The 288,358-nt window shown below is 39.3% G+C and overlaps 3 protein-coding genes and 1 long non-coding RNA gene across 23 annotated transcripts in view; 2 read left to right on the top strand and 2 right to left on the bottom strand.

The window, feature by feature from the left end:
* Window positions 1-3,654, top strand: part of LOC123465194 — a 7,613-nt gene extending 3,959 nt beyond the window's left edge. The window contains exons 2-3 of the long non-coding RNA XR_006640322.1: window positions 2,923-3,083; window positions 3,190-3,654. This is a non-coding gene — a long non-coding RNA (uncharacterized LOC123465194). The remainder of the gene's footprint in view (window positions 1-2,922; window positions 3,084-3,189) is intronic.
* Window positions 3,655-4,021: 367 nt separating this feature from the next.
* Window positions 4,022-94,111, top strand: ITGA4 (integrin subunit alpha 4). 19 transcript variants are annotated; one of them, XM_006071950.4, is made up of 28 exons: window positions 4,022-4,360; window positions 4,699-4,820; window positions 27,546-27,652; window positions 27,748-27,877; window positions 30,453-30,520; window positions 31,809-31,938; window positions 33,279-33,364; window positions 33,989-34,051; window positions 34,144-34,281; window positions 38,502-38,613; window positions 45,678-45,772; window positions 46,930-47,020; window positions 47,637-47,682; window positions 48,065-48,219; window positions 53,521-53,675; window positions 64,966-65,115; window positions 67,058-67,134; window positions 77,466-77,616; window positions 79,783-79,878; window positions 80,554-80,633; window positions 81,030-81,119; window positions 83,082-83,172; window positions 88,364-88,471; window positions 89,241-89,366; window positions 90,354-90,473; window positions 92,173-92,271; window positions 92,645-92,764; window positions 93,214-94,111. In XM_006071950.4, exons 1-28 carry the CDS (start codon window positions 4,164-4,166, stop codon window positions 93,310-93,312), a joined length of 3,102 nt encoding a protein of 1,033 aa, XP_006072012.4. In that variant the 5' UTR covers window positions 4,022-4,163; the 3' UTR covers window positions 93,313-94,111. The 19 variants fall into 19 exon arrangements, 11 of the variants coding, with proteins under 11 accessions (XP_006072012.4, XP_025129685.3, XP_025129678.3 ...); XM_025273900.3 differs by lacking the exon at window positions 34,144-34,281; XM_025273893.3 differs by lacking the exon at window positions 88,364-88,471.
* Window positions 94,112-96,046: 1,935 nt separating this feature from the next.
* CERKL (ceramide kinase like) lies at window positions 96,047-231,867 on the bottom strand. 2 transcript variants are annotated; one of them, XM_025273929.3, is made up of 13 exons: window positions 230,879-231,865; window positions 179,610-179,852; window positions 132,059-132,190; window positions 123,115-123,178; window positions 115,938-116,080; window positions 106,989-107,063; window positions 106,077-106,254; window positions 105,938-105,997; window positions 104,957-104,982; window positions 104,753-104,861; window positions 101,793-101,889; window positions 97,721-97,899; window positions 96,047-96,279 (listed from the first exon to the last, which is right to left on the bottom strand). In XM_025273929.3, exons 1-13 carry the CDS (start codon window positions 231,411-231,413, stop codon window positions 96,198-96,200), a joined length of 1,923 nt encoding a protein of 640 aa, XP_025129714.3. In that variant the 5' UTR covers window positions 231,414-231,865; the 3' UTR covers window positions 96,047-96,197. The 2 variants fall into 2 exon arrangements, with proteins under 2 accessions (XP_025129714.3, XP_025129723.3); XM_025273938.3 differs by lacking the exon at window positions 105,938-105,997 and having other exon boundaries at window positions 230,879-231,867.
* An 18,861-nt stretch (window positions 231,868-250,728) lies between these two features.
* On the bottom strand, window positions 250,729-254,864 carry NEUROD1 (neuronal differentiation 1). The gene is made up of 2 exons (XM_006071949.3): window positions 254,679-254,864; window positions 250,729-253,111 (listed from the first exon to the last, which is right to left on the bottom strand). The coding sequence occupies exon 2, from the start codon at window positions 253,098-253,100 to the stop codon at window positions 252,030-252,032; it is 1,071 nt and encodes a 356-aa protein (XP_006072011.1). The 5' UTR covers window positions 253,101-253,111; window positions 254,679-254,864; the 3' UTR covers window positions 250,729-252,029.
* Between the last annotated feature and the right edge of the window lie 33,494 nt (window positions 254,865-288,358).

Raw genomic sequence — 288,358 nt, 5'->3', positions numbered from 1 at the left:
AGCTCATCAAACAGATGAGCTGGAGATACTTTCTGAAGGTTGGTAACAGGACTTAATTACTGATGGATTAAATGTAGGGAATAGAAGAAGAGAGGGAGGATTCAAGAATTACTTTCCTTATTTCTAGACTGAACTGCTGGGCAGATACTGTTTTCAGGAAAGACCAGGTAGAGAAATAGTTGAAATATGGCTTACAATTCAGTGTTAGATAGTTATGCGTACCATGCCCATTACACATCCAAGCAGAGACGTCAAGTAGGCAGTAAGACTCTGGAGCTGAGACAGAGGTCTAGGCTGGAGACATGAATTTGGGAATCTTGATGGTATTTAGTGGGATTATTTAGCTGGTATTCAAAGACACAGGAAATAGGTTAGAGCTCTTAAAGAAGAAGGAGGGAAAGAGGGCTCAGAATGGAACCCAGGGGCTTCGCAATACGTAGGGGGGAGAGAAAAAAGCCAGTAAAGGAAACTCAAAAGTGGTCAGAGAGAAGGAGGGAAAGAGCTCAAAAAAGTGTCATGAGAAGAGAGTCTTTCAAGGAGAAATACTCTTGATAACAGCTAAGAAACTGGGTGAACCTATATAGGAATCTTCTCTACTGGGGAGGATTTCTTACCAGGGGTAAAAATCACTTGTATTTTATCTTTTATGCTTATTTGAGACCTTAACACATCTTTTAGCACACAGTGGGTACTTGAAGCATATTAATCAATGAGACATTGATTGAATGACTATTTCAGTTCATTTGAGAGTGTGGGATAGGCATGAACAGTTTTAAAAAGTCCTTCTCTCATCCTGCCCCCACCCCTCACCTGATTCTCACACTTGCCAGCAAAACTGCTGACTGGGGAGACAGCAGTATCTTCAGACTCTGTCACAGCAGTGTTAAATACCCTTTATTCCTCCTGATTTAGGAAAAGTAAACTGGTCTCCAAGCCTTGTAGGAAAAAAACTTGGGGCTACCATAGTGGACAAGGTCATATATGGCTGTTTCTGAAAATGTCATGAAATCATAACCATAATCACATAGAAATAAGTTCCTGCCTCATCAAATGCTGTACTGGCCACTACTCTTAATTACCCTGTGAAACAATTGTGTTGAGTGAATTTCACTGCATAAGATTTTGGTGAAAGAAGGGAAAGAAAGAGGTCAGAGTTCATATCAGTGGCTCCAATGCCCCTGGCGCCAGGAGGATGTGAGTAGAAGGACCTTTGATATACCTGCTTCCCAGGTCCAACTAGAAACTTTGTGAATCTGCCTGCAATGCAGGAGACCTTGGTTTGATCCCTGGGTCAGAAGATCCTCTGGAAGAGGGCATGGCAACCCACTCCAGTATTCTTGCCTGGAAAATCTCATGGGACAGAGGAGCCTGGGGGGTTACACAGTCCATGGGGTCGCAAAGAGTCAGACATGACTTAGCAGCTAACACTTCTTTAGGTCTCAACTAGAAATTTTGTGGCAGCAAGCTAGAGGTATTGCTTATTTCAGAATGATGAGCTAATTGTAGAATTGGGTTGAAATTGGCATGTCAGTCTACCCAGAAACAAATATGCCCTGAGTGGAAAAACAGCAGGAACATTTACCATGGGTCCTTAGAGCTACTTTTCTGGAAGTCATTTCATTTCATGCTTACAATAGATTTATCACTCACCGTTATTTGCCTTTTAATTACCTTATTGAAAATAATAAGAGAGGATTACTAGTCCCCTTGTTTTATCTGTTGAGAGAAGAGTAAAAATAATTGGGTTGGGTTTGGCTAGAATATACTAACACTGCACAATATCTCAAACTCCACCTGTCTAAAATTTAATCTACCATTGCTCCATACAGTCTCTCTCTCTCTCACGCACACACACACACACACACACACATGCATAACCTTATTCCCCCAGTGTTTTTCTCTGTGAATTAGCATCATATTCCCAGATCCCAAACTTGAAACTTGGGCATCCTGACTCCTTTGTCTCAGCCCCACATTCGGATTTACCAACACTGTCACCTAATTCTGTTGTTATTTAGTTGCTAAATTGTGTCCAACGCTTTGCAACCCCATGGACTATAGATAGCCTGCCAGGCTCCTCTGTCCATGGGATTTCCCAGGCAAGAATACTGGAGTGGATAGCTATTCCTTTCTGTAGGGGATCTTCCAGATCCAGGGATCAAACCCAAACCCTTGTCTCCTGCATTGGCAAGTGGGTTCTTTACCACTGAGCATTAGGGAAGCCCCAGTCACCAAATTCTGTGTTGGGTTCTATCCTCAGCTATCTCTTGAAACTCTTTTTTCCTGCTCCTTCCTAGTTCAGGCCACTCTCATCTCACCACTTACTACTGCAGTAGCCTGCAAAGTTAGGCTTTCTGTCTTCAGTTTTCACACTTCTGAAACCCACAGCTGACCAAGACCAGTCCTCCAACAGCTGCCTACTAGCTCCAGCATAGAATTAAAAATTCTTAAACTGGTTTAGGAGGTTCACAACGTGTCCCCACCTCCCTAGTCAACTTCCTATGGTACTATCCTGCGTGGGGGCCGCTAACCACTCCAGCAAAGGCCGTCTCTTCCCATTCCTCTCCCTGGCCCTGCTGCCCTTCATCTTTTCTCTCAAAGTGGTTAGCCTAACACTTCTCCTTCAACTCTAAGTGTCCCTAAGACATCCAGATCTTTTTCCAGTCAATAAACATTTGTCTGTCTACCACCTAGCTGAAATTTTTCCTGAAAACTTGTCCTGTCTTGTTTACTGTGGCATCCTGTGGGCCTGGCAAAATGCCTGCTCAATTAGTATGCTAAGTAAATGAACGAGTATTTTCATCATGTGTTTACTTTTACAACTTGAGAGGTACTATTTCAATATGGTTTTAATGCGCGCACACACACTATTTGATGAAAGCTTTTTCTTCTTTTGTTTTTATTTTCCATTCCCCTCTCTAGGGGATCTTCCCGACCCAGGGATCAACCCCTGGTCTCCTGCACTGCGGGCTATTTACCATCTGCCCCACCAGGGAAACCCAACTAATAACCAGACCTGCATCTCCTGCAAATACCACCCTAATCATCTATGGCTATCCAGCTGCACTGGAAAGAAACCTGAGGTACACCTGGCTTAATTAGGACGAGAGTCAAACCCAGTTTCGTGTGGTGTGCTGTGGTTCCCCAGCACATTTTCAGAGGCTCATTATGGTGTCGTCTTGACCTAAGCCCCGATGGCTCGTGTATCCCGTGGAACTGAGCGGATGTGTGGAAAGGGGCAGCATCATGAACCGGAGGGAAGAGTCAGTCGAAATGAGGCAAGTCAGTGTTTGCTTACCCCAACCTAGCCCTTGAACCGAGCCACAACCTGAATCGTCTGCCCCTCCCTGCCTTTCAGCTAGAGCCACTGCTTCAAGCAAGCAGCCCGGACTAAAGAGGAAGTCCTAAATACTATAACGTCTTTTTCACCAAAATGTATCTTGGGCACCTTCAGGGAGTGGTGTGTGTGTGTGTGTGTGTGTGTGTGTGGCTCCCTGGTTAATTTTTCTAGTGGTTGCTTATTAACCCCCAAATCAGGTGTAGTGCTGAATTAGCAACGAAGGTTCAGGACAGTTCCTTCGCAGTCCATGCTGTGCCCAGGTTTGTGGCTGGCCTCTGGGCCACCCGGGCAGGCCGAGGAGCTTCAACGCTCATAGTGGGGCGCGTGCGGTCGGTAGGGTTGAAGCCCCAACCGCGGTTAAAAGGCGAAGCCCTGGCCCCTTCCAGCTCAACTCCTGCAGTGCCAGGAGGCTCGGCCTGGGCGCGCGCTGCGCAGCCAAGGTCCCCTAGCGCCCCCTACAGTCACGCGTGCCAGGAGACAGCGCTGGGTCCTGCGACTCCGCACCACGCCCGGTACCCCACCCAGAGGCCCGCGCCCCGGGACTCACGATCACCGCACCTCGCGGCCGCAGAAACCGGCGTGGGGCGCGGCGGGAGCGTCGCATCCCTTGCCACCTCGGATTGCTCCGCCCGCCGCAGCCCGACTTCCCCTCCCTCCCTTGGTCCCTGCCCTCCTCCCTCTCTTCTTCCCTCCCGCCCGCTGGCGCCGGACACGCTGAGCCTCTTCTCTTGGGGCGCCCTTCCCCTCGGCCAACCGTCGCATCCCGCGCAACTTTGGGACGGAGAGTGGCGGTTCAGTGTTGAATGTTCCCCTCCGAGAGCGCATGGCTGTGGAAGCGAGGCGAGGGCCGGGCCCCCGAGGGGCCGCCGTCTGGGAGGCGGTGATGTTTCTGTTGTGCTCGGGAGTCCCGACCGGGCGCCCCTACAACGTGGACACGGAGAGCGCGCTGCTCTACAAGGGACCCCCCAACACCCTGTTCGGCTACTCGGTGGTGCTGCACAGCCACGGGGCGAACCGATGGTGAGTAGGGTCGGACGCGGGAGCCTTTGGCATCTCAGAGCAGATAGCAAAAAGCACCTCTGGGATTCCCTGCTTGATTCAAACTTTCCTCCCTCTAGAGAAGGCAGGAGGGAACCCAGCTCGCTGGAGAAGTGCTTGGGAAACGAACTTATCTTGGGGTGGCAGCAGCCGGCGTGCGTTCTGGCGCCCAGCCCTGAAGTTTGGGGTGGCGGGTTGAGTGCTGGGGTGGTGGGCGGAGGAAGAGGTGGCGGGAGCGGCCCGGCTGCCTCTGGGGAGACCCCGGGTTTAGTGGGCAGCAAGGCTAACATCTGCGCACACGTGCGTGTTTCTCTTCTTAGGCTTGTAGTCGGGGCGCCCACTGCCAACTGGCTCTCCAACACTTCAGTGGTCAAACCTGGGGCGATTTACAGATGCAAGGTTGGGAAGAATCCAGCCAGGACCTGCGAACAGCTCCAGCTAGGTGAGTGGGATCTGGGGACGGGAGCTAGTAAGCCCTCACCCCACTCGTGTGAACCCCACTGTAGACAAGTCCTGGAAAAAACTCCTATTGCCTATTCTCATTTAAAGGGGATGATTTTCACTGTTAACTCAACACCATGTTCCCTTCTTAACATAAAAGAGGTCTCCTTCCTGTCGGTGTTTTTCTCCCTGTTGCTTATGACAGAGATTGCTGTATTCTGACAGAACTATGTAGAGGAAAGTTTCTTACACCTCCTTAGACCTTCTCTTCACCTCTCTCTCTCTCTCCCTCCTCCCCCACTCCCCACATGTAAAACACATCTTAAAATCTCTCAGCACATTAATGACAGGATCCAGCGAAGCCAAGACTTGAGAATTTTATTTCCATCTTTGACCTATCAACCTTGTTAAAGAACAGGCTAAGGGGCAGATCAGGAATAGCAGTTGGAATTGATCCCATACCCTGTCATTTAGCCTAAGGACTTAAAAAGAAAATAATATAGTTTTACTTAAGATATGAAATATAAAAGGAGAGCACAAGAAAAAATTGGCATCTCCACTGTTAATATAAGTATTAATAAAGTGAGGTTTAATGTATAATTATTAATTTTTCTCTTCAAAGACTCTTGATTTCTTTATGTCTCTTCTTAGATTTGTGACAATTGGAAAAATGCATTCTATTGGAAGAGGGAAGAAAATTCATGTTACAAACTCAACAGCAAATTTGCTTTGCATAGACACAATGGGGGAAGAAAGGGGAACTAATATTAATTCAGACCCTATATTGCTTCAAACATTGTTAGGAACTGCCATATATGTTGCTTCTTTTCCAGAAAACAGCACTGGGCCATGGGTGGCATTGTTCTTACTTTACATTTGAGGACTCTGTGGTTCAGAGTGTTGCAAGGACTTTTTCTAAAGTTACTCAGCTAGTGAGTGGAAGATGGGACTGCAAGTCAAAGTCAGGCTTCAGTTCAGTTCAGTTGCTCAGTAGTGTCCAGCTCTTTGTGACCCCATGGACTGTAGCACGCCAGGCTTCCCTGTCTATTACCAACTGCTGGAGCTTGCTCACACTCATCCATCATCCACCAACTGACCATCCAGTTGGTGAGGCCATCCAACCATCTCATCCTTGGTCATCCCCTTTTCCTCCAGCCTACAATCTTTCCCAGGATCAGGGTCTTTTCCAATGAGTCAGTTCTTCGCATCAGGTGGCCAAAGTATTAGAGTTTCAAGCTTCAGCATCAGTCCTTCCAATGAATATTCAGGACTGATTTCCTTTAGGATTCACTGGTTTGATCTTCTTGCTGTCCAAGGGACTCTCAAGAGTCTTCTCCAACACCATAGTTCAAAAGCATCAATTCTTAGGCGCTAAGCTTTGTTTATAGTCCAACTCTCACATCTATACATGACTACTGGAAAAGGCCTGCTTGGGTCCAAAGTCCAAGCCATTTTCTGTCATGTATACATCTTCAATGCAAATAAAATTCACTGAAGAGTCCAACATGGTGTCTGCTGAGCTGGTGAGTCACCCATGAATGGTGAATAAATGGTTATACTTAGTACCTTTTTTCTATTTAATCTTTATTATCCATGGTCTTTGGGGATAAGTTAGTCACTGCATCTTTAATACCCTCCTCCTTTTTTTTACCTAGTAGTCTTTGCTTTTTCTCAAACTGGAATACTTCTTTCCTTCATTGACAGTGAATTCAAATACAATATGCACATAATGGAATTTTATTTTTGACTCAGAGAGCATCCATGAGAGTTTAGGAGTTGTCTGCGCTGCGTAGAATAAGTCCCACCCTCTTATTAAGCATCTTCCATCCCAAAAGACAGACTAGGAAAGCATAACACATTCACAGACCTATCCATTTGGAATAACTCTGCAAAGCATAATTGTCTTTGCCTAAGAGACTTGAGGGATGAAGAATTAGGGAGCAGAGCAGACAGCTTTGACTCCCAGAGGATCTTGACAAGGTCTCAGGAGGGAAATGTTTTATTTTGCTGTCCTGTCATTGTTTCCTGATTCATGACATTACAACCACTGGTGTTTATCCCCTACTTCCTGTCTGGAATGGCACTGAATCTATTTCTAGATGTCTGTATTTAACTGGAAAGATCCGGTCACAATATTGTATTAAAATTTAAGATAATAAAAAAAATCTGTCAAAATTGTAGGAAAGCCTAAATTCTTTGGACACGTGGAACATAGGAAGTGACTACAGAAATGTCCATGGAGAAATGTGTGCATGGTAGATGTATCGCAAACATGCATTAAGTAAAGATTTATTGGGTGGATAAATGAATAAAGCAAAGTGAAAGCTTCATCAACCTGATTGGTGAATAAGAGAATTAACTGGAAATGATAAGTCAAAGGGATATTTTCAACTTTAACATTTTTGGTCAATAAAAAAGGTATTTACTGAGGTGAAAGGCAGATGACAAGGTTTCTAGTCAGTCAACTGGTAGACACACTAATGGCTATAGTAATAGAACATTTGCACATCTTTGAACATTTGCAAAAGAGTTGACTGAAATTACTTCTCATGTAACATTTTAAACAATGTATCTTCCTTATATAAAGAAATTGTATGTTTCAATTCAGAGCAATCTCAGAAGTAACTTGAAGCTGTAAAATAAGGGACTGAGGATAATGTCTAGAAAGGTAACACTGGAAACAATATATTGATAACTAAAGGCTTTTTAAAATTCTCAAGTTTGTAGATTATGTAGTATTCTTTATGAAGAGTTGTCAAGGAAAAAATACACACACACAATCATCTGAATGAGATGGTTTTAGTTGTTCTGTCTCAAATGTATGGACTATGCTTAGCTCACTATCTTACATTTAACTGACATTCAAAAAATATTAGTTTATTTTTATCTCTGTTTTCTACTTAAATCTATATCTGCATGTTATCTGTTATAGGTATGGTGAGGTTATAAATACAGACAATTAATAGATGAAACCAAAAGTTAAATGTATAAATGAAAAGATAACAGTTGAAACACAGTGAAAAAATATTTTTTGTTGGCTCAACCAAAAATATCTTATAATAACTAAATATTGAGCTATGATATCCATGTCATAAGATGTGTTTTCTTTCATTCATGTCCTAATTTGCTATCAAGAAGATGGAGTTAAAAGACCCCTTAAAATAATGCTCATCTCCTACACAATTCAAAGTGCTGTATACATGGACTAGTCTTAAGGTCTAAGAATTTCAAAGTTTCATTCAGGTAGATTCCTTCCTTCAAAAGAGGATGTCAATACCCTTCGCCCTACCTCCTAACCCCCTTCTCTGTTGTGCATAATATCGCCCCACACTGTGGTTTGTTCAGTGTAGTCATAATCAGAAGTGAGCAGCAAATGCCTGTTTATCTCGAATGTTCAGGGGATGAGATGTTGAGAGCCAGGTACCTCTTTTAGTGAAGTGAATTGACTGTAGAAGAGATGTATTTCTTCTTGCATGCAGACAGGCTCCTCCCACCTCCCGGCCTACCTAAGAGGTATTTTCCTGCTCACTTCCTTGGTACTGCCCTCTGTGAACCAGAAGAGGATAGTCTGCCTATCAGGAGGGCTGAATCCAAACTTGTCCCTGAAGACTCTGTGTCTGGGGAGGCCATAGTGATTTCCAGTTTCAGTTGGTTTTCTACTCAGGTGCTCTGCATCCTTGCTAGGTTTTTTTAAAAGGAAACTTTGAACACGGTTGCTAAATTAAGGCATTACAAGTAATGACTTTGTTTATGTATTTGATGATACAAATACATAATGGTCACCATTATGTATTAATGGACCATGAATGGTCCATTCATGGTCACCAATATATGAAGGTAGAAGAGAATAAAATATGTAAATGACTGTAAAATTGTATTAAAAAGATTGTCTTTATTTCATCTTTCAAAAGCCATACTCTGTAGATCTTTCATTACTTTTAACTTGCTGCCAATAGCTTTATACTGATAGCTACTAATAGCATTATGCATGTGTGTTTGTATGCACACACAGACTTAAACACTTGTCTGGATAATAAAGGTTATAATTTTGTTATATAATGTACATGAAATGTATACAAAATACATAAAATTATATAATTATTGTCTAATACAGCAGCCACAAGCTACATATGGCTATTGAGTACATGAAATGTGGCTAGTTTGTAGTGAGAGGTCCTATAATACAGATTACGTCTGGATATTGAAGACTTAGTACAAAAAAATTCATACATGTATATATATATATAATATATATATAATCTTTTGACTTTTTAGGTGTTGACCATATGTTGAAATAAACAGTTTGAAATTAATATCAATTGAATATTTAAATGAGAATATTTTAGATGCATTAGGTTAAAGAAAATATTAGCATTAAGTTTGCTTATTCCTTGTTACTTTTTAATGTGACTAGTGTAAAAATTATTTCATATGTAACTTGCATTATGTTTCTATTGGAGAGCACTGTTTTAGAAAAACATAACTTCCCTATGCAAAATAACACTGACTTTTTAGCAAGTGCTTTCCCAATGTCTATATGTAAAGTAAATAGGATTTTCACTTTTCTAGATCAGTGTTGTATAATTACTAGACCTTTAAGCTCCCCTCTTGTCCCTCTTTTTCTTACTAGAGAGAACAATGATTTATTACAAGTTAGTCATCATTATTTCCCTTCAGATTTCTTTCTGGAAATTATGTAACCTACTTGGAAGAGGTTAAGTTAATTAGCATCTGTGTCATTTAACTAATGATTACCTCATTCTCACTTCTGCCTGATTTGTAGGAATTATTAACAACATTAAAAGACAAACCACTCACTGTTGGAACATCAAATATGTTCTTGATAACTTTTCTTTCTTATTTGCAATACTCCTTAAATTGTAGCTTATGAAGCTGATATTGACACAGACTGGTCATTTTGAAAAATCATCGCTGAACAGAGGTTTGTTATGCTAATTATGCACAAAATTAAGACAGAGAGATTCATGAATAAACTATCATATTAAAAGAATTAAGTTTCCTGATTTCTAACAGTTTCCCAGACTCCATCGGAGAAGGCAATGGCAACCCACTCCGGTACTCTTACCTGGAAAATCCCATGGGAGGAGCTTCGTAGGCTTCAGTCCATGGGGTCGCTAAGAGTCGGACACGACTGAGCAACTTCACTTTCACTTTTCACTTCCATGCATTGGAGAAGGAAATGGCAACCCACTCCAGTGTTCCTGCCTGGAGAATCCCAGAGATGGGGGAGCCTGGTGGGCTGCCATCTATGGGGTCGCACAGAGTCGGACATGACTGAAGTGACTTAGCAGCAGCAGCAGCAGACTCCATCTCTGAAAGAATGGCTTCCACCTGGTTTGAGACATGAGGTTTTCTAAAATGCATTTTATTTATTGCCAAAAATTTACTTGACCACTGGGTGATATTTCTAATGGCTAAAAAATATCTCCCCTTGGCCACAGTTCTTGGGCTGGGTATGGTGATCCATTGTGTATGTGGGTCATTGGTTCATTTGGCCATTTCCTGAAGGATGCCTAAGTGCTGGAACCTGGGCTCACAAAAGAAACACAGCCCTTGCCTCAAGGGGTTTGCAGTCTATAGGTTGGGTTATTATAGGAAAGTGGAGAAGGCAATGGCACCCCACTCCAGTACTTTTGCCTGGAAAATCCCATGGATGGAGGAGCCTGGTAGGCTGCAGTCCATGGGGTCGCTAAGAGTCGGATACGATTGAGAGACTTCACTTTCACTTTTCACTTTCGTGCATTGGAGAAGGAAATGACAACCCACTCCAGTGTTCTTGCCTGGAGAATCCCAGGGACGGGGGAGCCTGGTGGCCTGCCGTGTATGGGGTCGCACAGAGTCGAACACGACTGAAGCAACGCAGCAGCAGCAGCAGCAGCAGCAGAGGAAGAGGTTATGGGAAAGGGTGCTGGACAGAGCAAAGCGTGTTTGAGCACCCTGAGGTCTTTGAGAGGGCGGTATCTTTGGGTGGAAAGAAAAGAGCGTACAGTTGAACTGTGGCGTGTGAAGCGGTGTAGATGAGAGAAGCGAGCAGGGATTATTGTGTTACAACTTGGTGACTTCCCTGGCAGCTGCAGAAGCACTGGTTGTCAGCATGCTCTTGTGTGGTCATACACTCTCCCTCCGTGTGGGCACAGTGCAGTGGAGGCTGGGGCTGGGTGTTGGGCTGGGGGCACAGATGCACAGAGGGAGGTGTTGGCTCCAGCGGGCCTGGTGGTGCTGAGCAGTGACAGAGGCAGGGTCTGGTGCAGACCCACAGGAACCTACAGGGGCCCCGGCTGTGAGTGTGCTCTCACCAGATGTGTGCACAGCAGTGGAGCGGGATGATGGGCAGCAGGCTGGTGATCTGCAGCCTCACAGCTGCCTGGCCGAACCTTGAGCCTGGGCCTGAGGGTGACATCAGCCACTGGGGTGGAGGCAGGTGTCATGTACTTTGGCTTTGGTGGGTACAGGGAGGAGGTCAGTTGGCTCGCTTCTCACACCAAGGTAGCCACAGAGGCCTGGGCTGGCTGCTAAGGTGGCTCCTGGGCTCCTCAGGGGCAGGGAAAAGGGATTACGGCAGAACCCAGGTATCAGTGAGCACTAATACGTGTGGGACAAAAGCTGGCAAGATCTGCAGGAGGTCCACGGTGTCTGTACTGGCCATTGATTTAGTCAGTGGTGACATCTGCTGTTTGTCTGCAGAGCGGGTCTCTGTAACTTAGGTCTCTGGACTTCGTAATTAGTAAATGAGAGAGATGAACAGGAAGAAGGTTTCAAAGATGTTACCCAAGGTTCTGACTTGGGCTGTTGGACAGATGATGGTGCTATGTCTCGTGAGATGTAAAAATAGATACCTGGTAATCAGTTGGATGTATGGGCCTGGCGGGCAGGAGAGGTCTATATAGGCAGTTCAGAGTTGAAGGAAATTGGCATAGAGATGGTAATCAAAGCCATGGAAGTTAAAGAGTTTAACCTGGGAACGTTCTAGGTTAAATGGATCACTGGACCCAGAAGATATCCCACAGGACTCCTGCCATTTGAGAAGCAGCTTGAACAGTATCGGTCAACTCTAGCTGCAACCTAGATTCTTCTGCCAAGCTTTAAGAAGCCCAGTGCTGGTGGCCTTCTCCTAAACTAATAAGGTCTCTGGGAGTGGGTCTAGCTAGGTTAGATATTGTGGTTTATGGTAAGAATATATATTTGGTCTTCAACCCCATTTCTGACACAGTGATCCTAGAACCCTTGGAGTTTTCTAGAGTGATAAATATGTCATTTGTTAGGTTAATGAGGTGACTTTAGGACCAAAGGATGTGACTGGTTGCCAGCAGAGCACACTGTATGATCAGAGGATTGGAACTTTCATACCTGTCCCCCTGACACCAGCAGAAGAAGAGGGGTTGGAGGCTGAACCAGTTGCCAATGGCCAATGATTTAATCACTCATGGCTATGCAGTGAAACCTCTATAAAAGCCCAGAAGGACAGGACTTGTGAACATGTGGGGCTTTAGGACGAGTGGTGCATTCAGAGAGGGCCTGGGAGCTCCTTTCAAGTTTCCCATGACTTGCCCTGTGTGTCTCTTCCATCCAGTTCCTAAGTTACTCCTTTTATAATAAACTGATAATCTAGTGAGTAAAATGGTTTTCTTGAGTTCTGTGAGCCACACTTGTAAATTAATCAAACCAAAGGAAAACATCGATGGAAACTTCAATAGCCAGTGGACTTGAGATTGACATCTGAAGTGTGTGTTGAGGGGTAATATGGAAAGAAAGTAGTCTTTTTTAAATATTTCATGTATTTTAATCAACTGTTAAACATACTCCCAGTGCATTTTTACCTTTCAAGTTTCTTCTAAAAGTTCCATTACCCATTGAGGAAGTTTTATATGAATTTTTTAAAGTTGCCTAAATTTACTAGTCCTATAGAAGATAATCACAAATTGCTGGGTGATAGTAAGGTATTTTTCAGTGTTCTTCAGTAATGTACCGTATGTACTTTTTTCTTTTTTTTACCTTTTGGTTTCCTTCACCCATTTCTCCCTCTCTGCCCCCACCTCTGGCAGCCACATATCTGTTCTCTCTCTGAGCTTTGTTTTTTTGTTAAGATTCCACATATAAGCGAGATCATATTTATCTTTCTCTGTCTGACTTAGTTCATTTAGCATAATGTCATCAGGGCTCAGTCATATTGTTGCAGACAAGAAGATTATATTCCTTTTTATGGTTGAATAATACCCCATTGCATATATATACTGCAGCTCTTCATCCACTCACTCTTCATTGAACACTTAGGTTGCTTCCCATCTTGGCTATTACAGAGGGGGGATACATTATGCTATTTTTAGTTGTGTTTTCCTCTTCTTTGAATATGTACCCAAAAGTATTGTTGGGATTGTTAGAACTATGGTAGTTCTATTTTTAGTTTTTTGAGGAACCTCCAGACTGTTTCCATAGTGGCTGCCCTAATTTACACTCCCGCCAACGATGCACAGCCTTTTTCTCCACACCCTCACTAACACTGGTTATCTCTTGTCTTTTTGATAATAGCCATTCTAGCAGGTGTGAGGTGACAGCTCCTTGTGGTTTTGATTGGCATTCGCCTGATGGTCAGTGATGCTGGTCATGTTTTTATATAGCTCTGCTCCATATTTTCTCTCCTTCAGTAGGTTGCTTTTTCATTTTGTTGATGGTTTCCTCTACTGTGCAGAAACTTTGTAGTATGATGTAGTCCCGCTTATTTATTTTTGCTTTTGTTGCTTTTGCTTCTGGAGTTAAATTTTAAAAGTTATTACTCAGACATTGGTCAAGGAGCTTGTAGAACTGAACCCTTAAGTGGTGGGATCTGACATTATCTCCAGGTAGATAGTATTATAATTACAAGTTGGATTTCAGGACCCCCACCTAGTATCAGAGAATTTCTTGGTGGTGGTGTGGAAAAGCTTCACCCACACACATTGGAGTTGGGTGAAGAATTCTTAGTTGGGCATTGGGAGTTTGCAGAGGTTCTCAGATGACTCCAGTATTTATCCATGGTTAAGAACCATTGGGGAAGAAAAAAAGAGCAAGAAAAATAGACTGAGGAGGAAAAACAAAAGGGGTAGCCAAGGAATCAGGTGAATGTGGCCTTATGGAAGTTGAAGAATGGGAGATTTTGAGAAGAGGTGAGTGGTTGGCATATCAAAAGAGGCCAAGAGGTCAATCTAGGTAAGAGCCTAGGAGGAGTCTTTGGATTTAGAAAGAATTAGTTTGTTAAGAACCTTGGAAAGACCTGTTTTAGTGGTAATGCCAGACTTCAGATGGGTGAAGAGTGAGAAAATATTGGTGCCAGATATCAACTCTTCCTTTGTTAAAGGAAGAGTTCTTCCTTGGGTTCTTCCTTCATTTATTAAATAAATGTTATCCATTACTTATGTTGGTACTTGGAAGACAAAGCTGGCCAAGATGGCTAAAGCCTTCAAAGAACTCAGTTACAGGAATAACAGGTAAACAGATACGTACTTATGAGAAATGTCACAAGCATAATGATAGATATACACAATAGGGAGAAGAAGCTGGATAATGAAAGTATTTTGGAATAACGGACAGGAGTAATTGAGTCAGTTCTGACCAGTTTTGATGAGCACATAGTAGAGTCTCAATGAATGTGAATGGATGGGTACACTTCTCAGATTTGGGTGGGGTCTTCTGGGATTTGCTGTATGTTTCAGCATTGTTCCCAGAGGCCAGCCTTGCATTCCAGGCTCTGCCCACTCACACTGGACAGTCTAAAGAATATGCACTCCTGAGACAGGAAATCTAGAATGGACTGTCTTTAAAGTTGGCGGAATTTTAATTTTAGGAGTAGTTGGCAATATCAAATTAGAATACGGAATTGGACTTGCAGGGGACAGGACTGGGTTCAGTAATGCCGTGTGTTGGTTCTGATGTCCTCAGTTTATCCCTAAGGAGTTTTAACAAATGATTAGTCATCTCTTCCATATAATTTATATGAAATACTGTAATTCACAATGAATTGTTCAGATATAGTAGAAGTATAGACATAGTTGTCAAATCTCTTTTGCTGGAAATATTTTGTGAAGTGGATTAGACATATCCTTTTAAAATTATATTCTAGGTAGCAGTCTCTTGTCAGTATCTACCCTCTGTGAAATCATTCTAGATCTACCTAACCTCAGTGCTATTCTCTATTCTCTTGGGACCATTTTTTAGTATTTATTAGAATATCATTATTTTGTCTGAAGATCATTGTTGCATTGTCTCTGCAACATCTTATCCCCTCCTTTAAACTTTGAATGAAAAGTTGCCCTCTGTTGTCAGTAACCTCTCGTTTCAGTCTGATCCTACACTGACTGGTACAGAATGATGCCATGGACTCCCTGACTAATTTTTATTTTTGAACTTTATTATCATCCTGACCTCCTCCTCCATCCTACCCTGTGAATTCCAAAACCAAGCTCAGAACGTCAGTATTGACCAGTGAGCATTAAGTGAGGGCAGGTTTCCCTGGAGTGCTTTTCTGCTCACATTTTTATACTGTTTTTGTTTCAAAGAACAACAGTATCTATATTAGTAATACTTTTTCAAATGAAATGGTATTTGTATATTAATGATGCTTTTTCAAATGACTCCTTAAGTCTAAGAGATTAATTGAAAACCATGGAAACAAAGAGTTGTTTTTCCTTATTTTCTAATGTTGGACGTTAAAATATAAGTTATAATGAAATAGAATTAGAATAGGATTATTAATAGTGCCAATACTTGGATTCATTCGCTGATTAATAGTGAAGTACTCATAGCAAATCACTGTAAAGTAGTGGATGACAGTGTGGGCTTGACTCTTTCCTTCCCCCACTTAAAAGTTTAGTGACTTTGGGCAAGATGCTTATTCTCCCTTTCTTTCAGCTTCTCCATGTATAAAATTGGAATAATGATAATAATGCCCACCTTTAAGGGATATAAGGAAAATTAAATGACTTAATATATATGTTCACATATGTTAAAAGTGTGCCTATTACATGGGAAGCATTTAATAAGTGTTATTTTAATAATCATTGTAAGACAACATTCCTTCTTTACATTATGCTCGGTGGATATATCAGTTGCTGTACATTGTTCTGCTCTACTTAGTAAAAAGACTTGTATAGGTTTTCTATGGGAATGTGAAGAAGTTTGGACCCAAGGAACTTGGAGGGAAACCCTTATCTTAGATCCAGGCTCACAAGCAGAATGGATTTCTAGGGCTCAGAAGTCTAGTGATGACTCAGGATCAACCCAGATTTATAAAATTGCAACCATCAGGCTAGACTCTGCTGCCTGAATGCATTCACCTCTGTGTGGAACTCTTCCTAAATACAACAAAGTAAAATAAATAAAATTATAAAATAAAAACTATAATTAAAATAAAATGACCTAGAAGACTGGAATAGCTGTTTTTTTCAGGCCTATGATTATAGGAACTGTTACTTATATAAATTGAGCATGATTATCCATCATTATCAGATTTTTATTACTAAGTCTAAGAACATGACAATTTAAAGAGACAGCAAGAATTGTTTCTAATTTTGATGTTTAATTTGATACTTTGACCCTTGAGTGCCACTAGATGAGTTGGTGGAAATGCTCTTGGAAGTTTAGTACGTTCATGTCCCATATCTCCTCTAAAACTGGTGTTTTACTGTTCATTACTCAGTTATTGTTTTAGCTGTTAAATTCATGAACGTCACTGTTACCTTTTAGAAACATCACCATCACATTTTATTAGATGTTTGGGAAAAGTACACAGTTTAATATAAGAAGCATAATCTAATGGGTTTAGTAATAATTAGTGTTTGATAAGAAATAAAAACAAGGGGCCTTTTGGCTTAAAGAGCTGAAGGAATGCTGCTGATCCAACCTCACAGCACCGTGAGCTCCCTCTGCTGGTGGGTCCACATCAATGCAGTGTGGGTACACTGGGGAAGCATTTACCCCTCATTTAATGAACACCTACTCAGTGCCAGAAAGTCTTGTATGCACAGGCATACATTTTCGGTAATTTTTATAACCCTCCAATGGTAGGCCTTGTATTCTGGTCATATTTGAATTGGTATGTTTGCTTTTAATCCCATATGTCTTTTCTGTATTCTGTTTCACTCAGTAATTGTTGTTTCTACAAATACAGATATATTGAATGAATGATGCTTTATAGAACGTACAACAAGAGTCATTTGTCTTTCAGGATTATTTGAGAAAAATTTAGAGTGGAAGGGTTTGAAATATATAGGACTAATCTTTCAATAGAGTAGAACTTCATGTTAAAAAAGTAATTGATGGAAGTAAGGTCTTTCACTATTTTTCTAAAACTTGAAAATTATGTAGTGTTTTGAAAGATCAGACCAATGTGTGTGTTGTCTTAGTATCCAGAAGACCAGTTTGAGAGCCCCAATCAAATGTCTGAACTGATTAAGCCAGTAACACAGGCAGATAAACACTTGTCATTGCATCCATAAGTCCCAAGCTGCCCTACCCACAATGTGTCACTCAAGCTGTCAAAAGGCTACAGGAAGACCTTTGAGTCTGGTCTTACCCCTTGCTCATTCCTCAGTGGAAATGCCAAAGTGCTGAGAATTGATCTAACCTGAGGAAAAGATCAGGGTAAGATAGGGACCAAGTAAGTGACATTTTTCATGAACCCTAGAAAGCTGACTAGAAATTTTACACATTTTCAGCTGGCAGAAAAGATTAGAAAGTGAAATTGATTCAGATAATTCATACGTTTGAAGTATTTGTACAGTTCTATTGTATATACTCCAGACTCGTGGAAAGTAACTACTTTGAGATCTTCAATTACTAAAAGTTTTTTAAAATTCTTTTCCATTATGTTTTAGTGTAAGATATCGAATATAATATCTTGTGCTTTACAGTAGGACCTTATTGTTGGTCTCTTTTATGTATAATAGTTTGTATCTGTATCTGCTGATCCCAATCTCTTAATTTATCCTTCTCCACCTTTTTCCCTTTGGTAACTATGAGTTTGTTTTCTATGTCTGTAAGTGTATTTTTGTTTTGTAAATATATTCATTCATATCATATTTTAGATTCTGCATATACTTGATATCATATATTTTTGTCTGATTTACTTCACTTGATATGATAATCTCGAGATCCATCCATGTTTCTGCAAATGGCAGTATTTCATTCTAAAATGTCTTTAATCTTTTCCATTTACTGGTCCCATGAATTTGGGCAAATATCTTTACTTCTTTAAGATTCTATTTCTCCACCTGTGAAATGAGATTGTTAGCATAGTCCTCCGTTGCTGCTGTGAGAATTAAATGAATGTGTATGGTAAGGGCTCGCTGACAGTTCAGTTCAGTCTCTCACTCCTGTCCGACTCTTTGAGACCCCATGAACCACAGCACGACAGGCCTCCCTGTCCATCACCAACTCCCAGAGTTCACCCAAACCCATGTCCATTGAGTCGGTGATGCCATCCAACCATCTCATCCTCTGTTGTCCCCCTCTCCTCCTGCCCTCAATCTTTCCCAGCATCAGGGTCTTTTCCAGTAAGTCAGCTCTTTGCATCAGGTGGCGAAAGTATTGGAGTTTCAACTTCAACATCAGTCCTTCCAATGAACACCCAGGACTGATCTCCTTTAAAATGGACTGGATGGATCTCCTTGCAGTCCAAGGGACTCTCAAGAGTCTTCTCCAACACCACAGTTCAAAAGCATCAATTTTTTGGTGCTCAGCTTTCTTTATAGTCCAACTCTCACAGCCATACATGGCCACTGGAAAAACCATAGCCTTAACTAGACAGACCTTTTTTGGCAAAGTAATGTCTCTGCTTCTTAATATGCTGTCTAGGTTGGTCGCTGGCAGTGAAATGCCACAAATATGTTATGGAGGAGGATATATTCCATGACATGTGTACCATAATCATATCTTTAGCTTAATCCTTAAAATAATAATGTCAACATCAACTAATGTTTGCCTGCTTTCTCTGCCCGGCTCTGGCCCAAGCCCTTCACACCCCTCATTTACTGCCCACAGTCCTTGCAGAATCCCTCTGAGACAGCCATCTCTGGAGGCCCACCTAATTCTCGGTCCTAAACCATCCTACTCACATATCACACTTTGTAAAGATCTTCAAACCTGCAAACATTGTTTTCCTTCAGACCATCTGCTACTATCTTAAAACTTAAGGGACTAGTGTTTTGGAAGAGAAGTAGGGGAGAATAGTAGGAAGAAAGAAGACCTCTCCAAAGTTTAGATCCCTGAATGGTGAAAATTTTGCAGTTGTATCCTCTGTTATTCTTCTTCAGTTGCTAAGTCGTGTCCGGCTTTTTGTGACCCCATGGACTGCAGCACGCCAGGCTCTCTTGTCGTTTACTATCTCCTGGAGTTTGCTCAGATCCATGCCTATTGAGTCAGTGATGCTATCTAACCATCTCATCCTCTGCTGCCCCCTTCTCCTCCTGCTCTCAATCTTTCCCAGCACCAGGGTCTTTTCTAATCAGTTGGCTCTTCAAATCAGGTGGCCAAAGTATTAGAGCTTCAGCATCAGTCCTTCCAGTGAATATTCAGGGTTGATTTCCTTTTTTTTTTTTTTTTAATTTTATTTTATTTTTAAACTTTACATAATTGTATTAGTTTTGCCAAATATCAAAATGAATCCGCCACAGGTATACATGTGTTCCCCATCCTGAACCCTCCTCCCTCCTCCCTCCCCATTCCATCCCTCTGGGTCTTCCCAGTGCACCAGCCCCAAGCATCTAGTATCGTGCATCGAACCTGGACTGGCAACTCATTTCATACATGATATTTTACATGTTTCAATGCCATTCTCCCAAATCTTCCAGGAAATCAACCCTGTTCCCACAGGGTTGATTTCCTTTAGGATTGACTGATTTGATCTCATTGCTGTCCAAGGGTCTCTCAACAGTCCAACCTCTAGTACCCTTTGGTGGAACATTTTGTGGTGGAAAAAGTGGGTATTAGAATTCCCTCCCTCAGCAAATATTTTGTTCCTGCGTACTGCATGTATGCCCTGTTCTGTGCTGTGGAAATGCCACAGTCAATGAAATAGTCAGTCTTCCCCCATCAAGTGACAATCAAGAACAAATATCTCGTCTCCCATAGTCTCTGTCATATTTTGTCACTTGAAACAATGGCACTAAAATAGATGACATGAAAAACAGTAAAAAAAAAAAAGGCAAAAAATGTTCCTAATTGGCTTTGTACTATTATCCTTTGTATCCATCTATCAAAATCACTACTTATTCATATTTATATACTCATGTACATACTAAAACAAAATCAGTAAGTGGAAATGAAAACCAAATAGTAAGCATACATCTTTGTATTTACTTTCCCAAATACAAATTGAAAGAGGAAAATTATGAAAGAGAAAGATGGACTTAATTTTTAGAATAAGGAGTCTGGTTTTCATGAGGCTTTGTTTTTTTTTTTTTTAATGTCTACTGGGAAAATGCATTCAACTGTGCTAAGAATTAGTCATTCTAGTTGTATAAAAGCATGGAAAATTATCATGTATTAATTTCTACCAACCTCGTTTATGTTAAACCATGTAAAGTACATTTTTTAAATTATGAAGCTGATTTGATTTACTAAGTTTAGATCAGTAATGTATGAGCTGAATTGAAAACCAGATTATAAATCATTTCAGCATGACATTTGGATAAAATATAAAGATCATCTGCATTTATCTATGATGTTCTGTAAGGGAAATTCATGAGAATAAACTTCCTCATGACAGTTCTCATAATCATCATTTCTGACCAAATTATAAATACTGTATTTCCACATGAAAAAAATTGGCTTAACATTTGATATGCTATTTCAATGTTTTGTTGAAACCAAGGAGGGCAAAAAAATATTACTGTCATTTTCTAAATGGAGTAGTTCCTTTTCAATTATTGTATAACACAGGAAATGGCGAAACCATGTATATTGCAGAACAGTTGCTCATAAGTCCAGCTGCATGCTACCATTACCTGGGGAACTGTGTGAAAAATTCTGGTCTGAATCTCAATGTGGGCACATCAAATCTGAGCCAGAGAGTGGGACCAGGTGTCAGTATTTGTTCGAAACTCCCCCAGCTGATCTTGATATCCAGCCAGAGCTGAGAACCACGTGAAAAGGTGTGTCCTCCAGAGCACAGAGGTGAAGGGAAAGCTCTGGAGAGACACAGAGCATAAGCTGGTGATGTGGTCTGACCCCTTTGCCAAGATTCCGCAAGCACTCCAGAAGCAGAGGGGGAAAGTTGCTCAAAATTAAGAAGAGACCCAGCTCAGTAGTGGAGAGTTATAAGCTGTTCGTTCTTCCAGCTGATTTTGTCGTGCTGAAAGTAGCTCAAGATTATTGTTGCTGTTGGGAGCTGCCTGTGACAGAAGCAGTGTTAGGAAGTAGAGAGAAGAAACTTACGTAAGCAGGAGTCTGTGTATTTGTCCATTTTCTAGAATTATCTAAGTGTGTGACGCTTGAGAGTCTGAGCAGTAATGACACTGTGATGTCACCTGGGAGAGCTAAAACAGAAAGGATGCAAAGGGGGATAATCTGTGGGCCTGGAAAACAGTTCCCGAGATAGGAGTTTCTCTAGTCTCTGTTTTAAAATCAATAAGAGAACTCAGCTGAGAAACAGATGATGATTCACTATTTTTCTGTATAAAAACTTTTGGGCCATTTTCAGTGTAAGTTCGATGCATGAAGCCGGGGACTCAAAGCCAGTGCCCTGGGACAACCCAGAGGGATGGGACAGGGAAGGAGTTGGGAGGGGGGTTCAGGATGGGGGGTACATGTGAGCCCATGGCTGAGGCCTGTGGATGTGTGGCAGGGGCCACCACAGTGTGGTGAAGTGATGGTCCTCCAATTAAATATATTAATCAAAAAAAAACTTTGGGGCCATTTTCATGCTATTTACATGGCATTTTGTGGTTCCAAACTATTGTATGTTTATTGCATACATATTACTATATGTTTTTAAACTTTGTGGTGGCATCTCTAGAACAGGAAACTTGTGTCTAAATATTGGCCGTAATCTTAATGAAACTGTTCATTAAATACACAGCATTTTAAAGTAGTATAAATATAGTATCAATATATTATAAAGAGGTAATATATTGTTTGTGACCTCTGTTCTCTCCTGTCTTTAATTTTCCTCCTGCACAATTGCTTCATAAACTGAATGTTGACTAATTTTAGAAAGACTTTGGTGTTTTCAGAGAAGATACTTTATTGGAGCTTCTTTTGGGATGTTGTTGTTCAGTTGCCCCGTTATGTCCGACTCTTTGCCACTCCATGGACTGAAGTACCCCAGGCTTCCCTGTCCTTCATTATCTCCTGGAGTTTGCTCAGACTCATGTCCGTGGAGTCCATGATGCCATCCAACAATTTCACCCTCTGTCATCCCCTTCTCCTGCCCTCAGTCTTTCCCAGCATCAAGGTCTTTTCCAGTGAGTCAGCTCTTTGCATCAGGTGGCCAAAATATTGGAGACTCAGCATCAGTGTGCTTGTGTGTGTGTGTGTGTCGCTCAGTGGTGTCTGACTCTTTGCCACCCCATGGACTGTAGCTCACCAGGCTCCACTGTCCATGGAATTCTCCAGGCAAGAATATTCGAGTGGGTTGCTACTACTTTCTCCAGGAGATCTTCCCAACCCAGGGATCAAACCCGGCTTTCCCACATTGCAGCAGATTCTTTACCATCTGAGCCACCAGGGAAGCCTCAACATCAGTCCCTCCAATGAACAGTCAAGGCTGATTTCCTTTAGCATTGACTGGTTGGTCTCCTTGCTATTCAAGGGAATCTCAAGAGTCTTCTCCAGCACCACAGTTCAAAAACCTCAATTCTACAGTGTGCAGCCTTCTTTATGGTCCAGCTTTCACATCAGTACATCAGTCAGTCATTTGTGTCCAACTCTTTGTTGGATCATTGAAAACGCAAGAGAGTTCCAGAAAAACATCTATTTCTGCTTTATTGACTATGTCAAAGCCTTTGACTGTGTGGATCACAATAAACTGGAAAATTCTGAAAGAGATGGGAATACCAGACCACCTGACCTGCCTCTTGAGAAACCTGTATGCAGGTCAGGAAGCAACAGTTAGAACTGGATGTGGAACAACAGACTGGTTCCAAATAGGAAAAGGAGTATGTCAAGGCTGTATATTGTCACCCTGCTTATTTAACTTATATGCAGAGAACATCATGAGAAACGCTGGGCTAGATGAAGCACAAGCTGGAATCAAGATTGCTGGGAGAAATATCAATAACTTCAGATATGCAGATGACACCACCTTTATGGCAGAAAGCGAAGAACAACTAAAGAACCTCTTGATGAAAGTGAAGGAGGAGAGTGAAAAAGTTGGCTTAAAGCTCAACATTCAGAAAACTAAGATCATGGCATCTGGTCCCATCACTTCATGGCAAATAGATGGATAAACAGTGGAAACAGTGGCTGACTTTATTTTTGGGGGCTCCAAAATCACTGCACATGGTGATTGCAGCCATGAAATTAAAAGACGCTTACTCCTTGGAAGGAAAGTTATGACCAACCTAGACAACATATTAAAAAGCAGAGACATTACTTCGTCAACAAAGGTCCATCTAATCAAGGTTATGGTTTTTCCAGTAGTCATGTATGGATGTGAGAATTGGATAATAAAGAAAGCTGAGTGCCGAAGAATTGATGCTTTTGAACTGTGGTGTTGGAGAAGACTCTTGAGAGTCCCTTGGAGTGCAAGGAGATCCAACCAGTCCATCCTAAAGGAGATCAGTCCTGAGTGTTCATTGGAAGGACTGATGTTGAAACTCAAACTCCAATACTTTGGCCACCTGATGTGAAGAGCTGACCCATTTGGAAAGACCCTGATGCTGGGAAAGATTGAGGGCGGGAGGAGAAGGGGATGACAGAGGATGAGATGGTTTGATGGCATCACCGACTCCATGGAGATGAGTTTGGATAAACTCCGGGAGTTGGTGATGGACCGGGAGGCCTGGAGTGCTGCATTTCATGGGGTTACAAAGAGTTGGACACGACTGAGTGACTGGACTGAACTGAACCTTTCGACCCCATGGACTGCAGCATGCCAGGCTTCCCTGTCCATCACCAACTCCTGGAGCTTGCTCAAACTCATGTCCATGGAGTCAATGATGCCATCCAACCATCTCATCCTCTGTCATTCCCTTCTCCTCCCGCCTTCAATCTTTCCCAGCATCAGGGTCTTTTCAAATGAATCAGTTCTTCCCATCAGGTGGACAAGGTATTGGAGTTTCAGCTTCAGCATCAGTCCTTCCAGTGAATATCCAGGACTGATCTCCTTCAGAATGGACTGGTTGGATCTCCGTGCAGTCCTAGGGACTCTTAAGAATCTTCTCCAACACCACAGTTCAAAAGCATCAATTCTTTGGCGCTCAGCTTTCTTTATAGTTCAACTCTCACATCCATACATGACTACTGGAAAAACCATAGCTTTGACTGTATGGAACTTTGTTGGCAAAGTAATGTCTCTGCTTTTTAATATGCTGTCTAGGTTGGTCATAGCTTTTCTTCCAAGGAGCAAGCGTCTTTTAACTTCATGACTGCATTTACCATCTGCAGTGATTTTGGAGCCCAAAAAATAAAGTCTGTCACTGTTTCCATTTTTTCCCCATCTGTTTGCCATTAAGTGATGGGACTGGATGCTATGATCTTAGTTTTTTGAATGTTAAGTTTTAACCCAGCTTTTTCACTCTCCTCTTTCAACTTCATCAAGAGGCTCTTTATTTCCTCTTTGCTTTCTGCCATTAGGGTGTCATCTGCATATCTGAAGTTATTGATATTTCTCCCAGAAATCTTGAGTTCACTTTGGGCTTCATACAGCCCAGAATTTTGCATGTTGTACTCTGCACGTAAGTTAAATAAGCAGGGTGACAATATATAGTCTTGGCATACTCCTTTCCCAATTTGGAACCAGTCCATTTTTCCATGTTGAGTTCTAACTGTTGCTTCTTGACCTGCATACAGGATTCTCATGAGGCAGATAAGGTGGTCTGGTATTTCCATCTCTTTAAGAATCTTCCACTGTTTGTTGTGATCCACACAGTCAAAGCTTTCGTTGTAGTCAATGAAATAGATGGAGATGTGTTTCTGGAATTCTATTGCTTTTTCTTTGATCCAAGAGATGTTGGCAATTTGATCTCTGGTTCCTCTGACTTTTCTAAATCCAGCTGGTACATCTGGAAGTTCTTGGTTCATGTACTGTTGAAGTCTAATTTGAAGAATTTTGGGCATTTCCTTGCTAGCATGTGAAATGAGCACAATTGTGTGGCAGTTTGAGCTTTCTTTGGTATTGCCCTTTTTTGGGATTGGGGTGAAAACAGACTTTTTCCAGTCCTGTGGCCACTGCTGAGTTTTCTAAATTTGCTGGCGTAAGTGCAGCACTTCAACAGTGTCATGTTTCAGAATTTGAAAGAGCTCAGCTGGAATTCCATCCCCTCCACTAGCTTTGTTTGTAGTAATGCTTCCTAAGGCCCGCTTGACTTCACACTCTAGAATGTCTGGCTCTAGGTGAGTTTTCACACCATCATGGTTATCCAGGTCATTAGGAACTTTTTTTGTACAGTTCTTCTGTGTGTTCTTGCCACCACAACTTTGGGTAGATGAATCCACCATTTATCATCTATTTTTGACATTAATTAAAAAAAAATAGAAGTTTTAGTAAAAAGTCAAACCTTTGTATCATAATGAAAATTAAAATTTCTTGTTTGTTATTCTTTCACTTTCTTTCAATTATATGGGCATAATATAGCCAAAGTAACCACTTTCTTTGTTAGACTTGACCCCCTCAATGCTACAATATAATTGTCTTTCTCTCCTTCCCTCCCCCTCGTCCCTTCTTTTCTTTATTAACTTGAATAGAGAAACCTGATGCTTCCATCCTTGATCAAGGTTTAGGCTGCTGCAATATCTCCTTTCCATTTCAAGTTTTTGTTTAGTTGCTAAGTCATGTCTGACACTTTTGCAACCCTATGGACTATAGCCCACCAGGCTCTTCTGACCAGGGAATTTCCCAGCCAAGAATACTGGAGTGGGTTTCCATTTCCTCCTCCAGGAGATCTTCCCGACCCAGGGGTTGAACCCATGTCTCCTGCATTGGCTGGGAGACTCTGTTACTGAGACACCTGGGAAGCCCGTTCCAAGTAGCCATTGCTAATGAAGCCCAGCCTTGTCTTTCTAGACCTGTCCTTAGTCGTCTTCCTCCGTCTCACGCTCTTGCAGGCACTACCAGGAGGCAGGAGTTGACATTACTATTCTGCAAGAAACTCGGCCAAAAAAAGACGATCCACATAGCACAGGAACGGTGTTCCAGATCATGAAAAACACCTGGGTAGTCAGGGCCTCCCTTGGACCTATGAAATCACTCTCCAGAGAAGGGGCTAAGAAACTTTCTTCAGGTTAGCTATGTCGGAGGGTTGGTTTGTCCTGAACTTCATGGTAGAGAATGAACAAATGTATACAATGTGTACACAAATATCTTTCCACACTTCTTAAATTCTCTCTTACCCAGACTTACTGCAAATAATTTCCCTTTCCAATACTACATTATCTGTGTAAGTATTCTGAGTTTGCCCAGGATGCTTTATTTAAGGGTTAAGGTGGTAGGTGCCTAATGATTTAGAGTATGGTACCTATCAATGAATGAAATTTGGCACTAAAATTAAGTTTAAAAAGTCAAGTTCCATGTCTGTATGCAGTCAAATTGATGCAAATGTATTTATCTGCCTTTAGAAGTAAGTTCAAGTGCAGTGGACCTGTCACAATGCATTTGAAGTGTGTGGAAATAGGCAGCAAAAGGAATCTTAATATGCTGCATCTTATTCTCCCCCAAAACCACTTACTTGAAATCACAGTTAATATAGGATCCCAGCCATAAAGCAAAGAAGTGATTTTAACAGAATAAGGAAAGAGTCACTGGGAATATCACTTTTTTTTGTACGTTTTAGAAGTATTGCTTATGTGTAATATTTTTGGCTTTCTGGCTATTCATGTCTTTGTCAAAGTGCCTTCTGAAGTTTTTTCTATACTAAGATAATCCAGTTTTTCAAAGTCTTTTTTCTTTTTAGGAAACATCACAGTTCCACTAACTGTAAACCATAGGGCAGTTTGTTTAAAATGGTAGGCATTGTTAGTATGTTAATTGCATACAGCCGCTTCCCACGGTCATCATCTTCCAGCTTCAACAAACTGTGACTTAAATGTTGAGGACCTTATTGTAGCCCTTCTATTCTTAGTGTCTCAGCACATGAAATGTTTTAGAAAGCGCTCTGGTAATGTTGCTGGCATTGCTAGATAAATGATCAAGACAAAGGTGTACATTCTTTGCCAAGCATTGCATAATGCAGTTAAACTTGCACAGCCCATGTTGGTTTAAACTGGTTTCCCCACTCTTAGTCACGCTGGTTAGCTATCTCCTATATGAAAGCTGTCTCTTCCTGGTATTGCCAATCAGAGGTCTTTTCTACAAACAAAAATCACAGTGAGAGAGCAATTATGTTAGCACAGAGTAACTCATGGTTACCCCCACAGTGTGCACCAAATATGTGATGACAGGGAAGCAGGGAAAGACGGTATTCCACAGAAGCTGGAGAAAAACCACTGGGGATGAGCATGCATGCTTATTTTCTCTGTTCTTGCAGAATAACATTGTTTTCAAGATAACTGCTGATAAAATTATTTTCCAACACTGTAGGTAGCCCTTTTGGAGATCCTTGTGGAAAGACTTGCTTGGAAGAAAGAGATAATCAATGGCTGGGGGTCACGCTTTCCAGACAGCCTGGAGAAAACGGCTCCATTGTGGTAGGTTGTTGGGATAGTTCCCTGATCACATTGTGAAACCAGATACCCTGGGTGTGACTTTCACATCGTTTGGTCTACTTTTATGTTTTATTCAGACTTGTGGGCATAGATGGAAAAATATATTTTACATAAGGACTGAGTCTAAGCTCCCCACGGGTGTTTGCTATGGAATGCCTTCTGATTTACGAACAGAACTGAGTAAAAGAATAGCTCCATGCTATCAAGGTAAGGCATGGTTTTGATATTAACTGGATCAAGATAAATATGTGAATGCCTTTAAATTTGTTTTTTTCAAATTTGGATACTTGGTTAGCGGTGGGAGGATCTTTGAAAACAGCTATGTTCTCTTTAATGTCTCATATTATTATTTTCTTTTTTCTTTTTTTGCTAATCCAATTGCAGTTTCAATTTTCAAAAATGAATTGTGAGATAGTAAATGACAGGGAAGCCTGGTGTGCTACAGTCCATGGGGTCACAAAGAGTCAGACACAACTGAGCGACTGAACAACTGTGGTTTTTGGGAGCTAGGAATACTGCAAACTATTCGTTTGAATAGTTCTAGCATCTAGTTGATAATTTTCCATTTTAGCATTAAATATATTCTCAATTCAGTAAAATTATGAAATAGATTGAAAAATCTGATTAGGAGGAAGAAAATTGTTTCTTGCTTTATCTTTAACTTCCAACAGGATTCAGAAAAATTTAAAATATAAATGTGGGCAGATCTTTTCTACTGTGTCTTTTTTTTTTTTCCCCCTTGAATTCACTTATTTTCTTTGAAACTGCAAGGAATTGTTAATGTAAGTTTGAAAGGTCTTTCCCATAAAAATTTTAGGTCATAGGTAGCATTAATGCATACAGAGCCAGGACATCAACTGAGACAAGCAGTTGGAGTTGAATGTCAACAGAACACTGAAGAAATGATACCTGTAACAGAACTAAAATTCTGAATATGTGTCTTTAGAAAGAATATATGTGAATGCCAGTTTCCAGTTTTTTTTAACCAAAATGATTACCTCAGTGCCCAAAGGCAATTTCTATTACTTGACAAAACCTGGAGCATGTAGCCAAATTACATGGATTCTATTAATACTGGCCTCTTTCATGCCTGGAATTTGACATCATAGCAAAGGTCATATCATCTGTGTTCCTAATTTGTCTTTGAATGCCAAGAAGATAAAAGGTGGATTTTAATTTCTTAGTTGCAGTAAAACTTACTCTAGCTATTGTCCCATTTTTCATAATAGTTTATGGTTAACATTTTCAAATATTTTACAGTTGGGACATTTCTCTCGGATTGACTGTGGAGGCCCTCATGATCATTTGAGGTCTTCAGTCTCTCTATAATGCAGACTGGCCAGCCTGAGTCATAATCTCCAGTCCAGATGAGGCCTTTCCCCTTGCTGATCTCAGTTTCCTTCAAAATCAAGTGCACAAAAGTGTGATGATAGGAATTAGCTGTATAGGCTGAAAAAATCTTTAGCTTGCATCTCTATTAGATTGTTTTGACAGTCTAATAGAGATGCAAGCTAGAGATACTCTTCAACTGCAACATCCATCCCCATGTAGCTGGCCCCATGTCTGGTGCTTTTAACTGACCCAGCAACCACTTCTGACTATTCCAATCATGTGAGATGATGCACTTGAATGCTTCAGGTGCTGCAATTCTTGTCCTGCACTGGCTGGTTCCTTCATTAAATGCTGGTGCCTCCTTCGGTATAGATTTTGGTCCAGTACATTTTTTCATGTGTTTTCTGGGTAACTTTATGAAAGGGTTGATAATGTCCATGGATGACAATGTGCACTCCTACAAATATATATATATATGAATGAATGAATGTGAAGTTGCTCAGTCGTGTCCGACTCTTTGCAACCCCATGGACTGTAGCCTACCAGGGTCCTCTGTCCATGGGATTTTCCAGGCAATAGTACTGGAGTGGATTGCCATTTCCTTCTCCAAGGAATCATCCCAACCCAGGGATCAAACCCAGGTCTCCCGCATTGTAGACAGACACTTTACTGTCTGAGCCACCAGGGAAGTCCTATATATATATATATATATATATACACACACACACACACATACACATACACACACTTAGCCACATCCTATGGAGGAAAAAAAAAAAAAAAAAAGACATGGAGGCAGAAACCTAAGACAACTAAAAATTAAACTTAAAAAATATATAGGAGCAGGGAAAACAGAAAAAGGAATTAAAAAGCATGACAAGGAGTGGTAATTATGAATGACTTACCAATTTATTCAACATTTCTGGTTAGCAAGACGGAAACAAAGATGTGGTCCTCTGTCTTCACAGAGGTTTACTTATGTCAGTTCTTCAGGAAAAGCAAGCTTTGTGCCCATAGTAAGTTTCACAAAGCACACATTCGTGGGGGGTTTGTAAGAAGAGACCCTCCATCTCCACGCAGATCTTGACTATGTGATTTTCAGCTGGGCAAAATCTAGGAAGCCTATTTTAAATGGAAACCTGGACTGGAAGCCATAAATCCTATCTCTTGTCTTAGATGCTCACCTGACAACTTTTTGTATGTTGCCTATTCTTCCCCTGAAAAAGAGACTGCATAGATACCTCTATTGCTATTTCATAGGGATATTTTGAAGATCAACATGGAAGAGATTTGTGACCTTAAATTTTACTACTTACTAATTTTTAAAATAATACTATTGTAAAAGAGATTTTAAAAGGCATACTTATAAGGATTTATAAATAAACAAAATTATGCAGATTTTGTCTTTATTTTAAAATGAAATTTTAATTATTTTTCTACTTTATTTTAGATTATGTGAAACAATTTGGAGAGAATTTTGCATCATGTCAAGCTGGAATATCTAGTTTTTACACAGAGGTAATAGTCTAAAAATAGGTGCTATAGATGTTTACATATAGAATTTTAATTCTTCTTAGAAGAATTAGACTCAGAAGACTGATATTATGCTTTGAAATAAAGATTGAGTAATACTCAGATAATATATCTCTTAAATATGAATATATTACAACTTAATTTTTACCACTTGATATTCAGCATATGTATTGATAAAATAGAAATATTTAGATGGCTGTGTCACTCAAGACCAATTAAAAGTCTATACTAAAGAAAGTTACTTTCATTAAGAATTTAACAGAAATCAAAATATAGCCATATCATTTCTTAATTTAAGCACTGAAAATATCTAAGTATGTTATTTTTAGTTACTAATTGGGGCAGAGCATATAAGTTAACATTTTTCATTAGAAGTATGAGAATTGGGAGATTTAAGAACTTAATAATATCCTCTTAAATAAGATATGTTCCCAAACTATTATTTTCTTTCTAACACTACCACATATACAGTTGTACTCAACTCCTAAACCTCCCACTTTCTCTGAGTAACCCCTTATGAAGTTATGAATGCTTTCTAAATCTATGTAGCCAGGCTATATCAAACTTTAGGTTAATAATTTCCATAAATATTGCCTAGTGTGGAAAAATAATGCTTTCTTCCTTACCTTATGTTTAAGTTGACATCTTTTTTCAAAGTTTGGATCGTTGAGGAAATTTAGAAATATCAAATAGATTTAATTGCTGAAAGTTTTCATATTTCACCAGACAAATATGTCTACTCATTCCAATCTTTCCTCTGTTTCCTTTTTCTAAATTCTTACGTTTATCATCAAATATGTCCCAGTTCCTTTTGAGTTATATTTTTCCAAGCTAACATTATTAAGGAACTTAGTCATTGACTTTTTGCAAATTGAAATAAATTAAGTCCATTTTTTACTCTTTGGCAGCACATGATTATCTCTGTAATGAGCGCTAATGAATTACCCAGATATGATTTCCTTTAATAGAAACCACATTGCATTTTCCCCCACAGCTTACTCTAGTGTTCAATGATTCTGCCTTTGACTGTAAAGTCCAGCAATGAGTGTGAAGTGAGAGTTTCAGCATTTCTTCTCTGAAATTCTCATTTTAGGTGAAAATTCACTAACTAGCTTCTCTGGCTTTTGGGGGCATGATTTTAAACTCATTAAATGCTTATATTTCAGAAATTTATGAAAATTATTTTTGTCACTGTTTAACATGTGTATCTGGAGGAGGTTTCGGGTGGTGCGATTAAACTTTTAAATGATGATAAATTTTCTTTTTCTTACAGGATTTAATTGTGATGGGAGCTCCAGGATCATTCTATTGGACTGGCTCTCTTTTTGTGTACAATATGACTACAAATAAATACAAGGCTTTCTTAGACAAACACAACCAAGTAAAATTTGGAAGTTATTTAGGTACTGTAAAAATCAACAAACTTGAATTAGCTCTACCTTACAGATACTCGTAATTATAAATAAGGGAAATTATATCTTCAAAAGATCAAAATGGCCAGTAGTAACTAAAAAGCCATTTCAGAAACTGCCTCTTTAAGGCTATAGTCTATGAAACTTTAGTTGACTAAATATTTTACATGTGTAACTATTATCATCCATATATAATTCTTAGGTTAGAACTCCTGGTTTAATTTATTCTCTTGCAGTAAATCACTTGTAAGCTTATATTTTTATGCAGTCACCTTGTTATTATAAACATAGCATCTATTGAATGCCTGTCATCTCCTGGGGGCTTTTGTCAATATTCTACATGAATAACTCATTTAATCATGTGAGTGAGTAAATATAGTTTCCTTAAGGGCCAGTTGAAAGTCAGTGGAACTGAGAAGAGCTTTGTGGACAGATGGGTAGCACTGTGAAGAGTATGGGTCCAAAAACAGCTCATTGACCTTGGCCTCAGAAGCTCTTAGAATATTCCCCAGAGCATAACTATTTTTACCCTTCGTCTTATTATTCTTTAATAAGTCAGCAGTAGGATGATCTATAGTCCTTATTTTTATAGAAAGTTAAGATCTTTTTCTGGCATTAATTCCCTTGTCGTCGTAAAAGGAATGCTTTTCCCATGGCTTCTTACGATATACAGATTTGTTTAAACCTGCTTTAAATGTAAACAGCCTATACTCAGAAATAATTATAATAAGAAAAAGCAAGATTTTCCCCCTCTTCAAGCAGAAAGAACTTATTTTAAAACAGAGGAAGTTCATTTACAATTCAGCATTTACTTGTTGAAGGGTGAAGGATATGCTGAAGTATTATAAAAAATGTAACAGTTTATGTCTTTTATCCCATAATGAAATAAGAATATTTTACCTTTTCTGTAGTTATACAATTTTATCATAACAGAAAGTTTTCAGGGCAAGAAAAGTTGAAGTTTAGGAAGATTTTTTTTACATGAAGTTCAAAATATTATATTTTACACTAAAGTTTCTGTTGTAACCTTAAATTACACTAAAGTTTCTGTTGTAATCTTAGAAACTAGCATGTCCTGCCTGACACTGCAGAAACTAACAAACCACGTTTAAAAGAGCTAGCTTCAGTTTCTAAGGTTTAAAAATACAAGCCATATTGGTGGCAGTTTAGTTGCTAAGTTGTGTCTGACTCTATTTAGTGTAGTCATTTTGAGTTCAGTCTTAAAATTTAATTCTGAATGGATTTATGATTAATTCTGTAAGTGGATTTATGACAATGAATTTCACTCATTCCAAATGACAATTCTCACACCTCCATCCATTTTCTTGAAGGATACTCAGTTGGAGCCGGTCATTTTCGGAGTCCGCACAGTACTGAGGTAGTTGGAGGAGCCCCTCAACATGAACAGATTGGTAAAGTAAGAATTACATTTTTAAAATTTATTCCTTCAAAATGGTTCAAATAGATTGCATAAGAGAATAAGATGTTAAAGGACGAACTGCAAAATTTCTCAGCAGTGAATCTGGAAATGATGAGCACTGTACATTTAGTGGTAAGATTGGTAAAGGTCATGTGGCTTTTAGATAAAATTGAGCAGAAAAGCTTTCAGGAAGATTACACAAGTTAAACGAGGCTGTTTCTTATGAGTAACTGTTTCTGAGATAGAATTTTCTCAAGATTCCAAGAAATACATTTATGGTTAACAAGTTTATAGCTGAAGAGAAATTGAGGCAGCTACATTCCTGGTACAGTTGTGGTAAGACTAGAAAGAACAAAATGTTACTTCTCATTCTAGTTTTTGTTACATTATTACATGAACCTTACTTTGAAAATTGAGACCAACAACAGTTTCTGTGTTCTCTCTGAAGGAACAGTAGGATTGTTCCTGAGAGCTTGGTTCCCTAAACCTTTTGAATCACTCTGGAAAAAATCTTTTTAAAATATATTTGAGCAATTACAAGTTATGAAAATTAACGTTTTGCAAGAAACATTTTTAATGTGAGAATCCTCTAATCTTTCCTACTTCTTTTTCCCATTGCAGGCATACATATTCAGCATTGATGCAAAAGAACTAAATATCTTACATGAAATGAAAGGTAAAAAGGTAATATGTCTCTAACTTTGGTATCACTGAGGGCTTTGGTGAGTAACTCTTGCTTTTTTCTCAATGACTGGATCTGGTTTGCCTTGGAGCAGCTTGGGTCTTATTTTGGAGCATCTATCTGTGCCGTGGACCTCAACGCAGATGGCTTCTCAGACCTACTCGTGGGAGCTCCCATGCAGAGCACCATCAGGGAAGAAGGAAGAGTGTTTGTGTACATCAACTCTGGTTCCGTAAGTCGGATTGCACGCAGATTGGAAGCTGTTTATGGGATTTTGATCATAACTGTTGCTCTACTTACTCCAAAGTTCTGAGACTATAAATTTTTTTAGGCTTACTCTACTGATAAAAGTAAAAATTGTGATATTATACTGATGCTTTAAGAATGAAATGGGACTTCATGATGAATGGGCTGCTGCCCCATTTTGATATCTTGAAAGTATGAGATCAATTGTCGGGAGTTTCTCTGTACACAGCTTGTATGTGTTCACCCAGGGAGTTGCAGTTTCTTTCAGTTGCATTGTGCAACTCTAACGTGAAAGAATAACTTTTATATGGCCCTAAAAATGTGGATGTCCTATTACTTCGACGGTGAATGTCCCCATAGAATTTGGTAATTATAAAGCACTAGTAGACATAGAAGATAAAGTATGAACTGTTTTTAATTTCTTGATTTGAAAATAGTTGAAAGCAAGATGTGTTCTGATAAGATATTAATTTGCACAATTCACATAGATTATATTCCTGATAAGAATGTAAAACTGACATAGTTTATTCCAAAGCAGATGTAGTAGTTGTAGAAATAAGTGTTTACTTGCTTATGATTGAGTTTTCAAATCTAGGGGTATTTTGGAGTAGAATTTGACCGCTTGACAATTCAATTTAGGGAACTCTACTGGCCTTATCTTGCCAGTCTGTCTTCTTGGCATCAAATCAAAAGAAAGAATAGATAGAGCCTTAATGGGGTCTTCTTGGCCTATATCTTTAAGAGCATTAACAGGTTTGTGAGAAAATTGGTTCATTTCTTAAGTCACAGTATTTTTATTTGGGATTTTACAAAATAAAATGTTTCTAGAAGGTATTTTGTTTAATCAGTGAGAGCATTTAATAACCATGCATATTAAGCACTATACTAAACTCATTGCAATTTAAGAGAGAAAAGAGTCTTATAAAGCTGAGAGATCCTTAAAATTCCAAATATAGAGCAGGAAAATCATTTATGCACTGGCATATCCTAGACTGTTTAAACCTAAATTTAATAGTAAAACAGTATCATCTGTGAAGTGATCATTTGTTATCTCATTAATAGTGAAATCAGGAGTTACTTTTTCTTATGTAGATATTTCACATTCTCCTATCTGAATGGTCTCCCTAATAGAAGCCACATCCTCATTTTACATACTTTTATTTCTTTTTACAACTGAAGTTTTTGAGAACAGTTTAAACAGTGGTATAGATACCTAATATAAGGCAATAAAGAACCATTTTTCCCATTAAAATCTTCAGCAATTCCAATATGAAAAACAGATAAAAGTGAAGTGCCTTTGTTTAAAGGGCAAGGGAGGAGTTCTCCCATTAGACCACCCTCTTGTTCACTCTTCACTTCTACACCACTCAATAGAGGTATTGAATACTGGGGTTAATTTCATCATTGATTTCCACTTTTAAGACCTCTGCTATAAGTTATTCTTCCTTTGTTGCCTTCCAACTTCTTGTCCTAACTGTGAAAAGACAATAACTACTACTTGACATTCAGTTTGGTTCAGTTCAGTCGCTCAGTTGTGTCTGACTCTTTGCAACTCCATGGACTGCAGCATGCCAGGCTTCCCTGTCCATCACCAGCTCCTGGAACTTGTTCAAAACTCATGTCCATCGAACTGGTGATGCCATTCAACCATCTCATCCTCTGCTGCTCCCTTCTCCTCCTGCCTTCTGTCTTTCTCAGCATCAGGGTCTTTTCTAATAAGTCAATTCTCTGCATCAGGTGGCCAAAGTATTGGAGTTTCAACTTCATCATCAGTCCTTCCAATGAATATTTAGGACTGATTTCCTTTAGGATTGACTGGTTTGGATCTCCTTGTAGTCCAAGGGACTCTCAAGAGTCTTCTCCAACACCACAGCTCAAAAATATCAGTTCTTCAGCACTCAGCTTTCTTTATGCTCCAACTTTCACATCCATACATGACTACTGGAAAAACCCTAGCTTTGACTAGATGGACCTTTGTCAGCAAAGTAACATCTCTGCTTTTTAATATGCTGTCTGGGTTTGTCATAGCTTTCTCCCAAGGAGCAATAGTCTTTTAATTTCATGGCTACATTTACCATCTGCAATGATTTTGGAGCCCAAGAAAATAAAGTCCGTCACTATTTCCATTATTTCCCCATCTATTTGCCATGAAGTGATGGAACCGGATGTCTTGATCTTCATTTTTTGAATGTTGAGTTTTAAGCCAGCTTTTTCACTCTCCTCTTTCACTTTCATGAAGAGGCTCTTTAGTTCCTCTTCACTTTCTGCCATAAGGGTGGTGTCATGTGCATATCTGAGGTTATTGCTATTTATTGGTGTGGTTTACTATTGTCTGGACTTCCCTGATGGCTCAGATTGTAAAGTGTCTGCCTACTATGCAGGAGACCTGGGTTCAACCCCTGGGCTGGGAAGATCTCCTGGAGAAGGAAATGGCAACCCACTCCAGTATTCTTGCCTGGAAAATCCCATGGAGAGAGGAGCCTGGTGGGCTACAGTCCATGGAGTCGCAAAGAGTTGACTTCACTTTCCCTTTACTATTGTCTGTCTGTTCTTTTATTGGAGTGTAGACACTGTGTGCAGAGGAATCGTCTGTTTTATTTACTACTATTTCCTCAGGGCTTGAAAGAATCATGGACAAGTTAGGTGCTCAGGAATTGTTTTTGAGTGAACTGAAGAAAGAATGATACTTGAATGAATGCTGGCTTCCACTTCTGCTAAAAGAGCTCTCAGGGGTCCTGAGTGAACTCTTGGTCACCGTTCTGTGACTGGAGAATACTTAAAGAAGAGTGATCACCACTTCTTTAAACTCCCCCCTGAAGCTCAGTGCCCTTGTGCTGTCTTATCTCCTCATCCTCTCTGGAGTCTCTAATGCCTTATGGTCTTTAGGCATTTCTCTATGAGCAAAACAAGAATCTAATTTTTTTAGCTGGAAAATAAAAGGTGAAGGGCACTTCACAAGGGAAGAATATGTGTGTGCTATGGAAATGATGAACAGACTTGTTTGAGAAGTTAAAAGATCTATGATGAGTTGTACATTTTTTTTTTTTTTTTTAAATACAAGGGAGTGACATGATCAGAGTTTGGAAAGAGATCTGGCAGCTGTTTTTGCAACAACTCCTACTAAAACATTGTGATGGTGGTGGTTTAGTTGTTAAGTCGTGTCTGACTCTTGTGACCCCATGAACTATAGCCCTCCATGCTCCACTGTCCATGGGACTTCCCAGGCAAGAATATTGCAGTGGGTTGCCATTTCCTTCTCCAAGAAATCTTCCTGACCCAGGGATCGAACCCAAGTCTCTTGTGTCTCCTGCATTTGGCTGGCAGATTCTTTACCTACTGAGCCACCAGAGAAATCCACTGAAACATTATTTTGTGTCTGATAACTCACTTTCCAAAATCAGAGACAGCAGTTGACCAACTCCTACTACAATGCTGCTGGAAAAAGATTCCCAAGGCCAGTCAGTCATGTCACTCCTCAACTCAGAAACCTTCAGTAGCTCTGTCTGGTTTTCTAAGTTGAGAGTAAATTTCTCCCGTAAAACTCTGGTCTTACTCTCTTTGTCTTATTCATTTGTGCATACTGCTCATTAGCCAAGTAAACCAAGGTAGCCAAGTTCTTTGCAATTTGTATTTTGCTGGTCAGTTTCCATAAGTATCAAAACTTTGCCCATTCTTTAATGCCACCTTGACAACCACCTCCTTTATGAAATCTCTGCTGGCTCTCACAGTTAGTATGCTCTCCCTGCTTGCTGATATTGCAAAGCAGCACCTCTTAGTCATTTACATGCTTGTGCTATGCCCTCCCTTAACTGGGGGCTTCTTCAGGGAAAGGGGTGTCTTACACACTCATTGCCTTGTCCTCTTTCACTCATTCATCCTTTGCACAGTGCATTGCCTTTATTAGGAACTCACTAAATATTTGCTCAATTGAATTATCAAAATACTTTATTGGATTTTCAAAGCTAGGGATCACAAGTTTGACATTTTTTTCTGTCCTCTGAGCTCTAATCATACTATTATATGTGTTGACATACTTGATAAATATTTATTGAATTGAACTGAGATGTGTGTACTAAAGCTCAGACTAGTTTGTCCAACCTGTTTGAAGCATTAAGAAAAAAAATCCATATCCAATTACAATAGTAAATCATGTGTCAAGTTGTCAGGGAGTGTTATAATGACACCTTTCTCCCTGTTTCTATCTAGGGAGCAGTAATGAACGAAATGGAAACAGAGCTCATTGGAAGTGACAAATACGCTGCAAGATTCGGGGAATCTATAGTCAATCTTGGCGACATTGATAATGATGGCTTTGAAGGTAATTAAAATTATTTAATTTGGTATTTGATTTCTGGTTTTAAAAATGGGACATGGGAGAGAATATAACTGGAGTTTTATGTTGTTTGCCTTTCTATAGAAAATGGAGGCAGACTGGTATGCTGAGTTTTTTTTTCTTTAGTGTTATACCCGATTTCTTCCCAGTTGTCAACTATCCCTTCAACGAAGAGTGATATTGAACACACCTCATTTCCTTGATTCTGAGGCACCATTGGTGCTGGTGGTAAAGAACCCATCAGCCAGCGCAGAAAATGTTAAGAGATACAGGTTCAATCTGGGCTGGGAAGATCCCCCTGAGAAGGGAAAGGCAACCCACTCCACTATTCTTGCCTGGAGAGTCCCATGGACAGAGGAGTCTGGAGGGCTACAGTCCCTAGGGTCTCAAAGAGTTGGACACGACAGAAGCGACTTAGCATACAGCAGGCACCACTGATTATAAGTTGTTTTAAGTCATTATTTTATGTGCCCCTAAAAAATGGTGCCTCTTAAACTGAGACTCACTATTTTTTCATTTTAAGAAGAATGCTGATTTCAGAAATGTGAAAATGTGGAAGAAAATGTATATCACAGACTCATTGGATCATATATTTAACTATCAGTGTAGTAAGACACTGATAAAACCCAGCAGAGGCTGGCTGCAGAGCTTTAGTCTGGCTCTGAAAGCCCCTTACTGAGCCAGGCTTTGCATGTTCAGGTTGTCCTGTTGTGGGGAAAGGGGGTCTAATGGTGGGGGCGTTAGGATCCCAGGAGAGAATCCTGAGTGGTAGGAAGGGAGAAACTGGCAGACTCAAAGACAGGGGCTATTTGCCACCTGATAGGGATGCATTTCAGCAATGGGATGGATGGTCTCATCAGCACCGTGACAGTTGCTGGGGTATCAGTCCTGCTGTTGAAGGATCTGTCGCTACCAGCCTTCTCTCTTAAAATGTGCCGACTTCAATCTGGTTCTAAGTGGTTAACTAAGTCCATTAAAACTGTGCCTAAAATAATGAATGGGTTTGAAAGGAGAGTGTATAATTTCTAGAGTTCAGCAAATAAGTATTTGATATTTTCAAGACTCAGAATTATCTTCCGGAAATGGTTTTTGGCAATTGGTATCTGGTAGGAGTAGGTCAAAACTTCCTTGTATACTGGACATAATTGAGGAAGTGCTGTAAAGGCTCACTTTGCATCTTGTTTTGCCTAAATGCTTCATTCTACTTTAAATATTTAAAATATGGTATTCTACAAGGAGAATGCTGGTTGGCTATTGAAAATATGCTTCCAATGAGCCCTCTTGAATGTGAAATAGTATAATTTGGCCTACAGATGCCATTTCTGGATTTTACTATTTTTAAAACAAAAGGACATAAACATACTTTTATAGTATGTGTATATATCTTTGTGGTTATGATTACACATTAAATTTTACATTAAAATATCTATAAAATGTTAAGACGGATATTACATTTCACAATTAATCATCAATTCTGTGTTATCTATTAAGGACTTATTTTTTTCAGTTGCACCATGCCAGCTGTAGAGTATGTGCCATAATGAATGTAAATGAAGGAAACAGTGGCATACTTTTTTTAGTTTTACATTCAAATGGAATATCAGATTAAGACATGAAAAAATTCCTTCCACATCCTGTTTTAATTGACAGATCTTAAGAAGAATATTCACTATTTTGATTGAACATATTTGTATATGTACATGTGAGGAATGGTTTTTTTTGTAGTATCTAAATGTCAGTGATGAACTTGAATGATTCTTGTAAACAGATTGAGTTACAAAAATGTGATGGATAGTAGGCAGGTTCCCTTATCAAAGTCACTCCAGTACTTGGGAAAATCCAAGACAATTTTCTAGTTATGTGAAAGACAGGCAGAAAATGTGTTGTCCAGGAGACTTAGAAAGGGGGAATTTAGAAAATCTTCAGGGCACGATGCAGAATTTGAGTGAATATGAGAACCGTGGGTTTCATACAGCACTTTGTGTCTTGGAGTCCTCAGCACACATCTTCTAAAGGTAATATCTATATGCATGGACAATTACTATTCAACTGAATGTTTTCAGTATTCCAGCATATTTTGTGCTATTTATGATTTCATATATAGTTCACAACATATTTACATCCAGTGGCCACATTAATTCTGATTCATTTAGTGCATGTTTATAACATCATATATCTTTAACTAATTCAGTTTTTTCTTCCAGTTTTATTGAGTTATAATTGCATGTAACATTGAATAAGTTTAAGGTATACAACATAATGATTTGATATATGTGTATTGCAAAATGCTTACTACAGTGTTTAGTTACCATCTATCACCTCACATTGGAGAAGGAAATGGCAACCCACTCCAGTGTTCTTGCCTAGAGAATCCTGTGGACAGAGGAGCCTGGTGGGCTGCTATCTATGGGGTCGCATAGAGTCAGACATGACTGAAGCGACTTAGCATGCATGCATGCATTGGAGAAGGCAATGGCAACCCACTCCAGGGACGGAGGAGCCTGGTGGGCTGCTGCCTATGGGGTCGCAAAGAGTTGGACACAACTGAAGCGAATTAGCAGCAGCATCACCTCACATAGTTGCAAATTTTTTTCCTTGTGATGAGAACTTTTAAGATCAACTTTCTTAGCACCTCCCAAATATACAACATTTTCAGCTACAGTCACCATGCTGTGTATCCCCAAGACTTAACTGATCTTCTAATTGGCAGCTTGTATTTTTTGACCGCCTTTACCCAGTTACCCAACTCTCTGACAAACAACAATCTGACCTCTGTTTCTATGCGGTTTTTTTTTCCCCTAATTCCACATTTAAGTGAGATTACACAGTATTTGTCTTTGTCTGTCTAACTTACTTAGCATAATGCCCTCAAGGCCCATCCATGTTGTTACAAATGACAGAATTTCCTTCTTTTTTATGACTGAAGAGCATTTCTGTTTTGCCCATGGGTGTGTGTTTTCCGCAGTTTAGATGCTAGCCAAGACCATGTTGGCTTGGAAGTAGGCTTTTTGTGTTCTAGCTCTTCACTGAGGTCTTTAATTCCATCCTACCATATCTGTCTGGGTGAGCCAGCAAGGCATCTGTATTTTATTTTTTCATTATGTGATTCCCTGTTCTTTTCCCCCATCTTCTAACTTAGTTTATTTATCTGGGATATGAATGAAGTCACTTCATGTTCATGGCAGAGTATGTGGAATTGTGTAGAAAAGAGAGGAAAACCCTACCTGTTTGTTTTCCTTCCACCTCCAGTCTTAGATGCAGATCAGACTTCATGTCCTTTTACCGTGCACAGCTTTGTAATGCTTTACATAGTAGACCTCAGTTATTTTGGCATTTAGGACATCACTTTTTTTTCTTCAAAAGGAAAAAATTAGAATATATTAGAATATATTTCCTGTGTCCTTAGAAAAGCAAAACAAGCTATTTTCTCAGATGATAATCGATCAATTTGGCAAGAGTCCAGCATAAACATTTCACAGAATTGGTAACAGACAAACCTATTCAACCAATATGATCAGAGAGACAGACAGATAGCATTTTAGCCATAAAATTGTTCTGGCAGGACCACTTATTTTCAATGTATGGTTTCCAAGTTGAGCCTGGAAAGTGAAAGTGTTACTCAGTTGTGTCCAATGACCCCATGCGCTGTAGCCTGCCAGCCTCCTCTGCCCATGGGATTCTCCAGGCAAGAATACCGGAGTGGATTGCCATTCTCTATTCCAGGGGATCTTCCCGACCCAGGGATTGACCCCGTCTCCTGTGTTGCAGGCAGATTCTTTAGCATCTGAGCAACTCATCTGACTTTTAGACTGTATCTTTGAATATTTTTTTGAGCTGAACCATAATAAAGTTATACAATTGTGAACTATGTGCTGTATCAATTTATGTGGTCCTGAGATTCTTATGTATTATCAAGTCACATATTGAACATTTCTTTTACACAGTAGAAGAACAAGTGCTAGGAGGGGAGGGTGTTGGTCATACCTCTATGTTAATGATTTTATAGAGCATGGTGATGGAGAGTACAGGTTCTGGAGCCATACTGCAGGGTTTAAATCCCACTCTACCGCATCCTACCACATCCAGGCTTCCCTGATGGTTTACACGGGTAGAGAATCTGCCTGCAATGCAGGAGACCTAAGTTTGATCTGGATCAGGAAGATTCCCTGAAGAAGGGAATGACAACCCACTCCAGTATTCTTTCCTGGAGAATGCCATGAACAAGAGGAGCCCAGCAGGCTATAGTCCATGGGGACACCAAGAGTCAGACACAACTGAGCGACCAACACTTTCATACATTACCACATCCTAGCTCTATAACCTTTAGCGAGTTTTATTCTGTACCTCAATTTCTTCATCTAAAAAAAGTGAGGATCAAAAAGTATTTGACAGTGCTATTGAGAGAGTTACATGAGTTATAGTGGGTTATGTGAAAATAACATGAATTTTGTATGTTAAGCCTTTCGCACAATGCCTGCCTTGTAAACAGCATATAATTACTAGCTGATGTTAGATTGTTATGGTCATACTAATGATAATTGTTATGGTTTAGACTAACAGTATAATAAATGTTCAAATGAAAAGTAAAAGTTGTCAAATATCTCCATGTTTATTCTCTAGGTTTTGTCCCAACTAAGTTGCACAGGGATGGAAAAACATTTTATTATTAATAATGTATTCTCCTTATTTCTATAATGATAGCTAGAACTTTAGGACATTATATAAGAGATCCAAGTTTCATCTTAGGAAGGAAGAGTTTGGATCTATATATAAGCCAGCATCTGAATATACTTAAATATGTTCTGCTTGGAATTAAATTGATCTGGGCTGGCTTAATAGTTCAGCTGAAAAGGTTCATTTGTATTGTTTCAAGATATCTTTATTAATATAGATCACTTGTGCTAGTAACTGATAAACAGAATTCTTGCAGTATCAGCTTCGTAATCCAACTTGCTATCTTTTCCTATATTATCATCAAGAATCAAGGTACAAAATTCTGTTAATAGGTACTCAGGAGTAGCCACATGGTTGAAGTATAACCCGTGCCCACCCCCTCCCTGCCCCATGAATGACATTGCTAAGTGGGTTCATATCCAGTGGCTACAGGATGCTTCCTCCCTTACTCTTTCCTCACTCTTTCCTCACTCACCCTTGTCTCCCTCTTTCTCTCTCCTCCTTCCTCTCCCTCCCCATCATGTTGCTTGATTTATTCAGTCTGCACAGAAATGGCTCCAACTATTCCAAATTGTCACTCTCCCATGTGCCATGCTGCTGCTCGCTCCCCTACAATGGCACAGGCTGTGTCCTCTGTCCGAACGCTGTCTTTTTTCACCTGGCTCTGACCTGCTATAATCTCACTTTGGTAATCATATTCTATGAGAAGTCTTCCCTAATTTTCACCACCTTTTCCCTGCATGCCATGTTATTATTTTTACTTGCTGTTCTTCCCCGCTAGGGAGAAGGCGATGGCACCCCACTCCAGTACTCTTGCCTGGAAAATCCCATGGACAGAGGAGCCTGGTGGGCTGTAGTCCATGGGGTCACACAGAGTCGGACACGACTGAGCGACTTCGCTTTCACTTTTCACTTTCATGCATTGGAGAAGGAAATGGCAACCCACTCCAGTGTTCTTGCCTGGAGAATCCCAGGGACGGGGGAGCCTGGTGGGCTGCCGTCTCTGGGGTCACACACAGTCGGACACGACTGAAGTGACTTAGCAGCAGCAGCAGCTTCCCCACTAGACTATCAGTTCCTTTTTGTGACACTGTCCTGTGGTGTCCTGTAGATACTCTGACACATATCTGGTATGCAGTAGGCGCTCAGTAGTTTCCCACTGAATGAATAAATGAATGGATATATTTTGTACCTAAAAATTTAAAATACTTTGCACAAGTTAAAAGAGGCTAGGTTTGGTAAGTCTAAGCAAAACAGGCTTAAGGTGTGTCTACTATTTAATTTTAGAATAAAAGTTTTGTATTTTTAAAATTGGGCAGCATTTGGCACAGAGTTTTATTCCTATTGAAAAAGCAGTGCAATTTTACAACTGTAGTTGTTGAAAAACTTTTAGATCTGATGAATAGTGATAAATATCATGAAAGCAAACTTTCTGTATTTTAGTTTCTATTAAAGTAATATGAAAAAAATCACTCTAAAAAATAGAAATATACCCAAATAAATTGGCATAATATTTGGTAAAGACAATGAAATGTTCTTACAAACTTTTTTTTTCCTCCTGTGTACTTTGTATCTATAGCACTTAAACAACCATGTTATTCAGTTTCCATTTTCTCTTGGTCTTATGAAAACATATGTTTCATTGGAACAGGAATTAATTTAGAATTCACTTTGGAAATAAGTAAAACCTATAACTCAAAAAGGTTCTTGTGGTTTATATTATTTAGAGATGATAATAACTGATTCTATGCTACACACTGCTCTAAGCACTTCACATGAGTTACATCCTTCGGCACCAAGGTGAGTTCTTCCATGATCCTGTGCTGAACTGAGAAAACTGAGATACAGAGAGGTGAAGAAACGGGCCCGGGAACTTCTCTGGCAGTCCCCCGATTAAGAATCTGCCTTCCAACACAGAGGGTGCAGGTCTGATCCCTGGTCGGGGGCTAAGATCCCACATGCCATACAGCATGGCCGAAGGAAAAAAAGAGTTGGGCCCAGTGAAGGACAGGGAAGCCTGGAGTGCTGCAGTCCATGGGGTTAGCGACTGAACAACCATAAAGACAGCTGGGCACTGGATAGTGCTGGGGCCAGGCCCTGATGGTCTGGCGATAGGACCCATGTCCTTAACTATTCTCTTAGCCTGTCTCTAAGACCATAAGACTCAAATTTCCACACACAGACTTGACTGTACAATCCTGTACATTGTTATAACAATGATAGTATTGTATATATTTTTTTCTGTCCAGTGAAAATATTGTTTATTGATAAGGAGTTTTCCTATGTGATATTAAGTAAAGAGCATGAAGGCTAGTTTTCAGAGTCTCATTCTTTGCATTAAGAGTTTGTTTTCTGCCATTTAAATTCTTGAATAGATGTTGCTATTGGAGCCCCACAGGAAGATGACTTGCAAGGTGCTATTTATATTTACAATGGCCGAGTAGATGGGATCTCAACAACCTTCTCACAGGTGGGATAATACTAGTCTATTTTCAAAAGAAACATTGGTAATAAAATCCTTCTTAAAACTTCCAGCGTTAACATGCACTTATTTTTCTTGCACTTTCAAATACTTAATACTGTTTCACCATTTTCTTATAATAACAGTAGATGGTCTCATTTTTAAGGTCATTAATAACTCTATGAAATCATTTTATTTCCATAAACAAGAGTTCTGGTTCACTTCCATTCTACTTTGTCTTTAACCTATTCCTGATTTCTCTCTGCATGTCATCAGATTTATGTTCTGAGGTAATACCCCTACTCTTCCAAGTAAGCCCATGTGGATTTGGTTAACTGTCTCGTTTCATGGCTAAAGCCCCATCTTCCATGGAGGTTGCACAGGAAGAGCAAAGACTCAAATGAAACTCTGTGTTCCTTTCAGTGCAAAGCAGTAAGATGAGAGCACTTTATTAAGGTATTTTGAAAAATCAGGACATTTCCCTGCATAGAAAAAAACTACACGCACATGCAGAGAACAGAAATTTTTCCAAAGATACTCTTATGGAAACTTTAGCTAATACTGTTATTTTGGATTAGGCAAAGTGGGTAAATGATCCTCGATATAACATGAAAGAGATATACTTGTCTATTAAAGAATACTAATTCTCTTGGACAACTCTGATACTTGTAAATCAACGTCTGGAATGGAGATCAGACACGTGGGATAGCAAGCACATATCTGACTTGAGTTGTCCTTGTCAAATACTAGAAGCCAATCTGGCCGAACAAGATGGTTATTATAAATCGAAGAAGTAGGCTCCACTAAGTGATCATAAATGTCTAATTTTCTTATTATCAGTTTGATTCCTCATGTTGCTCAGGGAAATAAGCACAGAGCCTGAAAAAAGACTGAGGAGAGTGTCAGGAGTGTTTTAGGAGATCTTTACTACATAATTTTCCCTTTGCTCACAAGGTAAAGGAAGCAGTTTTTTTCATGTCACAAAACAGATGTCAGTTCTCCACTTCAAGCTGGAGACTACTGTTTCTCCCAGACACATATATTTGCCTTAACTACAATGCATTTGTTAATAATGTGTCAGGGCTCATTATTTAACTCAATCATTGTTTCTCTGGGATATTAGATGTTTAAACCCTGCTTCCCAGTCAACTTTACTATTTTTTCAGAGAATTGAAGGACGTCAAATCAGTAACTCATTAAGTATGTTTGGACAGTCTATATCTGGACAAATTGATGCAGATAACAATGGATATCTAGGTGAGTATAAAATTGACTATATTTTATATATTGAAATAAGCACTATTGTGGGTGCTGCTTTACAGTGAAGTACATACAACTGGTAGAAAAAAATGTTGATTTACTAGTGAGTTTTTTCCTTCATTTTTAGTACTCTTTTGAATTCACACACGGGTCAGAGTAATCAAATAATTACTAAGCTTTTACACTGATAGTTACTTAATATTTTATTCCTTGTTTTCAAAAAAATTAAAAGCATTCAGGAGAATAAATCAAACATACGATGATGCAAAGAAGAGGATTTTTTTTTTTGTAATTTGAAAGGAGATATCTCAGCGAGTGTTCGTAGTCCAAAAATTGAATTTTCTTTTGGTAAGGCTGTCTTTATATCATATGTTTATATCATAATGTTTATGTTTATATTATATGATAAAGGGATGAATGTCATTGTAAATGAGCAGATTCAGACACATGTGAAATGAATCTTAAGATGTAAGCGTATCTTTTCTAATTAATTTTCTGTAAATAGTATTTTGATATAGTCACAAGGTGATATGTAGTTAAGTATTTATGGCTGAAAGTAATTCTCTTTGACTAATGGTGATCATTAATCTAGGTTATTTTTTTCTTCCTCCAGATGTAGCAGTTGGTGCTTTTCGGTCTGATTCTGCTGTGTTGCTAAGGTAAGGTTGATAGATTTCACCGCTTAATGACAATTGGGCTTAATTGTAAATGATGGGAGGCAGTTTTTAAAATCAGCATGATGGTGACCTCATAACACTCTTTTTGGTACTCTGAAATTTAATTATTGAACTTTAGGATACTTTTCCCATCTTACCTGGATATATACTTAAATCATCTAAGTCAATATTTTTAGAGATTTTAATAAAAATTTATTTTGATTCATACATGAAAATATAATTGAGTGTGTGTGTATATATATATATGCTATTAAGCAGTTTCATGAAATTACTTGATCAGTGGAAACTGACAATGCAAATGTATTTGTCATCTTAATGAAAAATAATTGTGCAATTAATATTGCTAATTTCATTTCCTTCTTAGGACAAGACCTGTAGTGATTGTCGAAGCTTCTTTAAACCATCCCGAGTCAGTAAATAGGACAAATTTTGACTGTATTGAAAATGGATTGCCCTCTGTGTGCATGGATCTGACACTCTGTTTCTCATATAAGGGCAAAAAGGTTCCAGATTATATCGGTAAGGGTGCCCTTACAGAATTAATGCCTGACAGAATGTGCACTTCCCTCATAAATCTCATGATCATCTTTCGAGGCTTTTCCATATTTCACCATGGAGTGGTTTTTAGGGCAGGAGAGAGCAGCCTTTCTTCATCACCTTCTGGATTCTTGGTTTGTTCCAACCAATGAGTTGGATAAGTTAAGGCTTTAGTTGTTTAAATATTATTGCAAGAAGTAGAACAAAAATATCACTTGCTGTATTATTTAAGGTGAACTAACTGAGCTTAATCTGTAAGATCTCTTTAAAATAAAAAAAGCATCACCATAGCTCCTCCTGTTTTACTAGGCTTACTGAAGTCTTGAGCTGGCTTAAGTTGGAAGGCCTGAGAGGAAGAAGTTTCTTTTCTTCTTATCCTATCCTGTTTGGGTAATTGAAGAAGCTTATCTGAAAGTCTGGGTCCTGGTTCTAATTTTGATAAATAACACACATCTCTTCAGGATTTACTATGACAATTGGTTCCTAAGAGCCATGCCCATATGCCTGTACGTAGACAGCTCTCAGTTATCCGCTCTGGAGAAAGTAGCTTATGTATATAGTTTTATTTCTTTTTGACTGTGCTAGGTCTTGGCTGCTTTGTGCAGGCTTTCTCTACTTGCCGAGAGTGGGGGCCGCGCTGCGTTTCAATGCACGGGCTTCTCATTGCAGTGACTCCTCTTGCTGTGGAGCACGGCTTCTAGGGCTTCAGTACTCGTGGTGCACAGGCTTGGGAGTTGTGGCTTGTGGGCCCCACAGAACACAGGCTTCAGTAGTTGCAGCACGTGGGCTCGGGAGTTGTGGCTCGAGGGCTTATTTGCATGTAGAATCTTCCTGCTGCTGCTAAGTCGCTTCAGTCGTGTCTGACTCTGTGCGACCCCATAGACGGCAGCCCACCAGGCTCCCCCGTCCATGGGATTTTCCAGGCAAGAGTACTGGAGTGGATTGCCATTGCCTTCTCTAGAATCTTCCTAGACCAGGGATTGAACCTATGTCCCTTGCATTGGCAAGCAGATTCTTTTTCTTTTTTTTTTAATTGGAGGATGATTACTTTACAATATTGTGATGATTTCTGCCATACATCAGCGTGAATCAGCCATAGGTTTACATATGTCCCCTCCCTCAGAACCTCCCTCCCACCTCTCCCCTCATCCCACCCCTTTAGGTTATAACAGAGCACTGGCTTTGGGCTCCCTGCATCATACAGCAAATTCCCACTGGCTATCTGTTTTACATGTGGAAATGTATATGTTTCAGTGCTATTCTCTCAAATCATCCCACCCTTTCCTTCCCCTGCTGTGTTCAAAAGTCTGTCCTTTATATCTGCATCTCCTTTTGCTGCCCTGTAAATAGGATCATCAGTACCATCTCTCTAGATTCCATATATATGTGGTATTATATGATATTTGCCTTTCTCTTTCTGATTTACTTCTTCTGTAAAATTGGCTTTAGGTCCATCCACCTCATTAGAACTGACTTAAATGCATTCCTTTTTATTGCTGAGTAATATTCCATTTTGTATATGTATCACAACTTCTTTCTCATTCATCTTTTGATGAACATCTAGGTTGGTTCCATGTCCTGGCTATTGTAAATAGTGCTGCAATAAACATTGGGGTACATGTGTCTTTTTCAATTAAGACTTCCTCAGGGTATAGAACCAGCAGTGGGATTGCTGAGTCACATGGTAGTTTTATTCCTAGTTTCTTAAGGAATCTCCACACTCTTCTCCATAGTGGCTTTATCAGTTTGCATTCCCAACAGTACAAGAGGGTTCCCTTTTCTCCACACCTTCTCCAGCATTTATTGCCTGTAGACTTTTTGATGATGATCATTGTGACTGGTGTGAGATGATACCTCATTGTAATTTTGATTTGCATTTCTCTAATAATGGGCAATGTTGAATATCTTTTCATGTGTTTATTAGCCATCAGTATGTCTTCTCTGAAGAAATGTCTGGTTAGTCTTCTACCATTTTTTGGACGGCATTGTTTATTTTTCTGGTATTGAGCTACATGAGCTGTTTGTATATTTTAGAAATTAATCCTTTGTCAATTGTTTAATTTCTATTATTTTCTCCCATTCTGAGGGTTGTCTTTTTACCTTGCTTATAGTTTCCTTTGTTATGCAAAAGCTTTCAAGCTTAATTAGGTTCCATTTGTTTATTTTTGTTTTTATTTTCATTACACTAGGAGGTGGGTCATAGAGGATTTTGCTGTGATTTATGTCAAAGAGTATTCTGGCAGGCAGATTTTATCCACTGTACCACTAGGGAAGTCCTGAAAAACTAGCTTTGATATGGTTCATCCAACATTGTGGTTAATCTCAAATCTTATATATGTCACTTCATAAGCATTATTTTTTTCCTAGCAAATTAATGTTCCTAATTATATTATATTTAAGCTAATGTTAGGATAACTACTAACGAAACTGGGCCATGGTAGGAGAGAAACATAAAAGAGTTTACCATTTTGATGTTAAAAATTCATAAATTTCCTGTACCCCACAAGATCTATCAAGAGTTGTTCATACCCTTGACCCTGTAGGCTGTCCTCCAAACATCAAAAAGTCCTCATTAAAGACTCAGTGATAGGACAGTGAGCAGAACCTCCATCCGATTATTGGTTGAAGTAGTAGCCACTTGAGAACATGACCCTAGTAACACAGTGATGCAGGCAAGCTGATGGATTATCTGAGAGATACACGTTAAATATATTTTCCTTTATGGAAAATCAGTGTTTGTTGTACTGCCAATTCCATTGTGACCAAATACTTCTTTAAATGGTTGAAAACAAATACATGAAAATCATAAATAATCATAGCATTGTTGCAGACGCACACTTTATAGTTGTTGTAAAATGACTCCTTGGGAGAAATAATTCACATGGTAAACATATTTAGTAAAACCAGGACATTTTGCCCTTACTGCAAGTGGATTTTTATTTCCCTTCTTTCATGTACTTCTTGTCTGAGCTCAGGGTGATGAATTTGTAGATGGCAATTTCAATTGCAACTCTGTCTCTGAGGCACTGAATCTTGGTTATTGTAGTTCTGAAGATGAGTTTTATTTTCTAAATATAAAGAATGATGTAAGATTCATTTGAAGTTTGTAGGAGTGATGTAGATTTTATATTTATGTTCCCTTGAAGTAAGTAGATAAAATCCTTCCATAAGAATAAGTTACTCCTAAAGTATAAATGAACACTTGAGGAATTATATAAATTATTTCAAATACCACTTATGAATTATTGCTCCTGTGTAATGAATGACATCTCAGAAGACTATTAGATGTAGCTTTTTGCAAGGAAACTTTTTTATTTTTCAATTTTTTACACTGAGGTATAATTGGCATACATTATATTAGTTTCAGGTGTACAACATGATGATTCAATATTTGTGTAGATTGTGAAAGTGTCACCAAAACAATCATCCCTCATCATACATAATTGTAAATTTTTTTCTTGTTTTTTTTTATTTTTTTTAATTTTTTTCTTGTGATGAGAAATTTTAAGGTCTACTCTCTTAGCATCTTTCAAATGTGCAATACAGTATAATTAATTGCAGCTCCCTGATAGCTCAGTTGGTAAAGAATCCACCTGCAATGCAGGAGACTCTGGTTCAATTCCTGGGTCAGGAAGATCCACTGGAGAAGGGATAGGGTACCCACTTCAGTATTCTTGGGCTTCCCCTGTGGCTCAGCTGGTAAGGAATCCACCTGCAATGCGGGAGACCTGGGTTTGATCCCTGGGTTGGGAAGATCCCCTGGAGAAGGGAAAGCTACCCACTCCAATATTCTGGCCTAGAGAGTTCCATGAACAGTAGAGTCCATAGAGTCGCAAAGAATTGGAACATGACTGAGCGACTTTCACTTTCACCATGCCATACATTACATCCCCATGACTTATGTGGAATTTTGTATCTTTTGATCTTCTTCACCTGTATTTCCTATCCTGTACCCCTCACCTCTGACAGCTACCACTCTGACAAAGAACCCTTTATTTATTTTTTTAAATTTTATTTTATTTTTAAACTTTACATAATTGTATTAGTTTTGCCAAATATCAAAACTTTAAATCCAAGAAATAGATCTTTCTTTCCTAATAAGATCAGTCTTGGAATTTTATGGTTGTTATAAATTTTTCTTTTTCTTTTTGTTTATTGGTGATCTTCTTTAGCAGATGATCATTTACTATGTCAGATTTGAAATAAATTCTTATCAAACTGCCAGAATATTTATTGAGAGAATGTCTGACTACATTTGTTTTTCCACAAATCAACACTGGAAGATCAAGCCAGAAACCAATAAAGATAAGGAAGAGAAATACTCAGGGTCTAGGGCTAGCAAGGAGATGTCAGAGTCAACTGTTATATACATTTGACTCTTACATCATGTGTTCACTCTTCATTAAAAAAAAAAAAATAGAAAGATAGCAACCCCTCAAATTGGAAACAAATGAAAATAAATGAACCCAAACCATAGTAGCTCAGTAGTAAAGAATCCACCTGCCAAGCAGGAGACCAGGTTTGACCCCTGGGGGTCAGAAAGATCCACTGGAGAAGGAAATAGCAACCCGCTCCAGTTTTCCTGCTTGGGAAATACCATGGACAGAGGAGCCTGGCAGCTACAGTTCGTGGGATCACAGGGTTGGACACAATTGAGCGACTAAGAAGCAGCAGCAAATCATAGATGAAATTAGTTCTGTGACCACACAAGATAAAATCATTCCAGGTGATACTTGCGTGTAGTACTCTGCCTGTTCTTCCTCAGTCAGATGTTCTAATGACGAAAGGACTCAACGAAGGCTGAAACTTTACTCAGAACTTTTATTATTAGTAACAACTTTGGTATTGTAGTTTTGAAATGTTTATATATGGGTGTTGGTATTGGTTTAATTGCTAAGTCTTGTCTGACCCTTGGACAGCCCCATGGCTCCTCTGTCCCTCCAGGCTCCTCTGTCCATAGGATTTTTCAGGCAAGAATACTGGAGTGGGTTGCCATTTCCTTCTCCAGTTTATATATGGGGGGATTAAGCAAATAACCAAAGATGTTAATTTTCAAAGTTTATAATTCTTGTTTTAAAATTTGTAAAAATAATTTTTGAAATATACAGTTAAAATTGCTTCCTCTTTCATATTTCAGGTTAGTTTTTAGAAAGTTATTTAATAAAGACAATTTAATATGTTCCCAGTATACTATATAACTGTGACTATTATCACTTCAAAGATAAAGAAAATAAATACCTGTATATAATTATATTCATTGCGATTCTCTCTACATTTCTGCAGTTTTGCTTTATAACATGAGCCTGGATGTGAACCGAAAGACAGAGTCTCCATCGAGATTTTACTTTTCTTCCAATGGAACTTATGATGTGATTACAAGAAGCATTAAAGTACCGAGCAAAGCAACTAGCTGCAAAACACATCAAGCATTTATGCGGGTAACGTAAACTTGTTTTCATTAACAGATATGTAAACTTCAGTATTATCAATACATTTCATTCTTATTGCATTGGTATGTTTTATAAAACATAGTGAAAAGTGTTAATGCCTCCTGAACTATCTAATCTACTACTCTGCAGTCTAGATGTTAGACAATCCTGTGACCTGGATAATTCAAACTCTGCTTACTGCTGCTGCTTTGTTTCATATTTATCACATTTAGTGCATCTCTGTTTTTAAAGATTTGCCTTTTCCTATCCTCAGTTGTTACTGCCCCATCTCTGTTTACATGCTTGCCTAAAAATGTAAATATCAAGTAGCTCTGCTGCGCCCCAGACCTATGCCTGGTAGATGTTGGGGGCTGGGGGGAGGCTATGGAAGCTGGTTTGTTTTTCATGTGACTTTAAGAAGCAGAATCAAATGTGGCTGCGTTTGGATTGTGCCTTTGTCTCTGTGCCAGCCCTGTTGGTGATGTCAGTGGGAACTCACGCAGTTGTCGCGTGGTGGGGATCATCTGTGGGCCAGGATGATGGTTCTCATGATGGTTTGGTGTGTATTCTGCCAAAGCATAGCCGATTTCATGTTTCTTTTATTAAAACACTCATTCCCAAACTGATCATCACGTTCCTTGCATTGGTCACATTTTATCGTATGAAGCAGTGCCAGGCCTTTTTCATTAGGGAATGGTGTACTTCATCAGAAAATCTATTGTCACAAAAAAGCCAAACTATTCCCGGGAGCCCTTTCTGGGATTTCAAATAGTAGCCTCAGCTTAGCCCTTAATTTTCCCTTAGATACTTATTCCAAGCAAATGCAAACAAGCAACAGGACTATTAAATGTTAAGAGCAATAATCCTTATGCTATTTCCTCATTTCCCTTAACAATTTTTTGTTATTGTACTAGGGTAAAGCTATTAAATGGTTGAGAGCCAAAAGTATAGAATGATATTAGAGTAACCATCATTGATATGGTGGGGATTAAAGAGTTTTTTTTTTTTAATTCTAGACAGTTAATTTTACTCCAGTTAACCAATTTTAGAGACTAACATTGAGACCATTTTAAAGATAATAAAAGGACCAGCATTAGACACTGATAAATATATTGTGTTGAACTTGTATAAATGCAAGTAAATTGATCTGATTTATTGGTCCTGTTTCTTGGTATTGTTCCTATGACTAAGGGTCCATCAAAATTGCACACATTCCTCAGAATAAGCTTGTCTCTGAAATGACAATTTTAGCAGAGGTTTCTGTGTTAGTTACATGTATACTTGTTGTGTTACCATGGTAGCAACAACAGCAGGTTACAGCCATGACTTTGGGCCATATTGACAGTCAAAAATAGCATTTAGCTCTGGGACTGGTACATAGTGGGACTGTTTATTAAAAAATGATTGTTTCTTCCAATGTTGTTTTTCCTTTCTAACTTACCTTGCTTTTGTTTGGGACATTTTAAACCTATTACATAAAAAGTCAGAAGGCTACTCCAACACCCTCCCTTGCAACAAATCCAAAGGGTAGGTGTAAAAACTACAGAAGCAGCTGTCCTAACCTTGAGTTCTGTCAAGGACTTCTAGCTGTTATTTGGGAAGAGATGAAATATAATGTGTGCATTCCCCACCCCAACCGGCATGGTATCCAAGGCATTCAGAAACATTGACTGAATTGCGCCTTTGTTCTCTAAAACGTGTTCAGTATCAGGGGTGTATTATACATATGCACTCCACCTCAGCACCCATTACAATTAAACAAGGTGATACTTTTTAATTATGTTCTCAGGCCCACAGCCCCCACCTTTCAGAGGACAACCCGCCTGCTAGTTGGGCATGCTTCTTTGTATAGGTTCTGTTGGCTATACCAATTAAGCTCTACTTCTCCTTCCAATTAATTTAATAGATATTGAGTACCTATGTGGTGTCAGGTTCTATTTGAGACTTTTATATAGGTCAATAACTACAACATAAAAAAGGTTACTACCCTTATAGAGCTTATAGTGTAGTGTGGTGAGATAAACTACAGTGTAACAAAATGTAATTTTTTTGTAAATTTTATAGTATTTTAGAGGAAGATAAGCGTGTTAGTTGCTCAGTCTTTTCCGACTCTTTGCCACCCCATGGACTCTAGCCCACCAGACTCCTCTGTCCATGGAATTCTCTAGGCAAGAATACTGGAGTAACCATTCCTTTCTCCAGGGGATCTTCCTGACCCAGGGAATGAATCTGGGTCTCCTGCATTGCTGGCAGATTCTTTACCATCTGAGCCACCATATGGGTAATGGAAAGAGGAAAGGAGGGCAGACAGATCACAGGAACTAACAGAGTGCTGGGGAAGGAGTAAAGGGTGCAATTTTAAATAGGGTGGTCAGAGCGAGTTTCATTCAGAATGTGACATTTGAGCAAAGACTTGAAGGGAGCAAGGAAGTTACCAGGGGCAGTATACCTGCCTGGGGTACATACCTGGGGCAATGGTCCTCAACCTTGGCATCCGACAGCATCACCTGGGAAGCTGGTTAAAACCACAGATGGCTGGGCACCACCTAGAGTTCTTGATTCAGTAACTCTTCAGTGAGGCCTGAGAGTTTCCATTTCTACAAAGGGTGCAGGTGATGGTGATGCTGCCAGCTGGGAAACTATGCTTTGAGAATCCCCCATCCAGGAGGAGAACAGTACAGAAAGAAGAATTAGGTAAAAAAAAAAAAAAACACCTTAAGACAAGAACATGCCTGGTTGTTTTAGAGAATCATGGGGAGGCAAAGATGGCTGGAAAAGAGAGCAAGGTGGAGAGTAGTAGAAAAAAAGTCAGATCACATAAGATCTGTGATTTTCTTTCTCCAGATAAAATGGGATCTATTGTAGAGTTTGGAGCAGAGGTGACATGATATAACTGAGTAACAATAAGGAATACTCTAATTGCTTCCTAAGTGCTATGTTGAGACTAGGCAGATTGACACAGGAAGAAGAGGATACTTCAGTAAGTCAGCTGAGAGATGATGGATCTAGTGAAGATGGTGGTAGTGGATATGGAGAGAAACAGGGGAAGACAGATTCTGCACAATTTAGTGAAAGATTGGATGTCTAACACTTGAGAAAGGCTGCAAAATGATTCCAAGGTTGTTAGCCAAAGCCACTAGAAGAATACCGTTTTCATCAATAGGGCAAGGGAAACAACTCTCGGGTGGAAAGTGTTGAAGTTCAGTTGTGGACCTGATGAGCTGAAGCAATTTGTTTTACTTGTAAGTGTATAGAGCAATTCAGCATTTAAATATACTCATCTGGAGTTGGAGAATGCTGTGGAACTGGAAATACAATGCCTCTTCGGCATATGAATGAGGTTTAAAGTCATATGAGGTGGCTGAGATCATGACAGGAAGGAAGAGCCAAGGTCTGTACTCTGGGCACTACAACATGAAGAGATTGAAAGAGAAGGCTTATAATGGCGATGAGAAGGACCAATCAGTAAGGAAAGAAATCAAGAGCTCCTGGCATTCTGGAAGTGGAGTGAATAAAGCAGGGTACAGAGGAGAGCATGATGATGTTTTCAGTGCTTCTGCTTAGTCAAATAAGATGAAGACTAAAGAACTCACCGTTGGGTTTGGCAATGTAGAAGCTTTTGGTGATCACAACAACAGCATTTCAGAGGAATAGTAGGGGGAAAGGAAAGGAAAGGAGGAGAAGAAGTGGAGACAGAGAGTAGTTTATTCTTTCACAGATTCTTGCTCCAAAGGGGACTGAAGAAAAGGGGTTGGGAGCCAGTAGCCGACAGGAGAAGTAGAGTGACTTTTTTATTTTTCTTTTAAGAGGAATAGCATGTTTTATGCTTATAGGTATGTTCTAATAGAGTGAAACATTTAGGAAATAGATGAAAGAATAGTTGGAGCAAAGTTCTCAAGGCAAAAGCAGTGGGATTTAATTGTACAAATGAAGGATCGATTCACCGTAGGCACATGCATAGTTCATTTGTTGTGTGTAGATGTTGGGCACGTGTGTGTGGGAGGACTGGAAGTTCGCTCCTGATTGCTTTAATCTTCTCAATGAAGTAAGAAGCAAAGTCATCAGCTTCAGTTAGAATGGAAGAGGTGGTGTTTAGAGTTTAGGAAGAAGATGTGAAATAGTCTTCTCAGAGTGTGAGAGAGTGAGAGGGAATAGTATGGTCCTGAGATGGCATTAGGCTCTCTGTTGCATCAGACGGTGAGATGAGTCAGTAGGGCCGTGGTTTTTTCCAGTCACATTCAGCCTGATAGGTGGGAGTAGGTGACAGTCAACCGTGGTTGTGGTCTGCCAACAGTGTGACACAAAGGAGAAAAGAAAGAGTTGAGGCGTAAGCAAGCGAGTGGTTATATTGTTGGCCATGAAGATTAAGCAAGGTTAAGAGAGGAGAGAGGACATTAAGAGGGTGGGTGAGGAACAGGGGAAGAAAGCTGAATTGGAGGTCCCAGTGGGATCAGCAAATCGCTGGACTTGAGTATTAAAGACAATGAGCCAGAAAGATCTCATCAGTTTTACAACATGTAAGAGCCGTTGGGATCTGAAGGTGAGGAAATGATTGAATTTTGTTTTTATTCTTTCACACAATCCATTGGTGATCTCATGTAAATGAAAGTTTTTAACCCTACTTATACTTTAAAAACGCATCACAGTCTTTGATGGTAGAAAATTTAGCTATTTTTAAAATTCCAAATTTTCTCAAAAATCTTGACTTTTATTACATCCTTATCTTTTAATCACATTTTAGTTTCATGTATTAGATCTTCTTGGAATGTGGTAGACATTTTTAACAATTAATAATTATCACATCACTGGAATATAAATTTGTTGGTATGTTATTTTTCTGAGACTATATGGTCATTTATCTGGTTGGTAAGCACATCAGATTTCTCAAGTCTACTTAATCTACTCATAATTAAAACAGGTATTACATAAGATTGTTTTATGTGAATGGTCAAAATGTGTTCTTCAGAAAATAGGAAGGTAGAAATTATTATTTTCTCCTTATAGAACTCCATATTTTAGTTGTCTATAATTATGCCAAGCTTTAATTTTTGCTATTAGAGCCTTAAAATTATTAGATGTTATGAAAGAAGAAACTAGAATTTAGAGTTGGGAGTTAATAAAAGGTTGCTATGATAGAAAAAAATGGTTAATTTTTATGACTTATAGTGCTTTATCTATCAGAATTGTGTTAGATATCACTTTTCCCTTTATGAAAATGTTCCCTCATTCATGTAAGCATATGAAAATTAATCTTTGTCTTTGTTCTTCGTAAGTACAACTTGATTTGGTCTTAGCAACTTCTTAGGAAAAGAGCTTAGGACAGGGGATAATTTTGAGGCTATTTCGATTTAGCAAAACCTAATCAATAATTGTCAACAATTTTTTAGAAATGTTGGAGCAGCCATGCTAGAGACTTACCTTAAGGTTTTTAGAGATGATGTTTCTTAATTGATCTTGATGGAATCTCTGCATGTGGGAAAGAGATTGATGTTTGGAAAGAGAACAAATGATCCAATGAGCTTAGTGGCCTTAGCATGTTCTATAACAAGCATGAAATCAACCTGCCTGTGTATTTAGTAGACTATAGTTTATTCTTTCTTTGCTTTCTCTGAATCCTAGGTTTCTGAAATAAAGGAATTTTATTGTGTTACCTGAGTCTTTGGGTGACTTCTAAAACCCATCATTTTCAGTAGTAACTTCAAAAAAATGAATGTGTATTTGATTAGTAAATATATTTATTTGTATTTTATTTGCTTATATTTTTAAGCTATACAAAGTTTATACATAGTTTAATGAAGTACCATTTGCTCCAAAGTAGTTATATTTTAACCTCAACACACTATGGACTTTCTGCTGAAAATCTAAGTGCAAGCAAGCTATATAACTGTACTGATTTTATGGTATCCTAGAAGTAGATTGATTATTCCAACATATATTAATTCTTTGTTAGATTCAAGGTCTTTAAAGATATTATCTTTTCCATGTTTGTATTCTTAGAGTTAGCACAGCTCATTAAACAAGGCCCTTAATTGAATAATGTTTAAGACATTTATAGATGATGTGTTCTCAGTGCTTTTTAAATAATTCTGTGAGGCAAAAAATCTGAGAATAGTCTACTGGTATAATGGTTAGAGTACCTGTCTTGGGGATGATATCTTTTCTCGGGAAGTTTTAGTCCTGGATGTTGGACAGTTCACCCTCTGAAACATACTTAGCAGGTGAAACAGTTGTAATTACACATGGCCTTCCTGGCTCAGATTCCAATCCGTGCCCTAGCGTTCCCTTCTCCCATACCAACTCATTCCCTACATTGGCACCAGAGCAGCATTTCAAAAACACAAATCTGACCACATTCCTTATTTAAAAGTCTTCTATGTGAGCATTTCCCCACGCCCTCTCAAGTGTAGATTAGTGGCTCTCCCTGTTCTGCACCTGTGTCTGCGTGTATCAGAATGTTCATCCCCCCACCACATGTGTAGATTTATGGGTTATAAACTGTGCCATAGACACTGACTTTCAGTTTTGTGTCCCTAGATCCTGCCTTCTGCAGAGTAGACCCATGAATAGATATCTTCACATGTTTATTTATACCTCAGCATCATTTTTAATTCAGTAATATTTTTAAAATATTTCTGGCTCCACCCTTTAAATAAATTCCTTCACTGCATAAACACAGTAGGAAGACATGAACCTACAGCTCCATTCTCAAGTTGGCCATACTACAGATTTCTGTGAAATCAGACAGTAAGGCAGACTTTGTGTAATTTCTGGCATGTGCTAATTTGCGTGCTTGTGAGTGTCCTATTTTTATGTAATTGTCCATACAAATGTGGCATGGAATCTTCATTATTTTTAATATAGATAGCACATGCCCATCTAAATTAAAAATTTTAAGCAAATCTACTTTTTCCCTCCCATATATTAATTAGTCACTTTAAGACATTTTTGATATTATAGCTTCTGTCCTTAGGTGGAGCTGTTAAAGTTAAGTAAGTGTGAATATCTGTCAAATACAGTTCTTGTAAGAGCGCACGTACATTTTATATATTGTGAGAAAAGCATAATTAATAGCTAATTAGGATAATGAAAGTAATATACACCAGATGTAGAGAAGACCTTGTGGAAAATTAGTATGAATTAGATAACATGTGATGTGGTCAAAGCAAGCTTGTTGAGAAGAATTAAAACAGTGGACATGTGGAGGGACAATCAGTGGCTGTCTAGCTCCTACACCTAGGGAATAATTTAATCAAGTTTGCTATTGTAATACTCAGGGCTTCAAGCTGTTCCATTTTCACAAGTCAATAACTTGGGATTTGGACCTTGATTTGCAGCATTCCTATATGGTCAAGGTTTCAGGTTGAGATGATCACTTACCAAGTAATCTAATAAAAACATCTCCATGTGTGAGAATGGGAAAGCCATGAGAGTCTTGAGTGCTTTGAGTCATGCTGCACATCTTCCAGGTACCACTTCATTAGGACAAGTCTAATTGCCTCCCTAGTGGCTCAGCAGTAAAGAATCCACCTGCCAATGCAGGAGACATGGTTTGATCCGTGGGTTGGGAAGATCCCTGGGAGAAGGAAATGGCCAGCCATTCCAGTATTCTTGCCTGGGAAATCCTAACGATAGAGGAGCCTGGTGGGCTACAGCCCATGGGGTTGCAAAAATGTCGGATATGACTTATCGACTAAGGAATACTTGTGTTAGTAGAAAATGTAGCTCATTTTTAATTTAGTGTTCATTCATTGGCGATAGACTGATTTTATTTTTTCTCACTCCTCCCAAATAGTCACCAGAATTTATTATAAGAAACTAAAGTTCTGTAATTCCTTGGTTGGCTTACATGGCTACATTTTGAAGTAATATATGTACATAATAGTTATCATATTTAACATCTTTTGAGATCTTAATACATACCAAGCACTGAGCTAAGTGTTTAACATACATTATGCCCCTGAGTCCTCACAGCAATCAAGTGTAGGCATCATAAGCACTATTACCAGCCACTTTCACATGAGGTAATTGGTCCATAGGTTATGTAATCTGTCCAAGGTTACATAGATAACAAGGGAGGGACCTGAGGTTCGAACCCTAGTACTCTAGGGAGAGTACTTCTCTAGGGAGAAGGCAATGGCACCCCACTCCAGTACTCTTGCCTGGAAAATCCCATGGATGGAGGAGCCTGGTAGGCTGCAGTCCATGGGGTCGCGAAGAGTTGGACACGTCTGAGCAACTTCACTTTCACTTTTCACTTTCCTGCACTGGAGAAGGAAATGGCAACCCACTCCAGTGTTCTTGCCTGGAGAATCCCAGGGATGGGGAAGCCTGGTGTGCTGCGATTCATGGGGTCACAAAGAGTCGGACACGACTGAGCGATTGAACTGAACTGAAAGACATAGAATAGGTGTAGTCTTTTATGTGAGGTGTCATATTTATTAACTAACTTTTATCAAAAATTAATACAGATATAAGCAGCATAGCTATAATCTTTATGATAGGTATTTTTTCTATTCATTAGGGGTTATTAATTTATGAGCTTTGGAAATCTGCCTTTAGACAGAAATGCTTAAGCTAATACTCCAACTTTGAATTGTCTGTAAATGAAACCCACTGACATTATTCACTAGGATGTTTGTCAGTTACAATGTCATGGATCTACTAAGGAACTAAGTGTAAATATAAACCTCATAAATATAACTCAATTATAGTTAAAATTAATATGTCTAGTCCTAGTGAAAACACTTGAGTTCTTTTAATGGTCAAGAGGGATTTTGCTGAATCTATTTTTTTAACAAGAACTATAGTTGGGAAAGATTGAAGGCGGGAGGAGAAGGGAACCACAGAGGATGAGATGGTTGCGGGAGTTGGTGATGGACAGGGAGGCCTGGCATGCAGTGGTTCATGGGGTCGCAAAGAGTCGGACACGACTGAGTGACTGAACTGAACTGATAGATTGAAATGGGCATATGAAAACTAGAGTCAAGCCAAGCTTTACATTTAAGTTTTTAGTGTGAAAGACAATGAGTGTGATATTTTCTGAGTATAGTAACAATTATAATACCAAAAAAAAAGAAAAGAAAAACTGCATAGCTCCTATGTGCATGCTGAGTCACTTCAGTCATCTCCGACCCTTTGCAACCCTGCAAAGGGTAGCCCACCAGGCTCCTCTGTCCATGGGATTCTCCAGGCAGGAATACTGGAGTGGATTGCCATGCCCTCCTCCAGGGGATCCTGACCCAGGGATTGACCCTGCATCTCTTATGTCTCCTGCACTGGCAGGCGGGTTCTTTACCACTACCACCACCTGGGAAGCCCAGTTCCTATGTGGGTGGACAGCATCGTCTGAGCTTCCTTCTCAAATCCTGAGATTATATCTATTTTTAATTCTTTTGTGCATAAGATACTTTTTCTATAGGTTTGCCATCGACATTTCTTATTTCTTGCAGTTTAAATGGTCAAATGAATTCTGTTATAAATTCTCATGGATTACTTTATAGTGGACTCTTATTTGTCCATGCTCCTTGTTGTTATTGTTCAGTCACTAAGTCATGTCTGACTATTAGCACCGCATGGATTGCAACACACCAGGCTTCCTTGTGCTTCACTATCTCCTGGAATTTGCTCAGATTCATGTCCGTTGAGTTGTTGATGCCATCCAAACATCTTATCCTCTGTTGACCCCTTGTTATCCTGCCCTCAGTCTTTCCAAGCATCAGGGTCTTTTCCAATGACTCAGTTCTTCACATCAGGTGGCCAAAGTATTGGAGCTTCAGCTTCAGCATCAGTCCTTCCAATGAATATTCAGGGTTGAATTCCTTGATGGATGATTTCCCCAGGATGGACTGGTTGGATCTCCTTGCTGTCCAAGGGACTCTCAAGAGTCTTCTTCAGCACCACAGTTTGAAAGCATCAATTCTTCGGTGCTCAGCCTCCTTTATGGTCCAACTCTCACAGTCATACATGGCTACTGGAAAAACCATAGCTTTGATTATATAGGGGCTTCCCTTGTGGCTCAGCTGGTCAAGAATCCTCCTGCAATGTGGGAGACCTGGGTTTGATCCCTTGGTTGGGAAGATCCCCTGGAGAAGGGACAGGCTACCCACTCCAGTATTCTGGCCTGGAGAATTCCACGGGCTGTATAGTCCATGGGGTTACAAAGAGTTGGACATGACTGGGCAACTTTCACTTTTCACTTTGACTGTATAGACCTTTGTCAACAAAATGTCATCCCTGCTTTTTAATTTGCTGTCTAGGTTTGTCATAGCAAGACAGGAAGAAAAATAAATGAGTCTGCTTTGTTCAGTATATATTGAAATTTTTATATCCATCTAGGCAGGGCTCAGAGAACTGCTTTCTAAGGAATGCCATATTTTTTTTTTTTTATCTTACCTGACTTCTATATTTTTTTTTTTTCACCGACTTGGGATTCTTGAACACCTTTACTATTTAGGGAAACATTTCCTTAATTGAATGCCAAATGCTTTTGAACTTACTTTCTTATTTTATTATTTTATTTATTTCAAGTTATTTTAGTGTGTGTGTGTATGTCAGCAGATAATTTTGATAGTGATGTAGTGTATTCCCATTTAACAAAGGGGCCGTTAAATAATCATATGGAAAAGATGATATAAATTTTAAGTTCATGAGAAAGTGTTTTTAAAAGAGAGAAAAATAATTCCTGCATGTAGAAATAAAGATTAAAATATATGAATTGACATCAGGGGAATAAACTCACAAGTTGTTTCTTTGGGGGGCAGAAGACAGTACCATTTAAAATTCTAATCACTCAGACTTTTTGATCACATATAGATAAGATTAAGAATGATAAATGTTGTATAAAAATTAGTAAGGTATTAAATTTAGAGTATAATAACAGAGGAAAATGGATTCCAAATGGGTTACAATTCCTGTGTAATTGATAAATCCAAGAACTCTTTCTTTGTGAAATGTGAAAGCACAATAAAAATAGAAATACTGTAACAACTAATAAGAAAATTGTATGCATAGAAAATAGCATGGAAGAAAATATGCTGAAATGCACACCTCTATAACTATTAGATAGTTCTGGTTTTTCTTTTTAATAACTTTTGTCTTTTTCCTAATAAACATGAATGCCTTTGAAATGAGTGAAAATGTACAGTTCAATTTTTTAACAATATATCTTAAAAAGAAAGGATTTTTTTTTTCACTTTCACATGTTGTATTTGGCCTTGTGTAGGAAAGGAGGGGCTTATATATTTTTTTAATTTACAGGCTTATTTTTATTATTAATTCATATGGTTTTCAATTTCTTTAGAAAGATGTACGGGACATCCTCACCCCAATCCAGATTGAAGCCACTTACCGCCTGGGGCATCATGTTGTCAGTAAACGAAGTATAGAGGAATTCCCTCCACTTCAGCCAATTCTTCAGCAGAAGAAAGAAAAAGACATCATTGAGAAAACAGTAGGAATATTTTTCTTTATTTGAAATGTTATGTGACATACAACTAAAGAATTTTTTTAATATTATATAGTTACACGGAAGTGAACTATCTGAATTCTTTTTAAAATTTTAATGGATTTTTTTTATAAAAAAGATTTATGGTATGTCTTGTTTTCCATTCTTTTTTATTTTCCCTTTAGGATACTGAACTGAATACTTTTAACTATGCATTTAGTCATAGCAGTGATTTCCCACATATACATAAAATGTTAATTTTCTCTTCTCGATACCTTGTCAGTGAAGAAAGTATATTTCTAGCAAGGACTTCTAATGGAAGTGAGCAGCATTCACAAGTTATTCAGGTCGTCATATGTGTTCAACTTATCTTTCTCATTTTCTGTCTCCTTTTTCATTTTGTCTCCCTCTCACTCACCTTGCCCACAGATTCACTCATGTCTTATTAGTCAGATTTTACTCATTTATAAACATGTGTATTTAATTACACAACAGTTTCTCTTTTTAATTTAACTATATGCTTTTCAACCACATCTCAGGATCTAAATGCAGTTTGAGATTGATCCTGCACTCTAACCAGTGAACTGCTTTTTAAAATGTATGCCAAAATCTATCAGTTTCACTGACAGTTTATACCCAGGAATCCAGTTCAGACTTTTACTATCCAACAGCAAAAAGACAGAGTCAAAGGCTGTTTGGGGCTGTGGTAAAAGTGCTCATTAAAACATTCACTTATAGCACACAGAATGCAAAGGAGGAAACGGACATTTAAAGGTCTAGGTCATATTCTGTCCAGGCAGAGTTGCCCCTAAGTCACTTTAAGATATTTGAGCTCAGAATCAGCACTGTCTGCTCTCTGTGCTAAATCAAATAAAGATGATAACTTAAGAGCAAATTTTCTCTATACCCTCATCTGAAAATTTTTATGGAAGTCAGTTTTTTTCATTCTTTTGTTGAACTTCAGCCTTCAATATCAACTACCTTTAAATGTCTTTAATAATGAACATCTCAATATTGTAAGTACATAAGCTCAAATCTTAGCAACTTATAGTTATATTAAAATGAGCTACATTTTGATTCTTCAAACAACCTGCTTTACAAATAAGAGTAGTAGGAAAAAGTTATATTTAGGTCATCTAGAGGACTATTTTCACTTACACTTCCCTCTGCTCGCCTGGTACAGGCAGTCTCTGGTCTGACATGCCATTTGGCAGAGCTCCACTCACTTTCCACTTCATGGGCCCGGCCCCTCCTCTGACTCTCTAGATTTCTCTCTTTTCTGTCTCTCTCCCCCTTTCACCTGCCCCTCTCTGCTTTCTTTCTTTTTATATCTTTTATGTCTGTATTTCTCTGTCCAGCTTATACCTAAGGGCTTCCTGTGTACCTTACAGTATCTCTGGGTCCTATTAAAATACTCGGAATTAAATAAATTCTGGAATCTCTTGATAAACTATCATTTGTTTTCATTCACTGTATCTTCACAGTAAAAATTTCTACATTTTATTATTTTCAACAAATATAAAGTCACTGTTCTACCACCTGTGAAAACTGGGTCATGCTTACGCATAATAAGCAGGATCCCATGGCAGCACCAGAAAATCGAGAGGAATTCAGTGAAAAAGTCTTGGCAGCACAAGTTTTAAACTCTTACAGAGGTTACTATCACAGTTTGATTAAACTTCTTTTTATACAACTACTATGAAAGAATTTTTTTTTTTTTTTTACTTAACACAGTTAGATTTTAAATTTACCTATTGAAAGAACTTGGTTCCTTTAGTCCTGGAATTGTTATCTGAACCTTCTAATTCTCAAATTGAACTCTTTAAAAGTTATCAATTTGCTATGTTAATTTTTTCTCATGTATTGTAGATAAATTATTCTTTAAAAAACATGGAAATAGGCCTACTGATTTTAACTAAAATAAAAAATATTGTCATTTTATTTCCAGATAAACTTTGCCAGATTTTGTGCCCATGAAAACTGTACTGCTGATTTACAGGTTTCTGCAAAAATCGGATTTTTGAAGTAAGTGTACTTTGCTCTCTGTTATTCATCAGGATGGGGTACTTTATATGTGCATGTGGATTCTAAAGAATAAATGACTAAGAACTAATCATTGGGGATTAACAACATTTAAAGACCTGGAAAAGAGCAGCATTATGCTGAAAGAGACCAAGTGATCTATACAGCAGTCATATAAGCATACGTTCAAAGGTGACCACTTATTCAAAGAATGAGAATGGTTGAGCACCATGGTTTTATCAGGCATAATTTTAATCTTTTTATTGATAACTCAGGTATTTCAGGATTTAAGTGTGTTTTAGATTATCATTAATATAATTGTATTTATTTTTCAGACATTTTAAAGTGCTGTTAATAGAATTTTAGTGGCAAAATGAGCTAACCTTTATTACATAATGCTTAGCATTTTATCATCCAAAAACTGTTTACATAGTTCAGTGAAGTAAAAGTGTTTGTTGTTCAATCATGTCTGACTCTGCAACCCCATTGACTGTAGCCCACCAGGCTCCTCTCCGTGAAATTCTCCAGGCAAGATTATTGGAGTGGGTAGCCATTCCCTTCTCCAGGGATCTTCCTGACCCAGAGTTTGAACCCAGGTTCCTTGCATTGTAGGCAGATTCTTTACTCTCTGAGCCACCAGAGAAGTCTGATGCACAAGTTGAGACTGATGCACAAAATCTCTAAATTTATGGGACACATTTGAAAGGGAATAAACCATTTTGCTTTTCTAAATTCACAGAAGGGAAACAGAAAAAAGAAAATACATGTAACATGCTTAGAATAGTGTACATAGTGCAAACTGGATAAATGTTTGTGAAATAAACCATTGTAGTTTTGTATCATATTTATGTCCTCTCTATTGACATTGTTCTGCATGTGGAAGGGAAGATGTAAAAATGAAGATTGGAGATCTATACTTCAGGTTAAGAGCTAGTTGTGTATGAAAAGTAAGAGAGGCAAGGAGACGTCACTGACAGGGCAGGAAAGTGGGAGACTTTTTTGGGGAGGTAGGGATGTAAAGGAAGCAGGTTTAAACTGGGGTAATCTGAGTTTGGTGAGATTTCTGTATGTAGCTCTCCACTGGAAAATCTAGTTCAGGATTGTGTTTGGGGGTCCTCTACACTTTAGTGACTTGGGAAAATGCCTGGGGTCAAAATGGAAATTTCACAAAGAACTAAGGACCAAATCTTGGGAAGGGTGGATAAATTTCATTTAAAAAGCTTAAAAAGAATAAGGAGTTACTCCAGGAGACTGGAAAAGTAACTTCATAGAACCAAGAGGAAAATCAAGTCCATGGTAAGCTAGCCAATGGAAAATGTAAAAAGAGAGACTTAATACTGTAATTTTGTAGAGATCGGAAACCATAATGAATGAGGAAAGGTCATGGAAGTTGGCACTTAAAATGTGACTGGTGGGGGAAAAATAGAAAGACACCAGTGAATTTTAACATAGAAATGTCTGAGCAGTTGTAGCACAATGATAGCGTCAGTGATTAAGGGAATATTTATGTATTTATCAAAGGTTATTTATTTAATCATGGGACGATATAAGCAAATGTGAGGATCAAAGGCAGGGAAAAGAATAAATTGAACAGAGAGTCTGCTTAAATCCAGGGGACACTTTCAGATCCTGCTTGAATTCTCCTGTGAAGGGTTTGGCAACTGTTCACATTCCTTTTTCAATGTTTTTTGCTATCATTTCCATGATGCCATCCTACTCCCAGTCTCTTTGTGTTGCTAATTCTCTAGCCCCTCCTTCTCAGTGGTGCTGGAGGATCACTGATTTTGGCTTTGTTGGCTCTTTCTCACTCTCCCATATTTTCCCTGGATAATCTTACTCACAACTATGACCTCCCCTGGCCTGCCTCTACTGCTGATGCCAGATCATGCCTCTGAGCTCCACACCCACTCATCCAGTGCCTATCACACACGAACTATTGGGTGCCTCGTCACTATCCTCCAATGATACAACCATTAGTTACCGAAGCCAACAACCTGGAGTTTGGCCTGCACCCTTCTCTCTTTCTTATCCCTGACATCAAATAAATTACCCAGCCTTATAATACGGCCACCAGACATACTTTTAATCCATCATACTACTCTATCTCTATGACTATTTCTCCGAACCAGGCACTCAATATCCTGCCTGAATCAATGGGCTTAACTGCTTTCTGGGATACTGGTGTCTGACTTTGCATTATTCGAATTCCTCTACCAAGATGTTTCCAGAGTGAGTTTTCTCACTTACACTTATGATAGCAGGGCTTTAGTAGTTCATTATAATCTTAAAATCTGAAGTCCTTAGTGCTCTTTCTTAGCAATTCCACTGAACTTTTGTCCATTGATTGCAGAATATTTATGGTTACTTGGCCATACCATCCTCTCCTGAGCCTCTGTATCTTTTCACTTCAACCTACCTATGTGGTTAGCCCTTATTTATCTTATAAATCTCAGCTGTTTCCTAGGTAAAGCACCCCCGCCCCCCGCCTCTGTCTCCAGCTACAAAAACCTGAGTCCTCCAGTGGTCCTGGTCCCATTGCACCTGTGCTCACCACTATTATTGTCCGTCTCCACACTATCCTATAGGCTGCTTCAAGTGTCTATATTTTCATCTTTGTGTCCCTAATGCAAAATACAGTGCCTGGAATGCTATAGGTGACAATGGATGTTTGCTGAGAATGCAGCAAGGTCCTAAAGGAAATAGCATGGGGATCAGACGCAGGTAGAAGGATTAGGCTTAGAAAGTAATTAAGATTTTTCTTTATCTTGAGCTAAGAAACTGTGAACAGATGCTGACATTAAGAAATTTTACTGTGGTAGGAGGGGAAATATAGAGAACTCATGGATGGCCAGAATAAAAACTGAGTTTGTAAATGGAAAGTGAGGGCTTTGAGGATGGGTTTGGGACCTTGTGAAGGGAACGGGAAAAGATTCAAAATAACTGTAATAAATGGGATGCAGAGTCAACCAGGAATGAGTAAAAAGGTTGACAAACAGTGCTGAGTACCCTGCTGGGGTGGGATGACATATGGCAAAGAATAAATTAATTCTTTTCACTTAGGCAATGCCAGGATAGCCTTGAGCATCCACAGTTGAGGGCCAAGAAGCCCTAACCCATTTGATTGATAATTGAACTCTATTCTTAAATTATCCAGATTGGCTGCTTCGATAGTCCTAAAACAGCAACCACTAACTACTTCATAATTCAGCATGTAATTGTGGTGCCTTTGTTGAAATACTAGATGAATAATTTATAACCTTCCCATTCATGTATTTATTTTCTTCCTAAAATGCTTAGTCTTCCTGGTACTTTGGCTGTCTGTCATGAGCCTTTGATAAGAAGAATAATTTTCTTATTCTTCTTATCTAAGATTATCTAAGATATAAATTAAGTGGTGTTTTCATCTCTTTAAATCAGACACCCCACTGTCACCTCATCATCTTTCATTGCAATCTCTCAGGCCCATGAAAAAAATGTTGAAATTTATAAGAACTTATGAAGAAGGCTAATTTCCTGAAGAATTAAAATATATCTTCCTGAATTAAGATATTAAATCATTAATTTAATTATCAGTTTTTCTTCATAACATATTTCTCACAATAAGAAGTTACTTTCCCTACTTTGCATTTTAACTTGAAATAATAATATTTCTTATTATAGTTGAAATATGAATAGTCCATAATGATTGTATGGTAAGACACTGTTTCTCAAGATGTGGTCTTAGAGTCACTCACCTTCATGAGAATCAGCTGGGATGCTTGATAGAAATGCAGGCTCTTAGGCCCCAACCATCCAAATCAGTATCTATGGGGACCAGGCCACAGATATTCATTATTAAGAAGGCTATCAGTGGTTCTTATCAAACTAAAAATCTAAGAATCCAAGAATTGTTGTGGTTTAGAGTTTAGATTTGAAGTCAGACTAACCTGGTTCAAGTTTATCTATGGTTTACTAGCTGAATAACCTTTTAAGAGAAGACTTTCAACCTCTGCAAACTTCCTTCCTTATCGATAAGAAAGTAAAATAGTGCCTACTCTGTATGGTTGTTTTAAAAATAAAATGCAGTGATGCAGACCAATACATTACCTAGCACAAAGCCTGGTACACATGGAAATGTGATGTTATTATTTTTTATAACATTATGATTGGGATATTTATAGACCCTATCCCCCAAAAAGTTTCTATTTGGCAAAAAAAAAAAAAGAACCGTTGCCAATGAATTCTAGACATTTTCTGAGTGTGTACTGGTTAATGTCCAGAGTTTATTGTTTCTTTATGTCCCAAGAGTGCTGCTGTGCCTAGGTCAGTAGTTTTCAGTTCTGTGAAGCCTGAAGTGGCCTGAAAGCTAGTGTAAAGTATAAGCCCCATATCTTTTGCATCAGTTATGAAGGTTACAAGCTATTTCCATTAGGTAAATGATAACTATATATTGAAGGACTCCCCTGATGGCTCAGATGGTAAAGTGTCTTCCTACAATGCAGGAGACCTGGGTTCGATCCCTGGGTCGGGAAGATCCTCTGGAGAAGGAAATGGCACCCCACTCCAGTACTCTTGCCTGGAAAATCCCATGGACAGAGGAGCATGGTAGGCTATAGTTCATGGGGTCGCAAACAGTCGGACACGACTGAGCGACTTCACATCACATCAAATGATAACTTACTTGAAGAGTTTTCAAGTGAAAACTTGTCTAGTGAATTTTTAGGCCCACAGGTGAAGGGTTATGACCAACTGCTTTGCATTTTAATAAATTGTACTCTATGAGACAGAAATCTGCCTTTCACACATGAGTCCCACCTGCCTTCTCAGTCATGGTAGGCAAATTGCAATCATATGTTCTCTGCCTTCTCCCAACTGTAACTCTGCTGGCCCTGATGGCATGTCTGTGTCTCAGAGCTACAAACCTGCTTCAGATGAATGTACTTACTCCATCAAGGACATGAGTTTCTGGCGACTGCAATGACTGACTGACAGCAGCAAGCTAAATAGTGCTGATGCACTCCATTTCATGTTTTCATGACGTTGAGGCTTCCTCCTGAATCTCTAAATTCTCAGGTCAGTAAACCCCATTCAAATGGATTTACACTGAGAAATGAAGATGACCAAATATAACTTTATCAACATTCCAAGTAGAATTTACAAACGAAGTAGCAGGTATCAGCCATCACACCAGCAGCTGAGAATCGAGTCTTTCATAGAGATTACTGATCTGACACTACTTCTCTTCTGTGCCTCCATCACGCGTCCAGGGTAAGAGCTGGAGGTGTTTCCTGACCAAAAGTGCCCTCCTATCAGTTAGGAAGGCTATTAACTGTGAGTAACAGAATATTAGGCTAACACTAACTTACTGCATAGAGGCGTTGAATAATTTTGCATAACCAGCAGTCTGGAGAAGGTGGATAGGTTCAGTGCAAAACTACCAAAATCTGAACATTCATGGTTCATGTTTATCTTTCCAGTTCTCTTGGCTTTTCTCTTGTGGTTATCAGATGGCTGTCACAGCATCAAGCTTCCCAATAAACAGAAAGGGGCGGAAGCAAAGTTCCATGTCCTCTTGAGGCTGGCTTTCGAGGAAGGGAAGTGTCTGAGCAGACTTGTTGTCCTGATGAACCAGACTGTGTTACATGCTTCCCCCTGAATCTCTCCTGGTTGAAGGAGGATGGAGTCATCATGATCTTAGATTAGTCAAAACTGACTCCCTGAAGCCAAACAAGGACCTTAGCTTCTGCAGTATCAAGGGGACACTCCCTATTGCTTGAATAATCCGGGGTTCTGTTAGCAGACAAGAATGGAGATCACTGTTGGATAGACTGTGTGTGTGTGTGTGTGTGCACACACATGTGCACTCAATTGTTCAGTCATGTCCAACTCTTTGCGACACAAGACTGTGGCCTGCCAGGCTCCTCTGTCCATGGGATTTTCCAGGCAAGAATATTGGAGCAGGTTGACATTTCCTTCTTCAGGGGATCTTCTTGACCCAGGGATCAAACCCAAGTCTCCTGAGTCTCCTGCGCTACAGGTGGTTTCTTTACTGCTGAGCCTCCAGGGAAGCCAGTGAGCAGTGTATAACTGCACTGTTTTTTTTACCCCCGAAAGAGTAAGTCTAACAACACTGTCCATTTTTACAATGCTCATATTAGGAATATATGCCTCACTGATGTCACCGAGTTTGGGGACGAGGGATTGTATGCTTTATACACTAAACATTCTAATTACTAGTTCAGTCTTCCAGTCATATTCTTCTGCTAGCCTCCTTGGGCTCTCAATGAGTTTGTCTTTATTCAGTAAAATCTTCTTAAATGTCAGGTAACTGATATTTCCCAGCAGATGAAAATTTTCCAGTGCTTAATTTTTTCCCAAAGTCAGCAATAAAGACAAAAGAGGAGACATATTTACTTGGGCCTGTAGGCTACTTTCTGCAGGTTAGTTTTTTGTCAAATAAATGACTCATGTACATTGACATGGGTACATATTAATGCATATTATATTTTGTTCTAGCATCTTGATTAAAAAGATGCTTCATGACTTCAGTCATGCTTCATGACTGCTTCATGTTAGCTATGAAGCAGTCATTCATCTTATAGAGGCAAAATGCATTCATTATATTAAGACTTAGGAAGCATTTTGCACAAAATAGAACAATAGCATTCATTCAGGAAAAACATAGAGCCTGGTGCTGAAATACATCATTTTTCTATTTTCCCCTTATTATGATTCTGTATGTACACAGTATCTTGATCTGCTTAAATTACGTGGATTCTAGGCTTCTTTGTAAATTTCAAGTCTGCATTATGCATGTTTTAATGAAGAATGAACCACGATTCCCAGGAAAAGCTCTGGTTCAGCCTTGTTGCACTTCCAGATGTGCACCTGGTCCGTTATTCTCTCACATAAAAAGCTGGTGGGTCTCTTTCTGCCGGGCCCTTGTTAATAATTCAAGGTACAATAAGATATATGCATATATATGTATCTGTACATGTATACACACACATACACAAAGAGTAGAATCGAAATCATGATAATGCGGCAAAATAGCTTAAAAATGGAAAATAGACCAGGAGCCTCGCTGCTGCAATGCGAACAGTGTGTGTTTCTCTTTAATTTGCTGTTGTCTTGGAACCTAGCTGTTTATGCTGTGCTCTCACCTTCTGTTGCTTGTCTAAGTGCCAACTTCTTTCCCAAAGGTGTTCCGTGACTAATGCTTTGGTTACAAGCCAGAATATTTTATAAATGTCTATTTCTAGGCAGCTCTTCTACAAGTCTTAATTAAACTTTAATGTCAAGCTGAAGTTTACTTTTGGAATCTCTTCGGTTCCTCTAGTTGTACTATGGTTCTGGAGAAGTGGAGGGGTTGTGGGACAGCCGTGTTTGTGCACATCTCCCCCCTGCCCTTAAACACAGAGCCACCAAGCATATGTGTGCTAACGTAACACAAAGGCTTGCAGCACAAGAATGAGCAAGTCACAGCCTCTCCCTCACATGCTGGGAGAAAGGGCACACTACCAGAGTCAGATTCTTCTGCCCTGAAATGTACCTGAGCTCTACAAGAGTTCCTGCCTTGCTAGTTATCATTCCTCCTTCCAGAAATATCCAACTTCTCAGACCCAGGGGTCAGAGCTAGAAATGCTGCCTAGAAACATTGTAATTCCTTTCTCCTCAACGTCATTACTATCAGACAAGGAATTATGAGGTCTGGGGGGTCATTTCCTCTAAGACAGCATCCGGTGCTATCTGAAATAATGAAGCTTCTGTTACTGTCAAAATAATACAGATTTTAAATATAGCAATATGTGGTGTGCTTATTTTGAAATAATGATGCTCTTCAGTCAGACTGCTCAATGACAGAGCCAGCAAACTTTTTACATGAAGGGACAGACAGTAAATATTTTAGGCTTTGTGAGACAGAGATCTGTCTCAACTGCTCAACTCTGCTGTCAGAGTGCAAAAGTGGCTATAGATGAGTGGGCATGGCTATGTTCCAATAAACCTGTATTTGCATGACCGGGCAGCAGTCCAAATTTGGCCTTCAGGCAGCAGTTTCTGAACCCCTACTCTATGGTACACTTGCTTTTTATATGAGAATCCTGTAGGACATTTTTATTTTTTATTATTTAAACATAGTTATTTATACTGTATTTTCTTTTTCCCCCCACTTTATTTATTGTTTTGGAGGCTAATTACTATACAGTATTGTAGTGGTTTTTGCCATACATTGACATGAATCCACCACGGGTGTACACGTGTTCCCCATCCTGAAACCCCCTCCCGCCTCCCTCCCCATCCCATTCCTCTGGGTCATCTCAGAGCACTAGCCCCGAGCACCCTGTTTCATGCATCAAACCTGGACTGGTGTATTTTCTAAATGTAACTTGTTAGTAAAATTTCAACTGGTTGTCAGAATTAGCCTGATTTAGAGATTTTTTTTTTCAGGAATTAGTCCTGGGTTAGGGGTCTGCTCATAGATAGACAGACTGATAGACACAGCGTAATTACGTATATATGTTTACTGGAAAACTATAGAAGCTCCAAACTGGAATTGCCAAATTCCCAATGAGAGTTGAAAAGATAAATAAAATATAGCATATTTATAAACATTAGTATGCACACTAGTTAGAAGAAACACTTTACAACTCTATGCATCAATATAGATTAATCTTAACAAAATTTTGAATACAGAAATGTCAGATACTGAAAGATTACATAGTGACTCTGTTTATATGAAGTATAAAACTGAGCAAAGCCAGTCTAGACTATTAAAAGCAAGATAGTGGGTGGTGGCAATCATTGGAAGGGGGCACAAAGGTGTTTCTTTGATGCTGGCAATATGTTTTTCTCAATGTGGGTGCTGATTTCACACATGTATTCAGTTTATAAAAAGGTTCTGAGTGCTCCATTTAGGTTGTGTGCATTTCTCCTTATGTATGTTCTACCTTGATAAGAAAGTTTAAAGTGGTAAAACAACTAGGATAAGAGGGGAAGAACTTTTAGGAATTAGGTGAAATGTCTGATTTCTTAAAGATATATTATTAGAGGTATAAGAGTAGGGACATGTGTCCAAAAATTATAATTTTGTTTGTACATCCTGAGGTTAATAATATTTTGCTTCTTAAAAACTGTGCTCTTTCCAGTATCAGTGCTGCTATCAATTTATTGGTCAGCTCAATAGCTGTGTTGTCGCTAAAACAGGAGGTTGTGTGGGTGGGGTACAGAACATACGAATGTGGTAGTAGTAGATGTTTACTTTATCTTAATGAAACATTTGGAATTTGCATTCCATCACAAAACAGATAAGCATGGCTGTAATTTCATAGAATGTATATAGTTCATGAAATTTTAATAGTCACTTATCCAATAGTTCCTCAATGTTTCAGAACTTTCTTTAGTGTTACTCAACCGTTTTTAAGGTTACTGCACTTACGTACCACACATATACTCTGAACACGAATTGTGTTGCTAGCCTTGGAGAAAATAGTGATAATCATGACCCAGAACACTTCTCCAAGAGAACTTATACTAGTGGTGAGAAAAACCAGCAGTGTGAACTGCCTGGTTTCTAGGGCTGCCCAGTGTGCGGGATAGTTGGAGAAACCACTTTCATTAGGGAGGATGCAATGCTGGGTGAGGGTGCTTAGCAATGAGGATCAACTGGAAGAACTTCTGAGAACTCTCAGCATTGACACTCAAGCCAGAGCTGGCACTCACCTGTTCATTTGGGTGTGCAGCAGTGTTCTCGTTCCGATTCACAGGATTCTGAAGCATTTTTGCAGTTTTTGTAATTCGGCCCATTTATTAGTAGAGGTGACCAGTCTGCCTTAAGAGATTAATTCTAATCCGACAGATTTTAGTGGCACCCGTTTGCTGGCCACAGCAGCCCCTTCCCAGGTTGTGCTCACATCCCCCAGAGCAGCCTCTATTTTGGTGGAAATAGTCTGTTCTTCTTCCTCAGTTTTCCCCATGTCCCCCTGTGGCTTGGGAAACAGCTAATTCAGTGTCTATTTAAGGATCAAGAAAGAAAATGAAAAAAAATCTTTTAGGAAAATATTTTGAAATAATGAGAAAATATGTAAAATGATAGAAGCAGGAAGTTAAACAGAAAAACAGAAAGCAGTCTAGTTTAATTATAACTAAATTTTAAAACTTTTCTTGTGTAATAACTAACTAAATTCATCTGACACCTGGGAAATTGAGTTCTTTTTAACATAGATTTATATCCACTTGCATGGGGTCATCTCCTATGGTTGTATTTCCAAGTTAATATTTTATGTTCAGGATAAATAAATGAAGAGATGGATTTTTAGTTCCCAAACAAAAACTAAATAATCTTACTTCATTTTTAGACCACATGAAAATAAAACCTATCTTGCTGTTGGAAGTATGAAGACATTGATGTTGAACGTGTCTTTATTTAATGCTGGAGATGATGCGTATGAGACAGCTCTGCATATCAAGCTCCCCACCGGTCTTTACTTCATTAAGATTTTAGATCTGGTAAATATCAAACATATTTTTGGTCATCTGATGCAAACAGCTGACTCATCAGAAAAGTCCCTGATGCTAGGAAAGACTGAGGGCAGAAGGAGAAAAGGGCGTCAAAGGCTGAGATGGCTGGATGGCATCATTGATGCAATGGACATGAACTTGGGAAAACTTTGAGAGATGGTGAGGGGTGGGGAGGCCTGATGTGCTGCAGTCCATGGGGCTGCAAAGAGTCAGACATGACTGAGTGACTGAACAAGAAGAAGTATCAAAAGCTATAATAGCATGATATTACATATTTTACTTAATTTTTTAAAGAATTTAAATGGCATGAATAACTTTATCAGTTTGAGGTATAAATATTTAAGGTTTGAGGGTTAATATTCACACTTAGCACTCAGGTTTCCAGTGTTGTTACTTCCTCTGTGCTCCTAAACAAAATGGCAAGTTTCTTGGGATATGACTGAGATCAGGAGAGTCAGCTTCCTGCTTCCAAATGCTACTGTGGGATAGAAGTGACTGTCCAGTTATGCAAGCAGCTGCCAGGTGCCACTGCTTTCCTCCCTGGTACATCCTCACCTGCGGCTGTGATGCTGCTCCTCGTGGTCGGGTCTGGACGTGGGCAATACTGGTCTTCCATGCTGGGCTCCTGCAGATACTGCTCTGCATTTTAGGTTCACATATACTGTCTCAATCCCACAGAACTTCCAAAATGCTAGAACCAGTGTCAGATTCCAAAATACCAGCGTCATCCAGCTTGCACGCAAGTTTCTCTTTTCCTGAAGGAGTTTGGAGCATCTGGAAAGCTTTTTTTTTTTTTCCCTTTTTACCATTGTACCTTAATCCATTAATCCATTAATGAGGTATTAGTAATGTTGAATTTGAAAGAGCAATGTCTCAATCACTTTCTTCTTGGATATTTCTCTGCCTCTTAGAAAATTTACCCATCTCTCACCCAGAGACTTTCTTCACACTAACGGCATTTAGAAAGTCTTCTGACCTCTCACAGATATCTACTGCCCACTTCCACTAGAGCCTTGGGGACCCACCTGCAGTGGTGAGAGGAAAAACTCAGCTACTGAGGGAAACATGCACCTGTGAGTGTACATAAGTGTGTATTTCCCCAAACATTTGCATATATGTATCACCTCATGGGAAATAGATGGGGAAACAGTGTCAGACTTTATTTTTATGGGCTCCAAAATCACTATAGATGGTGACTGCAGCCATGAAATTAAAAGACGCTTACTCCTTGGAAGGAAAGCTATGACCAACCTAGATAGCATATTCAAAAGCAGAGACATTACTTTGCCAACAAAGTTTTGTCTAGTCAAGGCTATGGTTTTTCCTGTGGTCATGTATGGATGTGAGAGTTGGACTGTGAAGAAGGCTGAGCACCGAAGAATTGATGCTTTTGAACTGTGGTGTTGGAGAAGACTCTTGAGAGTCCCTTGGACTGCAAGGAGATCCAACCAGTCCATTCTGAAGGAGATCAGCCCTGGGATTTCTTTGGAAGGAATGATGCTAAAGCTGAAACTCCAGTACTTTGGCCACCTCATGCGAAGAGTTGACTCATTGGAAAAGACTCTGATGCTGGGAGGGACTGGGGGCAGGAGGAGAAGGGGACGACAGAGGATGAGATGGCTGGATGGCATCACTGACTTGGTGGATGTGAGTCTGAGTGAACTCCGGGAGTTGGTGATGGACAGGGAGGCCTGGCGTGCTGTGATTCATGGGGTTGCAAATAGTTGGACACGACTGAGCAACTGATCTGATCTGATCATCGTGATTACAGTGTTTATAATTAAATACCTTTATCACATTCTCATATCCCAGACAGAAGAGGGCCAATGAAATGCAGACCTTAGGAATTCCTTGCTTAATAATTTTCCAAGGAACCCTGAGTTAAATAGTGAACACAGAAACATGGCTGAAAGCTATAAGTCCAGGAATTATTCTCTGGAGATTTTATGTGAACTTTAGACTAACTATATACTTATACACACATGTTTATGTAATTTAATTCCTCCTGATTTATTCCAAAATTAAATAGAAAATAGTCTTCCAAGGAAGTACATTCTCTGGGGATGATTTTCTTTTCAAAACCCATCCTTAAACATATGTGACAGACTTCTTGTCCCCTTCTACCTAAACCAGTTGTATCATTTTTCCTTTTAGGAAGAGAAACAAATAAACTGTGAAGTAACAGACAGCTCCAGCATAGTGAGACTTGACTGCAGGGTTGGTTATATATATGTAGATCATCTATCAAAGGTAAGCATTTATAGTTTTTGTTACTCACAGGAATATAAACTATTTTCTGTTTTCTGTAGCTGTGCTGCATACAAATAATTTGTTGTTATTATTACTATTTACTAAGTAAGTAGCTAAGTGAAGTCAAACCAAAACTAACTGGGTTTGAGATCTTTGAGATTTTTCTATTCTTGGCAATGTTCATTGTTTAAAAAAATAAGAAAATAAAAAAGCGGGGGCACCTGTTTATGTCAGGATGGGCATGTGAATGCTCAATCAGAATTCTGCTCCCCAGTCTCACACTTCCCAACACTCCCCGCCAGCCCACCCCAGGTGATTCTATCTGCCAGGCATGTTACCTCTGCTACACAAAAAGGTGTTTCTGGCAAGAGTCCACACTCAGGTTGTTAAAGCATCTCGAGTTTTTGTCGTTCTGGACCTGCCTCTCTTTACATTCAGAGGAGGCTTTGTCTCTGTACGTCACTTGTGGGAATGCTGCCGCTTTAACATTGCCACAGACCCCACAGCTGGCCCGCACCTCTGTCTTGAGGGGTAGCCTGTGCTTCTAGAACAGCATCTCAAAGCTGCATTTCACAGATTGTAAACAATAAGAAAAACTAAAATTCAGATTGTAAAAAAAAAAAAAAATGTTTTTGATTATTTTTAAAATGGGCGTTCCCTGTCTGTGTTTTTCAGACAGATGTTAGCTTTCTTCTGGATGCCAGCTCACTCAGCAGAGCAGACGAGGATCTCAACATCACAGTACATGCCGCCTGGTACTTTTCATTCTGAGAAAACAACTGTGTTAGATGAACCCCTCACTCTTGGGGAGAGAAACGGGGGTCACTTTAGGGGAAACAAGGGCTATGTTCCATCATCTGCAGGAGAAAACTTCTCTTATGTGATCCGTTAAAACAAAAAACCTTCTAACCTAAACCTTTATAGCATAGAGATAAATAGCAAAATAGCAGCGTAGATAATGACAGCAAGTTTCTGCCAGCTCTGACATAAAATTTTTTTACTGTTACATCTGCTTTTATTCTAACTCTTCAAAAAGCATATTTTAAACCAACCTCCAAGTACATTAGGTATACATGGGTGTGATTAGTTCTCTCTGATGAGAATTTTCGTGCTGACTGGATTCTAAGAGTCTCTTCTGTTTGCTCCTGTAGTGAGAATGAAGGGGAAACAGGCGATGTGAAGCGTAATAAGGTGACTATAACGATACCTCTTAAGTATGAAGTCATGCTAACAGTTCATGGGTGAGTAGACATGAAAGCCTCCTGTAAAATTCTGAGCTGATTTTGAGTTCTGTTGCTTCTTAAATTATTGGTCAAAAACAGGGTTAAGGTTTCTTATGAAAAGAGCATGCGCTGTTTCTTTTAACAACCTCGGTGTTGCAGCCCATTGCTTAGCTGTTTGTGATTTTATCTCACTCCGTAGTCATCACTGAGACCACCTTATATTAATGTCCTGGTGGAGAAGATTTCTTCCTGGAAGAGTCCACCAAACCTCCAGCAGGCCACATTTGGCCTTTTTAGCTATACACTGCACAGGCCAGGGCCCAGAGTGCTGGCGTGCACTTTGTAAGGCTCTGCCCAGTGGCCATGGCAAGTGTGAGGTTTAGAGAAGTGAAAGCTTGGCCACGTCACTCTTGTCCCAGCCCTGCACCTACCTGTGTGGCAGCTGAACTGACACAGGCGAGCTGGCTCCCTTGTCCACTCTCTACAGCTGTGAGTTACAGAGTTCCTCCCCTACAGCCCCAGGGCCAGCATTCACTGACTCCTCACAACCTTAGTAATTCTTGGAATGGACCCTTCTCTGATTCAGGAAGGAGATGTGAGGAGAAAGAATTTTTAAAATAGCATTGAGAAAATCTTTTATGACTTTACTGGAAAATATTAAGCTGATTAATCTTAGTTTAAGGCAACATTCTTAAAGCAATAGATGATATGAGATACAGAATGAATAGATGGGCTTTTCTAGTTGCTCTAAATGTAAATCGCCTCCAGTCATTTTTAACCAGCCATAATGCTGGCACACAGGTATATAAAAATAAAACCATGGAACCGAATCTCCAGTTAGATAAAACAAGCAGGGGGAAAAGGAAGCCCTTTGAAGACGGGACTGAGGAGCAGAGAGAAGCCGATGCCATCTTTCTTGGATTCGAATGCGTATCTCGCCTCCTTGATTTTGTTACGATGAGTGTGTCGTCCCAGTTTTCCATTAAACATATCTTGTTATTTTGAGCAACGAATGCTCTGCAGCTATGAAGCTGCCTCAATCTACAGCATTTGGATATATCTCTCTGCTGTGAAAAAGAGCCTCTAACATATTACCTCATGCATGTGTGCTAAGTCGCTTCTATCATGTCCAACTCTTTGCGACCCCATGGACTGTAACCTGCTAGGCTCCTCTGTCCATAGGATTCTCCAGGCAAGAACACTGGAGTGGGTTGCCATACCCTCCTCCAGGGGACCTTCCCGACCCAGGGTTCAAACCCACATCTCCTACAGCTCCTGTGCTGCAGGCAGATTCTTTACTGCTGAGCCACCAAGAAGCCCATATTACCTCATATTAGCTGCCAAATATGCACAACTTGGGGAATCGGGGTTTCCCTAGAAAAATTCTTTGAACTTCATTACCAACCATGCATATGTCTCATCTCAGGTAAAAAAGTGACAACCTTGTATTTTAACAAAAACTTGCCCTACTTATTGGTGTTTGAATTGTTCCCCAGACTTGGGGTTCATTACAAATAGCCAGCAGGAATTGGTGGATGGTGAGAAGTAATTAAAAAATCTGTCAGATACATTGAAGTATAAGTGGATATTGGAGCCTGAGGGCAAAGCTAAGAATTTATCTCATATTTTTCAAGTTTGCATGAATTGTTTGAGGGCTGAGAGAGCAGGAACGGTCACTAGAGTGAGCTGGCAGTGTTGGGAAGGAAATAGAGGATATTGGTGGGAAGAGAAATTGTCACCCAAACTAGAGCCCACAGCTTTCCACTAGTGCCACCTGGGAAATTCATTACACTTTCACAAAAATTCTTAACAAGAAAGTGTTCTTACCTTTATCAAAAGTATTCCTTGGTACTTAGAGGCATCTGTACTCTGAATTTTATCATATTTAAGAGATATGCTATATTCAGACTATAGAGAAAGGTTTTTCAAGTGCCTCATCAAGTAAGACAGTTGAATTAAATCTGAATTCTTTTCTGTCAGGTTTGTAAGTCCAGCTTCATTTATGTATGGACCAAAGGAGGAAGATGAGTTTGAAATGTGCACGACAGAGAAAATGAACTTCACTTTCCATGTAAGATGACTGTGTTCATATTTTGTATTCATATTGTGAAAGAACTGTTACTGAGGCACTGGTCCAGAGGACATCATATGCGTGTGATGTCCCTCAGGTTCGGGAGGCCACAGCTGGCTGAGGGCAGGGAGAGAGCTACTTCAAGGCTCATGCCCTCGCTTCACGGGCCCCTTCTCTCCCATTCATCCTGTCCCTGTTACTGAGCCCACGCTCCTTATAGTACAAGTGGGAACAGAGGTGATGCCTGAAATAGGCAAAGTTATGGGAGGAGCTGACTATGGTTGAGATACATGCAGAAATCAGAATAGGTCAAGAGGAAGGCATCTTTTGGTGCCAATCAGTGAAACTTGGTCCAAGCTTTATACAAATCCTAACATTACCAAGCGAAGATTTTATCTCCGCATCTCCACTTAATGTCCACTTGGTTAGCCTTACAGGCCATTGGTATATGCCTCTGTGACAACTGATGTATCATTTAGTAAATCTTTTTAAAAGTAGAGAATATTGTCATCATCCAGAAGTATTAACATACTAATATATAAGCTATAAACAATTTTTTACTGGCAAACTGAAATTTTTGTTACAGCATGGATGTTGATAATGAGCAAATAATTGGCGACAATGTCCAAAAAAATATTTTTTCAATCAAAAGCACTACTCAGACATTCTCAGAGCTATATAAAAATCTATAGAATGTGAGTGAGTCTGGATTAGGTACATTATGATAATTGTAAGGCCGTGCTTTTTAAAATGTGTTGTCAGAATCACTTAAGATGTTTATCCAAAACGCAAACTCCTGGGCCTCTGCCCCAAATCTGTGGAAGAAGGGTGACCTCAGAATGCTCTTGAGTCTATACTCAGGTTATTGTATTGTTATACTAGAATACACTAGTATTGGGGAAATGTAGTCTTCTACTTTTAAGTCCCCAAGAAGGCTCTTGTCACAGTCCAATGGGGGTCTGTGTTCTGATAAACAGAAATTGAGTTGGACTCTAGAAGGCCTATTTATTTACAAATAATAGTTTAAAAGTATTTTCTAGTTAAATTACAGTGGAGGGACTGGGCCTAGAGATGCTTTCAGTCTGTAGGCTTGATGAGTTCAAGCATGAAGATGTTCTCGGAAGTCTAAATGTGTTAGATGAACACGAATAAAGTATACTGCAGGAGAGCTTGGTGATTTGCTGGCATCAGGAAGACCTTGTCTAAAGGTCTGGGTAGTGCTGGGCCCCATGGCTGACACTGCCTTTTACAGCTGCCCTGTGCTTCCAAGACTGGCAGTTACCACCTGTCCCAAAGCCAGGCATACTCCCGCTTAATCTGTGTGTCTGCATTCAGAATATTATTGCAAGACTTTGAGCCATGGTGTTTCATTTAGATTTTATAGCACATCTCTTTCCTAACTTACTGTGTTGGTTTTATAGTTTTCAGGAGGCAGTTCAGTTTAGTTCAGTTGCTCAGTTGTGTTGGACTCTTTGCGACCCCACAGACTGTAGCACACCAGGCTTCCCTGTACATCACCAACTGTTGCAGCTTACTCAAATTCATCACTGAGTTGGTGATGCCATCCAACCATCTCATCCTCTGTCTTCTACTTCTCCTCCTGACTTCAATCATTCCCAGCATCAGTGTCATTTCCAATGAGTCAGTTCTTCACATCAGGTGGCCAAAGTATTAAGAGTTTCAGCTTCAGTGACATCAGTCCTTCCAATGACTATTCAGGACTGATTTCCTTTAGGATTGACTGGTTTGATCTCCTTGCAGTCCAAGGGATTCTCAAGAGTCTTCTCCAACACCACAGTTCAAAACCATCAATTCTTTGGCACTCAGCTTTCTTTATAGTCCAACTCTCACATCCATACATGACTACTGGAAAAACCATAGCTTTGACTAGATGGACCTTTGTTGTCAAAGTAATGTCTCTGCTTTTGAATATGCTGGTCTAGGTTGGTCATAGCTTTTCTTCCAAGGAGCAAGCATCTTTTAATTTCATGGCTGCAGTCACCATCTGCAGTGATTTTGGAGCCCAAGAAAATAAAGTCTCTCACTGTTTCCATTGTTTCCTCATCTATTTGCCATGAAGTAATGGGACTGGAGGCCATGATCTGTTTTGTGAATGTTGAGTTTAAGCCAACTTTTCACTCTCTTCTTTCACTTTCATCAAGAGGCTCTTTAGTGTTTTGCTTTTTGCCATAAGGGTGGTGTTATCTGCATATATGAGCTTATTGATATTTCTCCCAGCAATCTTGATTCCTGTTTGTGCTTCATCCAGCCTGCCATTTCACCTGATGTACTCTGCATATAAGTTAAATAAGCAGGGTGACAATATACAGTCTTGATGTACTCCTTTCCCAATTTGGAACCAGACTGTTGTTCCATGTCCAATTCTAACTGTTGCTTCTTGATCTGCATACAGATTTCTCAGGAGGTAGGTCAGGTGGTCTACTATTCCCATCTCTTTCAGAATTTTCCACAGTTTGTTGTGATCCACACAGTCAAAGGCTTTCAGTTCAGTTCAGTTGCTCAGTCATGTCCAACTCTGCGACCCCATGAACTGCAGCACACCAGGCCTCTCTGTCCATCACCAGCTCCCGGAGTTTACCCAAACTCATGTCCATTGAGTCAGTGATGCCATCTAACCATCTCATCCTCTGTTGTTCCCTTCTCCTCCTGCCTTCAATCTTTCCCAACATCAAGGTCTTTTCAAATGAGTCAGCTGTTCGCATTAGGTGGCCAAAATATTGGAGTTTCAGCTTTAACATCAGTCCTTCCAATGAACACACAGGACTGATCTCCTTTAGGGTGGACTGGTTGGATCTTCAGTCCAAGGGACTCTCAAGAGTCTTCTCCAACACCATAGTTCAAAAGCATCAATTCTTTGGTACTCAGCTTTCTTTATAGTCCAATTCTCATATCCATACATGACTACTGGAAAAACCATAGCCTTGACTAGATGGACCTTTGTTGATAAAGTAATGTCTCTGCTTTTTAATATGCTGTCTAGGTTGGTCATAACTTTCCTTCCAAGGAGTAAGCGTCTTTTAATTTCATGCCTGCAATCACCATCTGCAGTGATTTTGGAGCCCCCCCCAAATAAAGTCAGCCACTGTTTGCCCATCTATTTGGGAAGTGAAGTGATGGGACCATATGCCATGATCTTAGTTTTCTGAATGTTGAGCTTTAAGCCAACTTTTCACTCTCCTCTTTCATTTTCATCAAGAGGCTCTTTAGTTCTTCTTCACTTTCTGCCATAAGGGTGGTGTCATCTGCATATCTGAGGTTATTGATATTTCTCCCAGCAATCTTGATTCAGCTTGTGCTTCCTCCAGCCCAGCATTTCTCATGATGTGCTCTGCATATAAGTTAAATAAGCAGGATGACAATATACAGCCTTGATGTACTCCTTTTCCTATTTGGAACCAGTCTGTTGTTCCATGTCATAGTCAATAAAGCAGATGTTTTTCTGGAAGTCTCTTGTTTTTTGATGTTCCAATGGATGTTGGAAATTTGATCTCTGGTTCCTCTGACTTTTCCAAATCCAACTTAAACATCTGGAAGTTCATGGTTTACATACTGTTGAAGCCTGGCTTGGAGAATTTTGAGCATTACTTTACTAGCATGTGAAATGAGTGCAATTGTGTGGTAGTATGAACATTCTTTGGTATTGCCTTTCTTTGGGCTTGGAATGAAAACTGACCTTTTCCAGTCCTGTGGCCACTGCTGAGTTTTCCAAATCTGCTGGCATATTGAGGGCAGCACTTTCACAGCATCATCTTTTAGGTTTTGATATAGCTCAACTGGAATTCCATCACCTCCACTAGCTTTGTTCGTAGTGATGATTCCTAAGGCCCACTTGACTTCACCAGGATGTCTGGCTCTAGGTGAATGATCACACCATCGTGGTTATCTGGGTCGTGAAGATCTTTTTTGTATAGTTTTTCTGTGTATTCTTGCCACCTCTTCTTAATATCTTTTGCTTCTGTTAGGTCCATACTGTTTCTGTCCTTTATTGTGCCCATCTTTGCATGAAATGTTCCCTTGTTATCTCTAATTTTCTTAAAGAGATCTGTAATCTTTCCCGTTCTATTATTTTCCTCTATTTCTTTGCATTGATCACTATTTTGGCTCAATTTTCTTCTTCAGGGTTCTGCAATCCCCAGATTTATCAATGTCAATGATAAATTGTTTTATCAAGAATTTGATATTTGTATTTATATTATATGATATTTATATATCATGTTATCAAATATTATCAAATAACTAAGATATATATATATTTGATATTTGATATTTATATTTAACATGGTCAAGAACCATGACATTTATCATTTATCAAGAAATATCTTCCCTTTATGCATATTATTAAATACCTGTTTTATTTTTTCTAAAACCTAATTAAACCTACTCTTTTCTAATTTTCTGAGTTCTCCCGCATTATAATTACCCTGAACTTAAATATATTTTTACTCATTGCTGATGATTATTCTCTCAGCACAGAGTGACTTTATGAAAACAACATATTATTTAGAATTAGAATACCTAGGTTTTGGTCCCACTTCTTGCCATTTTTTGACTGTCATCTTGGATACAACAATAATCCCTCTTAGCATCTTCCTGAGTTGGAAGTGTTAGCCCACCTCATGAAGTAGTTATAAGGAGAATTGATCACATTTTTTTAGATCAGTAATGTGCCAGGTACAGTCTTGAACAACAGAGATTTGAACTGCACTGGTCCACTTAAATGTGGATTTTTTTCAATAGTAAATTCTATAGTTTAGAACCAACCGTTGGTTGGTTGAATCTATGACTACAGAGAAATCATGTATACAGAGGGCTGACTATAATTTATACTTGGAGTTTCAACTGCACTGAGGCTCAGTGACCCTAACCCCCTGAACTGTATATTATCAATGTCTTTTTCTTCAGACTATTTCTGCAATAAACCATCAGTGCAAACGTTTTGTTCTAATCACCAAAAGGAAAGGGCTAGGAATAATAACCAGTTATATTATTAGCAAACATTTTAAAGTTCTGATAGTGGATATTCTATCTCCCTTTGCTGTGCAGGTGCCAGCTACAAACCCCCACCCTTATAAATGTTGCATGAAATACGCGGGTTCACCTGAGAAGCTCATTGGTATCTGTACTTTTATAAAACGTGTTTTTTGAGTGTTTAAAACTTTTTCCTTATCAGGTCATCAACACCGGCCAAAGCATGGCTCCAAATATTGGTGTAGAAATAATGATACCAAATTCTTTTAGTCCCCGAACTGATAAGTTGTTCAACGTTTTGGATGTCCAGGTAAAAATGGTGTTCCATCCTTTCTTCTAAGTCATATTGCTAAAATGGAGGTTTGTTACCTTACTTCAGTCACACTTGGTCTCAGCTATGAATTCACCATGCATTTGTTTTGTACACTTTGATTATTGCATTACAACTGTGTGATTACAGTGGAATCTCTACATGTGAAGATAACAAAATTATGCTCTATCTTTTGGTAGATGTTCTTTGATCGGATTCTCCATAAAGCTTGGGACCAATGTTGAAAAATCAGTACTTCAGCCTTTTATTATCAAATAACTACTAAGAATCAATATTCTTATGTTGATTCTATCTGAATTATTTTTACCTTCCCAGTTTTAAGACAAGCAATCAGCAAATAAATCCACTCAGTAGATTTGAGAGGTAATCCTTAAAAATCCTACTTGAATTCCAGATTGAGATGGAAGGGCAGGCTGCTGTAACACCTTACTGTGGGTCTAGAGCCAAAGACATGTTCAGTTTCATGCTAATGTTCAGTTTTCATACTGCCCTAATTTTTTTAAGGTTAAGGCCCTTTGATCAATTTAGGACTATATCAAGCCTCTAAAATTTTTCTCAGTTTTATTGCATTTTTTTAACCACAAAGATTTAACCTCTCCCAAATCTGTCAAAAATATTTTCACATTATTTTAGAAGTATTTTATATATTTCTGAAAAGGTAAGCTGTGAAAGGTACGTTTTAAAGCCATGTAGCTGTTGTTCTTGCCAATATACTGGGTAAGAGTTTTCTTGCTTTCTGTCTTTGTAGACTACTGCTGGAGAATGCCATTTTAAGAATTATCAAAGAAAGTGTGCATTGGACCAGAAAAAAGGCACAATGGAGACCCTCAAAGATATATTCAGATTTCTGTCAAAGACTGATAAGAGGCTCCTGGTAAGTTTAAGTGTTTTGCTTTCCAACGTCCAGGACTGAAACACTTAAAATCATGGACCAAGAGGTTTGAACTATCAGCTGAGTATAGGAGAGAAGCCAGGTCAGGCAATGTTCTTGTGTTGTGAGGAGCAGGCATGATTGGAGAGCTGAGATACACCCAGGGTTAAATACATACTATATACTGCTGCTGCTGCAGCTAAGTTGCTTCAGTCGTGTCCAACTCTGTGCAACCCCATAGACGGCAGCCCACCAGGCTCCTCCGTCCCTGGGATTCTCCAGGCAAGAACACTGGAGTGGGTTGCCGTTTCCTTCTCCAATGCATGAAAGTGAAAAGTGAAAGTGAAGTTGCTCAGTCATGTCCAACTCTTAGCGACCCCATGGACTGCAGCCCACCAGGCTCCTCCATCCATGGGATTTTCCAGGCGAGAGTACTGGAGTGGGGTGCCATTGCCTTCTCCTATACCATACTAGTCATTATTTATTTAAGTGCCCAATTCATGCTAACCAGACATTTGTGCCAGACCCTTTAGGTGGTTGGTCAAGATGTTGTTCTCAGCTGAACAAACTCTGGTTGCATGAAATTTCCACTCTTTTTCATTTTAGTGACTATATGGGGGCGGGGGGGGGGGGGGGCGGACAAGGAAACCCTCCAAAGGATCCAAGTTTGATCATAGAACATGTAACTAAGCAAATACTCTCATGTGTCTTTTTCTATCCCAGAATATTTTCATAAAAATAATGAAACATATAATACAGTTCGAATACTTGTTTTTGTTATAATTTACTATAAATATTTGTGTTTTCTTTGAAGCAAGATCATTTTTAAGTGCCACTAATGAAAGCATATCCTTAATTCCATGTTTATAGCAAGATAAATTTTTGCAAAAGCCAGAAATGAGAGCAGATCTTGAATTCCATGTAAAATATTTTAGCCATCTTTTCTAAAATGTTGAAATTTTAACATAGCTCTTTTGTATTCTTTTTAAGTACTGCATGAAAGCTGATCCATATTGCTTAAATATCTCATGCCATTTTGGGAAAATGGACAGTGGAAAAGAAGCCAGTGTTCACATTCAGTTGGAAGGTCGGCCATCCATTTTAGAAATGGTAAGTCTATGATACAGTGGCAACTTTGTGGATAAGATTTCAGACAGACCTTACAAACACAACCATCTTATACAGGTAGGATGGTAAGTAAGGAGGCATTCAACAAATTAAGAAGGTATGATTCAATCGACTGTAAAATCTGGAATGAAATTCTAAAACTGTTCCCATTTATCACTTCAAAATACACTGTCTAAATGACATGGTTTTAGTAACTAAACAGATAACGTAGACTATAAAATAGACTATAATTAAGAGATTTTAGAAAGCATGTCCAACTATTTATGACTGTCACTCAAATCAGTTAGCTGCCTTAACATTTCATATATCCTTAAAGTTATTTACAAATTATGCTAAAAGACCTACTATTGTATATAGTATACATTTACTAAAAATTAAGACTTCCATAAAATCTAAAACATCAAAATTTAACAAAACACATACAAGAACACAAACACACTTTTAAGGACATGAACTTTGAAGGCTTGAATTAAAAATTACCTAAATACATGTTAGACTTCTTCCTGGAAAGGAGTGTGTATATTTATGAGAAGTACTTTGAGATACAATTTTCTTATCTGATCAATATGGGTAATAGATCTTTTTCAGAGTTGTTCAGATGAGATGATCTTTATAAAGAACTTAGTACATAGCACATAATAAGCCAAAGGAAAGGACAGCGATCATGTTCTGTTAAGAGGAGAAGTTGAAATTACCACAAGGTGGTTAAGAGGAAGACACATCAGACAGGGAAATATGAGCACTCCATTTTAGTTGTAAGTTATTTAGACTTTTGCAGTCTGCCTTCTTACTCTCCAAGTTCAGTGTTCTCACCAGTGGGCGCCAGTGGCATTTTGGACCAAATACTTCTTTGTTGCCAGGGGCCGTCCTGTGCTAGTAGGATGCTTATCAGAATAGCTGGCCTCTACCCGCTAAATGCTAAGCACCCCCTCCCCATGCCTGCCAGACGGAAATGGCTCCAGACATAAATGACCATCCTCCAGGGTACAGAATCATCCCTGGTGAAAAGCACTGCTCCAGCTTAAGTACATAATTTATTTTTAGCTCTAAAATTCTGCATGTTCTCTCCAAAATGTTAAATAACCTTTACACAGTAGTTTTAACTTTTGCAGGTCATAGACTTCTATAAGAATTTGATCAAAGAATATAGTCTCATCTACCCTAATAAACGCACATATGAAAAAAAAAATCTCAATTTTGAATAAAATTTCAAAGGGCCTTAGAGTTTGTGAAGGCCATCTACAGATGTCTAAGCCCTGAATTCTTGGTTATGAAGTCCCTCTCTCTGTTAGATAGTAAAACTGAGTTCATCCAGTGATTTTATTTTTGAATGCTATAAATATTTGTACCAGATTTTTTCATTATAGCATTTGGTATACTATCTGTATTAGTATACCAAATGCTATAAGAAAAGCCCAAATAAAATTAATTTGAGGAAATGTTTACCAAACAAAGAAAGTCTTCCCTAATGAAAAAATATACTAATAACTATCAAATAATATTTAAATATTAATTAATACAAAGGACATGCCTTTGGAACTAAAGGAAGCATTGCATTGCAATTAAATACAAATGGTGAAATAAGTTGGAGAAGATAAATTGTGAAAACTTTTAGTTTCTCATGATCATTACCTGCTATATGTTTTCATGAAATAAAACTATGTCTCTTTTCTTTAAACAGGATGAGACTAAAGCACTGAAGTTTGAAATAAGAGCAACAGCTTTTCCGGAGCCAAATCCCAAAGTTATTGAACTAAAGAAGGATGAGAATGTTGCACATGTAAGATTACCTTTTTAACTGAAACATAAAAATTATGGGAAAAAAATATTGCTAGGGTGTTTGGTCAGGAAAACCACAGAGAACCTAAAATACTTAACTGGGGAGCGGTATTTTCTACAACTGGCAGGAAGGAATGACACAGCTCTTTCAGAAGGTGATTTTGGTAGAATGAATTAGAGGAAGAACCACAGACACGGCACATTACACTCCCTGTTTCTGGTAAACATTTACCAATGTTTCCTATGGTAGTGTTAGAACAGAGAGAGAATGGGAAAGAATATTTTAAATACTGTTGGGGAAAATAGAGGGGCTTCAGAGGAAATAGAGGCCAGTTTTTTAAATGGTGGTTCTTTCTTTTGGTTAATTTATGTAGGTTCTCCTTGAAGGACTACATCATCAAAGACCCAGACGCCATTTCACTATAATGATTATTTCAAGTAGCTTGCTACTTGGACTTATTTTACTTTTCTTCATGTCTTATGTTATGTGGAAGGTAAGCCTTTAATAATTACCAATGTTGAACCACTCAAAATTCTATTCTTGAGTTTTCTCAAAGCCAACTTGTGACTCCCACATTACTAGATTTAAGTATTTCAGTATTTTTAATGTTAACTTTAAATTCCTAAGTGGACTGATATTTAACAGTACTGATCACATGTTTCTCGTAACTTCAGTACCAAAGTCTTTCTAGAAAAATATGCTTTCTTAAAGATAACTGATTTTCAATGAATATTCAATATAACAGAAGTTTTGACAGACTTTCTAAAAAAGCACTTGGAAAGCACTGCACATTTATATGCTGAATTTCAGAAACCCTATAGTAACAACAATACAAGGCTGTATCTCCCAAACTAATTTTTACTGACTACAATTGTCATTGACTGTTTAGACATTTAATATGTTCATAACTATACAGCAGTGATCATACAATGTTATTTTCAGCTTGGCTTCTTCAAAAGACAGTACCAATCTATCCTACAAGAAGAAAACAGAAGAGACAGTTGGAGTTACATTAACAGTAAAAGTGATAAAGACGATTGAAGACTTATGTCAAGTTAACAGAACAACTCAGGTTACAATATATTAAAAAAAAACATTTTAGATATTGTTTACAAGAAACTTGTAAACAGACTTAAAGACTTACAGACTTCATGTACTTCTTTTAATAATGACCATGTGACATATTATGTCTTCAGCATTGCTTGGACTTTTCAACTCCATTATCTTTGGATATATTACAGCATTACCTTTGGAGTTATTTTCTCTCAGACAATAATCTTGCAGCTCTTAAATGGATATAAAAACACTAAAGCATCAAGAGAAGTAATCCCTAGAAGATATCTTGAAAGTGCTTCTGAATTAAAATTATGTGGAGGAAGTAAACAACTCATCTGGAGAAGACTTAGACTTTTAGTATCATTCCTTTAAAAGAAATACTATTCACCATATGTGTTTGCTTTGGTAAAATTAATTCCACCCAGTAGGCAATGACTCATTCCTAATAGCTCTTTGAGAATTGTTTGGAATATGTTCTCTAGAAATATTTAGCAGAAGTTTTCAACAAGCTGTCACCAAATTTTCTAATGAATAGAAAAGAACCACTATCATTTTGAAACAGATATCTTTAAAGACACTGATTTGTCATCTATTTCCTATGAACTTTGATCAGCAAGCAGTCTATGAATATTATGGCCTGATGAACAAAATTCAGACTGAACTTATACACTGGTTTGAGTTTAAAAGGGTGATTTCTGGATAATTATTGTTTATACAGCCATGTATTTTTTTCTTTCTGTACATATATATATACATAATAAATTTCTAAAAGAACATATATTTATATAGGTGTAAATCCAATAAGTCTTTCTGTAACACAATTTTATCAAGGTAAAGGTACTGAAGAGTAAATTTTAAAAATCCATCTTTAGTCAAATTTTTTGTTTATAACAACACGTGTGCACATATAAATAGACCAATGTTTGAGCTTTATTCTGATAACGTTTAGAGATTTGTTTCAAATATTTAAGTTTTCATATCTACTTAGAATTATATATGATTTAAGGTGTGAGCTATGGAATCACCTTTTTCACTCTGAATTGAAATGCTACTTTTATATTTGTTGAAAAGCAATAAATAAATGCATCTGTGTATTTAAAAAAAAAAAAACAAAAAACAAAAAAAAACAATACTTAGAATTCTAATTTATATTCTAAAACAGATTGAATGTTGCACTTTAGCTGATATTAGAAATATAAATACACTGATATATGTAAAATATGAAAACTGTACCTCACTAATTTTTTAAAAATCAGAGCCTTCCCAAGATGATGTTGGGGACAAATATTTCATACAAATTAGATACTGTTTAAAATGCAGACTGTTAAAATTCAGCAAATAGGTAAATTCTTGTTTGGATGTTATTCTTTTCTCCTCAAGTATAAGTATGAAATGTGCTTTCACCAGTACTATAAGGGCATTCTCTTCTGCATGGAACTAGAAAACAAAATTCACAAATTTAACTGTGAATTGAAAAATGTAGATTTAGCTTGGATAAAAATATGACCTGAAAATTTCCATGTTTTAGTGATAAGCAAAATATTTTATGTTTTTTGTTGATCTTACATACTTTTATAATGAAGTAGTTTCTTTCTGGGTCTAAAATAATTTATCTTTACATGCCTCTTCATTTGCAAATAGAGTCTTTTTTTGTAATATTTATTCTTGCATATGAACTAAATGCTGATAACTGCAGAACATAACTTCTTCTGATTTGTTCCTACATCTAACTTGATATGAAGGTTGTGGCCAAATTTTCAAAATCTGTTATGGGATGTGATAAGTTAGGGGCCAGTCTTTACTGTTATGGAAAAGGATTTCTTCATATGAGGTCCCTGCCAACAGCTGTCTTCCTCAGACTGCTTCATTTCTGTTATCTGTTCACATATTGGTGGCTGGAAAAGGAGAAATGCACAGCAATCGGTGAAGGCATTTGAGCAGCGAGACCCAGTGAGCATGAAACCTTCTTAACTTGGTGTGTAACCAACAGAAATTAAAATTTTTAAAGTCGTTCTTTCAAGAAAATATCTAGGCTCATTGATAGAAAATTAAATCCAAATTTAGAGCTGCTTTCTCAAGGATGATCCCTGAGGAAATTTAAATCTAGTTCTTTCCTACTAGAAATAACGGCATTTCAGGTTGCACTGAGTTCAGTGTAAACAACATGCTAGAATCATCAGACAGCAGGGCTTTCAGGAGCGAGAGGAACACAGTTCCCTACGGGGCCACATTATGACTCCTTGTATATTTTGCATACTTTGTGTATAATGGACTTCAAACTCGAATCACTTTGAGTTTTCAACTTTCAGAGACCATCACAAAATTGGTGCTATAACTTTTATCCATCTTTTTTGTTTTTGCCAAGTAGTCTACATATTAGACATTTTGAGGAAAAAAAATAGTACTATTTCTGGTTATATGATTTCCTAAATGCGTAATTTTGAAATATAATCTTGCTGGAATACTTACCTCATCAGGATATCAGAACATTCTTAAATGAACTCTGATCTCTTGGCACCAGGCTATCGAAATTTAACATCAGAATTGATGGACTCAAATCCAGGAAGAAAGAATCCAAATTATTTCACTTTGGAATTAATCTAGGTTAAATATTGATATATCTTGTTTAAATTTCAAATACCAGAGATGTTTATTTTCCATTCCAATAAATACTCTCCAAAAACCAAAATTTCAGTTGTTTTGTATATATTTCATGTCTTATATTTTTAAGTTTAGAAGCTAATTTTAGTAACAAAAAATAGCAATTTTAATTTCTTTTCAAAATAGAGATTTTTTTCCTTATTAAAATATCTGATTAATTAAAATATAACATATCCTTTCATATTAAAATTCTAGCTTCCACATTCCTCTTATAAACAACTACATGTTACTTTGGAATCATTCATTTCTTCCATGCTTCTTCCATAAAGATTGATAAGTCTTGGGTGTACTCTGTAAAGAATAGAATATACATGACAGATTATTTCATTAAGCTATCATTCTGTTATTTTTCATACATAACACCTCTTGAATGCAGTGCATACTGCCAAATTCAAATCTAACGATAACCAACAAACATATATTCATGGCAGAGCTGCCATCTAGAAAAAATGCAGGGCCTGATAAATCAGTAGCACTAAATCCTGTAAAGCCCAGTAAATTGTGGCTGTAGAAAGCTCACATCTTGCAGGCCACTCAGGGAGCCCTGCACACTTCCACTCACAGAGTCATAATACTTACGGAAAATGAGTTTGCCTGTTTATAACCAGTTGCTCTTGCTAATAAATAATATGTAAAATTGTTCTTATGTAAAGTATGCTTTGGAAAGATGATAAAAGCAAACTGCTGAACACAAGTATTTGTTGTGGGTAAAAGGAAATTTTAAAAGTGGTTACAGGATGCTTGGGGCTGGTGCACTGGGATGACCCAGAGGGACGGTATGGGGAGGGAAGTGGGAGGGGGGGTTCAGGATGGGGAACACGTGTACACCCGTGGTGGATTCATGTTGATGTATGGCAAAACCAAGGCTATGGTTTTTCCTGTGGTCATGTATGGATGTGAGAGTTGGACTGTGAAGAAGGCTGAGCGCCGAAGAATTGATGCTTTTGAACTGTGGTGTTGGACAAGACTCTTGAGAGTCCCTTGGACTGCAAGGAGATCCAAACAGTCCATTCTGAAGGAGATCAGCCCTGGGTGTTCTTTGGAAGGAATGATGCTAAAGCTGAAACTCCAGTACTTTGGCCACCTCATGAGAAGAGTTGACTCATTGGAAAAGACTCGGATGCTGGGAGGAACTGGGGGCAGGAGGAGAAGGGGACGACAGAGGATTAAATGGCTGGATGGCATCACTGACTCGATGGACATGGGTCTGGGTGAACTCCGGGAGTTGGTGATGGACAGGGAGGCCTGGCGTGCTGCGATTCATGGGGTCGCAAAGAGTCTGACACGACTGAGCAACTGATCTGATCTGATTGTAAAGTAATTAGCCTCTAATTAAAATAAATAAATTTAAATTAAAAAAAAGGCAAAAAAAGTGCTTACAATTTTAAATTGCAACCATCTGCTGTTCAAATGACTTCATGAGGTATAAGATCTTAATCTATTTTTAAAAATTCAAAGTGGAATTTTCAGACATACATTATCTGTATAGTTTATGAAAAATGGTAATTTGGAATGCCAACGTAGAGACTCATAACCAAAGAAAATGGTTGTACATAACAACTGGTGAATAAATAAAAAGTTATACTTTTTATTAAAATTGTACATGTGTCTTTTTATGTGTTCCTGATTTACCATCTAGCCAGCTGCCTGCTTCAGTGGTATAAATGGAAACTTCCTTGTAACTATCAGTTCCTTGTCTGACAGACATATAAGGGGGTGAATACTTACTTACCTAACATGGACCTCTGATGCAACTTGCATTAAATCACCATCTACATTCCAAGGGAAACAGTTTCCTGAAGCAGTTTCGTGTGGTCCATGACCTTCCTCTGGATGGTGTCCACTGCTGTTACTCTTTGGGCAAACTTTTACTTCTTCAACAGTATAAGTATCAACAAATGGAAAATTGAACTAAAAAAAAATTAATGCAAATAACCTTGGTACTTGCTTTATACCTAACTGTAATGCAAATTAGCAAAGTTCACTGCACTCTCACCTGCAACTAAACATCAGTGTTCATGCTGATGTTTTTACAGCTTTGAAACCTATCAGTATCAGTCTCTTTGGATGAAGCCTTTTCTGAAGCTTTGCAAGTTCATTCAGATCTAGCAGCTGGCAAAATTATTTTCTGACAAATAGTACATGTCTATGAAGCTGTATACAATAATTTCTAATTAAGGAGTAAATATTTAATACTAGTCTATTTTTATAAAGGATTTATATAATCCACTGAATTAATTATTGTCAACTAGTTTAGCTGATGTAAACACAATCTAGAATAAGTTTCACATTTGGGATTTCATTACGACAAGTTTAACTTATGAAGGTGAAAAGAGAAAGTAAGTCTATCCTGTGTTATTTTTTGCCAGTGTTTGCCTGCCTCACCCTCACTTTAAAGATAGACACAAGTTGTAAGATAATTAGGGTTGCTTTCTGACCACTCTTGAATGATGAGACGTCAGCTTCATATTTCATCCTTTCTTAGCCATACTACCCAAAGCAATCTATAAATTTAATGTGATCCCTATCAAATTACACACAACACTTTTCACAGAACTAGAACAAATGATCCTAAAATTTATATGGAACCATCAAAGACTCAGGATTGCCAAAGCAATCTTGAGGAAAAGCAACAAAGCAGGAGGCCTAACCCTCCAGACTTCAGACAATACTAGAAAAAGCTACAAGAATTGAAACTGTGTGGTGGTATTGGCACCAAAATAGACATATGGATCAATGGAACTGAATAGAGCGCCCAGAAATAAGCCCACACACCTATAGACAGTTAATGTTTGACAAAGGAGGCAGGAATATACAAGAGGGAAAAGTCTGTAATCCACAGAGACAGGCCTTGGGAGAAACCACACCCACACTCCCTGTGGTATCTGTTAATGGCAGCCCTAGAAAACTAACACAATAACCAAAACATGGGAAATCTGGTGGAGGATGGCAATAGGTGAGGCTGTGTCACAGGGAAGGGCTAGAATACAAGGGGACCACGTGTTCTTCCATGAGAACGTTCAATGTCATCTTGATGACAGTAAGATTTAAGAATTAGAAAAGGGATAAATCATATCTGTATTTTAGAAAAATCTGTCTAGAAGGAAGTGTGGAAGATAAGACCAGAGAAAAGAAAGACCGGGAGGAGGCTACTGTAAGCAAGAAGGGATTAACTGGTGGACTGGTTGTAAGAAATGAGGGAGCGGGGTCCAGAGTAACTCCAGGATGGGCAGAGAGTGGTGCCGTTGCCCTGTGTAGGGAAACATGGAACACCATCAGGGGAGAGGGCAATAAGGTAAACAGTGGATGTGATCGATTCAAGATGCCTGTGAGTTCAATAACCTCAGCACACAGAAAGGCACAGTGATCCTGCAGATCAGAAGAGAGGAGAGAACCCTTGGTAGTGTGCAAAGTTCAGATAGTGGTTCAAGCAGTGGAAGGCAATGAGGTCACCCAGGAAAAGGTATCATGAAAAGATAAAGCTACAAACAAATCCCTGGGGAAGCACCAGCTCTTAAGGGTTTTAAACTCTGTACCAAAAATGAGGGTCAAATGAATGCAGAATTGAATGACCAGAGAAAGGTCAGCTACAGGGTGGAGTTGAAAGAACGTGAGTAATTTTTACCTTCTATCTATTTTACACAGAGATGGGAAAGGCGAGATGAGTCACCTACAAATAACGGTTTTCAATACGTTCTACAACTGTTGGCATACGTGAACAGTCAGTCCAACCTGGTAAAGACGGTTCAGAGGCCTAGACTGTTGCTCTCTTTGGGCTGAAGTGCTGCATCTCCCTTCCTGGATACCAGAACTGCTACTAGACAGTATATAATATCATTTTATATTTATCTTGTCTTTATAATCTTACATAATTTATATAGACTTACATTTTTGAACATATCAGCATGAAGAGACTATATACACATGTATACGTATATATGTACATCTACAATTTTTTAACAAATGAAAGCAGTCACCTTGAGAATCAATCACATTATTCTTACTATATATCATTAAACAAAACATTTTAGAATTTCTTTGCAAAACATTACAGGACAATAGCATGGACTTGCATTTTTGGAAAGAGCTAAGCCAATGAGTTAAATCTAATGAAACACACACACAGGCAACAGTTTCTTGTATCACAAGCAACATATGACTGGTCAAGTACATGAGAAAAAATGTTATATTGTGCATCACATGGTCTCCTTTCGAAATAGTTATTTTACTATAGATACAGAATTATATTTACTACTGTGTTCATATTTTTATAGTAAGCATCTATTACTTTTAAAGTCAGAAGAAGGCTACTTTCATATTGAAAAAAAGGATTAAAGAAAAGTTACCTAAGACATTTGCCCATTAGCCATTCCAAAAGAGAACTTCCAAAAGTAGTTTGTGCAATCATGCATCCCTAAAATAAATAACAGCTTCTCAAGGAAAGTATCTTAAGGTCATTACTCCTTTAAATTCTCAGAATTATTTAATAGAAAAAGTTTATACCAAGGTAATGACATTCATTATCTCTTGGAATATAGAATTTTGAGTGCTTTTTATATCGCTATTTTGCTTCTATTTTCTGATTTAGAAAAAAAGCAATGGAAATGTATTGCTTCAGGATTAAGAAAAATAATAAAGTTGCAAACAAAATTAGCAACATTTGAAAAGGAATACATTTCTTTAAAAATCAATAAATCAGTATTTCCCAAAATACGTCCATAAAGTTATTAGTTAGTCTCACAACCTACATTATATCTGCTTTTGTCCACTTTGTCTCCTTAGAGATTTATGTTTAAGGAAAATAGGACTATATCTAATTGTTATAACTTCCTAAACATTTAATTCAGTTGGTTGCTCAACAAACATTGATCAAATAATGTGGTAGGCAGAAGAGAACCAAAACTTCATGAGGCCTGCTCGAGAAAGTTTAAAATTATAAAGAAGCAAAAATGGGAGCCTTGCAGTAACTCCCTACGTAAGCAAGATTTAGTGCTGGTCACCAGCTGAATTTACTCTCCTCCTCCCACCTGTTCTCCCCCAACTACAGCCAGGCACAATTTTATACCTGTAAGAAGGTGTGAGACTGTATGGTTTTACATGCCTACTATGTACTTCAAGATTCATAATTTCAGAAATTCACATATTTATGGATCAGTTTCCTAATAACTGACTCAAAGTACCTGCCAAAAGAATATGGCTTATAATAGTTACTGCTTCTCTTTGAAACGAATCTCTTAAGTGGAAATATAATAACTTTCCCTATCTCTACAAATACCACACACATCTAAGTTTAGAATAAAATAACAGCTATATAAAAGTGGTGTATTCTAAAGTATATTTCTGCAAATTTATTTCAATCAATGTAAGTAGGCAGATCTTGAACAAATGAAAGGAAAATCCAAAGGTCATAACCTTAGAGGGAGTCTGATGTCATAAAATCAAGAAGATTAAAAATCTCAGGTTTCACTTCTCCTCATTCTGAAGAACAGCTGAGTGTAATTTTATCCTTAACTTACTCCACATTTCAGTACAACACTACATTTTCTATTTTCTCTTGGCACACACACACATAAAATATATATAACCACCAACCCACAATTCAAAAAAGGCCAATCTGTATTAATACTGGTGGATACTTTTCAAAATTTGAAGAAAGTGCAAACTGGAAAAAAAAAAAAAAGATTAATGTATTCAGAAGAAAATAAAGCCTTCCTACAAGGCAGGACTTGGTGTCAATTCTGACAGCATCTCACTCCCCATGATTAATTGCTTTGCACATAAGTAATCCAAATGCTTTAGTGTACCTGGTTTTTAATACTTGCATATCTTTTCAGGTGTTTTATAAATTCCGGTCGAGAAGTGTTTCGTGCAGTTATAAGAGCCATGCTTCCATTATTTAATCTGAAATTAAATATTTGTATTTGACATCAAAACATTTATTAAGAGATTATATCAGAAATTACTCTGTATCATTCTTTCTAATAAATAATCTTTACTAGAAGTTGTAGGCAAGTCAGATAAATAACATTTTATTTACCTAAAATTCTTAAACCATATTTTGCTGCATTCTTCTTAAAATGAAACAGCCTTTCAGATTAGTTTTATTAGACAACCGACTTCCTTCTCACCAAGCACTGACATTAAGGGCTTTAAAAAAAACTGAATCATCATGCATCCTATTCACATATCAAGACATAATTTGAAATGTACTTACTTAGGGAGTGTTTTGTTTTTTAACGATGTGTTGTAAAATAGTTAATCAGTACAAATGGTGAAACAACTAGTTCAACTGCTTTAAAAATCTAACGTTTGATTTAAACATTTATTTAAGGGCAGGTCTAAGTGACAGGAAACCAGATAAATCAAAGCGGCCCTTGGATGGATTAACTGGAGTGAACATACACTACCATACATGTTCAGTTAAATGACTGCACATTTTAATCTTGCATAACTGTTTGGTTCAATATAAGAGGCTGCAAATTTAGAGGTGTGATTTAGTGCCAAAAGACACTCACAGATGCATCTAGCTTTAGAAGGCAGTTTGCAGAAATATGTGCAAATGACTCCTAGGCTCAATTTCAGTGCAAATATAAAGTCATTCCAAGAATAACAACGACATAAAAAAGAGTTCTTTAAATCTTACGGAACCTCATGTTAGAGCTGTAAAGGACACTGGAGATTATCCAGTCATTCACTCAACTTACGTAGAATGAAAAGAAGTCCCCAAGTTTAAGTGATTGGTTCAAAGACAGAAAAACAAAAATGATCACTGGAACCAGAGCCCTTCATTCAGGGTCCAGAATTCCTTTTACCCATCATGTCACCTCTTCCCAACTGGAAATAAATAGTCAATGATACCAAAACATGAGTGTTTTGTGTGTTCTTGATTTTAATTCTTTAGTTTTCCTGTGTGTACCTTTCAATACTTATTAATAGTTGAAACACATGCTATGTGCCTAGCACCCTTCTCAATATTTCCATATATTACTGCATTTAATCTTAGCAAAATTCGAATACAAAAATAGTTCCTATCAGCAACTTGCACTGATGTATCTAAAGATGAAACTCCTTTGCAATTTCCCTGAATCATTCAGAAGATAAACTTGGAGTATCCTGGTCAGCCAAAGCTCCTACATAAAGGCCCTTGCAAAAATGGCATGTTTGACTACAATCCACAGAAGACATCTCTAACCAGTCACCCTTCTCTGAAAAAGTCATCAATGCTGACTGAACCTGGAGAGTAAGCCATGGACTTTCAGGCCAGCTGGAGAATATCTGGAGCAGCTGGAAGGAGGCATGAACCTACTCCTTTCCAGAGAGTGAGACTACCTCCCCAAAGGTCCTTGAGCAGACGTGAGCGTGGAGATGGTGCAGGTCAGAGCAGCACCTTGTCATGGCCTGGAGAGCACAGCTTGGGTCAGCCAGCCAGGACCTCACTTCTCGTGGGACGCTTCCTTAGGGAGGCGTCAGCTAAGGTTTCTGAGGGTAGGGGGAGGAAACATCAGGCTCAATTTCTAAACCATACAAGCTTCAAAACACTCCTGGCAAGCTTCAGCACTAAAGAGAATTAATGAGGGCCCTGACATCTGGTTTTTAAGTAGTTTCTCTTCTTTTCTAACTTTAGATGTTTCCCTGTTTCTCACCTTCCTATCATTAGTCAAGGAAAACATTCTAAATCATCCCTTTGCCAGCGTTAATCCTTCAGGTTAAATATTTTGCAGGGAAGTTGAAACTAATCATTAAAATGATGTTCAGATCAGATCAGATCAGTCACTCAGTAATGTCCGACTCTTTGCGACCCCATGAATTGCACCACGCCAGGCCTCCCTGTCAATCACCAACTCCCGGAGTTCCTCAGACTCACGTCCATTGAGTCAGTGATGCCATCCAGCCATCTCATCCTCTGTCATCCCCTTCTCCTCCTGCCCCCAATCCCTCCCAGCATCAGAGTCTTTTCCAATGAGTCAACTCTTCGCATGAGGTGGCCAAAGTACTGGAGTTTCAGCTTTAGCATCATTCCTTCCAAAGAAATCCCAGGGCTGATCTCCGTTATGAATTGCCCAAGTACGTACATAAGTCATTGTTTTATTCTACTTTAAGGAAAAATTTAGATGTGATGATATTACACAACATTCATCACCCTTTCTTCTATGCTCTACAGGAATGTAAGAGAAATATTTTCAGACCAATGATGGACAACTACATGAAAAGTATGTACAAGAGATGGAATAACTATCGCTTGTGGATAAAATGATATATAAAATGTCTCACGAAAATGTGGGCAGAATATTCAGATGCATCACTATTCATACTAAATACAACTAAAATATTTCCTTTGATTAAAGTATCATACATACACACATACATGCCATTCTTGCTAAGGATGTTTACATCTGCACTAAAATTCAAAGTCAGGGACAGCCATAATAAGTATCAGAATTAAACAATGTTCTCAGTGACTGGTAAATAACATAAATAAAAGAGCAAAATGGGCATAAATAACACAATAAGATCATGTCAATAAAACCCAAAGAATATTATTTTAGCTTCAGTGATATTAAAACATCAGAGTTATTATTTTTCCAGTATAACAGTTGTTCTCAGCCTACTCTGATGACAAATGCCTTAGAATCTCTAATACTATACAGTCAAAGATGACTTCCTTTTGATCATATTCTAGCTAGCCAAGAGTTAGCTGGCTATTCTGACAGATAAATGTGGTTTATAGAAAAGTATCAACAATTCAATAAAAATGCTTACTAACCTGGTATTAGGTGCCAAGCCTCTAGGTGCCACTGAACACTGGCATGGAATTGCCATAATGCTGACATTCAAGAACTGACCCTGGATCATTTGCCACTGATCATTACAATCTAAAGGCAATGGAAGGGATCAGTTATTTTCCCTCACCACAGCAAAATGTCAACAGAGCCTGGCTCAGTTCTCAGGGAGGTAATTTCAGACTCACCAGATTTGGGATATCCTTGTGCCCTCCTAAAAGAAAACAAAAGAGACAAAAACACATCACACACAAAAATGGCATCTATTAAACATGAGATGATTGTAGAACTCAACATTATAGCTATTAGACAGTACATAAAAATATGTGAACAATTCCATTACTGCATTATTTGATTCACTGATTTATCAGTAACAATGATTTTGGTTTGTTTTTTTTTTTTTTTTTTTAAGGCTACACCACTTCCTTTGTGTGACTTCAAAAAATGTTTTTAGTCTGCACTAGAAATTCTCATGAGGGCAGAAACTATGGATTTTGTTTGCTTGTTCATTGGCTCATTGTGTCCAAAATGTCTGGCATAGAGCAGATAATCAACAAACAGCTGTTGAATGGAAAGATGGATGGATAAATGGATGGGTAGATAGAGGGATGGAGTGAACAGTTGCTTCTGAAGGCAAATGCCAAGCTACATGATCTTATAGTATCTGTAGCACTCCATGATTCTATATTCTTCACTAATATGATAGAATAACAACCAAATATCCCAAGTCTAATACACTGTTTATATCAAACTATTTTATGTTTTGGGGCTTCCCTGGTGGCTCAGAGGGTAAAGCGTCTGCCTGCAACGCGGGAAACTGGGGTTCGATCCCTGGTTCAGGAAGAGCCCCTGGAGAAGGAAATGGCAACCCACTCCGGTACTCTTGCCTGGAAAATCCCATGGACAGAGAAGCCTGGTAGGCTTCACGGAGTCGCAAAGAGTCGGACACGACTGAGCAACTTCACTTTCACTTTAATTTTATGCTTTAAAAATAGATAAAGTATATAATTTCATTGCTAACACCAGCAAGTAGCTACTCTTTCTGCCCCCTTCTGATGCCTATGTCAGAAGCTTTCTTTATCTCCTTTATACTTTAATAAAACTTTATCACACGAAAAAAAAAATAGATAAAGATTCCTGTATTACTTTGAGTGAAGCTTTTAACTTACCTTTCTTCTAAATCCTGAGAGCTGTTAAATGGTAAAAATGATATTTCACATTCTTCTGGCCTACAACATAATGAAATCTGTTTTTAGCAGTCATTGACTCTGGGATATGAAATTTGGGGTTTAAGGAAAAAAGACTTACTTTAGTTTTGCCAGTGCCTTCATGATAGCAAAATCCATCCGCTGGTTAGGGGACATCCATCGATGATTTTCTGCCACAGCCAAAGCTCTTCCACCAAAGCCAAACATGGCTGAGAACCCAAAGCGAAGAAACTTGCCAATGGTGCTGAAGGTACAGACGTCGACCGGCTGTACATACCCTTGAATGTTATGCCGGATATCAGCGTCAGTAAATACAGTCAAAACGGCAAACACAGAAGAGCATATCCATTTACTCATGGAATAAGAAAGTGTCAGGCTACTTTACACTGTAATAAATATGCTGCTTTCTCTTCCACTCTTTTTACCTACAATGACTGCAACTGCCATTTATAGCTTTTTCAGGTGCTAAACGAAGAAAAAGAAAGCAGTAAATTTTGCAGTTAACTGCTCTTTTAAACGAAACATTGCTAAGGAAGTCAAGTTGAAGTACATGTGCAAAGTACACTCAGATTTAACAGATTTGCATATATTAGTACTTATATGCTTTATATCAGTAGAGATAATAAAAGGTCTAGTGGAAGGACACAGGCTGGAGATTTTTTTCTTGTGCTTTTTTTTTTTTTTAATTTTAATAACCAGGGTCAGAGTTCTGATAGTGAAACAACAGTTTCTGATATTGTGCATGGATTTTCTTGACCTGGTTATAAAGTTGGGATCTTGAATATCATTGTATTTTTTCCTATCCAGATTACAGTAAAACTATATTTTCTACTCTTTAGAGCACCTGTATTGTGAAAAATCATCAGTCAAAATAGTGAAACTTTGACTAAAACTTTCAGTTTTTATTCAAACATTTTTCTGCTTTGAGAGATAAAGACGCTGTCTTGGCAAGTCTGGAGGAAATAAAATAATCTTCCTTAGAAAACATGAACTTCTTTGGAAGAATTCTTACCCATTATAATGTGCAAAGTTGCAGTTACCACATGAGAAACTCCATGGAGAGAATGTGCCAATACATTAGTAGATCCTGCCAAATCAAATGTAAAATGTGGATGATCAGTGTAGCAAACATTTTATGTGGTTTTTATTTGTCTTTCTTAATGTGGCATGTTACATTGATTTATTTGGTATGATGAACCATCCTTGTGAACCTGGGATGAATCCCACTTGAACGTGGTATATGATCTTTTTTATGTGTTGTTGAGTTCCATTTGCTAACATTTTGTGGGGAATTTTTACACCTAAATTCAAAGATAATGGCCTGTAATCTTTTTTAAGGGGTGTCATTGACTGGTTTTGGTATGAGAGTGACGGTGGCTTCATAGAATGTCTTTAAGAGTATTCCTTCCTTTTCTTTTTTTCTTTCTTTTTTTGGATGCTTTTATTTTGTTTTGTTTTGTTTTTAATTTAAATTTATTTTAATTAGAGGCTAATTACTTTACAATATTGTATTGGTTTTGCCATACATCAACATGAATCCACCACGGGTGTACACGTGTTCCCAATCCTGAACCCCCCTCCCACCTCCCTCCCCATACCATCCCTCTGGGTCATCCCAGTGCACCAGCCCCAAGCATCCTGTATCCTGCATTGAACCTGGACTGCCAATTCATTTCTTATATGATATTATACATGTTTCAATGCCATTCTCCCCAATCATCCCCCACCTCCCTCTCCCACAGAGTCCAAAAGACATCTGTGTCTCTTTTGCTGTCTCGCATACAGGGTTCTCGTTACCATCTTTCTAAATTCCATATATATGCATTAGTATACAGTATTGGTGTTTTTCTTTCTGGCTTACTTCACTCTGTATAATTGGCTCCAGTTTCATCCACCTCATTAGAACTGATTCGAATGTATTCTTTTTCTTTTCAATTTTTTTGAAGAGTCTGAGAAGAATTGGTATAAGTTATCCTTGAATGTCTGATAGAATTTGCCTGTGAAGCCATCTGGTCCCAGACTTTTGTTTGTAGGAAGTTGTTTTTTTGTTTTTTTTTTTTTTAATTACAGATTCTATTTCACTTCTAATTATCAGTCTGTCCAAATTATCTATTTCTTGCAAACATTTTAAACTAACCATTTGCTCTTACTTTATAGAGATGTCACTATGTAATGTTTAAATGAAAAATTACATGGAAGTTTGTAAGTTTTTGCTCACATCATAGATGCACACCGGATGGCTACTGAATTATTAATCTTTAAATAACTTAAAAATTAGAAAACAATTTATAGTATCTACTTGCTCACAGCTTCTTCCATTGTGAATGTATATATTCTACCTGAAAGAGTGTTAGCTATATCAAAATCTGCCCCATCCAACTTTAATAAACAGGCTTCTAACTTCTTTACCAAAAAGAGCACCAGCAGTAGAAGGATGGCTCTGGAAAGCAGAGACAAACACATAAACACACAAAAAAAGCCAAATAATAAAAAGAAAAAATATAAAATCACTGTACAGTACAAGAGATAGGCTTTAAATTCTTTCTAAAGCTCTTTGTGCAAGGTAATGCTCAAAATCCTTCAAACTAGCTTCAGCAGTACATGAACTGAGAAATTCCAGATGTACAAGCTGGATTTAGAAAAGGCAGAGGAACCAGAGATCAAATTGCCAACATCCGCTGGATCATAGATAAAACAAGGGCATTCCAAAAACACCACCTACTTCTGCTTCATTGACTATGGTAAAGCCTTTGACTGTGTGGATCACAATAAACTGTGGAAAATTCTTCAAGAGATGGGAACACCAGACCACCTGATCTGTCTCCTGAAAAACCTGTATGCAGGCCAAGAAGCCACAGTTAGAACCGGACATGGAACGGTGAACTGGTTCTAAATTGGGAAAGGAGTACGTCAAGGCTGCATATTGTCACCGTGCTTATTTAACTTCTATGCACAGTACATCATGTGAAATGCTGGGCTGGATGAATCACAAGCTGGAATCAAGATTGCTGGGGAAAATATCAACAACTTCAGATATACAGATGATACCACTCTAAGGCAGAAAGCAACGAGGAAGTAAAGAGCCCCTTAATGAGGATAAAAGAGATTGAAAAAGCTGACTTAAAATTCAGACTTCCAAAAATTAAGATCATGGCATCTGGTCCCATCATATCATGGCAAATAGACAGATAAAAAGTGGAAACAGTGACAAATTTCATGTTCTTAAGAGTCAAAAATCACTGCAGATGGTGACTGCAGCCATGAAATTAAACCATGCTTACTCCTTGGAAGAAAAGCTATGATAAAACTAGGCAGTGTATTAAAAAGCAGAGACATCACTTTGTAGACAAAAGTCAGTATAGTTAAAGCTATGGTTTTTCCAGTTAGTCATGCATGGATGTAAGAGCTGGACCATAAAGAAGGCTGAGAGTCAAAGAATTGATGCTTTTAAATTGTGGTACTGGAGAAGATTCTTGAGAGTCCCTTGAACAGCAAGGAGATCAAACCAGTCAATCCTAAAGGAAATCAGTCCTGAATAATCATTGGAAGGACTGATGCTGAAGCTTCAATACTCTGACCACCTGATGCAAAAAACCAACTCATTGGAAAAGACCCTGATGCTGGGAAAGATTGAGGGCCAGAGGATAAAGGGGCAACAGAGGATGAGATGGAGATGGTGAAGGACAGGGAAGCCTGAACTGCTCCAGTTCGTGGAGTTGCAAAGAGTCAGACATGACTTAGCAACTGAAAACAACAAAGCTCTTAACCAAGTTGGGGGTCTCTTTTATTATCTGAGATATTGTATCATAGATGAAGAAAACACTTCTTTCCATGGTATCTGCCACAGTATAAGAATCTGTATTGAGACACAGATTTCTCTATATCACTAGGATAATTTAGGATCCACATGAATTTTTCCCACCAGCCTACACAGAAAAAGAGCTCTCTCAAGTCATACCCCTGTAATACTTATGTGTCTGAGATCTTGCGGTAAAGGTCTGCTTTCAAAGGGGAAAATACCAGCTAGCCCATTCCCAGGGAGTAAAAGGGATTTAAAATTAAGAAGTTATCATTTTTCTTGATTTAAGTCCAGTAACTACCAAGAGCTGTGCTAGCATGGATGTATTGTGTACTTCAGCTCTCAGGCTTCCCTGGTGGCTCACACAGCAAAGAATCCACCCGCAATGCAGGAGACCTGGGTTCGATCCCCAGGTTGGGAAGATCCCCTGGAGGAGAGCACAGCAACCCACTCCAGTATTCTAGCCTGGAGAATCCCCATGGACAGAGGAGCCTGGCGGACTATGGTCCATCAGGTCACAAAGAGTTGGACACGACTAAGTGACTAAGCCCATACACACTATAGCTATCGAGGCAAAGACTAGTCCCCTGGCTTTGCTAATGAGGAACTTTCTTGTGTGGTCATATGTAATCCCTTTGACTTGTCACTTTGAATGGATATATGCTTGGGTTCTCAGTTGAAGTTGAGACAGTGCAGCCATTATCAAACAATACAATAATAATCATGAGGTACCTACCTAAGCATTGAGATTTTCACACCTCTAATGATACCAATGCAAAAAAATGTCCACCGTGACCAACTGGTAAACTGGTTTTAACTGACTCATCAAAAGGTAGTTTATGTTCTGACCCTTGTTACTCAAAATATGTCCCATAATCAAACAGCAATGGCCACATCTCCATGTTTATTACAATGTTGATTGTGAGGTCCCACTCCATGCCTAACAAGTCATAGTCTGCATTTTATAAGATCTTCAGGTTATGTATAATATAAGGAGAGGTCCATCTCCAGAATTTATGGTTCAAGGATCACCTGCATCAACATTATCTGCTAGAGCTTATTAAAAAGGGAAATTTCTGGATTCCACCTTCAACCTTTGGAAAGGGAGTAGCTGGGAGTAGGGCCCAGATGTCCATGTCTTAGCAAGTTTTCCAGGTAACTTTTATGCACTTTAAGGTCTGAAAAAAGTGGTCCAGAAATCTGTTCCTCAGTGGATCTTTACCAGCTGTCAATCACCTCAGTTCAGTTCAGTCGCTCAGTCGTGTCCGACTCTTTGCAACCCCATGAATCGCAGCACGCCAGGCCTCCCTGTCCATCACCAACTCCCGGAGTTCACTCAGACTCACATCCATTGAGTCAGTGATGCCATCCAGCCATCTCCTCCTCTGTCATCCCCTTCTCCTCCTGCCCCCAGTCCCTCCCAGCATCAGAGTCTTTTCCAATGAGTCAACTCTTCGCATAAGGTGGCCAAAGTACTGGAGTTTCAGCTTTAGCATCATTCCTTCCAATGAACTCCCAGGACTGGTCTTCTTTAGCATGGACTGGTTGGATCTCCTTGCAGTCCAAGTGATTCTCAAGAGTCTTCTCCAACACCACAGTTCAAAAGCATCAATTCTTCAGTGCTCAGCTTTCTTCACAGTCCAACTCTCATATCCATACATGACCACTGGAAAAACCATAGCCTTGACTAGACGGACCTTTGTTGGCAAAGTAATGTCTCTGCTTTTGAATATGCTATCTAGGTTGGTCATAACTTTCCTTCCAAGGAGTAAGCGTCTTTTAATTTCATGGCTGCAGTCACCATCTGCAGTGATTTTAGAGCCCCAAAAAATAAAGTCTGACACTGTTTCCTAGGCCTTTCCAACAATCCTTTAACCCTCTATAGGCTGCCTTTGGACCTCTAATTGCTAATTAATCTGGACTAGGTGGAGGTAGGGGGAAGCAAAAACAAATCAATCCATTTTACTTCCCAACCAGATTATGTTGAAGGTTTTGGAGGAGGCTACGTAACTAGAGTGATATATTTAAGATTATCAATGGATTACAGTACTCCATGAAACACACTTCCTCCATTACCATGGTTAATTAGGAGCAGGCCATAAAAGCATTCCTCTAGAAAGACTATTTAAAAACATACTGTAATGTTGTCATGTGCAGTAGAGAATGACACATATCATGACTCAAGAAAAATAAAGACCATTTATTCCCTTGAGTTTGAAGCATGTTAAGTATGCCCAAACACAAATCCTCTTAGAAAGACAGAGATTGCTTTTTATTTTTTTGTCTTCTCAGGCTTTGCAACTTTGCCACTTTCCTTTAATTCCACTGAACCTGGCAATGATAACAGATATGACCAGAAGTCAGAAAATCATTTTAATCATCTTCTACTCTGCTTAAGCTGTACCTTAATCCTGAAGAACTTTTTTTTTAACACTCTGAATTTAAGAGGAAAGTTGATGAAGAAAGTAGATGTAAAATTATAAAACTGTAGATTGCTTCATATTTTTGTTTGAATAATCTAAAAGGGTACAATTTCCTGAAACAAAATGTGCTCCATCCAAAAAGATATCTACATGCCAAAAGAACATGCTGCTCACATAAATAAAAACTATGTAATTTTAGCATTCTCACAAAAGCTATAAATGTTCTGCCTCGAGGTAAACATTTTAATTAGCCAGAAAAGTTGTTTTTCTTAACACTACCAGCAACTTTACTCACTGCCACCTCCCCAAATCTGCTAAAATGTGCCACATCCAACGAGTAAGGACAGAAGCAGCAGATCATGTAACGCATGACTGATGGAAGAACCAGGCAGAAACTACGGAGGCAAAAAGAAAAAAAAATTGTCCTTGGAAGTGCAAGCACTTCTGCAGAACAATTAACTTAATTAACCAGACATCATGAATATTCATAAAGCCATTAATGTCTCCCACATCCAAACAGATAAATGTGATGTAATGACTTCCTAGTCAAGCATATCTAAAATTCTCATGAAAACTGCACCTACACTTCGGTTCTTTGCCTAAAATATCATAGAAATTAACAGTCCCTTGGCAATATTTTATTCTCCTTAAATTAATTGGAATGCATGAATTTATTTATGAATTCTATAGGAATATATGGTTCCCAGTCATCAGTATGTGGATTGAGCCTTGTTTTACATCAACTGGATTGCTTTTTTATTTTTATGTCCTCTTTGGCTTTTTTCTCTATCCTCCCCCTCATCCCTTTAATCGGAATCTCTCTGTATAGTTCCTTAGCACCAGTTCCCATAGCAACAAACACCATTGCTAATGGCCAGTAGTTCAAATACAGGCTTCCCCACATCTGATCCATCTGAGTCTGACCATAATTCAGTGGTTTAGTCTGTTGGCTCAGTGGAGTAATTTACTAAACACGCTCCCTCTGGGTGTCTCTCTCCAGGAGGCAAATGGCTTCAAAGGCAGACCGTCTTCTGCATTCAGCTTAGAAACTTCCTGCCTAGCTCTTGTTCCCAGTCTCCACAAAGCCCTGACCAGACATACAGTCCTCATATTAATTACATCCTACACATGATTTCCTCCTATTAGATGCAATCCATAAGCTGGAACTTCTATACAACCACTAAAGTTTTGACAACAGGCTGTATTTTCTAAACAAAAAGTATTCAAATGCCATTTCTATCAATCATATCCACTGTATCTGGAAAATGCTCTCAAAATCAGAAATATGTTTAAAAAGTATGATGATAATAAAACTCAATGCTATTCCTCTATAAAATCTGAGTTGCATGTTAAAAAGTAAACATAACCACAATTGTTTCTAGCTCGCTATTCACTTGATGTCAAATGCATACCTGTGGGGACACCCATCCTTCCACTTCTGATGCACAGCACTGAATGAGTGACCTCAGGGCTGTAAGTACTATGGAAAAGAAACAGTGAACTAAGCATATCCACTCTGCCCAAAAGGAAAAGGTTGGGAAAGTTCCACCATTATAGACATACTCCTAAAATGACACGGAAAGGTCAAAGTGTGCTTCCAAAGCATCTTTTTGAATTGATGCATTTTGTTATTGTCTACCTAAAAGGTTTATTTTCACAGATTCTTCTTAATGGGTTTTATAATCATAAGGATATATCCTTATAACCCTCTCCTTTTAAATTATTGTTTTTATGAAGGACTTTTTAGTCTAAAAGAGCATTGGTATGTCTGTTCTTTGTCGATTGATAATACAAATATACTAAAATCCATACTAAATGACTCTGGTTATTGAATGGATAGAAAGTTGATTTCTTTTTTAACCATGTGCATTGTTTTCTATTTTCACAGGAAACAACACAACTGACCCTTAAACAACATGGGTTTGAAGGGAGTGGACTCACTTCGATGTGGATATTTTTCCGTTGTGAATACTATGCCATGCTGTGCTAAGTCGCTTCAGCTGTGCCTGACTCTTTGTGACCTTATGGACTATAGCCTGCCAGGCGCCTCCGTTCATGGGATTTTCCAGGCAAGAATACTGGAGTGAGTTGCTGTGCCTTCCTCCAGGGGATCCTCCTGACCCAGGGATGGAACCCACATCTCCTGCAGCTCCCACACTGCAGGAGAATTCTTTACTGCTGAGCCACCAGGGAAGCCCAGTGAATACTATGGTGGCGGTGGTGTAGTCCCTAAGCCGTGTCTGACTCTTTTGACTCCATGAACTGTAGCCTGCCAGGCTCCTCTGTCCATTGGATTCTGCAGGCAAGAATAATGGAGTGGGTTGCCATTCCCTCCTCCAGGGAATCTTCCCAACCTGGGAATCGACCCCGATTCCCTATTCCCAGTGGGCTGAATTTGAGAATGCAGAGAAAAGAAGGGCCCAACCATATACTGATCAAGGATCAACTGTAATTGTTTCCACTCTTCTTATGCAGATGATAATATGTGATGTTTTAAAATGAAAAAAATCTCACCTTTTTCACTATTATTTGTTTCAATAATAATTTGGGAGGAAAAAGTGAAAGTGAAGTCGCTCAGTCATGTCTGACTCTTTGTGACCCCATGGACTGTAGCCTGCCAGGCTCCTCTGTGCATGGGATTTTCCAGGCAATAGTACTGGAGTGGACTGCCATTTCCTTCTCCAGGGGATCTTCCCGACCCAGGGATCAAACCCAGGTCTCCCTCATTGTAGACAGACGCTTTACCGTCTGAGCCACCAGGGAAGCCAAGGACTCGATTAATGGAACAAACCTGCCAAAGATGCTGTTGCCTGTTCCAGATGCCGGTGTTGCTCTGGCTGTTCTCCCTGACTCACTTCAACTTTCTTTTCCTCCCTTGCCCTAATCAGGCTTATTCCTAGAGCAGGTTCCCAGAAGGTTGCTCCCTTGTCTAAACCTCCCATTGTTCCCTAACAGCAATTCAGACCCTTTCCTGTGGCATCCAGAAACCACCAAAGTTTAGACACATTCTGACACCAGTACCACCCAACAAATGGCCTGTGGTCTTTTCTTTCACATTCCTGGATTTTGCCTTGCCACTTGTTATTTTTGCAGCCAAGAAAATAACGTATTCTTATCTTTCAGGCCAGATCCTACCTATTTTTAGGTCCCGTTCAAGTGCCACTTGCTCTATAATTTCTTTACATTTATTCACGTAAACCTTATTAAGCGTTCATGGTGTCACATTCTGCTCTAGCTGCTGGAGATACAGCAGTCAGGATGAATCCTTTTGGCGTTCTCAAACTTATCTGTTTATACTTCAATTATGGGAATTGAGTTACTACATTTTATCCCATATGGAATTATAAGCAGCTTGACTGGAGTGGCCCTATTTTGAAATTTCATATCTGGAACTGCGTGATCATTAAACCTCTATATGGGAAGGTAGAATAATAGTCCCCTTTGTTGTTTGCTTAACTATATTAAACTCTGCAAATACACTTCTAATTTAATACCACAATAACCTCATAATGAAGGGGCCATCATGTGTGTTATCTCTCTCTTATTTAGAGAAATAAGGCTCAAAGAAATTAAATAACTTGGGCACCATCTCACATGTGCTAGCAGAGATGTCAAGCATGGGTCTTTCATACTCAAAGTCTGTGCATTTAAGTCTGTATGATGCAGTCTAGGTTAGAGAGTAATACAGGAAGAGATGGGGGAGAGGGTTCACTTGGCAAATCCAGGGGCCCTCCCTTGCCTGCTGGTATCACACCAAGCGGAAGCTGCGCTCTGACAGGAGTCAGGATGCTGTCTGTTTCCAAGCCCGCATTCTTCTGGGCTCTAAGAAGCAAAGCATGGGCTACTTCACTGGCAGATCCATCTCCACCAACACATACCACACTGGAAAAGAAATTAAGTCAAAGAAGGAATGACATCAGAATAACTGGTAATAATTTGTGAAATGTAGACTTTAAAATATTAGTCTTACATATTATATTTGCATGATTACTCATAGCTTCAAATATTTCAATATATGTCAATGGATAAGAAGACAGTAGCACTGTACTGATAAAGTTTACAAGAAGACATTCGCTGAACTTTATTATGGTTCAACTCAAAAAATATTCGAACATACAGTCTAAAAGTCAGATGAGTGGCTCAGATGGTAAAGAATCTGCCTGCAATGCTGGTGACCCAGGTTCAATCCCTGGGTCAGGAAGATCCCCTGGAGTAGGGATTGGCTACCCACGCCAATATTCTTGTCTGGAGAATTCCAAGGACAGAGGAGCCTGGTGGGCTACAGTGCATAAGGTCACAAAGAGTTGGACACGATTAAGCAACTAACACCTTCACTTTTCACTTTCAAGAGGCATTAAAACACTTAAACATGTTAATTCACATCTGACCTGAATTTTGCTTTGTTAATATCCCAAAGCATATTATTTTTATTTTGTTTATGTTAATAAGTCAATGAAATTCATTTAACTAACACAAGCGAAAGCATAAAACCCTGCTAATTTTCAATATAGCTCTGAAAAGACAATAAAAGCTCTGAAAAGCAATAAAAATCATGTAAAATATAAAGCTTTAATTTAAGGAACTACTAATTATCATTAGTTATAAATGTCTATTGCAAACATGAACTGGTTTTCATCTCTTGGATATTACTGTGATACTGAACTTGTAAAGTTAGTGTTACTAGCCTTTGGCTCTGCTACTGCTTCTACTGCTAAGTCGCTTTAGTCGTGTCCAACTCCGTGCAACCCCATAGACGGCAGTCCACCAGGCTCCGCCGTCCCTGGGATTCTCCAGGCAAGTACACTGGAGTGGGTTGCCATTTCCTTCTCCAATGCAGGAAAGTGAAAAGTGAAAGTGAAGTCGCTCAGTCGTGTTCAACTCTTCGCGACCCCATGGACTGCAGCCTACCAGGCTCCTGCACCCATGGGATTTTCCAGGCAAGAGTACTGGAGTGGGTTGCCATTGCCTTCTCCAGCCTTTGGCTCTGCTACTACTAAGTCACTTCAGTCGTGTCCGACTCTGTGCGACCCCATAGATGGCAGCCCATCAAGCTCCTCCGTCCATGGGATTTTCCAGCAAGAGTACTGGAGTGGGGTGCCATTGCCTTCTCCACCTTTGGCTCTAGTCAGTACTAAAGTTTTTTAGGACCTCACCATAAGTACACTACAGGAGGGGGGAGGTGGGAATCCATGAAAGTTATACAGAGTGTCAGAGGTTTTGTCATAGTCATTTGTATTTAAAAGATGTAAAATAACGGGCTTCCCTGACAGCTCAGTGATGAAGAGCCCACCTGCCAACCGGAGACACAGCTGTGATCCCTGATCCAGGGACACACCACACGACACGGAGCAACTAAGTCGGTGAGCCTCAACTATTGAGCCTGCTCTAGAGCCGGGGAGCCCCAGTTCCTGAGCCCATGTGCCCTAGAGCCTGTGCTCTGCAAAAAGGGAAGCCACCACAAAGAAAAGCCTGTACACTGCAATTAGAGAGTAGCCCTGGCTCGCCACAACTAGAGAAAAGCCCACACGCAGGAACAAAAACCCAGCATAGCCAAACATTTAAAAAATAATAACATTAAATATCAAAATCACATCAATTGACCCAAAGGGAAAGAGTTTGTGTTACTGAGAGCAGGTGCCATGCCCCACGACCTCCCAGGCCCTGCAGCAGAAGAGTCTGCTCGTTTAAATGAGAAGCAGTTTCTTGGCTCTAGCCCACTGCATCATCCAGGAGGCAGGCTTAGAGGACCGCATCTTCTGACTTTTCTAGGGAAGCCACAGGACCTGCCTTGGGGGTAAGTCTCCTAACTTATAAACATTAACAACTAGCATTCGATATATTTAAAAATTCTTTTTGCCAAACAGAACAGCCCACAAGGCATAATCAGCAGAGGTTCCTGGTTCCCTAAGTTCAGGAAGCTCCAGAAGCTGGTGGATCCTGAGGCTGAGAACACTGTGTCCATCAGCTGCCTCCATCGTGTTCTCAGTCTTCCAGCCCCGGCACTTAGGTGGGGTTCAGGGCTAAGGCTGCATATAGCCTGGGCAATCCAAGGTCCATCCTAACTAGAAGAAATTCTATGATACGGGATATGACCCAGGTCATGTTTGCCTGGGGATATTATTTTGTGTCTGAACTGATTCCAGCAGCCTCAGTGTAGCCACTAATTCAGAGAAAAGTGATTATGCCTACGGAGCACCAACTTCAGGTCATATAACATATTGGCTCTTTTCTATTAAATTCTTAAAAATCTGTAAAATAGGCATTAGCCTCATATTTATATATGGGGAAGCCAAGGTTTCATTTGAATCTTATCTGTATGATTTCAAAGACCTCTACGGATAGATTTTCAAACATTTTGTGGACTTAACTTCTAGTTCTATGCCTGTCTACCAACCAAGAGTGTATGGCCTAAAAAGCTCATGTAAAGTCATCCAACATATCTAACTGAGCACAAATAACTTGCCTCTTCCGTATCATATGGTAACATCTGAGCCCTGGAATCCTGCACCCAGTTAAAGCACTGTGTACATGTTAACTCTAACTGCTAGAGTTAGTAGAAATGAGCCTTGCTTGGGACACATGTGTGAGTTAGTTGCTCAGTCGTGTCCAACTCTTTGTGACTCCATGGACTGTGGCCTGCCAGGCTACTCTGTCCGTGGAATTCTCCAGACAAGAATGCTGAAGTGGGTTGCCATTCCCTTCTCCAGGGGATCTTTCTGAAACAGGGATCAAATCCAGGTCTCCTGCATTACAGGCAGATTCTTAACTGTCTAAGACACCAGAGAAGCACATATAGGAATATGCTCTACTACAAAAACCTTTGAAATATTGTCATAAGGCATTCTGTGTTAAATATTTTGAAACTAAAACAAATGATAATTACAATAATAAAGTAACACTTAGTGAACAATTACTATGTATCAGACGTTGTCAGCATTCTCCATGTATTAATTTTTTTAATTTGAACAATAACTACACACAGTATACACTTTTACTCCCAATTCACAGATTTGGAAAATAAGACATAAAAAGATTAAGCAACTGTTCCAAGGTCATACCATGGTAAGTTATAGAATGAGATTTTGAAATAAGACAAGTTGGTCTTAGAAACTACACTACTATTTGATATATTAGACTCCTTTCTTACATAGAAGACCCAATGAAAATAGCCTTAGGAGAGTTTTATTATTTTGGAAATCAGTTTAACAGTAGAATCACTGTGGAATTAAATAAGAGAAAAGAACTTATGTTGACAAATACTAGATCATTAAGATCATCTCGAGATATAATTACCCAACCTAGGGAATATACTTAATATAAACATAAAAGAGTCTAGCTATTAAAAGAAAAGGCAAAAAAATAACCTTTTAAAATGGGTTCATTCAATCACACTTAAGAGCTACCCTAAAACATAACCCTTTAGAAGTAAAGGGTAAACCCTTGTGTTTTCAGAATAAACTCTTTCATGCCTGACCAAAAGTAAACCTTTGCTGTCTAGAAAAGCACAATTGGGAGCTAATATCTCATTTCTCTTTATTAAAAGTGATAAAAAATATAAATGGGTGTTTGTGTATTTGTCTATCAACACACATCATTATTAAAATGTTTATTATTGGATTTTCAACTTAATTTTTTTTTTGAGAAGAGATACTTTTTAACCTTACTTACTAATACAGATATCACAGTGGTGATAGAATGTCAGTGTAAGCCAAATAATACCTGCTGCTGCTGCTGCTAAGTCACTTCAGTCGTGTCCGACTCTGTGTGACCCCATAGACGGCAGCCCACCAGGCTCCCCTGTCCCTGGGATTCTCCAGGCAAGAACACTGGAGTGGGTTGCCATTTCCTTCTCCAATGCATGAAAGTGAAAAGTGACAGTGAAGTTGCTCAGTCATGTCCAACTCTTCACGACCCCATGGACTGCAGCCCACCAGGCTCCTCAGTCCATGGGATTTTCCAGGCAAGAGTACTGGAGTGGGGTGCCATTGCCTTAAATTCAAATGAAGGAAAAAAACTAATTCAACAAAATATAGTTTTAAAATGCTGTGAAACAAAATGATAAAATATTAGTATATGTATCTTGTCTGGAAAATTCCATGGACAGAAGAGCCTGGCAGGCTGCAGTCCATGGGGTCACAAGAGACATGACTGAGAGACTGAGCACACGCAATATATGTGTAATTGCATAAGAGCTACAGATTAGCACTTTTCACACTTACAAATGCAACTGTTTCTGCTTCAAGTCTATGCATTCGATATTACTCTTTTCTTTGCCTTTACAAAACTTCCTGTTCATGCCCAGTATAGAGGAGGCAATGTGGAAACTGACAGGGTTTCCTCAGTGGCTCAGATTATAAAGAATCTGCCTGCCAGGCAGGACACCTAGGTTCAATCCCTGGGTCAGGAAGATCCTCTGGAGAAGGGAATGCCTACCCACACCAGTATTCTTGCCTGGAGAATTCCACGGACAGAGGAGCCTGGCAGGCTACAGTCCACGGGGTCGCAAAGAGTCGGACAGAACTGAAAACACATAATACATGGAAATGGATGCTCCTGCAAACTCCAGCAGTGGATCTGAGAGTGTTTGCTGGAACACACTGGAGTTGTATACCAGCTGTCATGAGGACTGATACACTGTTCCTGTTGGCATTAGGAATATGTCGCGATGTGTCTTCATAAAAACATATGCAACTCATTAAAAAAAAACTTCAAAATCTTAATAATCTTAAACGTTATTTACTGAATCATTTTGCTTCTGAATAATATCATAGAATTTCTCTAGGATCTTAATCTCTGGTCTATGTCTAAAAACCTTTAGGTGATTTCTCCTCACTCCCTATCAATAGCTCCAGTAGAGACAGGATGAGTCTTTTATATCAATTTCTCAAAAAGTACTCCTACAGCTACTCCTGAAACAGATTCAGGAACAGGGTGCTCATGAATGTAGCATGTTCCACTTTCAAACAATTCTACTTGTTAGAGAATTGTTCTCTGGAAGTGCCTACAGAATCTGTTTCCACTGTTCTCCTCGTATATATGCCTTTCTATGTAATTCTAAGTAGAATGACTTAAAATGACCATTTTTATTAAGATAGTTATCCCAACCACCATTTTAGCTCCTGCTGAAATAACTGGACTCAAAAAACCAAATGAACTATTTAAAGGATCTTAGAAGACTTTCAAAAGAAATTTTAAATTGTTATGAATCCTAAATTAATTGGCATACTATACAGTGAAATCACTGGAACTCAATGAACATAATGGCTAGGTAAACTATTTGGTGAAAAAAAAAATGTAGGTAATAACTAAAGGATCTATAGATCTTGTAGTGCCACACTGCAAAATAACACCTCCTGTCATGTGGAATAAATAAGAAGTATGTTCATGTAAAGAGAAAACATTATTCTATTGCACTTAAGCTATAGTTTTTCATCATTCTGCAAAATTCTTCTTGATCCTTGCACAGTTAATTACCAATGGACGTTATTTATAGATAACACATTTCCTGGAACACTTCATAATGTTAATAGGCAAGACAAGGTGTAATACCTACAATATCTGTTATTCTTATCATATAACCATGTTTTAAAAGCAAGGACTTATTTGCAATGCAACATTTCTTATACATTCACAAGTTGTGTTTCAGGACCATGTAGCAAATTAAGGTAGCTAGCTGGTAGGCATGATTCCCCCAATTACTTCTCTTAAATTGTATACTTGCAAGGTAATTTCCTAAATGTAGCCTATTAATCAATCTGTCGAGCACTAAGTATAAGGCTCTGCAGTAATCTCCTACCTCATATTCTTCATGCTCAATATTTATAGACCATTGCCGTCTAGATTCACTCCCTTCGATTAAATTCCTTTTTGAAAAATTATGTCTTACTTACCAAACTTCCTTCTTCATCCAATATTTTTCCTCACCTCAAAATATTAAGTATTTCTGAAAACTGACCTTGGTAATGCTCCAATCTGATTGCATCACTTTCCTCTCTAACACATTCTAATAATTTTTCAGGAGGAGTAAAGCCTTCCATTACAGTCGAAAGACCCAGATGCCCTTCCTGATATTCTGAGTCTATTGCTGCCCACCCCCACTGCCGTCACCATGAGACAGAATAATTCACATGCCTGCCACCTTTTAAAACTCTGAAACATCCACCCTTGCAAAAAACCTTCCCTAAGAGAATACGCTTTTAGTCTTGTACATCAATCCAGCACTTTAGCAAATTGATTCACCTACATTTTTAAAATGTCAATTGAAATATACGTCACTTGCCTTGTTTCTAATGTTTGCATGCCAGTGAAAAATTTCTACACATGCCAGCAATGTATTGCAAACAACAGTTTCTAATACCTATTTTGAATAACACACTTATTTGGTAGCCACTAAATTATAGAAGATAAGTAAAATCAGCACATTTTTTTCATCCTGAAAATAATGCATTTGTTTTTATAAAATATTTACACTCATTCATAGCCAAATTAACCCAGGGGTAGCTAATAATACTATCAATAAATTTGCAAAAGAGGATCATAGTATAGTTATGCCATATGACCAATATATTATCTTCCATCAATGCTTTTCTAGATACTCACAGGGTTAAAGCCAAAAATTAAGAACTCAAGATGCAAATATATGTTCATAAGGTAAGTATGAGGCAGCACACGGTAACTTGCCAGTACTTATATTCACATCCGTCCTTCCGTTTCTATGCACAGTCCTGTGCGGTAGATGACTGTGTCATATTACATTACCATCATTAGCTGTTACTACACATATATGCATGAAATACAGCCCAATTACATACATCACAAATAGTTAAAAACTGTAAGTTCCAAATATGGCTGAAAACTAATGAAAATATTTAATAACATAAGCTCTATGGTATATGTAGATGAAGAATACAACCTACCCATCAAATCCCTGTAGTTCACATTCTTTGAGTAGTGACAGGGCATGCCCTTCATATTCTGTTACTATATTAGAAGAGAAAAAAAAAACAGAAAAAGGTAAAAGTTTTAAATGAATGATCTACACTTTTTAACTTGGTTTGGCAAAATAATATGCTAAACATATGGTCAGGTCGTAAAGCAAGATATATTGTTGAATATTTATATTTTAATCATGGCAAGGAGGATTAAGTGTTACTTGCCCGATGTGTTTTATAGCTTTATGTAAAAGAGGGTCATATATTTATTCCAACTACATAAGTCATTTGGGGATATCCCATTAGATCATTTATCTTGGTGCCTGTCATTTAGTGTTCCCTAAATAAGACACATTTCCTTTAAATCAGAAGCCTAGGAGCAGCAGTATTTTGAAAATAAGGCATATTAGCTGGCATCAGATAGTCAATGTTAAATCGCTTTGGCAACCTTACATGAATATATTACTTGAAAGGTTAGTGTAAGATTTACATACTAGAAGAATGTGTGTCTGGAACTGCTAGACTAAAAAGAGGAGGAGTTGGATGTGAAAATGTGAAGCCAAGCCAACACCAATGATAACAGACCCAACGCCAAGGAGGGTGGCGCTCAGGCCCACCAGAGCCCAGATTCTCCGAGGAAATGAATCTGTCACTCCCGATCGCTGTCTCCACAGTCATGATGCCCTATACAGTACTGCAAATGCCAGTGAAGACAGGATAAACTGGCACACTGCAGATGGCACCAAGCGGTCCAACCGCATTTAGCATTTTCTGGGGCAGCTCTGCCAGAAGAGACAGCCCAGCTGTATCCACCCATCAAAGATTTCTGCTGACCGACATGACACTGCAGATGGATTTTTTGTGTAAGAATGTGCATCATTATATGCGAGATTACATTAATCTTTCATGCCTGTCTGTCCCTGGTGCCAGCATGGTTCAAGCTTTTCCTACAATGTTTTTAGATATTGTTAAAAATTATTAATCTTGGTGTCTAAAAGAATCATTCTGTACCCAGCAGCATTACATTGTAATTTTCCCACAGCTTATTCAAATGCTGTTAACATTTACAGGAATAAAACTTCTCTATTAAATTCTATTTAGCACAAAGTGACAAGAAAACAAAATATAAAATATCAACGTTAATAAACAGGTTATCATCCATGACTGTGTGCTGATCATTCATCTGTAACTTCAGTAAGTAGCTGCAACCTTAAAAGCAAAATAATAAAGCATCTTACAAACACACATTATGAATAATTAAGGCTATTAGGGAAGAAATATTTATGCTAAGAGTCAGTTTATCAAGTCTCAGTTTTATTCCAAAGATTGCTTTGGTAAAGCTTTTCACATCCAAAACAAAATTAGCCTTAAAATTATCTTCCGGTTAAATGATATTTTTACTTACAAAAAAATCTGGAATAAGTCTATTTCTTCCTTTCATCTTGCAGATGAAATGTGACTGTGTGTGTGTGTGTGTGTGTGTGTGTGTGTGTGTGCTAAGTTGCTTCAGTCGTGTCTGACTCTATTCGACCTTACAAATTGCAGCCCACCAGGTTCCTTTGTCATGGGATTCTCCAGGCAAGGATAATGGAGTGGGTTGCCATGGCCTCCTCCAGGGGATCTTTCCAACTCAGGGATCGAACACATGTCTCCTGAAATGGCAGGCAGATTCTTTACTACGGAACCACCTGGGAAGCCCCATTTAGAAGGAGTAGAAGGAATCAAAACATGTATTTATATAGGATATTATGGGCTCTGGAAGCAGAAAGAGCCAGATTCAAATCACTCCAAATAAACAACAACATGGGCTGCCAGGAAGCTGCAGAGTCACAAGAAAGCTACTGGCCTCTTCTTTCAGCTACATTCCTTTGACAATCTGACCGACACCTCTCTTATATAAGAAATTTGGAGTTTTCATTGTTTACAACTCTTTGAACACACAGTTCTCACTGCTGGCATCCCTATACACCTCAACCTTCAGTTTAAATATTACTTCTTCAGAAAGACAGTATTGGAGAAAAGTAATGTCCTGAGGTTGATATTGATTGGTGGTAAGGAAACAGGCTAAAGTTAAATCAGATGAGTTTTGATTCTAACATAAAAGAAACCTTTCTTGGTTTGGTGAGAAAAATCTGTAACGAGGTAAGATACTGAAATGTGAGAAAAGTCTGTAATGGGGTAAGATACTGAAATGTCATTTTCTTTTCTGTCTCGTAGGTACTTCAAATTTAGTAAGTTCAAATAGCAGCCATCATTCTCACCTTCAAATACACTGCCTCTCAATTACATCATTCTTTCTAGTGTTCCATCATCCATTCCTCACTACCCAAGATAGGAAATGTCTTCTTTCTAGAGTATCCCTTTCTTTCACTCTCTGCAACCACTCTATGCCCAAAGCCAGTTGTTCCTGCCTTTTAATTATGCCACTGCATCCCAACATTCCTCAAGCCAATGCCCGAGACCCAGTCACCACAATTTTTAATATGAAAACTACATCAGCCTCTCCTCCAGTCTCCCTCTATTTACCCACTCTAGCCAGAATGATCTTTCTTAAGCATATGTTTGATTACACCTCTTCCTACATAAACTCCATTGATGACTATTCATTGTCCACAGGGATAAATTCCAACTCCCTAACTGATATCCTAGTATTAGAAATGGATTGGTCATGTATATCCATAATTATTCAAGGGATAATAAAAAGAACTTTTCGTCCATAATTCTCTCTCTCTAGCTGGATTTGATTTGTGAACATTTATGATCCAGATTTTTGTTAACATGTAGGTATAACTGGGAGGGAATAACGCCTCAGCCAACTAGCATCTTTTTAACAGTTTTATCAGATCACCTAGCTTTCTGCTGGGTGAAATCGGGAGCAATTGGAGGTATCGCCATGGAAGGGAAGGCTTCAAACAGAGACATAAAGAGCCAAAGGGAAAGAATCAAAAGAAATTCGGTAAAAGTGTCAAAAGTTTAAACACATGATCCCAGAAGGAGGGGAAAAAGTGACAATAAACCCTACAATCTTGACAACTCTGCCCAGGGTCAGACAGAAGGTAAAATTATCTGGTGAAAAAGTACTCCCATGGGCCCTGAGCTGGCAGAGATCAAAGCTACATTCAGAGAAGTGTCTTTGACCATGATAATGATGATGAACATAACAAGGTCTAGGAGCTGTGTGACTATAAAGATTGACTGAAGAAAATGGAATCGCCTGTCTTGAACAAGTGAGATCAAGGGACTACATGATATCTGTTTTCAAATACCTCAAAGACTGTACACACAAGACAGGACACACTTATTCCATTTATTTTTTATGGTGGCGCTAGTGGTAAAGAACCCGCCTGCCAATACAGCAGACATAAGAGACACGGGTTTGATCCTTGGTCGGGAAGATTCCTCTGAAGGAGAGCATGGCAACCCACTGCAGTATTCTTGCCTAGAGAATCCCCATGGACAGAGGAGCCTGGCAGGCTACATCCAGGGTCGCAAAGAGTTGGACAGAACTGAAGCAAGTTAGCAGGCACAAAAGATAAACGTCAACATGGAAAGTCACGAGGAGGCAAACATCAGCTCACAAGTTCTTCTTGCAGTGTGCATTTCCCACAGACATTTGGCAAAGGGTCAAGTAGGTCTGCAATCCAGCGAATACTCTTATTCAACATGCTAGGTGACTTTGGACTACATCAGCCCAGAAGAGCAAGCACCTGTTAGTAAGTGAGGACAGAGGAGGCGCCTTTTTCTAATATGTACAGGGGCACAGTGACTCTGAACTCCAGTTGAGAACGCCCATCAGTATTGTCCAGTAACAGCACGCACTGAGTCCACCACATGATGCCCAGGCTGTGGAGCGCCCCAGGAGTGGCACTTCTTCCACTAGGAATGCCACACTCCTGCACTCCACCGTAGGAGAGAAATTGAACTAGATGGCCTCCACAGTTCTTTCCAGTTTAATTTCTCTGCTGCCTTGACTTTTTAAATCTCATTGTTCTGTGAGTTATCCTATGATGTCCAGAATTCCCCTCGTAATTCTTAAAGTCTGCTCTGCTTTGAGAGGAAGAGAAAGAAATGGTATCATATGCCAGAATGGGCTTTCCACTCTTGCTCTTTGATTCATGTATCAAGTTGTTAGGAATAAATAACTCTTTTTTAAGGTTCTTCAGGTCTTCTGATATGATTATTAGATAAGATACTGCATTGAAAGTAGCAGCAGAGGGGAGATACTCCTTTAGCTCAACTATTTCAAAAGATGCTGATCTATATTTAGAAGGAGTTAGATTTTCAGCACTAACCAAAATGAAATTAATACACTATTATTAATATGGTAAGAATCTTTTTTTTAAAACTGGAAGTCTGTACCTTTTGACACCCTTCAACCCTTTCACCCCCACCACCAAACCTCTGGAAATCTGTTCTCTGTATCTACATGTTCTGATTTGTTTGTTTGGGGTAATTTTTAAAAACATTCCACATATAAGTGGGATCATATGGCTTTTGTCTTTCTCTGACTTATTTCACTTACCACAGTATCCTTAGGTCCTTGTATATTTCCCCAAATGGCAAGATTTCCTTCTTTTCTATGGCTGAAAAGTATTCTGTGGTATGGCATGTACATGTGTATGTGTGTGTATACACACACACACACACACACACATACATATACACACATTTTCTGTATCCATTCATCAATTAATGAACACTTAGGCTGATTACATATCTTGGCTATTATAATGAAAATAAAATGTAATGAAAAATAAAAACAAATATAAACAAATGGGAACCTAATTAAACCTAAAAGCTTTTTCATAGCAAAGAGAACTATAAACAAGATGAAAAGTCAACCATCAGAATGGGACAAAATATTTGCAAATGAAGCAACTGACAAGGGATTAATTTCCAAAATATACAAGCAGCTCATGCAGTTTAATACCAAAAAACAAAGAACTTGGTCAAAAAATCGGCAAAAGACCTAAACAGACATTTCTCCAAGAAGACATACAGATGGCCAGCAGGCACATGAACAGATATTCAGCATCACTAATTAGAGAAAGTGAAAGTGAAGTTGCTCAGTCATGTCCAACTCTTTGCGACCCCATGGACTGTAGCCCACCAGGCTCCTCCGTCCATGCACATCAAAACTATAGTGAGGTGTCACCTCACACTGGTCATCATAAAAATATCTACAAACAATAAATGCTGGAGAGAGTATGGAGAAAAGGGAACCCTCGCACATTGTTGGTAGGAATGTAAATTGATATAGCCACTATGCAGAACAGTACAGAGGTTCCTTAGAAAACTAACAATAAAACTACCATATGACCCAGCAATCCCACTCTTGGGCTTAGACCCAGAGAAAACCATAATTCCAAAAGATACATGTGCCCCAGCGGTCACTGAAGCACTATTTACAATAGCCAGAACATGGAAGTGACCTAAATGTCCATCAACAGAGGACTGGATAAAGATGTTGTACATATATACAATGGAATATTATTTATCCATAAAAAAGAACAAAATTGTGCCATTTGAAGAGATGTGGATGGACCTAGAGACTATCATACAGAGTGAAGAAAGTCAGAAAGATAAGAATAAATATCATATGTTAATGCATATATGTGGGATCTACAAAAATGGTACAGATGAACTTTCTTGTAAAAAAACAAATAGACACATAATATCGAGAACAAATGTATGGACACCAAGGGGCAACGGGGAGTGGGATAAACTGGGAGACTGACCTATATACACTTCTATGTATAAAAAGTGTTCTTGCCTGGAGAATCCCAGGGACGGGGGAGCCTGGTGGGCTGCCGTCTATGGGGTTGCACAGAGTCGGACACGACTAAAACGACTTAGCAGCAGCAGCAGCATGTATAAAACCAACACTAATGAGAACCTACTGTAGAGCACAGGGAACTCTATTCAGTGCTCTGTGGTGACCTAAACGAGAAGAAAATCCATAAACGAGGGGTTATATGTACCCATATAGCTGATTCACCTTGCTGTACAGCAGAAGCTAACACAACATTGTAAAGCAACTATACTCCAATAAAATTTTTTTAAAGAAATAATGCTGTAATGCATATGGGAGTACAGATATCTTTTGAGTTGGTGTTTTTGTTTCCTTTGGCTAAATACCCAGAAGTGTGGAATTGCTGGAGCATATGGTCTGTGTGTGTGTGTGTGTTCAGTTGTGTCTGACTCGTTGTGACCCTATGGACTGTAGCCCACCAGGCTCCTCTGTCCAGGGAATTTTTCAGGCAAGAATACTGGAGCTGGTTGTCATTTCCTACTCCAAGGGATCTTCCCAATCCAGGGATTGAACCTGCATCTTCTGCATTGGCAGGTGGATTCTTTACCACTGAGCCACCAGGGAAGCCCTTATGATGAATACATCTTGTTACAAGTTTTACATCATGCCTCATTATACAGCACTCTGTTAATGAATTAATCATCATATAGACTGTGTTACATAATTCATAGTCCATTTGGAGTCAGTGGTGCACAGAACATATATTAAAACAATGGTCACACTGGACATGCAGAAAATTTGTACTCTTTCTGTTTTACTCTTTCATAAAAGATACTTTTTAAAAGTATGAGTTGAATCTTATTAATACATAATTTATGAAACTAAAATATGCCACATTATGACCATGTTTCTATTGCACTTTACAATATACAAGGTACTTTTAAATATACAACCTTATTCAAACTACAAAATTATACAGTGAGATAGGCAGGATAAAATTTTTCAGATAGCCACATGTTTATTGTTCTTTCACATAAAATAGGAAACATTTTAAAAATATAAATATTAAGCCAATATACATACCCAAGTAGTTTCATAAGCAAAAGATGTAATTTTATAATTTTGCTTGCAGCAGGAGTGTTAGGCAGCTAATAATTAGCCATTCTGCACGAATATATAAATAAATTCTAAATTTGCATTTATGTAATATTCTAATTTTATTTTATGTTAAACTAAATATAATATTTGTAACATTTAAATTTTAGGGGAAAAAGCTTCTAGACACAATATTTTTCTCTCCAAAACAATTATTAAAAAGGAAAGCACATTCCTATCATTTCCTCTACCTTAGTTCAAGTCTCGTAGACTGGTTTTCTTTCCTCCAATGTCTCCCTCATGTTTTCTGCTCTTTATCCCGATGATGTAATCATCTTTGCTAAACTAAATGACAACACCGTGATAAAAAATGTACAGCACCTCGGGATCAATGCACAAACAGTAAACTCCCAATTGTAGCATGAAGATTTATCCTTAATCTTGACTCAGACTTCCTCTTGTGCGCCTTGTTGGGAGCCTTCCCAACTTCAGTTCAGGTGTCCTCAGCCTCTAGGAAAAGGGGGTCCCACTGCATCTCCTAGGAAGGGTCTTGCTGCCTAAGAAAGTGCTCCAGGTGCAGCATACTTAATACATTAGGACAGTCAAATTAATAAGAAAAAATTTTAATCCTCATTCAGGATTAAAACATGTTGAATCTCTCACATATGCACACCTCTTCCCATCCCACTAGATTTGAATGAAGAAGAACCAAATTAATTGGCAACCATTTTACAGTGATGGAAAGGACCATATTTAAGATGAAGCCAAGGTTAATGAAAGAAATACCAAAATACTAAGGGCACAGTGCACACAGGCATACCCATCCATCAAGTCATGAGATGTAGGTTTTAAACCTTATTTACATTGTGAGACCCATCTCCCTTGGTTGCAGCTGAGCAAAGCCAGGTCACTCTGGGCACCTTCCTCGGGAACTTATAACTGGGACTAGGAGATTCCAAGTGCATTCTGGCCTTGTATCCTGAGTAGGCTTATGCAACAGTCTTCATCAATTACAATTCACCACACATTTATATTATCTGTTAAGTGTAAATAGAAGCTACCTAGAAGTAAAACCAGCAAAACTGAGGGTGTGATTCACAACAGCATCAACCCTCCTCACCTCGTCCCCTTGGGAAAAATAAGAGTCTCTAAGAAATCAAAGCAGCTCCCTGGTGGTCTAGTGGCTAGGATTCAGTGCTTTCACTGCTGCGGCTGGGGTTCAGTTCCCCGTTAGGGAAATCACTGGGCTTCCCTCATAGCTCATAGTTGGTAAAGAATCTGCCTGCAATGCAAGAGACCCAGGTTAGATTCCTGGGTTGGGAAGATCCTCTGGAGAAGGAAATGGCAACCCACTCCAGTATTCTCACCTGGAGAATCCCATGGATGAGGAGCCTAGCAGGCTATAGTCCATGGGATCATAAAAGTTGGACATAACTTAGTGACTAAACCACCACCGCCAAGCAATCAAAGAAAGTTGGTCACCAAATTTTAACAGCTGGAAGAATTTTACTGTCTTTTTTCTATGAACTTCAGCATTACCAAATTTCTGTTTTCCTGCGCACAAACCTAAGCACCTCTCTTGTTTTAGACAATGATTTTAAGCTGCTGGCTTCTCCAAATTCATCTAAAACCAGCAGTTAAGTGCTGAGTTTTGACCCAACCAGCAGGGGTCAGAGTCAGAACAAAAACCACTTAATGAAGGATTTCATGAAAGACATCTAACATTTAAGTGAGCAAAAATCAATCACTGCTGAACTGCAGAGATAATATGCAAATAGCCAGCATCTCAGTGAAGATACTGAAACATGTGCAGCCCTCTTAAATATGATATCTAATAAATTTTAAAGTCTGAAAAAGGTCTAAAGAGATAATAGTGATACGCCAATAAAAAATAATACAATTGAAACAAAATAATTGAATTATAATCCTGTAGCTGGCTGCAGTAAGTTATCAAAGCACATAAACAAGTTTTAGATATTACAAGTAGTTTCCTAAATTTGACTCAAGTACAAACTCAAGGTTATCTTGCTTCCTCAAGTATGATTTTTTTTAAAGGCAAAATTATGTCCTGAAAATACTTACTTGTTACGTCAGTCTTTATTCCTGCAATCTTCAACAGTGGTTCAACCTTTTCATAATAGACCTGAGTAGCTTCTTTTTTGTGGCTTTGGGGGTTAAGGAGTATTTTTAATGACTTTGGTCTGTTTGAAAAACCTAAGAGGAAAATATGAATACAGAAATCATAAACTTTCTGTCAGCACTTTTTTCTTTCCCTTTAAACCACACACTAAAGCCAGTTAGAATGTTATACACCTATTTAATTAGTATTTGCTATTTTTATTTGACAGCATTATTAATAACAGCATTATTTTCAAACATTTCACATTCCCTAGCAATGAAATAGGAATCTCTCTCTTAAAGTTAAGTCCTGAGTTATAACAAAGCATTTTCAACCTATGAAGGAAGGTGTGAATGAAAACAACTTTGTGAATATTAGATGATTTTTATGTATATTTATCAAATCACCAATAATAGTGAATATATCCAATGTTTCTTAAGCACCTGTTTCTGGGCGGGGGTGCAGGGAAAGCAATCGACTGTAACAAATAAGAAAGTCCATTTCCTCTCCTTGGATAAATATGCTCATTATTGGAATTGGGTATTCGGTTGACCCTAGGGCTACCCAGGGCTGACCTGCTGGTGAGCTCAGGGTGGAGGATTCGGGGCTAGGTCAGGGCCAGCTCCAGAGCAATGCATGCTGGGAGCTAAAAAGAGGGCTTAGGTCAGAGTTCAAACCTGAAAGGGGGCCGGAGAGAAAGAACTCTTCCCTGGGGAACTGGAAAAGCAACGTCTCTCAGCGGGATCGGGGGATATGGTGCTGCCTCACAGTTGGAGCTGAGATTTGATACTACAATTTTCTGGGCTTGCAAGATGCTTATCACTTAGAGCCCAGTTGGAGCAGGTGCAAAGCAAATTTTCTGTTGTTAGGAAGGGGCAAGAGGGGACAGAGGAGCCAGAGGAAAGCTGACGACTATTTCTTTCGTGGTAAGCTGCTCTCACTGGGCCATGCTTCAAGGTTAGAAAAGCAGTTACTAGCATCCATTTTTAATGAAACTGTTACAAAAGCCAAAAGAAAAATGCCCATTACGCTCATGTCAGTTTTTGTGCCTCCAGCAGAGACAATATTTTCTTACCATAATTGATGTAATAAAAAATGTTCAATGAATCATATTGTTTGAATTCAGGCAGTGTCTTGGCTGAGGACTGGACAGGACGATGCTGAACCCCTTGTTCTTCTGTAATTGGCTCTGGGCTCCTTTTTTGGTGAGAGGTCTCTGCCAATCTGCTAACTATCCAGTCTTGAAACCTCAAAGCCATGCTCAACTCCTTTTTTCCCCCTTTCCATCAAGTCCTACATTCAAATGAGTGCCCAGATTTGTGTGGTGATAACTATTTGCTTCCATGCCTCTGCCCTTCCTGGCCATCTCTCTCTGGCTACTCACAGGTGTCTTGTAGCATCCCCCTTCCACTGCATCCTCAGATCTTCTAGTTCCCAGCAGCCCTGCACTGGTTCAAAGCTCCAGGGCCTATCTCTGCCTGAGGAGCAAGCCTGAACCCCTGAAAATGACATCCAGAACCTTCCCCCAACCAACTCCAACCTATCCTCGCTCCTTCCTTTCACACAGATTCAAGAAATACTTATTGAGCATTTGTACTGAGTACTGGGAAGAGGGGCGGTGATTCATATTTGGCTCATGCCTCAAAGGGGAAAGACGTATCCACAAACAGAAACAGTACAAGACAGAATAGATCTGTTAACACAGAGGCACAGAGTGCTCTGGGAGTGCAGAGAGGAGGGTCTTATTAGGGATCTGTAAAAGGGCTTCCGGAGAAGGTAGCATCTGAGTAAGGCTCCGGGCTCACACTGCTGTTTTCCACCACTTGCAATTCCCTCCTGCCTCACACCTCATCCTCTCCCTTCCCCCAAACAGCAAAAGCAGGGCCAGGAAGAAAATACCAGGCTGTGAGACCTGCACAGAAAATGCTAGAAGCAAACTAAGCACAGAGGGTTTTCTGTTTCAGTCCAGCTTCCCCTTCATGATCTCGACCCAATGTATCACTTGCAGAACACCAGGTCTGTCCAGTCTTCCTCCATTCAGGCTCACTTTCCACTCTGCCGCATCTCCAATCCTGTGAGAAGGCAGCCACTTTTTCATAGCTCACTTCAAATACCACTTCTCCACTGAATCCTCTTCTGATCACCAACAGATTCACCTCTCAGGCTTCTTACTCCTAGGTTATCTATCTTCTGTCCATCTGTTATCTATTTTTTATATCATTTGTACAAAAATCTCTGATAAAAGACTCAGTGTCTCAGGATTCCCACTGGCCAAACTTGGGGCAACATAAAATGGAATTAAGACAGTAACATACCATACATACTATGGGGCACAATTTACAATAGCTAGAACATGGAAGCAACCTAGATGTCCATCGGCGGATGAATGGATAAAGAAGTTGTGGTACATATACACAATGGAATATCACTCAGCCATAAAAAGGAACACATTTGAGTCAGTTCTAATGAGGTGGATGAACCTAGAGCCTATTATACAGAGTGAAGTAAGTCAGAAAGAGAAAGGTTGTATACTAACACATACATACAGAATCTAAAAAGATGGTACCAAAGAATTTATTTGCAGGGCATTAGTGGAGAAACAGACATAAGAGAACAGACTTATGGACACGAGGAGAGGATGAGATGTATGGAGAGATAAACATGGAAACTCATATTACCATATGTAAAATAGATAGCCAATAGGAATTTGCTGTATCTCTCAGGAAACTCAAACAAGGGCTCTGTATTAACCTAGAGAGGTGGGGTGGGGAGGAAGACAGGACGGAGGTTCAAGTGGGAGAGGATAAATGTATACCTATAGCTGATTCATGTTGAGGTTTGACAGAAAACAATGAAATTCTTAAAAGGAATCATCCTTCAATTAAAAAAATAAATAAATTTAAAAAACTCCAGGAACCATGTTTCTTTAAAAAAACAACACTAAATACACACACAAAGAAAGAAGAAGGAAAAACTGTCTTATAGAAGAAAAACAATAAATATAGAAAAATTGAAGAGTTAGAAAATCAATATTTTTGACCATTATAATAATGATGGATCTAAGCAAGAATCGGCAATGGATGCGAAAACCATAAGTGATGACAGTCAGTTGGGGATTAATATATTTACTTATTCTTAAACTCTGTCCCTCCCTATTCTTCTATTTACAGTATATAAAAAGGATATTTACAGTAGGGAAAGCTGGCAGACGCCTCCTCAGTCAAGCAATCAAAGTTAACCACACTCTGAGTGATACAGACAGACACACGTGCCTCATGTATGCCATGCACAGCACTCAGACATGCAACTTCTGTGGGACTCCTGCCCCGAGTGCATAACGTGGACCTGATATGATGAAACACTCAAACCCAAGTGGAAGGGTATTCTCAAAACACCTGCCTTAGACTTCTCAACGCCATCAAGACTATGAAAGACAAAAGCTGAGGAACTGTTCCAGATTAAAGGAGACTGAAGAGACAACAACAAAATGAAGTATGTGATTCCGGATCAGGTCAAAACAAAACAAAACTGCCATGGACAGTATTAGTGTCCTTTAATGAGGCAAGGCTAAGCAGATTAATCTAAGGTTCACTTTATTAAAACATGACAAGGACTAGAAACTTGTTCTCAACTCCAGACAGTCCAGACTAAGATCTAGTTAAATTTTCCCTTACCTGGTATTTTTGTTAGAATATTCTCATTTCTCCAGCAGTAACAGACCCAGTAAGAAAGCTGTCTAATCACAAGATGGGAATCCCCAAATGCTGTCATACAAACCAACTTTATTCCCTCCTCTTCCTATATCATGACTGTGAAGGAATAAACATTCATAGAAATGAAAAACAGTCATTTCAGCTTGTGAGGATAAGCACATTCTAGCTGAAGGCTTGTAGACTTTAAATGTAAGTGTATAAAAGTACATGCTCTACAGCCCATCCAATCTTTGTGACACAAACCTAAGGCAGGAAAGGAACTAATATTTTTTAAAAGACTTTCTAAAAGGATTTAACCAAAATAAGTTTATTTTAAGCCTCAGTTAATAATAGTAATGAAAACTAAATTAATCAGAAATGTCCTTAGGCATTCTGGTCAATCAGTCAGTTAGTTCAGTCAGTTCAGTCGCTCAGTCATGTCCAACTCTTTGCAACCCCATGAATCGCAGCACGCCAGGCCTCTCTGTCCATCACCAACTCCCGGAGATCACTCAAACTCATGTCCATTGAGTCGGTGATGCCATCCAGCTATCTCATCCTCTGTCGTCCCCCTCTCCTCCTGCCCCCAATCCCTCCCAGCATCAGAGTCTTTTCCAATGAGTCAACTCTTCGCATGAGGTGGCCAAAGTACTGGAGTTTCAGCTTTAGCATCATTCCTTCCAAAGAACACCCAAGACCAATCTCCTTTAGAACGGACTGATTGGATCTCCTTGCAGTCCAAGGGACTCTCAAGAGTCTTCTCCAACACCACAGTTCAAAAGCATCAATTCTTCGGCGCTCAGCTTTCTTCACAGTCCAACTCTCACATCCATACATGACTACTGGAAAAAACATAGCCTTGACTAGACGAACCTTTGTTGGCAAAGTAATGTCTCTGCTTTTGAATATGCTATCTAGGTTGGTCATAACTTTTCTTCCAAGGAGTAAGCGTCTTTTAATTTCATAGCTGTAATCACCATCTGCAGTGATTTTGGAGCCCCCAAAAATAAAGTCTGACACTGTTTCCACCGTTTCCCCATCTATTTCCCATGAAGTGATGGGACCAGATGCCATGATCTTCGTTTTCTGAATGTTGAGCTTTAAGGTGTTTTTAAATATATGTCAACAAAGCCGATTTTTATTTTTTAAACAGGAGCATGTATTTGTTTTCTCATTTCTTTCTTTTAGATGAACTTAACATGACTATGAAGCTAAAGTCTAAGTATACATGAATTAGGTAGCAAGTTGATATCAAAATTTAGAAATCAGAATGGAGATTTCTACCCAATAAAGTAGGACTTTTTAATGTCCTTAAGAGATCTAACTGAAAAGGTCCCAACCATCTCTCCATGCAAGCTCCCTCCTCAAGCCTCCTCCTATTCCATTCATTCTCTTGAATTGCTATGTGCCTTCTGCCACAGTGCCCTTGCATCTGCTCTCCCCACGAGCTGCCCACCTGCACCATCTGCCTCTGCAGCCACTTTGCCCAGTAAACCTCCTCTTCTTTGTTTTGATCTTGCCTCAGTGATCACTTTCTGGGGAAAGAAGGAAAGCCTATCATGACCTCCTTGGCTTTGTGACTTCAGCTAGGTCATTTCCCCCTTATCATTTATTCTCACAAATCCATGTACTTCCCAATCTTGATTGCTATACACCATTGTAACTTTACATCTATTAGTTAATCTTCCATATTAGACTGTAAACTCTCTTGGTTTTTCTCCAAGATTTTGCTCATGAAGAATCATTCCACAGGGCAAAATAAAATGGTGTCTGGAGTTGAAGAGAGTGGGGGATGGTGTCAGGCCAGCAGGTACACAGAGAGGGCCTTAGAGGGATGAAAGTCTAGCTGATGAAGGACTTCAGGCAGCAATACCATGTGTAAAAGATAAAAGCTGTGTACAGCAGTTAAGACTGGAGAGCAGAGTGGTGTTGAGAGGAATCTTACCCCAAGCACATAGAGCTCTATGGATTTTGTCCTTCCTCCAGTCAAAGTCAAAGTCAGGGAAGAAGAAAGTCACTACAGGTGTTCCAAGCCTCTTTCCTGCTGAATTAATCATCCAGTGTTGGAGTCTGAATCCAGGTCTAAGGCACTTGGTTACACTCTTCACCAAGTGACCTCAATACAAATGTCTCTGTATTTGAAAACCACACACACAGTTTTCCGTACAGATTAAAATACACACACTGTACTCTGATAATTCAAAACCTCATCAATCAGCTCATTCCAATACCCAGTTCCCTTCCTGAGAGACAACTACTGGCATCACTGAGAATCTATTCTGTGCACATATGAAAATGTATGTATATGTTCAGTGACTTTTTACATAGATGGCAGCACCCCAACCTATTATTCTGTGCCTTGCTTTTCCTTTTACAATATTGTGGAGATGATTCCATATCACTACAGAGTGCCATCTTAGTTTATCTAGAGCTGCCTAGTTTTCTTCGTATGAAACTCAATTTAATTAACTAGTTGCCTGGGGATAGGTATTCAGGTTGTTTCCAATCTTCCTTTACTGCAAATAATGCTGCAATAAATGCCATTTTGCATCTATTTACAGAAAACTATAGATCAAACTTCTAGAAGGACAATCACTAGATCAAAGTATATGTACCCTTGAGAGTTTATACTGCCAAATTACATGCCATAGAAACAATTCAGAGTTGTGACCAAAAAAAAAGTAAATGCTAGAGTAAAAGTAATTGATCTTAAATCTTGGCTCCTCCATTTGCCAAACTATGTGACTTTGGGTTATTGTCTAACTTCTCTGTTCTTCAGTTTCTTCATCTGTAATGGGGGTAATAAGATACCATTCACAAAAGGTACATGTGACGATTAAATAAGTGAATATAAAGTACTTAGGAAAGTGCATGACACACAGTACTCAATTTACCTTTATTTTTACTACCAATTTACACCACCAGGAACTTAGAGTGTCTGTTCTCTTACATCCTTGTAAACCTTGCATATTTTCAAAGTTTTTGATCTTTGATAATATGAAGGATAAAAAACTGCATATCTCTCTAATTTCAACTTATTATGGGGGGGGGGGGTTGAGAAACATTGAAAATGTTTAACACCCGCTTTTATTTTTCCATGAGCTATCAGTTTATATCATCAGCCAATCTTTAAAAAGAATCTTTGTATTCTTTGTCATGTTAATTATAGTAGTGCTCCATACAGTAAGAAAAATCAACCTTTCATTAGATGAATTACAAATATTTTCCCCAGTGTGTCATTTAATGATTTTCATTTTATTTATGCTGTTTTCTCTATTAAAAGTTTTCATTTTTATGTTCTTATAGTTGAATATATCACTTCTTTTATGGCTTCTGGGATTTGTGTCATATTTTAAAACTCCCTTTGTGACAAAAAAAAAAAAAACCTGCATTTTTCTAATAATTTGATGGTCTCAATTTCATATTTTATGAAAGCTGACCTTAACTTTTTTCCAGATTGCTATCTATCTATCTATTCCCAACATCATTCATGACATAATCCATCTTTCTCCCACAAATTTCAAATGCCACTTTTTTATATATTAGGTTTCTGGATGTGTTTGAATCTACGTGCCTTTTCTGAGGTCTACTGACTTATTCATGTCAGCATCACAACATTTTAAATGTCATAGTTTTATAACATGACCTAATAGCTGGTACAGTTGGTCTCTCTTTACTACTTTTAAGAATTTCCATGTCTATTTTTACATATGATCTTTAAAATCAGTTTGTCTAGTATGAAAAATTCTACTGGCATTTTATTGTGATTACATTAAATATAAATTATCTTAAGGACAATAACACTTTTATGAGATCCAGTCTTTGTTTACAGAAACAAGGTATGCTTTTCCATTTTAAGTTTTCCGTGTCCCTCAGTACCATGTTAAATGTTTGTCAGATGAATGCTGAACAAGTCTACGTTTTTCATCTTTTTTGTTACTACCATCAATATGTTTCCAACTCCATCTCCTCACTGAATATTAACAGCAAATATCAAAACTTTATTTCTACACCTAGCACTTAATTTTCTCATTGTTCATCATAGATTTCCTTTTATTCTCTTGGATATTCCAGGCTAATAGTTATTTCACCTTCAAATGATGGTAATTTCACTTTTCCCTTTCCAACTGGCATACAAATTTATGTTTTTTCTCTACTTTACTTGCATTGGTTGGTTTCACCAGAAGATTGTGACTAAGAGCGTTGATGAAGAATATTTTTGTTAGTTCCAGAGCTCAATGGGACTCCTTCACATATTTCTTCATGTAGGCTTTAAAATGAGATGTACACTCATTATCAGAGAAATGCAAATCAAAACCACAATGAGGTATTATCTCACGCCAGTCAGAAGAGCTGCCATCAAAAAGTCTACAAGCAGTAAATGCTGGGGAGGGTGTGGAGAAAAGGGAACCCTCTTACACTGTTGGTGGGAATGCAAACTGGTACAGTCACTATGGAGAACAGCGTGGAGATTCCTTTAAAAACTGGGACTAGAACTGCCATACGACCCAGCAATTCCACTGCTGGGCATACACACCAAGGAAACTAGAATTGAAAGAGACACATGTATACCAAAGTTCATTACAGCACTGTTTATAATAGCCAGGATATGGAAGCAACCTAGATGTCCATCAGCAGACGAATGGATAAGAAAGCTGTGGTACATATACACAATGGAGTATTACTCAGCCATTAAAAAGAATATATTTGAATCAGTTCTAATGAGGTGGCTGAAACTGGAGCCTATTATACAGAGTAAAGTAACTCAGAAAGACAAATGCTATATATTAACGCATATACATAGAATTTGGAAAGATGGTAACTGATCCTACATGCAGGGCAGCAAAGGAGACACAGATGTAAAGAACAGACTTTTGGACTCTGTGGGAGAAGGCGAGGGTGGGATGATTTGAGTGAATAGCATTGAAACCTATACATTACCATATGTAAAATAGATAACCAGCGTGAGTTTGATGTATGATGCAAGGCACCCAAAACCAGTGTTCTGTGATAACCTGGAGGGATAAGATGGGGAGGGAGATAGGATAGGGCTCAGGATGGATGGGACACATGTATAGCTATAGCTGATTCATGCTGATGCATGGCAAAAATCATCAAAATATTGTAAAGTAATTATCCTTCAATTAAAATAAATTAATTTAAAATAAAATGAGATGTATATGGCTCAGATGGTAAAGAATCCACCTGTAATGAAGGAGACCTGGGCTCGATCCCTGGATGGGGAGGATCCCTGAGAGGAGAACATGGCAACCCACTCCAGTGTTCTTGCCTAGAGAATGCCAGGGACAGAGGAGTCTGGCGGGCTACAGTCCATGGGGTCGCAAAGAGTCGGACACAACTGAGCAATTAAGCACACATATTTATCACACTCATAACATAGCCATCTCTCCTTATTTTATTAAGGGTTGCTTGACACTCATAAGTAAAAGCAATCTATATTTTTCCTGTTTTGGACTTCATTGTCAGATGTTGGTATTAATTCCATGCAAGCTCTATAAATAAAATCTGGGAGTTTTCATTCTTTTCCTGTGCTCCAGGAAATAATATTGAAGTTTCTTGTTTAATTTAAATAATATTGAAGTTTCTTGTTTCTTAAAGGTATGGTGCACATTCATCTGAAAATGTCAGAGTTGGTGGGGTTTTTTTGTTTTTGTTTTTTTTAGAAGTAACAAAAAAATTTCTACTTTTTTGGTTGTAATTCATCTGTTTACATTTTCTATACCTCCTGGAGTCAGTTTGGCCATTTTTATTTTCCTGGACTATGTGTTTATTCACTTCATCCTGGTCCTAAGTGGCAGTCCAGGTTGCCTGCCAGTTTCCAGATGTGCTCCTCCTACTGAGTAGCAGAAACAACACTATCTCCCCTGATCATTGGAACTGATCACCTTTGCCAGCAAAGCAACTGCATTATTATTATTTTTTCATTTGCTGGTTCAGTCATATGGTTCAATAATGTGACCAGGTAGTTTTAATGTCCAGTTCAATTGAACCATTATCATTTTCCCATATGGAAGTATGCTTCTAAACTAAAAACTCTGAATCAGCAGAGTTCAAAGTCATAGAGACTGGAAGCAAAAAATACTATCAGTGGGAAACAAGGTGAAGAAGAGAGATGGCACTTACCTTCGCTCACACACTGGTCCACAGACCTAGGTATTCTGTTTATGGAACTAAAAACTGCTTTACTATTGCAAGATTTAGTCTCCCAAGTGGAAGACAATATAATAAAATAGGAAATGTGGTAAGACTAGTGAATCCCATACTGTTTAGCCAATTGACTTACTTTTCTTGATGCGAATGAGTCCCGTGATCAAAAGCAGTATTGTATAAGGTATAAATCACTGAACAAGGTATTTAGGAGAGTCATCAATGGTAGTCCTGGCAGAAGCATGGTGGACAATAAATCCAAATCCATACAAAATGTAAGCACTGGTAGCAATGAGGCCAAGACACTGACCTTTCACAAAAGAGAGGATTCAATGTATCAGTCTCCCATCGAGTGGTTGACTGGTTGCTCTGGAATGCCCAGGGCTCAAGGCTGATCTGTCTGCAAGTAGAGTACTCAACAAAATGGTGATAATCAACTCAGCCTTAGTGAATATACATGCTTATTGCTAAATCCCTATATTTTTCCCCTTCCTGCCTTAAGGCCACTTTGTTTCTATGTTCATTGTGCAAGCCTAGATGTGCTCTGAAAAGATGCTGACAAACATCTATAGAATGGAGCATCTTGCCTATCTGGTTATTTCCTCCTCTAGAATAAATTTTCCTTGGTAAAGTATTTATATAAAACATAAATCTCATATCTGTTTTTATTCTGTGAAAGTCATTCATATACTTTTGCTTTATACATCTGTCACCAACCTTGCAAATTTTAACTTCCAACTATTTGGCCAAGCTCTTAACCACTGATCATGCATTGAGACATGTTAATCTCTCTGGCCATCACTCCATAACAACTTATATCAACCAAAGTTCTGACCACCAGAAGGATCTCCCTTCCCTACTGTCTTTTAAGAACACTTTCAGGTGGGGCTGTAACACTTCAGGAGGTCACGTCTATCATACCATGCAGAGCTGTCTCTGAACATTTATTTCCCTTAGTCAACTGGTCAGAGCAAACATCTCACGAGACCAAATATGTGGGGTGGAGGAGGAATGAGGAAAGCAAAGCAGCAGCAGCTGTAGGCCACCAGTATAGTTGATGCACTAGAACCTTCTCCTCTAGCCTTTTAATAACATTATCTGTACAAAACAGCTTTCTATTTAAAATAGCTAGAGTATTTTTGTTTTGAATTAACCGAACTTTGATCAATACAAACGTTTACTAGACATCTCAAGGTTAACGCTTTCAAAACTAAAATTCTGCTTTTCCCCCATCAAACCTGGTCTTTCCACCCACCATCTTCACCTTCTGACTAAATGACAACTTCATCCTTCCTCTTGCTCCAGTCAGAAACTTCACTTTACTTTGAATAACTACTTAAGGATTTATCCCACCTTTCTAACACGCACTACGTGCTGTGCTGTGTTGTGCTTAGTCGCTCAGTTGTGTCCGACTCTGTGCGACCCCATGAACTGCGGCCCACCAGGCTCCTCTGTCCGTGGGGGTTCTCCAGGCAAGAATCCTGGAGTGGGTTGCCATGTCCTCCTCCAGTGGATTTTCCCAACCCAGGTCTCCTGCATTACAGGCGGATTCTTTACCATCTGAGCTACCAGGGAAGCCCAAGAATACTGGAGTGGGTAGCCTATCCCTTCTCCAGGAGAACTTCCCAATCCAGGAATCAAACTGAGGTCTCCTGCATTGCAGGCAGTTCATTCACCAGTTGAGCTACTCGGGAAGCCCAATACGCACTATACTTCCCATTAACCAAATAGTACCAGCTGGGAGAAGCAACATCGTTTTTAAAAAAGAATAGCATTCATTTAGGAAGAATGATTTAATTAGAAAATCTCTATGATCTACTCCTAGTTAAATAATCAGTTCAGGCAAGGATAATCAACACATGTTAAAATCATTAGATGAAACACTTACTTGAAGACTAGACATTCCCTTGGTCCCTGAGTATCACTCAACAAATTATCCACTAGTTTCAAATAGAGACTTACAACAGAAGGATCAAGCTTTCACCTCCTTGATTCAGGGATCAATCTTAGCCTTGGGAAGTCACCTTGGCCTCATTAATATGTACAGACATTATGTACCACCCGAGATGATAAAATATGAAGTACACATTTCATTTATGAAGTATTCTTGCCCCAAATTTACAACATAAATCTAGTTAAGTCTTTAGATTGAAAATCCAGATTATAGTAAATACAGGGAATAAAAGAACAAGTTAAATGATGCCCCCCAAAACAATCAGATGGGGCCTAGCAGTACTACTCAAAGTCTGTGATCTCCAAAATGACAGCCCGGCATCCCGCAACAGCTCATTAGAAAGGCCCACACCAGAACCACTGAACCAGAATTTCTGAGAATAAGGACCAATCACCTGTATTTAAATGGGCTAAGAGTTTCTAAGAGAATAAAAAAGATGAGGAAGGGCATGTTGTAGTGTTACAGTTTAAATGTATTTAATAGATTGGACACTGATTGGTACAAATCAGCTATAAAAGGCATTTTGGAAAGTGGCGGAAATTTCAACGTGAACCAGGAATTTCAGTTCAGTTCAGTTCAGTTGCAGTCATGTCTGATTCTTTGCGACCCCATGAACTGTAGCACACCAGGCCTCCCTGTCCATCACCAACTCCCGGAGTTCACCCAAACCCATGTCCTTCGAGTCGATGATGCCATCCAGCCATCTCATCCTCTGTCGTCCCCTTCTCCTCATGCCCTCAATCTTTCCCAGCATCAGGGTCTTTTCCAATGAGCATTAGATGATAATAAACACAACTATTGCTCATTCATTTGGTAGGATAATGATATTTTGCTATTTCTAGAATTTTTGTTAGAGATGCTTACTGAACTCTGGGGGAAATACCCCCCATGTAATTACCATGGAAGAACTGTACACAAAAGATCTCAGTGATCTGGATAACCATGATGGTGGCACCTCCCATCCCAAGTCAGACATTCTGGAGCATGAAATCAAACGGACCTTACGAAGCACTGCTGCCAATAAAGGCAGTGGAGGTGATGGAATTCCAGCAGGGCTATGTAAAATCCTAAAAGATGATGCCACTAAAGTCCTGCATTCAATATGTCAGCAAATTAGGAAAACCCAGTCAGACACGACTTGGCAAATGAACAACAATCAAAATTACCCATGATATTTATAATTTACTTTAAAACACATAGACAGTCGTAGAAAATAAATGAATGGATACCAAGGTGGGGAAGTGAGAGAGGGGAATGGACAGGGAGATTGGGATTGACATACATACACTGCTGTTGCTGCTAAGTCGCTTCACTCGTGTCCGACTCTGTGCGACCCCGTAGACGGCAGCCTACCAGGCTCCTCCATCCATGGGATTTTCCAGGCAAGAGTACTGGAGTGGGGTGCCATTTCCTTCTCCAATGCGTGAAAGTGAAGTCGCTCAGCCGTGTCCGACTCTTAGCGACCCCATGGACTGCAGCCTACCAGGCTCCTCCATCCATGGGATTTTCCAGGCAAGAGTACTGGAGTGGGGTGCCATTGCCTTCTCCAGATATACACTACTATGTATTAAATAGATAGCTAATGAGAACCTACTGTTTAGCACAGGGCACTCTACTCAATGCTCTGTGGTGACCTAAATGGAAAATCCAAAAAGGAGCAGATGCATATATATATATACCGGATTCACTCTGCAATACAGCAGAAACAAATACAACATGGTAAAGCGACTACACACCAATTAAAAAGAAAAAACTATGCTCCAATAGAAAACAAAAATAAAAAAAAACCTGACAGAATAAAACGTTGGAAGCCACTATAGGAAAATGTTAAGTACAGAATCCAGGTAACAAAAATATAGAAAATATAAAAACATCATAACACGCACCTGTTAGACATTTTTTCATAAGAGTAAAAAGTAGATCTTAGCATCATCTTCAACTTTTTTCAGTATCCACCAAGTCAGTAACTCCAGCCGGCTCTATCTTCAAAAATAAATCAAAAGGCTGACCACTTCAAACCACTTCTCCCGCCCCTAACCTGATTTAAGCCATCATCTCTTGCCTGGATTACACCAATTCCTACTTAACTGGTCTCCTGCTGCAATCCTTTCACCCACTCACACAATCTACTATCTACTTGGCAGCCAGAATATATATTTTGAAAGTAAGTCAGATCATGTCACTCCTCTGCTTAAAACTCCCAGATGGCCCCTATTTTTCTAAGGAGAAAAGTCGAAAACCATACAAACCTTACAAGGTTCTTCATGCATTACCTCCAGCCACCTCTGTGACTTCATTTCCAATTACTCTGCTCCCCGACTCTACTCTGCAAATGACATTCTTGCTCAGCATTTTGCCCTTACTATTTCCTCTGCTTAGAATTACTTCTATATCCAAATGGCTCCCATGACTTTCAGCTTTCTTCCAAAACTTCATAGCCCATGAAGTCTCCCTTAACCACCTGTGTGCAACAGCAACTACTTTTTATATATATATATTTTTTTATTTACACAATATTTTTATGAAGAAAATATTTTACTATATGTTTTTAATTTACAAATAAATTCTTATAAATTTTATTTTATTTTTAAACTTTACAATATTGTATTGCAACTACTTTCATCCCATTTGACATCACAGAAATACACTTATTTGATTTTTTCAATTCCTTCTTCTTAGGAATTACTTATTTGGGTCCCCCCAAAATTTATATGTTGATATCCTAATCCCCAATGTGAAGTATTAGGATGTGAGGCCTTTGGGAGGTAATTAGGTGATAAGGATTGAGCCCTTATGAATGGGATCAGTGCTTTTATAAAAGAGACCCCAGAGGGCTCCAGCTTTCTTTCTGCCCTGTGAAGACACGAGAGCTCTCACCAGACCCTGAATATGCTGGCACCCTGAGCTCAGACTTCAGGCCTCCAATATTGTGAGAAGTAAATTTCTGTTATTTATAAGCCACCCTCTCTATGGTACTTTGTTATACCATCCCAAACAGACTAAGACACTCCACTAACACTAAAATAAGTTGTGTGTGTGTGTTCAGGCGCTTAGCCATGTCTGACACTGCAACCCTATGGACTGTAGCCTGCCAGGTTTCTCTGTCCATGGAATTTTTAAGGCAAGAATACTGGAGTGGTTTGCCATTTTCTCCTTCAGGGGATCTTTTCAACTCAGGGACTGAATCCGAGTCTCCTGCATCTCCTGTATTGCAGGCAGATTCTTTACCACTGGGGAAGCCCAGTGTTATAATAAGCTACTTGATAATAGTTAATAATAAGCTACTTGAGTTCAAAGACTTCGTGGTTCTGTGCTTTGCTATATTACTAGCCCTTGGAATAGTATCTGGCACACAATAGATGCCATATTGTGTGTGTGTGTGTTTGTGTGTGTGTGTGTGTGTATTCTTTTAAAAAATAAACCAAAAGCTAAAAATAAATTATAAAACTGTAATTCCAATTGTATTAAAGAAAAGATCAACACTGCAAAAAACAATCATGCAAGCAAAAAGCCTTTCTTTTAAAATTGCTGTGATATAAAATAAGTTCAGCAATGTAACCACTTATATTAATTCCTAAAATAAAAGACTGAGACAAATACTTCACTGAGAACTGAAGATTTATCAGAAGTAGGTTTTGCAATGGACACTTATATCCTTTGAAAGAAACATTTAGCATGAAAAATCTAACAACCTCCTATTGCTGTTAAGCTTTTTAAAAATAATTCAATCCCTATCTCATATTTACTTCCTATATATATGAACTTAAACCCAGCAGAAGAATTATATTTAAGAACCAGGTAAAATCTTTTCTAAATTAAATCTATAACAATAATGAAAACAAATACTTAACCCTTTTGCTTAGAACTGAAAATTAATCAGTTTGCCTTCTAAAACAACTCATCAGTTATTAAATGATCAGAAATCAGGCCAGGAAGAAACTGCCTTTAGTCCCCATGGCACTAGCCAGTTTTGAAAACAATATCAGTTGTTCCATCTTAGGCTTAGACTGGGAGTGCCATCCTCAGCACAGCAGAGCACTTGTGCTCTAGCATCTCACAAGAGAAAGGACAAAGCAAAGAAGCAGGAAGCCAAGGATGGCACCAGTGTGTTAACAATGAAGCCAAGAAAGCATTCACCAGCTGACATTGCCAAATGATCTGGTAAATCTATCTTCCATAAAAAGCACAGTAAGGAAAGAAATTGGAGACTTTGAAGACTAGGTTAAGAAGGTAGGAAAGAGGAAGAAGGTCTCTGTTCTATGAAATGTGATTGATTTATTGATAACAGCAGTAACAACAAATAAAGACAAAGGAGACGATTTTAAAATGTGTTTGTGAGAAAATAGACATGCATTCTGGATCTCTTGCCCAAACAAGAGATCAGTAAACATTTTCACGTGATACAGAAACATCAGTATGTGTGTGCTACTGTGCTCAGTCGCTCAGTTGTGTCCAGCTCTTTGCAACCCCATGAACCTGCTCCCCCCCGCCATGAAGACCCGCCAGGTTCCTCTGTCCATGGGATTCTCTAGGCAAGAATACTGGCCTGGGTTGCCATTTCCTTCTCCAGGGGATTGCTCCCACCCAGGGATCAAACTCACATCTCCTGCACTGGCCGGCAGTTTATCACTGAGCCATCTAGGAAGCCCTATGTACAGAAATATAGTTCACTGCAAAAATTTCTGTAACTTATTGGCTGCAAAGAACTCTACAGAAGACATTTTTAGAATGAGATGATGGGAAGCATCAGACAGTCACAACCTTGCTCTTCTTTCACTCAATTATGACAAACTGCTTACTCTGAAAGCTGTATTGAGACACGTAAATCCCCTGAACTCCTTGAAAAAATGAATCTGAAAGCGATAAATCATTTATTCATAATCTTTACAATAATAAGCATCCCCCCAAAAGATAATCTAAGATTAAAATATAGATATGATTCAAAATTAATATGCAACTGACTTGGTTCTCAATCCTTTGGTAAACTCTGAATTCATAGTTGGTAGACCTTTTGAGCATGCCAGTTTTCAATGAACCAGCGATGTAAAACAGAATGGCCAACTGTTCCTCTGTTAGTAGCAAATGTGCTAATATGTGCTAGTTTAAACTTGATCTATCAGTGAGTCAATGAACCATGAAGGGTGGGGGTTAATCAGGGTGTTCTCCAAACAAAGGCTCATGAGAGCAGTGGGGATGCCACTCCCAGACTCACATCTGTGCTGTTTTGAGTGGAGCATGATGGAAATGTCATGGTGTTCATCAAAGTTAAGAGCCCAGAACCCTGTCACAGTCTTGCCCATACTCACAACCACTGTACCCAGAAAAGCAACCAAACTGTTGCAAACAAAATCCCCACACAGGCAATAAAGCCACAATTCTCAGGAGCTATTAATATTAAACTTTGCCCAGTTAATGTGTAACGGTGATGGTAAAAACCTTTCACACATAAGATCTGACAACTTCCCAGCAGCACTCAGAGTTGATAATATTTTATATTCGGTGATATATATGAAAATGCATCAATTTCACTTTATTATCAAACAAAGCTTACTGATGCGCATCTTTACACATACCAGTGAAAACAATCTAAATACTATAATCTACTTAAAGTAACAAACAAGCTCAGTAACTTGTGAATACACATGCAGCCCACCAGTGTGACGTATTTCCAGTTATTTCCAATAACTGAAATGGACTGAGCAGCAATTAGCAGAAAGAATCACCTGCTGCCAGGAGTAATCACCTCAATATTTCATATTTAAATAATAAAGGAGTTAAGACTACACAGAAAGAGCCAGAAGAAACAGGAAGAGAAGCAAGAAAATTCAATGAAATATATCATCCATTTACTTTTACTAGACTTTTATAATAATCCTGATAAAATAAATTTTTATTTACTCTGGTCACTATACCACTTTCCCCAGTACAAAACCCAGACTGAAAGAAGTACATGTTACTGGCTTCAGGAAAGTTTTTTTTATTCCCTTGTTCTGCTTAAAACTTGACCAAGAATTAATTTAAATAATTAGCATTGAAATATGACTAACTCGATGAAAATCCAATTTGATGAAGTAACCGTACATTTAATCCTTCACAAGCCATGAAAATATGAAAATGTTAGAGAATGATTTTATAAACTTAAAATTTTCATTTAACTATAGCATGAAATTTTATAGTTTCATGTCTAGAACACAGAGATGCAACATTTGCATATACTGTGAAATATTAACTGCAATATGTTTAGTTTTCATATTTAGCAGACAGAGTTAATAAAATGTTACCAACCTGTTCTTTGTGTCTATGAATCTACGTTTGGTTTTGTTTGACTTCTAAGATTCCACATATAAGTAAATCACACAGCACAATACCCTCAAGGTCCATCCATGCTTTTGCAAATGGCTAGATTTCATTCTGTTTGTATGACTGAGTGGTATTCTATCATATATATGTACCATATCTTCTTTATCCATACATTCATAAATGGATACTTAGGATGTTTCCAAACTTAACTATTATAAATAATGCCACAATGAACACGGGGAGGGGGCATACACCTTTTCAAATGACTGTCTTTGTTTTCTTTGGCTAGATATCCAGAAATGGAGTTACTAGTTCATGTGACAGTTCCATTCTTGATTTTTGAGGTACCTTCACACTGTTGCCCACAGTGGTGGTAACACTTACAGTCCCACTAACAGTGGATGAGTGTTGCAGGAGAGTTCTTTGACAATAGCCATTCTGGTGGGCATGAAGTGATATCTCATTGTTTTGATTTGCATTTTCCTGATTATTAATGATCTTGAGCATCTTCTCACATGTCTTTTGGCCCTCTGTATGTCTTCTTTATTTTTTTATTTTAATATAAATTTATTTATTTTAATTGGAGGTTAATGTCATCTTTAAAAAAAATAAAAGTCTATTCAGATACTCTGCCCATTTTTTAATCCGAGTGGTTTTTGTTGCTGCTGTTGTTATAAAGTAGTGTGAGTTCCTTATATATTTTGGATATTAACCCCTTATTGAATATATGACTTGCAAATATCTTCTCCCATTCAGTAGGCTGTCTTTGTATTTGTTGATGGTTTCCTTCACTGTACAGAAACTTGTTTTTTTGATGTAGCCCTATCTATTTTTGTTTTTGTTGCCCTTGCCTTTGGAGTCAGATCCAAAAAAAAAAAAAAAACAAAAAAAAACCAATCACTAAGACCAATGTCCAGGAGCTTATTGCATATGTTTTCTTCTAGGATACTTATAGTTTCAGGTCTTCCTTTCAAATCTTTACTCCATTTTGAGTAAATATTTGTATATGGTATAAATGGTGATCCAGTTTCATTCTTTGGTGTGTAGCTGTCCGAGTTGCTCAACACCATTTATTAAAGAGACTGTCCCTTCCCCACTGCATATTCTTGCCTCCTTTGTCATAAATTAATTGACCATATTATGAGTGGGTTTACTTCTAGGCTCTCTATTCTGTCCCACTGATTTATGTGTCTTTTGTTACGTCAACACTATACTATTTTAATTACCATAGCTTTGCAGTTATACCCTTCTAGCTGCAAAGTTTCTGTTGAAAATATGCTGATAGACTTGTGCAGTTTCCCTTGTATGTTAAAAATTGTTTTCTTGCTGATTTTAAGACACTTTAACTTTTGATATTTTAATTATATTGTGTCTTACTGTGGAATTCTTTAGGTTCATCTTATTTGGAATTCTCTGGGCTTCTTGGACCTTGATGTCTGTTTTCTTCTCTAGATTTGGAGTGTTTTGTCATATTTCTTCAAGCAAGTTTTCTGCTCCTTTCCCTCTCTCTTCTCCTTCAGGGACCCATATAATACAAATGTTATTCCACTTGATGTTGCCCCAGAAGGTATGTGCATGTGCGTGCATGTGTGCGTGTGTGTGTGTGTATGTACACACACATGCTCTTTCTGGGTGAGTCCCATTGCTTTGTCTTTCAATTTGCTGATCTGCTCTTCTGCTTTATCCAGTCTGCTGTTGAATCTCTCTAGTGCATTTTTTTTCCAGTTCAAATATTATGTTCAATTCTGCCATTTCTGTTTGGTATGTTCTTATGGACTTTATGTTTTCTACCTCTTTGTTGAAGTTCTCACTGTGTTCATCTATTCTTTTCTTGAATTCGGTGAGTATCTTTTCAGTCATTACTTTGAACTCTGTTATCAGGTAGATTCCTGATATCTCCAGTTCATTAAGATCTTTTTCTGAGGTTTTTGTCTTATTCTTTCACTTGGAACATATTCCTCTGTCTCTTCATTTTGCCTAACTCTTTGTGTTTGTTTCCATGAGCTAGGCAAAACAGCTACTTCTCCCAGACTTGAAGGAGTGACCTTGTGAACAACATAGTCCCTAGGGCCCAGAAGTACAACCCCACACCCCTGGCCACCAAGCCAGGTGGTCTAGGGGCATCTTCAGTGTGGGCTGCATGAACTCAACAAGTGCAGTGGAGAGAGTCCCAGCAGACTCCTGCCTTTCCAGGAGACGCTTTAAGATTAGTATTCACATGTGGTTTAAGCACTTTTCAAACTGATGCTTTTGCACTGGGGTCTCTGAGCCTGCATGCAAGCCCTGAGAGCAGGTTCTCCACTCCCCATTCTATGGTTCTCCTGGACACACCCCCCAGTGGCTTCCCAGGCAAGGTGTTTTGGTGCCCCATCTCTCCAGCTCTGTGACCTTAATGTGGGGCACAAACCCCTCGCTCCATGGGAAAAAGCTCCAGAGTTTTTATATCCCTCCCAAATGTGGGTTGCTGCACCTGGGTTCATATTTTGGCAAGACTATCTCTGCCTCTTCTGCCTCAATGTACCCCTTTTACCCTCTGCTATGGAGCTACTATTCCTCTAGCTTTCAGGGCTTTTTCAGAGGAAATTATTCCACAGGCAGGTACAGGTTTTTTTTATCCAGAAGCAGAGGCAAGGTCAAGATCTTCTTAGGCTGCTACCCTGAACTGCCTCCTCATGAACATTTTTTAATTCAATGATTTTATCAGTTAAAAAGCTTTTTCAAAGTATCATCTCTGGGTCACATATAAGTAAATAGGTATGACTTTTAAGAGAGCTTTCAGCTATCTTCAAGGCTACAAAAAATCACACAGTGTTAATACCATCCTTGACTACAATGGTTCAGCTTATGGTTTTTGTCTTTATGATGGTACAAAAGTGATACACGTTCAGTAGCAATTATACGGTGAGTTTTGAAGTTTTATCTTTTCCAAGGCTACCAGTGTGTGGTAAAATACTCTCTCATGACACTGCACAGTAGCATCTCCCAGGCAGCCACATGATTACAAGGGTAATCAAAGCACATAACTCTGTCTTTCACTGTCTGCACAGTATTAAATGCATGACATGAATTACTCAACACTAACACCTTGTGTTGGTCTTCCCAGGTAGCTCAAATGGTAAAAGAATCTGTCCACAATGCAGGGGACCTGGGTTCGATCTCTGGGTCGGGAAGATCCCCTAGAGAAGAGCATGACAACCCACTCCTATATTCTTGCCTGGAGAATCCCATGGACAGAGAAGCCTGACAAGCTATAGTCCACGGGGTTGCAAAGTATCAGACATGACTGAGCAACTAGCACTTTCACTTCCAACACCTTGTGTTAGATAATTTTGCCTGGTTGTAGGCTGATGCAAAGAATTTGCCTGCAGTGCGAGAGACCTGGGTTCAATCCCTGGATTGGGAAGATTCTGGAGAAGGGAACAGCTACCTACTCCAGTATTCAGGCCTGAAGAATTCCATGAACAGAGGAGCCTGGCAGGCTACAGTCTACGGGGTTGTAAAGAGTCAGGCACAACTGAATGACTTCCATTTTTCAGGCTAATGTAATTATTCTGAGCATGTTTAAGGTAGGCTAGGCTAAGCTATGATGTTCAGTAGGTTAGATGCATTAAATACATTTTTGACTTAATGATATTTTCAACTTGTAATGGATTTATTGGGATACACCCCCATCATTGGTTCAGGAAGATCTGTATTCTAAGAACATAGGTACCTTGGTAAAATGAAGATTCCTGGAAAAGTTTATGTGCTTTAATGTATGTTGTCAAAAAAAAACCTGAGCTGAACAGTAGTGGAAGTAATAAAAACAGATTTTATTCAGAATTACTGAAATAGGAGGAAAGAGACCTCAGTACAGAACTGGTCTTATTTCACTATACAGCATGAGAAATTGGGAGTTTATATCCAAGGAGTAAGATATGGATCAGTGAATAGAAAATTACTAATGAGGAAATGTCAGAGGTAAAGCGTAATATGGCTAAAGCCACCTAACAGGATTCTTTGCTGACGACAAGACAAGGTGATCAGGTGTCACCAGGAGGATGGTAGAGAATGAGAACTCTAATCAGTTGTTGAGAGTGATCAGATATAGAGGGTGGGGATCTTTTAGTTAGCAGGATCTTGCTAAAAATGGATTTCATGAGAAATTGCACAGATGGGCCTAGGAAAAGTTTCAGGAAACTGAAACCCATATAAAATTAGCCCCACATTATAAATGATAATAATAATTTGTTTCCAAAAGTGTAACACTTCAATCTAAGAACACTAACAATTCTGAGGGATACTCTTCAACAAAATGATACTGCTTTGGCATTACCATTTTGGAACACTATAGTAGCTACCTGAAACTGAATTTAGATGCAAAACCAAGTTTATTTACAAATGCAGTATGCTGTCAATAAAAACACCATTTTTTTTTCTAGAACTAGATAGGCTGAAACTGAAATATATATCTGAAATTAACTTTCAAAAATAGGTGAGAAACAATGAAATAAAAAGATCTAAGAGAAGAACTAGTCCCAACAAATACTGAAACATACTACAAAGCCTCTTTAAATAAACCACTGGCATATGAATGGAAAGACCAAGCAATGGAATAGAACAGAAAGCCCAGAAATAGACCTGAGTTCATATGGGAATGTAGTGTATGATAAAACTGATATCTCAAAACTCTGGGACAAAAATAGACTTTTAAGTACATGGTACTAGGACAATTGAATAACTATTTGGAAAAAAAGATAAAATCCAATGTATACCACACAAAACAAATGCCAAATTGATTAGAGATCTAAAATTAAACCATGCAAATATGAGAAGAAAACATAGATGATTTTATCTATAACCTGTGTATAAAGAAAGGCTTTCTGCTATGAGACAAATACCAGATGCAATAAGGAAAAAAAGTGACAAGTTAAACAATATAAAAATTTTAAAATAAAAACTCTGGATGGCAAAATCACTAAAAGTCAAGAGAAAAATAGTATATCGGGAGAAAAATATTTGCAACATATATCACAGCAAAAGGCTAATATATCTACTATATAAAATACTTTAACAAATATAGGGTAAAAAAGGCCAAAAGTATTATAGAAAAATGGGCAAATGATATAAAGATAATTCACAAGACACTAAAACGGCCCTCAGACATACGAAAAGATGATCAACTTTACTCATAATTTTTTTTAAAACACAAATTAAAACTATACTGACATACTATTTCTCACCTATCTCACTGGAAAATTTCTAAAGCACGTAAGTAAAGTGTTGATGAGTGTGTGGAAACAGACACTTTTATACATTGCTGGTAAACATGAAAAATGGAACAAATCCTATGGAAGGGAACTTGACAATATCTAAGTAATCTACACATCCACTTATCCTTTAATCCAGAAAACTGCTCAAGACACAATATATACAAAATTATTTACTTCAGCATTATTTGTAATTACAAATATTAGAAACAGTCAAAATACAAAAGTACAGGCCATACAATAAAGTTTTATACAGGTTAAAAAATACTAATGATATTCTATGAAGCAATATACAGTGGTTTTTAGTGTATGCAGTTAAAGTGAAAAAAGCAAAATGCAGAAGAGTTCACACTGTATGTTACTTTTTGTGTAAAAAAGGAAATTTAAACACACACATAAAAGTCCAGAGATAAAATGGTGGAGTAGAAGTGAGTTCACCTCTTTTTACAAAAAACACCAAAATCACAACTGCCTACCAGCCCAGCTGTTCCTCTGCCAGCTGTGTTGCCTGCAGGGCTGGAAAGCCCCTGGTTTCCTGCTTTGGCCCCCTGCATCCACCTGTCACAGTGCCACTCACCCTCGAGGCCGGCTGCTGACTCCCAGCCCCAAAGAGCTCCAAGTTCCTTCCCTTGCTGCACTCCCCACCCGCCCGGCACCGCACCAACCTGCAGCACCCTTGGCTTGCACTCCATCTCCCCGGCTCATCCCCCAGCTACTGCAGGAAGACAGAGGATGTAACAGGGACTATGACAGGCTGGAGGCATACAAGGACTTGAGTTCACCTCTTCTTACAAAAGCCCCCAAAACACAACTACTGAAAAACTATAGATAAAAAAATGCTGGGACCTACTAAAAACTATATCCTGTGTCCAAAGACAAAGAAGAAGCCACAATGAGATGGTAGGAGGGGTGCAGTTATGATAAAATCAAATCCCATAAATAGCGGGTGGGCAAATCACAAACTGGAAAAAAATTACATCACAGAAGCTCAACCACGGGAGTAAAATTCCTGAGCCCTACATAGGACTATCCAGACTGCAGGTTTCCCTAGCTCTGAAGTGGGTCTCTTGTAGGCAGCATATACACAGGTCTTATTTTTGATCCATCCAGATAGTCTGTGTCTTTTGGTTGGAGCATTTAATTCATCTTCATTTAAGGTAATTATCAATATGCATGTTCCTATTATCATTTTCTTGTTTTGAGTTTGTTTTTGTGGTTCTTTTTCTTCTCTTGTGTTTCTTGCCTAGAGAAACTCCTTTAGCATTTATCATAAAGCTGGTTTGGTGGTGCTGAACTCTCTTAGTTTTGGCTTATTTGTAAAGCTTTTGATTTCTCCATTGAATCTGAATGAGATTCTTGCTGGGTACAGTAATCTTGGTTGTAGGTTTTTCCTTTTCATCACTTTAAATATATCCTGCCACTCCCTTCTGTTGTTCAGAGTCTCTACTGAAAAATCAGCTGATAGCCTTATGGGGATTCCCTTGTATGTTGCTTTTTGCTTTTGCCTTGCTGCTTTTAATATTTTTTCTTTGTATTTAATTGTGAAGATTAAAAAAAATCTTGACCACAATCAAAGTGTTGTGATAAAAATTCAGTGAGTTGATTTATGTTAAAAACCACTAAGACAATGCCTAACACATACTAGCTAAGCAATATATTCAGTTCAGTTCACCAGAACTGACTGAACCAGGTACTATTAGAAATAAAAATAATAATAATAATAAACATTTATAGAGTACTTACTATACATGAAATTCCATTCTATATGCTTTTGAAATCTCTGAGCTCAAGTGAACTCTCAGTCTAATAAGGTATCATCTACATTAGCCAACACTTAGAACATGTAAGTGACTGTGTTTTATCAGAGGCATGAGAATCGCTCCTCTGTCCATGGGATTCTCCAGAAAAGAATACTGGAGTGGGTAGCCATTCCCTTCTCCAGGGTATCTTCCTGATCCAGGGATCAAATCTAGGTCACTGCAGGCAGATCTCTACTGTCTGAGCCACCAGGGAAGCCCATGAGAATTGCTACAAAACCTAAAAGCCTGATTTTGCTGTGCCAGTCAGCTTTGCAGAGAGTTTGGTGGTATCATCAGGCCTTGAATTACAAAATAGACCTCTCAGAGCAAACAGGACATGAGGAGCAGTCCAAACGGTTAGCATTTCCTAACTCTGTCACTTTGCAAGTGGGCAGGAAATGAGGGATGAGAGAACAGGGCCCAGCTTAGGTGCTGCAGAGAGCCCAAGAACCAAGTCATGCAAGCAGCTTTATCTTTGCCCATCTCTTCTCTTTTCATAAAAAGTAAAGTGTATAATTAGTAGAAACAGAAAATACTCCTCCCCAAGTTACATAATATTACACTTAATGTATTTTCAAAGAATAAAAGTTTTTAAGATGTTTTCTTTAATAATGATAATAATAAGAAAAAAATGGTTGATCTGAAATGCTCAAGGCTTCAGCATGTAGAAATTGCGAACTCCACGTACCTGTCTCAAATAGCAACAAATATAATCATATTTGATTATAATAAAATTCCTGGAGTTACATATAATATCTACATAAACACCATACAATTTCATTACCATTAATAGTTATTCTAATGAATACCAGGGGGCTTAATAATAATTTGTCACAATATGAAATATTGTGTATTTCCTAGTTATGCATACTGTGAGAATGCTGCTTTATTACATTTTACTTCATTTCTTTCCAGTGAAAAAATTGTTAAATGACAATTCATTATACTCTCATTGAAGGACTGATTCAACTTTTAATATTTTCTATAGGCTTATAACATTTGTGATTTGCTTAGGAAATTTTGATAAACATAAAACCTGGAAATCAGTCACAAACCAGTGTGTTTCTATGCGTTTTTAAAATTCCTTTAGGCTAATAAAAAGAACTGTTTGTTATCTTTTTCATACTTCATTCCCAATCCATTCCAAGGCACTGGAAGACCTCAATTAATAATGGTGACAGTTATGAAGATGAATTTTTTTTTAAGGACTCAGAAATGTGGTACAATATTACTGTTCACCCTGTGTGCTAAGCGCAAGCTTCAGACTCCAAGGATCCAGAGTTCCAAATCATCATATTTGGAAAAGAAGTCTAGAAAGGTATAATCTTTAAATAAGATAATGTAGCTCCTTCCTAACTAGTGTTTGAAGTCCCTTTTACAGGAAAGAGTCTAAACATGTACAATAAATATATCATACTTTAAGAGTTGGGGAGTACGCATGCAACAGATCTGATAGGGAATAGCATATCAGCTAAGGACTCATTTTCCAGATTCATGCAGATACAAATTTGTTTCCAGCTCCTCTACCACATACTAGCTGTGTAACTTCAAATTAGCAAAATATTAAACTATTTAAGCCTTAGTTTTCTCATGTATAAACTAATAAAAATTAATAAAAATAATTTACTTAATTCTACTATCTGCTAAATCATGCATTATTTTAACCCTTCAAACCTCAAAACTAAGCTTATAAAATAAGCAATATCATTCCCATTCCCCTTTTCACATGAGAAAATATTTATAGCTTGATGTTATTATAAGGATTTAATGAGATAATTAATAAAAATTGCTTACAAAAGTGGTACATAGTAAATGCTTAATAAATGTCAGCTATTATCATTAAGACTTAACTTTTTAAAATAATGACTTCTCTATAATTCAGTCAAGGGAAAAATATTAACTAATTCATTTAACAGCATGAAAACAATTCAACATTTTACTGGAAGTATTACTCTAAAAATATTTAGACCTTATTTAGCCTTTGATGTAATCACATGATAAAATGTAATAAAACATATCTAATTTTTTTTTTCCAGAGAAGAAATTTAACACAAAGGACATGTTTAAAAGAACTATTATATAGCATAAGAATTAGAAACATATTAGAAAAAACTTGAGAATAAATATATCTCCAAATTTCTTTTCTCAAGGTAATCTGTAGTGACTGAAGCAGGAATATAATTTTCTTCTATAAGACATTAACTGCTTGTTTTTTAAACATTATTATCAATTATATGCAAAATATATCCCTCCCTTAGGATACATATGTTACAGAAGCCTGTGAGAAGCCCTTGGGAAGACGGCCTTTTGTCACTCATCCCAAGTATAAACAGCATCAATAGTTTTTACAGAACTAACTCAAGCTTGCCTTCAGCTGAAGAAGTCATGGCTATGAGTCAGAGTTGATGCTAATAAGCAAAGGAACAAGAAAAACCTTGGCATGCCTCTGTCAGTCCTTACTGGGCTTTTGTGAAGCTTGATGGGTTGCTAGGGACATCAGCACCAAGACCTGGCCCCACCCAATAACCTGCAGGCTCCAGTACTGGGACCACTCAGGACAAACAAAAAAAAGGTAAGAACACAGTTGCACCCTTCAGACAGGCTGCCTAAAGACTTCCTGAGCCCACAGTCACCTCTGGACATACCCCTTGACATGGCCCTGCCCACCAGACCCTACTGCATCCACCAGTGAGAAGTCACCAACCCCTCCCACAGAAAGTCTGCACAAGCCTCTAGACCAGACTCAACCACCAGGGGTCAGAAATCAGAAGTAAGAAATAATAGTCCCATTGTCTGTAGTCCCATAGCTAGTCTAACAGTCTAACATAACATAGTCTAACAGTCCCATAACTGAGTCTGCAAACAGGTCAGAACCTACCCTGGACCAGAGCTGGTCCCTCACCATTTGATGACACAAAGAACATTCCCTAAAGAGGGAGACTTCTCCAAGGTTTAGAAACATACCTAAACTTCCACATACATAAAAATACAAATAGAAGTATAGACATGAGTTTAGAAAATGAGCCAGCAGAAGGATATGTTCCAGATGAAGGAATAAGATAAAACCCCAGAACAACCAGTGATGTGGAGATAGGCAATTTACCTGAGAAAGAGTTCAGAGTAATGATTGTAAATATGATTCAAGAGCTCAGGAAAAGAATGGATGCACAGAGAAGTTACAAGAAGTTTTAACAAAGAATTAGAAAAATAAAGACCAATGAGAGTTGAAGAATACAATAACAGAAACGAAAAATACACTAGAAGGAATCAATAGCAGAATAAATGAGGCAGAAAAACAGATGACTGAGCTAGAAAACAGAATGGTAATACTGCTGACGTGGAACAGAATAAAGAATAAAAATAAACAATGAAATTTGAGACCTCTGGGACAACATCAAATGCTACATTTGCATTATAGGGGTCTCAGAAAGAGAAAGAGAGATAAAGGACCAAAGACAATATTTGAAGAGATAATAGCTGAAAACGTCTCTAACATGGGAAAGGAAATAGTCACCCAAGTCCAGGAAGCACAGAGTTCCACACAGGATAAACCCAAGGAGAAACATGCCAAGACACATATTAATAAAAAAGACAAAAATTAAAGACAAAGAGAAAATATTAAAAGCAACAAGAATGAAGCAACAAAAAACAAACAAGGGAATCCCCATAAGGTTCTTAGCTGGTTTTTCAGCATAAATTCTGCAGGCCAGAAGACAGTGGCATGATATATTTAAAGTGATGAAAGCAGAAAACCTACAACCAAGAATACTCTACCCAGCAAGGTTTTCATTCAGATATGATGGAGAAATCAAAAGCTTTACAGATGAGCAAAAGCTCAGAGTATTCAGCACCACCGAATCTGCTTTATAACGAATGCTATAAGAATTTCTTTGGGCAGAAAAGAAAAGCCCACAACTAGAAACAAAGAAAATATGAATGGGAAAACTCACTAGTAAAGGCAAACATACACAAAGTAGGAAATCATTCACACACAAATATGATATTTAAACTAATACCTGTGAGAGGAACATACAAATGCAGGATATTTAAAATGCATTTGATATTAATAGATCAGCAACTTAAAATAATTATGTATATATACAGAGAATTCTATACCAAAAACTCACAGTAACCACAAACCAAAAACCTATGGTAGATATACACATGAAGAAAACAGAATCCAAACACAATACTATAGATAGTCATACAATCACAAGACATTGAAAGAGCAAGGGAAGGGAAAAAAATGCAAAAACAAACCCAAAATAATGAACAAATGGCAATAAAAACAAACATCACTAATTACCTTAAATGTAAAAAGATTAAATGCTCCAATCAAAATACTTAGGCTGAATGGATACAAAAACAAGACCCATATACATGCTGTCTACAAGAGACCCATTTCAGATCTAGAGAGACACACAGACTGAAAGTGAGGGGATGGAAAAAGGTATTCCATGCAAGTAGAAGTCAAAAGAAATCTGGAGTAGCAATATTCATGTCAGACAAAATAAAATTTGTCTGACATGAATACTGTAAAATAAAGATTGTTACAAGAGAGAAAGAAGGATACTACATAATGATCAAAGAATCAACCCAAGAAGATATAACTGTAATATATATGCACCCAACATAGGAGCACCTCAATACATAAGACAAATACAAGCAGCCATAAAAGAAATAGAAATGAAAGGAAATAAAATTGGAAAAGAAGTAGCAAAACTGTCATTGTTTGCAGATTACATGATACTATACACAGAAAATCCTGGAGATACTAAAACTCAATGAATTTGGTAAACTTGGAGGATATAAAATTAATACATAGAAATCTGTTGTGTTCCTATCACTAACCAAAGGTCAGAAAGAGAAATAAGGAAATAATCTGATTTACCATGGCATCAAAAAGAATAAAATACCTAGGAATAAACCTACCCAAGGAAGCAAAGACTTGTAATCAGAAAACAATAAGATGCTGGTGAAAGAAATGGAAGATGACAAAAACAAATGGAAAGATATACTGTATTCTTAGATTGGAAGAATCAATATTGTCAAAGTGACTATATGACCCAAGGCAATCTACAGATTTATTGCAATTTCTATCAAATTACCACAGGCATTATTCACGGAACTCGAACAAAAAACTAAATTTGTATGGAAACATGGAAGACAGTGAATGGCCAAAGCAATCTTGAGAAAAAACAGAGATAGAGGAATCAGGTTTCCTGACTTCAGATTACAATACAAAGCTACAGAAATCAAAACAGTGTGGTACTGGCACAAAAACAGAAATATAGAAAATCTATGAAGAAAACAGACAGCCCAGAAATAAACCCATGCACATATGACCAGTTAATCTATATATGACAAAGGAAGGAAGAACATAAAATGGAGAAAACACAGTCTCTTCAATAAACAGTGCTGGGAAAATTGGACAGCTATATGCAAATGAATGATTTTAGAACATTCTCTAACATCATACACAAGAACAAACTCAAAATAGATTAAAGACCTAAATGTAAGACTGGATACTATAAAACTTCTAGAGGAAAACACAGGCAGAACATTCTTTGACATAAACCATAGCAATAATAATCCTTTTCAGCCTATCTCCAAGAGTAATGGAAAAAAAAAAAAAAAAAACCACACAAATGGGACCTAATTAAACGTCAAAGCTTTAGCATGGCAAAGGACACCATAAAAAAAAAAAAAAAAGACAGCCTACAGGATAGCAGAAAATATTTGCAATTGATGCAAAACAAGGGATTAGTCTCCAAAATCTACAATCAGCTTAGTATCAAAAAAAAAAAAATAATAATAATCCAATCAAAAATGGGTACATCTAAGAGAGAACAAGATGGCGGAGGAGTAGGTGGACGTGGAGTACATCTCTCTCCACATATATATCAGGAATACACCTTCAAACAAAGAAATGCATGCAGCACACCAGCTGAGAGTGAACAGGAGTACCTGACCAGTGGAAAAGAATATATAGAACCACACAAAACTCAGTAGGACAAAGGAACTAGGGGGAAAAACAGGAGAGTTAGTAGGACTGGACCTGCCCTCAGTGGGTGGGGGAACTGATGCAGGGGTCCGATCCCCACAGCAAGGCAACTGTCTGAGTCAGAGGAGAAATATTTAATGCTGCGAGTGAAACAGCTGATCTGTGGCAGCCTAAATGGAATGAGAATCAGACGGTCCTTGCCACAGCCATACATACCCCGGAAAGGAACGCTGGTCTGCTGGAAGGGGCAGCAGCTGGGAATTGACGTTTAGAGATTGTGGAGCAATCCCAGGGCGGGGGCTGCTGTTGACTTGAGAGAGACGGACTGAGGGGATGTAAAGGGGGAGATCATGGTGGGAAATGCCAGTGGAGCATAGCCAGGCAGCCATGGAAGCAAGGCGGTACCACTGAGTCACACTTTGGGGGTGGAGGCATCACCATAGCCTGCCTCTCCCCACACTCCAGCATCAGCAGCTGAACAATAGAGAGGCTGGCCCATCAAATGCCTGACGCACTGAACTACATAGAAGGACCCCACCCAGGGTGCTCCTTTAAGTGTCTGATGCGCTGATCTACAGAGTAGGACCCCAGCCAGGGGGCCCGTCTATGTGTCTGATGCACTGCACAACAGAGAAGGACCCCAGGCAAGGGAGCCCTCTAAGTGCCTGAAGAGGCAGAGCTATGGAAAAAGACTGGCCAAAGAGGCCTTCTGATTGCCAGTTACCAGAGGCTCTAAAAAGACTCTGATAGGGCCATAACTTCTGCAGAGGAGGCAGTCCGTTTTATGATTAAAACTCTTCAAAAAATGGGCATAGAAGGAACCTACCTCAACATAGTAAAGGCCATATATGATAAGCCTACAGCAAGCATTATTCTCGACGGTGAAAAACTGAAAGCATTCCCCCTAATATCAGGAACAAGACAAGGGTGTCCACTTTTGCCACTATTATTCAACATAATTCTGAAAGTCCTAGTTACAGCAATCAGAAAAGAAAAAGAAATAAAAGGAATCCAGATTGGAAAAGAAGTAAAGCTCTCACAGTTTGCAGATGACATGATACTGTACGTAGAAAAACCTAAAATAGTATCAGAAAATTACTAGCGCTAACCAGTGAATTTAGCAAAGTTGCAGGATACAAAATCAATATACAGAAATCACTTGCATGTCTATATACTAATGATGAAAAATCAGCAAGAGAAATTAAGGAATCAATCCCATTCACCATTTGCAACCAAAAGAATTAAATATCTAGGAGTAAACCTACCTAAGGAGACAAAAGAACTGTACACAGAAAATTATAAGACACTGATGAAAGAAATCAAAGATGACATAAACAGATGGAGAGATATTCCATGTTCCTGGGTAGGAAGAATCAATATTGTGAAAATGACTATACTACCAAATGCAATCTACAGATTCAATGCGATCCCTATCAATTTACCAATAGCATTTTTCACAGAACCAGAACAAAAAATTTCACAATTCATATGAAAATAAAAGACCCTAAACAGCTAAAGCAGTCTTGAGAAAGAAGAATGGAGCTGGAGGAATCAACCTTCCTGATTTCAGGTTAGACTACAAAGCTACAGTCATCAAGACAGTATGGTACTGGCACAAAAACAGAAATATAGAGCAATGGAACAAGATAGAAAGCCCAGAAATAAACCCATGCACCTATGGGTGCTTTATTTTTGACAAAGGAGGCAAGAACATACAATGGGGCAAAGACAGCCTCTTCAATAAATGGTGCTGGGAAAACTGAACAGCTACATGTAAAAGAATGAAATTAGAACACTTCCTAACACCATACACAAAGATAAACTCAAAATGGATTAAAGACCTAAATGTAAGATCCGAAACTATCAAACTCTTAGAGGAAAACATAGGCAGAACACTCGATGACATAAATCAAAGCAAGATCGTCTATGACCCACCTCCTAGAGTAAGAGAAATAAAAACAAAAGTAAACAAGTGAGACCTGATTAAACTTAAAAGCTTTTGCACAGCAAAGGAAACTAAAAGCAAGGTGAAAAGACAACCCTTAGAATGGGAGAAAATAATAGCAGATGAAACAACTGACAAAGCATTAATTTCCAAAATATATAAGCAGCATATACAACTCAATACCAGAAAAACAAACAACCCAATCAAAAAGTGGGAAAAAGACCTAAACAGACATTTCTCCAAAGAAGACATACAGATGGTTAACAAACACATGAAAAGATGCTCAACATTGCTCATTATTAGAAAAATGGAAAGCAAAACTACAAGGAGATATCACCTCATACCAGTCAGAATGGCCATCATCAAATAGTCTACAAACAACAAATGCTGGAGAGGGTGTGGAGAAAAGGTAACGCTCTTACACTGTTGGTGGGAATGTAAATTTATACAGCCATTATGGAAAATGTTATGGAGATTCCTTAAAAAACGAGGAATAAAACCACCATATGACCCAGCAATCCCACTCCTAGGCATATACCCTGAGGAAACCAAAACTGAAAGAGACACATGCAACCCATTGTTCACTGCAGCACTATTTTCCATAGCTGGAACATGGAAGCAACCTAGATGTCCATCGACAAATGAATGGATAAAGAACTTGTGGTACAAATACACAATGGAATATTACTTAGCCATAAAAGGATCTCATTTGAGTCAATTCTAATGAGGTGGATGAACAAGTGAAGTGAGTCAGAAAGAGAAAGATACTGTATTCTAACACTTACACATGGAATCTAGAAAATGGTACTGAAGAATTTACATGGCAATGATGGAGAAACAGACATAGAGAATAGACTTATGGACATGGAGAGGGGAGGAGAGGGTGAGATGCATGGAAAGAGTAACACGGAAATTTATATTACCATATGTAAAATAGATAGCCAACAGGAATTTTCTCTATGGCTCAGGAAACTCAAACAGGTGTTCTGGACCAACCTAAAGGGGTGGGATGGGGAGGAACAGGGGAAGGAATTTCAGATGAGATCGGGCGCGTTCAGGGTGGTATGGCCGGAGATGGGAGGGAGTTTCAAAAGGGTGGGGATATGGCTGATTCATGTTAAGGTTTGACAGAAAACAGCAAAATTCTCTAAAGCAATTATCCTTCAATAAAAAATAAATACATTAAAAAAATGGGTACATCTAAAAAGACATTTCTCCAAAAAAGATATACCTATGGTCAAAAAGCACATGAAACTATGCTCAATATCACTAATTATTAGAGAAATGCTAATAAAAACTACAATAAAGTATCAGAAAAAGTATCAAACTGGTCAGAATGGCCAAAATCAAAATGTGTACAAATAACAAAGGCTGGCAGAGTGTGGAGATAAAGGAACCCTCCTACCTACACTGTTGGTAGAAATGTAAATTGGTATAGCCACTATGAAAAACAGCATGAGGTTCCTGAAAAAAACTGAAAAAATAGGCAATACGATACAGAAACTTTACTCCTGGACATATATCTAGAGAAAACCATAATTGAAAAAGATATGCACACCCCAATGTTCATAGCAGCACTATTTGTAATAGCCAAGACATGAGAGCAACCTCAACATACATCAACAGATGGATGGATAAAGAAGATGTGGTGTATATATATATAGAATGGAATATATTCAGACATAAAAAGAATGAAATAATGGTATCTGCAGCAACATGGATGGATCTAGAGATTACCGAAATCAGATTGATTATATTCTTTGCAGCCAAAGATGGAGAAACTCTATACAGTCAGCAAAAACAAGACCAGGAGCTGACTGTGGCTCAGACCATGAACTCCTTATTGCCAAATTCAGACTGAAATTGAAGAAAGTAGGGAAAACCACTAGACCATTCAGGTATGACCTAAATCAAATCCCTTATGATTATACAGTGGAAGTGAGAAATAGATTTAAGGGCCTAGATCTGATAGATAGAGGGCCTGATGAACTATGGAATGAGGTTCGTGACATTGTACAGGAGACAGAGATCAAGACCATCCCCATAGAAAAGAAATGCAAAAAAGCAAAATGGCTATCTGGGGAGGCCTTACAAATAGCTGTGAAAAGAAGAGAAGTGAAAAGCAAAGGAGAAAAGGAAAGATTTAAACATCTGAATGCAGAGTTCCAAAGAATAGCAAGAAGAGATAAGAAAGCCTTCTTCAGCAATCAATACAAAGAAATAGAGGAAAACAACAGAATGGGAAAGACTAGGGATCTCTTCAAGAAAATCAGAGATACCAAAGGAACATTTCATGCAAAGATGAGCTCGACAAAGGACAGAAATGGTATGGACCTAACAGAAGTAGAAGATATTAAGAAGAGGTGGCAAGAATAGACAGAAGAACTGTACAAAAAAGATCTTCACAACCCAGATAATCACAATTGTGTGATCACTGACTTAGAGCCAGACATCCTGGAATGTGAAGTCAAGTAAGCCTTAGAAAGCATCACTACAAACAAAGCTAGTGGAGGTGATGGAATTCCAGTTGAGCTATTCCAAATCCTGAAAGATGATGTTGTGAAAGTGCTGCACTCAATACGCCAGCAAATTTGGAAAACTCAGCAGTGGCCACAGGACTGGAAAAGGTCAGTTTTCATTCCAATCCCAAAGAAAGGCAATGCCAAAGCATGCTCAAACTACCGCACAATTGCACTCATCTCACATGCTAGTAAAGTAATGCTCAAAATTCTCCAAGTCAGGCTTCAGCAATATGTAAACCATGAACTTCTTGATGTTCAAGCTGGTTTTAGAGAAGGCAGAGGAACCAGAGATCAAATTGCCAACATCCGCTGGATCATTGAAAAAGCAAGAGAGTTCCAAAAAAACATCTATTTCTGCTTTATTGACTATGCCAAAGCCTTTGACTGTGTGGATCATTGTGGAAAATTCTGAACGAGATGGAAATACCAGACCACCTGATCTGCCTCTTGAGAAATTTGTATGCAGGTCAGGAAGCAACAGTTAGAACTGGACATGGAACAACAGACTGGTTCCAAATAGGAAAAGGAGTTTGTCAAGGCTGTATATTGTCACCCTGTGTATTTAACTTATATGCAGAGTACATCATGAGAAACGCTGGACTGGAAGAAACACAAACTGGAATCAAGATTGCCAGGAGAAATATCAATAACCTCAGATATGCAGATGACACCACCCTTATGGCAGAAAGTGAAGAGGAACTCAAAAGCCTCTTGATCAAAGTGAAAGAGGAGAGGGAAAAAGTTGGCTAAAGCTCAACATTCAGAAAACGAAGATCATGGCATCCAGTCCCACCACTTCATGGGAAATAGATGGGGAAACAGTGGAAACAGTGTCAGACTTTATTTTTCTGGGCTCCAAAATCACTACAGATGGTGACTGCAGCCATGAAATTAAAAGACACTTACTCCTTGGAAGAAAAGTTATGACCAACCTCAACAGCATATTCAAAAGCAGAAACATTACTTTGCCAACAAAGGTTCGTCTAGGCAACGCTATGGTTTTTCCTGTGGTCATGTATGGATGTGAGAGTTGGACTCTGAAGAAGGCTGAGCGCCGAAGAATTGATGCTTTTGAACTGTGGTGTTGGAAAAGACTCTTGAGAGTCCCTTGGACTGCAAGGAGATCCAACCAGTCCATTCTGAAGGAGATCAGCCCTGGGATTTTTTGGAAGGAATGATGCTAAAGCTGAAACTCCAGTACTTTGGCCACCTCATGCGAAGAGTTGACTCATTGGAAAAGACTCTGATGCTGGGAGGGATTGGGGGCAAGAGGAGAAGGGGATGACAGAGGATGAGACGGCTGGATGGCATCACTGACTCAATGGACGTGAGTCTAAGTGAACTCCGGGAGTTGGTGATGGACAGGGAGGCCTGGCGTCCTGCGATTCATGGGGTCGCAACGAGTCGGACATTACTGAGCGACTGATCTGATCTGATCTGAAGTAAGCTAGACAGAAAACAACAAATATATCATTTACACATGGAATCTAAAAAAAAAAAGATACAAATGAACGTATTTACAAACAGAAATAGATTTACAGATATAGAGAACAAATTTATGCTTACTAAAGGAGTATAGGGATAAATTAGGATTAAGGGATTAAAATATACATACTACTATATACAAAAATAGATAAGCAAAAAGGATCTACTGTCTAGCACAGGGAACTACACTAAATATCTTGTAATAACATACAATGGAAGAGACTGTAAAAAAAAAGAATATATACATATATATATAAATCACTTTGCTGTACACCTGAAAGTAACACAACTTTGTAAATCAATTACCTTTCAATAAAAATAGTCAAAAAAATTTTTTTAAGTCAAAAATATAAAAAAAACTTTTTTAAGTGACATGCATAATTTTAATGTCCAACTCAACTGCTAATAAACCAAAATCTTAAATCTTTTTTTTTTTTTAGGTGTTTCAAAGAAAAATACCCATACTTCAGACATAAGATCTGCAGAAAATAATTTGTCCCTAAGGAAACAAGTGTTGTCAGCTCAAACAGTTCACAACGAAATGTCTGAAGTTCATACTTTTGACATATAACAAATATTCATTTCAACGCAACTGTTATATTCTTAATTTCAATTTATTTTTCCTTATATCATTTGGCAGCATAACCAAATAAAACTTCACATCATTCTGTTCTCCTGATAACAATAATTCTACCTGGTTCATGATAATATAATTGGCAATATAGTTTGGATTTTTTTTTAAACCCCAAAATTTGTTTCACCCTTAATTTCTTGCACAAGACAAAATAAATATTAAACAAACTATTGTTTAGAAGCCCCAGTTTTTACTATTATGGAAAGAATCCTCTGAAAATCAAAATTATTATCATATGGAAAACAGATTTGACATCTTTGGGAAACTGGGAAAAATTGCTCTTAGAAATAAAAGCCAAATATTTAAGTAATTTTGCTATTTTCTTCATTTTTCATACCTAAGAATTGAGGATGGCTATTGAAATAGAAGCTAATAGCAGACTACATTACAAGGACAAAGTATTCTTAATCAAAGCGGATCATTCATATTTGCCTACTTCATGAAATTAGCATTTAGAAATGAAATAGAAAAATATGATATTGGAACTAACTCAATCAAATGTGGGCTAAAATTACCTTTGTCAATTGTCTCAGAGTAATAAACATTACAAATAAATTAGCAAAACCAAAACCATTACAAGTAAATTAGCAGTCTAACAATAAAATTTAATAGTCCTATGATAAAAGAGCTATTCATTATTTTTTAACCATTCCTTTTATTTTGTAGTTCTGGCTTTTATCTTCTCTGCCTATTTTAATACACAAGTATTACCCAACATTCTGTACTACTTCTTTACCATATTTCATCTATTCCCATCACATCAGCTCTTCTTCACCTCTTCATGCATCCCTCACAAACTGCCAGCCTGTTGAACATCTCCAACAGATGTCATATATGCCAAATGTGTCAAACAGAATGTCTTTCCCTCAAATCAACCAGTGTCCCAATTTCACTGTTTATGATATTAGCATTCTCCAACTTACTTGAGCATAAAGCTTTAGATTTTTTAAAAAATATTTTACTTCATTTTCACACCATTCTAAGTCCTCCACTGAAGATCAACCAATGCAACTGCTGAAACTCTTTCAGTTTCAAGGAGTCCTAAATATCATCAGAGGGGCACTTAGTTTTGTCTTCCTGTATGGGATGATAACCTGTCAGAAAGCCTATGAATACACTTTAAAGTGCAGATTATAGTAGCTAGAGGAAAGGTTGGCTCATGGTTTAGAGAAGCTTGCAATTCATCATTTCTAGGAGCAGCAACAGCAGGAAACCCACATATGCAGAGACTGGATCACACCCTAATTGGATAAAAATTGATGTATCTAGTGTACACACATGCTATACTAGATGTGCCTGTTTATCTTCACATCATGGCTATAAATAAAGCAGAAAAGACTGTTAAGGGACTTTCACCACAATGACTACATATTAGATTTATTGGTGACTGCATTTCAGCCTTAATGTTTTTAAGATTTAAACTTCTAAATCAATGATCAATGCTTATGATCCCTATTAATTTTTTCATATCTTCACTGTGGTCCTTAACACGTTTATTACAATACAAGCTTTCCTGTTTGTCTCCTAGGGCAAGAGTGTTCTATACAGGATTACATCTCATTCTTTTTTGTATTTCCATTACTGAACACAGTGCCTGATCCCAAACATGAGCTGGATGAATTAACTTATATTTACTAGTAGTCAATAAAGTTATGGTGACTTCGCTATATTAATAAAAAAAGATACTGTGCTCAATTGTGTACAGAATTGAAATGTAAAAGATCTTAATTCTTTCACATAAAAATAGAAAAACAGAAACAGTTCTAAGACATTTTTTGTATTTAGAAATCCTTTTTTTAATTTTTTAAAATAAATTTATTTAATTGGAGGTTAATTACTTTACAATATTGTATTGGTTTTTAACCTAGTCACTCTTTGTCAAAATCTTAAAACTTCAAGCAATTGAGAGTTCGTTTAGTCCTCTTTTTAGTGCTGGCAATTTGTTCTTTCTTCAAAAATTCATTACATCCTATCCATTGCTCCAGTTCAAAATATAAATTTGCACACTTGAAAATAACATTTGATATCCAAATACCCTAAAGATTATAACTATTAGACTAAAAAGTCAATGAGTTTAGGTTTTAATACCTTCTTCGTGTTTATCTCAGTAGAAGAATAAGCTGGGGCAGGGGGTCGGGGGGAAGACTGACAGGAAAAATCATTTGGTGATTAAAGACAACATTCAAAATAAATAAAACAAAATATGCATTTTATTTAAATCCACTGTTTTGCACAGAACTAGTTTAAAACAGTTTTTGGACTTAAAATAGTAATATATAAAATTCAAGTCATTTATATTTTTTTGATGCAAAGTTCTATCACCCACCAAACTTAAGTTAGGTCCGTTTCAAACACAATTTCTTAATTGGTGACTTTTTTTCTTTTTTTTAATTTTTTTTGGAAACCAACAACCACTATCTGCCAGACCTGACACAGTATATGTAGTAGACCATAGGGACAATGGATGGGAGACAGAGAGATAATCCACAAATAAACCCAACTCTGGGGAAATCAGAACCAAAGAGGACCAGGAAGACATAAACAATCACCCTGAACCCAGAAAGACCAGGAAAGACACAGACCACCTCCACTTACAGAAAGAGTCCTGATCCAATTGTAAATATTTGACTCTCAGGCAATAGGCACTTCAATGAACACCTGGATTGCATGGCTTTGAAAGTGAAGAAAATATCAAGAAAAATGTCTTAAGACTGCGACCTTAAAAAAGGAAGTATCAGTATCATGCAGCATTTGGTAGAGAGCTTTGGAGCCTTAAGAGTGCATCTGTTGCATAACGAAGCTGACCCAGGACTGTCTTCCAGGGGCTTGGAGATAGTAGCTGGCTTCTCCTAAAGAAGCTACTGAGATGACTCAGGGGCAGAAATGGTTAACAGTCATTCATTCAAAGCACCTTGATTCAGTTCCTTTATTTTTACTAGATGATTTCAACTCTGTTGTGTTTGCACTGGTTGATTTCAAAAGTCAATCTATTTGCTCATCAGCAAAATTGCTCTGTTCTCCAGGATAATGCCAAAGAATATGATCTCATGTATTTCACTAACTCCAAAAGTTATCAAAGTCGATGATACAAAAAGTAACATTTTCAAAGGATGATAGCCTAAGAAATATGTAGTTTATTCATCTCTCTAATTAGCTTAGATTTTAATCCTGGATCAAACCAAAACATTACTCATTAAGCTGAACAAATATTTGGATAGTATTTCTGTGGGGTGTGTGTGTTTGGACAAGTTCCTTTTCTTTAATAAAATTGCTTTTACTAAATTGAGCTTTGTTGGGATGCCCCCTGCTTGCTTGCTGCTGGTTTTTATGGATGAGATATATTGTGGAAGTTGTCTCTCATATCACTCAGCCACCTTTCGCAAGCCCCAAGGAAGAAGATTTCTTCAAGACCTTCAGTTCAAGGAAGAGCTTTGACTCTCCTGAACAAATGACCCATTCCTATTTTATAGACTATGCAAGTTCCATGAACACCTGCCCATGTAAGGGAAATTTAATTCAATTAAGTTCTCATTTTCAATTTAACTTCTTTTTATCTCTTCTCAAATGAATTTAAAATAAGAATGCTGTAAAAGACCCACTGTTAAAGTGGAATGCTTTTAGTTAAATGCATGTAAGTCTGAATTTGGCAATAAGGAGTTTATGATCTGAGCCACAGTCCGCTCCGGGTCTTGTTTTTGTTGACTGTATAGAGCTTCTCCATCTTTGGCTGCAAAGAATATAATCAGTCTGATTTCGGTGTTGACCATCTGGTGATGTCCATGTGTAGAGTCTTCTCTTGTGTTGTTGGAAGGGGGTGTTTGCTATGACCAGTGCATTCTCTTGGCAAAACTCTATTAGCCTTTGCCTTGCTATATTCTGTATTCCAAGGCCAAATTTGCCTGTTACCCAAGGTGTTTCTTGACTTCCTACTTTTGCATTCCAGTCCCCTATAATGCAAAGGACATCTTTTTTGGGTGTTAGTTCTAAAAGGTCTTGTAGGTCTTCATAGAACTGTTCAACTTCAGCTTCTTCAGCGTTACTGGTTGGGGCATAGACTTGGATTACCATGATATTGAATGGGAGCTGACTGTGGCTCAGATCATGAACTCCTTATTGCCAAATTCAGACTGAAATTGAAGAAAGTAGGGAAAACCACTAGACCATTCAGGTATGACCTAAATCAAATCCCTTATGATTATACAGTGGAAGTGAGAAATAGATTTAAGGGACTAGATCTGATAGATAGAGTGCCTGATGAACTATGGACAGAGGTTCATAACATTGTACAGGAGACAGAGATCAAGACCATCCCCATAGAAAAGAAATGCAAAAAAGCAAAATGGCTGTCTGGGGAGGCCTTACAAATAGCTGTGAAAAGAAGAGAAGCAAAAAGCAAAGGAGAAAAGGAAAGATATAAGCATCTGAATGCAGAGTTTCGAAGAATAGCAAGGAGAGATAACAAAGCCTTCCTCAGCGATCAATGCAAAGAAATAAAGGAAAACAACAGAACGGGAAAGACTAGAGATCTCTTCAAGAAAATTAGAGATACCAAGGGAACATTTCATGCAAAGATGGGTTCGATAAAGGACAGAAATGGTATGGACCTAACAGAAGCAGAAGATATTAAGAAGAGGTGGCAAGAATACACAGAATAACTATACAAAAAAGATGTTCACGGCCAAGATAATCGCGATGGTGTGATCACTCACCTAGAGCCAGACATCCTGGTGAAGTCAAGTGGGTCTTACGAAGCATCACTTGGAACAACGCTAGTGCAAGTGATGGAATTCCAGTTGAGCTATTCCAAATCCTGAAAGATGATGCTGTGAAAGTGCTACACTCAATACGCCAGCAAATTTGGAAAACTCAGCAGTGGCCACAGGACTGAAAAAGGTCAGTTTTCATTCCAATCCCAAAGAAAGGCAATGCCAAAGAATGCTTAAACTACCACACAATTGCACTCATCTCACACACTAGTAAAGTAATGCTCAAAATTCTCCAAGCCAGGCTTCAGCAAATCGTGAAGCATGAACTTCCAGATGTTCAAGCTGGTTTTAGAAAAGGCAGAGGAACCAGAGATCAAATTGCCAACATCCACTGGATCATGGAAAAAGGAAGAGAGTTCCAGAAAAACATCTATTTCTTCTATATTGACTATGCCAAAGCCTTTGACTGTGTGGATCACAATAAACTGTGGAAAATTCTGAAAGAGAAGGGAATACCAGACCACCTGACCTGCCTCTTGAGAAACCTGTATGCAGGTCAGGAAGCAACAGTTAGAACTGGACATCGAACCACAGACTGGTTCCAAATAGGAAAAGGAGCATGTCAAGGCTGTATATTGTCACCCTGCTTATTTAACTTATATGCAGAGCACATCATGAGGAACCCTGGGCTGGAAGAAACACAAGCTGGAATCAAGATTGACCAGAGAAATACCAATAACCTCAGATATGCAGAAGACACCACCCTTATGGCAGAAAGTGAAGAGGAACTCAAAAGCCTCTTGATGAAAGTGAAAGAGGAGAGTGAAAAAGTTGGCTTAAAGCTCAACATTCCGAAAACGAAGATCATGGCATCCGGTCCCATCACATCATGGGAAATAGATGGGAAAACAGTGGAAACAGTGTCAGATTTTATTTTGGGGGGCTCCAAAATCACTGCAGATGGTGATTGCAGCCATGAAATTAAAAGACGCTTACTCCTTGGAAGGAAAGTTATGACCAACCTAGATAGCATATTCAAAAGCAGAGACATTACTTTGCCAACAAAGGTTCGTCTAGTCAAGGCTATAGTTTTTCCAGTGGTCATGTATGGATGCAAGAGTTGGACTATAAAGAAAGCTGAAAGCTGAAGAATTGATGCTTTTGAACTGTGGTATTGGAGAAGACTCTTGAGAGTCCCTTAGACTGCAAGGAAATCCAACCAGTCCATTCTAAAGGAGATCAGTCCTGGGTGTTCTTTGGAAGGACTGATGCTAAAGCTGAAACTCCAATACTTTGGCCACTTCATGCGAAGAGTTGACTCATTGGAAAAGACCCTGATGCTGGGAGGGATTAGGGGCAGGAGGAGAAGGGGACGACAGAGGATGAGATGGCTGAATGGCATCACCAACTCGATGGATGTGAGTTTGAGTGAACCCCAGGAGTTGGTGATGGACAGGGGGGCCTGGTGTGCTGCGATTCATGGGGTCACAAAGAGTCAGACACGACTGAGTGACTGAACTGAACTGAATACATACACACACAATGTCCCTCAGTCTCTCTATATATAAACAGATATGTATATATATACATTCTTTATGTTTCTAGAGAGATGGACCAAACTTTGGCCTCTGTAGTTTCCTGTTTTCTTAATCAGGTTTCTTTACACTTGAACGGACCATTTAGTAACAGGTCTCGTAGTTTTAATAGGTCACTTCAACCCATCTTCTATACGTACAACCATGTCAGCTGGACGCACTTGACCAACTTGGGTCCTCAGTCTTCTCGATCAATGATTTCTGGCCTGAAAACTTAACATCACCATGTGCCTGCTCTGTGGCACCCAGATCTATCCTGAATCATCTCTACCCCAAGCTGTGCATCAAAAACAGCTGCCTCTACCCTAGTCAACCTGGGAAACAGGAAAAAATGGCCAAAAAAAGAAGAAAATAAGATTTATAAGTCTGTGAGAAAAAAATCCTAAAACTCAGTTTGACTAGATACTTTCAGAAATCTAATGTGCTTTATACGTTCAGTTCAGTACAGTTCAGTCGGTCAGTCGTGTCTGACTCTTTGTGACCCCATGGACTGCAACACGCCAGGCTTCCCTGTCCATCATCTACTCCCGGAGTTTACTCAAACTCATGTCCATTGAGTCAGTGATGCCATCCAACGAACTCATCCTCTGTCATCCCCTTCTCCTCCTGCCCTCAATCTTTCCCAGCATCAGGGTCTTTTCTAATGAGTCAGTTCTTCGCATCAGGTGGCCAAAGTTTTGGAGTTTCAGTTTCAGCATAAGTCCTTCCAATGAATATTCAGGACTGATTTCCTTCAGGATGGACTGGTTGGATCTCTTTGCAGTCCAAGGGACTCTCAAGAGACTTCTCCAATACCACAGTTCAAAAGCATCAATTATTTGGCGCTTAGCTTTCTTTATAGTCCAACTTCATATGTATATTCATGTATACTTTATTTAATATATAAAGTATAAATATCATTCAAAAATTTAAGATACACTGAATTCATAAGGACATAATATTCTAGAAAATATTCTCTTTTCTCTGGATATTACCTTTAGGAAAAGCTACCCTGAAGTATAGACAATTTAAATTATCTTCAAAAAAAATGTTATTCTCATTAGACTACTGCATATAAATCAATGAAGTTAGAACACTCCCTTACACCATATATAAAAATTTAATTCAGTTCAAAATGGCTTAAAGACTTAAATATAAGACACACACACACACAAAAAAAGACACAACACCACAAAACTCCTAGAATAGCAGATAAGCAAAACATTCTGTGACATAAATTGCACTGTTTTCTAAAGTCAGTCTCTCAAGGCAAAATAAATAAAAGCAAAAATAAACAATGGGACCTACTGAAACTTATGAGATTTTGCACACCAAAGGAAACCATAAACAAAACAAAAAGACAAACTACAGACTGGGAGAGAGTTGCAAAAGATGTACAAACAGCCCATACAACTCAATTTCAAAAAACAATACTTTCAAAAAATAGGCAAGAGACCTGAACAGACTTTTCTCCAGAGAAGACATACAGGTAGCCAACAGGCAAATGAAAAGATGCTCAATATCATTAATTACTTGAGAAATACAAATCAAAACTACAATGAGGTATCACCTCACACAGGTCAGAATGGCCATCATCAAAAACTCTACAAATATATGCTGGAGAGGATGTATTGAAACAAGAACCCTCCTATACTGTTGGTGGGAATGTAAATTGGTGCAGCCATTATGAAGAACAATATAGAAGTTCATTAAAAAAACTAAACACAGAGTTACTGTCTAATCCAGCAATCCCACTCCTGGGCATACATCCAGAAAAACTAACTGCTCTAATTCAAACAGGTACATGCACCCCAATGTTCACGGTGGCACTATATACAATAGCCAAGACACAGAAGCAACCTCAGGGTCCATCAACAGATGAAGGAATAAAGAAGACATGGGTTGTGTGGGGATGTGTGTGTGTGTGTGTATGCGTGCATCCTAACTTCAGTCATGTCCAACTCTTTGTGATGCTATGGACTGTAGCCCACCAGGCTCCTCTGTCCATGGGATTCTCCAGGCAAGAATATTGGAGTGGGTTGCCATGCCCACCTCCAGGGGATCTTCCTAACCCAGGGATCAAATCTGAGTCTCTTAAGTTTCCTGCACTGACAGGCAGATTGTTTATTACTAGTGCCACCTGGGTGTATATACATACATATATATATGTATATATACACAGACACATTTATGTAAATGTGTGTATATTTATATATGTATATGTTTGTAATGGAATACTATTCAGCCATTAAAAAAGAATGAAATAATGCCACTTGCAGCATCATGAATAGACCTAGAGATTGTCATACTAAGTGAAGAGAAAAACAAATACCATATGATATTACTTATTATATGGAATCTAAAAAGTGGACAAATGAACTTACTTAAAAAATAGAAACACAGGGTCCAAAGGGGAAGGGGGAGGGATAAATCAGGAGTATGGGATTAATAGATGCACACTAATATATATATAAACTAAACAGTAATTTATTATATTTCACAGGGAACTATATTCAGGATCTTGTAATAACCAACAATGGAAAACAATAAGAAAATACACACACACACACACATATAAAACTAAATCACTTTGCTGTATACCTGAAACACAATATTGTAAATCAATTATATTTCAATTAATAAAAACTGTTACTCTCAAGTCATCCAGTATATATATTCTCTTGCTATCAATGTGTAGGTACAAGAAAAATAAATTCTAATATAAGCTCAAAAGAAACACCAATAGAAAAACAAATATCATTTTAAAAGCAGCTTCCAAGAGAACAATATTATTTAAGAACTGTTTTACTTCAGATTATCAAAGCTTCTTCATGGAAGCAGTCATTCAACGCTTACTTCCTAAGTCATTCTATAAGGTCAGTACCACCTTGATATTAAAGTCAGAAAGATACTAAAAGTAGAAAAATAAAAACTACACACAAATATCCCTAATGAATAGTAATGTTAAAATACTAGCAGGCCAAATTCAGTAAAATATGAAAAGAATTATATACTATGACTATTTGGGATTTATTGCTGGAATGCAAGGATGATTCAACCTATTAAAAATCAGTGTAGAACACCACATTAACAGAATGAAAAGAAAAAGTTATATGATTGTTTCAATTAATGTAGAAAAAGCATGTGACCAAATTCAACACCTTTCATGCTAAGAACATTTAACAGACTAGAAATAGATAGTAGCCTGCACCAAGCTCCTCCGTCCATGGGATTTTCCAGGCAAGAGTACTGGAGTGGGTTGCCATTGCCTTCTCCAGGGAATCTTTCTGACCCAGGGATTGAACTCAGGTCTCCCGCATTGTAGAAAGACACTTTACCGTCTGAGCCACCAGGGAAGTCCAAAATATAAACAAACAACCTCAATATAATTAAGGGTTATTGATAAATATGATACCATGTTTAGATTAATAACCTACATCAAGGAAATGAGACTCATAAAAATTTCCATAAGGAGTACTTACCTGCCAAAATTTTCTTGAACTGTCTAAACCATATGTCACAGTGGTCTTCACTTAAATTAATAAGATCAAGTGTAGAATCCTTTAATTTATTTTGTTCCTTTTTCAAACATATGAAGAGAGTGATTCCTAATAAAGTACCACTTCTCTGCTGTTTAATTGAACAACGCCGTTTCAGTTTGACAGAGAATATGTCCTTGAGTTCAACAAATTCTTCTTTATGTAGAAAATCATACTTGGAATCACCTGAAAAGAAATTAAAATTTAGAGTCAAAACCATTGTGTTTATATTCTTGTATGTATGAATAATAAATATTGAAAAAAACTCAAAAATATTTATCATCTGTAATTTTACTGATTATGCTTTATGTCAAGTCCTATATGAGATGAGGAGGGAAAAAAAGAAAAATTAGGTCCTGTATCCCATACATAGAAAAAAATGGAAGAGAGTCCCTGCCACACAAGGCCTAGGACATTCAGAATCTGAGAATATTCAATGCATGAAGAATTCCAGGAACAAAAACAAAGCAACATTTCAGTAATAATAAATTAGTATCATGCAAGAGGCTTCCTGTTACTTACAGGGACAGAGAAAAGTAATGGAAAGAAAAGGATTCACTAACAGAAGTGAGTTTAAGACAGGCTGTTGAAGGCAAAATGAAAGGGAAAAAAAATGTACATTTTTGGTAGAGATGCATGTGCAAAAAGGAAATGGTGAGATTACTGTGAGTAGAAAACAATGAATTCCTGCCAATCTAAAAAGAAAGATCCACCTGAATCTCACTATGTTGTTGTTGTTTTTTACAAACCTATATCTCATGACTTGATGGATGGAATAGAAGGAAATTAAAGAAGAATAACAATAATCTTTGTGGGAAAGTCATCCACCCGAAAAGGCATCTACTGCAATGAAGCTTCTGAATCAAAACAAAATTATAGTGAAGGAATTAATCTTTGATCTTTGTGGCTTCTGGCTTCCTTGAAGGTGGTTTATAAGAAAAAGAAATTATTCAGACCTCGTGTTTCTTTCCCTGAAGATTTTTAAGGATTAGCAGAAGGAAAAGTTTGAAATTCACGTTAGGAGTCAATGAAAAGTGAGATAAATACACTGAATTATTTTGTTTCATTGATTTAGTATCCAAAACAGTTTAACATGGCTATTACTATATATCATTCAGTTCAAGAAACTTCTGTTGAAAGCTTTGTGTTAAACACTATGCAGAATGCAAGAGAGAGAAGTTCTACTACCTGATCCTGAGTGGCCATAATTTTTGAGATTAAAATAGATATTAAAGTAGATATAATTGGGATATACATAAAAGAATTCTGGTGTCTCAGAGGGTCATATTAATTTTTATCAGAAAACCCAAGAAAAGAATTTGACTGGACAGTTTTAGAGTTCAGTTCAGTTCAGTTCAGTCGCTCAGTGGTGTCCAACTCTTTGCGACCCCATGAATTGCAGCACACCAGGCCTCCCTGTCCATCACCAACTCTCAGAGTTCACTCAGATTCATGTCCATCGAGTCGGTGATGAGAAGGCAAATAATGAATTTCTGTGTGCAGCGGAAGAGTGAGAGCAGACAGGCATGCTAGCAGCACATGCAAGCACACGTGTCAGTGTGTGCTGTGCCCATCGTATTTTGGTATTTCTTTCATGAACCCTGGCTTCATCTTAAATATGGTCCTTTCCATCATTGTACAATGGTTGCCAGTGAATTTGAACTTGGTTGTTTATTCAAATCTAGTGGGAGAGGAAGAGGTGTGCATATATGAGAGATTCAACATGTTTTAATCCTGAACAAAGATGAAAACTTTTTGCTATTCACTGTCCTAATGTTATGCTTCGCCTGGAACACTTACTCTCTTAATCAAGACCCTTCCCAGGGGATGCGGTGGGACCCCCTTCTCCTAAAGGCTGAGGACACCTGAAATGAAGTTGGGAAGGCTCCCAACAAGGTGCACAAGAGGAAGTCTGAGTCCAGATTTATCAGGAGTCCATGATAAATCTTCATGCTACACTCGGGAGTTTGCTCATTGTGCATTGATCCCAAGGTGCTGTACATTTTTCACCATAACCCTGCAATTTAGTTTAGCAAAGATGATTATCAGGATAAAGATTAGAAAACACGAATGAGATATTGGAGGAGTGGAAACCAGTCTACGAGGCTTGAACTAAGGTAGAGGAAATAATAGGAATGTGCTTTCCTTTTTAATAATTGCACTGGAAAGAAAAATATTATGTTTAGAAGTTTTTTCCCCTAAAATTTAGATCTTATTGAATATTACATTTAACATAAAATTAGAATATTACATAAATGCAAATTTAGAATTTATTTATATATTTGTGCAGAATGGATAATTATTAGCTGCCTAACATTCCTCCTACAGGCAAAATATAAAATTCCATCTTCTGCTTCAGTTCAGTCACTCAGTTGTGTCCCACTCTTTGTGACCCCCATTGACTGCAGCACGACAGGATTCCCTGTCCATCACCAATTCCCAGAGCTTGCTCAAACTCATGTGCATCGAGTCTGTGATGCCATCCAACCATCTCATCCTCTGTTGTCCCCTTCTCCTCCTGCCTTCAATCTTTCCCATCATCAGGGTCTTTTCCAATGAGTCAGTTCTTCACATCAGGTGGCCAAAGTATTGGAGCTTCAGCATTAGTCCTTCCAATGAATATCCAGAACTGATTTCCTTTAGGACTGACTGGTTGGATCTCCTTGCAGTCCAAATGGTTAAGAGTCTTCTCCAATACCACAGTTCAAGAGCATCAATTCTTTGGTGCTCAGCTTTCTTTATGGTCCAATTCTTACATCCATACATGACTACTGGAAAAACCATAGCCTTGACTAGACAGACCTTTGTTGGCAAAGTAATATCTCTGCTTTTTAATATGCTGTCTATGTTGATCATAGCTTTTCTTCCAAGAAGCAAGTGTCTTTTAATTTCATAGCTTCAGTCACCATCTGAAATGATTTTGGAGCCCCCAAAAGTAGTCTGTCACTGTTTCCATTATTTCCCCATCTATTTGCCTTGAAGTGATGGGACCAGATGCCATGATCTTTGTTTTGTGAATCTTGAGTTTTAAGCCAGCTTTTTCACTCTCCTCTTTTACCTTCATCAAAAGGCTCTTTCATTCCTCTTCGCTTTCTGCCATTAGGGTGGCATCAACTGCATATCTGAGGTTATTGATATTTCTTCCAGCAATCTTGATTCCAGCCTATGCTTCATCTAGCCTGGTATTCTGCATGATATACTCTGATATAAGTTAAATAAGCAGGCTGACAATATACAGCCTTGACATATTCCTTTTCCAATTTGGAACCTGTCTGTTGTTCCATATTCGGTTCTAAACATTGCTTATTGACCTGCATACATGTTTCTCAGGAGGCAGGTAAGATGGTCTGGTATTCCAATTTTGGTATGTATATTGCCTAAACTTGCTTCCCTGGTGGCTCAGATGGTAAAGAATCTGCCTGCTATGCAAGAGACAAGGGTTCAGTCCCTGGGTTCAAAAGATCCCCTGGAGAAGGGTATAGCAACCCACTCCAGTATTCTTGCCTGGGAAATCCCATGGACAGAGGAGCCTGGTGGACTATAGTCCATGGGGTAGCAAAGAGTCAGATACAGCTGAGCAACTGAGAACAATCTTATAATATTCATTATATGCCAGGAGCTGGCATATTGCATATTGAGTGCATATTGCATATTGAGTGCAGCACTTTCCACAGCATCATCTTTCAGGATCTGGAATAGCTCAACTAGAATTCTATCACTGCCGGGAGCCAGCGTGAGGCACTCCGCCCATGGCAAAGGTCATGAGGAAGGAGGCTCGGCATACGCAAAGGCGGGATCGAGCCTCAGGAGTTCCCCTGGAAATTCTCGAGCATCTACCCCCAAAACCAGAGTCTGCCTACTTTCTGCTTTGTGCTTTCACCTACACCTCTGACTTTACAGGGGGCTGTCCCCCACTACCTCTCTCTGAAAAAAGAGTTAGCTTACAGCTCCAGTTAATAATTCCTGGGTGTGACAGTGTTTAACCTACAAACTCCTTTGGAAATCCTCTAGCCTGCCTGAATAGGTTTTTCCGGCCACATGTGATTGTTCAGAGCCTCCCAACTGTGAGAGGCAGGAAATGTTCTAAACTGTCTAAACACAGATTCTTTTGAGTAGTTAAAAGGTTGATTAGAAATTGTATTGGTGAAGGGTTTTTCACTTATTGAGCCAATGTTTGCTGCTAAGTCTCCATACTCCTTACCTACTGTGTCCTTGGCAGTGTATTGATTGATATAATGGGTGTATAGAAATGTAAAATGCAGCTTTGTCCAATGCTTTTTTGGAGGCTGGTGCCTGACTTTGGAATAATCACCTTTAGAGAAAAATAAGTTTCTTAAAATGTTAACAGGCCTCCTGGCCAGAAGATGATGTAATTCACCTGAACTTTTGCATATGATAAGTTTGAAAGCCTGGCTTTGATTAGGACCAGGAACTGCTGTCCTTGCATGACTCCACCCCTTCCCCCATTATCCTCTATGCACAACTTAAGGTATAAAAACTACTTTGGAAAATAAAGTACGGGCCTTGTTCACTGAAACTTGGTCTCCCCATGTCGCTCTCTCTTTCAAATTCTGGCTGAGTCTCCATCTGGAGCACAGAACCCGCCATGCTTGCTAATTATGCCTGGGCTTCTAAGATCCGACCGGGGAGGCCTCAGTGTCTCCTCTCCTTCGGGAGAACGGAAGGACGCCTGCGGCCTACGTAAGTGGTGCAAACTTCTTGTCTTGAAGTTTTATTGGTCTCCCGCGTAAACCAAGCTACTCAGCCTCTTTTCTCCACTGAATTTTCCTACTGAGCTATCCTCATTCTATTACTCTTTGTATCCTTAATTAAAGTGTAATTAAGCAGTTGTTTCCTGACCCTCGCCTATGCTGTCTCTCCTTCGAATACCCTGGATCAGCCAGGGCTGGACCCCGGCAATTATAAGCTTGTGTCTCACATTAATTTTTATGTAATCAAACATACAACAAATAAGACCTCCAAAGGGGTCAGGTTGGAAGGGAGGGAAGGATCACTGAGGGGAAAAAATGAAAAGGATGAAATATATATTTTTTCACAAGTCCTATATTATAGTCTGAATTCCTTGCCATGTGTACTTTACTTTGGCAGTAAACAATTCAATGACTATTCCTATTTAAAATCTCTTGTAATTGCAAATTTAAAGATACTGAAACAACAACCAAGATCCAACTTAGTAGAATTTATGGAAACAGGGCAAGAATACCTAATATTACTCTTACTATTCTCAACATTCTGGTTACTATCATACACAAGGAAAATTAAATAAAAACAACTGATGGTGGAAGGGCTAGAGGGAGAGATGAAACTGTAGCTATTTATAGACAGTATCACAATATATTCATAAAACCCCAAAGAATCTATTTGAAATCATTAGAACTAATAAGAATAGCCAATAAGGAAGCTGGTTACAAATATATCAATATCCTAGAAAGAAAGAATATTGGGGATAAAGAGACCCTATGCAAATTATTATCCAGGAACAAATTTATCAAAATGATCCTGGACTTGTTTGGGTAGAAAAGGCTATACAAAATAACTTGAGAGACAAATGAAGGCATATCAAGTTCCAAGATTACATTATTTTTATGCTAGTATTCTCATTATTAATTACTACTTATAATGCAATTCCAGGCAAAATCTAAATGGTATTTTCTTTGATGTAAGGAGCAAGGAACCTTATCAAATGATTTGTAAATTTCCTTGGAATAAATAATCAAGAAAAATGTTTTAATAGTAATGAGGAGAAGTACATACCAGCCAGATAATATCTTGTAAAGTTATAATAATTAAAACATCTAGAAATAGATAAATGAATGGTCCAAAGAAATATTTGCATATATTTTAAAAGTCACAAATGTGATAATGGTAGTATCCAAAATCAGTGAGGAATATTTAGTAAAAGATGATTTAGAACTGGTTCATCTTTAAAAAAGAAAAGAAAAACTAGATCTCTGTTTCATGATATACACCAATATTCCTAGATTACAAAGAACTTTATATAACCATAAACTAGTAAAGTCATAGTACGGCAATAAAGGCAGACAGAGACTGAGATGCATAACATAAAGGTTATTTAATGCCAATAAGGTCCTAAAGACCCATAAATAGAAGTCATAAACAAAATCCAACTGGGAAGAAATATTTGCAACATAACAACAGTTAAACAATCTATTTAATCAAGAAAAGAAACACTTCAGTGGAAGAGTACATTAAAGACACAGGCAGGCATTTCACAAAAGAAGAAATGCAAATTGACCAATGAACATATGAGAAAGTTCAATCTAATTAGTAATCAAAGAAATGCAAATTAAAACAACAAGATACCACTTTTTGCCTTTTAGATTGGCACAAGATCAAAAATAACGCTCACTGATGATGTGGGCAAAGGGAACCAGTCCCAGCACCGGTGGGAATGCAAAAATGGTAACTGCTGGAGAACAAGTTGGGAATACTTATCAAAAGATTTAAAAATGTTAATTGCAGCAGTATTTATACAAGCAAAACTATTTGAAGCAGTATTCATGTTCTTCAATAGGAGAATTGCTTAATCATAATCTGTAACTCACAATGAGAAAATTAGATCTTTGTGTTTTGATGTGGAAAGACATCCATATTGAGGTATGAGTAAGTGGAATAAAAAGCAAATGACAATAATCTGAGAGTCTGATCTCAGTTTCATTAAAAGGAGAAAATAATCCATACAGAAAACATACAATAAATAGTAGTTATCAATGAAAACAGAGATATAAAGGAGTATAAGATTAATTTTTACTTATAAACCTTCCTTTCTGTAATCAGCATTTTATCAGTTTTTAAAAATGAGAAAAGGGAAAATGCTTTAAAATATGCATATTTTTGATCGAGCAATTTACTTCCAGGAATTTACCCTAAGGGAATGGATAATATGCACAATTTAGCTAAAAGAATGCTTACCCAAGCATTATTTGAGTGAAATTTGGAAATAACCTAAATGTGACCTAACAGACTATTGGTTTTGGAATATGAAGCATATTCATATACTATAATGCTATTCAGCCATTAAAATGTAGCAATCTGACTAGAAAAGTATCTAAAACAGTGTACCATATTTCCATTACTGTTTTGTATATATTTATTGAATGCATAATGTATGTGGAATGTATTTCCATATGCACATATGTATGACGATGCATATGAAAACTTGGAAGGAGAGTGAGATTGTGAATTAGTTTGCGTATATGAATTTCTAATTTTCCTACAATGGAAATATTTCTGTAATCAACTGAAAAAGATGGTTTTCTTGCTCATCCTAAAATAGTTCCTGATCATATTATTCATTTTAATTTTTAAAATCCCGTTTTCTAAAATGTAAGGGAAGCTAATATTTAATTAGCATGTGCTATATGCCAGACATTGCCCTCAGCACTTAACATCTATTATCTCATTTAATCCTTACACTACCCATGGCAGACGCTTTTTCCTAAAAAGGAGGAATTCAGGCCACAGCATTTAAGTAACTTGTCCATGGTCATACGTCTGGTAGGAGCCAGATCCAAGATCTAAATCCAAGTACTTTGACTGGTCCTTACCAACAATGTACAGAAGTAAGGACCTTCCTGAAGTAAACACACACCCATCTGACCTTCTGGATCTGTTTCTTATTCTGCTGCTGCTGCTGCTGCTGCTGCTAAGTCGCTTTAGTTGTGTCTGACTCTGTGCGACCCCATAGACGGCAGCCCACAACACTGGAGTGGGTTGCCATTTCCTTCTCCAGTGCATGTAAGTGAAAAGTGAAAGTGAAGTCACTCAGTCGTGTCTGACTCTTAGCAACCCCATGGACTGCAGCCTACCAGGCTCCTCCGTCCATGGGATTTTCCAGGCAAGAGTACTGGAGTGGGGTGCCATTGCCTCTAACTAGATCCTAGGAAAACAGCAAAACCACTCATGTGTCTTAACTGAGTAGTAGACTTGATCCTTAAACAACCCAGGGTTGTTTAAAGGTACATCCTCAAGTCTCATCAAAAATCCATATATAATTTATAGCCATCCCTCCATATTCACAGTTCCTCTCATCCGTGGTTCCATGTCCAAGAATGCAAACAAGCACCATTTACTACTGATAAAAATTTGCATATATGTGGACAAACGTGGTTCAAACATGTTGTTCAAGCGTCAACTGTACTTCATTCAAAACTTCATGGTGAGCTTCAAGGAAATGGAAGGTTAGACTCTAGCAACCAGGAGCTGACAGAATTGAAAACTCTGAAAAGGCCTGTAACTCTCTGAATGGTATTTCCTGCTTTCCCTGCTCAGACTTCTAACCTCTTCCCACATTTGCCCACAGATTCACATTTGGGGTTTTCACGTGCCTGATCTCTTCGCCAGTGTGACAAGAAGAAGCTAAGAGGAAGCACTACAAAAACATTTTGTTTTCATTTGAAATGAAAATAAAGATAATTGATTTGTGAATAAAATAGTTTTTGCTTGCTTTTCAAATTTCTAACAATAGACAAATGTTCTTCAGCACTCTATTTTCCTCAGCAGCTATAGGAATCTCTCAGGTGCCAATTTCCTACATAGAAATTCTGGTCTATTATTCATTTCTGCAACGTCAGTCATTTACACAACATGAGTAAATCAGCCCAGTTCTCTCTAATCACAGGATACACCTGATTTTAAACAAAACTGTTTCCTAACATATGCGAAGACGTGTATATAACTAGTTTTATAGAAAATTGTTTTCTTCTGAATATAGTCTTTAGGAATAAAACTCATTAGAATTGTGTGAACTTGAATTTAAAATGGTTTTATTTAATGGCTTGCTGCTGCTGTTAAGTCACGTCAGTTGTGTCCGACTCTGTGCGACCCCATAGAGGGCAGCCCACCACGCTCCCTTGTCCCTGGGATTCTCCAGGCAAGAACACGGGAGTGGCTTGGAATTGTCTAAACATTGTTTACCCATTATCAGATTAGATGGTGCTTGTCTGTGTCTTTGTTTTGTTTTTTAAGTTCTTAAGATATAAGCAGTGGACCAGCTGGCTCTGTGGGGTAGCAGGACACTGGCTTCCAAGACTTGAAAGAGAGCTAAGGCCAAAGGGGCCTCAGGTTTCTAGGTGGAGAGCCCTCAAGCTAACCCCCAGTGAGCTGAAGGTTCTAGAGATGTCGAGAGGATAAGCTGAAAATCTAAGAAGGTCATTGTCTCCTCTCTACCCCCACACCAAAACACTTAACTCTTGGAAACACAGTTAGAAAATACAAATATTGATGAGAAATATGATTAAAGAGAAAAAAAGAAACCATATTCAGAGTGAAGACTATTATTTTGGGGTCTATTAAAATCAACAACTTACCTATACCTCTTTATAAATAAAAGCTTAAGAAAGACTCAGACTCTTATTCTCTATGTGAATCAGAAAAATACTGCTTTTGGTTTATAAACTATTTTATTTATAAATGCTGAAATCTCTGCCTAATCATTCATCTGTAAGACAGCCACTTCCAGCACCATACAGCAACCTCTGTTAACAGGATAACCAGTTTCTGCCATGAATAAAAGCAAATGCTTTCATAATTGTATGCAAAAGCCACATTTCCATGCACAACCTAAGTATGTAAAAGAGGAGCTAAAAAATTTTTTTAAACATACTTGGGGGGATATAATTTAAATGTAATTTTAATTTTCTTTAATGCTAAAACATACCTTTATTGGTAAAAAATATGAAGTCAAACTTTATCTATAAATTGATATTTGATAACATTAGAAAAACATGAAAATCATCTCTAGACTTTTTTTCCAGTTTAGGAGCATTAAAACCTTACAGATGATATGCAATTTTTCTTTGTGGCATGTGGTTTATTATTTGAAATCTATTGGTTCATTAGGATCATATTGGTGATAGCTAGTTGTTTCAGAACATTAACTGTCCTCTCACATTACTTACAGAGATGCTGGGGACCATCTGTTCCAGCATGGGATTTAAGTATATGTCTATTGGATATCATGCTATTTATTTAATTCAGGACCCACTTCCTATTGTTGTATTTTCTTGGGGGGAAAAGTCAATTTAATTACAGGGAATAAAGATAACCTCTCCTGGCAGGTTACCCTGTCACCATGAGATCAAAGCAGGACCTGCTTAAAGTAGGTTAGGGTGGCTACAAGAACAGTAAAACCAACAACACTTAAGAATATTTAGCAAAGGTTTAACAGAAATAGAACAGTGAATGGCACTTTTAAAAATATTACTGTAAGCCCAGGGCTTGTCTAAATCAATCTTGGCACATCTGTCTGATGCAGACCGTAAACAGGATTAGAGCTGGATTTATCTGCTTGGCGCTAATTGTGCTCACAGTTCCTGCACATGTCCACTCTTTAAAATACTGCCCGAAAAACAAGCCTGCCTGATAGACAGCTCCCACAACAGAGTGCAGACACACACTTATGGTATATTAGATGGTTAAGCAATGTGATGTCTAACAATTTTTTTTTTTTGGCTCTTCAGAATTACTTATCTAATCCCCTAATTAAAAATACAAAATTCTGTTTGAATACACCACATACTGAGATAAATCTGTGAAGCAAGGGACCAATAAATTTGAATACACTTTAATTGTAAGAAGAAAACACAATTTAATTGTTAATAATCAGGTTAAACCAGGGTTTAAATAAATAGGGCTGCTCCAGTAATTTACTGAAAAACCATCACAGTGCATTACAATCCTCAAGAATTCTAACTTAACATTTGTTAGCATAAAGGCTTAAGTTCCTAAATATAAACACTTATCAAGAATGACAAGAAATAGAATTATCTTGTAAAAGAATACCAAAAAGTCACATTTTTGTCATACCAAATTAAAAAATTAATGCTCAATTTCCATCTGCAAGTTTTCCCCACTTATTTCTAGTTATTTCTATCACGTATAAACAGCTTAGGGACTTCTCTTAAGAACTTAAGCGCCCAAAGATACATAAGTACTTTTGCATAAAGTCCAAAATGAACTGATTAGTCGAATAATTTAAATATCATTCTTTGATTATTTGAAATATAGACAATAAATATATAATTATTTATTCAGAACATTGAATGTCTATGCTACAAAGTGACAATAACAATTTTAAATTACATAGTCTATGTTTAATCACAAATACCACACAAATTCAGTATATTTAAAAATAGTATAATTGAAAATTTAGTATAGTATAAATGAATATATATAATATATATTATATATAATATAACATATATATTATATAGTATAATATATTATACTACAGTATAATAGTATAATTGAAACTTTCAGTCATTGACAAATTTCTATTCTAAGCTCTATTCTTGGAACTCATGTTTCAAATAGCAAACTCTTAGAAATCAATTTTTTCCCTAAATCTATACCATTAATAAAAATGTTCATACTTATAATGTTGTTTTATACAAATAATGGCAAAATTGGCAAATTAGGGCAACCATTTAAATATCCTCAGCATGTCTTCTCAGAAGGTATAGAGGATCAAAATGATTTTTATAATAATACTAAAGATGTCATTTGCCTTTTTCACTGTGCTGACATTTGAAAAAGACCCTGATGCTGGGAAAGATTGAGGGCAGGCAGAGAAGGGAATGACAGGATGAGATGGTTGGATGGCATCACCAACTCAAGGGACATGAGTTTGGGTGGACTCCGGGAGTTGGTGATGGACAGGGAGGCCTGGTGTGCTACAGTCCATGGGGTCACAAAGATTCGGACAGGACTGAGCAACTAAACTGAACTGAATACGTTTACTGACTTTATTCAGAAAATTCAAAGCCATGGGACACTGAAGCTAAAAGGGAATAAATTTATGTTTATGCAATCTCCTTCCATACTCAAGTAAGATATTGTCCCACAATATCTTATCTTAGAGATGGGCAACGGAGGACTACAGAAATTAAGTGGCTCATACAAGGTCACAGAGTTAAGTGGAGGACCTAATATTAGAGCCCAGGTTGCTGCTGCTGCTGCTGCTGCTGCTAAGTCACTTCAGTCGTGTCCGACTCTGTGCAACCCCATAGACGGCAGCCCACCAGGCTCCCCTGTCCCTGGGATTCTCCAGGCAAGAACACTAGAGTGGGTTGCCATTTCCTTCTCCAGTGCATGAAAGTGAAAAATGAAAGTGAAGTCGCTCAGTTGTGTCCGACTCTTAGCGACCCCATGGACTGCAGCGTACAAGGCTCCTCTGTCCGTCGGATTTTCCAGGCAAGAGTACTGGAGTGGCGTGCCATTGCCTTCTCTGGAGCCCACGTTACAGCCCTCCTATTGAAGTGTTTCTTCCAAAAAAATGTCCTTGTAATTTATTGTAGCCAAATAAAAATAAAATCTTATGGCTATCACAAAAAAAAAAAAAAAGAAAGAAAAGGAAATAGTGGTTAAAACATCTGGTGTCACCATAAATCAAGGAAGTGACACTAAATTTCACTAATAATTGTTGCATTCTTCATCACTTCAAACTCACAGTTTAAAAAAATATATATCACTTAACTGTCCTTGATGAAGCAGTAACACTCTAATTTTTAAAAATCTCTACCCTTTACCCTTTAGTAATTTCTTTTTTATATGTATTATGTGTGATATGGGAACTGTACAAAAAAGCATTTCAGCTACAAATGAAAGTTCTCTTCAGGAAAAGAACTCATACCATTCACACTGTGACTAGCTCGATTTTGTTCAGAAAACCATTTTTGCTCGAAAGATGGGACTAAAAAACTATTATATGCAAGTATGAGTATTTGGTAAATGTTTTCTGGGAATTGAGCAAAGTGAGCCAGTCACTCAAGCAAAACAACTAAGAATGCTGTCAATGACAAAATTCTAACTTTCAAGCAAAATCAGAATTTTGTAAAACCTGTATCTGCCACGGTGAGCTTGACAGCTTCCCAGTATTTAAAGAATCTTATGCTGATATTGGCAGTGATGTTAATATATCTGATAGTTTAAAGATTTATATAATTCAATGTGTCAACATTTGGAAGCTCTATATAGCTCAGTAGACCAATTTTTCCAAATACTCAATGTAGGATATTATAAAATTATGCATAACTAAAGATTCAAAGTGCAAGACAGACCAACAAATTTTCAAATAGCAAACTACAGAAGGTTAATTGATATGTTTACAGATTCTGCTTTGTAACTAACATTTAAGAAATTAGCACTTACCAAGTTTTACTGTAGTATCAAAGAATATCCACAATTACCTGAAAACATTATTAAAATACTTTTCCTGTTCTAAACAAATATCTGTATGAAACTGTATTTTTCTTATACACTTTAACAAAAACAAATACATTCACAACAAACTGAAGGCAGAAGCAATCTTGAAAACTCAGCTATCTTTTATTAAATCTTTCTATTAAGGAACACTGTGTCTTCTATAAAAAAGATTTGCAAACTGTAGTCAAGAAGATGACACTGATTTTTTAATTGTTTTGGAGAATAGTTATTTTTAGTCCAAACATTATTTATGTTAAAATGCAATGGACTTATTACTGTTATTTTTAATGAATATTTTAAATGTTTAACTTCTAACATGGTAAATATCAGGGGTATTATATATACACAAAGGCTCTTTGTGGTTTTCAACAATTTAAGAGTGTAAAGGGCTTCCAAGACTAAAAACACTCAAGAAACTCTGGACCTATCTATACTATTATGAAGACAGGCCTAAGCTTAAGAAAATGCAGCCTTAAAACGTCATGATTTATGCATTTTTATCTTTCATCATTTTGTATCAGTTTAAGATTTTATCATTAATTTTTTTAGACTGTGCAACAAGTCCCTACTATATATGAAACCTAGTGCACTAAAAGAGCAATTCATAATTTCATATTCTATAGCAGGAGTTTATCATGCAATTGTTTGGGTTTTGTCATTTTCACTTCAGTAAGAGCACTCATGTGCATCTCTTGGAATTGTGTATTACCTGATTGTATTATCTAGTTATACATTTGTCCCTGTCATTTTACACATCTACTTACATTTCTACTCCTTAGGGAAAACATTCATAAATTGGCAGTCTCTGAGAATGGTATTTAGGCTAGTGCAAAAGCAACTGCAGTTTTGCACTGTTGAACTTTGCCATTTGATATCGGAATACATTCTTAAATAAATGTGGTTACGTACACATCATTTTAAGGTGCATTCCTTGATTTATGTCTTTTGCTAATGACTTGATGTTAGACAAGAAGCAAATTTGTGTGATTTTCTTATTTGAGTTCAAAATGGGTCATAAAGCAGCAGAGACAACTAGCAATATCAACAACGCACTTGGCCCAGGAACTGCTAATGAATGTGCAGTGCGGCAGGGTTCAATAAGTTTTGCAAAGGAGACGAGAGCCTTGAAGATGAGGAGCGTAGTGGCCGGCCATCAGAAGTTGACAGCGACTAACTGAGAGATCCTCTTACAACTGCAAGAGAAGTTGCCCAAGAACTCAACCTTGACCATTCTATGGCTGTTTGGCACTGGAAGCAAACTGGCAAGGTGAAAAGCTTGATAAGTGGGTGCCTCATGAGCTGACCAAAAATCAAAAATATCATCATCATTTTGAAGTGCCGTCTTTTCTTATTCTACACAACAGCAATGAAACATTTCTTGACCAGATTTTGACATATGACAAAAAGTGGATTTTACACAACAACCAGTGACAACCAGCTCAGTGGTCGCACGGAGAAGTTCCCAAGCACTTCCCAAAGCCAAACTTGCACCAGAAAAATGTCACGGTCACTGTTTGATGGTCTGAGGCCAAATTCATCCACCACAGCTTTCTGAATTCCGGCTAAACCATTACATCTGAGAAGTATGCTCAGCAAATGGATGAGATGCACCAAAAACTCCAACACCTGCAGCCAGCACTGGTCAACAGAAAGGGCCCAGTTCTTCTCTGTGACAACTCCTGACCGCATGTCACACAACCAACGCTTCAAAAGTTGAACGCTTCAAAAGCTGAATGAATGGGCTACGAAGTTTGGCCTCATCTGCCATATTTACCTGACCTCTTGCCAACCGACTACCACTTCTTCAAGCATCTTGATAACTTTTTGCAGTAAAAATGCTTTCATAACCAGGACAACACAGAAAATGCTTTCCAAGAGTTCATCAAATCCCAAAGCATGGATTTTTTTGCTACAGGAGTAAAGTTATTTCTCATTGGCAAAAATGTGCTGATTGTAGTGGTTCCTATTTTGATTAATAAAGATGTGCTTGAACCCAGTTATAGTGACTTAAAATTCAGAGTCTGAAACCGCAATTACTTTTGCACCAACATAAATACTATTCTAGAGACCAATAGAAAATATGAGCTTAATTCATCTTATGGCTAACAAACACATGAAAAGATGCTCAACATCACTCATTATCAGAGAAATGAAAATCAAAACCACTATGAGTTACCATTTCACGCCAGTCAGAACGGCTGCGATCCAAAAGTCTACAAGCAATGAATGCTGGAGAGGGTGTGGAGAAAAGGGAACCCTCTTACAATGTTGGTGGGAATGCAAACTAGTACAGCCACTGTGGAGAACAGTGTGGAGATTCCTTAAACAACTGGAAATAGGACTGCCATATGACCCAAATCCCACTGCTGGGCATACACACCAAGGAAACCAGAATTGAAAGAGACACGTGTACCCCAATGTTCATTGCAGCACTGTTTATAATAGCCAGGACATGGAAGCAACCTAGATGCCCATCAGCAGATGAATGGAAAAGAAAGCTGTGGTACATATACACAATGGAGTATTACTCAGCCATTAAAAAGAATACATTTGAATCAGTTCTGATGAGGTGGATGAAACTGGAGCCTATTATACAGAGTGAAGTAAGTCCGAATGAAAAACACCAATACAGTATACTAACGCATATATATGGAATTTAGAAAGATGGTAACAATAACCCTGTATGTAAGACAGCAAAAGAGACACAGATGTATAGAACAGTCTATTGGGCTCTGTGGGAGAAGGTAAGAGTGGGGGGTGATCCGAGAGAATAGCATTGAAACATGTATATTATCATATATGAAACAGATAGCCAGTCCAGGTTCGATGCATGAGACAAGGTGCTCAGGGCTGGTGCATTGGGATGACCCAGAGGGATGGGATGGGGAGGGAGGTGGGAGGGGTTTCAGGATCGGAAATACATGTACACCCATGGCTGATTCATGTCAATGTATGGCAAAACCCACTACAATACTGTAAAGTAATTAGCCTCCAATTAAAATAAAGAAATTTTAAAAATAACAATAAAAAAATTAATTCATCTTAATCTTATAATCTACTCTTTTTTGGCATTACCAGTTCAGTTATGTATATCAATTCATATAGGATTATAGTTCATATATATGCTACTAAATGATCTTTGTGCAGATTCCCCATGAACTCCAGAAGTATGGTGATCAGTCCTCCTTTTTCTAATTCTCAGTAATTCATTTCAACAATATCTTCACTGCCCTCCTCATCTCTAATCTCTGAGTCCAACCCCAGCTCAATGCTTCAAACAAGGCTAGGTGTCCTATAAAAGTTTGCTACTGACTGTATTTACCATCACTCAGATAATATCTTAATGATGGTGTATGCATTTCAACCTCTGAACCTTTGCTCCTTCATTTCCCAGCAAATGGAAGGCCTTCTTGACTCTAGTCTTTTCAAACATTAACCATCTGTCAGAGCTCATGGAGCCCCTCCTCCAAGAAACATCCCTCATTTTCCAGTCCCTCTGAACTCCTACTGCCCAGTACTACTCAGTTGAAGTCTAGTCACGTATCAGAGGTGCCTAACTTCACAGAGGTGAAGGCACAAAGGTCCTTCAAAGCTTTTTGAGAATTTAAGTTACATATATTGTTTCCCACATAAGTTAAATGGTGGTTTTAAAAAATAGCAACAGGGGAGGGATTAGAGAAAGATCAGACTATAATAGTTTAGAATAAATTCAAAAGTTTATTTCATTAACATGATTGAACACTAACATTCCAGGCCCTTCTGTGTGGATATTAAAATGCTAATATTAATAGAGCAATCTCCATGGACAACTGTTTCTAAGAGAAATAAAGGTTAAGGAGTTCTTCATCTTTCTTGGCCTGGAACTTGCTGGACTGTGGAAACAGGACTAAGCCACAATGATGGCTTCTATTGTCAGCATCTAAAGACAACGCCTGTGTATGGGTTTCCTGCCTGGTAAATGCCCTTATATTTCACAGTCCAAGCTGACTCACTGATACTCTTTTCTTCTGAGGCCTCAAAGACAGTCATAATGCGTTGGTTTTCACCTCCACCATTAGCAGCAATCAATGCCCTACCTATGCAGGTCCCACCCCCCATCATCTCATAGTAGTCATGGTGAAGTTCCCCTCAACCCTCCAAATAACCTAAAGGGTTTGACTACTGAGAGACGCTAAAAGGCTCACTTTAATACCACTCCCATTCAGTTTTACCTTTAAGACTGTCATTATTTGATCCTAAGAAGCCAAAAAAAGTATTCAGAATAACCCATCTAAATCCAGGCTATCTGAAATTAGCACATGCAGATTTGTATTGCTGGAAGGAAGTAGAACCACTGCATGAGAGACTGAAGTAATAATTTTCACTTGATAAAGATTGATCTTAGTACCAGGAAAGGAAAGTTCATCTGAGGAACCAAGACAGCTAGGAACAGAACGCCACCATCCTGATCATCCAAAATGAACTGGAAGAAATTCACCCAACCAGCCTCAGGACACTTGAACTTATCATTAGTCTACCTTCTGGATGATAGAAATGGCACACCTGTGGTCAAGGAACCACTGTGTATGTGAAGGAAACAAGGGGAGAAAATAAAAAGAAATTGCCAGAAGCTACTTGTATTGAACAGACAAAAGTAAACTTAAATACAAGTATATTCACAATAGACAAAATATGGAAACAATCTAAGTGTCCATTGATGGATAAATGGATACAGAAAATGTTTCTCATACAGACACAGACAGTGGGATATTATTCAGCCATTAAAAAGGAGACCTTGCCTTTGGGATAGCTTGGACGGATCTTGAGGGCATTATGCTAAGTGAAATGTCAAAGAAAGACAAATACTGTATGATCTCACTTGTATGTGGAATCTTTAAAAATCTTAAAAAAAAAAAAAACACCCATAAGCTCAGAGAATGGACTGGTGGTTACCAGAGGCAAGGCAAAAGGGGTAGCAGAATGGGTAAAGAAGGTCAAAAGGTAAAAATGTCCAGTTTTAAAATACGTCATGGGGATGGTGATACAGTCACTCAGCATGGTGACTATAATTAATAATATTCTATTGCATATTTGAAAGGTGGATCTTAAAAGTTCTCATCACAAAAATTAAAATTGTGTAACTATGTTTGGTTATGGACATTAATTAAACATTGTGGTGATCATATCAAATATATATTGAATTGTGTTAAACATCTAAATCTAATATATGTTACATGTTAATTACATCTCAAAAAATACACATTGACATATTCTAAAAATATTTGCAGGCCTAGACTTAGTGGAGACAAAGGAAAAGTGAAATATTTTAATGTAGCTGATTAGTTTTATTAAAAATCCAACTTAATAACTTTCAAGACAAAGTTCATGTTTATTTTTAATATGCTAGGCACATGGGTGATGTGGGGCTTTATTTCATTTCCACCATTAAAAGCATATACTTGACAAACATTGTTAGGTTTCTGCTTTATTTTTGGCATTCAAAAACTCTATATGAGCAAATTCAGTGGGAATCGATTCACAAAAGAAATATTAAAATGAAGTTACCAATATAATGTAGTCTAATATCCTTTTACATTTATTTTCAGTTGGACTTAGGCAAAATGTAAAAATAAAAAACAAAACTACGTTTTAATAAACACACATACAAAAACTACAAATTATGCTAGATAGTTGATACCATATAGGCTCCTACACACACAAAATATGGTCTTGTACTACCTATTTGAAATGAAATTTTAAAAGCTATTTTGGAGTAGAAGTTAGAAGTTACATTTTTTCTGAAAAAGCCTGAAATCGATTCAAAGAGTCTAATATGAAAATAAGCTCAATGTTTGACCTTAGTGTTCTATATATACACTCTACATATATGATATTTATTCAGCTATGCTCTCAATTAAAGAAATTTAAAATAATAGTCTCTTCTCCATGCCTTTCGTCATAATAATTCTTATTATGTACTACATGATTAGTACTGTGATAAAAGGTACTACAAGTAGTACTATGATAAAAGGTCAAAGGTAAAGGTAAAAATGTATGACTTGATAATGTGAAACTTTCAGAGAAAACAGCATTTTTGATCAAGTATGTATTTAGTTACACCATATAACGTGTAATTGAAGCAAAACAGCCTGTAGGATTAAAGCAAGCCATCTTCTCCACTGCACTATAATACTACAGTCAGTAATTTTTTTAGAAAGATAAATTTGATATCAATACGATGTGACACAACCGCATCAAACCTTAATTTCACTCACAGTAAGAAGTCACAGGATTAAATAACACTGTGCAGTCTTTTAGAAAAGTTTATTGCTTCCAGATGGATTCAAGTTTCCTTTCAGCCCTGATTACATCCAATATGCACAGGGTGCCAACATTATAAAGGACAGAGTCAAAAATATCATTTATATAGATAGCAAGGGGCAGGGTGGAGGAACTCTGGCTTGTAAATAGACTGTGCTGATCGGGTTTTGACCATTTTTAAGAAATTATAAGAAACATTTAATAAAAAAACAAATACCATACTATGTAAACATCTTGAATGATGCCTGTTCCACAGAAAAACGCAGATCCACAGCGTGGTATACATAAGACGACTCTTGCTTCAGCCGCATGCTCTCTGCCCCCATGTCGGGCTGTGCCATGTGTCGCACTGCGTGAGGCTTGCCACCAAGACGTCCACCTGTGCCTCTGTGGCAGAAGAGGCATCTATGTTTATTTCGTTTAATAGCACTGTTGAATATCAGCCATGGTGATCAGATATAAAGGCCTTCAAAAACATTAACTACTTAAGGCATGTTTGCTAAGTTTAAGGATGCAAATAAGTCACTACTTCTATTTAAAATAGCATTTTCTTAAGCAACCGAAGTATGACTACCATAAAAAATAAAATCCTTTTCATAAAACCCAAACGAAAAAGCTCTCTCTGTAATGTGGATTAAAAAATAAAACCACATCTGCTCTATCTAGTCTATGAGAGAAAAGCAATAAAAATTCATGACTGAAGAAGGATTTCAGTCTGGAGGTTGGGAGCCAACTTTTTAAAATACAGTATAATTCTAATAACACTTCCATTTTCTTATATTCAATTTTCCAAATGTTCTGCAAGTGTTATACAAATTACAAATTTGACTGGATATAAATGTTAAGCAATTTATTATGTATCCTTCAAAACAGATTAGCAATTTAAATACAATTATGGTCTCAAAGCTTGAAAGAAGAGAAAAATGATTAATTTCTGAAAGGACATAAAATCTTCTTGTCGGAGAAACACTAGGAAAAGTGGTACTACAATAATTCCTACTAACACCTAACTTTCTTCTGTGGATACTCAACCAAAACTAAGACAAACACCATTACAGCACTTTACTACTCACATTCTCTTTAGAGAGAAGTGATTTCATTCATATAAGGGTTATAAATGAGTGTTAGAGTTTCAAGTGATTTTAATGGAAGTTTTGGACTTTTCAATTAATTTCATACATGATACTTTAAATATATTATCAGTATCAAAATTTTTTATTTTATTTACATTTAATTAGTGGCAATATCCTTGATCAACTGCATGAAAACGCTCTAAGACACAGGGCGATGATCAAAAGAAGATGAAGTTATACTAAAAACCGACAAAGTTATATGACAAGTCAATAACAGGTCAATGAAACAGAGTCCAACTGATTAGGCTGCCAGGCACTAAAGTAGATAATGGGTTTTGTGTCAGCAGATGACTCAGTCATTAAGTATTTCTGATATTTCAAATACTAATCTGTGTTTAACTATCACTAATCAAACAGTGCTTTGTTTTTGATAATGGCCAGCTATTCTTAAACTAGTCACACTGTCTCCTAAACAATACATATTTGAGTGAAAAATGATTTGAAATTCATTTATTCTTTCAGTAATTTTTAACTGGACACTTTCCACACGCCAAACTTGCTCTAAAAGAGAAAAGCCTATTAGATAGAGATCTCCCCTGACTACCCAATGATCATTGAATAAAGATTGAAAAAAAAAAAGAAAGAAAGAAGGGAGCAAGCCATGTATTGTTACTGATCCAAAGTCTCTCATCTGCAATTCTAAAATCCCCAAAGCTCTGAAGATTATTTTTTTGTAAATCATTTGGCAACAAAACCTGAACTGACCTCATTTTGTCCCAAAATTGGACCTGAACTGACAATGAGATTTTAAGTCTTTATTTATACCACTTGGCATAGATATTCTTAATGTTTCACTCAAAAATATCAATGTTTGAATATTCAATGCTACCTGAGGCTGGTTGTGAGTGTTATATACACATAAACTTATGCCGCTTCTTAGCTTTCTAAAATCGGTTAATAGCTGAATTTTCACATAGCTGCTTCCCAGGGTTGCTGAGCAAGAGAAAAAAGTATAAAGGCCCAGTGGCAAGAGCATACTTGGTATATTCCAGAAACAGCAAGATGTGGCTGGAGTTAGTAAGAAAACGGGGAGGGTAAAACACAAGAATATAAAGGTTGGAAGCAGACAGACCATGCAGATGTATGTAGGCTATAGAAAGAACTCTGGATTTTAGCCTGAAAAAGATGTGAAGTCATTGGAAGTTTTTGAGCAGAAGAAAGAAGTAATCTGATATATATTTTAAAAGTAAAATTCTACCTGATATATACAGAATAGACTGACAGAGGACATGGTGAGAGATAGACTTGTTTAAGGAAGAGAGATTGTTTAAGGAAGCTTAAAAAATACTCCAGGTGAGAAATGACAGCATCTCATACTGAGATGGTGGCAGCAACCCCGTTCAGTTTCAGATACATTTCAAAGAAAGAGGCAACCGGATGTGCTAGTGGATAGGATATAGAGTGAGACTGGGCTCTAGCATATTCCAAAGCATTCGGCATGGACAATTAGAAGGAGGAAATCTTCATGTACTGAGATGCAAAGATCTATAGGAGGTACATGATTGGAGGCTGTAGGAAAGCATGTGGAGGTTATTTTAGAACAAGATAAGTTTGAGAAATCTATTAGACCTCTAAGTTGAAATTTAAGTAGGCAGTTAGGTTCATAAATCAGGAATTCTGAAGAGAGGTTTAAGCTAGAGATATACATTTGAAGGTCAAGGGGATTTAGATAATATCTGAAACCAGAAACTAGAGGAGGCTGAACCAGAGAGAATGAAAACGGGCAATGAGGTCAGAAGATAGTGATGGGAAAAGGAGAAGAGCCAAGAGAAGTGTCTGAGAAGGAGCAGGCCAGTGGGGTAGAAGGAGAACCCAAAGAGTGACCTCACAGGAGATAAAGTTGTATCAAGGAGCACTGCATGACTAGTGGTCAAACTCTGTTCATAGGTGAAGTCAGATGAGGGCTACGTGAGCTGTGGAGTGCTGAGAGTCAAAAGCCTGATCACAGAAGATTCAAGATCATAGAAGATTCAAGAAAGAATGCGAAACAAGGTAAGACTGAATGTATAACAAGTCTAATTAAACTAAAATGTTGGTGGTGGGGAGCACCAAAGAAATAGTACTAAGCATTCTACGTGGATTATCGCAATTCACCTTTATAATGGTTCTACAAAGTAGAAATTTTCTTACTTTACAGATGAGGATATAGAAGATATGCAGGTGCCAATGATCTTCATAAGAATGCTGCAGTTTTATCTAAGCAGTTGTTTGATTATTAAAGCACATTCTCTTATACTACTATACAGCTTCTTAGGAAATAACCATACAAAATAAATATTGAGAAAGTGACAGTCTTCTCAGAAAGGGCATTGGTGTGGGAGTTAGGAGACCTCTGTTTTAGCTCTGGTTTTGTCACCAATCTTGAGGAAAATGAAGTACCTTTTGAACTTGATAGCTCATTCCTAAAATAAGGGTATTGGAACAGATTTATTCACTTATTCAGTCAGTCAATTTGTACTGATTACTAATTTGCTGGACACAAGTCTAGTTGTGAAAGAAACAAAGGTGAAAATGTAGGAACTTACCCTGTAGAGAGGAAGATGACAAATATTTAATACAATTGAAAGCTTCTTTCGACGCTAAAATGCTACCACAGTTGTTAAATATTAATAATAGACAAAAATCCCATTCCAGGCTAGTGCAAAGAGGTTCAGATTTATTAAATCACTGAAAACTCACAGCACTGTAAGCTGGGTACTATTATTATACTATATCCCGTTTTATAGACTGGTGGGGGACAAGGAGACATAAGCTTAGAGCTGAAATAGCTTGCCCCACAGTTACATAGGAAGGGACAAAGCTCAAATTCTAACAGACAGTATGACTCCAAAAACCCATCTTTCCATCACTCTCAATAGCACAGTAAGTTAATATTTTAGCACAGTAAGTTAATAACAGCTCATTTTACTGTTGTTTAACTCTTCCCTCTTGTTTTTCTTGATGGGTCTCTGTTCAAAATGGGAAACAGCAAGGCATAAGAGAGGGAAAAAAAAAAAGACAATGAAAGACAAATTGCAGAAGCAGAAATGAACATTGATGTAAAGACAAAAATCAAGAAAACCAAAGCAGAGTAACATGAACAAAAAAAGAGATTTGAGAAGCACATGAAGGAGAGCGAAGCAGCAGCCCTTGAGGTCTGGCTCAGGTCAGTGACCCACCAGGTGCCACGTGGCTTCAGTAGAGAACAATGCACAGGTCTGGTGAACAAGGGCTCCTCTGAAGGGCCTGGGTTCTCCCATTCTCTCAAACACACTGCTGGCTTATCAATGCTACTGAGAATCAACACTTCTAATGAGCCTAATGAAGTAAATATGGTCTATAAAGTACTTCAGAAAGGAGCTCTAGATACTTGCTCACACTTTCTGGTACAACCATGGTAACAAGGAAAGCATTCGTTAGAATTCAGAGGTGAAACCATTACAGAGGTCTGAGAAGGACAAAGGAGACAGAGATGAGCTGCCTGATCATACTACCATCGAGGCTGCCCTCTGAATTTCAGTAGACAGCTAGCATCTGTCTCCACTCTTCATATCAGGGATGTCCAGCCAGGACCAGGCACACAGGGACCCTCACTGGCTGGGAGCTATTTTATCTTCCCAAGCTTTACCCATCAAGCCTGAGTAGCTCAGTTGTGTCCACCTCTTTATGACCCTATGGACTGTAGCCTATCAGGTTCCTTGGTCCGTGGGATTCTTCAGGCAAGAATACTACAGTGGGAAGATCTACTCCAGGGGATCTTCCCAACCCAGCGATCAAACCTGCATCTCCAGTGTCTCCTGCATTGGCAGACCAATTCTGTACCCCTGCACCACTGGGAAGCCCTGAGCTTTCCACATAGAATAATGATATGAGAATAATTGGATTTTTTCAAGAAACAATTCTTATAGCTGGCATTTTCCCCTAGTATTCTAAAGATTATTTAGAGATAATCTTTATAAATTGTGGAGACAAGAAATGTATCTCCCACTAGTAATCTATCTAGCCCCAAAATCTAAGCGCTTACTATATGCCAGGTGCTTTCTGACCTAACTGTTGCAGATTTAAGGATGACAGGATATGGTCTTTCCCCATCGAGGGTCAGTACACTGGGGAACAGAAGCATAGTAGGTAGATAGTCATCTTGTGGGACTTCACCAGAGTCTTATTTCCAAATTATTCCTTTACAAAAGGATATTGGGACCCATCGGAGATTTTAAGAAACAACCACTCCATCTGTTTTGTCATTCTGATTTCTACTCAGAGCACCTTCTCAACATAGATTCAGATTCATTCACATGTTCCACAGGCCTCTTTTAAAAAACAGTCCTGCATTAAAAGGTGAGATTACAACTAAATTTCCCTCTGAAAAAAATGTGCTTTTATTTTCTTTTAAATATTCTTCTTTATTAGCTGAATTTCTACAAGTATGGTCAGGAAAAAAAAAAAAAAAAACATTTTAAAGCTGTAGCTTTTATTTGCCTGGAATTAGTTCTCTATCCCAACTGTTTCCTTCGTTAATTTCTATTAAGCATCTAAGAATGACTGACTAGATAGGAACTATTGTACTCAGAAGCTCAGCTCCCTCCCAACTATCAGCAAGTATGAAGCTAATACTAAGCAGTGAAACTTTTCTTTACATATTTGCTAAATTACTTTACTATACATTTATTCCATTAACATGCCACCCACCATGCAAGAAAGCAGCCAGTTTTTCCTGAAAGCAGTATAGTACAGAAACACAGGGAATGGAAAGCGAGATGACATGCCTGCCAAGCTAGGAACTAAATCAGATACTCCATCTCACCTGCTGCTGCTGCTGCTGCTGCTAAGTCGCTTCAGCCGTGTCCGACTCTGTGTGACACCATAGACGGGAGTCCACCAGGCTCCCCCGTCCCTGGGATTCTCCAGAGAAGAACACTGGAGTGTGCTGCCATTTCCTTCTCCAATGCATGAAAGTGAAAAGTGAAACTGAAGTCACTCAGTCATGTCCGACTCTTAGCGATCCCATGGACTGCAGCCCACCAGTCCATGGGATTTTCCAGGCAAGAGTACTGGAGTGGGGTGCCATTGCCTTCTCCACTATCTCACCTAATTCTAAGTTATCTTCAGCTTATGGTGATAGTTAAACGAGACAGCATCCTTGGTACAAAGACCAAGCAGATCCTCAGAGAGGTGAAGGGCTTATCAAAGACAGGTGTCAACCACAGAAGACTGGACTATAAAGCTCACAATCTTTTTCCTCTGTTCTACAGACCAGAAGGGCTTACAAAGTAATAACCTTTTTACTAAAGTTGTATTACTAAATGCTTTATAATTAGGCTTTGAGAAGATATGGTTCCTCTCATAGAATGGGTTCACACTTCAGCAGATTTTGTGCTGTCTTTCTGAAAACCCAAGTTAAAAGCAGCACTTGAGGTTCTCTTAAGAAAAAGGTCCCAAAGACAAGCAGCAGAGACAAGCAATTAAAAGCTATGGCCTCTTAGCAAAGTGGCTGGAATCCCGGCTCTGCCTCTTACTACCCTGTGTGACCTTGGAGAAGTTACTTGAATTCTTTCTTTTCAATTTTCTCATCTATAAAATGGGGATTAGAATAGCCTCTACTTCTGAGGATTGTTGTGAAGAGTTAATGAGTTAATATGTAAAATTCTGGTAACAGTTCCTGGTACATACAATGTGCCATACAAGTGTTTACAACTATTATTTTATTATTACCTGAACAAATTCAGCAAATCTTGCAGTCACCACACAAAATACCTGCACCAGATAAACCATGAAACTAGCATGTACAACAGAATGGTACTAGGAAAGAATGATTAAAGTAGGCCTCTTCCCTCACTTAGAGTACAAAAATGCTCTGGCTTTGTTTTGAATTTATAAAGTAGCTCCTAAAATCAGTGGGTATCCTGACTGCCTTCCCTAAAGCAGACTTGGAAACACCTCCCCTGTTACAAAGGATCTACTAAGAAATTTATGGAATAGATTAGGAGAAAAGCAGAAACTGAGAGTATAAAGACAATATTAGGAAGATAAATTAGAAATAACAATAAGACTTACCTAGACTTTCATCACATAATCAAGACAGAACATTTTAAATTAATTATGCATCTACAGGGGCCCTAAATGAAATGCTGTTTTCTGTGGCTTTAGCCATTGAAAAATAAGATCTGTTCCCATTATTTAACTTAAAAATCTTTTAAATTAAGAAAAAAAGGAAGAAAAAAGAAATAATAGTACAAGGAAAAAATTACCAGCAGCTGAGTCACATGTCACTACTACTCTAATTCTAGGCACAAATATTGTGGGAAATCTATCAAGTTCAATTTGTATTCATCCTGAAAGGGTTTATGTGCTCCACTCACAATGCAAGTTCTTCATCAGTTCTACCCCACCAATGGCAAACAATGGTTTTGACAAAGACTAACGATGATCTCGGTGATAACTTGCTGTTTGGACTACGACTATTGACAAACTCTTATTTTAAAACTTCAAACCTCAAAAACCGACACCATCAACTTCAGCAATTTTTTTTAAGGACCTTCACAACCTTGTAACTAACTATTTAAGAAATCGTTAACACAGTGCTTCTCACACTGGCTTCCAGATGATTCTAGACCTTCTGAGACAGAAACTAAATGAGCTCTGATTACTTTTATCTATTTGTCTTATCTATTGGTGCTTTAAGATGCCCTTGGAATGAAGAGATCACAATTACAAAAACCGTGGCTTTGGTATGGCTATTCGTTCAGTAACTGTGCTCTCATAGCACCCAATTTATCCAGAGTTACTAGGATACTTGAAGATCAGGGATCAGTTCGTTTGTTTAAAATGCTCTATTTTTAATGCACATTATATTTTAAAAAGACAGATTCTCAAAAGCCTTAGTATATTAGGACTTGGAATTCTGGAAATACTTTCCAAAAAGTTGTTTAAAGAACTTTCTAAAAAATAATGAGGGCTATTTCTGCTCTACAAGGGGATAGATGAGCTAAAATTGATACAAGTTCATTTTCCTTTTAATGTATTTTAGAATTACATTATTTTTCCAATACATGTATGTAGTTGCTACCTATACAAGATTATTATAGTCTCTCTCAGGCAATTACTGCTGAGATCAGCAGTTTAACGCCCTTTGGTTGCCAAATTTTTGTTTTCCCAAGGACCAATCCCACTCTATAAAGATGTGTTTCCAGGATACATATAATTATGCTGGGTATAACATCTGTTGCTTTGCATGTTCAGAGGCTTACTAAACCAAGGTACAAACACGCTTCTATGCCTACTTCAGGAGAATGGCTAAAATATTAAAAGCTTAAAGATTCAGTAGAAATTTTTTAAAGCAGTATTTATCAAAAGTAAAAGCTAATTCTAATTTAAATATTTCCAAATAGAATTAACTCATTTTAGCCCTTAGAGAAATGTTAGCCCCAAAGTTATATCATTTTTAAATATCATCACTTAATAATCCTGAGATTTATGTTTCCTATAAATTCATATAGGAATTCTACTGAAGTTTCTACTTCAGTTATCTCTCAGAAGCAGACTATCTAGCCAAAAACAAATGAAAACCAAAAACAAATCCCTTTACTCCAGGACAACAAAGAAATTAATAATGGTGACCTCTTTTCTGTGCTTCACCCTTTTATAGCACAGCAGATTTAGATAACAGATAAAACAGCACTGCACTTTCAAATGTAGGTCAGTATTCTGGTCGTACCACAGAAATGAATTGTTCAGACTTAAATAAAGCAGAGGAGAACCGACCCAAATCACTTCTCTGTGTGACCTTTTAAGGTTGCCCAACAATCTGATGGTCCTGAGAACTTCCAAATATGCAAATATTTATTGGCAAGGTTTACCAGAAAGATAAAAAGTGAACACTGATTTCAGTACTAAAACCCGAAATAAGCCCTAATAAATGGGAAGGGGTGGGGGGGAATCAGACACAGTTATATCTCACCATTCATAGTCATAGACAAAAAAATTGAAGTTCTAAGTTCATCGTGTTTTCAGAAAATTTTAGGACAAGCAAATACATGAGTCTCAGTGTACTCAAATGTAGTTCACAATCTTTGAGATCTGAGCTTGTTATTATATAACTAAGATTGTTATTTGGGCTTCATTTAGACTGATATCAGTCACACAGATTTAGACTTGAGGAAACCTACTTAAATTAAAAAAAGAAATCATTCCAAACCATTTTAATATGTTTCAGCTCACTCGATTCTTCTAACAATTCTTATTTCTTAGTGTTATATATCATTTGATGTAGCCAACCATTATATTAAAAATAAAAAAGAAACAAACCAAAAAACCTCACCTCGCCATTAATAGGAATTTGGGGGGAGGAGGTAAAACCCACTTTCAGGATTGGAGAAGATTTAGCTAAAGGAGTAATATAGTAAATCCACTTGTTTGGGATTGAATTCTGTCTCTCCAAAATTCATATGCAGAAGTTCTAACCCCCCAGTGTGACTATATTTGGGCCTTTAAGGAGTAATTAACTTTAAATTAAGTCATAAGGGTGCTCTCTAGGGGCTTCCCAGATGGCGGTAATGGTAAAGAGTCTGCCTGCCAATGCAGGAGACACAAGAGACATGGGTTCAATTCCTGGGTCAGGAAGATCCCCTAAAGTAGGAAATGGCAACTCATTCCAGTATTCTTGCCTGGAAAATTCCATGGACAGAGAAGCATGGCAGGCTACAGTCCACGGGGTCACAAAGCGTTAGAAACAATTGAGCGATTGAGCACAGGAGCAAGTGGTCTCTAGTCTGATGGGACTTGTGTCCTTAAAAGGAAGACTTACATTCCCACCAACAGTGCAAGAGGGTTCCCTTTTTCCTACACCCTCTCCAGCATTAACTATTTTGGGATTTTTTGATGATGGCCATTCTGATTTTTCCAGTAGTCATGTATGGATGTGAGAGCTGGACCATAAAGAAAGCTGAGTGATGAAGAATTGATGCTTCTGAACTATGGTGTTGGAGAAGACTCTTGAGAGTCCCTTACAGCAAGAATATCAAACCAGTCCATCCTAAAGGAAATCAGTCCTGAATATTCATTGGAAGGACTGAGCTGAAGCTGAAGCTCCAATACTTTGGCCACCTGATGCGAAGAACTGACTCACTGGAAAAGATCCTGATGCTGGGAAAGACTGAAGACAGGAGGAGAAGGGGACGACAGAGGATGAGATGATTGGATGGCATCACCAACTCGATGGACATGAGTTTGAGCAAGCTCTGGGAGTTGGTGATGGACAGGGAAGCCTGGAGTGTTGCAGTCCATGGGGTCACAAAGAGCTGGACATGACTGAGCCACTGAACTGATTCTAACTGGTGTGAGGTGATATCTCATTGTAATTTTGATTTGCATTTCTCTAATAATGACCAATGTTGAGCCTCTTTTCATGTATTTATTAGCCATCTGTATGTCTTCTTTGGAGAAACGTCTGTTTAGGTCTTTTGCGCGCTTTTCGATTGGGTTGTTTTTCTGTTATTGAGTTGCATAAGCTGCTTGCATTATTTTCTGTGTAAGACAGGATGGAGATGCCTTAAAAACTAGGAAAAAAACTACCATGTGACCCAGCAATCCCAATACTGGGCATATACCCTAAGAAAGCCATAACTGAAAAAGACACAGGCACCACAATGTTTGATGCAGCACTATTTACAATAACTAGCACAAAGAAGCAACCTAGATGGCCATCAACAGTGGATAAAAAAGTTGTGGTACATATATACACTGGAGTATTAGTCATAAAATGGAACACATTTGAGTCAGTGCTAATGAGGTGGATGAACACAGAGCCTATTATACAAAGTAAAGTAAGTCAGAAAGTGGAAAAAATACTGTATTTTAATCCATATATATGGAATTTAGAAAGATAGTACTGATGAACCTATTTGCAGGGTAGCAATGGAGATGCAGACATAGAGAACAGAACTTATGGACACGGTGGGGGACAGTGTAGGAAGGAGAGGGTGGGATGAATGGGAAGAGTAGCATGAAAACATATACACTATGCTATGCTATGCTACGCTAAGTCGCTTCAGTCGTGTCCGACTCTGTGCGACCCCATGGACGGCAGCCCACCAGGCTCCCCCATCCCTGGGATTCTCCAGGCAAGAACACTGGAGTGGGTTGCCATTTCCTTCTCCAATGCATGAAAGTGAAAAGTGAAAGTGAAGTCGCTCAGTCGCATCGGACTCTTAGCGACCCCATGGACTGCAGCCCACCAGACTCCTCCATCTATGGGATTTTCCAGGAAGAGTACTGGAGTGGGGTGCCATTGCCTTCTCCGAACATATACACTAACATATGTAAAATAATAGACAGCCAGTGGAAATTTGCTGTATGACTCAGGGAACTCACACCAGGGCTCCATGGCAACCAAGAGGGGCGGACTGAGATGGGAGACAGGAGGCTCAAGAGAGAGGGGACATATGTGTACCCATGGCTGATCCATGTTGATGTATGGCAGAAACCAACACTATATTGTTAATCATCCTTCAATTAAAAATTTAAAAAAATCTTAATTATAAAAAAAAAGAAGAGAAACATTAGCGATCTCTGTCTCCATATGCGCACAAAGGAACGACCACACGAGGGCACAGTGAGAAGGTGGCCATCCATGAGCTAAGGGAGCGAGGCCTCACCAGAAATCAGCTCTGACAACACCTTGATCTTGGACTTCCAGCCCCCAGAACCATAAGAAAAAAGTCAATTTCTGTTGTTTAAACCGCTTCATCTATGGTGTTGTGTTATGACAGCCCTGACAGACTAACATATCATCCTTCTTTAACTTAAGTTTTAATTTCTTCTTTAGAGTCTCCAAATTTTCTACACCATGTGACCTTGTATCTCACCACAACATCAAGCAAAATATACCAAACAAAAGAAATGAATCATTTTCCTTTTTTCCTTCTATGTTCCAATATTTCCAAATGTGAACACTGAAGAATACTGAATGCCAAGGGAGAAAACACTTTAAATAACTGCTTAGGTTGTCATTAATTTGAAAGCAAGAGTTATATAAGGAGAACTAAACTATTTTAGGTGGGAATTAATCAGAATAGCTTCACTGATGGCTCAGTTGGTAAAGAGTCCACACACAATGCAGGAGACCCAGGTTCAATCCATGGGTTGGGAAGATCCCCTGGAGAAGGAAATGGCAACCCACTCCAGTATACTTGCCTGGAAAATCCCATGGACTGAAGAGCCTGGCAGGCTACAGTCCTTGGGATCGCAAAGAGTCCAACACCACCTAGCAACTAAACCACCAATCAGGATAAGCAAGGGATGCAACCCAACCCAGAAATGACAGATGGGGGTAACTGAGAAACGTGTGCAAGATCTGAAAGTATCATTTACAATACGTTTCATTTTGCCTTCTGCCTTCCTGCGGGATCAAATAGAAAATCTCTCAAAAGTTCTTGATATTTTTGTTCCTACTGGTTCTTTAAAACTCTGTACTGGAACTAGAAACACTGCTTCCTTGAGCTTCTAAACTGAGGAGGACCCATATGGCCATACTTGGAAAGTTAAGGGTCAAGACTGACTCAGGATTAAGTAGAGAAACAGGTCAGTTTGAAAAGGTTCTGGACTTCTCTGGTGGTCCAGTGGTTAAGACTCTGTGCTTCTAATACAGGGGACACAGGTTTGATCCCTGGTCTGGGAAGTTCTGCATGCTGTGTGGTATAGCCAAAATTAAAGAAAAAAGAAAAGGTTCACCAAAGTCCAGAAGTGATCAACCAGAAAAACAGCCCTTCATCTACCTCCTCACCTCCCCACTACCACCCCCATCTGCTAATGCTGCTCCCAAATCAGCCTCTGGCCTGGGAGCTCAAGTTCTCATGTAAGGGGCTGAGGGAGGGTATTAAGAAGGCCCCATATGGAGAAAGATTTTTGCCTTAGGCAAAATGTCCTCCCTTCTTACCACTCACCCTAATGCCTGTCCTCTCCTATACTCACACATGACTTAAAGAGTCTCAGAAGAAAGCTCTGGAGTGTGGCAATCAAAAAAGAGAAGAGAAAGAAAGGCGGCAGAGCTTATCTAAGGAATTTTTCTAAAAGTACCAACTAGACATTTAGATTTTTATTTTCTTCTGTATCATTTTAACCCTAAACATTTTTTAAGCTAAAACATCTTCAGGCATTAAAATACCATTTCAGGAAATCATGTGTCTGAGATTAAAAATGAAGTGAAGTGTTCATTGCTCAGTCTTGTCGGACTCTTGGCAGCCCCACGGACTGTAGCTGGCCAGGCTCCTCTGTCCATGGAATTTTCCAGGCAAGAATACTGGAGTAGGCAACCATTCCCTTCTCCAGGGGTCTTCCCAACCCAGGGATCGAACCCCGGGTTTCCTGGCAGATTTCAGGCAGATTCTTTTACCATCTGAGCCACCAGGGAACAATATGTGATACTAAATTTAGTATTTTGAGGGCAGAGTTATAGAAAATTATGCAAACAGCTTATTTTTGTTTATTACAGTGAATATCAATATATCATTTAAAGTTTCCACAGCTTCTGTTGTTCTTAGTTTCTGTATCTTTGCCTTTTTCAAATCTAAAATAAGTTCCTGATGCTATATGGTTTTCTATATTATCATCTGTAAACTTTGAGGCATTATTAAAATTCAGTAGTTAACAGAACTATTTAATCTGGAAATATGTATTAGCCGAAGACACCATTAGATTTATTCTCATATATAGGGATCAGGGAAACAAAGGAAAGAAATCCAATTATTTAAAACAGTAATCCCTTAACACTGGGATTTTGTTTTAATTATAAAGAGTGTGTCTTATTAAAAACAAAACAAAGCCTGTCCTTTATGGGAGAAGCCCCATGTTTCTCCAGTGAACATGCATGCACGCAAGATTTCCTATAGAAGGCTTCAACAAATTAATTTTGCTATTCTTCAATTTCCCATGACATAATTGACTTCTTAAAAAGAGCATCAAGTAAACAATTATGAGCCCACCTGTTCATGATATCACACCAGGCACCATACAAAGTTAATGAAAATAGATTTCGTTTCCTGCTCCACTCCACCAAGACAGTACAGGCACAATTTTCTGTATTAAAAACTAACAACAAAAAGGATAGGCAGTGATAAGTACTAAAATGACAATTGCTATATAGTCTTTGTCCCTTAAACAGGACTCCCGACATACCCAGTACCTGGAAACTCTTTTCATGAATATCTTCCCCCATCCCTATGGCTCCTCAGTGCCTCGCACAGGGTAGAGGGGTAGAAGGGTAGGAAGCCCTGACTGAAAGAAAATGGGCTGCCCCCCAAGAGGCAAGAAAAGCCACTGGGGACTTCCCTTAGTTGGTCCTACTCCCATCACACACAGAAGAAAACTAAACCACCATTCGAGGAAATTACACTCGTTGGGTCCAGCCCACAATCCCACTTAAATGGTTCAGTGTTGAGCCCAGAAGGCTGAGGGAAATCTTTCTTTCTCAAGGGACATGGAGGCTCCTAGCTCTCCTATTTCAGACCTAAGAGAAAGCTGTTTAGGCACTCAGTACAACCTCATTCAGGTTTTATCATTGAAACTAAAGCCTGCAGTCGTCCTGTCACCCCTCCCAGAATCGAGTTTTGGCATGGAAGGCACACAGACAGCTTCGAGTCCAAAGCTGAATCCCAGCAGGTCGAGCACCAAAGGTACCTGGCAAGGGCCTCAGCTCAGTTTTAGCCAAGAGCTGACAAGCAGGGGACAGAAGGTTATCCAATGATGTAAGTCACCCAAGGGATAAGGAAAGAACTGAAGAGCGGCAAGGGCTGCTGAATGAGCACGGAGATGTAAATGATGACATGTTTAGAGTCTAAAGGAGTCCAGCAGCTGATGCACAGAAAGCAGACAAGTAGAAAATAAAATAAGCTTGTGCTACTATCTTGACATAAGCAAGATTAAGGACTAAACCTCATGTATATTTATTTTATTAGGTTTAGAGTTGGGGTCAAATATGTAGGTAATACAACATTTTATAGATCATGTCCTCTAATACAATAGAGTTTGGAAAATCTATATATTTTCCACTGGGAAACATGGACAAATATTGCTATTAAAAGATAATTTTGTTTTTCATTTTGTTGTGTTCCAAGTTTATCATAAATACATGGTCATATTGCTTTCTTTGAATAAGATGCCTTGAGAAAGACACTTGAGAAAACAGAGAAGAAAGCAGGAAAGAAAATGCCAGACAATGAGAATCTGTGACCATTGTTTCTTAGTCAAGGTCATACCAAGGCAAGTAGAAGAAAGGGTCCCACCTGTAACAGAATCGATGGCTTATGTTCTCTGAAGTTTTGCAGTCTCCTAGAGGAAAGATTTCACAACCATAATGAATCTTCACTTCCTTTGCCTTTGTCTGCCCTTACACATTCATTGAAAATTAGCAATTAGCAAAGGATATGAATTGACCAATGATACACCACAACTACTACACACTTTTGTAAAATTAGAAGATGTATTTCAGAACCATTAGAAAGCAATTTGGGACCTCACATTTTGGATGCTAAAAGACCCACTAAAAGGGCACATCTTTAAAGTATCAATGACACAATCATGAAAAGAGAGTTTTAAAATAATGTACACAGGCAGTTCAATTTATTTCTGAATTATGTCATAAAGCTGAGTCCAAATGTTTTTTAATTAACATCACCAGAAAGTGAGCCTACTCTAATGAAATACTGGAGATTTCACGTTAGAAAGTGACTGACGGGTCAACTTCTGAAAAAGAAACAGTAGATACCACCACAAAACTAGCAGATGTTTCTTGGGGTCATTTGTACAAAAACATAAGCATATGTTAAAGAAATCTGACACTATCATGGAATCAGTTGGTGTCTACGATAATAGCAGCTCCTTATGGCAATATGGTAATATCCGTATCAAATGCACAACACATTATGTTGCAACAGTATGTGCAGACAAAAGAGCATCAGTGGCAGCAACAATGACCAGCGCTTTCATTAAGGTGAAAAAATAAAATTAGAAGTTTACATCCAGGGCATAATATCGTTTAACAGTAAATTGAACATATACACATCATTTTGAATTTTCAGTTTCCATTTAACTGATTTTGTTGAGATTCACATAAAGACAGAATATTAACCAAAGAAGAAGACGAAAGTCTTTATACAAGTCTCTAACATGAGTTTTCTTCAGTTTACCCTAGAATAATGAAGATAGTTACTTTAGAAGCTAATAGTAATACTTGCTTAGTACCCCATGGACAGAGGAGCCTGGCAGGACTCCAAGGGATCACAAAGAATCAGACAGGACTGAAGTGATTTAGCCCCCATGCACAGGTTCCCCCAGAAGATGTTTCCATGACATGAAATTCATTAAAAGAGTAGGTTTGCTCCCAGTGTAAAACAAACAACTTGGAAAACGACAGATTTGTCTTCCTTTCAGAAGCTAGGGTATCAAGACTTTTTTCCCCCAAATATGAAAAATGCTAATTCAAAGAAATGGAAATAGTGATTTTTGAGAAGAATATATTTCTACTTTTAAAATAAAAACATATTATAAATCACATTTCATGATAAAAATGTATCCAAATTATTTAAAGTATTTGGTGTGTGTGTGTGCATATTAGCCACTCACTTATGTCTGACTCTTTGCAACCCCATGGACTGCAGCCTGCCAGGCACCTCTGTCAGTGAAATTTTCCAGGCAAGAATACTGGAGTGGATTGCCATTCCCTTCTGCAGGGGGTCTTTCCAATCCAGGGATCAAACCCAGGTCTCCTGCATTGCAGGCAGATTCTTTACCTTTTGAGCCACTTGGGAAACCCTAAAGTATTTAAATATTGTCTAAAATAAGTGGGCTGTGAATGGGATTTCAAAAAGGCATTATAGTCACCAAGATTTTAACTGTAACAAGTTTTCCTCTGTATAATGAAAACCAGAACAAAATATATACTACCTTGCCTTTACACTTTCAATACATAAAAACACGCCTAGAATATCAGGAAACCAACACACGCTCAATTTTATTGATCTTATTCTTCCTGCACAGATGGGCACTAGAAACTACTTTGAATTATGTGCCTGGAACATTTACCAAGCTTAGAAGTTTAATTTGGAACAAATATTATTTGTATTAAACAAAAGATTTCATGATATAAATGGATTTTTTTAGTTTAAAATGATAAACAGTTTTTATACATATAAAAATTGACAAAATTATTTCACTGATTTTTTTAATATTTCAATAATACCAAACATTACAGTTATACAAAGATCATAACTTTATTTACCAATATTTAATGAAAAATGTTTTCTGAAAATAGCTTTCAACTATTTTTTTCCAAGTAGCCCCAACCTAATAAGAAATGGCACAGAAGAAGAGAGCCCAATGGCTCATGGAAAACACAGATTTTAAACTTACCAGAGTTCAATCTATAATCCTTCAGGAGCAATTTCTCCAGTCTATGTCTTTGCTCAAGCTTTCTGTTTCCCTTCTGTTTGGACATTTTGCTAGTCCCTAGCATATCTGATGCTTGGTAGAATACATTTCGAGTGGCATAATTCTTAGACCAGCAAAACAAAAAGCAATTTTAGCTGTGTCCAAGATGCATTCCACCGTCCAAGCTAAAAATCTCAGCATCACCCCTGTGCCTTCCTTTCCCCTCAAACCCCACATTCTCTACATTCTATCTCTGCCGATATCCCTTTGCACCTGACCTTACCTCTCCATCCTCCCTGCCACATACACACCTCCTCCTGGATCTGCTGGTGGACTAGCCACTGAAATGGGCTCCTCAGTCTAACCTACCCCCATTTATAATCCAACCTACCCCCGTGGCTGTCTTCCTAAAACCCAATTTCACCTACTTTAAAAAACAAAAACTTGAAATCCTCTGACTCTTTGTCTTTGCCGCCCCTTACTCAACCTTCAGGGTAAAACACCAATTTCCTGGCATGACACTCAAGGTGCTATGCAAACTACTGACTTACACAAAGCACTCTCCCTACAGGCTATGGCTTTATTTTCCATGGAGGTCAAAGCATTCTTGCCAAATGTTTCCAAAATGTTATTTTCCTATAATGGTTTGCTTATTCTTTTGTACTGCCAACTCCTAGCCATGTTTAAAGGTCTTTACACCTCTCTGTAGCTTTCCCCTACGTCCTCCTCTGCCACTCAAACGAAATGATTTTCCCCTTTAGCTACACTTCCGTGGTTCTTTATAATTCCCTGTAAGTGATACGTCAAGTGCACATAAAACAGATCACCTAGTTATTTTGCTGATAAGCCTCCTTGCAGATTGTGAATATTTTAAAGCAAAAATTGTGACAAATTGATTGTAGCATCCCTGATACCTATCAGACGCCTAGCACATGATTGTTGCTCCCTAATATTAGGAGAAATAAGCTAAAAATATGAATGATTTATGAGAAAAATAAAAATTAAAAGTATGATGAGATACCATTTCTTATCTCAGATTGTTTTTTTAAAACAATGTCTGACAATATATCTTTTGAAGAAATGACACAGAAACAGGTGCCCTCCTACGATGATGACAGAAAAGCAAAATAACACAATCTTTCTCAGGGGACTTGGAAATATTTGGCAAAATTATGTAGGCAGGAAGTAGATGGGAAACCTCTGTATGTTTCACTAATTTTGCTGTGAAATGAAAACTGCTCTAAAAAGTCAGGTTATTTAAAAAAAAAAAAATAGACTTCTCAGGTGGCGCTAGTGGTAAAGAACCGACTTGCCAATCCAGGAGACATAAGAAACCCATGGGTTCAATCCCTGAGTGAGGATGATCCCCTGGAGGAGGGCATGGCAACCCAATCCAGTATTCCTGCCTGGAGGATCCCGTGGACAGAGGAACCTGGAGTCCATAGCATCACAAAGAGTCAGACATGACTGAAGCAACTTAACATACATTAAAAAATTATATAAGGTATTTATTCTTTGAGTCAACAGTCCCACTTGTAGGAATCTATTCCAAAAATACATTTTAAACAGACATGATAAGTTTTTAATTACACCACTATTCACAACAGCAAAAATGACTGGAAACCACCCAAGTCCTTCAACAGAGAGAAGAATTAGTAAACTAAAGCACACAACAGATTATTGTTATGCTATGCTATGCTAAGTCGCTTCAGTCGTGTCCGACTCTGTGCGACCCCATAGACGGCAGCCCACCAGGCTCCGCCGTCCCTGGGATTCTCCAGGCAAGAACACTGGAGTGGGTTGCCATTTGTGCAGATACAAAAGGAAATGAGGACTCTCACTACATACCTCTATCAAGTGATATATTGGGAATACTGTTAATTCAAAAAGAAATTGAAGTGGAAAAAAAGCATATATGGTACAGTCCCATGCACTTAAGAAGATGGGTAGGGTGAGGTAAGTAAAAGAATATATGTACATGTTTGCTTATCTAGGAATAAACCAAAAAATTTAAAAGGCTTACCAATAATGGGAAGGAAGGAAAAGGGTAGAAGGGACACAGACAAAAACTGTGCTTCCCAGAGTATAGCTTGCTTAGTGGATTTGATTTTGGAACCATGTATTTTACATAATTACAAAATAGGATTAAAAAGAGCAATGCCCAAAAATAAAAGCAAAAGTGAAACAAATAATTTTGCATATTGAGTTGGAAGTATAACATCACAGATAGGACTGATTCCAACTGTCTTTAGAACACAGTCATTTGGGGATTTCCCTCGTGGTCCAGTAGTTAAAAATCTGCCTGCCAATGGGGACACAGGTTCAATCCCTGGTCTAGGAAAATCCCACATATCATGAGGCAATGACTGAAGCCCACGTGCCCTAACGCCCATGCTCCACAACAAGAGAAACCACTTCAATGAGAAGCCCGCACATCGCAATTAGAGAGTAGCCCCCATTCACTGCAACAACAGAAAATCTGCATGCAGCAACAAAGACCCAGCACAGCCAAAAATAAATAAGATGATAAAATATAGACCCATTAAAAATAATAATAATAATAATCTCATTACACATAGCACATACTCTGGGCTTCCCTGGTAGTTCAGCTGGTAAAGAATCTGCCTACAATGCATGACACCCTGGTTCAATTCCTGGATCAGGAAGCTCCCCTGGAGAAGGGATAGGCTACCCGCTCCAGTATTCTTGGGCTTCCCTGGTGGCTCAGATGGTAAAGAATTCATCTGCAATGTGGGAGGCCTGGGTTCAATCCCCAGGTTAGGCAGATCCCCTGGAGGAGGACATGGCAACCCATTCCAGTATTCTGGCCTGGAGAATCCCCAAGGACAGTGATACCTCGTGGGCTACAGTCCATGGGGTCGCAACAAGTCGGACACAACTGAGCGACTAAGCACAGCACATACTCTAAGTGGTACATCCCTAAAAGCAACAAAAACAAAATTATTACAGAATGATCTTAAATGGCTGGCTCTCATTAATTACATTGTTGGCGGTAGCACTGGTGTTATTATTCTGTGATGTACATTTATTGCAAAGCAGTAATGATATTATTGCAGTTGGAACACTGAATTTTAAGGGTAGGAACAAATAAATAAAAACCTTTAGTCTTGAACTTTTACTGGAGATACCAGCATAATTCCATAGTGCATCTATTCTTCAGGGAAAAAAAAAAATCATGCTTCCTAGCTCTGCTTTCAGAAAAACCTAGGAAATAGGACTATATAAGGAAAGTACTAGCAATGAGCACACCTGGGGCTCAAATTGTGATCTCTAAATACCATAACTCAGTTTAAGAAATCAGGCACCCTTGATGATAGGCATGAAATGTTCAAAACAGGCCTAGAATATATTGCCATTTCAGAAAGCAAGGAAGCGAACAGAGACATCTAAGAAAAATGTCAAAAGGCCTCAGAAATCAGTGTGAAGTGGTTCCCATTGGTCCAAAAATACAGAATCGGGGCAATTTGAGCATTAGTAAGAAGCATCACTGGAGAAGGCAATGGCACCCCACTCCAGTACTCTTGCCTGGAAAATCCCATGGATGGAGGAGCCTGGTAGGCTGCAGTCCATGGGGTCGCTAAGAGTTGGACATGACTGGGCGACTTCACTTTCACTTTTCACTTTCATGCACTGGAAAAGGAAATGGCAACCCACTCCAGTGTTCTTGCCTGGAGAATCCCAGGGACGGCGGAGCCTGGTGGGCTGCTGTCTATGGGGTCGCACAGAGTCAGACACAACTGAAGCGACTTAGCAGCAGCAGTAGCAGCAAGAAGCGTCGCTGCTATGAATTGAAATATATTTAAATAACTGAGTTCATAATGATAATAATAAACCTAATTGGTCACAGTGGCTGCTGTGATTTTTCCCTTTAAGGAAAAACTTGCTTTTCTGCTGCAACGAATGCAGTTAGGCAACAACCCCCAGCTATTGGTACCTTTAGGACCCACCTTAACTTCACTCTTCTCAGGCAGCCCCCAGCCTATGACTGAACACATAGATTTGGCCACTTCTACCTAAGGCAGGCATGGAACAACTGATTGGTTCAAGATTGAGAAGGGGCACAACTGGACAGTCTGCTGTCTTCCTGTTTAACCTATATGCTGAGCACATCATGAGAAATGCCAGGCTGAATAAGTTAGAAGCTGGAGTCAAGACAGAAGGGAGAAATATCAACAACCTCAGATACACAGATGTTACCACCTAATGGCAGAAAGCGCATAGGAACTAAAGGGCCTCTCAATGAGGAGGAGAGTGAAGGAGCTGACTTAAAACTATTAAAAAAAAAAACTAAGATCATGGCATCCAGTCCCATTACTGCATGGCAAATAGAGGGGGAAAAGGTGGAAGCAGTGTCAGATTTCCTCTTCTTGCACTCTAAAATCACTGTGTATGGTGACTGCAGCCATGAAATAGAAGACATTTGCTTCTTGGCAGGAAAGTTATGACAAACCTAGACAGTGTATTGAAAAGCAGAGACATTACTCTGCCAACAAAGGTCCATATAGTCAAGGCTAATGGTCTTCTCAGTGGTCACGTATGGTTGTGAGAGCTGGACTGTAAAGAAGGCAGAGTGCCAAAGAATTGATGCCTTCAAACTGTGGTGCTGGAGAAGACTCCTGAGAGTCCCTTGGACAGCAAGATCAAACCAGTCAATCTTTACAGAGATCAACCCTGAATATTCACTGGAAGGACAGATGCTGAAGCTGAAGCTTTAGTATTTTGGTCATCTGATGCTAATAGTTGACTCACTGGAAAAGTCTGTGACGCTAGGAAATATTGAAGGCAGGAGGAGAAGGAGACGTCAGAGGATGAGATGGCTAGAAGACATCACCAGTGCAATGGACACGAACTTGGGCAAACTTCTGGAGACGGTGAGAGACAGGGAGGCCTGGAGAGCTGCAGTCCATGAGGTCACAATGAGTTGGGCAGGACTGGGCAACTAAATCCCAGCACCACCTAAGGCAGGACTCCTAAGGAGCAGTCTTTTCAGATAAGCACCATAGGCTGAGGTTCTCCCTGCCCGTGCCTGCTTCAGCCCTCTTTACAGGCGTCAAACTAGTATCACAGCCTGGAGGTTATCCCTCCCAACATGCTTCCTGCCCCTTTCATCTTTCACAGACAGTTGCCCCTACAACGAACCTTTCATTTTCCTGTGAAAAACTGCAGTCCAAACAACCTAGTTTGCCCAGAAAATAACTAACAAGGAAAAAAATTTTAAAGGGAGAGGAATCTGTGGAATCAAAGATATAAAGACACAGCAACCAACTGCAACATGGATCTTATTTAAATGTTGATTTAGATTTAGAAAAGGGAAAGAGAAACAATAGAAGACAATGAACACTAACTGTATATTTAAGGACACAGGATTATTTTATATTGGAATAGTGACTATACTGTGTATTATATTATGTCCTATGCTTTTTTAATCCTAATCTTCTAGAGATACATGTAAGATATCTATAGAAGCAATTATATGATATCTAGGAATTGCTCCCAACTATTCCAAACAAAGGAGGGAAGTGGTTAGGGCATGAATGGAACAAGACTGACCTTGAAAACCATTCAAACTCAAGAACATGTCACATTGAGCCTCATCCTCACTGGATTGAACATGAAGGCTTATTATATTATTCTTTCTACATCTGGCTATGTTTGATGTTTTCTATAATAAAAATATTGGGCTTTAAAAACTTTCATTTGGTCATTTACTCAGGAATTATAAGTGGTGAGAGCAACAGAATATGCTCTCTACGGAAGAACTGTCATGAAGGCCTGAAAAAATCAGACACTCTTGTCGTAGTAAGGCTTGTTACTTTGGTTTGAACCATGATGCTACCCACTTACTCAGACATTACATAGACTCTTGAAGATGTTAGGGAGAACTCTTTCCTACTGAACTGAGGAAGCAGCATAACCTCCTGGGTACAGTGTGGACTCTGGAGTCAGGCTGCCTGGCCTGGAATCCCAACAACTCCATCACCAGCATGTCCTTGGGCAAGAAAGGTCATCTCTGGGTCCCAGAAATAAAAACCCTATCTGAACTACGCAGTCTTGTTGGGAAGATTAAACAAGACAATACACTTCATACAGGACTAAACATTCACTATTTTCAGCAGTAAAGAGTCCTCCTGCAATGCAGGAGATGTGGGTTTGAACCCTTGGTTGGGAAGATCCCCTGGAGGAGGAAACGGCTACCCATTCCAGTATTCTTGCCTGGAGAAACCCATGGACAGAGAAGCCTGGCAGGCTACAGTCCATAGGTCACAAAGAGCCAGACGTGACCGAGCATGCACGGATTTTCAATCAAACACTGGACATGGATCCAGAGCAACAGCGATAGTTTCCAGAACATTGTTCCTGATGAAAATCTTGGAATGTATATAGGAACTCCCTAATGTCAGCTGGTACATTATTTAAGACTTACCTGTAGGCTTAGCGTAAGTCCATAGCACTATGTCAGCTGTTTTTAATATATCCATACCTGTCCACCTGTTTGTCTGCCTCCCTGTCTCTGGATTCTGTTACCCATTACCCTGAGGGTCTTCAGCTTCTGGTTTACAGGCTAAAAGTCAGCAGAAGGTTTAATTTCCCTCAAACTTCACTTTCCTCCCTCCTTTCCCTCTTATCTCAATACATACTGACTTTGGAAAACATAAGAGCATATAAACAGCCATGGCTACCAAGAGTGCCTTCCCTTTGCTCAGCACATACATGACCAGAACTCACTTGCCCAGCACACACTACCCCATCACAGGCACAGTACTTTTAAAATTCAGCAGGAATACAGTCACATGGAAGGCATTGGCAAGGACTTTGTTGAGGACTTTGATGATGCTTATAGACTTGTCAATATTTGAAATGTAATCAAATAACCTAGTCAAGTAATGAACCAGGGGATTAGGGATAAGACTCAGAATGAGTATTCTAGTATTTAGATCACAGTGAATTATGTCTTCTATATCCCTGGCCCTTTGAACAAAGATGGTTCACCTTCCCAAATTACAGAGAGCACAGAAATGCCCAGTCTAGGCAATAGCATCTTCCTGTGTACCCAAGCTATCTGTCGATCCCAATTATTTACTGCCATGGCTCTTTGATTCTTTAGCTCCATCAGGTTCATACTCCTGCAATTCACTGTAGGTCCTCCCACTCCGGCAGATCCCACATGAATCAGCCTCTCTGGTTTACCAACCTTGATCCAGTCCATCCCCATGTTGAGTTTGTACATCCCTTGCCTTCAATGCAAGTACCACTTCTAGGAGCATATTTCTGTGTCAGTGGTGACCCTAAATACCCCCTCATGGAGGAGGAGCGAGAGGAAGGGGACACAAAAGTAGAGAAGTTTCTTTTAAGTGCTTGTCTTCATATGGTGTCACATGGCTGTGGTGTATTTAGGAACAACACCAGGATGCAGACTTTCATGGGGTCAGTGTACACAGGCGAGGATGGCTGTTTCAAACCCACAATCATTATAGTAAGAAACCAGTTGATTTAAGTAAACCATGACATGAGCAATAAAACAATGGTTTTTACAGACAAAACGTTATCAGCCAATTAATTCATAATAACAAATAAAAGCATGTTTTGGGGGTCACAAAATATGTTAAAAGGTTCTGCCACTTGGGAATCTCTGGACTCAGAGATCTATCTTTAAATTAGCAGCTCAGATTGGATGGTAATTCAGTCCTATGTTGAGATTAACTATTTGAAAACTATACCTTACTATAGAAATAAAGATGAAAACCCATGCCTGGGAATCAAAGTAATAAATGTTTTCAACTCTTCGTATGTCTGTGTGTTAGAACTGTGTTTTAAAATCTGATCGCCACTAGCTGCATGTGGCTATTAAATTTATTAAAATTAAATAAAATTTAAAATTCAGTTCCTCAGTCACAGTAGCCATATTTTGAGTGCTCAGCAGTCACGGGGGCTGGTGGTGACCATATTAGATACAGAGCATTAGATCAGCACAGAAATTTTAACAGAACAGCCATACTTAGAGATTCATTCTATATTTTGTTTTTCTATGTGGACTAATGTACATTAAGAAAAAGCTAAGTATTTTCACAACATGTGCTTTATACAGTATTTACACAATAGGTTAACAGGACTGTCAAAGCATTTAAAAATTTCATAAACATTATATGCAGTTCCTTGCTAAGCTTGATTTTTCACACCCATCTTTTAAAAATTCCTTCAATTTTGACAGCTTAGGAACACACTAATTTTTTTAAAGAAGATTTTTTTTTTCTTCTTCATATGTAGACTGATGAATCAAAGCACTGTGTTTTACTGAGTAATTAGTCCTTTAATAATTTACGTGAGTAATGGGTCATTTTGGGGTTTAACCCCTACTTCCATTATTCCTGACCAACGGTTCACCAACAGATGTCTCACTTTGGATGTACACAACAGAGCCCAGGATCTGTTTCACGTACATCTGTTCCCAAACGGCTTAGGCAGATTAATACTTAGAATGGACCCAGCTCTGCTAAGTCCCAGTAATCACTAACTCTTGTTGTTTTAAAATTGATTGGGTTTTTCTCATTTTCACATTTTTCCACATTACCTGTCATCTTGAAAAGTTCCTAACAAATAAATGTTTATGTAAACTTAAAGCATGAGAAAATCATTAGCTCCCTCAAAAAAAGAAACACTTCCAAGATCTTATTATGAAGCCCACCCTTTTCAGATTTTCTGGTTATTTCTCTAATTCAGCTGAGCTCAAGGGCATGGAAGGAATAACCCTTTGAAAAACACAACATGAAATGGTGTAATGTGAGGTAGGAAGTCTAAGAATAACAAGAGAATTGTAAACCATAATTAAGATTTGAAGCCTCCATTGACTTTTTTAAAATATTTAAAACATAATATTTTCATGATAATCAAGCATATTGTAAGATCCTTGCCCAGGAATTTAGTAAGAGGGTACAGGAAATGAAGTTGAAGAAAGGCTAAGCTAGTCCTTTTGTCCATCATGAAAAATCTGCTTAAGACTAGCCTTGACCCATGATTTTCTATCAGAAAATGGTTTCTTTCTTTCCAAAGACAGAATCTGTGCTGAGGTAACAGTCCACCTCTCCTTATCTGGCCTTGAAGCCAGGGAAGGGGAGCAAAAAACTTGGCCCATATTTTCCACGTAGTTATTTCAATTAGAAATTCATTAGGGCTATGAAGCTTTGTTGTAAAATACAACTTCCACACATGCCAGGAAGTTGATCATTGAAACCTTATTCAGATTTATTACGATGCCCTAACATCGAAAGCCTATAAAAACAGGTATTTTCTATAAAATGCAACTTCAGAGTTGATAATTCTTAGAGATCATATAATGCAAATGCTTCATTTTGCAGATGAATAAACTGTCATTTAAAGGGATTAAATAACTTGCCTTGAGTCAGTTACACCCTTAGGTGCAGACAGGACCTCAGGTCTCTTGGTGCCCACTCCTGAAACCTGTCCTTCACCAGATGGGAAACTGCAGACAGCTGGAGTAGAGAGCCTGTAGAATATCCTGTCGTGTTTTCCATACTTCAAGGTGCTATTCATTAGTAAATGACAAAGGTGCCCAATGTGAGACAGCAGAGAAAGACTTGTGGGCATTTGGCATTCTGGTCATAGAGATCCCTAAATTGATCATTCTGAAGTGTACTTCATATCAGCTTCATATATATGTACTTCATATATATATATGTGTGTGTGTGTGTGTGTGTGTGTATACATATATATATATATAAGCTTCATATAGTCTAATCCTACTAATTGCTAACGCTCCCTAGGAGTAGATTTTCCTTTATGAGAAAACCTCATAACCAAATCTTACAGTTCAGTAAGCAGATCCTGCATTGAGGATGCACAAAAATGCGTGTACTTTCTGCTTCCTTCTAACATTTCAAATAGGAGTTTACCACTTGTTAAGCACATATTGCTAGAAGTTTGTCCCTGATTGAGATCTAGAATCATGCCCACAGGCCATCAGCAATCATTTTGAAAATGTTGAACTCTGAAAACATCTGATCCAGTCACAAGATAAGCTAAGGACTAAATGACAAAGCACACATATTGGTCCGCGGCATTTGCCCACATTCCCTTTCTGAGCTCTCAATTTTTGACACATTACGCCTGGTCCCAGGCACCATGCTGGGGGCTAACACTGAGGCCTGCTCCGCCTATAGGGTCTTGTGACCCAGACATGCCTGACCTTTCTCATTTGACCTGAAAATCCTCATCTGACCCCTCTTGCATTTCTTCAGGATTTCACACTACCCTAGGGCACAGACAGCTATTTTGGTAATTAACATGAATAAACGCATGATTCCACAAATAGAATGACCATAATTAGAGATTCCGATAGAAAGATCATTTAGGCACCACTGCAAGCAATAATGAAGTTTTCTGAGCAGATGATGCCCTTTTGTGTATACAGTTTGTATTACAGATGTGACAGCCTGGTCAATCCATGCCCTAGTCATAGATTGCTTTCTTTTCCATCCTACAGCTGAGCATCTGACCACAATGCTCACAGTGGAGAAGTGGGCCCACATTAGCTGAAGAATGTTTTTGTAAAAAGAGTTCCAATGCTTTAACAAAAGGGCTGGGGGATGTTGCTACAGGTGATGAAAAGCTATTAAGTAGCAATGTAGTAATCAGATTACAAAGCAATGGGCAAAGCTAAAGTCCATGAGACTAGTTAACAAATTCATTCATGGAACAAATGTTCATATGCCAGGCACTCTTCAAAGTGCTGAGTGTAAACAAAACAGATTTTCTGATCATCCTCCCTCTTCTCCAGGTAGATCCCATCTCTAGGGGCTACACCATCAGCTCCCTGGGTCCTCAGGGATTCCAGTTTGGTCTGAATTATATAACCAGTTTTCCTGGTTCTGAACTTTGCAAATGGCAAAGAACGGCATATCTCAGCCTCCATAATCTCCAATTCCTATAATGCGTGTGTTAGTCAATCAATCATGCTCAATTTTTTGCAACCCCATGGACTATAGCCCACCAGGCTCCTCTATCCATGGAATTCTCCAGGCAAGAATACTGGAGTGGGTAGCCATTCCCTTCTCCAGGGGATCTTTCTGGCCCAGGGATTGAACCCTGGTCTCCTATATTGCAGGTGGATTCTTTACTGTCTGAACCACCAGGGAAGCCATAATCAATTTCATATTTTCCCATAATAAATCTCAAATAATATAAATATACACACGCATTGTATTGTCTGTGTGTATATAAACACATACACACATATATATATTTTCACAGTTCTCATTCTCTGAAGAATCCTACTACATGTCATTATAAATAAGGCAAAACCCAGAGAATGCAGAACTCTAAGAGTGAACCTTAATGTAAACTATGGACTCTGGATGATAATGATGTCAATGTAGGGTCATCAGATTTAGCAAAGATACAACCTTGGTGGGAAAAGGTACGACCTTGGTGGGAAATACTTATAATCAGGGAGGCTATGCATTGTGGGGAGCAGAGGATATATACACCTTCTGCTTAATTTTGCCCTGAACCTAAAACTGCTCTAAAAATAAAGTTTATTTAAAAAAAAAAAACAACCACTAAGGCACCACGAGTTTTAAAAACTGAAAGGCCTTGCAAACATCTCCTCTGATAATGCCCAGCAGAGATCCAACCCCACCCCCACCCTTTCCGGGAACAGCCAGGCACTGGCCAGCAAGGGACATACTCTGCCCCCAATGTCCTCCCACACCACCTCCTTCCAGGTATGGCTGCAGTTTTCCTCCATTTCCTCAACCAATTTCACTTGTCTTCCATCACACTCAACTAGGCTAATTCCACGACAGAGAATATTTCTCACATTTAAACATATCTCTTATTTTACTTTTCCCACTCTTATTTTATTAAGTAAAACAATGGTTTAATAATTAGTTTCTCCTAAAATATAACTGCTAAGGTGCTAAGCTTTTGGACCTCCAATATTCAGGGGCCCCAAGTGATATTTGCAAACTAGGTGTTAGTTACAAAGAAAAGGTGGTGCATCTAAATGAAGGCAAAGAAAACCAACATGTTTTAGGTCAAAATCAAAGATCAACACTTGCAACCTTTAGAGTTATAACTGTCCGGATGTCTTTTAAACAGCCAGGAATACTAATTCAGCCTACTTTTCCTCCACCAGCTCTCAGTATATAAAAGAGCATTTTACTGCTTCATACATACCACTATTGCAACACAGATTTGAATACCCCATTTCACAATGTCTCACTTTATTCCTATAGTATTTCAGCTTCATTGTTGATTAAAAAGATCCATGTAGGCCAATTTAAGCTCTAATGGTAAACTTCTATGTCCCCCAAATTCGAACAGACTTAAATAGAATTCTATGCCCATATCCCTAGTTTTTAACTCAAAGATGTAGAAAATACCCCACCGTGCTTTTCAACACACCTGAAAACATTTTAAATTAAAGTCAAAGGTAGTTTCAGTTAAGTAAGATGATGGCATCTGGTCCCATCACTTCATGGCAAATAAATGGGGAAACAGTGGCAGACTTTCTTTTTGGTGGCTCCAAAATCACTGCAGATGGTGACTGCAGCCATGAAATTAAAAGACACTTGCTCCTTGGAAGAAAAATTATGACCAACCTAGACAGCATATTAAAAAGCAGAGATATTACTTTGCCAACAAAGGTCCAACTAGTCAAAGCTATGGTTTTTCCAGTAGTCATGTATGGATGTGAGAGTTGGACTATAAAGAAAGCTGAGCACCAAAGAATTGATGCTTTTGAACTGTGGTGTTGGAGAAGACTCTTGAGAGTCCCTTTGACTGCAAGGAGATCCAGCCAGTCCATCCTAAAGGAGATCAGTCCTGAATGTTCATTGGAAGGACTAATGCTGAAGTTGAAACTCCAATCCTTTGGCCACCTGATGCAAAGAACTGACTCACTGGAAACGACCCTGAGGCTGGGAAAGATTGAAGACAGGAGGAGAAGGGGACGACAGAGGATGAGATGGTTGGATGGCCTCACTGACTCAATGGACATTAGTTTGAGTAAACTCTGGGAGTTGGCAATGGACAGGGAGGCCAGCGTGCTGCAGTCCATGGGGTCACAAGGAGTCGGGCACGACTGAGTGACTGAACTGAACTGAGGCGAGCACATCAAGTGCAGCAGAAACTGCCTATCAGAATGAGCTCTGAGTCCCTGACTAGTCCGTTTTGCTAGGTTTTTGTACAAGAAACTGTAAAATAGTGACGTTTCTCTAGTCTTTAAGGTAAAAAGCACATTGTGTCTTGTTTTCCAACAAGGGAAACAGCAAGGGGAAGGCATATTTTTTTTTAATTTCCGAAGTTATCATTTAGAAGAAATGTTTACTACATCCCAAGGCTTCCCCTACATCATCTCCAGACTAAGTCTTGAAACACTTCTATTGTACAGAATTACAACACTCTCTAAATAGTTTAGGTCAAAAGGCAAATACTCCTAAACAACACGATGATTCTAAAGCCCGTATTAAACAACAAAAACTTCTAGAACTTGGACTTGATTCGAGACAATGGCAAGGAATGTGAGGGATGGAAAAGTCCAGAGGGACCAAAAGCTCAGGTGAAATGTTCAGAAGTAAGCAAAACGAAAGTTGGATTCGGAACCCACGTGTAGGTATACTTTAAATCGCTTATACTTGCAGCGTCGCCGGAAGCAGTTGAGCCAAACTCGGACATGGAGGGGAGGAGTGGGTTACCTTCCCACATTTGGAAAACAGCACTCCAGTATTCTAGCCTGGAGAATCCCAGAGACGGGGGAGCCTGGTTGGGCTGCTGTCTACGGGGTCGCACAGAGTCAGACACGACTGAAGCGACTTAGCAGCAGCAGCCCTTTGGGGGGGGGGGGGAGTTGGGGGAGGGGGACGGAGTGTGACGTGGGTCCCGGGACGGCAACCCAGGCGGCAGGAGCGGGCAGGCCGAGGCCCCGGGGGGCGGCTCGGGCTCCCCGGGTCTGGAGGGAGGAGGTGGCGGCTTGGGTACGCGGTCGCCCGCTGGGACAGAGGAGGAGCTTGCGGGAGGCGGAGGGACGGCGCCGGGGGAGGGTGTGAGGCCGGGAGAAGGAGGAGAAGGCGCGGGGACCTTCTGACCAGGACCACGCACCTGTGAGACGCTCGGGTCGGATGGGCTGCCACCTCAGGGCCCGCTCGCTCAGCACCACGTCGCAGCTGTCCCTCCCGATCTCGAAGATGCCCCGGAGCAGAATCAGCTCGGCCGCCGCCTCGGGCTGCTGCCCGGACGCCCACTGCGCCGACCGCACGGCAACCGCCGCCGGGGGCGCCTCCTCCTCCCGGCCGCCCTCCAGGGCGCCCACCCGGCCCCCGCGCCTCCCCCGGGGCATGGCGGAGCGCGGGCTGAGCCCGAGCCGGGGTCCCGCGGAGGCCTCCGAGGAAGGAGGTGGAGACCGCGGCCGCCGGGGTTCTGGCGGCGTCCCGCGCTGCCACAGCAACCGAGCGCCGGGCAGAAACCCGGGAGGGAGGCGGGGCGGGCAGGCGGGGCTGCCGTGACCTAGTCCGGCACCTGGGCCCGCCAGCCTCCCGCCGCTGCGACTCTCTATGAAAGGACCCCAGTCCTGGAAGAGGAATAAGTGGCTCCCTCCGCCTAGTCTCTGTAGTTCCTTGAGATTTTGCTCATACATTACCCGCCGAAGTATATAGGCCGGCGCTTCTCAAACGTGGACTTGGCGTACTCCCGGCCCCCACCCCCGGCATCTTGTTAAAATGCAGATTCTTAGTGAATTGGTCTGGGTCTATGTCCCCGACGCCGTTTTTAGGAAGCTCCCAGGTGATGCTGCTGACCCTCGGAACACACTTTGAATTGCAAGGACATAGCCCTCTGTTTTTTCACCTGGTTTCCCGCGGGCTCCCCGGGAATGCAGAGGTCGTGCTTTATAACCAGGCTTGCATGCCCTCAGGAGTTAGCTGATCTATATGCAGCTCGTAACAGAAAACTCAATCCCCAAAACCCTGAGAGAAAGCCAAAGATCAGTCAGTCCCTGGTTCAAATAGACAAAATTGCGTTCTAACAAATTTAACGTTAAAGGAGAAAGGGAAAGACAGAAAGTGAAGTCGCTCAGTCGTGTCCGGCTCTTTGCGACCCCATGGACTGTAGCCTACCAGGCTTCTCAGTCCATGGGATTTTCCAGGCAAGAATACTGGAGTGGGTTGTCATTTCCTTCTCCAGGGGGGATCTTCCCGACCCAGGGATCGAACCCAGGTCTCCCACATTGCAGGTTAAAGGAAGATGCCTCTATAAAGGTAAGTATTAAGGGTCCCATTTTCCCCCAAGATATCTCTGCAGCCTTGTCTCTGCCTGGACCTAATCCTCCCCGAAGAGAGATGACAAGCATCAGGGCTTGTTCTCCTAAAGGCTACTGCTGTAATACAGCGTTACCTGGAAATGAGGGGGGCACTATTTCACGATAACTGAGATTCATGAATTTGCTGTTAATTTGGAAAGCACAGAGGCTGCTGGCCCGTGGTTCTCAATCATGACTGCACTTGAGAGTTACCTGGGGAGTTTTTTAAAGTCCAGATAGCCAGGCTACACTCAAAGACAATGAAATTGTAATCTCTGGAGATGGGACAAGACTTCCGGAGTTTTTAAAGCTCTCTAGATGATTGCCGTGTTCAGTCAGAGCTTAGTGTCAGTACTTTAAGCAGTGTATTAATAGGAAACTGACAACTTGTGATGGTGAGACAGGGGGAAAGCGAGTCCTCCGCAAGAGGAGCAGAGTGGAAAGTAAATCAGCAGGCCAATATAGATATATAGAGATATATAGAGATACACACAGATAAATAGATACCATCAGAATAATTGTATTGAGGAAACGCTGGGGAGAGAAAGTTAAATTCATTGAGTGGTGAATCTAGCTCCACGGTGCTGGTGCCTAGCACCGGTGACTTCTGAAAGGCACCTGCTTCTCATTTTCCCCTTGGGCCTCAGCAGGCAGCAAAGTCAGACAGAAGCTAATGATAGCAGGAGGAGCGTCTCAAAGTTCCCTGCTCAAACTTAGATTTCAAAAACAGGAGGATGGAGCCCATAGACCTAGCCAAATCCCTTTCGGACACAAAGCCCCTGTGTGCCAGTTAAGCTAGGACTCTTACTGTTTAATGCCCTGAAAACAAATACCCAAGCTTCCAGGCAAAGCGGGGAAGAGCCTTGGTTTGATCTAATGGCAGCGAGCTGTTTCTTGGAGGAGAAGTGCAGGTGCTGCTTAACCCCACGCAGCCTTCAGGTGGCTTAGCTCAGCACTCATTAGTGGGGAAGGCTAATGCCTTCAATAGCTGCTGCTGCTGCTAAGTCGCTTCAGTCGTGTCCAACTCTGTGCGACCCCATAGACGGCAGCCTTCAATAGGGTGAGTTGCAATTCCGCGGTCAGCATCTTATATTCACAGCTGTCAGAAAATCAACACAATTAGAACTCCTTGGCATTTTAAAAGCTCACTGAAGGCAGTGGCTACTTCTTAGGACCTTTGCAAGAGGCAAGTTGCCATTTTTCAAGCTTCTGTTGGGCAAGACAGCCAAAAACATTGGCTTTGCCTTTTTTGAGGATGAAGGTACTGGTTATGTCCAATTCTCTTCCTCTGATGGACTGTTCTCTCCCAGGATCCATCTACACCAGCGTCAATACCATGGCTTTACATACTATTCAGGCTCCTCGACTGATGTGGTCACCCCCAACCAGTCCCCTGAACTTCAGATGCCATGTTCAACTGCCTATCTTTGCTAGTTGGCTGTTGAACGAGCATCTGAAGTATAATGTCTAAAACCAAACATGATTTTCTATCACAAACCTGTTTCTCCCAAAATGTTCCAAATCTCAGCAAATACTGTCATCAATATCCTTGACTTCATCCATGTTTCCTCCGTGGTGAGAAAAAGAAAACTTTAAGGTATATTTCATTTCTTTGAGCCAACATATATTTTGGATGAAGTGAGCTTCAGTTGTGTCCATCTCTCATTCATTTCTGAGCTAAATGAGCACATTGTCAAACTGTCAAGGGGACTGCTTCCCTCTCATACTGAGTGGAGATTTTGTCAGAATGTTCCTGCTACTCGGGCTCCTGCTGCCTAAAAGGTAGAGAGCCATGTGTCCCTGCAAGAAGTACACAGAAAACAGAAAAACTTGTATAATCCCACCAAGTCAGACTATCACATTTTCTTCATGTGCCAGTTTTTTTAACTCACATTGAAATTCTGCTTAAAATGAATTGCTCAGCTGTGTTTTAGAACCCATCTCAAACAATTATAGGATGACAATGACCATGTTATCTCTAGCTTCTTGGTAATAAATAACACAAAAAAGAATAGCCCTGTCTTCCCTTTTCCTCATGTTTTGTATACCCCTCAACAAAGCTGAGCACTGAAGAACTGATGCTTTTGAACTGTGGTGTTGGAGAAGACTAGAGAGTCCCTTGGATTGCAAGAAGATCCAACCAGTCAGTCCTAAAGGAAATCAGTCCTGAATATTCATTGGGAGGACTGATGCTGAAGCTGAAACTCTAATACTTTGGCCACCTGATGCAAAGAACTGACTCATTGGAAAAGACCCTGATGCTGGGAAAGCTTGAAGGCAGGAGGAGAAAGGGATGACAGAGGATGAGATGGTTGGATGGCATCACTGACTGAATGGACATGGTGATGGACAGGGAAGTCTGGTGTGCTGCAGTCCATAGGGTCACAAAGAGTCAGACACAACTGAGTGACTGAATTAACAGGTTGGTTCGAATATTCATACACTTGGAGCAATCTGAAATGTGCTAAGTCATTTCAGTCGTATCCAACTTTTTGTGATGCAATGGAATGTAGCCCACCTGGCTCCTCTGTCTATGGGGTTCTCCAGGCAAGAATACTGGAGTGGGTTGCCATTTCCTTCTCCAGGGGATCTTCCCGACCCAGGGATTGAACCTACGTCTCCTAAGCCCTACACTGGCAGACGGCTTCTATACCACTAGTGCCACCTGGACTTCCACCAAATAGAAAACTTGTAACATTCTCACAGTAACTGCTGGCGATTCTGCAGCAGAATCGATCTTAAATTAGATATAACCAGATACACAAATAAAACAGACAATTTAAATCAGAAATCTACCCTCACTCTCTAGAACTCACACTATATTTACAACTGTGAAAAAGACATGATACAGAGGCAGCAACATCCCTTCTCACTATTGAAAATAGCCCACTGCTTTCAGACCGCTTACCCATAGGTATCAAAGAGTTTGGTACTGGGTTCACTGCCTTTGATTTTTACACCATTTTCCATCACCATTTTTAATACATTTCCATGACAGCCTCATCCCAACAGCATATGGTGTCCTCTGTTGCCCAGGACGTTCTTAAACATTCTCATTCTAAGAACAAACTCTGAACCTTGTGGAACTTCTTGAATACTTGAACTCAAAAAGCACTCTTTTGGAACACAGACTCTTGTTCTTTTCAAACTTGGATATGCTTAAGAATCTTTGTTGTTTAGTTGCTAAGTCATGTTCGACTCTTCTGCAACCCCATAGACTGTAGCCCACCAGGCGCCTCTATCCATGGGATTTCCCAGGCAAGGATACTGGAGAGGGTTGCCATTTCCTTCTCCAGGGTCCAGGGGAATCTTTCTGGCCCAGGGATCAAACCCATGTCTCCTGCATTGGCAGGTAGGTTCTTTACCACTGAGCCACCAAGGAAGCTAACAATCTTTGGTTTGTTTTAAATGAAAACTCTCAGTCTGTACCCCCTACTGATGCTCTGAGATTTTTGAATCTGTAACTGAACTATTCCCAGAAACATGTGTTTTAAACAGACACAACAAGTGATTCTGTGTGGTTTTGACACATGGACAATGCTTTGATAATCAGTGAGTTCTTCTTGCTTGTCCTGCTCTTCACTCCTACTCTTTTTACCACAGGGTTTGTCCATTTGTCTATCATTTACAAGTAATGGAACATCCAGCTAAAATTGTTTTCAAAATACAATCTTACATATCATATAAACAAAGGTCCAGAGTCAAGCTGTTCTAGGTTGCCTATTAAGAAATCAAGGGCTTTTTCAGTCTTGAGAAAGAAGAACGGAGCTGGAGGAATCAACCTTCCTGACTTCAGACTATACTACAAAGCTACAGTCATCAAGACAGTATGGTACTGGCACAAAAACAGAAATATAGACCAACAGAACAAGATAAAGAGCTCAGAGATAAACCCACACACCTATGGGAACCTTATTTCTGAGAAAGGAGGCAAGAATATATGAAGGGGCAAAGACAGCCTCTTCAATAAATGGTGCTGGGAAAACTGGACAGCTACACAGAAAAGAATGAAGTCAGAATACTTCCTAATGCCACACAGAAAGATAAACTCAAAATGGATTAAAGACCTAAATGTAAGAAAATATAAAATTCTCAGAGGAAAATATAGGCAGAACACTTGATGACATAAATCAAAGCAAGATCTTCTATTACCTACCTCCTAGAGTAATGGAAATAAAAACAAAAATAAATAAGTGGGGCCTAATTAAACTTAAAAGCTTTTACACAGCAAAGGAAACTACAAACAATGTGAAAAACAACCCTCAGAGTGGCTGGAGATAATAGCAAAGGAAACAACTAAGAATTAATTTCCAAAATATACAAGCAGCTTATACAACAACAAGAAAAACAAACAACCCAATCAAAAAGTGGGAAAAAGACCTAAACAGACATTTCTCCAAAGAAGACATACATGGCTAACAAATATATGAAAAGATGCTCAAGGTGGCTTATTATTAGAGAAATGCAAATCAAAACCACAATGAGATACCATCTCACACCAGTTAGAATGGCAATCATTAAAAAGTCTACAAAAAATAAATGCTAGAGAGAGTGTGTGGACAAGGGAACCCTCTTGCATTGGTGGTAGGAATGTAAACTGATACAGCCACTATGGAAGACAGTATGGAGATTCCTTAAAAACTAGGCATAAAACCACCATATGACACAGCAATCCCACTCTGAGGTATATACACTGAGGAAACCAAAACTGAAAAAGACACATGTATCCCATTGTTTGTTGCAGCACTGTTTATAATAGCTAGAACATGGAGGCAACCTAAATGTCCATCGACAGATGAATGGATAAAGAAGCTGTGATACATATATACAATGGAATACTACTCAGCCATAAAAAGGAATGAATGCATTTGAGTCAGTTCTAAGGAGATGGATGAACCTAGAGCCTATTGCACAGAGTGAAGTAAGTCAGGAAGAGAAAGATAAATATCATATAGTGACACATATATATGGAATCTAGAAAGATGGTACTGATGAATTTATTTGCAGGGCAGCAGTGGAGAAACAGACATAGAGAACAGACCTACGGACACAGTGGGAGGGGAGGAGGGAGAGGGTGAGATGCATGGAGAGAGTGACGTGGAAACTTACAATACCATATGTAAAATAGATAGCCAATGAAACTTGCTGTACGACTCAGGGAACTCAAACAGGGGCTCTGTGACCATCTAGAAGGGTGGGATGGGGAGGGAGATGGGAGGGAGGCTTGGGAGGGAGGGGACATGGGTGTCCTTGTTGATATTTGACAGAAAACACCAAAATTCTGCAAAGCAGTTATCCTTTAATTAAAAAATCAAGTGGCAAAGAAAAGGAAATTGAGGGCTTTTTAACAAATGAGACCTAGGCAAATTTATAAACTTTTGCACAGCAAAGGAAACCATAAACAAAATGAAAAGACAGCCCATAGAATATGACAAAATATTTATAAATGATGCCGTTTATAAGGACTTAATCTCCAAAATATACAAATAGTTCATACAACTCAAAATCAATAATAATAGTGACAACCCAATCAAAAAATGGGCAGACCTAAATAGACATTTCTTCAAAGACACATAGATGCCCAACAGGCATATGAAAAGATGCTCAACATCACTAATTATCATAGAAATGCAAATTAAAACCACAATGAAGTATCACCTCACATGGGTCAGAATAGCCATCATCAAAAAGTCTACAAATAATAAATACTTGGGAAGGCATGTAGAAAAGGAACCCTCCTACACTGTTGAAGGGAATGTAAACTGGTGCAGCCATTATGAAGAACAGTATGGAGATTCCTTAAAAAACTAAAAATAGACTTGACATATGATCCTGCAATCCCACTCCTGGGCATATATCCAGGAAGGGCAAAAACTCTAATTTGAAAACATACATGGACCCCAATGTCCTAAAAATAGCCAACACACAGAAGCAACCTAGATGTTCATGGACAGATGAATGGATAAGGAAGATGTGGCATATACACACAATGGAATATTATTCAGCCTTAAAAAAGAATGAAATAATGCCATTTGTAGCAGCAATGATGAACCCACAGATTATCATATTAAGTAAAAAGTCAGGTAGTACAGCACTTATGTATGTACTCTAAAAAGAATAATATGAATGAACTTATTATAAAACAGAAACAGACTCACAGACATAGAAAACAAACTTATGGTTACCAGGGGGAAATGGGAGGGATAAATGAGGAATATGAATATGAGATTAATAGCTACATCAGTTCAGTTCAGTCACTCAGTCGTGTCCAACTCTTTGTGACCCCGTGGACTGCAGCACACCAGACTTCCCTGTCCATCACCAACTCCCAGACTTGCTTAAATTCATGTCCATCGAGCGGGTGATGCCATCCAACCATGTCATCCTCTGTCGTCCCCTTCTCCTCCTGCCTTCAATCTTTCCCAGCATCAAGGTCTTTTCCAATGAGTCAGTTCTTTGCATCAGGTGGCCAAAGTATTAGAGTTTCAGCTTCAGCATCAGTCCTTCCAATGAATATTCAGGACTGATTTCCTTTAGGACTGACTGGTTGGATCTTCTTGCAGTCGAAGGGACTCTGTAGAGTCTTCTCCAACACCACAGTTCAAAAGCATCAATTCTTTGGCACTCAGCTTTCTTTATAGTCCACCCTTCACACCCATACATGACCACTGGAAAAACCATAGCTTTGACTATGCTGACCTTTGTCAGCAAAATAATGTCTCTGTTTTTGAATATGCTGTCTAGGTTTTTCATAGCTTTTCTTCCAAGGAGTCTTTTAATTTCATGTCTGCAGTCACCATCTGCAGTGATTTGGGAGCCCAAGAAAATAAAGTCGGTCACTGTTTCCATTCTTTCCCCATCTATTTGCCATGAAGTGATGGGACTGGATGCCATGATATTAGTTTTTTGAGTGTTGAGTTTTAAGCCAGATTTTTCACTCTCCTCTTTCACTTTCATCAAGAGGCTCTTCAGTTCCTCTTCACTTTACTACTATATATAAAATAGATAAACAACAAATATTTATTGTATAGCACAGGGACCTATATCAATATCTTGTAATAACCTGTAATGGAAAAGAATCTGAAAAAGATTCCTGTCCACCTGAAACTGCCACAGTGTTACAAATCAACTATTGTCCATTAAAAAGCAACAACAAAAAAGAAACCAGGGGCTTTTCAACTCTCTATTTTGCTATGCCCAGGTATCAACAAGGACTTCACTGGTGGCTCCAGGATGGCTGCATCATTTTATCTCCCCAAAATGTAGAAGGGGCAAGGGCAGTTTCTTTTTGTGCAGTCCTAATGGCACCCCATTCCAGTACTCTTGCCTGGAAAATCCCACGGACGGAGGAGCCTGGTGGGCTGCAGCCCATGGGATCGCTAAGAGTCGGACACGACTGAGCGACTTCACTTTCACTTTTCACTTTCATGCATTGGAGAAGGAAATGGCAACCCACTCCAGTGTTCTTGCCTGGAGAATCCCAGGGACGGGGAAGCCTGGTGGGCTGCCGTCCATGGGGTCGCACAGAGTCGGACACGACTGAAGTGACTTAGCATAGCATAGCATATTTCTATTAGGGAAGAAAATGTTTTCCAAAAGCCCACCCAATAAATTTCCCATCAATACCATTGACTAGAACTGGGCAGTATGCCTGTGCTGTAGCTTCCGGAGAGACTGGGGAAAGTGTTTACAGCCTAGAAGAAGCTGTGGATGACTATTGGCTTGGCAACTAACAGTGTCATATCTTCCTTTTTCTTCCATTTATGCCTAACAAGACAACCCACCCCACACAACTTACTGACTTAAAGCAATGATTGATTATTTTTTCTTGTGACTGTGAGTTGGCTGCTAGGTAGGCCTGCTCCTCTGTGGAGTATCAACTGGATGCACCTGCATTTCACTGGAAGTTCAGCTGAGGCTGAAACACCCAAGATGGCTTCAGTCGCCTTTCTGACATCTCAGATGAGACGGCTGGAAGGGCCGGAGCCTTCCTGGACCTATCCCTTTACATTTGGTTTCTTGTCATTCAGTCATGTTGCCTGAGCTTTCTGAAATGAGGCTGTATCCCAAAAGAGCAAAATCAGAAGCTTCCAGGTCTTTTAAGGCCTAGACCTGGAATGACATAGCATCAGTTTTGCCACTTGCTGTCAGTCAAAGGTAGTCATAAAGAGAAAGGGAAATGGAGCATGCCATTTGATGGGAGTTATATTTAAAAGAGCATGTATATTGGGGCAGAAATTAACTTAGCAGACAGCTCAACACAGTCGTCCCTCTGGCCACAGTGGTTAACACCCCTTCTGTGTGTAAAATGCACTCACTCCCTTTCTGCTGCTGCTGCTGCTAAGTCGCTTCAGTCGTGTCCGACTCTGTGCGACCCCATAGATGGCAGCCCACCAGGCTCCTCCACCCATGGGATTTTCCAGGCAAGAACACTGGAGTGGGGTGCCATTGCCTTCTCCAATGCATGAAAGTGAAAAGTGAAAGTGAAGTCACTCAGTCGTGTCCAATGTTTCGCGACCCCATGGACTGCAGCCTACCAGGCTCCTCCGCCCATGGGATTTTCCAGGCAAAAGTACTAGAGTCGGATGCCATTGCCTTCTCCACACTCCCTTGCAAGACCCCTCAAAATCTCACCTTACTACAAAATCAGATGCAAAGTCCCGGATCTCATAGATGAGGTTCTTTGGATGTGCTTCTCTTATTCTGGGAACCTGGAAACTAAAAATATGTTATCTTCCCACACATGTCAACATACAATGATGAGACAGGCAGAGGATAACTACAATAGATGCTCAAAAAGGGTGGGGGGCGGGAAATCCAGAAAGCACATCACAGTCTCTGGTCCACAGCAATTCTGAATTCCAAGCAGGTATGGGTCATTAGTTCCCAACTCTCTGAGAAAGAGAACATTCCTTATCTTGCATCTAGTACTGCTCCCTAGGAGTGATCCCCTAATAAATAGTCCCCCTAATGAATAGCTCTTAGCTCCAGCCTCTGGGCTTTTGGTTCTGCCCTCCCTACTTTTCAACAAAAAAAATGGCCCATGGTGACAGCAGAATAGTTTTTCAGCCTTTTACTATCCATTAAAATTTGGAGGTCCAGAGGCTTCTTTTAATTTTGAACTCTGTCTTAGTCCAAGTGGCTAGAACTGCTTTAGTTATACTTTGACACAAACTATTTCTTTTATGCAAAAAAAAAAAAAAAAACTTGTAAAGTTTATGTGGTTCATATATATATTAGGTCATATTATACAAAAGCCATTCCCAGAAGTCTCTTCAAGATCAGCCCCTCTGTACTTTGGACACCAATTCAGGGGATTAGGGTATAATACTTAATGTTCTTAGAAGTATTTTTGTTCAAGTAAACTGTCTTCTAGCTACAGGCTTGATTGCAGCTTGACCTGAGAGCATGTTTAACTGCAAGCAGCCTACATTTTATCTTTGCTTTGAGGACATTTTTTGCCTTTTTTTTTTTTTTTTTAGCCAGAGTATCTGCCCTGCACCTTCTTTAATTCCTCTAAATTACACTGACCTATTTACTCCCTTGTAAAACCTTAAAAGAAGCCAGTTGGTACTTACAATATTATGCCAAAAATCTCCTTAGCCATATCCACAAATTCACCTGGTGGTCTTCCTACTTCCAAGCCGTTGCAGGGGTGTCAGGGCTGTCTTTGCCCATCTACCCAATGGAGTCAGTCTTTGCTCTCCTGGGCTCCATGGCACATCATGTCAACTTCTCCCTAACAGCACCTCCACCTCTTTTATCCAAATGCATGAAAACCTGCAACTATCTTCTGCTTCTGCTCTGAAGTATGGGCTATTGAGAGATTTCCCCTGAACATGTGGGTTGAGGCCACCTCAAACTACTTCAGTATTACAGACCTCAAACTGTGCTTGGCTCTAAGCCCTGCTATGCTATGATTGACCAGTGCTCATGGAACTCGTTCTCCTTACTCCTGGAGAGGCTGCTCTAAAACCTTCAGTTTTCTCGTTCAACTCCCTCTCAGTTAGCATGTAATCATGCCTCCATCTTCACATGAAAGAACCTGGTAAGAATAAACTCCCATACGCTCTAACCCTGAGTCCTGAAATTCTCTTTCTCCACCCTGACTTGTCTCTATAAAAGGTATCTCTATGGTCCAAAGGAATTGTTTGTGTTCCAGACCTTCTTTGCTCCAGTCTGCCCAGCAACTTCCTCCATCAGACACACCCACATCTCACAAATTATTCAATTTCATCTTTACTATATACAGTTTTCTCCATCTTTATGTATAAAAAAGACCAAGCAACAACAAAATCGCAGTCTCTTTGGTATCGCAGTCTCTTTGGTATCAAGCAGTTCTCCCAATTCAAACTGGTTTAAAAAATAAATAAATAAAGCCTAATTAGAAAGGTGGGGATAGATTATGAAGAGAACTGATCCAGTGGCTCAAATCATACAATGCAGAAACCAGTTCCTCTTCTCTTCTTCCCTCTGCCTTCTGTAATGTATCATTCTCTGCTCCATGTGAGTCCATCTACCCCACTCTCCTCTTCCAAACAGCCAAACGGCTGCTCCAGACCTCTAATCCAAATACCACATTTGTCAGAAGAGGAGCGCCTATCTCCGTTGCTACTTCCCATGTAAACCAGGGAAGTTTCTCTTCTCCAGTCACAGTAAACTTGTCTTGCATGTCATTTTACCTTAAGAAGTTAACATCTTTATCAGTCAGCAGGAGCAGGGTTGCAATGTGGTTTGAAAGGATTTTGAGGCTTAAAACAATGAAGGTTTATTTCTTACTCATGTCCGCATGAGGGCGAGCAGGGAACTGAAACAAGAATTAAGCATAAGAGACACAAGTACCAACAGTCCAAAAACAAAAAACGCTAAAAACAAGGTAGTGTCCCAGATCTGTGTAAACTAACACTTCTGATTAATTGAGTACCTTCAGAAGAAACCATCACTAACTGGTATTTTGAGAAATCAGTCAGATAACGAGATGTATAGTCCTGTATAACTAAGGTTGGCATCTTAGTTGCTGGGTTTTAAGTTCCCCCAAAAGAGTCATGGCCCAAGGCCCTATATAACCTAGAAGAGAGAGAGCTTTTAGAAGTCATGGTTCTTACATTCACTTGGACCACAGTCATTTTCTTTAATTATGTAATTTTACAGGTCATAAAATTGTGTGTTGAATGCATATTGATGAACCCAAGGAAAATGTTATGTTTGTTTTTTCAGATGTCTATTTCTTAGTATACATACTGCCCTGCCTAGAGAATAAATATGGCATTTTTCACATGAAGAATTAATAAGTTTACAGTCTATACTTTTTATGCATTCTACAATAAGGCTTTTAAACAAAATCCCTCTTAGTTTATTGGATGTGTCTGTTCACACTTCACTAAATCTGGATGTCAGCTTAAGTTAATTCAAATGAATAAAACCCAATAAAACTTTTACATAATTCAGATGCTTATTAAATAGCTACTATTTGTCAGCTTGTTTAAATATCAAACCTGGTACTAACTAAAATATGCTGGTAGTTATATATTGTGTCGTTAAAATTTCATGGTAAAATTTTATAAGATTTTAAATGAATTCTTCTGTATTTATGTATAGTTAACATATCAATTCATTGTAGACTTATCTATTAGTTTCCTAGAAGCACCATAGCAAATTATGACCAACTGGGGGGGCTTGAAACAACAGAAATGTATCGTGCACAATTCTGGAGACCAGAAGTCCCAAATCAAGGTGTCTGCGGGCTTGGTTCCTTCCTGGTGTCTCAGAGGGAAAATCGAATGTTCCGTGCCTTTATCATAGATTCTGGTGGTTGCTGGCAAATCTAACAATTCTCCCTTGGCATAGAGACCTGTCACTCTAATCTCTGCCTACATCTCTGTTCTCCCCTTGTGTTGTCTGCATGTTCTGTCTCTCCTGATAAGGACAACAGTCCCCTTCTTATAAGGATTACTCTAATCCAGTATGACTTCATCTTAACTACATCTTAAGATGCATTATTTGAACCCTATCCAGGTAGGATCACATTATGAGGTTCTGGCTGGGCATGAATTTTGGGGACTAGAAGGAGAGTATTACTAAACTCAGTACAGCATATATTTCTTTCCTTAACAATATATTTTTAAGTAAGATAAATGCATTTTTAGTTAATTAAACATGAAACATTTAGGAAAAAAATATCTCTTTACTCAATATTTTTAATATGTTCATCAGAATCAAATGAACACTAAAATAGAGTTTCTTTATCCAAAAATCGTATGTTGGGATTTCAAAATATCTAAATAAGTAGGCTTGCCTGCGTTAACTAAGGAATTCTTTCAGTGAAAATAATTTAAGTAAATATCCATACTCAGATTCTAGTTGTATCTTGTGTGCATTTTACTACTATTTATTGTGTATTTAATCATTTGCTGAAAATTATTCAGTTATCTAGCAATGGCAAGTGAGATTATCCCAAGTCTCCTTTTAGAATTCTAGTATATTTTCCGCTCAGTTCTTGGATATGAACATTTCTTGGGCCCATACTTTCAACCTACCACAGATTATAAATGTATAATTCCCTGCCATGAGTAGACAAGGACTGCAATCATTAGTGACACAGCTGCTGCTGCTGCTGCTGCTAAGTCGCTTCAGTCGCTTCCAACTCTGTGCGACCCTCTAGACGGCAGCCCACCAGGCTCCCCCGCCCCTGGGATTCTCCAGGCAAGAACACTGGAGTGGGTTGCCATTTCCTTCTCCAATGCATGAAAGTGAAAAGTGAAAGTGAAGTCACTCAGTCATGTCCCATTCTTAGCGACCCCATGGACTGCAGCCTACCAGGCTCCTCCATCCATGAGATTTTCCAGGCAAGAGTACTAGAGTGGGGTGCAATTGCCTTCTCCATGGTGACATTCAGTTCAGTTCAGTTCAGTTCAGTCGCTCAGTCGTGTCCAACTCTTTGCGACCCCATGAATCGCAGCACGCCAGGCCTCCCTGTCCATCACCATCTCCCGGAGTTCACTCAAACTCACGTCCATCGAGTCAGTGATGCCATCCAGCCATCTCATTCTCTGTCATCCCCTTCTCTTCCTGCCCCCAATCCCTCCCAGTATCAGAGTCTTTTCCAATGAGTCAACTCTTTACATGAGGTGGCCAAAGTATTAGGGGTAAGGAATTAACCTTTTTTTTATTCATGGTCATAACTGACATCATCCAGAGAAAACACTAAAGAAATCTTATTGATGTGCTAAGTTTATACAATAAACATTTTGAAGTAGATATTATAGTTTAGATAATTCAGCAATATTTATCTCAATCAATAGAGCATTCTGTATATGATTATTTTAAAGAACACTAGTTATTCTTCAGTTTTCAATGATTTTATACTAAATCACCTTTCAAGAATACTGATTCTTCCATTTTTTTTTTCTGCATCCTAAACAGCTCTCCTCAGAGAAGGCAATGGCACCCCACTCCAGTACTCTTGCCTGGAAAATCCCATGGATGGAGGAGCCTGGTAGGCTGCAGTCCATGGGGTCGCTGAGTTGGACATGACTGAGCGACTTCACTTTCATTTTTCACTTTCATGCATTGAAGAAGGAAATGGCAACCCACTCCGGTGTTCTGAAGTGACTTAGCAGCAGCAAACAGCTCTCCTAATAATTCACCTGTACTATTAAAACCACCCAATGTCACTGAAAATAATGACTCTATGTTTTCCCTTAATTGTGTTGTATTGACAAGGAAAATCATATTCCCCATAAACTTAAAGGCATTTCTAATCTATTTGATACATTAGAGAAAGATGGATTTAACCAACAACTATTGTGACTATAAAGCACTCCTTTTCATTGTGGATTTCTATTTCTGTCCCATCATCTGCCTCTGTGTAGCTTATTTTTAATTTGTCAAATGCTACTCAGCTTCTCAAACTCATTGTTGGGGTACATACTCATGATGGATTAGATTCTGATCTACTGTAATCTAAACTCTTCAGTGATGATACAGAAGTTTGGGGCAATTTTACATAACACCAGTAATAAATCAAGAACTATTGCTGAAAGAATGATGAACAGAAAGGGGGAAAGTAGCATGCTTTTGAGTTCTTAACCGTTTAAAAAAAAAAATGGCATGATCTGGACAGACCTTGTAACATTTTAGGTCTCCTTTTATTCCAATTAGAAATTATATTTAACCAATCAATATCAATAAAAAGAAAAGATTCCTGGTAACTCATGATTACTAATGCTCAGAAGGGGTGGGGTGGGGGGGAGTTTGGTGCCATGGTGTCACAGAAAATTAATTTCAGTTGTTCTCTTTTTATAGAATTAATGCTTATAACTTTCACTGGGATGAGAATCATCTGTAGCGCTCTCCATTCTCAACTGACTTAATTTGTAGCATAGTGGTTAAGGTTTTGGCATCAGATTAGTGTAATTTGATTTGTTCATATTTATTGAGGACCTGTGGGTCTTCTGAGCACCAGAGAAACAGCAACAAGCAAATCAGATAAGGTTCATTTTCTTGTGAAGCCCACATTCTATTGAGAGAGGTAGATAATTTAAAAATAAGCAAGATAACATCAGATGGATAAAGGGGCCATATAGTAGTGATTTTGATTAAGCTGAAAACAATGATTTTGGTTTGGTTGGTTGCTACTTTAAATTGGAATCAGGAAGAACTTGAGGAAAGTTGCTTCTGAGTTAGAACCTGAAGGAAGGAAATCAGTAATGAAATATCTACATATCCCAGCTTCTCAACGTTTCTCCATCTGTGAAATAAGATACAGGGCTACTCTGATGATTAAATATGGGAATGAATGGAAAACACTTAGCACTTACCTAATAAGTGTGGGAAGGCTTTCTTGTGACTGCCTGCTCCTTATGACATCAAAGCACAAAGTAGAGTTAGCTTTTAATCTTATTAACAGTAAAGTAAGTCACCAAATTAGAGCTTCCCAGATGGCTCAGCGGTAGAGAATCCGCCTGCCAATGCAGGAGATGCAGGTTTGATCCCTGGGTTGGGAAGATCCCCTGGCAAAGGAAATGGCAACCCAATCCCATATTCTTGCCTGGGAAATCCATAGATAGAGGAGCCTAGTGGGCTACAGTCCATGGGGTTGCAAAAGAGTTGGACTGGACTTAGCAACTAAATAACAACAAAGTTACCAAGTTAGCTCAAGAATGAGAAATTAAATTTACTCTCTCATCTCTAGATGTCATTTCACAATCCAGGAGCTCTAGATTACTCCATACCTGGGGATTCATAAAGATGGTTACTGTCACCATCCGCCTATCTCTAAGTTAGCTGGGCAGTTAGCACAATACTGTTGAGATAGCCAAATCACATTTAGTGTATCTGAAGATTTAGTCCAGGATTAACATGATACTCTGCCTTTTAAGATATTTTAAGATTAGCAATTTACACAGAAGTCCCCAGAGGCCGCTGCCTTGTCTCGTTGATGCCACTAGTTTGGTTACACAGCTAATTCCATCAGAGCCACTGAACCAAATGTTCGTGTGTGTGAAGAGAGTCCATGAGTCAACTGCCAGCACAGAATTCTTCCTGACATAGAAAGGCAGATGATCTCAACTTCAGAGTGCATACAGTGCAGATTTCTAGTTGAATGGCTCTTGACAATAGTGTCCTCTGAAACATAATGCCTGGCCAGGAGCCAGTGATTATGCCACCATACAAATCACCATGCATCTGATGCCAGAACGCCTCTGTGCATGGTAACAACAAGAGTTCTCAGTCCTGGTGTTCCACAAGATGTTGCGTTGGCTCTTTTATTCTTTATCAGATCCTGGAATTAAAGATTTTATTTAGATGGCTTTCAGGAAACAAGCAATGGTGGTAGAAAAGGAAAAGAGGAGATTTTAGTGTAGTTTAAGAAACAGCTCTGTTATTATATGATTCCCATTAGGATGAAATCAGCCTATGTTTTGAAACCTAGTTTTATTAATTGTTTAATAGATATTTTCACTTTAAAGCTCTTGTTTAATTATAGAAGTAAAACAGCTTGGTTCAAACTGTTAGCTAATGATCCATGTATCATTTTAGTAACTGCTAGCTTCTTTCAGAAATGCATTAATTTTGTAAGAATTATAGACTTTCAAATGTGAAAACAGTTTTTTTAAGATTAATAAATTATAAAGCTTATGATTTACTTTAATATTATTTTCTATAACATATTATAAACCTAAACTTGGTAGGACATTCCTAAGATATAAGCTTCTGTTTTAATTTACGTTTTGTTGTCTTTTTAAGAGTAAAAGTAGATAGATCATACTGTATTTGTCATTGATGACGCAAATGAAATCTAAGTTATACAGAATTCAAAAGGAATTCTGTACCAGTTAAAATATTTAGTTAAAATATTTCATCTCCAACTATAAAATTGTCTACTGATTTTAAACACCACCTTATTCTGGAAATAACTCATCAGAGCATTTTCACGTTAAATAAGTAGATCTAAACATCTTATTTGATGGGAATAGTAATTATTCAAGATGAAGGAACACCCAGAACCCTAAATACTACTGGTAAGCAGACATATATAACAACACTAAAAGAAATGTTTTCCCCAATGAAGCTATAGTTGCCGATGTTTCTTCCTTTTGGTCGCTTTTCACTTAGTAGAACATTTTCTATTCTAGATATAGGCATTGGCCAATTATGAAAACTGTAAGAGTCTCTTTTAAATATGCCGAGCAATTTCAAAAGAAAAGAAAAAAATGATTGAAAAGGTTTCTTGTGGTTTGAAAATGCCTTCCAAATATTCATTAAACATTTAAGTGAGTAAATTTGTAGAATATGTTTCTGACATTGGCACTGGTTCTGTGGTATTTCTCTGATCAGATGGAAGTGCTGTGTATATGCAGAGTGCATTCAGTTCATTCATGCATAAACAATATCATTTTCATAAATTAAAACCTCCCCTGCAGAAGGAACATCTGTGCCTGCCTTTGAATAAAAGATGGTGGCATGTGAGTTACTCCTTGACTGACTGAAAGAATCTCTAAGCTTAGAATGAAGTTATACATGTAAAATGGGGGGGGGTCAATATCAAACCTAATTTGGAGTATTCATTCCTACCTTACAAAAAATAATCCACAGATTTCGCTGCTTGCTGTTTTAAAAGCTGGAATTCTTAAAATGGCATCCTCTTATTTCTTCTGTTCATTACAGCAACAGTTTTTAGTTTGCATGAAGAAGTTTAATTTTCATTATAGGTGAAACTGAGCTGCTGAATAGATCACATAAGATCTGAATGTTCACTTTATGGTCTCCTAGGCTGGAAGGCTGGCAGTGTTCAGATATCATCTCAGTATTATGTCTCTTAAAGAAAGAACAGTGAAAGCAATCTTGGATATAGGAAGCAACAGCTTGATTCCAAAATAACAACTCTGTTTCACTTGGAATGAGATGATTGCATTTTGGATAAAGTTGGGACTAACTTAAAAGTATTTCTGCCATGTGATGAAGGCTGATGGAAAACATGCTAAAATGATATATTTTAAATTGCACTCAAACATTTTTTTAATGTTGAAATATTCCTTACTGCTACTGTCACCGCTTGACGTAGCCCCATTGGCAACGTTATTAGTATGGCTAATTGTTCCTGTCCATTAGATTACTCACATTTTTCTGGAGCCGCTTGCTAAATGAGGTCAGCTCTCTGGAACCCCTAAATCACCAATGAGAACGGGATTAAAGGAACAAGCTTGGGAAGGGAGGTAGTCATCCAATGTGGCATCCGAATCAGAGGAAGAACAATGGAGTCACTAATGACAGTAATCAGAGCACCACAGTAGAGCCAGGGCACAAGTGCCAACATGCTATTCCCTAGAAATTGCTCCTGTCAGTCAACACATCCAGAGGGAGAGAAATGCCAAACTTTTTTAGTGGCCTTACCAATGGACAGAATCATCTCTACGTTTTTTTCAGTGAGTTCCTTTTATGAAACAGGAAAATAGTACACCAAAGGGGGTGAGGAAACAATTAGACCATCCAAAACATATCACAGTACAAATAGCATGTTCTTGAGTACAAGTAGTTCATTACTACTTTTTGCTGAAGAATTACTTAAATCATCACAATTACATAACAATGATAAAATGCCACTTCTTGGATTCTTTAATCAAATCATTTCTCTCATATTCTAAAGGTATATCACTTTCTCTTCAGGATATGACTATTTTGCAGTACAGAATGTTTCAGTTCAGGTACAGATAGAAAAGGACTAAGAAAAAGGTAAAAAAAAAAATTAGTATGTTCTTAGATATGTAGATAAACTAAGCTAGGATACTTGTTTGGGTCTTGTTTGTTAAGAATTAACTAAATCCCCTCTAAAAAAAAATCGAAGAAAACACAAACTCATATAAAGGGATGGAAACCAAAACCAAAAACACAACTGTTGGTCTCTTCACAAACCTCACCCAACCCCAGCCTCATAGTCCAAGTAATGAAATATCAGTTAGGTTCATTCTCTAACTACAAAGAGTTGGTCACTCCCTAAGCAAGATAAACAGACTAGAGAGTTTGTGTTAAACTAAACTTTTTAATTTTTTTCTACAAATAGAACTTAGTATTTTTTTTAACTCAGCAAGTTAAGCAATTGTTCTCCTCAGGAATTATTTTTTTAAAATCACTTTAAGAAGAAATGCAACAATTGTTCAGATTTTTCAATACTATTTTATTGCAACTGGATGAGTGTTTTCTAAGTTGTGCATTACACCATAATATACAGGATTACAAACAAGATTACAGTACATATTGATTCCAGTGGTACCAGTATCACATCTCAAACAGCACTTATTCTGGACTGCATTTTACATGCAAAAGCTATTGTTCTAATTATGAATTAAATGGTTTGAATTTATTTAAGCTACTGTACTAATTGACTACAATAGGTATAAAATCCCAACATTAACAACCTGATTAGATTTAGGCTCAGATTCATTACATGAATATATGACAAACCACCATTTGTGTGACTATGTATAAAATCATGCATTTATATTTTCTGGAAACATCAATAGCTTCAGATTCTCTGTAGAATCATGGGATGCAAAGGAGTAAAAGACTAAAAAGAAACAGTGCAAATTGTATGTGATAGTCAAGCAGCTTTTGATTTGAAGAAGGGTATGTTGGCATTTGTTTATAATATGTATATACAAGCTTGAGCAAGTACTGAATTGATATGTTTTGATAGGGAATACATCTCTTGTTTTTATTCATTCTCTTAAGAATTATGGATCTGGTTTTCATTTTAAGGAGAGAGAATGACATTAAAGTGAAATGAACTGCTCAAATTGTGCAATTTTCTTTAACAATTAGAGAAGAAAGAAGTGCTAAGGCAACACAACAACTTTCTAAGCACTTTTCTGCTGGTTTAAATTAGTTAAATTATTTTGTATAAATTAGATATAATTTCTACTTTTCTGATATGTATAAAAATTGATGAAGCTGCATGGTTTTAAAATAGGAAATCCACATTATAAAAAGTCATTAAAAATTCTGTACAAAATCACAACAAAATAATTCAGCATGGGAAAGGTAACAAGTAGTAAAATGCTGGTTGAAAAATATATATTTATATATATTTTAATTGGCCCATTACTAGTTTAAAAATTGCATAGATCCTAATTATTGCTTGTGATTTTGTTATCCCGATCAGATAATTAATATGATCTGAATACAGCTGCACCAAATTTGTGGTGCATTTTTTTTAACTTTACTGTATTATTTTTTTAAAATAGAAGAGCTATAGAAAATAATACATAAAGTGAACAGGAACTTTGATCCCCTGTTTCTACCAAAGGCAGTAACGACAATAAATACATATATCACTTGAAGCTTGGAGTATTTGCACTTTGCAGCAGTAATACTCAAAGGGCTGCCTTTTGTAAACACGACAGTCACTGTTTAAGCACAGTGGGTTCGTTTCCCAGGGACGGTGAAACTGACGTGCCTCTAATCGTGAAAGATGGCATTGAGCTGGGCACTCATGACTCGCTCATGATGTGAATGGCTATCGAAGGACATAATATTGTCTATAGGGATCTCACAGCGAGGGGCAGAGGCGCCCGAGAAGACTGATCCGTGGCTTTGGGCCCCTGCCAGGGTCGCTGCAGGATAGTGCATGGTAAAGGCATAATTTTTCTCAAACTCGGCGGACGGTTCGTGTTTGAAAGAGAAGTTGCCATTGATGCTGAGCGGCGGGCTGAGGGGTCCGTCAAAGGAAGGACTGGTGCAATCAGTCAGAGGGCTCTCAAAGAAAGGTTCCAGCGCTGCGCTGTAGGCGTGAGGCGGCGGCTTGACGTGGAAGACATGGGAGCTGTCCATGGTGCCGTAGGGCGGGCTGGGCAGCCCCGGAGACTGGTAGGAATAGGGGTGCACAGGGAAAGAAGCGCTGGCGGTCGGCAGGTGAGCAGGCATGTCCTGGTTCTGCTCAGGCAGAAAAGTTCGAGGATTGAGCTGCAGGCAGCCAGCAACCAGGTTGGTGGTGGGCTGGGATAAACCCTTGCAGAGCGTCTGTACAAAGGAGACCAGGTCAGGGCTTTTCCCTGAACGCAAGATTTCCGACAGAGCCCAGATGTAGTTTTTGGCCAAGCGCAGTGTCTCGATTTTGGACAGCTTCTGCGTCTTAGAGTAGCAGGGCACCACCTTGCGCAGGTTGTCCAGCGCTGCGTTCAGCCCGTGCATGCGGTTCCGCTCCCGGGCGTTGGCTTTCATGCGTCTCAGCTTAAAACGCTCGAGGCGCGCCTTCGTCATCTTCTTCTTTTTGGGGCCGCGTCTCTTAGGCTTTTGATCGTCGTCCTCCTCTTCCTCTTCTTCCTCCTCTTCCAGGTCCTCATCTTCCTCTTCCTCCTCTCCCCCGTTCCTCAGTGAGTCCTCTTCCGCGTTCATGGCTTCGAGGTCATCCTCCTTTTTGTCTGTCTCGTGCTCCTCGTCCTGAGAACTAAGACACTCATCTGTCCAGCTTGGAGGACCCTGAGGCTGAGGCTCTCCCATCAGCCCACTCTCGCTGTACGATTTGGTCATGGTTAGGTTTCCTACATTCAACAGGGGAGAGGGGAAAACAGAAAAGGAGAAAAACGCTACATTCAAAAACTACAAAGGCCTTCAGCTCTCACTAGCCCTAGAGAAATGCATATGAAAAGAACTACCAGCGGATTACAAAATGAATGCCCCCGAGGAAAAGTTAAATGCAGTTTTATAATGGCCTGTGTGTGCCCGGCTGGTACGTAGGAGACAGGACAGGGCTGCGTGCGAATAGGAGCTAGAATAAGTGTCATAAGTATACTTCTGGTGTATGTTTCCTTGTGATTAAGTGTGTTTATAGTGATTATCCGGTAGGATAATGTGTGTGAAAATAAGTGTGAATTTCGGCGACTTCATGTTTATTTGCATGAGTTCAAAGTCACAACTCCACAAAAAAAGACGAGTTTGAAAATTACAATTATGTTTCCATCTCGGTTCTGGCCTCCCCGCACTCGGCGATTAAAGTTGAAGATCCCTTATGTAATTTACTAACGCTGGCAGTGATTTTTAAGAAGATTATACGGAGTGGAGATTGAAAAGCAAATGCATGGTGGAGAAAAAGTATTTTCCACAAAATTATTTCACCATCAACGAAACATCTGGTAACAAAAGTGGGCGGGGGGTTTCCATCCCACCCTTGCCTTTCTTTTCTCACCTCCCATCCCGCTGACCCTCTGCTGAATTTCCACCTTGTATAAAAGCGCTTACTACCGGGCCAGAACCCGGGGCGCGGCGCAGAGGGTTCCTCCGCGCGCCGGGGATCAGGTGCGAAAGGCTCCTCTCTAATAAACAGCCCATTGAAAGGGCCGCCCGCTCTTTATTGGGGCTTTTCAAAGTTCGCCTCAAACCTCCTTTTAAAAGATTGAGTAATTATAATGGTCAGCGAATGGCAATGGCGAAGTTGCTGCTTCTTATAAGGAAAATAAAAAGCCTTTAGTTAGACAACTGAATTTCTGGCTCCTGCAGTGGGTGCTGGGGACTTGGCCGACTCTGGGACAGTAACAGGTAGCAGGAGTGGGTCCCTCTCTCTTTCTCCACATTTTATCCCCTCTCAACTAAAGTACCTCTCAACTCGGTTTATTTTCTAGGGTGTGTATATTCAAAGTATCAATACCCCTTTCATTCAATGAAAAAATAATTTGCTATTCCCAACGTGCATAAAATACATATCTACAAAATAAATCTTGGTAACGTGGGCTTTTTTTTTTTTTTTCACCCTTATTGATAGAAGTGAAATACTGAAGTAGTTATCTGCTTTCAGAACTTTGAAATCACCACTAGGAAATAATCATAGAGCTATAGGACATTATATTTTTAAAAAATCCAAAGACGATCCTATACTTTTTCCCCTCCAAAAAACAAACAACAACAAAAAAAAGTAAAACATTTTTTAAAATGATTAGGCCTGCAGCGGGTATTTGAGTGATGCGACTCAAACTGTGTGCGTATTCGCCTTGCAATTATGAAAAGGAATGCCTGTCTCAACGCATAAACGCGCTTATAGACGCACACATACAGAATATGTAGGTACATCTTCAATTGCTTTTATTCCTAATAAAAATTAAAGGATTTAATTACCTGCAGTTGTTAGTAAGTCCTGAGCAGTGATGGTCTCATAACCCTGGGGCCTCTGGGCGCCGTGCCTTCTGCGTGGGGCGAATTCCTCGTGTCCCGGCAGCGCGGGCGCTCAGGTTATATAGCCGAGTTGGTGATGCTGAGCGCGGGCGGGGCCAGGAGCCTAGCGGGCGAGCAGGTTCCAGCGGCCCGCGCCTGCGCACGCGCCGGGGTTCCGCGCTCCCTTCCCTTCCGCCCTCCTCCTCCCGCCCCCGCCCCTTCAGCCTTGCTCCTCTCCCGCCCGCATCCGACTCCAGCTCCCCTCTCCCCTACCCCTACCCCCGCCCCATCTCCTTCCTCCCCGGCATGCGCCATATGGTCCTCCCAGTCCAGCCAAGAGCCGGGGACCACGTGACCTGCCCATTTGTATGCCGCGGAGCGCTCCATTCCGGCCCCTTTGTGGCCAGAAGAAAGTGGCCCATCTGTCGCCAGTTAGAGACTCCGCGGACCTGTTTTTACCCGCAGGAGAGATTAACCCTTTCAGGCGGCAGAAGGGAGAAGGGGCGCGCGGTGGGGGGAGAGACGGGGGGGAAGGAGTTGGAGAGAAGAGAGCGGGAAAGCGAACACCGACTGGCTTTAGATCAGAGTGAGTGGCCCGCGTTGGGGCGGTAAGTAGGGCAAAGGTGAAAGAAGCAGAAGCCGAGACTCCTTTGGACTCCTCGCCCAGGCACTGGCTTCCCGGGCACTCCCTACCCTCTCTAAGGTGTCAATCTCTTGGTTTCTCCCTCTTAGTAGACGCTTTGTTCGTTGGCACCAAAGAGTGGCTTCTCCCAGTCTCCACCAGCCCCTTAAGCAACATTTATTCTGTATTAAAACAGCTTTATCTGTAAACGCAGCTGTGAGACTAGTCCCTAGCCTCCTTAACTGGGTCGCCCACGCCCAACCTCAACAGTAGAGAAAATTTGGTACTGGTCACTCTACTTCACCATCCGTGCAACCCGGCCCTCGTGGCCCTCGCCTACCCTTGTCCCTGGAGACTCCTCACTCTGTCCATATACCCCTCTTGCCTGTAGTCCTTGTCCTCAGATCGCGCTAGTCCTTGGCTTCAGTGGCCTCCGGAGCTCTCTTGCATGAAAGCTAGAGGACTTCTCTGACGCTAAGATTCTGCCGTTTAACCAAGGTCATTGGATGGATGTAAAGTGTGCCCTCGCCCTGGCTCCCTGCCGCAGCTGCCTTGTCCCCCTTGGTCCCCACTTTCAAGCTTGCAAATAGGAACTTGGTTGAGACAAGACTTCTCAAAGGGAGGATGCAAAGAGCCTCTTCTAAAGGGGGTCTTTTTCACTCCTCTTCCTAGAAAGGGCATTAGTACAACTCTAGGAAGGGCTGATGGCTACTTTTCCAGACCTTAAAGACTCTGATGTGACCCTCTACCTTGCAGGTCAAGCAAAAACCAGAGCTTCCTAATTCTAAAGGAGCCATATTTGTGTTAAATGGTGATTCTTTATTCACCTGTTTCCACCAAGGCATGTTTCAGAATTAAGTTGGCTGTATCTCTTCCCTGTCCACTCTTTCTCCACCAGACTCTCCTCTAATCCTCCATTAACTAACCCCTTATCCCCTCCCAGACCCGTGTCCCCTTACAATGAATGCTGTGAACTTGAATTGCTTATTTAAAGGCAATTGCTCTAAAAGCCCCTTGAGTTTGCAAACAGTGTCAGGCTGAGCCGCTGGGGTTGGGTGCATCTGAGGACAAAAGAAGGGATGTGGTGGGGAGGGGCAGAGGGTCCTAACATTATCGCTGGTGTCTAGAAGTCTGCCATGCAACCTGAAAGAGGAATAAAGGGACGGGAGATCCCCTTGCCTAAAGCGTAGCATGACCCATGCTGAGCTTCCAGTACATGTACAAAACTGTACAGAGTTTTGGCTTTTGCCTTTACTCATAAGTATACCAGGATCGCAGAAGAGGACAGAAGAATTCACCCAGGAGCCTAGTCTTGGTATTTACCCTGTACAGTCTTTATCTTAAGTGATGGGTTAAAACCTGAGGGCCATCTGAGTAACAGCCTGCAGGGGCCGGTCCCCAACTTGGAGGTCCCAGGACACGCGCGGGCGACCAAGTGTTGCCATTCTCCCAGCAGTTGCCCCGACAGCCTAGCCCACCGTGCCCGCGGGGATGTGCCCTGGCCCTCATTTCTCAGTCTTAGGGGAGCTTCAGAGGGGGTGCTGGGGGCGAGAGGGAAGAGGGCTTCAGCTACCCCGAAGGCCTGCGGATGGCCTAGGGGGTCCCCCACTCAGAAGGCAACTTCCTCAGTTTGGGACACCCGGTGGAGTACAGGAGATTCTTGGTAGAGTCAGATGTTCCTGGGCAGGCAAGAAAGGGAAATGTGGGTATGTCGCCAGCCGAGAGACTCCGGTGCGGGAATTAACTAAACTTCCCTCCTTCTACTCTTGATAGATTCACCCTTAATCCCGCTCTCAGTGAGCCTCCGGGCGCCCTGGGCCGACCCGCCTGGGCGCGGGGAACGTCTACCCACGGTGCGCCTCGCGGTGGAGATTGCCCACCCCCTTACCCCCACTCCGTCCCCCTACCCGCTCACCCCGACCCCCACCCCCGCCCCGGGAGACTGCAGGCCAGTAGTCAGATCTGGAAGGGAAGAGGCCTGGATTGAGTTGCCTTTTGTTGGGAGGGGAAGGGGTTGGGGGTCGGGGGGAAGAAATTGGGGCCAGAGGACAGTGGCAGCCGCAACGCTCAGGGAGGATTGACTGCCGGCATGGCTGGCTTAGTACCGTGGAATAGTCGCGGTCCCGTCCTGCCTCCGTATTTTCTTCTCCCTCTTTTGAACTTTCTTTCGACGGTTGCACACTGTACCCCTCCCGAGTCTCTAAATCCTCTCCTTGTCCCTCTGTCCCCACAGCCCGTTAGCGGTAGACCTTCCAGCTCCCGTCCCCACTGGGCGCTGCGGGCCGCCGAGCGGCACGCGAACCGCACGCGCGGGCAACAAAAGCCGCTTTCATGACTCACTGCCCTCGAGCAATGCCCCGAATCTGTCGCCCCCCACCCCCAGCCCCGGGCCCTCGCTTGGAGCGCGCGGCGCGGCCCGGGCGGTCCCGGCCGTTACAGCGGCTGCCAGAGCGCCGGCGGGAAGGGAGCGCGAGGCGGCGAGGGGAGTGTGGCCTGGGCGGGGAGGCTGGGGCGGGGGGAGGCGTGAGGCACCGAGTGTGGAGGTGTTGGGGGAGGAGACGGGGGGATGGAGGCGGGAGGCCGGGACTTAGGGGCTGGGAAGCGTGTAGCTGGCGGGGGAAGGGGGTGGTGCGGCGCATTCACAGGGCTAAGATAAAGAGCTGGGGCCGGGCTGGCGTCCCCGGCGGTGACCTGTTTCTCGGGGAAACAGATGCTCGCTCTAGCAAAGGGACGTCTGCGTTCAATGCAAGTATTACGTACGACCCGGGCGGCCCCACCGACCTCCAGCGGCGCCCGCGCCCTCTCCCCACCCCTCCCAGGAGAGGGGTGTGCCGGCCTGGGCACGTTCGAGGCGCGAGAGGTGGTGAGCGGCGAGCGAGACCGTAGGGTGCAGGGTCCGCTGGAAGACTGAGAGCTGCAGGTCCTCATAGGCCGCGTGGCTCAGAAGCCCTTGGGAGGCCTTGGGGGTTCTGCCCAGATCGCGGGCTCAGCGCGGGGTTTGCGCCTTCGCCTCCAGGGAGGCCACTGTGCGCCCAGATCCTGGTCAGAGGCTGGAGCTGCCCGGGCTCGACAGGCGGGCGGCGGGGGAGAGCCGGGAGCAAGAGAGTTGCTATTAAAATGCCTCGCCGTCGCCCCGAGCGCAAAACCCGTCCTCCCCAAATCTCCTGGGCTTGAGGCATAATCTTAATTAAGATAATTGATTCATATTGCACCTGCGAGAACGGGGGGGAAAATTGATTCCAACCCCCAACCCCACAAATCGCTTAGAGCTATTGGATGGAGCTCGACGCGGCTGTGATTTGGGGAGTGATTTAGCACCAGACTTCCCCAACTCGGCCCGCCTGGGCTCTTTTATTTATTATTTACGAGCTCCTAATCCCTCCAGGGCGTGGGCAGCTCCCCTCATGGCGCCTACAGACCCCGAGGGACTTCATCTTCGATTCCCAGGCAGGAGTAAGGGGCTTTCCTTAAACCATCCATCCAACACCCATATCACCAACGCAAAATCAACTCAGCTCCAAGTACTGGCTGGAGCAGGTTACTGACACAATTGCCCAAGGCCTGGTGTGTCAGATGGGCTATGTGTGCCTGTGTGAGTGTGCTTAAGTGTACAGTGTATGTGACTGAGTGTACAAAAGAATATGTGTGAATGTGCATATGAGCCTATGTGATCGTTAATATCTGTGTAATTTGTCAGTGTGAATGTGTAAGTTATGTGAGGGGGTGAGTGTGCACGAGTGTGTGTTCGTGGGTGCTCCTGCTCTCAGGTGAGGACCATAAACAGAGGGGACTCACACCTGTTTCAGCTGGATTGAGAAACAGCATGCTGTCTAAAGGGGACCGCAACGGGCTGGATAACCGACAAACGGAGGGTTGATTGCCAACCTTTGCCTTAACAGAGAGCAACAGGCCAACGCAAATACCCGGTAGCTGGTGTTGCTGCTTGAGTGGACAGCAGAGCACACCGATGGCACTTGAGCTCCTCTTGAACAATGCTGCTGCAGGGGTTTGGGGGCGATCTGACAAGTTCCCCACACCAGGACAAGCCTGGCAAGCCTGGTTTAGAGCCCCAGACAGCTTGTAGGAAAAGTGGCTTCCTCAGGGTATCAGCACCGTGGACAATTCCTACTTATGAAACTCCCAGTATTAAGGTTCAGCAAAAGGACTCCCCTTCCAGTGGCTTTCGCTTTTTCCTGTTTGCTTTCTTTCACAAAACCACTGACTCCCACATCCCGAAATTTTAATCAGAGAGCCCTCTTAATCTGAATTTAATTAGCAACCTCCTTTTCAGGATGTTTCCAGGAAAACTAGATATCCAGGTTTAGGGGAGAGGGAAGTTTAAATTATAATTTGAACTAGTGAGTCTGAAACAAAGAAACTGTACATTGAATAACTTTCAGAAAGATAGTTATTGTTCTAATATTTGCACTTATCTGGCACATCACATCTAAACCAAAATGAATTCATTTTTTGCCCACAGAAACAAAAAAATGTAAAAATGATTTTACTTTTGTTTTATTGAGTATACATTTCATTGGTAATAGAAATCTCTCTCCATCCCCATCATCATATCAACTGTCCAGTTATTTCATACTATAAACATTTCTATTAAATTAGTGGGGAAATAAACCGAAGCTAAATGGAATATTTGCTCAGATTTGGTGAGCCACACAATTATCTAAATCATACCAGACTTAGAATATTGCACGAATACACCACATCCAAAATAACTGGAACAAGTCCTGTAGAAAAGAGCAAGCACCTTTGGTAATTCAAATACCTTAGAAATGTATACCATACACCTCTCCCAATTATGGATGTAATTTTCAAATGTTATGAGCAACCATAATCCTTATTAAATATTATTCAGACTTTGTTGAAATGGAAAATATAACTATTTTTAATTCAAGAATTTATCCCTAGAGGCTCATCTTTTTAAAATAACATGTTTTTCCTCTTCAACAAATACATTTTCACATAAATTAAATATTGATAATTTGACCTTTTATGTCTTTAACTAATCAAAGGGGGAAAATTCCAAATGTAGATCTCAGAGTTTGGCCCTGGTGGGTCTTTCCGCTTGAGTAGGCACTGAGATTAAAGGAGTTGAACTTCCTCTTTCACTGCTCTCTCCTTGCACTAATTGCTTATGCAAAAAATGCAGATTTGTATTAATTAGTAACTCCACTGATTAGTTCTGTGGTATTTTCACATAATAAATCATGCTGCAGACATGAATTTTGGCACATCACCCAGTAGAAGCTCAGGCTGCAATACAGATTTCATATTAAAATAAAATCTCTAACTAAACCTACCTTTCTGATGCAGGTACCATGAGCAGCCACCTGCTGGGAGCACCTGCCATGGGAAATTACTTTCCCTCAGTGACAAGCCACTTTTGGAGCCCAAATAGGACAATCTGATTATGAGGTTAGGTTCTAATAACAAATAAACAAGTAAATAAACACACAAATGCATGCCTAAATTACACAAATGTGCCTAGTGTGAAAGTCACTCAGTCATGTCCAACTCTTTGTGACTCCATGGACTACACAGGCCGTGGGATTATCCAGGCCAGAATACTGGAGTGGGTAGCTGTTCCCTTCTCCAGGGCATCTTCCCAACCCAGGGATCAAACCCAGGTCTGCACATGGCAGGCGGATTCTTTACCATCTTAGCCACCAGAGAAGCCTAGACATTTTGCAGACAATGATGTTATAATAAAGAATCTTCTTGTAATGGGACCAGATTTTTAAAACAACTTCCCAGGTTATGAATACACACTTCAGTCTATTTTCCTCTCGTGAGGTATTTTCTCCTTTGTGAGATGGTCTGTTAGCTTGAGAGTCTTTCATCACTCATCCTCTGACTCATCTCCCTAGGCAAGCAAGCTTGTTCAGGAAGTAAAAGAGGGACAGAAAAGCATCTGAGGGAGAGGTGTGAATGCCAAGAGCCATCTCAAAGAGAACTGGCCACCCCTGCGATCCCAGCATATGGTGAGAAGCTATGAGGTCAGATACCCACAGCTGTCTGATATGAGACAAACTCTCCACTCTCCATGGATAACTATATGAGCCTCTACACAACTTTTCCTTGAAAACTGTTTAATTTGATGAGGCAGGTTACAGTCAATATTGCCAAGATTATAAATTAGACCCAGGTGTCTTCTGTGTTCCCCACCAACCCTTTATATTCCCTTGTTTTCTAGCCATTGGTGACACCTTTCCAAGTCCCTGCAGGTGTTCTCAGCATGATTATGCTCTTTCCTGGGCCATGCCTACTGTTGATAAATATCCATGAGTTCATGCTTCTTCAGAACGTAAGAGAAATGCTTAATCTGATGCCCTACTAGGAGTGCTTGCAAAGTCACAGGGCACAAATAAACAGGAACGAGTGCTTGATGTTCACATTCAGAGATGAGTAAAGTCTGAGGGAGGTGCATTTTGGATGGAGACTGGGGCAGCATGCTCTGCTGCAGTTGTGCTATGCAGGTAACAGTCTACCTACCTTCCTGGCGTGTCCTGAGGCAGTGGTAAATGTGGCTGGGGGTGAGAAGGGTATGGCCTCTAGGGAGGCTGTCTCTAACCACTGTCTACTGAACCTTTCAGGTGCTTTGTTGGTGAGAGGAAAAGGGCTGCATTTTGTGGTCTTCTTATCTGTTTATCTTGGATGTGAATAATTTCTTTAAGGAACTAAATTTAAAAAGGTCAAGAGAACAGATATAATTTAAAGCAGCCCTCTATTAAGTCAAATATGCCTTCTTCTCCTTTGAATTCACTCTTGAATCCCACTTCATCTGGCTTGATATGGACAAGATTTATCACATCTGATGAGAAAGCCATCCTATACTGGTCACGTTGGTCCACAATGCTGTGGTGTAGGCTATGTGGAGAGCCAGAGCTAAGCATAAGCAAAGGCTCTAGAGTTGCTTTAAAGTAGCTTTTCTCCTCATTCCCTTCACTTCAGAATCTGCCTGTTTCACTGAGTAAAACATGTATTCATCAAATCTATATTGAGGGCTACTATGTGCCAGGCACTGCTAAGTACCAGATGTACATGGCTAAAGAGAAACAGACATTACTCTCTGCTTTCTCAAAGCCTTCTATCTGGTGAAAGAGAGGTGCTTTAATAAAATTCACTCACAAGTTCCCAGGTGGCTCAGTGGTAAAGAATCAGCCTGCCAATGCAGGAGATACAGGAGACACATGTTCGATCCCTGGGAGGGGAAGATTCCGTGGAAGAGGAAATGGCAACCCACTCCAGTATTCTTGCCTGGAAAATTCCATGGACAGAGGAGGCTGGTGGGCTGCAGTCCATGGGGTTGCACACAGTTGGCCACGACTGAGCATGAGTATACACCCATCTTACTTGAGATTAGTATAGGGAAGGAAAATAAAACACATCAATCCAAAAATGCTGAGGGCAAAGGAATTCAACAAAGACTAAAGTGGGAGGGTTCCTGAGGAAGTAAAGTTCTAAGGTAATGAGAAGGGTGTTACCCAGTGATATAGGAAATGAGGTAGATAAATTATTCTACATCATAGAAATAACCTTTCCCATAAAAAGCACACTATTCAAGAATTACACTAAAGTGTGTTCTTCTTGAGGGATTCAAATTGTTTTGCATCTGGATATATCTAGTTCATGTTAGCCTTTGATAAAGAACTGAAGACATTTGTTTTCATTTGGAAAAACTGTCATATTTAGTTATAACTGCATTCAAATAGGTATATCTTTCCTTTTCTCCTTTGACTTTAGCTTCTCTTCTTTTCTCAGCTATTTGTAAGGCCTCCTCAGACAACCATTTTGCCTTTGCATTTCTTTTTCTTGGGGATGGTCTTGATAACCACCTGCTGTACAATGTCACAACATCCATCCATAGTTCTTCAGGCACTCTATCAGATCTAATCCCTGAATCTATTTGTCACTTCCTTTGTATAATCGTAAGGGATTTGATTTAGGTTGTACCTGAATGGCCTGGTGGTTTTCCCTACTTTCTCCAATTTAAGTCTGAATTTGGCAATAAGGAGTTCATGAGCTGAGCCACAGTCAGCTCCTGCTCTTGTTTTTGCTGACTGTATAGAGCTGCATCCATCTTTGGCTGCAAAACATATAATCAATCTGATTTCGATATTGACCATCTGGTGATATCCATGTGTAGAGTTTTCTCTCGTGTTGTTGGAAGAGGGTGTTTGCTATGACCAGTGTGTTCTCTTGGCAAAACTCTGTTAGATTTGACCTGCTTTATTTTGTACTCCAAGGCCAAATTTTCCTGTTACTCCAGGTATCTCTTGACTTCCCACTTTTGCATTCCAGTCCCCTATAATGAAAAGGACATCTTTTTTGGGTGTTAGTTCCAGAAGGTCTTATAGGTCTTCATAGAACCATTCAACTTCAGCTTCTTCCACATTACTGGTTGAGACATAGACTTGGATTACTGTGATATTGAATCGGGTTTGCCTTGGAAACAGATCATTCTGTCATTTTTGAGATTGCATCCAAGTAATGCATTTTGACAGAGAAGGCAATGGCAACCCACTCCAGTACTCTTGCCTGGAAAATCCCATGGACGGAGGAGCCTGGTAGGCTGCAGTCCATGGGGTTGCCAAGAGTTGGACACGACTGAATGACTTCACTTTCACTTTTCACTTTCATGCATTGGAGAAGGAAATGGCAACCCACTCCAGTGTTCTTGCCTGGAGAATCCCAGGGACGGGGGAGCCTGGTGGGCTGCCGTCTATGGGATCGCACAGAGTCGGACACGACTGAAGCGACTTAGCAGCAGCAAGCAGCAATGCATTTTGGACTCTTTTGTTGACTATGATGGCTACTCCATTTCATCTAAGGGATTCTTGCCCACAGTAGTAGATAAAATGGTCATCTGAGTTAAATTCACCCATTCCAATCCATTTTAGTTCACTGATTCCTAAAATGTCAATATTCACTCTTACCATCTCCCGTTTGACCACTTTCAATTTTCCTTGATTCATGGACCTAACATTCCAGGTTCCTATGCAATATTGCTCTTTACAGTATCCGACTTTACTTCCATCACCAATCACATCCACAACTGGGTGTTGTTTTTTCTTTAGCTCCATCTCTTCATTTTTTTCTGGAGTTATTTCTCCACTGATCTCCAGTAACATATGGGGCACCTACTGACCTGGGGAGTTAATCTTTCAATGTACTCTTTTGCCTTTTCATATACTGTTCATGGGGTTCTCACAGCAAGAATACTGGTTTGCCATTCCCTTCTCCAGTGGACCATGTTTTGTCAGAACTCTCCACCGTGACCCGTCCGTCTTGGGTGGCCCTACACGGCATGGCTCATGGTTTCATTGAGTTAGACAAGGCTGTGGTCCATGTGATCAGTTTGGTTAGTTTTCTGTGATTCTGGTTTTCACAAGACTCCTAATGGGAGAGACTGACTGAGGGAAAAACTGGGTCTTGTTCTGATGGGCGGGGCCGTGCTCAGTAAATCTTTAATCCAATTTTCTGTTGATGGGTGGGGCTGTGTTCCCTCCCTGTTGTTTGACCTGAGGCCAAACTATGGTGCAGGTAATGAAGATAATGGCGACCTCCTTCGAAAGGGCCCATGCAGAACTGCTGCACTCAGTGCTACCAACCCTGCAGCAGACCACTGCTGACCCACACCTCCACTGAGAGTCCTGAACACTCACGGGAAAGTCTGAATCAGTCTCCTTTGGTGTCACTGCTCCTTTCTTTTGGGTCCTGGTGCACAAAGGTTCTGCCCTCCAAGAGTCTCTTTCCCAGTCCTGTGTAAGTTCTGGTGGCTCTATGGTGGGGTTAATGGCGACCTCCTCCAAGAGGGCTTATGCCACACCCAGGTCCACTGCATCCAGAGCCCCTGCCCCCGCAGCAGCCCACTGCTCACCCATACCTCCACAGGAGAGACTGAAGCACAGTTCTGGCTCAGTCTCTGTGGGGTCTCTGGGTCCTGGTGCAAAAAAGGTTTGTTTGAACCGTCCGAGGGTCTCTGGTGGGTATGGGGTTGATGCTAAACGTGATTTCACCCCTCCTACCATCTTGCTGGGGCTTCTCCTTTGCCCTGGGATGTGGGGTATCTTTTTTTGGTGGGCTTCAACATTCTCCTGTCAATGGTTGTTCAGCATCAAGTTGTAATTTTGGAGTTCTCGCAGGAGAAGATGAGTGCACATCCTTCTACTCTGCCATCTTGTCAATAATGAATGTAGAGTTCCAAAAAATAGCAAGGAGAGATAAGATAGCCTTCCTCAGTGATCAATGCAAAGAAATAGAAGAAAAATATAGAACTGGAAAAACTAGAGATCTCTTCAAGAAAATTAGAGATATGAAGAGAATATTTCACGCAAAGATGGGCACAATAAACGACAGAAATGGTATGGACCTACAGAAGCAGAAGATATTAAGAAGAGATGGCAAGAATACACAGAAGAACTATACAAAAAAGATCTTCATGACCCAGATAACCATGATGGTGTGATCACTCACCTACAGCCAGACATACTGGAATGTGAAGTCAAATGGGCTTTAGGAAACATCACTGTGAACAAAGCTAGTGGAGGTGATGGAATTCCAGCTGAGCTATTTCAAACCTAAAAGATAATGCTGTGAAAGTGCTGCACTCAATATGCCAGCAAATTGGAAAACTCAGCAGTGGCCACAGGACTGGAAAAGGTCAGTTTTCATTCCAATCCCAAAGAAAGGCAATGCCAGAGAATGTTCAAACTACTGCACAATTGCACTCATCTCACAGGCTAGCCAAGTAATGCTCAAAATTCTCCAAGCCAGGCTTCAACAGTATGTGAAACGTGAACTTCCAGATGTTAAAACTGGATTTAGAGAAGGCAGAGGAACCAGACATCAAATCGCCAACATCCATTGGATCATTGAAAAAGCAAGAGAGTTCCAGAAAAACATCTATTTCTGCTTTATTGACCACACCAAAGCCTTTGACTGTGTGAATCACAATAAACTGTGGGAAATTCTTAAAGAGATGGGAGTACCAGACCACCTGACCTGCCTCCTGAGAAATCTGTATGCAGGTCAAGAAGCAACAGTTAGAACTGGACATGGAACAACAGACTGGTTCCAAATTAGGAAAGGAGTATGTCAAGGGTCAAGTCTGTATATTGTCACCCTGCTTATTTAACTTATTTGCAGTGTACATCATGTGAAATGCTGGGCTGGAAGAAGATTGCCGGGAGAAATATCAATAACCTCAATAACCTCAGATATGCAGATGACACCACCCTTATGGCAGAAAGTGAAGAAGAACTAAAGAGCCTCTTGATGAAAGTGAAAGAGGAGAGTGAAAAAGTTGGCTTAAAGCTCAACATTCAGAAAACTAAGATCATGGCATCCGGTCCCATAACTTCATGTCAAATAGATGGGGAAACAGTGGAAAGTGACAGACTTTATTTTCTTGGGCTCCAAAATCACTGCAGATGGTGACTGCAGCAATGGAATTAAAAGGCGCTTGCTCCTTGGAAGAAAAGCTGTGACAAACCCAGGCAGCATATTAAAAAACATAGACACTACTTTGCCAACAAAGGTCCATCTAGTCAAATACATGGTTTTTCCAGTAGTCATGTATGGATGTAAGAGTTGGACCATATAGAAAGCTGAGCACCGAAGAATTGATGCTTTTGAATGTGGTGTTGGAGAAGGCTCTTGAGAGCCATTTGGACCACAAGGAGATCAAACCGGTCAATCCTAAAGGAAATTAGTCCTGAATATTCCTTGGAAGGACTGATGCTGAAGCTGAAACTCCGATACTTTGGCCACCTCATGTGAAGAACTGACTCATTGGAAATGACCCTGATGCTCTGAAAGATTGAAGGCAGGAGGAGAAGGGGATGACAGAGGATGAGATGGTTGGATGGCCTCACCGACTTGATGGACATGAGTTTGAGCAAGCTCCAGGAGTTGGTGATGGACAGGGAAGCCTGGCATGCTGCAGTGCATGGGGTTGCAAAGAGTTGGACAGAACTGACTGACTGAACTGAGTTATAACTCGGGACTTATTCCATGGCATATTCATTGCTTGAACCCTTCTAAAGGAGTATATTTTCACATGGAGATGGGGAGAGGGCAAAAAGAAATGTTGGCATCTCTTATTAATACAATTAAATCATTGCGGGGGGGGGATGGATTGGGAGTTTGGGACTAGCAGATATAAACTATTATTTATAGAATGGATAAACAACAAAGTCTTAATGTATAACACAGGGAACCTTATTCAGTATCCTGTCAGTCAGTCAGTTCAGTCGCTCAGTCGTGTCCGACTCTTTGCGATCATGAATCACAGCACGCCAGGCCTCCCTGTCCATCACCATCTCCCGGAGTTCACTCAAACTCATGTCCATCGAGTCGGTGATGTCATCCAGCCATCTCATCCTCTGTCGTCCCCTTCTCCTCCTGCCCCCAATCCCTCCCAGCATCAGAGTCTTTTCCAATGAGTCAACTCTTCGCATGAGGTGGCCAAAGTACTGGAGTTTCAGCTTTAGCATCAGTCCTTCCAATGAACACCCAGTACCAATTTCCTTTAGGATGGACTGGTTGGATCTCCTTGCAGTTCAAGGGACTCTCAAGAGTCTTCTCCAACACCACAGTTCAAAAGCATCAATTCTTCAGCGCTCAGCTTTCTTCACAGTCCAACTCTCACATCCATACATGACCACTGGAAAAATCATAGCCTTGACTAGATGGACCTTTGTTGGCAAAGTAATGTTTCTGTTTTTTAATATGATATCTAGGTTGGTCATAACTTTCCTTCCAAGGAGTAAGCATCTTAATTTCATGGCTGCAATAACCATCTGCAGTGATTTTGGAGCCCCCCCCCCCAAAAAAAAAGTCTGACACTGTTTCCACTGTTTCCCCATCTATTTCCCATGAAGTGATGGGACCAGATGCCATGATCTTAGTTTTCTGAATGTTGAGCTTTAGGCCAACTTTTTCACTCTCCTCTTTCACTTTCATCAAGAGGCTATTTAGTTCCTCTTCACTTTCTGCCATAAGGGTGGTGTCATCTGCATATCTGAGGTTATTGATATTTCTCCCAGCAATCTTGATTCCAGCTTGTGCTTCTTCCAGCTCAGCATTTCTCATGATGTACTCTGCATATAAGTTAAATAAGCAGGGTGACAATATACAGCCTTGACTTACTCCTTTTCCTATTTGGAACCAGTCTGTTGTTCCATGTCCAGTTCTAACTGTTGCTTCCTGACCTGCAAACCTGAGGTTTCCCAGGAGGCAGGTCGGGTGGTCTGTTCTTCCCATCTCTTTCAGAATTTTCCACAGTTTATTGTGATCCACACAGTCAAAGGCTTTGGAATAGCCAATAAAGCAGAAATAGATTTTTTGTGGAACTCTGTTGCTTTTTCGATGATCCAGTGGATGTTGGCAAATTGATCTCTGGTTCCTCTTCCTTTTCTAAAACCAGCTTGAACATCTGGAAGTTCCTGGTTCACATATTGCTGAAGCCTCGCTTGGAGAATTTTGAGCATTACTTTGTAAACCACAATGGAAAAGAAAAAAGCACTGCTGATCTTAGCTTCTAAACATGGAGAGATCCCAATAGTCAACAAAACATGCATTTAAATCTGGGTAATAAATAAGCATATTTATCAAATGCATAATTTAAAAGCATAAAAAGTTACTTTTCCTTTTGTGATGAAAGTCATTGTCAGGAAGGAGACAAGATGGCAGAGTAGAAGGATTTGAGTTCACCTCTTGTTATGAAAACACCAATCACAAGTGGCCACTGGACAACCATTGACCAAAAAGACTGGGACCTACCAGAAAGGATATTCTATGCCCAAAAACAAAAGATAAGCCACAGCAAGATGATAGGAAGGGTGCTTCTGAGATATAATCAAATCCCATACCCACTGAGTGAGTGACCCACAAACCGGAAAATAATTACATCACAGAGGTTCTCTCAAGGAGTGAGAGTTCTGAGCCCCACATCAGGCACTCCCAGCCTGGCAGTCTGGATCAGGAGGAAGAGCCCTCAGAGCATTTGGTTTTGAAGGACAGTGGGTTTACCTGCAGGAGACCCACAGGGCTGTGGGAAACAGAGACTCCATTCTTGGAGGGCGCACCAAAGGTTTTGGGTGCTCTAGGACCCAGGGCAGAGCAGTGACCCCACAGGACCCCAGTCCAGGCCTACCTTCAGGTCTTGGAGGGTCTCCTGGGAGAGTGGGGTTCTGCTGTGACTCACTGTGGGGGCAAGGATACTGGTGTTGGATGTGTTCAGATTTGATGGAGAAATCAAAAGCTTTACAAATAAGCAAAAGCTAAGAGAATGCAGCACCACCAAACCAGCTTTACAACAAATGCTAAGGGAATTTCCCTCGATGCAAAAGAAAAGGCCATAATGAGAAGCAAGAAAATTATGAATGGGGAAGCTCACTGGTAAAGGCACACATGCGGTGAAGGTAGGAACTCACCCACACAAAAATATCATATCATAACCAGCAACTGCGAGGAGAGGAGAGTACAAATGCAGGATGTTGGAAATGCAACATGTGGAAATAAACTAGCAACTTAAAATAATCTTGTGTGTAAATATATATATATATATATACACACACACACACACATATACTATAACACACACATATATATAGACAGCTAGATCAAAACCTCATGGAAACTGCAAACCAAAAATCTACAGTAGATACACAGACACACACACACACACACACAAATGAAAAAACTCATTGTCAGTTTTAGGGAAACCGTGTTGTACAAGTGGTCTTTCGGAAACTACAGTGAATGTGGCCTTCACGGATATACTGTACACTAAATTACAGCATTCTTTAGTTCTACATGTACATCAGATCAGATCAGTCGCTCACTCGTGTCCGACTCTGCAACCCCATGAATCGCAGCACGCCAGGCCTCCCTGTCCATCACCAACTCCCGGAGTTCACTCAGACTCACGTCCATCGAGTCAGTGATGCCATCCAGCCATCTCATCCTCTGTCTTCCCCTTCTCCTCCTGCCCCCAATCCCTCCCAGCATCAGAGTCTTTTCCAATGAGTCAACTCTTCGCATGAGGTGGCCAAAGTACTGGAGTTTCAGCTTTAGCATCATTCCTTCCAAAGAAATCCCAGGGCTGATCTCCTTCAGAATGGACTGGTTGGACCTCCTTGCAGTCCAAGGGACTCTCAAGAGTCTTCTCCAACACCACAGTTCAAAAGCATCAATTCTTCGGCGCTCAGCCTTCTTCAGAGTCCAACTCTCACATCCATATATGACCACAGGAAAAACCATAGCCTTGACTAGATGGACCTTTGTTGGCAAAGTAATGTCTCTGCTTTTCAATATGCTATCTAGGTTGGTTATAACTTTCCTTCCAAGGAGTAAGCGTCTTTTAATTTCATGACTGCAGTCACCTTCTGTAGTGATTTTGGAGCCCCCAAAAATAAAGTCTGACACTGTTTCCCCATGTATTTCCCATGAAGTGGTGGGACCAGATGCCATGATCTTCGTTTTCTGAATGTTGAGCTTTAAGCCAACTTTTTCACTCTCCTCTTTCACTTTCATCAAGAGGTTTTTGAGTTCCTCTTCACTTTCTGCCATAAGGGTGGTGTCATCTGCATATCTGAGGTTATTGATATTTCTCGCGGCAATCTTGATTCCAGCTTGTGTTTCTTCCAGTTCAGCGTTTCTCATGATGTACTCTGCATATAAGTTAAATAAACAGGGTGACAATATACAGCCTTGACAAACTCCTTTTCCTATTTGGAACCAGTCTGTTGTTCCATGTCCAGTTCTAACTGTTGCTTCCTGACCTGCATACAAATTTCTCAAGAGGCAGATCAGGTGTTCTGGTATTCCCATCTCTTTCAGAATTTATATACAGGCCCAATAATGCCCTCCATGCACTAGCTTCTACTCACACATATGTGTATGTCTCATTTTGTAATCTTTTCCCCATTTATCCCTGATCTGGTTGTAAAGTCTTGCCTTCCCTCAATTCCTGTATAAATTTTCTGGATATTTCTTACACCAGAATTTTATTTAAATTTACTCAAGCACAAGTTTGAATAAGCCACAAGTTTAGAAAAAGGTTTGCCTATTTATACTATCTAGGCTATGGGAACTTAATGCTTTTTATTTTACATTCATAATTGAACTGACAAGTAATCTCATTCTTTTTCAATGCAATAGAATTCTTTCATTGATAACAACCAGATATGCTACATGAATATTTTTTCTATCTGAAGACTATAAAGTGATGTTTATAAATACTTTAAAATTAGTTTAACAATAGTATTTTGACAGTTGTGGTTGCTTTGATTTATTATTTCTTATTATACAAGTATCTACAAGCCACTGTATGTAATCAAACATCAATTTTAGTACACAGGAGAGTCCTAGAAACTATTAATTTTAAAGCAATGTGATCTGAGCTGAAACAGAGACCATGAAAAAAAGAGAATCCTGACAAATTCAGCCCAGATCTGCAGAAGCATTCAACTCACCCCCAGATGCTTGAAAAATGATAAATGTTTATTGCATTAACATACTACATTTTGGGGTGGTTTGACATGCAGTAATGGCTAAAAGGTACACTTCTATGAAAAAATTCAATTTTCTCCAGGTTGCTTAGGGATTTAGATGTTGTAATTCACCAAAAAATAACTTTTCAAGTGAGATATCAATATTCTATAGTTACAAGTGTTTCAAGAATTTGAAAACTGTAACTATACCTCTTCAGTTCAGTCACTCAGCCATGTCTGACTCTTTGTGACCCCATGGACTGCAGCAGACCAGGCTTCCCTGTCCATCACAAATTCCTGGAGCTTGCTCAAACTCATGTCCATTGAATCAGTGATGCCATCCAACCATCTCATCCTCTGTCATCCCCTTCTCCTTCTGCCTTCAATCTTTTCCAGCATTTTCCAATGAATCAGTTCTTTGCAATGAGTCAGTTCTTTGCATCAGGTGGCCAAAGTATTGAAGTTTCAGCTTTAGCATCAGTCCTTCCAATGAATAGTCAGGACTAATTTCCTTTAGGATTGACAGGTTTGATTTCCTTGCAGTCCAGGGGACTCTCAAGAGTCTTCTCCAGCACCACAGTTCAAAAGCATCAATTCTTCAGTGCCCAGCTTTCTATATGGTCCAACTCTTACATCCATACATGTCTACTGTAAAAACCATGTATTTGACTATATGGACCTTTGTTGACAAAGTAATGTCTCTGCTTTTTAATGTGCTGTCTAGGTTGGTCATAGCTTTTCTTCCAAGGAGCAAACGTCTTTTAATTTCATGGTTGCAGTCTCCATCTGCAGTGATTTTGGAGCCCAAGAAAATAAAGTCTGTCATTGTTTCCATTGTTTCCCTATCTGTTTGCCATGAAGTGATGGGACCGATGCCATGATCTTCGTTTTCTGAATGTTGAGCTTTAAGCCAACTTTTTCACTCTCCTCTTTCACTTTCATCAAGAGGTTCTTTAGTTCTTCGCTTTCCACCATAAGGGTGGTAACATCTGTGTATCTGAGGTTATTGATATTTCTCCCAGCAATCCTGATTCCAAGCTTGTGCTTCATCCAACCCAGCATTTTGCCTGATGTACATTGCATATAAGTTAAATAAGCAGGGTGACAATATACAACCTTGACATACTCCTTTCCCAATTTGGAACCAGTCTGTTGTTCCATGTCCAATTCTAACTGTTGCTTCTTGACCTGCATACAGATTTCTCAGGAGGCAGGTCAGGTGGTCTGGTATTCCCACTCTTTAAGAATTTCCCACAGTTTGCTGTGATTCACACAGTCAAAGACTTTGGCATAGTCATTAAAGCAGAAGTAGATGTTTTTCTGGAGCTCTCTTGCTCTTTTAATGAGCCAACAGATGTTGGCAATTTGATCTGTGGCTCCTCTGCTTTCTCTAAATCCAGCTTCAGCACGTGAAAGTTCTCAGTTCACATACTGTTGATGCCTAGCTTGGAGAATTTTGAGCATTAGTTTGCTAGCATGTGAGATGAGTGCAATTGTGCGGTAGTTTGAACATTCTCTGGCATTGCCTTTCTTTTGGATTGGAATAAAAACTGACCTTTTCCAGTCCTGTGGCCACTGCTGAGTTTTCCAAATTTTTTGGCATACTGAGTGCAGGTATAATTCCTAGTAAGCATTAAACCAGTATTTGTATGCTAGGAATAGTGCTCAATAATATAGAAAAGTTCTGTCATTTAATCATAAAAATAGTTCTATGAATATGGATTATTATTTTCATTATTACTGACATTCTATAGATGAGGAAACAGAGAAGGTAAGTAACTTGTTCAAAGTTACGCATCTAGAAAGGGATGGAGCCTTTTACTTTTATTCACATTACTTGACTACCAATTTGATTAAGAATAAAGAATAGCAAATATTTGGGGAAATGTTGTGGCCCACCATATTCCTGGTATGCTTTCCTTTTCAGCTAGAGATTCTCTCCATTCTATATTATTTTTTTCAGCCATGCATAATCATAATGGACTTTCTAAACCTGCAGCAGATACTATGGATTGCTTTACTCAGCACTCAACTCATACCCTTCTTGTAAGATTTTCTAGAATGAAAAGGCTGGAAAGCTACCACAAAGGAATAAATTTACAGTGTTTTCTATATGCCCCAGATATGGTATGGGTTTTGCTAATTAGATGCATTAGGTTTCTATTTAGAACCGAGTTAAATAGAGGAGTCTTGGACAGGCAACTTATTTGGCTGGAACAAATTCTGGTGCAAGATACTGAAGCCAGCTTCCTGCTTTGTCAACTTCTTGACTCTAGAAAGGCAATAGCTTTCTTAATACCTTACATCTATGATACAATTTTTGTTATCACACCTGGAATCTCAAGCTAGAGTCTGTTTCTTCAGACCTCCTAACATTTCCATGAATTGTCTATACCCTCATGAAATTAATTTGTATTGATTCCAGATAGAGTTGATTACACTGTCTGTTATTAAGACCCTTTCCTTTTTGGTAATTGGTACCAGAATGGTTTGTGGGCAACAGAACATCATGAAGATGGGATGAACTGATCAGCTTTTTTTTTTTTTTTCCCAATGTGATTAGGTTAAAGCTATTAAAGGAGTAGAAGCAGTAATCCATGGCACTCAGCAAAGGATTAGTTGATTATAACCTGTCACCTGGAAATGAAGGGCCACACTGAGTGGCAGCTACAGTGGACCATTATGGAATCACAGGAATAAAAGGGATGTAGAGGTGGGCTGCCTGCATGAGCTACGATGAGTAACTTCAAGAAAGAACATGACTTACTCAAGATATTGTCAAGAAGCTAAGGAATTTCTGATATCCTGAAAAGAAACTCCAATCACTTATAACTACAGAGCTGATATGTTCCGATATCACACACAGGTGGCTGAATTACAAGGCAGTGATACTCAAGTACAGTGATACTCAAAATGTGGTCCCTGGATCAGCAGCAGCAGCAGCAACTGGGAACTTGGAAAAGGAAATTCTTGGGCCTTATTCTAGAACTACAAAAACAGAAAATGTGGACTGTGAGACCCAGAAATCTATGGCTTAAGAAGCCCTCCACATGATTCTGATGCATGTTAACTTTTGAGAACCGTTAAAGGTTCCCAATACTCCATCACAATCACCTACAGACCTCTTTTGTAAAGGAGCAAAACAATTACCATGGCAACATTTGGAAGAATTTAGATGGCTCCAAGCACTCTATAACTTCCCTGGTGGCTCAGACTGTAAAGCATCTGCCTGCAATGCGGGAGACCTGGGTTTGATTCCTGGGTCGGGAAGATCCCCTGGAGAAGGAAATGGCAATCCACTCCAGCACTCTTGCCTGGAAAATCCCATGGACAGAGGAGCCTGATAGGCTACAGTCCATGGGGTCGCAAAGAGTCGGACATGACTGAGCGACTTCACTTTCACTTTCAAGCACTCTAAATGGAGGCTTCTCTAGTGGCTCAGATGGTAAAGAATCTGGCTGCAATGCAGGAGACTCAGGTTCAATCCCTGGGTCAGGAAGATCCCCTGGAGAAGGGAATGGCTACCACACCAGTATTCCTGCTGGAGAATTCCATGGACAGAGGAGGCTGGAGGACTATAGTTCACGGGGTTGTAGAGTCACCCACAACTGAGCGACTAAGTACTCTAAATACTCAAACTACACTGATACACTCCTTGTCCAACTTATGTCCAACTTATACCTCCTCCTGCCATATCCAGTGAGGCTGTCCAGGTTCATGTGAAGGTTTGCCTGAAGTACTGAACTTGCAAAAAAAATGGAAATTCTCTTCATACCCTATTTCTCCCACTTGTCAGTGCTTCCAGCTATGAGTGGTGTCAGACCCCAGCAGGGCTCAAGTGAGACAAGAGCAATGCCAGGCTCAGGAGAAGGCTAGAAAATAATTGCAAAGTTTTGTTCATTATTTCCCTAAGTAAGGGGCAAATGCATAGAAATAAATTCAGAACATACTAGTTGCGGGAGGATAGAATAGGCTGAGTCAGGCTAGATTTATGGATACTGTTGTACTATTAATAATTATGAATTAAATTTGCTGCTGAAGCCCTTGAGGATAGTTCTCATTGTTTGCTCTGATGTTGACTAAAAGGTACATTCAAAAATTATCTACAAAGAATGAAACTGAAATACAAAAAATTCTTGATGTGATATAGAAAAATCAATCTAAAGTTTTAAGCAGAAAAAGAGTGAACTCATTATATGTGACATTCTTGCTCACCTCCTGCCTACACTATGACTAACACATGGGCATTACTTTGGGATCAACAACTTAAAAAAAAAAAATCTCCTTTCCAAGCTGGGAAGGAAGGAGAGGGATGTTGCTTTTGAACTGGGGTTTCTGATGTTTGTGATCATGGATTTTTAGGGTGACAGGCCAGGGAGCATCATGTAAGAATCAGAGGCTAAGTGGAATTTTTACCAGAGTATAAAAATCTAGCAGCACAGTTAGTGTGGCGATTGTGGAGATTTAAAAGAGAAATCTGTGGTAGTAGCTTAAACTTTCATGGGATCCCAAGGAATGAATTATATCAAAATAATGATAATAACATATGAATGACAAAATCCAATAGAGGCCTGTGACAAGTCACAATAATGTCATTATGGCTGCTCACCCAATTCCCACACTTGAGTCGATCCCTAAACTTACTGTTCTTTGTATATAGAGGAAGCCAGCCAGTCTTGAAGAAAGACCTTGTAATATCATAGCCTATCCCATAAATCTTTCTCTCAGCCTCCTTCAAGAGTATCTTTGACAATTTACCAAAGTAACTGTGTAGCTGCAAAAGGGAAACAGCTGGATCTTTCAGGAATTATTGGCCCCTGACTCTAAAGCAACACAGTTCAGGATGTCAGAGTTATATACCAGGGAATAAGTACTTACTAAATAGGGACTTACTAAAGTGAGATGACAATCGGTTTTAGGGGTCTAATTCTGCTACAGTGGTACCCGTGGGACCCATATGGTGGTTGTTTCAATGTTTTCAGCTCACAGAGATGACTGAATGTCCAGGTTGGCCCCCTGATCCCCCAGTAGAGGATTATGCAACACAAGGCTCAGCAAAACATCCTGAGCTTTCTGTCCTTTTCCAAAGTAAAGCCACATGCTGGGGGAATTGCAGAGATTAGTCTAGCATCATAGGTTTGAAACGTGTAAGATGATGGGCAGCAGATACTGCTCGTCCCCCAATGGCTTTGCTCCCCTTTTCTCTCATATGAGTAGTAGCTCCAAGTTTTAACTAGAAAAACAGCCACTTAGAAAAAAGTTTACATTTTCCTGCTATACATATTGCGCCTATGTGCATCAATCTAAGTTTTGGTCAGTGGGATGTGATAATCCATCTGTGTGTCCTAAGTTGCTTCAGTTGTGTTTGACTATTTGCGACACCATGAACCGCAGCACGCCAGGCCTCCCTGTCCATCACCAACTCCCGGAGTTTACCCAAATTCATATCCATTGACTCGGTGATGCCATCCAACCATCTCATCCTCTGTTGTCCCCTTCTCCTCCTGCCCTCAATCTTTCCCATATCAGGGTCTTTTCAAATGAGTCAGCTCTTTGCATCAGGTGGCCAAAGGACTGGAGTTTCAGCTTCAACATCAGTCCTTCCAATGAACTCCCAGGACTGATGTCCTTTAGGATGGACTAGCTGGATCTCCTTGCAGTCCAAGGGACTCTCAAGAGTCTTCTCCAACACCACAGCTCACCTTTCTTTATAGTCCAACTCTCACATCCATACATGACTACTGGAAAAACCATAACCTTGAGTAAGTCTAAAACACAATACTAATACCTGGTATTCAACTATTGTTTTCACAAATGTTTTTTTTCTTCACCCTCGTAAGCAGAGACACCCGAAGGAGCTTGCTTTGACATATTTTATTTCAGTTCAGTTCAGTCGCTCAGTTGTGTCCAAATCTTTGTGACCCCATGAATCGCAGCACGCCAGGCCTCCCTGTCCATCACCAACTCCTGGAATTCACTCAAACTCATGTCCATCGAGTCGGTGATGTCATCCAGCCATCTCATCCTCTGTCGTCCCCTTCTCCTCCTGCCCCCAATCCCTCCCAGCATCAGAGTCTTTTCCAATGAGTCAACTCTTCGCATGAGGTGGCCAAAGTATTGGGGTTTCAGCCTCAGCATCAGTCTTTCCACTGAATACCCAGGGCTGATCTCCTTTAGGATGGACTGGTTGGATCTCCTTGCAGGTCCAAGGGACTCTCAAGAGTCTTCTCCAACACCACAGTTCAAAAGCATCAATTCTTCAGCGCCCAGCTTTCTTCACAGTCCAACTCTCACATCCATACATGACCAATGGAAAAACCATAGCCTTGACTAGATGGACATTTGCTGGCAAAGTAATGTCTCTGCTTTTCAATATGCTATCTAGGTTGGTCATAACTTTTCTTCCAAGGAGTAAGCGTCTCTTAATTTCATGGCTGCAATCACCATCTGCAGTGATTTTGGAGCCCCCCAAAATAAAGTCTGACACTGTTTCCACTGTTTCCCCATCTATTTCCCATGAAGTGATGGGACCAGATGCCATGATCTTCGTTTTCCGAATGTTGAGCTTTAAGCCAACTTTTTCACTCTCCTCTTTCACTTTCATCAAGAGGCTTTTTAGTTCCTCTTCACTTTCTGCCATAAGGGTGGTGTCATCTGCATATCTGAGGTTATTGATATTTCTCCCGGCAATCTTGATTCCAGCTTGTGTTTCTTCCAGTCCAGCGTTTCTCATGATGTACTCTGCATGTAAGTTAAATACGCAGGGTGACAATATACAGCCTTGACGTACTCCTTTTCCTATTTGGAACCAGTCTGTTGTTCCATGTCCAGTTCTAACTGTTGCTTCCTGACCTTCATACCAATTTCTCAAGAGGCAGATCAGGTGTTCTGGTATTCCCATCTCTCTCAGAATTTCCCACAGTTCACTGTGATCCACACAGTCAAAGGCTTTGGCATAGTCAATAAAGCAGAAATAGATGTTTTTCTGGAACTCTCTTGCTTTTTCAGTGATCCAGCAGATTTTGGCAATTTGATCTCTGGTTCCTCTGCCTTTCCTAAAACCAGGTTGAACATCTGGATTTCACAATTCACATATTGCTGAAGCTTGGCTTGGAGAATTTTGAGCATTACTTTTCTAGCGTGTGAGATGAGTGCAATTGTACCATAGTTTGAGCATTCTTTGGCATTGCCTTTCTTTGGGATTGGAATGAAAACTGACCTTTTCCAGTCCTGTGGCCACTGCTGAGTTTTCCAAATTTGCTGGCCTATTGAGGGCAACGCTCTCACAGCATCATCTTTGAGGATTTGAAATAGCTCAGCTGGAATTCCATCACCTCCACTAGCTTTGTTCGTAGTGATGCTTTCTAAGGCCCACTTGACTTCACATTCCAGGATGTCTGGCTCTAGGCGAGTGATCACATCATTGTGATTATCTGGGTCATGAAGATCTTTTTTGTACAGTTCTTCTGTGTATTCTTGCCATCTTTTCTTAATATCTTCTGCTTCTGTGAGGTCCATACCATTTCTGTCCTTTATTGAGCCCATCTTTGCATGAAATGTTCCCTTGGTATCTCTAATTTTCTTGAGGAGATCTCTAATCTTTCCTATTCTGTTGTTTTCATCTATTTCTTTGCATTGATCACTGAGGAAGACTTTCTTATCTCTCCTTGCTATTCTTTGGGACTCTGCATTCAGATGCTTATATCTTTCCTTTTCTCCTTTGCTTTTCACTTCTCTTCTTTTCACAGCTATTTGTATTTCAGCTATTTCCTTTCAGGTATATGCAATTATATGCAGTAATTCAGCCTTCAAGGATTTGATCATCTCACCCTTTTACAGAACATCATGCTGGTCCATGGGTCAATGGTTTCATGCTGATAGATGCTGAATGTAGGAAGTGACAGACTCTAGATGCACTGAAGAGATTAATGCATGCCAGAGGATGGGCCATATATCCAAGAAAAATTTAAGAGACTGAAACCTCAGTGAAACTTCTGGGGGTTCAGTGGAGTGGAGCACACGGAGATACTTCTTTCAGAGTAAAAGCCATTTGTTTCACATTGCCCTCACCTAACATAAGATTAGTTGCTAAGTCGCTTCAGTCGTATCCAACTCTGTGTGACCCCATAGACGGCAGCCCACCAGGCTCCCCATCCCTGGGATTCTCCAGGCAAGAACACTGGAGTGGGTTGCCATTTCCTTCTCCAATGCATGAAAGTGAAAAGTGAAAGTGAAGTCTCTCAGTCGTGTCTGACTCCTAGCGTCCCCATGGACTGCAGCCTACCAGGCCCCTCCGTCCATGGGATTTTCCAGGCAAGAGTACTGGAGTGGGTTGCCAACAGATTGTTTATCCCAAAAGTACTGAAATGGATTAAATAAATGTAATTGAATGGGAAGGGAAGGCAAGGGTTCTTATTTATACTGAATCAACTTTGGAAATGTTTTGGGTGGTTATAAACAGCGTGGACAAATGACTTGAGATATGTGAGAGTCCTTACGCCCTGCATAGTTTAAATTAATTGCATACCGTATGGGATAAGAAAGCCATCATTGACTTACAGTATAAAGAAAATTTATTATTTGCCTAGTTAGAAGATAATTTTATCAAATGTAGGATATGGAAGTCAAAGATGCAAGGAGACAATGTGCTTGGTGAAATTAAATGAGAAGCTAGACAAGTAGAATAAAATGAGAAGAAATACGCGTATATAAGATTTTTTTAAAAGAAATGAAAGAACCCTTACACTTTGCTTGTGGAAAGATAAAATGGTGGAAATGGTCTTTCAGTTTCTCAAGAAGGTAGAGTTATCATATGGCCCAGCAATTCTACTCCTAGGTATATCGCCAGGAATACTGAAAACATATGTTCCCACAAAAACTTTTACACAGATGTTCATTACAGCACTATTCATAATAACCCAAAGGTAGAAACAACTCAAATTTCTATCACCTGATGAATGGATATTCACACAATAGAATACTGTTCACCCATAAAAGTGGCAAGTACCGATAGAAATGACAACATGGAAAAATTTTGAAGATATTATGCTAAGTGAAAGAAGTCAGATGTGAAAGGGCATATGCTGTATACATTCCACTTATATAAGATGCCCAGACTAGGTAAATACACATAGAAAGTAGACTAGTAGCTTCCAGAGGTTGGAAAAGGGAGGGAATGGGAAGTGACTGCTAATGGGTTTACGGTTTCTTTTGAGGGTTATGAGAATATTTAAGAATTAGGTCATGATATTAGGTGTACAAGCTTGTGATTATACTAAAACCTACTAAACTTTACAGTTTAAGTTGGTGAATTTTATGAGATGAAAATTTTATCTCAATTTAAAGAAGAAGTGGAAGATGCTATTGCAATCTCACTTCTTGCCTTATGTGATACCACACGCCTCCAGTTTTCCCTACTACCTCTTTGGTCATTCTTTATAACTTATTATGCATGTTTCTCTTCTTTTGCAGTCCCCTAAATTCCTGGTTTTCCTCAGGGTTCTTTGGGCTTTCTTCTATTTTCTCCCTATACAATCTCTGTTGGGTAGTAAGGCAGTCATTGCTTTGAAGAATTTTGACATGCACAAATTTCATTGACCATAGTTTAGTTAAATAACCCAGTTCCCCAATAATATACTTTAAATTTCAGTTACACAGTGTATTAACTGTAAATAATTGCATTAAGTATAAGCTTCATGGCTTCATGGATAGCTCTAGGAATCCCTGCATAAATAACAGACGTGCATCATAGTGACCAACCACGTCATTCCTTTCCAAGTCTGTTGGTGACTGGCCACCATCCATCAGTTATTCAGTTCAGGCGCAGACAGCAAAACCTGTAGCTGGCTGTCTCCTGGTTTCTCGGTGACAAATCCATATGACATTTAACAAAAATGAATAACAGGGGAAAAAATGAAAGTTTAGCAAAAAAATTAAAAGTGATAATGTAGCAGTGAAATTGGATATGATTAGATTTGAAAATGGAGACTGCAGAATAAGGCCAGGATGAGACCTGGGCTGTATGAAGCCACTGGATGAACAATATTGAAAAAATCTGACAAATCAAAAACAAGGTGAAGTGGTTTCAGTACTGTATAGGTTAAGTTGCCTGCAGAACAAGAGGCCATTAATGGCAAAAATGGTGCATTTACTTCTACTTTGGATTGAAGACTGTAATGAAAAAATCCAATCAGTTTAACTAGCACTTTAGGCCAAACATTAACATTAGGTGCTGCACTGGGGGAAAAAAAAACAAAACAGTAATTACAAGAAGACTGAAAAAGAACCTTTTACTGACAGTAAAGGCTGATTTCATTGTTTCAGAAAATGGCATGATTTTGCAGAATTCAAGCTGAAGGTAAACACAGTCACTGTTGACACTGTCAAAGTTCCAGAGACTCTAGACATGCAGCCACAGAAATTTCATAAAGGGAACACATTAATATAAATGAGGAAAGTGGGTGTGACAAAAAGAATGATGTCCCAGAGGAAGTGATGTTGGCAAAAACAAACAAACAAAAATGCTTCAGTCCAAAAGAAGTTATGGAGATATTTCACAGAACTGAAAGTGCAAAAGCTGAAATGTTAGAAGCTAATCCAAACTTAGTAAAGAGTATGATACTCGCCAAGGCATAGAAAGGATACTCACTCTGTATCTTAAGTTATAATAATAAAGCAAAGACTATTTAAACTCCTTTTGATAAGTTTTGCATAAAAAAATAAAACACTTCAATTCTTAATGTTTCTAATGTTTTAAATTTATGTGTACTAAATATTATAAAACTAATTCTTTTATTTCCCTCAAATAAGAATGTTTCTAATGTTTTGATTAAAATATATTTTGTGTGTTTGTGTACTTAGTAGCTCAGTTATGTCCGACTCTTGGTGACTCCATAGACTGTAGCCTGCCAGGCTCTTCTGTCCATGGAATTCTCCAGGTAGGAATACTGGAATGGGTTACCATGCCCTCCTCTAGGGGAATCTCCCCAACCCAAGGATCAAACCCAGGTCGCCGACATTGCAGGTAGATTCTTTACCATCTGAGCCACTAGGAAAGCTCTTTTAAGGCCACAGACCAACTGTAATTCTTCTTATTGATTATTAAGATCACTGCATGGTTTCAGCTTGCAAGGTCATTTTTATGGTCCTGTGCTATCATGCAAAGTGGGATCTGCCTGTATTCATTATGACGTGGATACAGAAAACTTAACTCAATCTAGATTAAGGGGGAAAAGGCACGTTTGTTTTTAGCTCACATACTTGAAATGTCCAGGGAAGATCTTAATTCAGCTGTGGCTGTATTCGTGGCTGAAACGACATAAAAATAACTCAGTTTTTCTTCATTTGAAATCTGTGTTGACCCCCAATGACTGTCTCTCTTAGGGTAGCAAAATAGCTACCAGCTCTAGCTTCTTATTTTTCCAGGTTCTAGTTCAATGGGATCAAGCAGAATAGACATTTTTTTTTCAATATCAGTAGCTCCTATACAAGTTTTTAGGTTCCCACTTATTTCACTAGCTTAGGCTGCCACTCCTAAACCCCAATCACTGTGACCAGGAGTATGAGATCTTCAACCTGACTTCAACCTGGGTCTCCTATTCTACCCTTGGGGCCAGAGAGGGACTGCTATTCAAATCACCCAGAATGTTGATGAGGAAGTGCCAAATACTCAAAAGAAAAGTGAGGGAAACGTGTTGGCAGACAACACAAATGTCCATGGCATACTCCTTGGATATCATCCACTCCTACAGCTCTCATTATACTCCATTTGAGAGTGGCTCTAAGATCTGTCTCCATAGATTATGACCTATATTGCCAACTCCTTACTAGACAGTTTCCCACGGGTTCACTGCAAGCAACTGAGAATCAATGTGTCTGAAGATGAACCCCCAGCCCCAGGCAAATCTATGTCTCCTCTTGATTTCCTGCCCTAACAAATATCATCTCTGTCCACCCCAGTTTTTCATGCTAGAAATCTGGGATATAGCTTGACTCCTGACTTTCTCTCACACTTCATTAAAATCCATCACCAATAAATTCTTATTAATTGTATCCCTAATATCCTTAAAATTGACCCACTTGTTTCTGTCTGTATTTCAGCTACCATCTTTATCTCTTTTCAAAAATTTATTTAGTTTTAGTTGGAGGATAATTGCTTTACAACACTATGTTGATTTCTGCCATACATCAACATGAGTCAGACATAGGTGTACGTACGTCCCCTCCCTCTTGAACCTCTCTCCCACCCCTCTAGGTTGTCACAGAGCACCAGCCTGAGCTCCCTGCACTACATAGCAACTTCCCATTAGCTATTGATTTTACACATGGTAATGTGTATATTTCAATGTCCCTCTCTCAATTCATCTTTATCTCTCGACGGCATTACAGTGATTTTTCACTTGATGTCCAGCCGTATTTTTATGGTGGTAAAATATACATAAAATGTATTGGAGCACACAAAAGTTATCATCTTGATCTTTTTCAAGTATGCAATCCAGTGGCATTTAAGTACATTTATATATACTTAGATATGTGTCTACTTTTTCAACTGTAGGTTCAGTAACAGATGAAAATTAAACATCTGAATTGAGGTAGTTGTGCAGCCATCACCACAAGGCATCTCCAGAACTCTTCTCATCTTGCAAAACCGAAATTCCATTCACACTAAACAGTAACTCTGTAGCCCCCACTCTGCTCCTGGCCACCACCATTCTACCTTCTGTCTCTATATTCTGACTTCTCAAGATACCGCCTATGAGTGGAATCATATAATATTTGTCTTTTTGTGATTGGCTTATTTCGCTTAGCATAATGTCCTCAAGTTTCATACATGTTGTAGTATGTGTTAGAATTTCCTTCCTTTTTAAGACCAAATAATACTCCATTGCATATATGTCACATTTTGCTTATCCACTCATCCATTAACCGACACTTGAGTTACTTCCATATTTTAGCTTTTGTGAATAATGCTGCTATGAACACGAGTGCACAAATATCTCTTTGAAAGCTTGCTTTAAATTCTTTTGGGTATATGCTTCTAATTTCACTTTTAAGGAACTTTCATGTTGTTTTCCATAGTGGATGCACCAACTTGCATTTCTACCAACAAAGCACAAGGGTTGCAATTTCTCCAACTCCTTATAAACCCCTGCTGTTATTTTCTGTGTTGATGGCCATGAGGTGCCAGCCATTGGTTTCTGTCTTCCAAACCTTTTCCACAAGGTGGTCAGAATGATGAGTGATCGTGTGGTCAGTGATTGTGTCACTACCCGGTTTACACCCTTCAGTGACTCCTCCTCACCCTCTAGACTGGCCTCCTTCACAAGTCTCAGGAAACCTCTCAAGATCTCTTCCCTCACTTACTTCTCTAGCTTCCTTCTCAACTTCTCCCTTTTCCACATCTTCCCTTCTAACCATTTCCCACTTTTTACATACATATGTACCTTTTGCATTTGTCTCTGAAATATGCCCAGGTCTGTGAAAATGCTACATTTCCCCTCCTGTCCAGCACCCTTTCTCATGTCAGATGCTCTTTCCCTTTTGTCACCTGCAAGTTCCTCCGTATCTTGAGATCTCAGAATAGACAGCGCTTTCTCCAGGCAAATCCCCTTCATAAACTCCCTCTGTCCAAGAGGTGCCAGCACCCTGATTCTGTGCTCCCAGAGCACTTTTTTTGCCCTAACATAGCATTTCATCACATTCTATAACTGTCTGCTTGCTTGCCATTTTTTTCTCTAATCCTGTGCTGTCCAATATGTGGCTGCTAAACATGAAAAATAACTAGTGTGACTCAGGAAATGAACCCCTAACTTTAATTTTAACACATTTAAATTTATTAAAATTTATCTAGAACTACTTAGATATGTATCTACTTTTTCAACTGTAAGTTTATCAAATCTAAAGGCAGGTTCAGTAACAGATGAAAATTAAGCATCTGAATTGAAATGTGCTGTAAGTATAAAATAGTCTTTGGATTTCAAGGGCTTATACAAAATAAAAAATGCAAAGGATCACATTAATAACTAAAAAAATGATTACATGTCAAAATAATATTTTGATACGTTAGTTTAAATACATTCTTAAAATTAATTTTAATTGTAATCTAATCACTTTTAATGTGGCTACCAGGAAATTTCAAGCTATATATTTATGGTCCATGTTACATTTCTATTGGCAGCACTGACCTCTACTGTAAGTTCTGCAGGAACACGTATCATGACTGTCTTATTCACTTATTTGTGTCAGGGATTATTCTATGCATTACTTATAAACATTAACTTTTTAAATCCTGATTACAGCCTTTTAAGTATTACCATTATCTACATTTTACATGCAAAAATTTGCACAAAGAGATTAACTTAACTAGCAGAAGGTCACAGAGCTGACCTTGTGGAGTTAGTATGTAGGGATCCAGAGTTCACACTCAATAATCTTATTGTCTCTTGTTCATTCTTTCATTACAGTGTCTGCCCAATTGACAATATCCAAGTATTTTTCTTTAATCAACCTGTTACTCAATAAGCATTATTGTTGTTGTTGTTCAGTCACTAAGTTGTGTCCACCTCTGCAACCCACGGACTGTAGCACAACAGGCTTCCCTGTCCTTCACTATCTCCTGGAGTTTGCTCAAATTCATGTCCATTGCTATCTAACAATAAGCATTAACTGATTGCTTACGGCCCAGGTATTGCGCTGGGTAGCAGGGACCTGGCTGTGAATGAAATAAAAGCTTTGTTTTAAAGAAACTCTGTTCAGCGGTGATGACAATGATATGAGACAATGATAAAACAGAATTGTGTTAAGCAGAACAATTATACAATGCAAATATACTATTTGAGAACACATGAAGTGTGAAGCTGAGAGATGAGTGATGTGGTAGGAAGAATGAGAGAAAACGTTGAAGTCTGACTAGGGTTTGGCTACATGTGGGTAAGTGGGAGTGCTTGGTGAAGCAAGTTCTAAGCAGGCAGACCAGATGAGAGGAGGAAAGAAGTTGCCTGGTGTTTGCCACTGAAGTGGTTTAAGCCAAACGAATAACAAGTTCAGATTTAATTTCATGAAAGAACACACTGGATAAAGTTGGAGAAGAGAATTGAAGGAAACAGTAATACTATAAAGCAGAGAAACAATGAAGAATCTGTTGTTCTTGTCCTGAGCACAGATGATAGTAGTTTAGGCTAAGTTGGGGTAGAAATAAATGAGACATATTTTAGTGATACCGTAGGATAAATTAGACTTGGGCTTCCTTGGTGGCTTATTGGTAAAGAACCCGCCTATCAATGCAGGAGACACTGGTTTGATCCCAAGGTCAAGAAGATCCCTTAGAGAAGGAAATGGCAAACCACTCCAGTGTTCTTATCTGGGAAATCCCATGAACAGGGGGGCCTGGTGGGCTCCAGTCCATGGGATCACAAAAGAGTCGGACAAGACTTAGAGACAGCATGTGCACGTAGGATAAAGTAGACTTACCTTGATGTTTGACTGGAAGGACGACGGTGTGGTTGTAGATGCTGCAAACTACTTCATATCTATTTTCACCTTCTTCTTGTGTGTGTGTGTGTGTGTGCGTGTATTTAAGGTGCCAACATGCCCATCTCAAGTCAATGGATCTTGATGGGGTGATCCAATCATAGCGATTCTGATCCCTACTTTCTGGTCTCCGTTGCAGCTGGGCCAGTCATCTGGCCTGTCTGACAAATGAGCCATATACAGAAGTCTGCTGGGAGGTTCTTCAGGGAAAGCTGTTTCCTAGTGAACTCATGGCCGCTGCAGCTTTTTTCTGTTTTCCTGAAAGAAAAAAATGACGCAGCTCTATCTTGATCCCACTGGGCAACACCAGGTGATTTGCAAAAATACTGCCAGGCATTTTATAGTTATTGAATGAACGCCACAACCACCTACCTTGAACCTAGGTGTTACATGAGAAAAATAGAGCCGCAGCACTTAAGCCACTGTTAATAAAGCTGTGTAAATTGAGTTGTTTACTACTTGTAGCTAAAGGCTTGCTCTTAGATGCTGGGTTAAATCAGAGTTGTCAAAGATTTTCCCTGGTTTCTGACTTAAGCAACTGGGTGAATCATTCAGGAAAGCCTGAGGGCAGAACAGGGTTTAAAGGAAATTTGTTGAACTAAAGATTGTTTATGCTAAATGTGATGGGTTATGGGTATATCCAAGTGACAAGTAGGCCATTCAATACACATGTTCAAACAGAGAGAAAGCTCTGGCCTAGAGACATATACTCATGCATCATTAGCATATCAGTATAATAGATCAATTTGTCTAGGAAGGTAAATATATAATAAAAGAAAACTATATTGCTAATGAAATCATGCCTTTTTAGTATAAATATGACTCCTGAGGCTTAGCCTTATCCTAAGACGTGTAGGGATCCAGGATGCTGGAGCTAAGATGTTATCTGGCTGCCTAGTTTGAAGATGGAGTATGACATTACTTAAATACAGGATGAAAATATATAAGAAAAGAATAATACTGACAGTGGCAGTATCTTG

Source organism: Bubalus bubalis, chromosome 2 (genome assembly GCF_019923935.1).
Source record: "Bubalus bubalis isolate 160015118507 breed Murrah chromosome 2, NDDB_SH_1, whole genome shotgun sequence".
Taxonomy (NCBI): Eukaryota; Metazoa; Chordata; class Mammalia; order Artiodactyla; family Bovidae; genus Bubalus; species Bubalus bubalis.
This window is presented reverse-complemented; position numbering and strand designations above follow the sequence as displayed.

Bases quoted from the DNA above. Each gene is read 5' to 3' on its own strand.
- ITGA4 (XM_006071950.4), top strand. From the start codon at position 4,164: ATGGCTGTGGAAGCGAGGCGAGGGCCGGGCCCCCGAGGGGCCGCCGTC. The intron at 34,052-34,143 runs GTAATATGTCTC...GCCTTGGAGCAG, and splicing joins ATGAAATGAAAGGTAAAAAG to CTTGGGTCTTATTTTGGAGC. The intron at 83,173-88,363 runs GTAAGATGACTG...TTTCCTTATCAG, and splicing joins AAATGAACTTCACTTTCCAT to GTCATCAACACCGGCCAAAG.
- CERKL (XM_025273929.3), bottom strand. From the start codon at position 231,413: ATGTATGAGCAAAATCTCAAGGAACTACAGAGACTAGGCGGAGGGAGC. The intron at 104,983-105,937 runs GTAAGTTAAAAG...GTTTTCTTTTAG, and splicing joins TCTCAGGATTTAGAAGAAAG to GAGGGCACAAGGATATCCCA. The intron at 104,862-104,956 runs GTGAGTCTGAAA...CATTGCCTTTAG, and splicing joins ACAAGGATATCCCAAATCTG to ATTGTAATGATCAGTGGCAA.
- NEUROD1 (XM_006071949.3), bottom strand. From the start codon at position 253,100: ATGACCAAATCGTACAGCGAGAGTGGGCTGATGGGAGAGCCTCAGCCT.